The following is a 287,489-nucleotide window of genomic DNA, read 5'->3' on the forward strand; positions in this document are numbered from 1 at the left end:
ATTGGCTGGTTTGTAGAGCCTGTGTACTGATGTGAAGTTATCTCTAAATAATGGTGGTTACTTGATCAGGACTTACAACTTGAGCAAAAAAAGTCCTTTCCTTTCTTGAATATGAAAAATAAGTACTTTCAATTTCTAGTTCCTTCTTTTGGTCTTCCCTCAGCTAAACTCGCTGGAGGCACCGTAGACACTGTACAGACCTTTTATTTGTAAAGGTAGGATTTTCAGTCAGTGATTTAAGCACCAATTACTGTGGCGGAAAAATAGCTCTAATAGTTTTTAATTGATTATAAAAAGATAAATACAGGACATTTAAGGCATCCTGACAAAGTCAATATACGACGCAGGACAAAATCATTAAATACGTCCTGTATATACAGGATGCCTGGAAACTGTCAATTACACAAAAGACTGACGCTCGCTGGGATTAGGTTTCTTGCATACGGCCCTGCAGTCGGAAACGGGTCGAGTCAGAATCTTTACTGTAAAGGGTAGGGATCCTCTGGGCCCCTGTGAGCCCCTAACGTCTGCGCAAGGATGGGCGCGCACCGCTAACCTTAGGTCGGCTAGAAATCGGCTGAACGTTTGAAGGGAGGGTGCACAATTGACTAGCAGCGGGTGAGGAAACAGCAGCAAGGAACCGGCCTGGGAGACCGGGGCACGAAAGCCGAGCACCAGGGTGGTTCAGATCTCCGCGCCAGAGACCTTCTGCGGCAGCAGAAGGCTTTGCTGGAGGCCGAAGTGGACTGGGCGGGGCGGAACGAGGCCCCGCCCCCTGGCGCGCCCGTGTGCGTGGCTGGGGGCGCCGCAGAGTCCCACTCCACGATGCGAAGCCTGAGGACAGGCCAGAGCGGCGGCGCGGTAGCTTTCACTCTGGGCACCCACGCTCCCAACGTCCAACCCGGCCGCCTCGAAGTTTAAGAAAGACTCTACCCGCAGCCGTGCGCTTGCCCCCACCCCCAACCCGTCCCGACGCCCCCATCCGCGCTCTTTGCGCGCGTCCGGCTCCGCCCCCGCCCCCCGACGTGTCCCCGCCCCCGACGTGCCCCCGCGCACTGCGCCCCCCGCCCACCCGGCACGCCCAGCCGCCCCGCCCGGCCGAAGCGGGCCAGGAGACGCCCCGCAGGCCTGAGTGACCCTCGCAGTGGCGCCGTCCTCCTCCGCCTCTCGCAGCCATGGACGTGTACCCCCAACACCGGCTGGGGCTGCCCCGCGCACGGTCCCCCGGCGGCCCTGGCCGCGGGTCGCCCTCCGTCAGGTACGCGGGGCCGAGGCAGCAGAGGGGCCGGCGGGCGGGCAGGCGGTTGCGGGCTGTTGGGGTCTGGAGACGCCTCCCGCCGAAGGGCGTGGTCCGATATGGCTTCCTTGCGGACGGTTTTTTTCCTGAACGGTTCCCTGACGAACGTTTTCCGAGGAACGGCTCTCGGTGCAGAGGCTCCCACAATGGCTCCTGTATCGACAACCCCACAACGGCTCTTCTGTGAAGACCCCCTATTATGACATCCCCAACCCCATAGAACATTTCCCCCCGGAAAGATTCGCCTATCGAGAACCTCCACAGTGCCTTCTGTATGATTAATACACTTGCCTTCCCCATAGGATATTTTCCCCAGAAACGGCCATCTATGGAGACGTTCCCTCACAATAGCTCCCCTTATAGAACCCCCAAATGGGTTTCCCTCGAAATGGCTTACCTCTCATGCTCCCCTACAGTAGGTCTCCTTTAGAGCGTTTCCCCTCTCACTGCGCCTTCCCTAGAGAGTACCCCCCTCCCGCCCCCTAGAAACACCCACACGGACAGCATCTTCCCTGTTGCGCGTTTCCCCACCTCCCCCTACCCCAGCCCGAGGCTATCCCTCACTCCACGATGGAGAGTTCAGGTTGAGGACAGGTGGAGGTCATTAGGGGCCTGGATAAGGAAAAAGGGGCCAGAATCCCCGAAAGCTGCGGATCCCAGGCCACAGAGCCTAGAGATAGAGCCCCCGGGTGCCTCAGTATAGGGAGGGTCCCCGCCCCCTTTCGATATATGAAGATTTGTTTCTGCTGTCTGCTTCCTGTGCCTTTGGGGCTGACCTTGATAGTCTCGGTATTATTCGTGATGGAGCTGGTTTGGGGCCGCCAGTGGAGTGTGGAGGTTGGAATGATGGAGGGGTTGTGGCAGAGACCATTGAGAGGAAGGGAGGAAGAGAGAGAAATGGGCTTTGGTTCTGCTAAACTGTCATTAAACCAGAAGAGGATTTTTATCTGTTTTGTTTGCTTTTTCTTTATTCTAGCTACTTAACAAAGCAAATACGGTGTTGTTTCCTTTAACGAAGGTTGTCAACTTAACATGTGAGAATGGTCTTTCCTGTATCCTTGTTATGGTATTTAAGGCATTGTATTTTGGAATTTTTGCTCTCAAATCTGTTTTTTTCCTTTGTTTTTATTTTGTTTTAACTCCACCAGATTCATGGAGAACAAGAACTAAATCTTAAAATCCAGTCCCTCTCTTACTTACCGACATTCCTTCTTTCACCCCAGCTACTAACACATGTTGGTTGAATAAATAAAGGATGGGGAGGTGGGACTAGATACCCTTTGTTGCATTTGGGAGTACTAATTTGCTTCTGGTTTGGCAGGTGACGTTAGGTGACATATTTGGACTCCTGTTCTGCTCTTCAGTGGAATTTCAGTGGACTTTACAGTTCCAAGTGTTTAGCAGCTTATGGTAACCATCTCCAGTTTGTCCTAACGTTTCTGGCAGCCAGTTTCACTGTTAGAAAATATTTAAACTTTGAATAAAATAGAAACTGCACAGGATACTTTAGAACTTGAAGCAGCCACACTTTAAATCCAGGGTCTCTGTAGACTTGGGGTTCATCCCATATCATCTTGAGCTTTGAAGTCTGGAGTCTTTGAGACCTTTAGGGAAAAAAGAGCTTCTGAATAAAATCCATCTCTAAAATAACTTCTTCCTTCCTTGCTTGTGGTAGCATGTCAGTATACATTTTTTTTTGTAAGTAGTGTTTTTATGTTAAAAAGATCAATGTTGGCTAACTTTACTAATCATACTCAAACTCCGAATTTTCCATCACGTGGTTTGAGTGAAACTTGTTAGTCTTCAGACATGGGGTAGTGCAAGGAACCCCAAGGCCTGGAGGTTGTACACCTTTGGTAAAAGAAATTTTGGGAAAGTTTCCCTCCTTTCCCTGCCGTTTTTAACTCAACGTGCTTTTCTTACTCATTCAGTCAAGCCTTTCCCAGATTTTGACATTGAACGTTTCTGGAAGGTTTGTAATCAGCACTTTCCTGTCACCCATATTTGGCTTCTTTGCTGCACTCTGACACCTGAGTGATGAAAGAGGCGGGCCTAACTGGTGAAGCTACGTTCCTAGAGACCCATAGATAGTACTTTGCAAGTGAGTGGTTCTCTTCTAGCAATGGAGTTCATTTTCACAGATGAGCAGTAGAGATCAGGAGTTAAAATATTGTTGCTTAGATCTAAAAGCTTCTTTTTAATGATATGGTAGTCATCAGTGCTGTCCATCAAATATCTTTGGTTTCTGTCTCCTGGGCATGTGGTACCATTGTACTTGCTTGCACCCTTGAAGATGGATATGGCGTTGTTAGTTGCTTTTGGTCAGTGAAATGTGCACAGGAATGATGTGTATCCCTTCATGGTAAAAACTTCTGGTGTGTAATTTGCCACTCTTTCCCTCTGTTTTGGTGATTGTTGGTGCTCCAGATGGTGGCTAGTCTCAGTCTGGGAACCAGAGCAACCTTCCAGGTGACCTATGTTTGACACATAGAGTGAGCAAGAAGTAAGCCTTTGTTTCAAGCCACTGAGATTTTGGAGTTATTACCAAATAACTATCTTTACTTGTACTAAGGAACCAGTGGAAATAGTTGAAATATGCTTTCCTACTTCAGATCTTTTCCTGCAGAGGAATCTGACCCTGCTCAGGACTTGTTTAACAGTTTAAATTTCACTGCCTCTTTATGCAAATAATCCAACATACACTGTGCTAGGTGCTGTGGATTCAGAGCATTAAGGCAGGCCTCTGCCCTCCAAGAGCTCCTTTGTAAGTGGAGAGAGGTAAAAATCATAATACAGAGTGATGAGAAATAAGTATTGGGGAGGAAATAGGGCTGAAGGAACAATAATGTAAGAAAGCATAGTCAATTTGGGGCTCAGCAGTTGGAAGAATGGAGTTGCAATTTACTGATATTGGGAACATTGGAATAAGAGCAGATTTGTGGAGAAAATAGAGTTCAATTTTGGCCTTGTTCATTTGAGTTTCCTAATAGATAATAGATAGCCAAGTGGAGATATTGGATTAGCAGTTGGATATATTAGTCTGTAGTTCAGGAGAGAGATTGAAACTGGAAATACCACCCATATTACTGGTGACTCCAAAATTTTTTTTTAAAGTTGTGAGACTAGATAGAGACCCAGGGAGTAAATGTAGATAGAGAGGAGGACCAACATCCAAGCCCTGGGATACCCCATGTAAAAAAGGCAGTGTAGCAATGTCTTCCAAATTCTGAGGGGAAATGGTTTCCTACCTCTGAGATAGGGGAAGAATCAAGGATAGTCAAATGATAAATGCAAGAATAGACTATTAGATTTGGTAATGTGGAGGTCATTGGCGACCTTGACAAGAACAGTTTTGGTGCAGTGGGTTCAAGAGGATATAGAAGAGGAATTGAAGACAGTGAGTATAGATAGTCACAGTGATGTTTCAAGGATTTCTATAAGGGAGAGCAGAGTAATAGGGCTGTGACTGGAAGGGCATGAAGTGTTAGAGTTCTTTTTGTTTTTAGGTGGGCAGATAACATGTTTGTAAGTTAATGGGAATAGTGGAGTATAGAGAGACAAATTGATGATTAAAGAGAGAGAAGGGACAATTGCAGGGGTGAAGTCCTTGAGTAGATGAGAGGGAATGGCGTCTAGGATATAAATGGATATGTTGACCTTAAGCCCAATAGCTACATGGACAGTTCATCTGTGGTGATTATATTGACCCAAATACTGGTGAATTGGTAGCTTGGTAGTGGGACAGAGTGAATGTTCTCTTCTGATTACTTCCATATTCTCAGTTAAATAAGAAGGAAGGTCTTTAAGCTAAAAATGAAGAGTGGGGGAGGTGTTGGAAGTTTGAGGAGAAAGAAGGTGAAAAATTCATTCAGGAGAGTGGGAAAAAATGAGTTGAATAAGGAAATATTTTAGGGCACCAGGTGCCCATTTGGCATTTGTGGTCATAAATTTAAGGTGGGTGAGACCCAGTTAGCATGGTTGAATGCTTCCCCTTCAGCTGTGTTGAGCTGCTTGGATGTGGGCACTGTGGAAGAGAGTGGCTGAGGTAGGATAGAGGACGTAATTGGAAAATAGGAGTAAAGGAACTGAGAGGTAAGGATAGTGGAAGGGTTATCTCAGTGTATATTGAGATCATCATGAATTAAGATGGGAGTAGTAATAGCAAAGAGACAATGATCCAGAAGCTAAATCTTGAGGGAATGTGGAGGACTGAGTGACCTACAGGTTTGTAGATGTCTGTAACAAGGAGGGATAGTGGGTGGTTATTGTTTGTTGGCATGAAGAAATCATCCAAAATAAAATAGTTTCTCACAAACAAAGGTGTGTTTCTGGATTAAAAGTACCCTCCAAGAATCCAGCACAATTAATTTAAAAATATCCATGCCAAGGCACATCATCATGAAATTTTTTTTTTTTTTTTAGAAATTTGTTTTTTATTTGTTTATTTTCGGCTGCATTGGGTCTTCATTGCTACACATGGGCTTTCTCTGGTTGCAGCCACTGGGGGCTACTCTTTGTTGCGGTGCACCGGCTTCTCATTGTGGTGGCTTCTCTTGTTGTGGAGCACGGGCTCTAGGTGCGTGTGCTTCAGTAGTCGTGGCGTATGGGCTCAGTAGTTGTGGCTCGCAGGCTCTAGAGCACAGGCTCAGTAGTTGTGGCACATGGGCTTAGTTGCTCTGTGGCATGTGGGATCTTCCCGGACCAGGGCTCGAACCCGTGTCCCCTGCATTGGCAGGAGGATTCTTAACCACTGCGCCACCAGGAAAGTCCCCACATAATGAAATTTTTGAGCACTATAAAGACAGAAGAATATCTATAAATCACAGAGTCATAAATCATTAGATTGTAGCAAGAATGGACACTAGAAGATAATGGAGCAAGGCGTACCTTCTAAAAGAAAATGGGTTCCCACCCAGAATTCTGTATCCAGCCAAACTCTCAGGCAGGTGTGAGGGAATGATAAAGACATTTCACACATGCGAGGTCTCATAGTTTGATTTTCCATGCGCCCTTTATTAAGAACTCACTGGGTGGCGTGTGCTCTAGCAAAAAATTCTGACCGAGGAGTTCCTGTGCTAGTCTTCCTCTATACCACGTATAGGTGGGATTTTTTCCTTGTTAAGGGACTCATAAGGAAGGACCTTCTTTGTTGCTTCTGGAAATTACCAAAGGGCTGGAACTTTTTTTTTTTCTTAATAAATTTATTTATTTATGGCTGTGTTGGGTCTTCGTTGCTGCGTGCGGGCTTTCTCTAGTTGTGGCGAGCAGGGGCTGCTCTTCGTTGCGGTGTGCGGGCTTCTCATTGTGGTGGCTTCTCTTGTTGCGGAGCACAGGCTCTAGGCACGCGGGCTTCAGTAGTTGTGGCACGTGGGCTCAGTAGTTGTGGCTCACGGGCTTAGTTGCTTCGTGGCATGTGGGATCTTCCCGGACCAGGGCTCAAACCCGTGTTCCCTGCACTGGCAGGCGGATTCCTAACCACTGCGCCACCAGGGAAGCCCTGGGCTGGGACCATTTTTTATTGCCATTTCCCATATTGCTTGCCCTAGTGCTTAGGTCAGTGTCTGGCACATAGTCAGTACTCACTAAATGTGAACTGCTGTTGTTAGCTATTATGAAACACTGCTTGCACTAATTATTTATTGAATGAATAAAGAATAATTACAGGTGAAACTGTGGGCTAAGGGTGTTCAGAGAATGAAGAATCACAGTTGTAAGCTAGATGGTGGGAAGGGGGGTCACCATAGTGATTTTCTATAGAGAGCACTTACATAAAGCCTCACAGAGACAGGTTATCTCTTCAGGTGATGTTTATTGGTCAGGTACCAATACCCGTGGCTCTCTTTTGGATTTACAGATCTACAGAAGTGGTAATTGTCCCTGCTTTAAGAAAACTCAAAATACAGAGTAAGACTATGACCTTGTGTGTCTGAAAATGTGAAGTTTCACCTTCAGTATACTTGCTTGGATGCTGGCCAGGGAGGCTTGGTGCTTATAGAAGTAAAAAGGGTTTACTTAGTTATGTTTTTATGACCTTATTTCTGGCCCGGGGTGGAGGTCTAAGTATGGGTTTCCCCCTGCTATCAGAAAGTAGAGCCTTCCTAAGAAACCTTTTGTAAGGTGAAACAGCCTAAAATGAAGGAGCAATTACCTTAGAACACATCTTGCTAACAGAGGCACAAAATAAATCAGGATAAAGCACAGATGCTCACAGACACAGTTCAAAGCTATGGAGGCTTGTTGCTGTTATGCTGAGTGTAGTTACCAGGGAAGGAGCTTGGCAGTGCCACTCTCATTGCTCCACTGCAAAACAGATGCTGGCTATCTTTGCTTTTCACCTTTTTTCATAAAAGCAAAACCCTCTTCAGATTTCTTTCAGTTAGTGAAAACAGGTAGGTCTTATGTAAAAGCGAACTTTGAAAAGCAGGGGATGCCCCTGTCTGCATTTTCACATATGTCTGGGATGACTGTGTTTTGAGGACTCTTATTTAGTGAGTATAGTTGCATTAATAGTGCACAATATTGTAACAGTGTTTCCTAGCTCTTGGTCTGTTCTGTGATATTCTAATTTTTGGAGAGGGGGAGTAGATGAGATGCAGATGCCCTCAAGAGTTCCACAGCTTAAATATTGTTTTGCCCTGATATTAAAAGAAAAAGAAAAGCAGAGTTTGCTACTTGGGTATTTAAAACTGTATTCTGTGATTTTGAGCCCTAGTTCGAGGGAAAGTTAACTAACTTGGCATGCTTTTTGCTATCAACTTGTTTGAAATAATATTAGGTTTATAGATGAGTTGCAAATATGGTACATAGCGTTCCTATATGGCCTTCACTCTGCTTCCTCTAATGTTAACATGGTGCATTTATCAAAACTAAGAAATTAATATTTGTACCTTACATTAGTTTACTGTAAACTTTGTTTACTTAGTAAATTTGTTTTTATTTGGAGTTTATTACTCCAGACTTTATTTGCCCAGTCTTTCCACTAATGTCTTTTTTCTATTCCAAGATCCAATCCAGAATTCCACAGTGCATTTATATTTGGCATGCTTTTAATAGTCAAAGAAGTGAGGGAAAGTACTTGTAGATGCCTTTTGAATGAAGACCTGTGAAACTGACTTTACAAAGAGCAGATTGTATGTGGAAATGCTCAGAGAAATCTGGAGAAAAGGAAAATGGAAAATAATATATTGTTACAGTGAAACATAGTGACAGACTTTAAAAGAACATTTTCCATTTGTGGTGGGGAGCGTTTTCTGAAGTTCTCAGGTTTAGTTTGTAGAGAGTCTTATATACCCCAATTTGTGAAATATGCATAGACATGAATTGCAGTTGGGTACAAGTTTTAACTATTTTAGATAAGGTGACCTGTCAGGAACCATGTTTGGCAGCTGGTAGAAGATGCTTAACAATGACTTAACTTTGAGGTTTACTCTCTCTTGCAAAAGATGTCTATCTAGGGGCTTCCCTGGTGGCGCAGTGGTTGAGAATCTGCCTGCTAATGCAGGGGACATGGGGTTGATCCCTGGTCTGGGAGGATCCCACATGCCACGGAGCAACTAAGCCTGTGAGCCACAACTACTGAGCCTGCACGTTTGGAGCCTGTGCTCTGCAACAAGAGAGGCCACGATAGTGAGAGGCCTGCGCACTGTGATGAAGAGTGGCCCCCACTTGCCACAACTAGAGAAAGCCCTTGCACAGAAATGAAGACCCAACACAGCCATAAATAAATAAATAAATAGATAGATAGATAGATAGATAGATGTCTATCTAGAGGAGGGCAGGCTAGTCCTGGTATGGAACCAGGCCACTTCTGTGTTTGTATTTAGCAAATGGATTCCATTTTCTCCATAGCTTCATGGTCACAAGATGGCTGCAGGAACTCTAGCTATCAGGTCTGTCAGACAAAAAGGGGAAAGAAAAGCAGCAGCTTTCCTAGTTGAGTCAGTTCTTTCCCTTCAGAAAACTTTCCCAGAAGCCTCCATGTGATGGCTTTTGCATGTCTCATTGGTCAGGTCTAGAAGCAAAGGAGCTGTGCCTATTGCTGCTCCAAATAAAATTGGGATACTATTGGGTTGGCCAAAAGGTTTGTACGGTTTTTTCCATAAGTGGCTCTAGTAGTGCTTAGTTGTCTTTAACTTCATTCGAAACAATTTTGTTAGATTGTATTATGACAGCTGTCATATCAGCATGCATTAAAAAAAAAAACTTAGCAGGACTTCCCTGGTGGCACAGTGGTTAAGAATCCACCTGCCAGTGCAGGGGACATGGGTTTGAGCCCTGGTCCCGGAAGATCCCACATGCCGTGGAGCAGCTAAGCCCATGTGCCACAACTACTGAAGCCCGCGCGCCTAGAGCCCGTGCTCCACAACAAGAGAAGCCACTGCAGTGAGAAGCCCGTGCACCTCAACGAAGAGTAGCCCCTGCTCACCACAACTAGAGAAAGCCCGTGCACAGCAATGAAGACCCAACGCACCCATAGATAGATAGATAGATAGATAAATAAATAAATTTTATTTAAGTAAATAAAAAATGTATCAAAATTGGTGAATTTTTGTGTAGCCACTTTAATATTGAAGATGAAGAAAAACAACATTTTCAGCATATTATGCTTTATTATTTCAAGAAAGGTGAAAATGCAACTGAAGTGCAAAAAAAGATTTGTGCAGTGTATGGAGAGGGTGCTGTGACTGATCAAATGTGTCAAAAGTGGTTTGTGAAGTTTCCTGCTGGAGATTTCTCGCTGGACAATGCTCCACGGTCGGGTAGACCAGTTGAAGTTGATAGCAATCAAATCAAGACTTTAATTGAGAACAGTCAACATCATACCATGTGGGAGATAGCTGACATACTCAAAATATCCAAATCAAGCGTTGAAAATCATTTGCACCAGCTTGGTTATGTTCGTCGCTTTGATTGGGTTCCACACAAGTTAAATGAAAAAAATCTTCTTGACAGTATTTCTGCATGCGATTCTCTACTTAAATGTAACGAAAACGTTCTGTTTTTAAAACAAATTGTGACAGGCAATGAAAAGTGGATACTGTACAATAATGTGGAATGGAAGGGATCGTGGGGCAAGCTAAATGAACCACCACCAGCCACACCAAAGGCCGGTCTTCATCCAAAGAAGTGATGTTGTGTATAAGGTGGGGTTGGAAGGGAGTCCTCTATTATGAGCTCCTTCTAGAAAACCAAACGATTAATTCCAACAAGTACTGCTCCCAGTTAGACCAACTGAAAGCAGCACTCGACAAAAAGCGTCCGGAATTAGTCAACAGAAGCAAGACCTCATGTTTCTTTGATGACCAGGCAAAAACTGTTAGAGCTTGGGTGGGAATTTCTGATTCATCCACCGTATTCACCAGACATTGCACCTTCAGATTTCCATTTATTTTGGTCTTTATAAAATTCTCTTAATGGAAAAAATTTCAGTTCCCTGGAGGACTGTAAAAGACACTGGGAACCTTTGCTCAAAAAGATAAAAAGTTTTGGGAAGATGGAATTATGAAGTTGCCTGAAAAATGACAAAAGGTAGTGGAACAAAACGGTGACTATGTTGTTCAATAAAGTTCTTGGTGAAAATGAAAAATGTGTCTTTTATTTTTACTTAAAAGCCGAAGGCACTTTTTGGCCAACCCAATATTAGTTAAAAAAAAGAAAAAGGGGGAGAATGGATATGGATTAGGCACCTGTTTGTCTCTACCACAGAGAGGTAGCTGTGTGGAATGAAAGTTACATTGCTTAGGATTACTAATGGCTGTGATGAGCTACATGAAAATGCTGGGAGAAAATTCAAGTCATGCAATAGTTAAATGATGCCAACACATTTCTCAGTCGTGTGTGTGTGTGTGTGTGTGTGTGTGTGTGTGTGTGTGTGTGTGTATCCCTTCAGTTTGAGTCACTTTATGGTCACTGGTTAACCATGTATTGGTCATGACAGCAGTAATGTTGCCTTTGCTTTTTCCATTGCAAGTTGTTGCTCCAGAAAGGACATCAGTGGGAAAGGACAGTTATTGACTTGAGACACATCCTGCCTTCTTGGCTTTCTTCCAAGTCTGTTTTATGGAGGGAATAAATAGTTGCCACTTTAATGCAGGGCCAGCTTTCTTAAGCCCTTAAACCCTTTTCTAGCAGTCCTGCAGTAGCTCCTTGTAATCAGTACCTGAAGTCTGAATTAATGCTGATATGATAATATGTTGTATTACTCCTGCTGTTGATTTTCCCCCCAATATTTTATTATGAAAACTGTTTGGAAGTACAGAAAAGTTGAAAGAATTGTTCAGTGGACATTCATGTATATTCATACCTAGATTCTCTGCTTAACGTATTTGCTCTGTTTGCCTTATCATATAGTCATCCCGCTATCCATCCATCAATCCATCCTATGTTTTAATGCTTTTCAAAGTAAGTTACAGACATTGGTATGCTTCAACCCTAAACATTTCCTGGGTTTGATTTCATAATAAGAAGAATGCTCTCTCTTTCAAGTGACAGAAACCCAACTAAAAAGATTAAAGTAAAAAAGGAGTGAATGTGTTGGCTTACTTGGCTGGAAGGAATAGTGGGGAGATAGACTTGTAGGAAGACCTGTAAGAACTAGGGCCTCAGGAACTGGAACCAAGACTCTGCTATCAAAATAGTTGCCTCTATCCATATAGCCCGAAATCCACATTCTTCCTGCACTGTGACCCTAGAGGCCATTTCTCTTCTACCTCTAAAATAGGAAATCCCTGGAAAGGACTCCAGCTGACCTGGCTTGCTTCTGGGTGAGTCATGATTGGATGCTGTGGCAGAGAAGGGGCACAGTGTATGTTACCAAGGGAAATGAAAATGGAAAGCATGCTAAGTGAAGTATATACCTCAGAAAGCTTTGCCATTTGTTTTCTCATGCTGGCATAATGCTGGTGTTTGACTAGGAGAGTACAAAGGAGAACTACAAATGCAAAAGTCCTAAATAAAATAATATTTCAGCCAGCCCTTCATATCCATAGGTTCTTCATCCATGGATTCAACCACCCCAATCAAAAATATATTTTTTGGCTTCCCTGGTGGCACAGCGGTTAAGAATCCGCCTGCCAATGCAGGGGACACGGGTTCGAGCCCTGGTCCAGGAAGATCCCACATGCCGCGGAGCGACTAAGCCCGTGCGCCACAGCTACTGAGCCTGCGCTCTAGAGCCCGTGAGCCACAACTACTGAGCCCACATGCCACAACTACTGAAGCCCGCACACCTAGAGCCCATGCTCCACAATGGGAGAGGCCACCGCAATGAGAAGCCCTCTCACCACAACGAAGAGTAGCCCCCATTCGCCGCAACTAGAGAAAGCCCAGGCACAGCAACAGAGACCCAATGCAGCCATAAATAAATAAATAGACACATAGATAGATAGATAGAAAGAAAAAATATATATATTTTTTTAATTTGAGAAAGTTTCAAAAAGCAAACCTTGAATTTGCTGCACACAAGCAGCTATTTATATAGCATTTACACTGTATTTACAACTGTTCACTTAGCATTTATATTAGGTATAAGTAATCTAGATATGATTTTTTTTAAATTTTTGGCTGCACTGTGTGGCATGTAGGATCTTAGTTCCCCGACCAGGGATCGAACCCACGCCCCTGCATTGGAAGCCAGAGTCTTAACCACTGGACTGCCGGGGAGGTCCCTAGAGATGATTTAAAGTGTACCGGAGGATGTGCATAGGTTATATGCAAATACTATGCCATTTTATATATAAGGGACTTGAGCATCTGCAGATTTTGGTATCTGAGGGGGTCCTGGAACTAATCCTCCATGTATAACAAGGGGCAACTTTATAACATTGAAAATTCTAACCACACATGGTTTAGAAGTTATGGGGAAACAGGTACTCTGGTGTATTGTAGGTGAACGTTTTAAGAAGACAATTTGGCAAGATCTATCAAAGTTTTAAATGCAGATAAATGCAGATACCTCTTAACCTGGCAATGCTAGTCTCTACCTTGCAGAAACTTTAGTACTTGTGCCAAAGATGGCTATATAAGGTTGTTCAATGAAGCATTGTTTGCTATTTGCAAAAATAATTAAAATCCTGAATGTTCAATTATAGTGTCTGGTTAAATAAAAAGAACATAGTACAACAGTTTTAAAAATGAGGTTGTGTTCTATTTACTAGCTTGGAAAGATCTTAAGGTACAATGTTAAGTGAAAAAAGCACGTTACAGAGCAGTTACATGTGTCGTTATTATGATTTTATGTAAAACAACTCTCTCCCCAAAAAACTCACCCAAACTGTGTATTACTGAGAGATTCACCTCAGATTGTTCACAGCAGTTTAATAAGATAAAGTGATTCAGGTTGGTATGAGGATTCACTTTGTAAAACATTCAAAGCACAAAACATATAGAATATAAGGAGAATTATTCATGTTTTAATTGTTTAATTTTGAAAATCCCGCGGTACGCGGGCCTCTCACTGTTGTGGCCTCTCCCATTGCGGAGCACAGGCTTCGGATGCGCAAGCTCAGCGGCCATGGCTCAGGGGCCTAGCTGCTCCCGCAGCACGTGGGATCTTCCCGGACCGGGGCACGAACCCGCGTCCCCTGCGTTGGCAGGCGGACTCTCAACCACTGCGCCACCAGGGAAGCCCTACCAGGTGTTTTTATTTTTTATTTTTTATTTTTATTTATTTTTTTTTTTTTATTTTATTAGTTTCTGCTCCACAACAAAGTGAATCAGTCATACATATACATCTGTTCCCACATCCCCTCCCTCATGCATCTCCCTCCCTCCCACCCTCCCCATCCCACCCCTCCAGGCGGTCACAAAGCACCGAGCTGATCTCCCTGTGCTCTGCGGCTGCTTCCCACTATCTATCTACCTTACGTTTGGTAGTGTATATATGTCCATGCCTCTCTTTCCCTTTGTCACAGCTTACCCTTCCCCTTCCCCATATCCTCAAGTCCATTCTCAAGTAGGTCTGTGTCTTTATTCCCGTTTTACCCCTAGGTTCTTCATGACATTTTTTTTTTTTTAATTCCATATATATGTGTTAGCATACGGTATTTGTCTTTCTCTTTCTGACTTACTTCACTCTGTATGACAGACTCTAGGTCTATCCACCTCATTACAAATAGCTCAGTTTCGTTTCTTTTTATGGCTGAGTAATATTCCATTGTATATATGTGCCACATCTTCTTTATCCATTCATCCGATGATGGACACTTAGGTTGTTTCCAGCTCCGGGCTATTGTGAATAGAGCTGCAATGAACATTTTGGTACATGTCTCTTTTTGAATTATGGTTTTCTCAGGGTATATGCCTAGTAGTGGGATTGCTGGGTCATATGGTAGTTCTATTTTTAGTTTTTTAAGGAACCTCCATACTGTTCTCCATAGTGGCTGTACCAATTCACATTCCCACCAGCAGTGCAAGAGTGTTCCCTTTTCTCCACACCCTCTCCAGCATTTATTGTTTCTAGATTTCTTGATGATGGCCATTCTGACTGGTGTGAGATGATATCTCATTGTAGTTTTGATTTGCATTTCTCTAATGATTAATGATGTTGAGCATTCTTTCATGTGTTTGTTGGCAGTCTGTATATCTTCTTTGGAGAAATGCCTATTTAAGTCTTCTGCCCATTTTTGGATTGGGTTGTTTGTTTTTTTGCTATTGAGCTGCATGAGCTGTTTATAAATTTTGGAGATTAATCCTTTGTCAGTTGCTTCATTTGCAAATATTTTCTCCCATTCTGAGCCTACCAGGTGTTTTTAATAGGTAAATACTTGAGTAAGTGAAAAGTTTAATGGTTCAGTGACAAATAATAGGCTATGTTCTGGTTAAAAATTAAATTTGGGAAGCAAGGAAATATTCAAAGGAAAAAAGAACTAAATTTAGTTCTACCCGTTAGACAAGAAAATACTATGATAATGTTTTACTCTGGGAAGAGGAAGGTCTTTCTACATTTTATATGCTTTCACTTTGTTTTACTTTTCCCTTTATTTATTTCCCAAAATACTTGCAGGGAAAAAATCCTCTTTTTGCTCCTGTCTTCAGTATTGTCTTGGCTTCCCACCGCAGTAGTTGGGGAGCTGTTTGTTTCCTGGTCACATGACCTGTTAATGCTTTTTGTCACTGGCTGATTCTAAGTTTGAAAGCCCAAGAGCTCTTGGTAACCTTGGTAGTCAACTAGGGTTGCGCAATGGACCAAAGGACCAACTTAATGAAATATTTGTCGTGTAGAGAATGATTGCAAAATGAATCTTATATTAAACATGAGAAAGTGGGGAGGGACAGGCAACCATTTCCCAGGGAAAGAAGTTTTCTTACTTTAATCTTAGTCATCTTGCAGCTTAAATTCTGCTACTTCCAAACCCTGAGTCCTCCTTACCTCCAGCCCCAAATTTTTATTATGAAAATGTTCGAACAATACAGAAAAGATGAAAGAATAGTACAGTGAATACTCTATACCCATCGCTTAGATTCACCAATTTTAACTTTTTACCTTATGTTCATTGTCTTTACTTTTTCTTTTCTTTTCATTCTTCTTTTCTGTTAAACGTTTTTCAGTCTGCATATATAATGACACTTTGCTCCTGAGTACTGCCTCATGCATCTGCTAAGAAAAAGACATTCTACTTTGTAACCACCATAATATTATCTCAGCTAAGAAAATTAATAGTCAATTTGAATATGCCCTGGATGATAGATAATAATATTATAATAATATATAATATAATTATTACCTATTATACAAGGCATATTCAGATTTCCTCATATGTCTCATAGATGTTTCCCTGGGTTTTTGTTTGTTTGTTTAAATTGAATTAAGGTTCATAAATTGCATTGTCTTATTATTCTTTCATCTCTTTTACATAAGAAGAGCTTTCCCTCTCTTCTTTCTGTTTTACATTACACTGGCTTCTTTTAACTTAAAAATTCTTTAATTATGGTAAAATACACATAAAATGTACCATCTTAACTGTTTTAAGTGTACAATTTAGTGGTATTAAGTACATTCACATTGTTGTGCTACATTCACCAGTATCTATCCACAGAACTCTTCATCTTGCAAAACTGAAACTCTGGTACCTATTAAACAGTAACTCCCCACTCCTTCCCTCAGGCCCATGGCAACCATCTTTCTACTTTCTGTCTTTGTGAATTTGGCTGTTGTAGGTACCTCATAAAAACGGAATCATATAATATTTGTCCTTTTGTGACTGGCTTATTTCACTTATTATAATGTCCTTAAAGTTCATCCATGTTTTAGCGTATGTCAGAATTTCTGTCCTTTTTAAGATTGAATGATATTCCATTGTATGGATATACCACAGTTTATCTGTGTCCATAGACACTTGGGTTGCTTCTTCCTTTTGACTATTGGAAATAATGCTGCTACGAACTTGGGTGTACAAATATCTCTTTGAGGCTTGCTTTCATTTCTTTGGGGTGTATACCCAGAAGTGGAATTGCTGGATCATATGGTAATTCTGTGTTTAATTTTCTGAGGATCACTGTGCTGTTTTCCACAGCAACTGCAATATTTTACATTCCCACCAACGGTGCACAAAGGTTCTGATTTCTCCTCCTCCTTGCTAAACTTTATATTTTCTGCTTTTTTGATAGTAGCCATGTTAATTTGTGTGGCAGTAATACCTCGTTGTGGTTTTGATTTGCATTTCCCTGATGATTAGTGATATTGAGCATCTTTTATCTTTTCATGTGCTTATTGACCATTTATGTATCTTCTCTGGAGAAATGTCTATTCATGTTCTCTGCCCATTTTGAGTTGTTTGTTGTTGCTGAGTTATAGAGGTTCTTTATGTATTCTGGATATTAGCCTCTTAATAGATATATGATTTGCAAATATTTTCTCTCATTCTGTGGGTTGTCTTTTCACTCTGTTAATAGTGTCCTTTAATGAACATAAGTTTTAAATTTTGATGAAGTCTAATTTATGTATCTTTCCATTTGTCATCTGTGCTTTTGATGTCATTGGAAAGTGACAATGACAAAAAATCATTGCCAACTCTAATGTCATGAAGCTTTTCCCATGTTTTCTTCTAAAAATTTTATAGTTTTAGGTTTACATTTAGGTCTTTATTCTGAGTTAAATTTTGTATATGGTGTAAAGTCAGAGTTTGAATTCTTTTTTTTTTTTTAACTTGCATGTGACTGTACAGTTTTCCCAAAACCATTTGTTGAAAAAAACTCTCCTTTCTCAATCCTGGTACCCTTGTCAAAAATCATTTGACCATGAGCACATTATAGTAAGTGAAATAAGCCAGTCACAAAAAGAGTTTATTACTGGGCTCTCTATTCTATTCTATTGTTCTATAATCAGTGCTCCCCAACCTTTTTGGCACCACGGACAGGTTTAGTGGAAGACAGTTTTTCCACGGACCAGGGGTTGGGGGGAAGGTTCAGGGGGTAATTAATGTGAGCGATGGGGAGCTGCAGATGACGCTTTGTTCGGTTGCCCACCGCTCACCTCCTGCTGTGTGGCTGGGTTCCTAACAGGCCGCGAACCCTTACCGGTCCACAGCCTGGGGGTTGGGGACCCCTGTTCTATATGTCTATCTTTATGCCAGTACCAAACCATTATGGTTAGCTTTGTAATAATTTTGAAATCAGGAAGTGTGTCCTTCAGATTTATCCTTCTTTTTCAGTATTGTTTTGTGTATTCTGGGTTCCTTGAAATTACTATGAATTTTAGGATGGATTTTTCTGTTTCTTCAAAAACAGTTTCTGGAGTGGAGGGGAGGGATAAATTGGAAGATTGGGATTGACACATATACACTACTATATATAAAATAGATAACTAATAAGGACCTACTGTGTAGCACAGGGAACTCTACTCAATACTCTGTAATGGCCTATAAGGGAAAAGAATCTAAAAAAAGAGTGGCTATATATATTTGTATAACAGATTCACTTTGCTGTACACCTGAAACACAACATTGTAAATCAATTATGCCCCAATAAAAATTAAAAAATATATATATATAAAAGTTCCTGGAATTGTGATGGAGATTATTTTGAATCTGTAGATTATTTTGTGTAGTATTGACAGCTTAACAGTATTAAGTCTTCCAATGCATGAACATGAATGTATTTCCATTATTGGTGTCTTCTTTAATTTACTTCAGAAATCTATGAATGATTCAGTTTCTCTGAATCCTCACCAGCATTTTGGTATCATCACCATTTGTTATGGATATTTTAGCTTTTCTAATAGATGTGTAGTAATATCTAATTGTGGTTTTAACTTGCATTTCCCTAATGGATAATGATGTTGAACATGTTTTCATGTGCTTATGTGCCATCTCTATATCCACTTTGAGAAAATGTTTTTTCGTGCCTTTGGCCTGTTTTCTAATTGCATTGTTTTTTTACTTTTGAGTTTGGAGAGTTTCTTATGTATTCTGCTTGGTTAGGTAAGTGATTTGCAAATATGTTTTCCCAATCTGTACCTTGTCTTTTCATTCTCCCAGCAGGTTCTTTCACAAAGCAAAGTTTAAAATTTTGATGAAGTCTAATTTATCAAATTTTTAATGGATCATACTTTTGGTATTGAGCCTAAGAACTTCATTAAACCCTAAGCCCTGAATATTTATTCTTTTTTCTTCTAAAGATTTTATAGTTTTACATTAAAATGTTTAAATCTATGATCTATCTTAATTTTTGTGAAAGTTATAAGGTTGAGGTTGAGGTTCATGTTTTTGTCTATGGATATCCAGTTGTTTCAACACCATTTATTGAAGAGACTATTTTTCCTCTATTGAATCACTTTCCACCCTTTGTCAAATATTAATTGGCTATATTTTTGTGGGTCTATTTCTGGCTGTTTTGTTGCGTTCCATTGATCTATGTGTCTATCTCTCAGCCAGAACCACAATCTTGATTACTTTAGCTATATAATAAGTTTTTTAAATTTTTTTGAAGTTTATTTTATTTTTTTATATAGCAGGTTCTTATTAGTTACCTATTTTATACGTGTTAGTGTATATATGTCAATCCCAATCATCCCAATTCATCCCACCACCCTGCTTTCCCTGCTTGGTGTCCATACTTTCGTTCTCTACCTCTGTGTCTCTATTTCTGTCTTGCAAACCGGTTCATCTGTACCATTTTTCTAGATTCCACATATATGCGTTAATATAAAATATTTTTCTCTTTCTGACTTGCTTCACTCTGTATGACAGTCTATAGGTCCATCCAAGTCTCTGCAAATGACCCAGTTTCATTCATTTTATGGCTGAGTAATATTCCATTGCATATATGTACCACATTTTCTTTATCCATTCATCTGTCTATGGGCATTTAGTTTGCTTCCATGACCTGGCTTTGTAAATAGTGCTGCACTGAACATTGGGGTGCATGTGTCTTTTTGAATTATGGTTTTCCCTGGGTATATGCCCAGTAGTGGGATTGCTGTGTCTTATGGTAATTCTATTTTTAGTTTTTTAAGGAACCTCCATACTGTTCTCCATAGTGGCTGTATCAATTTACATTCCCACCAACAGTGCAAGGGAGTTCCCTTTTCTCCACACCCTCTCCAGCCTTTATTGTTTGTAGATTTTCTGATGATGCCCATTCTAACCGGTGTGAGGTGATACCTCACTGTCGTTTTTTGGGTTTTTTTTTTAAGATTTTGTTTTTGTTTTTTTGATGTGGACCATTTTTAGTCTTTGTTGAATTTGTTACAATATTGCTTCGGTTGTTATGTTTTTGGTTTTTTGGCTGCGAGGCATGTAGGATCTTAGTTTCCTGACCAGGGATTGAACCCACACCCCCTGCATTGGAAGGTGAAGTTTTAATCACTGGACCGCCAGGGACTTCCCCTCTTTGTAGTTTTGATTTGCATTTCTCTAATAGTGATGTTGAGCAGCTTTTCATGTGCCTCTTGGCCATCTGTATGTCTTCTTTGGAGAAATGTCTATTTAGGTCTTCTGCCCATTTTTTGATTAGGTTGTTTGTTTTATTATTATTGAGCTGCATGAGCTTATATATATTTTGGAGATTAATCCTTTGTCCGTTGATTCATTTGCAAATATTTTCTCCCATTCTGAGGGTTGTCTTTTCGTCTTGTTTATACTTTTCTTTGCTGTGCAAAAGCTTCTAAATTTCATTAGGTCCCATTGGTTTATTTTTGTTTTTATTTCCATTATTCTAGGAGGTGGGTCAAAAAAGATCTTGCTGTGATTTATGTCAAAGAGTGTTCTTCCTATGTTTTTCTCTAAGAGTTCTGTAGTGTTCAGTCTTACATTTAGGTCTTTAATCCATTTTGAGATTACTTTTGTGTATGGTGTTAGGGAGTGTTCTAATTTCATTCTTTTACATGTGGCTGTCCAGTTTTCCCAGCACTACTTTTAGAAGAGACTGTCTTTTCTCCATTGTAAATCCTTGCCCTCCTTTGTCATAGATTAGTTGCGTGGGTTTATATCTGGGCTTTGTATTCTGTTCCATTGATCTGTATTTCTGTTTTTGTGCCAGTACCATATTGTCTTGACTACTGTAGCTTTGTAGTATAGTCTGAAGTCAGGGAGTCTGATTCCTCCAGCTCCTTTTTTTCCCCTCAAGATTGCTTTGGTTATTCAGGGTGGCATCTTTAGGATTTTCTATATATAGTTTCATGTCACCTGCAAACAGTGACAGTTTTACTTCTTCTTTTCCAATTTGTATACCTTTTATTTCTTTTTCTTCTCTGATTGCTGTGGCTAGGACTTCCGAAACTGTGTTGAATAATAGTGGAGAGAGTGGACATCCTTGTCTTTTTCCTGATCTTAGATGAAATGCTTTCAGTTTTTCACCACTGAGAATGATGTTTGCTGTGGGTTTGTCGTATGTGGTCTTTATTATGTTGAGGTAGGTTCTCTCTATTCCCACTTTCTGGAGAGGTTTTATCATGAATGGGTGCTGAGTTTTGTCAAAAGCTTTTTCTGCATCTATTGAGATGATCATATGGTTTTTCTTCCTCAGTTTGTTAATAATGGTGTATCACATTGATTGATTTGTGTATATTGAAGAATCCTTGCATCCCTGGGGTAAATCCCACTTGATCATGGTGTATGATCCTTTTAATGTGTTGTTGGATTCTGCTTGTTATTATTTTTTTGAGGATTTTGGCATCTATATTCATCAGTAGTCTTGGTCTGTAATTTTCTTTTTTTGTACTATCTGTCTGATTTTGGTATCAGTGATGTTGGCCTCGTAGAATGAGTTTGGGAGTGTTCCTTCCTCTGCAGTTTTTTGGAGGAGTTTGAGAAGCTCTTCTCTAAATGTTCGATAGAATTTACCTGTGAAGCCATCTGGTCCTGGACTTTTGTTCGTTGCAAGATTTTTAATCACAGTTTCAACTTCATTACTTGTGATTGGTCTGTTCATATTTTCTATGTCTTCCTGGTTCAGTCTTGGAAGGTTATACCTTTTTGAGAATTTGTCCATTTCTTCCAGGTTGTCCATTTTATTGGCATAGAGTTTCTTGTAGTAGTCTCTTATGATGCTTTGTATTTTGGTGGTGTCCATTGTAACTTCTCCTTTTTCATTTCTAATTTTACTGATTTGAGTCCTCTCCTTTTTTTTCTTGATGAGTCTTGTTAAAAGTTTATCAATTTTGTTTATCTTCTCAAAGAACCAGCTTTTAGTTTTATTGATCTTTGCTATTGCTTTCTTTCTTTCTATTTCATTTATTTCTGCTCTGGTCTTTATGATTTCTTTCCTTCTGCTAACTTTGGGTTTTGTTTGTTCTTCTTTCTCTAGATCCTTTAGGTGTAAGGTTAGATTGTTTATTTGAGTTTTTTCTTGTTTCTTGAGGCAGGCTTGTATAGCTATAAACTTCCCTCTTAGAATTGCTTTTGCCACATCCCATAGATTTTGGATCGTCGTGTTTTCATTGTCATTTGTCTCTAGGTATTTTTTGATTTCCTGTTTGATTTCTTCAGTGATCTCTTGGTTATTTAGTAACTTATTGTTTAGCTTCCACGTGTTTGTGTTTTTTACGTTATTTTCCCTGTAATTCATTTCTAATCTCATAGCGTTGTGGTCAGAAAAGATGCTTGGTATGATTTCAATTTTCTTAAATTTACTGAGGCTTGATTTGTGACCCAAGATGTGATCTATCCTGGAGAATGTTCCATGCGCACTTGAGAAGAAAGTGTAATCTGCTGTTTTTGGATGGAATGTCCTATAAATATCAATTATATCTATCTGGTCTATTGTGTCATTTAAAGCTTCTGTTTCCTTATTTATTTTCATTTTGGATGATCTGTCCATTGGTGTAAGTGAGGTGTTAAAGTCCCCCACTATTATTGTGTTACTGTCGATTTCCTGTTTTATAGCTGTTAGCATTTGCCTTATGTATTGAGGTGCTCCTATGTTGAGGGCATATATATTTATAATTGTTATATATTCTTCTTGGATTGATCCTTTGATCAGTATGTAGTGTTCTTCTTTGTCTTTTGTAACATTCTTTACTTTAAAATCTATTTTATCTGATATGAGTATTGCTACTCCAGCTTTCTTTTGATTTTTTTCTTTCTTTTTCCATCCCCTCACTTTCATTCTGTATGTGTCCTTAGGTCTGAAGTGGGTTACTTTTAGACAGCATATATATGGGTCTTGTTTTTATATCCATTCAGCGAGCTTGTGTCTTTTGGCTGGAGCATTTAATCCATTCACGTTTAAGGTAATTATCAGTATGTATGTTCCTGTTACCATTTTCTTAATTGTTTTGGGGGTTTTTTGTTGTTTTTTTTTGTCGTTGTTGTTTTTGCGGTATGCGGGCCTCTCACTGTTGTGGCCTCTCCCGTTGCGGAGCACAGGCTCAGGACACGCAGGCTCAGCAGCCATGGCTCACAGGCCCAGCCGCTTCGCGGCATGTGGGATCTTCCTGGACCGGGGCACGAACCTGCGTCCCCTGCATCGGCAGGCGGACTCTCAACCACTGCGCCACCAGGGAAGCCCTTGGGTTTGTTTTTGTAGGTCCTTTTCTTCTCTTGTGTTTCCCACTTAGAGAAGTTCCTTTAGCATTCGTTGTAGAGCTGGTTTGGTGGTGCTGAATTCTCTTAGCTTTTGCTTGTGTGTAAAGCTTTTGATTTCTCCATGGAATCTAAATGAGATCCTTTCTGGGTAGAGTAATCTTGGTTGTAGGTTCTTCCCTTTCATCACTTTAAATACATCGTGCCACTCCCTTCTGGCTTGTAGAGTTTCTGCTGAGAAATCAGCTGTTAACCATATGGGAGTTCCCTTGTATGTTATTTGTTGTTTTTCCCTTGTTGCTTTTAATAATTTTTCTTTGTCTTTAATTTTTGACAATTTGATTACTATGTGTCTCGGTGTGTTTCTCCTTGGGTTTAGCCTGCCTGGGACTCTCTGCACTTCCTGGACTTGGGTGGCTATTTCCTTTCCCATGTTAGGGAAGTTTTCGACTATAATCTCTTCAAATATTTTCTTGGGTCCTTTCTGTTTTCCTCTGGGACCTCTATAATGTGTATGTTAGCGCATTTAATGTTGTCCCAGAGGTCTCTTAGGCTGTCTTCGTTTCTTTTCATTCTTTTTTCTTTATTCCGTTCTGCAGCAGTGAATTCCACCATTCTGTCTTCCAGGTTGCTTATCCATTCTTCGCCCTCAGTTATTTTGCTATTGATTCCTTCTAGTGTATTTTTCATTTCAGTTATTGTATTGTTCACCTCTGTTTGTTTGTTCTTTAAGTCTTCTAGGTGTTTTTTCTTTCATTCTTCTAGGTCTTTGTTAGACATTTCTTGCATCTTCTCAATCTTTGCCTCCATTCTTTTTCAAGGTCCTGGATCATCTTCACTGTTATTATTCTGAATTCTTTTTCTGGAAGGTTGCCTGTCTCCACTTCATGTAGTTGTGTTCCTGGGGCTTTATCTTTTTCCTTCATTTGGTACAGTACATAGCCCTCTGCCTTTTCATTTTGTCTTTCTTTCTGTGAATGTGGTTTTTGTTCCACAGGCTGCAGGATTGTAGTTTTTCTTGCTTCTGTTGTCTGCCTTCTGGTAGATGAGGCTATCTAAGAGGCTTGTGTAAGCTTCCTGATGGGAGGGACTGGTGGTGGGTAGAGCTGGGTGTTCCTCTGGTGGACAGAGCTCTGTAAAACTTTAATCTGTTTGTCTGCTGATGGGTGGGGCTGAGTTCCCTCTCTGTTGGTTGTTTGGCCTGAGGCGACCGAGCACTGGAGACTGCAGGCTCTTTGGTGGGGCTAATGTCAGATTCCGGGAGGGCTCATGCCAAGGAGTACTTCCCAGAACTTCTGCTGCCAGTGTCCTTGTCCCACCGGTGAGCCACAGCCATCCCCCACCTCTTCAGGAGACCCTCCAAGAATAGCAGGTGGGTCTGGTTCAGTCTCCTGTGGGGTCACTGCTCCTTCCCCCGAGCCCTGACACACACACTACTTTGTGTGTGCCCTTCAAGAGTGGAGTCTCTGTTTCCCCCAGTCCTGTCGATATCCTGCAAACAAATCCCATTAGCCTTCAAAATCTAAATCTCTGGGAATTCCTCCTTCCTTTCCAGACCCCCAGCTTGGGAAGCCTGATGTGGTGCTCAGAACCTTCACTCCAGTGAGTGGACTTCTGTGGTATAATTGTTCTCCAGTTTGTGAGTCACCCACCCAGCAGTTACGGGATTTGATTTTATTGAGATTGTGCCCCTCCTACTGTCTCATTATGGCTTCTCCTTTGTCTTTGGTTTTGGGGTATCTTTTTTGGTGAGTTCCAGTGTCTTCCTGTCGATGACTGTTCAGCAGTTGGTTGTGATTCCAGTGCTCTCACAAGATGGAGTGAGTGCACGTCCTTTTACTCCGCCGTCTTGAACCTGTCTCTCTAATAAGTCTTGACATCAGGTAGAGTGATTCCTCCCACTTTATTCATTTTCAGAAAAGTTTTAGCTATTCTAGAATGTTCCTTTGCCATTCCATGTAAGTTTTAGAGTAATCTTTTCTATATCTACAAAAAATCTTGCTGGGATTATGATAGGAATTGTGTTAAACTTGTACATTAATTTAAGGAGAATTGACATCTATATTATGTTGAGTCTTCCAGTCTGTAAATACAGTATGTCTCTCCACTTACTTATATCTTATTTGGTTTCCTTTATCAGTGTTTTGTAGTTTTTAGCATGTAAGTCCTGTGCATGTTTTGTTAGATTTATATTTAAATGATACTGTATTTTTAATTTTGGTTTCTGTGTGTTCATTTATACAGTTGGTTTTTATATGTTGATCTTGTGACTTTGTTGAATTCACTTATTAGTTCTCAGATTTTTTTTTTGTAGATTCTGTGAGATTCCCTGCATAGGTCATTATGTCATCTGCAAATAGCGATAGTTTTATGTCTTCCTTTTCTATCTTTATGCCTTTTATTTCCTTTTTTTTTTTTTGCCTTATCGCATTGGCTAGAACTTCCAGTATTACGTTGAACCGGAGTAATGAGAGCAGACATATTTTTCTTGTTCCTCATTTAGTCTTTCACCATTAAGTATATTCCAAACTTTGCTTTGGAGGTTTTTTGTAGATGTTCTTTATCAAGTTGAGGAAACTCTATTTCTGGTTTTCTAAGTGTTTTTATTATGAATGGGTGTTGAATTCTGTTAGATGATTTTTCTGCATCAATTATATGGTTGTGTGATTTTTTTTTTTCTTCTTTAGCCTGTTAGATGATGGGTTATATTGATTGATTTACCAGTAGTGAAACAGCCTTGCATCCATCTTGGTCATGGTGTACAATTCTTTTTGTATGTTTTTGAATTCTATTTGCTAATATTGTATTGAGGATTTTTATATCTATATTCACGGTAGATATTGATCTGTAGGTTTCTATTTTTTGGTGCTATCTTTGTTTTTGGTATTAGGTGGAAGATTGTGAACATCTTGAGGGAATGCAATGATAATGACCACTAAGTCATGGACTTGGGTTATGGGAACATCAGAAAGAATCCAGGGGGGAAAGAGAATCCAAGGAAGGGAAGTGGTGTTGTTTGGCTGGATATACTATTGCTTGGGTGAGTGTAGGACAGTGTACCAGAGCAGAGGGGTGAGGATGAAATCTGACTGTTATGGATGGAACAGTTACTGTAGTTGGTTTATGGAGGATCTTAGATAATAATGAAGTGGTAGGGCTGGGAATATGTTGACTGTAGGGAAAAAAATTAATATAGGAGTGTTAGGGAATGAATACTGGAGACAGATCTTAGACCTGAAGGTGATGTGGACAGACCTTATGGAAAAATCAGTCTCAAGCAGGAAAGTGACCAGCTCTCTCTTGGACTTCGGGGAAGGAGGAGGGATTGATATGGAAAGCATGGGGTCCTTAGAAGTGATATTAATGTCTGGTCGTGCCTCTCCTTATGCTTTGTTTGGGAGGAAGGGCATATGCCTAAAACTAATGGAATCAGAGATCTGCACAGAAATGGGAGCAAGTACCATCTACTGACACTCTCTGTGGGGGTAGTTATGATGATACATCAGAGCTTCCTTTAGGTCCTTAGGCCAGTTTTTGGTTTTTATCTGTTTGTTTTTTGTTTCGTTTTTAACAGACCAATGATGACCACAGTTAGGACAGGTAAGTGTAGAAACTCTTCTTTGATTAAACTTCAAAATTGGGAAGTCATTGAAAGTCCTTCTGGTCAGCTGCTCAGTTCTAGTCCTATCCAGCATTTATCATGAGAGGGCCTTTGGCTCCATCCTTTGTTGAGCCAGAGAGCCACTGTCCATCGGTTTGTAATCAGCAGTTCAGACTTAGTCTTCAGACCACTTCTGCATAATCTCTTCCAAAAAACAGAAGAAAAAAGAATACTCCCTAATTTCTTGTTATGATTCCGATACCAAAGTCAGATAAGGACCAGTTTCCATCCCTAGCAGTCGTTCCCTTCCTCATGTCTTCATGTGCTGGCACTCAGGAAGCTGATTTCTGTTCTTATTGCAGCTGCAGTCGACTCCGCCAGGTTCAGAGCATCCTGACCCAGAGCAGCAAGTCTCAACCCGACGGGATCCTCTGCATACTAGGTCAGTGCTTTTAACAAGGTGGGACTCAGGGCTGGGACAACTTGGCCTCTGTTCACAGGAAGATATTAATAATAGTATCATCACTGTGAGATAAGCTGTGAGTTAGTATTCTTCTCCCAGCTTTTGTTCCCCTGAGATCTGTTGCTGTTTTAATGAGGTCAGGTGAGATATCAGTGAGATAGGGAGCCTGTACCACAGAGCAGGCACTTTGTACATGTTACCTCATTTCTCCTCACAGCAACCTTACAAGAAGCAGTGTTGTCCCTTTTTTACAGAGGAGGAAACTGAGACTCTGGGAGATCAAACCGACTTGCTCAGGGCCATGGAGTGGCAGAATTCGGCATTTATTTGTTCTTTAACACTGTTTTTATTATGAAAACACATCATATAATTTAAAAATTAAGACATTACACAAATAATAATGAACAAAATTTTCTAATCATCCCAGTTACCCAGTCCCACTTCCCAGAGATGATATCAACCATATTTTTTTTAACACAAAAGGGGACATTTTATGTATATTGTTGTTAATCTAATTGAAAATTCTTCACTTGATAAGTATATCTTGGAGATTTTTCTATGTCAGGTCAGTCTCCTTCTTTATCTCACTTTCATTTACATTCACAGTATTGAGTCATAAAACTTGCTTAGGTCAGGTTGTTTGTCTGTCAGCCACCCAATTTCCTTCCCAGAAGCGAACCACTTTCTTGTTTGTCCCTCCTCAGATAGTCTATGCATAATTTTATTTTTTCACTTAATAGCACTTGCATTTAAACTTATGATAGGCAGTGGGCAGAGTGGTTAAAAACGTGCACTCTGGAGCCAGGCAGGTTTTGGGTTTGAATCTTGGCTTCATCCCTCACTTAGCCAAGAGACATAGTTTATCGTGGGCCTAGAATTCCAGTCAAACGCTGAAACAAAACTCACTGGATTCTCTTTCCAGCTGCACCTATCAAGGGTGTGGGGGCTGTCTTTGCCATGAATTTACTTATGAATAAAATCACCTGTTTGTTACTGGACTTATGCTGTTATTTCTGTTAGTTAAGGCTCAACCTAGTAAAAATAGGCAGCATAAAATTGATCATGTGGGCTACTTGAATATAGAATACTAAAGGATTGACAAAAAGGTCAACTTATAAGAATATCACGTGACCATATATATATACATAATTATATATATATATTTTTAGTGAAAACACAAATGTTGCAGAAATTGATATTTGAAGTTGGGTGTGAAGATTGAGGTAAAAACTTAATAAACCTTCAGGACAGGGACTTCCCTGGAGGTCCAGTGGTTAAGACTATGTGCTTCTGATGCAGGGGCCGTGGGTTCGATCCCTAGTCAGGGAACTAGGATCCCACATGTTGCGTGGTGCGGCCAAAAAAAAAAAAAAACCTTCAGGACAAACAGCTGTATGTGAACGTGAAGCAAGAAATCAGTGAGGCACTTGTATGTTTTTAAACAGCTTCTGGGGTTTAGTGAATTCTGCTTTTTTGGGTAATTAGAGTTATCATAGCATCTCATGGTTGGTTGGTTGGTTTAATCTAGCCTTCTAGCCTCGACAGTATCCTTCTGAGCAACTCTGACTCAACTCCCTCCACTTTGGCATTTTTCATTTAGTTATTAGGGTGTAGGAGGTGTTCTCACTGAATTTCTGCTAACCTTTTTTTAAAAACAGCTTTATGGTGGTATAATTCATGTATAGTAAACTGCACATATTTAAAGTGTACGATGTGATAAGTTTTGACATATGTGAAATCCCTCTTTTGGGATTTTTCTTATGTTTTTCTCATGCTTAGACCGGGGTTATGGATTTTGGAGTGCGAGACCAATGAAGTAACATGCCATTTTCATCACATATCAAGGATACATACTAACAACAAGACTTTTCACTGTTTATATTGACTTTGATCACTTGGCTAAGATAATATTTGTCAGGTTCTGCATTGTAAAGTACTCTCTCCACCCCTCCTTCCATATTGTCCTCTTTGGAAGGAAGTCACTATGAGCCCACACTTAAGGAGCAGGAATTATGCTCCATTGCCTTGAGGAGGGTAGTGTCTACATAAATTATTTGAAATTCTTCTGCATGGGATATTTGTCTCTTCTCCCTCATTTATTTATTTATTCAATCGTTTGTTTGTATGTCTTCATGGAGATTTATTTTATACTTTGAGTTAAAATCCAGTACTACTTCATTTATACCTTAGGTTATAACCTACTACTACTTCAAATTGTTCCAGCTTTGGCCATTTGGGGCTCTTTCAGATGGTTCCTACATCCCTCCCTTTAATATATCACCATAAAAGTTTTAGTTTATTTAGTACTTCTGTACTTTCTGACACTATAAGATGCTCCAGTCTTATTTTGTATATTACCTGCTTCAGTCCTAGAATCAGCCATTTCTCTAAGGAGCCCTGATTTCTTTTATTGGAGAATGGTATTAGAAACCAAGATCTGGGCACTGGGTATGCTCTTTGCTACTGGGATGTCATTGCTTTTAGGCCCTCTCAGCTGACAAAGTAAGGAAATATATGTGTGTACCTTAAGTGGTGTATATATACACATCTGTAAATGTTATATAACTGTCTCTACTGTATTCAGCTAAACGTGAATTCATATTAGTGTTTCTAGCTCTAACCCATTACTACATGGATCATTCTAGCCTCCTTCTCTTGCTTATCTGTAAACTTCCACTCCACCAGTGAGAAACTTGGCACCTACGGTCTACCACCCATTTACTTGTTTAATTCCAGTATGCATGTTTAGCAGTATCAGATTTGTAGCCCAAAATTCCCCCGTGGGAAACAACTTTATTAACTAGAGTATGGTGGTTACATATAGTATCTTTTACCTTTAATTTTACATGGTCAGTCTTTTTAATGTTAGCATTTTTTGTGGCAGTTTATGTAGCTGGAATCCTTAGAAGAGGACATGCTGCCCAGTCCACTGGTTATTTTTTAACTCTGTAGCCCTTTCTACTTCAGGCCTTATGTAGGCCAGGTCATTTCTGCTTTTGAATCTTTTTATCTCTTTCTTCATTAAAGTGTTGGATGGCATAAAAGAGGGATGTGCTGCTTTGATCTAGCTGAGAAAGTAGTCTTCCCATATTTGAAGTCCCCTGCCACAGGTGGTCCCTAAGCCCCTCTGGTCTGAATGCCCATTACTTTTCACTGGTCTGAATAACTGACAGTCGTCCTGTTTCCCAGGCTCCAGCCATATTTCCATTCTTGGCGCTTCTTCTGCCCCAACCCCTTCCTTTTAGCCTCACGTAGCCGGCTGCCTCCTTCCCTTGACATGTCCCTCTTGCCCAGAGTCATAGCTCTGGGCCTTCACAGATACCCAGGAACCAGGTAGTATATGTGCCTGTGGCATTGAAAGGCAGTTGCGAAGGCAGTATTTAATTTCCTTTTTATTAGTCTCTGACCCAGCCCTACTAGACTGTAAGCTTCGTAAAGACCATCTGTAGGCATGTTTACTACATGCTTCAGCACCCAGCAGAGTGCTAGGCCTTGGGCCTGATAAATATTTGTGAAATGATGGATGTCTGAGGTTTCATTCACTTGTCCTCTTTTTACTTCTTTGAGTTCTTTTCAAACCACCTTAATCCTCCTTTATTTAATTCCATGTGTTTTGGTAAAGGTCTCTTTGAGAAGAGAATACTTTTCTGATGCCTATTCCTATTCTAACTGAAAGTATTAAAAAAATTTAACCAATTATGGCAGGACTTGGACTATATTTTCTGGTTCCTTCTATCCTCAAGAATTGCTTTTGATTAAATTAACAGCTTCTGTGTTCTGTGCTGTTTGACTATCTCAACTATATAGATCTTGAATCCATGTAACAGTACTTGATGCTGAGGCCTCCTTCTTTCAGTTGTTTAGTTTGGCTTCTGGCACAAAACTGGTCTGAGGTGCTGCCTTTAACTTAACCACTAGGGTTTTGCTGAGCAGGGGCAAACTGTTGGGACTCATATGTTCCCCGTAGCACAGTACAGCTGATCAGAGCCTTTTTTGCCTTGCAGGAATCGATAGCAGGTACAATGAAGGCTGCAGAGAGCTGGCAAATTATCTCCTGTTTGGTTTGTACAATCAGAATACCAGTGATTTTGAGAAAACAGGGTTTTCTGAAGAAGTTCTAGATGGTAAGTATATATTGGTGAACTCTGTGTGAGAGAGGAGTAAGTGATATAGTACTTTGGATTCTTATTTCATGGCCTTTTTATGGAAAAATATGATCAAATTTAAAATAGCCTGAAGATCCAGTAAATTTTTGCTTTTTTTATTAATGAAAAACGACATTTCTTCTTTGCTGATATGTTAAGTAATATGCTCTGTAGGTTACCTGCTGGATTATAAGAGACTGGTGACAAGTAGTTTTCAGAGTGTTTACTAGATAAATCGGTTTTAGAGGAAAAAAGTAAACATCAGTGTTTGGCTTTATATCTTCTTGGCAAGGTACTAGTTTTCCTCTGAATTTTCCATTGCCTCTACATGCTGGGAGGTTCATATTATGTGCCGTTGTCCTATGAAAGCACTTTCAGCTGTGATTCAAGGATAAGCCTGCAGGCTACTCCTGCAAGGAGGACTTCATGTGGATCTTCAGCTTAGGAACAAAGGCTCTTTATCCTGCTCTGTCTTTGGGAATTGTTTTCTGTGAGCTGTAATTTATGACGATGCCTGTGACTACAATGCAGACTTTCTGCCTACATTCCCCTTTCCTTGGCTCTGAGACACTCACCCTGTGTTCATGCTGCTATGGGGTGATGCCCAGGAGCTATCTCTGATATCACATACTTAGCATTATGACTTGTTTGCCAGGTGGATCAGGAGACACAGGAATAGACAAGTCAAAATGGATGAGAGACAGCTCTTGTGAAGCAGCTGGGGGATGCGTGAAAGCAAACATCTGATGTTGAAATAATCTTGCTGTGGACCTAGTACAGTGGTTTTCAACTGGGGGCAGTTTTATCCCCCAGGGGACATTTGGCAATATCTGAAGACATTTTTGATTGTCACAACTGGGCAGAGTGGGTAGAGGCCAGAGATGCTGCTAAACATCCTACAGCGCGTACACAGGACAGCTCCCCACAACAAAGAATGATCTGGTCTAAACTGTCAGTAGTGCTGAAGGTGAAGAACCCTGGCCTAGTGTATGTGAAAATTCTTCCGTAGTAAAGTCCTTAATAGTATCTATCCTTATAGATTGGTGAAAGATTTTCTTTTTATTAGGAAGTGCAGAAAGCAGGGTGAAATTATTCCTTCTGTTAATTTTTTTTCAATTCAAATTTAGTTGCAGATTTTGATTTTAAAAAATGCTTTCTTACACTGTAAAACATATACTGGTTTGGAAAGAATTCATCTTGGCAGCTCATTTAGACAGTTACAAAAAGGCAGATACTTGTATCAACCACACATTTCACTGCAGTCAAGGTTGCTAAGGACATTGCAGTACTGAAATTAAGGAAGTAGTTTAAATCCTCAGAGGTGCTCCTTTTTGCTTATCTTTGTCTTTATCCTGTCACCTAGCACAATGAGTGCTTATAAAGTGAGCGTTTTCTTCCAAATTAATAAATTCATTTTTTAAATCCAAGTAGCTAGAAAGCTGAGTTCACCAGATTTATCTTCTACATTACAATCCCTAATTATCTGAGAGAAAAAGAGGCAAACACGAAGGATTTATTTTAAAAAGAAACTTTTAAAATAGTTTACGTACTCTTATGCTTTCTTCTTTTACCTGACTGTGTACTCTGTTAAAATTTATTTGTAGTGATGACATCAGTCTTGTGAGATCCTGAGCATGCTTCATTAGGTTTAGTAGCTGTTGCATTATTTCTTTTACTGGATCCTAATTCTTTGCGGTATGTTACGCATTAGTATAGAGTACAGTCTATACAGGAAGCCCTCAGTGACATCAAACTCTCACTATTGAGCAGGTGACCTACAGATGATTCAGGGTGGGTCTCCCAGCAGAATGAGACGGGGCTTCTTTCCCATCCCTTGCTACCTTTTAACTCCAGCACTTAGCTGAGAGTCAGCAGTGAAGAGCCTGCTCCATACTGTGTTGCCTAGAACACCTAGGGTCTGACTAGGTGTGGAGCTCAGAGTGGCTTAAAAGGCCACCATCATGGAGCTTTATTTCATTAGGCCACCCAGCTGTGCAGTCAGCTGAGATCAGTATTCACTGGGCTTATGTTTTTGTATATTATGGTCTGTCACACTGTGTTACTGTGCTGGCATTGCCCTAAGCCTGCTGCCTCAGTTGCTTCCTGCCCCCACGTTCCTCTCTCACTTCCAGCCATCTCCTCTAGCCCCTTCCCTAGTGTCATCTTGTTAGAAAGAGGCCTAATGACTCTGGTTTCTGAGGAGCCGTAGAATGCTTTTCTTCTGGAAGTGTGACTGCTTTCTTTCTCAGTGTTCAAATTGTTTTAATATTCCTGCCCCGTTCCATGGCTTGTTTGTTAGTTTACTCGGTTTTATTTGCATCTTTGGGATTGCTTTATTTATCTGACCCACCAACACCGATGGTTATTCCCTAAATCTGTGAGCTGCTGATCACTTGCCTCTACTTCCTTCCTCCCAGCCTTTCCTGTGTACAGAGTTTACATCTGTATACAATAACCCTTCCCAGGTTGCAAGGAAAGGGGTATCCTCGGGCCCACGATTTGCCTTGAGCCAGATGAGCCAGCAGCCAAGAGCTTTATACACTGATGTCTGCAGGAGAACCAGTCACTGGCCATATTTGGTGCTGTTTTCCTGCCTCAGTGGCTTTTACCTGTAGAGTTTTCAATTACTATCTATCTCCACAGCGAAGTACACAGTTGAGTTTGGTACAACAAATTTTGCTTTGTTGAACTTTGTGAAACACCCTGAAGGCTGTTCTTTTGACTTCTTCTACCATAACCAGAGGGCCACAGTAGTGGAAGCATAGCATGGGGATGAGGAAATGCTTGCTGTCCACACTTGAGTGTTCTGCAGTCACTTTGAAGCACATTGCCTAATTAAAGAATTTTCAGTTTAGAGTTTTGTTACATTGTTTCTGTAGTTTTAATGGTTTTACTGATTATGTGGGCAGAAGATGTCTAAAGGAAATGCTTTTGACAATCGTGTTTTAATTTTGTTTTTCTTACAGATGTGATTATATTGATTAAATCAGATAGTGTCCATCTGTACTGTAATCCTATAAATTATCGCTATCTTTTACCCTATGTGGCACATTGGAGAAATCTGCATTTCCACTGCATGACTGAAAATGAGGTGAGAAGAAATGATAAAATAGGCGCTTAGAGACACTCTAAGGATATTCGTTCAGGAAAATGTATTGATAGAATGGGAACAGGAGGTCCTTAAAGAAATCAAATTGGGGAGTTCCCTGGTGGTCCAGTGGTTAGGACTCCAAGCTTCTGCTGCAGGGGGCATGGGTTTGATCCCTGGTTGTGGAACTAAGATCCCGCATGCCGTGCGACATGCCCCCACCCCCCCAAATTGTGAAATGTGGTTACACAAAAAAGGTTATTTGTTTTAGTGGAACTTTTCATATTTCATTATGAGGCTACCCTAGCAATAAATTATATGCCTGAAAGAGACAAAAAGGACTATTAAAATTGGGACCTAATAGTGGGCTTGTGAACCTGCCTTCCTGCCCTGCTTCTTTATCCCCAGCCTGGGTCCATTCTCTCGGGCCTAGGAACTGCCCCAGGAGAATTTGATAAGCTCTGTGACATTTCCATGTTTGGATTTCTTGGTATTTGTTTCTATTTCCCTTTAGACCCTTTTCAAAGATTTGGCTAGAAATCAAATTGGGACTTAAGATTTAGGATTTTGTGGAAATTGTGACCCAATGTAGGTCCAGAACCCTTCTTTCTATATGAGCATTTACGGGACTTTTGAGGACAAGTTTTATCTCTTGCATTTAGGTCTCTGATCCATTTTGAGTTGATTTTTGTGTGTGGTGTAAGGTAAGGGAATGACGTGTTTCTGACCAGCAAACACTGAAAGTTGCCTTTAAAAATACCCTCTTGATGGGAATTCCCTAGCGTTCCAGTGGTTAGGACTCTGTGCTTTTACTGCCAAGGAAGTGGGTTCAGTCCCTGGTCAGGGAACTAAGATCCCGCAAGCCACGCAATGCGGCCAAGCAAAACAAAACAAAACAAAAACAAACAAGAAAACCCTCTTGGGACATGTGGGACAACTAATAAAAATGCACAGAAAATATGGGATTTTGTATGATGTCTCATTAGAGCCTGTTTCCGTTCTATTTCCTTCTTTAGTATGAAGATGAGGAAGCTGCAGAAGAATTTAAAATTGCCAGTTTTGTGGACATGGTTCGAGACTGTAGTAGAATTGGCATTCCTTACAGCTCCCAAGGTGTGTATCTGACAGTCAGCCATTTTAGAACCTTGCTGGGATGGTGTGTGAATCGAATGTCCTTACTTCTCCTTTCAGTGGAGGCATTCAGGTGGGAAACCTGTTGATCTGTTTTCACTAAAGGCAGAGAGGATCAAGCAGAATGAAATTTCGGAACTTTCCTATGCAAGCTTGTGTTCATAACCGAAGTTTCTGCAGCAACACAGCATGCTACCAGCAGCAGTCGGAAGAACTGATAAGGGATTTACCATAGTTGCCATCTATGCTATACCACTTATTATACTTGAAGTGTGGATGTGGGGCCTCTTGCTAATAAGAAATAGTAATTTGGGTAGCTGTTAAAAATATGCTGACAGTGAGACTCAAAAATAACTTGTAGGGGACTTCCCTGGTGGTCCAGTGGTTAAGACTCTGTGCTTCCAGTGCAGGGGGCACGGGTTCGATCCCTGGTCTGGGAACTAAGATCCCACATGCCAACACGGCATGGCCGAAAAAAAAAGTGTGAAAACAGAGGGAAAAAATCAACAAGCTTAGCAGTGCTTGTATCTTATTTTTAAAAAAAAAAAAAAACTTTGCACATTGAAGCTTGTTGTTATAAGAAAAGAAAAATTTTGATTTGGTAATTTTCCCTTGAGGAAGTTGGTTAGCTGTGTTTCTTAAGGGAAAGGAGCCAAGTTTTGGTCTGTTAATAAATATATCCACTTAGTGATACAAGTCAGATGTAGTAGGCCACTATTTATTTATTTATTTACCTACTTAATTACTTACTTAGGAAACCAGAATGTGAAAAAATACTGTAGAGAAATCTGAATTTTTGTAACTTGTTTGTGTATCTGTTTCAGTTTTATTTTGCTTGATGAGGCTGTGGTGAACTTGTGAGAAATGATGTCTAATGACCACATTAGATCAGGTTTAGACTGCTATATCCAGGACGGTATTTGATACATGTTGTACTTGATTCCTCTAGGTCACTTGCAGATATTTGATATGTTTGTAGTGGAGAAATGGCCAATTGTACAGGCCTTTGCACTTGAGGGCATTGGAGGGGATGGATTTTTTACCATGAAATACGAGGTACGTATGAAAAGCAGTGTGCCTGGTTTTTGTCTACCACTGGGCTGTTTTTATGAAGGCCCACAATGTGGGTGTATAACACTCTGAAAAGCTGGCAGTGACTCCAAAGGGCATGGAGCAAGTTAAAAGACTTGAAATGGAAAATAGTTGCTATTTAAGACTAGTCCCCAAACTGAGCTCCTGTACCCTTTATTCTTGGAGTTCCTCTCTGTCCTCCTTCCTCTCCTTTCCCCATTCTAAGTTCACTGTAGCACCCTAGGCTGACTCCTCTTATAGCTTTTATCGTCCGATGTCACCCACATTTGTCACACCCACTCACCCATTCACCCACCCCTGATCTCTGGATTAGAAGCTCCTTGAGAACAAAACCATTCTTCTTCTTTATAGCTCAGAAGTTCGTATAATTTAACTGTTCAAGAGCAATGAAAGGAGCAATGAGAATTTTGTATAAGTACTGTCTACTAGAGGAATAAAAGGGTTAGATTTTATGGTAAGAACAGTATCTTTTATTTCAGTATTCTTTGCATCTAGAAGATGACCAATAAATATTTGTTAAGTGAATTAATGAATGAGACTGGGAGAGGGGATCATCCAGGGTACATATTAGGGAGGATGACCTGGTATCCACATGCCTCCATAGGATCCGCACTGAAATGACCTGCCCCCAGTACAGGAAACCAGGGAGAGGGAACATTGACATGCTAGAAATGGGGACATACTCTTAGGGATAGAAGTAAGTGAGACCTTTGGAAGCAAGGCCCAGGGCTAATTCCTACCCCCTTCCGAGAAGTAGCAGTGTCCCTAAGAGATGTTTGGAGGCTCACCTGGCAAACCCTGTAATGTAGAGGAACGTGGGCTGTAGGGATGAAGAGACGCACACCACATCAGCCCTACTCTTCTTGCTCCAAACCAGTTTTCTCACATTGACCACAGGTAGCAGAACATCAACAAGGCTGTGGGAGCTGCCCCTGATAGCACCTAATGCCCTCTAATTTAGAAGAAGAGGGGCTTGAAAGGAGGCAAGCCATAAGAGGTAGAGAGGAAACTTAAAATTTTTAGTGATAATGGTAATGTTTATTTTTAATTAATTGTATAAACTAGGCATTTATACTGTCTCGTATACGCCAGGCATTTTGCATGAATTAACTTTAATTCTTACAATAACCCTCTGAAGTAGGTACTATTACCATCCCTATTTTATGGAAAGTTTAAATGAATCTCCCAAAGTCACAGAGCTAGTAGCCTGTGAGTGGCAGGGCCCAGTCAAGAGAGTCTGGCTTCAGAGCCTGTGCTCCTAACCCCTGGGCTGCCACTAGATTAGCATTAGAAAGCAATGCACTAGGAGGCTGTACAATTCATGCAGCTCAAATGGGGCAGGCCTCTGGCTTCTGCCTTAAGGTGCATCACACCATGAAGTCAAATCCAGGTAATGTAGATTTTTCCTGTAGGATGGTGTTTTTAGGGGATGGGATGGGCAGTGAGGAGGAAACAGCACACATCATATTGTAAGAGTTATTACTATAAGTCTTCTCTCAGGATCCCTTTCTTCAGATCCTGCCCTTCTCTGTAGCCACTAATTTTCATTCTCAGATACTTTCCTTTCATCTCCATCTCATTTCCCTTGACCTCACTTCTCTTCCTTACCCTGTCCTTCCTGGTCGTTTAAGGTATGGAGCAGTTTGGCCTCCTGATCAGCTCTGCCATTATACTGTACTTCTCTCTGATTCACATATTAAAGGCCTCATAACTGCCTGAGCCAGAAAAGTTCTTGCCTCCTATGAAAGCTAGGAGGAGAACTACAGATACTTACAACTTAATTTTTCAAATTTCTTCTTTATTACATGCTCATACCCAGAAGAAAATCCTTAATTCAGAGGATGTTTTCATCCCTGATGTGTTAGGTGCCAGCATGAGAAAGGAAGCCAGACCCACATAGCATTTACTTGGTATTTAGGCTGAGCCAAACTAAGTTATGGATATAGGGAACTCTTTCTTCCTGGAAGCAGTACAGGGAAGTTCCTCTGCTAGGGCTTTCCCTGCCTTCAACTTCCTTCTTCTTACTCTCCAGCTGCTGGAACTGTATGACCTGGTAATGTCAATTTACATTAACCAGCTCCCCAAGGGGAGGATTCTAAAATAATCCTCTGAATAATGAGAATAACTATAAACATTCACCTTTTTATGGACAAACGTAAGATTTTTGTACTGAAAGGTGGGATAAACCCTATGAAAAAATTCAGAAGGTAAGAGACCATAGCATATTAGATGCAGGGATACATCAACATGCTTTTAAAAAATATTTTCTCCAGGAAATAAAATAAAAATTGAGAAAAATATCTCTTTGTACTTTTTAAGAATGCAGTTTGTAAAAAGAGAAATAGATATGGTAGGTAGAGCAAGCAGAATTAAAAAGGGAGATGGATGACATGAGGAAATATTGTTATGTCTCAAAATTCATTAGTAGAATTAAGATTTGAATTTCAAAATAGAAATCAGGGAGATTGGCCAAATGGCAGAGTAGAAAGACCCACCTCCTCTCACAAGCACACCAAAATCAGAATTATTTACAGAGCAACCATCAATGAAAAAAGACCACAACCTTTCAGAAAAGACCTCTACAACTAAAGACATAAGGAACGAACCACAACAAGACAGGTAGGAAGGGCAGACTTGCGATACAGTCAGGTCCTTTTCCCCCAGGTGGGTGACCCACAACTGGAGGATAATTACAGCAGTGAGAGTTCTGAGCCCCACATCGGGCTCCCCAGCCTGGGGGCCCTGCGCTGGGAAAATGAGCTCCCAGAACATTTGACTTTTAAAGCCAGCAGGGCTTAATATCAGGAGTCCCACAGGACTGGGGGAAACAGAGACTTCATTCTTAAAGGGCGTGCACAAAATATCACACGCCCTGCGACTCAGGGCGAAAGCAGTAATTTGATAGGACCCCGGGCCAGACTTACCTGCTGATCTTGGGGAGTCTCCCAGAGAGGTAAGAGGCAACTGCAGCTCACCCTGGGGACATAGACGCTGATGGCAGCCATTCCTTGGGAGCTCCCTTGTATCACGTGGACACTGATGCTAGTGGTCGCCATTGTGGAATCCTCCCTTTAGCTCATTAGCACCAAGACCTGGCTTCAGTAGCCTGTAGGGGCCAGTGCTGGGATGCCTCAGGCCAAACTAACTAGGCAGGGGAACAGCCCCACCCATCAGCAGGTAGGCTGCCTGAAGACTTCCTGAACCCACAGCTGCCTCTAGACATGGCCCTGCCCACCAGAGGCTCAGGACCCAGCTCCACCTACCCGTGGGAAGGCACCAGTCCCAGAATCCTCTGGGCCCCAGCCCTGCCCTCCAGGAAGCCTGCTTCGGCCTTTGGACCAGTCTCACCAACCAGGGGGCAGACACCAGCTGCAAGAAAACCAGACTCCCACAGCCTGTGAATCCAGCCTGCCCAAAGCAGGCCAGACCCTGCCCTGAGACCACTTTGGCCCTGGCCTCCTGCCCACTATCAGCCAAATACAAGCTTCAGGACACCCTGGACCGCAAACCCAACTGTGTCAGGACACCCCCCCCCTCACACACACACACCAGTGATCTGACACCAGCTCTGGGATCCCTAGGCCTAGAAACCAGACTCCAGGACCCAGGTCTGCCTGCCGGTAGTCTGGTACTAACTCCAGGACCTGGCTTCACCCACCTGTGGACAGGCAACAACCCTGGAGTCTTCTGGACCCTGACTCTACCTACCAGTGAGCCAGCACTAGTCCTGGGACTCCCTGAGGTTTTCCAGCCCCACCAACCAGCAGCCAGCAGCCTCTGCACAAGGCAGGGCCTGGCAACCAACTGGACCAGGTGCCAACAAAGCCTACCACATCACCCAAATAGCCCGCTACAAAAGAAGGACCCACACAGCCCTCATGGGAGAACCCCTAGAGCATATAGCTTGGGTGACAAGAGGGAGGTGCACTGCCAGGATGCATAGGATGTCTCCTACAGAAGACCACTTCTCCAAAGTCGGGAAACATAATTAACCTACCAGATAAATAAAAATACAAACAGCAACTTAGGCAAAATGAGGTGACAGAGGAACATGTTCCAGTCAAAGGAATTAGATAAAACCCCAGAAGATGAATTAAGTGAAGTGAAAAAGGCAGTCTTCCCAAGCTAGAGTGCAGGGTAGTGATCATAAAGATGATCAAAGAATGTGGGTGGGGCTTCCCTGGTGGCTCAGTGGTTAAGAATCCTCCTGCCAACACAGGGGACACGGGTTCGATCCCTGGTCCAGGAAGATCCCACATGCCGCGGAGCATCCAAGCCTGTGGGCCACAACTACTGAGCCTGTGCTCTAGAGCCCGCGAGCCACAACTACTGAAGCCCGCGTGCCACAACTGCTGAAGCCCGCGCACCTAGAGGCCGTGCTCCTCAACAAGAGAAGCCACTGCAATGAGAAGCCTGCACACCGCAACGAATAGTAGCCCCCACTCGCCACAACTAAAGAAAGCCCGCCTGCGGCAACGAAGACCCAACACAGCCAAAAAAATAAATTTAAAAAAAAAAAGAATGTGGGTGCAGAATGGATGCACAGAGCGAGAAATTAGAAGTTTTTAACAAAGAGTTAGAAAATATAAAGAACAGCCAGAGATGAAGAATACAATAACGGAAATGAAAAATACTTTAGAAGGAATCATCAGTATATTAAATGATACAGAAGAATTAATCAGTGAGCTGGAAGACAAAGTAGTGGAAATCACTGATGCTGAACAGAAAAAAGAATGAAATGAGGACAGTTTAAGAGACCTCTGGGACAACATCAAGCACACTAATATTTGCATTATAGGGGTCTTAGAAGGAGAAGAGAGAAAGGTGCTAAGAACATACTTGAAGACATAATAGCTGAAAACTTCCCTAACCTGGAATAGGTTACCGTTATCCACATCCAGGAAATGCAGAGTCCCATACAGGATTAACCCAAAGAGGAACACACCAAGACACATGATAATTAAAATGGCAAAAATTAAAGAGAGAATATTAAAAGTGGCAAGACAAAAGGAACAAATAGCATACAAGGGAACTCCCATAAGGCGGTGAGCTGATTTTTCAGCAGAAACTCTGCAGGCCAGAAGGGGGTGCCATGATAAATTTAAAGTGACAAAAGGGAAAAACCTACAAGCACAAATGCACTACTTGGTAAGGCTCTCATGCATATTTGTTGGTGAGAGCAAAAGCTTTATAGACGAGCAAAAGCTTTATAGACAAGCAAAAGCTAAAAGAGTTCACCACCAAACCAGCTTTACAACCAATGTTAAAGGAACTTCTCTAGGTGAAAAAGAAAAGGCCACAACTAGAAACATGAAAATTATGAAATGAAAAAGCTCATCAGTAAAGGAAAACATACAGTAAAGATAGGAAATCATTCACGCACAAACCTAGTAGAAAGGTGAAAAGACAAAAGTAGTAAAATCCACAATATCTACAGATATACACAATAAGCACTTAAGGGGTACACAGAAGAATTAGATGTAAAATGTGGTGTTGTTTTGCCGAAAGCCTGCTTTCTGTTTTAAGGTTTGTTGGATTTCCTGGCAAAATAACCATTTGTTTCACACAAATAAACAGCTTTAATCCTTTAATGAAAGATGATTTAGCTTAATTTTAATATACAATCATTAGAAGGAAAGGAATAAGGATATTAGAGAAACATAACACAGTATATATATGTCATGGAATTGGGCCGACACCTACTTCCAGATCCAAACAGCAGCTGGGAAGTCCTGAGTAACACCAGTCTGGAGCTCCAGTTGGGAAGAGTCCCAGGCGGTGTGTCCACCCCATGGGTGAGACTTCAGATCAGAGTTCCAGGGGCTTCCATTTGTAATTCCAGGCCACAAACTGATATCAGTTTGCGTGCCAAAATGCAGCTCTGGATTTACTTTAGCAATGCTGTTTGTTTCACCATGTGGGTCACAAGATTTTCCAGACCCCAGGGGACTGGCCAGGTCCCCGGGGCTCAAGAAGTTCCAAGACCCACTCCCTTTCTTATTGTGAGTGCTGCTTGCCTTGCTAGCAGCATTGTTAGGTGTGCAAGCAAGTGTGCAGTCCAGGCTGGGTCACGGGTCAGTCAGAGGCCTGCTTCTGCATCTGAAGCCTGAGCAAGACTACTTTATTAATTTTCCCAACAGATATCAAAAACAGTCATAGTGAGGGGAGGAGAGTACAAACTGTGGGATTGTTCAAATGCATTTGAAATTAAGAGATCAACAACTTTAAGCAATCAAGTATGTATATAGATTGCTATATAAAAACCTCATGGTAACCACAAACCGAAAGTCTGTAATAGATACACAGACTATAAGAAAAATCCAAACATAACACTAAAGATAGTCACCAAGTCACAAGAGAACAAAAGAAGAAAAAGGGGGAAAAAGACCTACAAAAGCAACCCCAAAACAACAAAATGGCAATAAGAACATACATATCAATAATTACCTTAAATGTAAATGGGCTGACTGCTCCAATCAGAAGACACAGAGTAGCTGAATGGATACAAAAACAAGAGCTTTGTATATGCTGACTACAAGAGGCTTCACTTCAGGTCTAAAGACACACACAGACTGAAAGTGAGGGGATGGATAAAGGTATTCCATGCAAATGGAAATTAACAGAAAGCCAGGGTAGCAGGTAGCAATACTTATATCAGACTTATGTAGACCCTAAAATAAAGGCTGTTATAAGAGACGAAGAAGGACACTACATAATAATCAAGGAATCAATCCGAGGAGAAGATAAAACAATTATAAATATATACACACCCAACATAGGAGCACCTAAATACATAAAGCAAATATTAATGGACATAAAGGGAGAAATCAATAGTAACACAATAATAGTAGAGGACTTTAACACCCTGCTTACATCAATGGACAGATCATCCAGACAGAAAATCAATAAGGAAGCACTGGCCTTAAATGACACATTAGACCAAATAGACTTAATTGATATAGGGCATTCCATCCAAAAGCAGCAGAATACACTTTCTTTTCAAGTGCCCATGTAACATTCTCCAGGATAGGTCACATACTAGGCCACAAAAAAAGCCTTGGTAAATTTAAGAAAATTGAAATCATATCAAGCATCTTTTCCAACCACAACACTCACTAGAAACCAACTACAAGGAAAAAAACTGCAAAAACCACAAAACACATGGAGGGTTAACAATATGCTACTAAACAACGAATGGATCACTGAAGAAATCAAAAAGGAAATTAAAAATTACCTAGAGACAAATGAAAATGAAAACATGATGATCCAAAACCTATGGGACACAGCAAAAGCAGTTCTAAGGGGGAAGTTTGTAGCGATACAAGCTTACCTCAGGAAACAAGAAAAATCTCAAATAAACAACCTAACCTTATACCTAAAGGAGCTAGAGAAAGAAGAACAAACAAAACCCAAAGTTAGTGGAAGGAAGAAAGTCATAAAGATGGCAGAAATAAATGAAATAGAGATTTTTAAAAAACTAGAAAAGATAGATGAAACTAAAAGCTGGTTCTCTGAAAAGATAAAATTGATGAGTCTTTAGCCAGACTCATCAAGAAAAAAGGGAGAGGGCCCAAATCAATAATATCAGAAATGAAAAAGGAGAAGTTACAGCCGACACCACAGGAATACAAAGGATCATAAGAGACCACTACGAGCAACTATACATCAATAAAATGGACAAACTAGAAGAAATGGACCAATTCTTAAAAAGGTACAATCTCCCAAGACTGAACCAGGAAGAAATAAAAAATATGAACAGACCAATTACCAGTACTAAAATTGAATAAAAAACAAACAAAAAACAAAACAAAAACACTCCCAGAAAACAATAGTCCAAGACCAGATGTCTTTACAGGTGAGTTCTACCAAACATTTAGAAAAGAATTAACACCTGTCCTTCTGAAACTATTCCAGAAAATTGCAGAGAAAGAACACTTCCAAAATCATTCTTTGAGGCCAACATCACCTGATACCAAAACCAGACTAAGATATCATAAAAAAAGAAAATAACAGGCCAGTATCACTGATGAGCATAGATGCAAAAATCGTCAACAAAATCATCAACTGAATCCAACAGCACATTAAAAGGATCATACATCATGATCAAGTGGGATCTATCGATGGAAATTTTCAGTATCTGCACATCAATCAGTGTGATACATCACATTAACAAGTTGAAGACTAAAAACCATATGATCATCTCAACAGATGCAGAAAAGGCAAAATTCAGTACCCATTTATGATTAAAAACCCTCCAAAAAGTGGGCATAGAGGGAGCATACCTCAACATAATAAAAGCCATTTATGACAAAAAAGGAATCCAAATTGGAAAGGAAGAAGTAAAGCTTTCACTGTTTGCGGATGACATAATACTATACATAGAAAATCCTAAAGACACTACCAGAACACTGCTAGAGCTCATCAATGAATTTGGTGAAGTTGCAGGTTACAAAATTAATATACAGAAATCTGTTGCATTTCTATACACTAACAATGAACTATCACAAAGAGAAATTAAGGAAACAATCCCATCTACCATTGCATCAAAAAGAATAAAATACCTAGGAATAAATCTGCCTAAAGAGGTAAAAGACCTATTCTCAGAAAACTGTACGACACTGATGAAAGAAATTAAAGATGACACAAATGGAAAGATATATACCGTGGTCTTGGATTGGAAGAAGTAATATTGTTAAAATGACCATACTACCCGAGGCAATCTACAGATTCGGTTCAATCCCTATCAAAATGCCAATGGCATTTTTCATGGAACTAGAGCAAATACTTTTAAAATTTGTATGGAAACACAAAAGACCCCAAAGAGCCAAAACAGTCTTGAGAAAGAAGAACAGAGCTGGAGGAATCGCAGTCCCTGACTTCAGACTGTACTACAAAGCTTCAGTAATAACAGCAGTATGGTACTGGCACACAGACACATAGATCAATGGAACAGAATAGAGAGCCCAGCAATAAACCCATGCACTTATGGTCAATTAATCTACAACAAAAGAGGCAAGAATATACAGTGGGGAGAAGACAGTCTCCAATAAGTGGTGCTGGGAAAACTAGACAGCTACATGTAAAAGAATGAAATTAGAACATAGTCTAACACCATATACAAAAATAAACTCAAAGTGGATTAAAGACCTAAGTGTAAGGCTGGAAACCATAAAACCCCTAGAGGAAAACCTAGGCAGAACACTCTGACATAAATTGTAGCAATAGTTTTTTGGATCTGCCTCCTAATGCAAATAAAATACAAATTAAAAATAAGTCAGACCTGATTAAACTTAAAAGCTTTCACACAGCAAAGGAAACCATCAACAAAATGAAGACAGCCTACTGAATGGGAGAAGATATTTGCAAATGATACAACTGATAAGAATTAATATCCAGAATATATAAAAAGCTCATACAACTCCACATCCAAAAAACAAACAACCCAATCAAAAAATGGGCAGAAGTCCTAAACAGACATTTCTCCAAAGAAGACATACAGATGGCCAACAGGCATGTGAAAAGATGCTCAACATCGCTATCATCAGGGAAATGCAACTCAAAACCACAATGAGATATCACCTCACATTTGTCAGAATGACTGTCATCAAAAAGAACACAAATAAATGTTGGTAAGGATGTGGAGAAAAGGGAACCCATCATACACTGTTGGTGGAAATGTAACTTGGTTGAGCCACTGTGGAAAACAGTATGGAGGTTCCTCAAAAAACTAAAAATATAACTATCTTATATCCCAGCAATTCCATTCCTGCGTATACATTTGAAAAAAAAACCCCAAACTCTAACTCAACAAGATACATGCACCCCAGTGTTCACAGCAACATTATTTACAGTTGCCAATACATGGAAGCAACCTAAATGTTCATCAGTAGATGAATGGATAAAGAAGATATGATGTATATATATACAATGGGATACTGCTCAGCCATAAAAAAAGAATGAAAACTTGCCATTTGCAACAACACGGATGGATTTGGGTGGTATGCTAAGTGAAATAAGTCAGAGAAAGACAAATATATCATTTTATGTGGAATCTAAAAAATACAACAAACTAGTGAATAAAATGAAAAAGAAATAGACTCACAGATATAAAGAACTAACTAGTTACCAGTGGGGAGAGGGAAGTGGGGAGGAGCAATATTAGGGGTAGGGTAATAAGAGGTACAAGCTATTATGTATAGAATAAGCTACAAGGATATATTGTACAGCACAGGGAATATAGCCAACATTTTATAATAGCTATAAATGCAGTATAAGCTTTAAAAATTGTGAATCACTATATTGTACACTTGTAACTTACATGATTTTGCACATCAACTGTACTTCAGTATAAATAAATAAATTTAAAAAATAGAAATCAATTCAGTACCTCAAAAATCTAATCAGTTGACACACCTGTAAACCTGTTCCACAGTACAGAGGTAGGAGCCAAATAGGTTAAATCAGTGAGGAAGGTAATAAAATGGAGGATAGAGGATGGAAATTGGTGATATCAAAAATGAATTAATTGAAGGTTATGTAGGAGTCTGTGTCGTCCTCCCCACCTCCCAAGTGATAAACAACCAGACATTTACCAACTGCCACCTCCACACTAGGAAAAACAAGGAACAAGGTGAGTGGATGGGTGGGGTTTCTCTATAGAAACTGAAAAATAAAACAAAGAGAACTCATTGGGTAGTGTAGCTTTTGATGGCTGAGAGTAAAGCTCTCTACCTACACTTTTACACTTAGAATATGAGGGAGTAGAGATCCTATAATAACTGCCTCCTGCCTGTCTACTCTCCCTATAAAACTTCCTGGTAGTTGACAAGCTCTGCTGAGAGCAGAAAGCTTCCAATCAGCCTTTTCATTTGAAAATATAAACAGGCAGTGAAGCTCACCACACATTTGATTAAATACCTGTAACTTGAAAGAAAAAGATCGAGATTGTTTTAAAACTCTGATTGATTAAGACCAAAGATGATTTATGATACAGAGGAAAAATTAAGATACAAAACTCTCCTTAGGATGCCCAGAGAAATGTAAGATTTGGTGACTTATTAGAATAAGTGTTATTTTGTGGTAAATGAATATAAGGAAAATATGAGCTCTGGAAAATGATAATTGATAAAATTAACAGAGAAGTTGGGAGGTACAGTTAGGAAAATCTCAAAATATAAAAGTTTAGAAATAAAAGAGGTAGAAAATATGAGAAAAAACTTAAAAGTCATAGAGAACTTATCCATAAGGTTTGGTAGCCATTAAGTAGGAGTTCTAGAAAAATAGAGCAGAGATATCAGAAGGGAGGAAATTAAAAAAAAAAAAAGTAAACATTTCCAGTGATAAAGAGAAATAAAAGCTTTTAGCAAGCATCAATGAGAGTAGAAAAACCTTAAATCTGTCTCTGCCTTTTTTGAACACTGAGGATTAAAGAATATAAAAAGCAGAAAAAATAAGTCTTACGCAATAAGACAACAGAAACTTGATTTCTCTCCTTCCCCAACCAAAACAAACATTAAACAAAACATGTGAGGCAATGACTTTCAAGACACTAGACATCAGGCAATGAGGAATAGTGATTCCCTTGAGTAAGAGAAATAAACAAGGTGAGCCCCACAAATGTCCTAGCTTACTGCAGTTGACCCTTAAACAGCAGGAGTTTGAACTGCATAGGTCCACTTATATGCAGATTTTTTTCAGTAGTAAATACTATAATACTACACGATCCACAGTTGGTGGAATCCATGGATGCAGAATTGCATTTACAGAGGGCTGACTATAAGTTACACATGGATTTTTGACTGCACAGAGGGTCAGTTCCCCAAACCCCCTTATTCAAGGGTCAACTGTACTTTGAGAAAATTTCCAGGCCATGGCACAGGAAGGGGATACCCAGGTAGATCCCAGTGCACTTTCTGAGCTGAGTAGATGCAGCTGAGAGTCTGGTGAGACCAAGACGGCTAGAGTACTAAAGAGGAAATATTTGCTCCAAAACGGAACTCCCAAGATCTGCCAAGATTCCTCTTTCTCCCCACCCCCACATCCCAAGTATTCAACGGACTATTGATCTATGTGTTCATGTGTGATGTAACTACTGAAAGTGGAGGAAGGAAAAAATATCTGAAAGTATTCCAGAACAGTGCCTGATGCATGCTCAGAGCTGGGAATAGTACCTGTTCCCACCAGTTTGACTCGAAAAATGCATAATTCACAGGGGGCATTGGATAGAGTCCTCAGGAGGGTTTTGTCTCCTGTGAGGAATAATCAGCCCTTGTCTGAGCACCGCTCTGGACCCTCCTAACAATTTATAAAAGCAAGGACTGAAAGGATCAAACTGTTTCCAAGTAACTGCATTCCAGAACAAATCACAAGAATATTTATAGGAATACAAAAATATCTAGCACCCAACAAGGTAAAATTCACAGTGTCTGGCATCCAAAGATTATCAGTTTACAAAGAAGTGGGAATACATGACTGATAATAAGGTAATCAGTCCATCAAAATTGACCTAACATTGACAGAAATGTTAGAATTAGCAGACAAGGACATTAAAAGTTATTCTCACTGTTCCATATGTTCAAGAAGCTAGAGGAAAGACTGAGCGTGTTGAACAGAAACAGAAAATATAAAAAAGACTCAGATTGAACTTCTAGAAGTGAAAATTGCAATATCTAAGGTGAAAAAATATACTGGATGGCAGTAACATTAAATTAGACTCTGCCAAAGAAAAGATTGAATTTGAAGCCATAGCAGTAGAAACTATCCAAGATGAAGCACAGAGACTAAAGAATACAGAAGAATGGAAAGAGCATCACTGATTGCCAAATTAGTCGTAAGGACAGAATAAAGACATTTTAAAACTAAAAAAAATTTCCTCCCATTAATCTTTTCTTAGAAAGCTGTTGGAGGATGTTCTCCAGCAAACAAGTTAACCAAGGAACAGGAGACAAATTAAGCCATGGAATCAGATCCATCACGTGAGAGCACCAGGATGATAGCAAAGAGAAGTCTCATAGTGAAAGTTGCAGTTGCACAGCAAGCTTACATAACAGGCATACCAGAATGAAGCAAGAAGAAAAAGAAATGATAGATTATCTGATATCTTAAAGCCAGTGGTTCTCAATTGGGGTGATTTTCCTGTCCCTTCCTCCCCATCCCCCCAAGTCACTTGGCAATATTTGGACATGCTTTTGATTTGCCTGGACCGGGGCTGGGGGGTGGGTTGTAGGCATCTAGTGAGTAGAGGCCAGGGATTTTGCACAAGGCAATGCACAGGGCAGCCCCTCACAACAAAGGAATAACTGGCCCAAAATGACAGTAGTGTTGCTATTGAGAAACCCTAGTGTAAGTGTACTAGCAAATGAAGTGGGAAAGGTAGAAAAAATTTTAGGATTGAGTTTTTAAATTACACAAGTGAAAAGAATGAAGCTGTTGGTAGCTCTTGGAAAAACAAAATTTAAGAAAGCAAATATGAGTATGGTATGCACTTGGCCTGCAGTAAATTTTATATATATATTATATATGTATATATATATTATATATATATCCTTAATATTATAAACAATAACTACTGGTATAACAAAAAAGTCATATTATGATATTAGATAATGTTAAGGTGTATATGTGAGAAAACGTATGAGATTGGGGATAGGCGTAGCAGAGCTACATCTTGGCCATAAGTCAGTATTTAATTTCTAAATTGATAAATCAAGAAATAGTGATAGAAGCTTATATCAAAATATGGAGGTAATTACCAAAAAGAAAATGTTAAAAGACTTCAAAGTGGTTGCCTCTGAGGATTAAGACTAGTGGAGGTTTGTGAAAGGTTGGAGTAGGGATTAAAATTTTTTTATTACAAACCTTTAGGACTAGTATTTGATTTTTTAAAACTATAGGAATGCATTATTTTAATTAAAATTTTATTCTAAACAAAGACAATATTTTTGTGTGTATATGTATATAAATATATATATGCCCATCATTGAAGATATTCAAAAGATATACCAAAGTCTCTGAACACATAGTTTCCTTGAATGGGACACCTTTATTAATATGTGTAGGTTCTAATATAATATAAAATTTTTATTTATTATTCTAATCATGGAGTTTTCACCAAGATAGTCCTTTCTAAATGTCAGGAAATAATTCTGATCATCCTAATGATACTGACTCAGTTATTTCAATGTTTTTCCCCTTGTGTTGCAGTTGCAGGATGTGAGTTTGAATCTATGGAATGTCTACAGCAAGATGGATCCTATGTCTCTGGAGAGTTTGCTTTCAGAAGTAAGGAGCCATACTGTATTTAACTTATAAATACTACAACCAGCTCAATTATCCACTAATGGTATTTAACTTGTAGAAACGCAGGATATATTTTAGTTTGCTTTAGTCAAAGAATTGAACAGTTTCTTCCCCAATTATTATCTTGAACTTCTTGGGGGGTGGAAGGGGACCTGGAAAAGAGACACTACCTCTTCCACTCTGAGGAAACCTCACCTGAGATGAGACCAAGGCTGCCTGCCTGGTCCAAGATTTAGGTTTTCACCTAAAGACATTCTTTCCATTGGGCTGGACTTTAGAAAAACAATAAAGAGGGTGTCTTTTTGCACTCTTTCTCTGGCATGAAAAGATTAAAAAGTTGGTGTATGCCTTAAAGGAATCAAGGATTAGACAGGGGTTGGCAACGTTTTTCTGTAAAGGGGTAGACAGTAACATTTTAGGCCTTGTGGGCCCTGTGTCTCTGTTCGAACTACTCAGCAATGTCATTATAGACAATGCTTTAACGAATGAGTGTGTCTGGGTTCCAAGGAAACTTTATTTATAAAAATATATGGGGCTTCCCTGGTGGCGCAGTGGTTGAGAGTCCGCCTGCCGATGCAGGGGACACGGGTTCGTGCCCCGATCCCGGAAGATCCCACATGCCGCGGAGCGGCTGGGCCCGCGAGCCATGGCCGCGGAGCCTGTGCGTCCGGAGCCTGTGCTCTGCAACGGGAGAGGCCACAGCAGTGAGAGGCCCGTGTACAGCAAAAAAAAAAAAATATATGGCCTGCCGGCAGGCCATAACTCACTAACTCCTAGATTAAAGGGTCAGGCATTAATTTTTCATCTGAACTTTGAAGAAAAAATTCACAGTGGGCAGAGCAATTTGCAATGAGGAGCAACAAACAAAACTAAGGTATAGGTACTTTGTTTAAACAGCTCAGTAGTGTCTCTCAGGGGTCATGGATGGATATGCATGGAAAAAGAACAGCTTGGGGCTTCCCTGGTGGTGCAGCGGTTGAGAGTCTGCCTGCCGATGCAGGGGACACGGGTTTGTGCCCCAGTCTGGGAAGATCCCACATGCCGCGGAGCGGCTGGGCCCGTGAGCCATGGCCGCTGAGCCTGTGCGTCTGGAGCCTGTGCTCCGCAATGGGAGAGGCCGCGGCAGTGAAAGGCCCGCATACCGCAAAAAAAAAAAAAAAAAAAAAAAAAGCTTGTATGTAGCCTTTTAATGAAATGAGCTGTGAAATCAAGACCCAACAAAAATAATTCAAAAAATGAAGACTGCACATCAGTCTCACAAATATTAATGCCTATACTTTAAGTAAAATGGTAGCAAACAGTATCATATTAAAAGAACATTCATTCTGTGATGAAGCAGAGTTTATTAAGGGCTTAATATTTAGTTTAATATCAGGAAATCTATTCATGTATCACTACTGATTTTTCTCCTTGGAACCATTTATGATAACTCCATAGATGCTGAAAAGGCATTTGATGAAATTGAACATCCATTCTGTTAAACATTTCTAATAAAATAAGAATATAAAAGAAAATTAAAACCTGAACTTCTTGTTCTTTAAAAGGCCTAATCATCATCATCAATCCATGGCTTGCCTAATTATGGGAAAAAGTGAAAATGCAAAAATTACAACATTAAGAGTGTAAGAATGATGGTAATTCCCTGGCGGTCTAGTGGCTAGGACTCCGTGCTTCCACTGCTGAGGGCCCGGGTTCAATCCCTGGTCGGGGAACTAAGATCCCACAAGCTGCGTAGCATGGCCACAAAAAAAGGAAAAAAGAGTGTAAGAATGTTAAATAAAATTTAACCACAGGGCTTCCCTGGTGGCGCAGTGGTTGAGAATCTGCCTGCCGATGCAGGGGACACGGGTTCGTGCCCCGGTCTGGGAAGATCCCACATGCCACAGAGCGGCTAGGCCCATGAGCCATGGCTGCTGAGCCTGTGCGTCCGGAGCCTGTGCTCCACAGCGGGAGAGGCCACAACAGTGAGAGGCCCGCGTACCGCAAAAAACAAAAAAAACAAAACAAACAAAATTTAACCACAGACAAATAAGAGAGATAAGTAGTTTAGGAGTTTCTGCATAGTATCTGGGACCCATGCCCCACTTGCATGCAGTGCCCTGAATGTGAGGACGCTTCAGGTCACACATGGAAGCTAGATATAGCATTGTAGTTTTGAGAACATCACAAGCATCTCTGGAGTCAATGGAATGGGACCACTCAGGATAGCATCTTTAATTACACCGAGAACAGCAGTGACATCATGTAACTGAAGAAGCAATAGCGGTAATCATCATGGGCTGTAGACCAGGCCATTTCCTGGTTTTCTGACTTCCAGTGAGCTTGGTATTCTTAGGTGATACCATGAAGGAGTAGAAAGGAAGCCCTTTTAATGTCTGATAGTGGACTTCCCATCTAACAGCAAGAGTGAGGAGGACTCAGGGCCAGATTTAATTTTATTTAGAAAGAATAAAGTAAGGTGATATTTCTTATTCCAAAATATGATTGAGCACATTTATACCCACTACACTATGGAGAGCTCTTAAAATTGATAAGAAAAATACAACAGTGGGGAACTGGGAGACAACCGGAATTTGCTGTTCACAAAATAAGAAATAAAAATGACCATGGTTTTCCACTCCCAGTTAGGGATATAGAAAGTCAAAAGAGACCATTATTCTTACCCTAATAACCAAAACAATCTGAATATGCAACAGAATAATAGTGTAAAATCATTAGAGAGCTGAAGATGCAAGGAAACCTCAAAGAACTCTATTTCTAAAAAAGTAGGGCCCTTCATAGGACACTGTTCTCATTTCCAATGGAGCAGCAGGAGGAAGAGAAATCTATCACAGACAGGGATAAGTAAAAATCAGTTAACCTTTTAAAGAGCTTTTAATGGCTGTATGTGAGTGAGTGAGCACCTACCCCTCAACTCTAAACCATAGGTCTTCACAAGTGCTCAGGGTAGTCCACCAAAGACTAGGCACCAGGCAGGAGCACTGAGAACCATCCCCCCTGAGGTACTTGACACTCAACTATAACCTGGATTAGCGCAGGAGAGCTGAGAGCAGTCATTTGGAGGCATTCCAGGTCTTTACAGAGTATAAGCAGCTGCCCTCTTAAGGCTGGGTGCAAGGCAGCAAGACAGGGATCTCTCTACACAGACAGAGCCAAGGGGACTAGAGGGCAAAGAGAACTTAGCCACCCAGAAAAGTGGTAGCCAGCTTGTAAAGCAGGGAGAGATTGTCCATGATTCTGCAAGCTGGTGGCTCAGCTATAAAATGCAAAGAGATTTCCAGAATCTTGTCCCAGTGCTCTGAGCAAAATCTTTATCAAAGTTCACACCCCACCCTTGAAATACTTGAATTTAGTGATGAAGTAAACCAAACTACAAATGCTACAAAACACAGACCCTGATCAATTATAGATCAAATTGACTACACAGACCCTGATCAATTATAGATCAAATTGACTTAGATCCCTGCTTTAGTGGCCTAACAAAAGAAAGGGATCTAGTGGCCCTTTCCTAGAGGTAAATGGTACTATTACCTCTGTTTTTACTGGTCTTTTTTTTTTTTTTTTTGCCGTATGTGGGCCTCTCACTGTTGTGGCCTCTCCCGTTGCGGAGCACAGGCTCCGGACGCACAGGCCCAGCAGCCATGGCTCACGGGCCCAGCCGCTCCGCGGCATGTGGGATCTTCCCAGACCGGGGCACGAACCCGTTTCCCCTGCATCGGCAGGCGGACTCTCAACCACTGCGCCACCAGGGAAGCCCCCTTTACTGGTCTTTTATACAAAATGTCTGGCATATGATTTTTTAAAAATTACAAGACCGGAAGAAACAAGAAAATTTGATCTGTTTAAGTAACTGATAAAAGTGCTAAAGCGTCTGGAAGAAAATGGGACATGCGTGAAGAGTTGAGGAATTTTAGCAGAGACCTGAAAACTATAAAAAGAACCAAATGGAAATGCTAGAAATGAAAAATATATGGTATAGAAATGGAGGATTTATTAGGTTGGCTAATTTATCAGATTAGACACGAATGAAGAAAAGTTCAGTGAACTTGAAGATAAGTCAATAGAAAGTTTCCACACTGAAGGACAGAGAGAAAAAGAGCAAAAGGGGTAGAACAGAGCATCCAGTATCTGCCAGTGTCAAATGATCTAGCATAGTAGATCATTGGAGTCCCAGAAGGGAGAGTAGAGAGAAAATGGGGCTGGAAAGTTAAGTTGATAATGTCTGAGAACTTTCCAAATTGATGAAATAAAATACATCAATCCACAGATCAAGAAGCTCAGTAAACCCTAAGTAGGATAAAATAAATATGTATGAAAATGACTATAAATTTGTGCAGGGATCTCTGTGGTGAGTCTACAAGTGTTAATAAAATTCAAATCCAACAACCAAAAGAAGTTAAAATGCAATTCTAGTCATTACTTGTGCCTATAAAAAATTTTTAAAAAGGGAACCAATCTATACCCATATTACTTCTTAAAATCTACTTTTTTTTCCTTCTCTTGCTTAGCTGCTTCGTAGCCTCCAAAGTTCTCTTTAAAAGCTCTTTTTCTCTTCAATATCCAAATACTTTTCTGTTCACATGTATTTTCTCTTTGCTAAGACTGGTAATCTTATAGTCAGAATTAGCATCTAGGCCTTAATTTTTATTGGTCAGTCCCTGCTGGCAGCTCTTTGATGAACAGGGAGCCTACAGCTCCATGCTTCTTGGTCAGATCCTGCAAAGAGAAAATGCATACTGCTCTGAGATTTGATTTAGAAAGATGTTCAAAATATGTTTGGTGAGAAAAGTAAAAAGCAGAGTATATTTCCATCATCTTTGTAAAATAATTTGTGTTCTGTGTCTTAGAAACTTCAGATGGTAGTCTCACTGGTGATTGTTATTATTTTACTTATTTTCATTTTCTTATATTTATTACATCATGTAATTCTTTTCTTTTACATCTTTTTCTTCCTCCCTCCCTCCCTCCCTGTGTTGGGTCTTCATTGCCATGCATGGGCTTTCTCTAGTTGCAGCGAGCGGGGGCTCTTCATGGTGGTGCATGGGCTTCTCATTGCAGTGGCTTCTCTTGTTGTGAAGCACAGGCTCTAGGTGCACGGGCTTCAGTAGTTGTGGCACGTGGGCTCAGTAATTGTGGCGCACGGGCTCTAGAGCGCAGGCTCAGTAGTTGTGGCACATGGGCTTAGCTGCTCCGCAGCATGTGGGATCTTCCCAGACCAGGGCTCGAACCTGTGTGCCCTGCATTGGCGGGCGGAATCTTAACCACTGCAGCAGCAGGGAAGTTCTACCTCATGTAATTCTTAAAAATACTTTTAAATATTGAAACTAAGCTTCTTTTCCCCCTTTGAGTCACCTGAGATCAGACACTGCCGGATGCCAGCCTAGGGGCAAGAGTTCTGTCTGAAGTTCAGGGTCCTTTCCTGGTGGCCAAGGGCCAAGGCACACTGGCATGTTTCTTGGGGTTTGCAGACTTCTGCTGCTTATCTGATCTTGATATCCATCTGGGCCTGTCTTCTGGATTCGGCCTTCAGGAGTCTGAGCAGATAGACTTTCCCTTCTTCATCATCAGATCCAACGAACCAATTCTACCTCCATGCACAGTATCCATTTCCACAAATGCACTGTTTGTGCTGGGGAAAAATTGGAGAATAGTGTGTCTGGTGGAAACCACACAGACTCTGGGTATCCCTTACCTAGATATATTTTCACTTTTGCTAGTTGTTAGTATCGCATCCTCAGGTCACTTTACCATTTAGTACCTCAGTCTCCTCATCTATAAAGTGGGCATAGAGAGGTACACAAGGATATTAGGAAGATTTGAATACAAACAAACACACACACACACACACACACACACACACACGAAATCTTCCATTTCAGTCATAGCATGGATTCCCAATGGTTTAGTGGTTAGGATTTGTCACTCTTGGTCATAGCATGGAGCTGAAGGCAGTATTTAATGATTCATTCCACCTTATTCTGTAATTAGTACTGACATATCTACCTCCCTCAGGGAACTCTTTTGGGAGCAAAGTGCCTGTCTTTTCTGTGTATCCCCCAAAGCACACAGTGTTTTTCTGTAGAAGATAGCCAGAAAATGGTGACTGCCCAACTGTATAACTCTACTTCTTATTGTAGACCCAAACCAAGGTGAGTGTCACCATGTAGGCCATTAAAATAGAAACATACTTCTGAGTTTGTTTCTAAATAGAACTGGAAAACAGAATAAAGTGTATTCTGTACTAATAGCTATATTGGTTCTTTTTGTTTTCCTAAGCCTCACAAAGTGAAGCATTCTGGTATAGCCCAAGGGATTGGACAGAGCCAAGCAAGGAAAGCACAGACCCACAATGGGTTGCATAGCCTCCGATGTGACTTACCTGAGGCCAGTGATATGCATTATGGGTGTCTGAGAGATAGAGCAGACAAGTTCCAGGAAATTAAGGTGGAGGCTCAGATGTTCTTAGCCAACTCCAGCTAGCCAACAGTAGAAGCAGAGAAATTGACAAGTACTGCAGACATCTAGTGTGTAAGGCCTGGTAATAAGCACTTTCTACAGGTTATTTTATTTAATTCCTATAATATCTCTGTAAGGTAAATAATAGCCCCCGCCATTATGCACATAAGGCATTTGCGGCTCAGAGAGGTTAGTTCCCTTGCCCAAGGTCACACAGCCAGTAAGAGGCAAAGCAAAGTTTCCAGCACATGTCTTTCTGAATCTAATCATAGTTTAGCTTTGCCTGCTTGTGTGTGTTTTAGGTTTCTTCTCATGTATGGATTCCCCCTCCTTCTCTTTGTTCCCACCCACCCCTCGCTAACTGTCTGTTGAAGAAACCAGATCATTGTCATATGGTTGTCCTTACTGGGATTTTTTTTTTTTTTTTTTTTTGGCTGCTTTGGGTCTTTGCTGCGCTCGGGCTTTCTTTAGTTGCAGCAAGTGGGAGCTACTCTTTGTGGTGGTGCATGGGCTTCTCATTGTGGTGGCTTCTCTTGTAGTGGAGCACTGGCTCTAGGTGCACAGGCCTCAGTAATTGTGGCCCACAGGCTCAGTAGCTGTGGCTTGCAGGCTGTAGAGCGCAGGCCCAGTAGTTGTGGCCCACGGGCTTAGTTGCTCCACGACATGTGGGATCTTCCAGGACCAGGGCTCGAGTCCGTGTCCTTTGCCTTGGCAGGCAGATTCTTAACTCCTGTGCCACCAGGGAAGCCCCTTACTGGGATTTTGTTGATTGCATTCCCATGATGTAGTTTAACAGTTTCCCTGTCTTTTGTATTTCCTGATTATTAGTAATTGAATCTAGAGGTTTAATCAGTTTCAGGGTTGATTTTTAGAGGGAAGATTACTTCATAGAGGGTGTTGTGTTCCTTACCAAGAAGTACGTATATCTAATTGATTCTCTTTATTTTGTGAACAGCCATTGATATGCAATCTTCAGATCTTTACTTCATTAATTAGAGTCTTAATTCACTATTGCAAAATGGTGGTATTCCAATTCTATAATTCCTTCTTCATTTATATTCTCCAAAGAGAAATATTCAGCTTACTAATATTGTTTATGCAGTGGTGACATTCATGTAGGAAAAGCAATATAAATGCTTGAATTCTTGCTTTTACTTTTAAGTTTTCAAAATAAGGTTGGTTCCCAACCGTTTTCCAAAAGTAACCAGTAAAAAAAATAGTTTTTTAAAATATATCTAATTTTGAACTCATAGATTTAAACATATTTGATATGTTTCTGTCCATTGCAGTTATCATCTTTACTGATGCTCTAAATTGTTCCATCTTTGGGCTGTGGTCTCACTTCAAGTTGGTCACAAATCCTTTTAACACAATCTTAATAGTCCTCAATAACTTCTCTGCTGTATACTGTGACAAGATATTCCAGGCTTATCTTGTACATTTCCTGTCTCAGACCTGGAATTGGTCATTTCTCTAGTAAGTTATGGTTTCTTTGAGTGGGAAATCACATTTCAGCACCACAATCTGGGTGCTAGAAATGCTCCTTGCTCCTGGTTTGGTCATTGTTTCTAGATCTCTTCAGTGGACGAAACTAGGAAATTCTCTTCTCTCCCTGCTCCCTCACCTTTTCTCTCCTTGTGCGTGTGTATGTGTGTATACACATATACATACTTATATATACATGCACATGTATATACATACATATGTACACAAATATATACCTGATTTTTTATCCTATGTTATATATAAAACATACTCAGAAAACAGTATCAGCACTGTCTCCTACATATTACTGAAAATAATTTTATACATATATTGACATATATGTAATGTAATACGTGTGTGTGTGTGTGTGTGTGTGTGTGTGTGTATATATATATATATAATAAACAAAATATAGATTGTCTGGGCAGCAAATAGTGAAGTCACTTGAGAATGTTGTTTACACTAAGTATTCCCAGCAGAGATCCATTATGCTTTATGCCTAGGACCATTGCATGGCTAACACAGAGTTCATAGGTATGAGTACTTGTGTATCCTTAAAGAGAAGAGTAGGGAAGAGCATAGATCCAGACAGCCAGTTTTAGTGCAGCAAACAGGATGCCTGCTGTAAGCAAGGCACTAGGCTGGGTGCTTGTCATGTACACTTACACAGTGTGAGATGGACAGTGAAGAGAACTATCCAATTTGAGTACAAATTAACAGCAACTTCCAAATAAGGACAAAGATGTCACTTGAGTATCTCAATCAAGCAAGTCGTAGCTGATATTTTGGGTTAACTGATGATGCCTTAAAGAAAAGCCAGGAACACAAAGCAATGTGTGGTGGTTGGGAACAGGAATGAGTTCAGAGAGGAGGCTGAAAAGCAGCTGGGATGGGGGAGGGAGGCAGGCTGTATGTAGAGGAGAGTCAGCTGGGAAGGTGCAGAGTTCCTCATACTTGCTTTCCCGCTGGGAGGAGAGGATGAGGGAGGAAAGGGCTCTGGGCCACCTCTGGCCCCCCTGAACTTCTAACTAAAGTCAACTGATTTGTCCTTGAACAAAGCTTCACTGCTGTGAGCTTATGGTACTAGGTGTAGTGTCTCATAAATAGCTTTAGGTGCCTCATAAATAACTCCCTCTTCAACAAGGGTTGCTAACTGTCCTTTTTAAAAACAGCTTTTAAAGGACATTACTGCCCTTTTTTTAAAAAAAAACAGCTTTACTGGAATATAATTTATATACCATAAAATTTACCCATTTTAAGTGTACAGTTTGGTGATTTTTAGTAAGTTTACAGAGATGTGCAACCATCACCACAATTTGAATTTTAGAACATTTCCTCAACCCAGAAAGTTCCCTTGTCCTCACTTGCAGTCAACCTCCATTCCCACTCTCAGCCCTAAGCAAACCACTAGTCTACTTTCTGTCTCTGTAGATTTGTCTTTTCTGAGTATTTCATATACTGTAGTCTTTTATATATGGCCTCTTTCATTGGGCATAATGTTTTTGAGGTCCATCCATGTGGTAACGTGTATCAGTAGTTTGCTACTACCTTTTAAACAACATATTTAAGCGGTCTGGTATTTTGAGATCAGATGTGGTTTCATGATTCTGGTTTTCTAAAGTACCTCCTTGAATGACCACATTATCTTTTCATTTTCTTTCTAGGATTTGGTGGCTTTTGAACATCAGTGGGCTAGCTTCTTTGCCAGTTTTGACACAGAAATTCCCTTCTTGCTGGAATTGTCTGAATCTCAGGCAGGTGAGGTATGTAAAGGAAGGGTTAAAGAGAAAGAAGAAATTGGCTAGTTTATTTATTGTTTTTACTTTTATTAAAAATTTTCTCAGAATACAGCACTACCAATCCGAATTTGGCTATCATTTCCTTAAGATTTGTTGCATGCTGTAAAGAAGTTTTTAACTCCCATGCCAACCCCTATATAAGAAGGTTTTTTTTTTCTGTGCCAGTTTCTCTACAAGAAAGATACTCATTTGTCAGAGGTGGTGCCCCTGTCAGCCAGGAATTCTGTTGGGCACCAGTTAATAAGCCTAGGAATAATTCTCCACATGTGAATAGCGCACCTTTGTCAGTTGAACCTCTAGGTAATGCCAAGCTTTCTTTCTAGGCAAACAACAGTAGTGAAGTTACTAGGTTCAGGATAAGACCCACTCCATGAGTAAACTGAGGTATGTAAATCAAGAACTAAGGCACAGGGACTTCCCTGGTGGTCCAGTGGTGAAGGATCCGCCTTCCAATGCAGGGTACGTGGCTTCTATCCCTGGTCAGGGAACTAAGATCCCACGTGCCGTGGGACAACTAAGCCCACTTACCACAACTACTGAGCTCGCACGCTGCAACTAGAGCCCGTGTACTGCAAACTACAGAGCCCACGTGCTCTGGGGCCTGCGCGCCACAACTAGAGAAGAGAAAACCTGCAGGCCACAACTGGAGAGAAGCCCGCGCACCACAACAAAGAGCCTGCGCGCTGCAACAAAAGATCCTGCATGCCTCAACGAACATCCCACATGCCACAACTAAGACCAGACGCAGCCAAAAATAAATAAATTAAATAAATCAATAAACAAACAAACAAATAAATAAATAAAGTAAAGCACAAATCTAGTTCTCAAACTATTTCCCAAAACTAGTCAACAGGAAGGATCAAAAGAGTGATCCTGAGCTTGCACTTGAGCTTACTTTGGGCTTGCACTGCCAGTCCTCAGTTCTGCTGTGTTCCACTGTGACCCAGGACAGGCCCTACTCCTGACCTTTGGAACTGGAGTTGATCTTTGTTGCTGTGCATTTTACTTTTACATTATGTTATAAACCCCACAATATATTGGGGTTATTTTTGTTTAAACAGTCAGTTGTCTTTTTTGTCTTTCAAAAAATCTTTAAAAATATTTTTGAAGATTTAAATAATTAAAAAATCTTACATATCTGCCCATGTAGTTAAAATTTCTGGTGCTGTTCATTTCTTTGTGTAGACACAGATATCCATTTGGTATGATTTCCTTCTCCCCGAAGGATATCATTTAACATTTTTTGTAGTGTGAATCTTCTGATGATTAATTCTTCCAGCTTTTGTATGTCTGAAAAAAAATTTCATTTCACTTTCATTTTTAAAAAATTAATTACTTATTTAGTTTTGGCTGCGTTGAGTCTGCATTTGCTGCACGCGGGCTTTCTCTAGTTGTGGCGAGTGGGGGCTACTCTTCGTTGTGGTGTGCAGGCTTATTGTGGTGGCTTCTCGTTGTGAAGCACGGGTTCTAGGTGCTTGGGCCTCAGTAGTTGTGGCTCACGGGCTCTAGAGCACAGGCTCAGTAGTTGTGGCACATGGACTTAGTTGCTCGGCGGCATGTGGGATCTTGCCGGACCAGGGATTGAACCTGTGTCCCCTGCATTTGCAGGCAGATTCTTAACCACTATGCCACCAAGGAAATCCCTCACTTTCATTTTTGAAAGTATTTTTGCCGTGTATAGAATTCTAGGTTGACAGTTTTTTCCTTATAGTACCTGAAAGATGTTGTTCCACTCTTTCTCACTTGCATTATTTCTGATGAGAAGTCTTTGATCTTTATCTTTGTTCTTCTGTACATAACTTGTCATTTTTCCCTCTGGTAGCTTTTATGATTTTCTCTTTCATTACTGGTTTTGAGTAATTTGATTATAGTATGTCTCACTGTAATTTTGATCATATTTCCTATGCTTGGGTTTTGTTGAGCTTTTTGGATCTGGATTTTTAGTTTCATCAAGTTTGGAAAGTTTTTGGCCATTTTTTTTTCTGTCCTCTTTTCCTTCAGAGACTCCAATTACCTCTATATTAGGCCACTTGAAGTTGTCCCACCTCTCACTGATGCCCATTTCAGTTTTTTATTCTTTTTAATTCTTTTTTTCTTATTACTGATTCTAAGAGTAAACAATATTCAAAAAGATATACTCAGTGACATGTCTATCCTGGGTTCTTACTACCATGTTCTGATTCCCACTTTCTTCCCACCCTTTTTCCACCCATTCCATTACCAGTAGGTAACAAATCTCTTCAGTTTCTGGTTTATCTTTTCTGTCTCTTTTGCGCAAATGATCAGATACATAAGTATTTTCTTATATCCTTTCTTTCACTGAAGAGTAGCATACCATATGTAGTCATTTCCACTTTGCTCTTTTCACTTAACAGTGTATCCTGGAACTCTCTCTAGGTCAGTTCATTCCTTATTATAATTCATAGTACAGTTGACCCTTGAACAATGCAGGCTTGAACTACCTGGGTCCACCTGCATATTTTTCAGTAGTAAATACTACAGTACTACACGGTTCAAGATTGATTGAATTCATGGATGCAGAGGAGCTGCAAATTCAGAGGGCCAACTATAAGTTATATGCAGATTAACCCCTGTCTTATGTATGTGTATTTAGGTTATTTTGCCGTTGCAAACAGTGCCATAGTAAATAACTCTGTGCTTATGTATTTTCATATTGTTGGAGGTTTGTATACCTAGTAATGGGATTGCTGGGTCAAAAGGTAAGTGCATATGTAGTTGTGTTAGCTATTGCCAAATTTCCCTTCAGAAAGGTTGTACTGATTTGCATTCCCACTAGCAACATATGAGAGTGCCTGTTTTATCACAGCCTCACCAACAGAATGTGTTGTCATACTTTTTAATTTTTGACAGTCTCATCGATGAGAAATGGTATCTTGGTATTATTTTGTGTTTTTCTAATTATGACTAAGCTTGAACACTTTTTCATATGTTTGAAGGCCATTTTATATTTTATTTTCATGTCTTTTTCCCATTTTAATACTGGTACAACATTATTAACTGAGCTATAGAGCACAGGTTTTAGGTCTTTTGTCCCTTTTTTTGTTGTTGTTCGTTTGGTTTTTTTGTGTGTGGTTTTTTTTTTTTTTTTTTTTTGCAGTACACGGGCCTCTCACTGCTGTGGCCTCTCCCGTTGCGGAGCATAGGCTCCGGACGCGCAGGCTCAGCGGCCATGGCTCACGGGCCTAGCAGCTCCACGGCATGTGGGATCTTCCCGGACCAGGGCACGAACCCGTGTCCCCTGCATCGGCAGGTGGACTCTCAACCACTGCGCCACCAGGGAAGCCCTGTCCCTTGTTTTTTACGAGTTCTTTATATATTTAGGCTATTACCTTTTTGTCTGTGATATATATTCCAAATATTTCTTCCTTATTTATCAATTGCTTTGTTTATGGTGGTTTTTTGCCATGCAAACTTTTTATCTTTATGTAAATTTATTAATATTTTCTTTTATTGCCTCTGGACTTTGAGTCATATACAGAAAGGCTTATAAATCTAAGGTTAAAGAGGAATTTACCCTTTTAGTACTTGTATGGTTTAATTTTTTAAATTTAGATCCGTAATTCACTTGGGATTTTTTGTGTATATGATGTGAGATATGGATATGATGTGAGATATGGATCTAATTTTATCTTTTTTTCCCAAATCCAGTTAGAATCCTGACTATGCAGCTCACTAGCTCTGTGACCTGGGACAAGTTAATTAAATTAGCCAACTCATCTGTAAAGAGGGGATCATGAGAATGAACTGCATAGGTTGTTACTAGGATTACAGTTGACCCTTGAACAGCAGTGGCATTAGGAACCCAGACCCTCCAGACCCTCCACACAGTCGACAATCTGCATTTAACTTATAGCCAGCCCTTTGTGTACACGACGCCTCCTTATACGCAGTCCTTCCATATTTGCGGTTGCTTGGCATCCGCGGTTTCACATCCACAGATTCAGCCAACTGCCTGTCATATGTTACTGTGGTATTTACTATTTTAAAAGACATATAAGTGGACCTGTGCAGTTCAAACTTCGTTGTTCAAGGGTCAACTGTGCTTGAGATAATACATTTAAATGCCTGTCACAGTTCACATGGTAAACCCTCAATAAACTTTAGCTATTATTCCTTTAATATATAAAGAGTTTTTACAAATCAGTAAGACAAACTCCAAAACTCCAGTTGATAAACATACAGAGGATGTAAATAAACAGTTAATTACCAAAGGGAAGTCCAAATGGCCATTGAACATATCTGAAATATTCTACTTCATTAAAAATCAAAGGGGTATAAAATAAAACAACAATGAGGTACCATTTTTCATTTGTCAACTTGACAAATATATTTTTAAAAGGACATTTATTGGACAGTGCTTACCCTGAGATAGGCACACTCAGATATTGTAAGTGGAAGTGTACATTGATCAGACTTTTTTGAAAAACAATTTGGCAATATAGTTTTGCCTTCTTACCCTATAATTTCATTTCCAGATTTGCCTTAAGGAAATAATCAGAGCTGTAGATAAAATTTATGAAAAATTATTCATTACAGTATTATTTATGATATAAGAGTTAGTAGCAATATAAATTTCCAAGAATAAAGGACTATTTAATAAACTTTGGTACAATCTATATATATTCTATGAATATACCATAGAAGAAAGATTTGAAGAAAATGTACCAGAACGTTAATAGTTCTTAGAGATTGTAGGTGGTTTTTATTGTATTCTAAAATAAGCATATATTATTTATTTAATCGGGGGTGGGGGGAAACAATCAGTATTATTTAAGGGGATTAGAATTTCCTTTTGAAGTTTTGAACTCTTGACAAAGACCCTGCATATCAATGTTTGATTAGTGTTTAGCCTAGCACTATGCACATCAAAGCTGAGAAGTACTTCTGTGGTTTCCTGGGAAACTTCTGTCAGTACTTCTAAGTCCCTTGGATTCTCCCTCATTACTCATTTTAAATTAGTATATTAGAATTAATATATATTATAATTTATAGAATTAACATAATTCTAATTATTGGAAATGTAGAAACAAATTTAATAGAAGAAGAAGATTCCTATATGGTTAGTAACTTAGAGCACAGATGGTGGTTTGTCCAGTTTCCCTTCAGTAGTTAAAAACTGTAAAATTTGACAAGGATTTTTCTTTACCTTCCTTTTCCTTTCTTTTTCTTTTGCAGCCTTTTGTCTTTTTTTTCTTTGCTAATTGTTGTTTGTTTGCTTTCTGTCTCCAAAATTCATGTTGTTATCCACCACATATGTCCTCCCATGTTCTTATAACAATCTATAAACATGCATCTCTCCCTCTTTCTCTCTCTCTTTCTCTCTCTCTCTCACGCACACGCACATGCATGCACACACTATATACATACATACATGCATATATGAGGGGTTTGTCATTGTTTTATAAAATTGTGATCTTAATATATATAATGTTGACTTCTTTTTTAGCCATTCAGAAGTTACTTTAGTCATGGAATGATTTCCAGTCATATAACTGAAAATAGGTAAGATTCTTGGGAAAGAAATTGAATGGTAATAGAGAAAATGGGGTTGACAAGGGGGTGGAAATGGGAGAGAATCTAAGTACAGAAGGTGGAGTCAGGAAAATATGGGTTGACTTTAGTCATCACAGAGTAAGAAATCCATACTCTATAAAATTGTCTGTTTCACTGCTTTTGTATTTTTGTATTAAAAACCGTTTTATATTAAGGTGGCTTTTAAAACATTGTAACTTGCTAAAATCTAAAGAAAGGAATTTTTTATTCCATCTGTAACCCAGCAAAGCTAGAGGAAGCAGAGTGTCCACAGGCTGGGCAGTGATCGACAGTGGCTTGTTGGGGAGTAAAAGGGATAAAGGGATTGGGCATAAAGGTCCAGCCCCAGGAAGACATGGGAGCAATGAAGGTTGCTGCATTTGTTTTCTTGAAGTGTTTCCTTCAGTACCTCTCTTGCAATGATAATCAGGAGGGCCCAGCAGCGGATAGTTCCTCTGATGGATAAATGCGAGTAGATCTTTCTTTTCTTCCCCAGTTGCAGTCCAATCTGGTAATGAGACAGACTACCCTGACTGGGACTCAGAGTCATCTTTTTCTGTACAGAGTCTCACTTAACTTGAATTAAGCATCAGAATAGAATCAGGGTCATTTTTACTTTTAACAGCCCCAGTTTGCCTGAAGCTTAAGGAAGTATGTTTAAGAACAATGAGAAGAAATACAAAGGATTTTCCACATGACGTACTCTAAGGGCAATTTAAGGAAAGGGTATGGGATAAAGAAAGCTGTCTTAGTCTGTTTTAGCTCCTGTGACAAAAATACCATAGACTGGGTAGCTTATAAACAACAAACATTTGTTTCTCCATTACAGTTTTGGAGACTGGGAAGTCCAGGATCATGGCACTGGCAGATTTGGTGTCTGGTGAGGGCCCACTTTCTCATAGATGGGTGTCATTTCACTCTAGCCTCACATAGCAGGAGGGGCAAGGGGGATCTCTCTGGAACCTCTTTTATAAGAGTTTCTTTTATAATCCTGTTCGTGAAGGCTCTATCCTTATGACCTAATCACCTCCTCAAATCCCTACCTCCTAATACCATCACTTTGGGGGTTAGGATTTTAACATGTTGAATTTTGGGAGAACACAACATTCAATCCATAGCAGAAACTATCTTTTTAAAATATCCTTTAGTCATTGACTATTTGTTGACAAATAGGTATGACATACTAAGCAAGAGATACATGATTTAAAAATAAACCAGACACAGTCTCTGCCCTTATGGAGTGAATAATGTGGTGGAGAAATAAGACATTAATCAAGCAACCTCACAAAGAAATATGTAATTGCAAACTCTGATTGACGCCTTGAAGGAGAAAAGAACATGGTACTGTGAAGACCACACTGGAGAGCTGACCTCTGGGGGGAGATGAGATGTGAATGATGAGTAAAGATAATTAAGGGACAAAAGCAGTGGTCCTGAGATGAGAACGTAAGGAACATAAAAGAAATGTGTGTTGAGGAACATAAAAGAAGATGAATTTGGCCGGAGTGTGGAAGTTGGGAGAGAGTGGCCTTATATGGAGCTAAAGAAGTTGGCCAGGCCAGACCATATTAGTCTTTGTTGGCCATGTGAAAGATGTCAGCCCTTCTCCTGAAAATAAAGGCTTTGCATGTTTAAAAGATTATCTTCTCTGCAATGTGGAGAATGGATTATAGGAGGGCAGAGTGGAAGCAGAGTGGAAAGTAGGGAAACTATGAGGAAGCATTGCAGCCAAGAGGAAAGAGGGAAGAGAGGGATGGGTGCAGGGACGGGTAGGTGTGGTGGTGAGAACCCTACTTTCCTCCTTCCCTCCTAAAGCTACTTGGGAATGGTTAACAGCTCTATTGTTTGTCTACAGTGTGAGTATCACAACTGCTATCATTCTTGAAAATGTATATTTCTGTCAAAATGCTATTGTATAAAACTGGGATTTTGCTCCATCTCTGCATCATGGACAGCAAACTTAAAGAACTTTCTCCTTAAGCAGAGGACAAGCTAAAAATATAAACATGGCTTGGGTTTAGTTATGTCCCTATGGGTCAGTAGGAGGAGTCAAAGATAATCTGGTATCTCTTCCCAACCAGCAGGGAGCATTAGGTGGACTGTACTAATCACCTTGCTCAAACTGCAGGATGACAGTCAGAGAAGCCCAAGAACTCATTCATTTGGAAGTTTACCTAGCCAGATATCTCTTCACTAATCACATGTTTTTGATTTGCCACTCTAGCCCTAATAGGCAGCCATTTGTTCTCTTTGGTAATCATTCCACACGAGAAAACCTGAATGCTGGCAACTTTAACTTCCCTTCTGAAGGGCACCTGGTACGCAGCACTGGTCCCAGCGGGAGCTTTGCCAAACACATGGTGAGTGGCTTGACTACCTGGTGCTTAATTGGTTTTATTATCAAATAGGGAGGAGGGGAGCTGGATAAATGGAACCTTTCCAACTAGTGTATTGATTTAACCTTGAATTTGAAGTTGTTTTGGTGTGAAAAGTGAATAAAAACTGACTGTATTTTTAATGTAAGTACTAGATAGGATTTGAAAGTATCATATTTAATTTTTAAATATTGAAGGGAAAAGGTTAAAAAAATACTTTCACAAACCAAACTTTCATTTATCCAAGTAGTATCAACAGTAGAATAAGAATTTTAAATTAACTTGAAAATAGAGTCATTCCAAGCCTAAATTTGTTATGTCTTGACTGTCACATTTCAAGTGTTAAAAGAGAACTATCATCTAGAAATCTATATCCAGTGAAAACCTCCTTCAGTAATGAAGGGGTAATCCAGACATGCTCAGATGAAAGAAAACTACGAGAATTTGTTGCCAGCAGACCTACCCTAAAAGAATGACTAAAGGAAGTTTGGTCAAAACAAAGAAGAAATGATAAAAAAAAAAAAAGGAATCTTGGAACAATAAAGAGGACAAAAGAACACAATGATAAAACCAGTACATTTTTTTATACTTTAAAATAGTGAATATTATCTCAAAAAAATTGCAAAAAAAGAAACTAACCCCAGTGCACACCCACATTGTGGATGACTTAGCCAATTTCTGTTTTTAGGTCTGTATGACTCCAAAGCCAAAGGGCTTTCAGTCATTAACTCAGTAATCATTATTGAGTGTCTACTATGTGCCAATCACTGTGCTAGGTGCAGGGCAAATTTAGTCATAGTCTTTGCCTCGAAGGATCTCATAGACTAGTAGAAGAGTCAGTGAGGATCGTGCTGTGAAATGTTTGGAGCAATAATTTAGCCATCCATTACACACCTTAGAATGGCTGAAACACCGACAACACCAAATGTGGAGCAACAGAAACTCTCATTCATTACTGGTGAGAATGCAAAATGGTACAGCCACTTTGGAAGACAGTTTGGCAGTTTCTTGCAAAACTAAACATACTTTTAGCATCAGTCATGCTCTTTGGTATTTACCCAAGTGAGCAGAAAACTTAGGTCCACACAAAAACCTACACAAGGAATTTTTTCTTATAACATCACTTTTCATAATTGCCAAAACTTGGAAACTTAGAAGCAGCCAAGATGTCCTTCAGCAGGTGACTGGATAAATAAACTGTGATACATCCATACAGTGGACTGTGTTTCAGTGATAAAAAGAGCTATCAAGCCACAAAAAGACATGGAGGAACCTAAAATGCATATTGCTAAGTTAAAGAAGCCAGTCTTTTATGGCTACATAGTATATGACTCCCACTATATAACATTCTGGAAAAGGTACAACAGTGGAGACAGTAAAGGGAATTCCCTGGTGGTCCAGTGGTTAAGGATTCCATGCTCTCACTGCCACTCTCACTGCCGAGGGCCTGGGTTCAATCCCTGGTCGGGGGAACTAAGATCCCACAAGCCACGCAGTGCAGCCAAAAAAAAAAAAAAATGGAGACAGTAAAAAGATCAGTTGTTGCCTGGAGTTTGGGAGGAAGGGAGAATAGATGGATCATAGTGGATTTTTAGGGAAGTGAAACTATTCTGTATGATATTGTCATGATGGGCACATGTCATTATACATTTGTCAAAACCCATAGAATGTACGATACAAAGAGTGAACCCTAATGTAAACTATGGACTCTAGTTAATAATAATTTATCAATATTAGTTCATCAGTTGTAACAAATATAATATTACAAGACAAATAATAGGGGAAATTGTGGAGGCAGAGGGAAGGACAGGAGATAATGTGGGAACTCTCTGTGCTTTCGGATCAGTCTTTCTGTAAACCTAATTAAAACTGCTCTAAAAAAAAATAGTCTATTACCAAAACAAAAATGTAGCAGGTTATTTATACAACTTTCTGTAATAATTGGGGTTCTTTATTTTACAAACATGAAAACCTAATGAAGTCAAGGAACTTACTGAGACCTGGTCCTGGGGTGGTGGGGGCCCTAGTTATGAACTTTCATCTTCATTCAGCTCTGTTTCAAGGTGACATACTTATCTTTTCCATTTCTGTGCCATTTGTGAATAATTTACAAATTAATAGGTGATATTAAACCTGAAAATCCAGATTATCTGAGCAGTTTTACATTACACATGCAATTTCTGTCGTACCAATTTACTTTTTTTTTTTTTGAGATACACAGGCCTCTCACTGTTGTGGCCTCTCTCGTTGCGGAGCACAGGCTCCGGACGCACAGGCTCAGCAGTCATGGGTCACGGGCCCAGCCGCTCCGCGGCATGTGGGATCTTCCCGCGGCACGAACCCGTGTCCCCTGCATCGGCAGGTGGACTCTCAACCACTGCGCCACCAGGGAAGCCCCCAATTTCCTTTTTAATGTAAATGTCAATAACATTTTTTTTTCAAGTATAGTCGATTTACAGTATTGTCTTAGTTTCCGGTGTATAGCACAGTGATTCATTTATACATATATATGTGTATATGTGTATACACACACACACACACACACACATTCTTTAGATTCTCTTCCCTTATAGGTTATTACAAAATACTGAGTATAGTTCCCTGTGCTATACAGTAGGTCCTTGTTGGTTATCTATTTTATATATATAGTATTGTGTATATGTTAATCCCAGCCTCCTAATTTATCCCTCCCCTCATGCCCTTTTCCCTTTGATAACCATGTATTTGTTTTCTTTTTTTTTTTTTTTTTTTTTTTTTTCCGGTACGCGGGCCTCTCACTGTTGTGGCCTCTCCCGTTGCGGAGCACAGGCTCCGGATGCGCAGGCTCCGGATGCGCAGGCTCAGCGGCCATGGCTCACGGGCCCAGCCGCTCCGCGGCACATGGGATCCTCCCGGACCGGGGCACGAACCCGTATCCCCTGCATTGGCAGGCGGACTCTCAACCACTGCGCCACCAGGGAGGCCCCATGTATTTGTTTTCTATGCCTGTGAGTCTCTTTCTGTTTTGGAAATAAGTTCATTTGTATCATTATTTTTTTAGATTCTACATATAATATCATATGTATTTATCTTTCTCTCTCTGGCTTACTTCACTTAGTATGATAATCTCTAGGTCCACCCATGTTGCTGCAAATGGCATTATTTCATCCTTTTTTTGGCTGAGTAGTATTCCACTGTATATATATACCACATCATCTTTATCCATTCATCTGTTGATGGACATTTAGGTTGTTTCCATGTCTTGGCTACTGTAAATAGTGCTGCAGAGGACATTGGGGTGCATTGTATCTTTTCAAATCATGGTTTTCTCCAGTATGTGCCCAGGGGTAGGATTCCTGGATCACATGCTAGCTCTATTTTTAGTTTTTTGGGGAACCTCCATACTGTCCTCCATAGTGGCTGCACCATTTACATTCCCACCAACAGTGTAGGAGGGTTCCCTTTTCTCCACACCCTCTCCAGTATTTATTATTTGTAGATTTTTTTATGATGCCATTCTGATCGGTATGAGATGATACCTCATTGTAGTTTTGATTTACATTTCTCTAATAATTAGTGATGTTGAGCATCTTTTCATGTGCCCTTTGGCCATCTGTATGTCTTCTTTGAAGAAATGTCTATTTAGGTCTTCTGCCCATTTTTGGATTGTGTTGTTTGTTTTTTTGATATTGAGCTGTATGAGCTCTTTGTATATTTTGGAGATTAATCCCTTGTCAATTGCATCTAAACATCAATAAATTTGATGTTAATATAGGCTTACATAAATTTGTGACCTCATCTAAGGAAGCAGGTTTGAAATACATGGCACCTTATAAAAAAACCTTTAGTTAGGGAAAATTTGGAAATCCAAGGAACATGTTTTGAGGAAATAAGCCTATTAACCAACAGTTAGAATTATGTACATGATTTTTCATTTAGGATCATGGCAGTATTGATCATATTCACTATGGCATAGTTTAGATTAGTCAGAATTAAATTTTTATTTCAAATCTATAACTTGGATTACAGAAAAATGCCATGTATTCTCTTGTGACTTCCTTAATGGAGTAAAATAGAAGGAATGAATATTTGTGTCATATTTAGCTGTTTTTAAGATACTGTGCTGGGCTTCCCTAATGGCACAGTGCTTGAGAGTCTGCCTGACAATGCAGGGGACACGGGTTTGAGCCCTGGTCCAGGAAGATCCCACATGCCACGGAGCAACTAAGCCCATGCGCCACAACTACTGAGCCTGTGCTCTAGAGCCTGTGAGCCACAACTACTGAAGCCTGCACACCTAGAGCTAGTGCTGTGCAACAAGAGAAGCCACCGCAGTGAGAAACCTGCACACCTCATGAAGAGTAGCCCCCACTCACCGCAACTAGGGAAAGCCCTCGCGCAGCAACAAAGACCCAATGCAGCCATAAATAAATAAATTAATTAATTTAAAAAAATAAGATACTGTGCTAATTTCCTTTCCTCTGTTTCTTGTGGTAGCATTTTTGCATTTTGTACCTACTATCCTAGGAACCCTGATGAGATTGTTGGATTTTCAAAATAGAAAAGGACATCCATTTCTATCTGTATAAATGAACAACTAAGCAGGGAAGAAAAATAAGAATTTAAAAATCTAGAGAACTGGGCTTCCCTGGCGGCGCAGTGGTTGAGAGTTTGCCTGCCGATGCAGGGGACACGGGTTCGTGCCCCGGTCCGGGAAGATCCCACATGCTGCGGAGCGGCTGGGCCCGTGAGCCATGGCTGCTGACACTGCGCATCCGGAGCCTGTGCTCCACAACAGGAGAGGCCACAACAGTGAGAGGCCCGCGTACCGCAAAAAAAAAAAAAATCTAGAGAACTTAGCAGAGATGAAATACAAGTGAAGGTGGGGACCTGGGTATCACCTCCTTTCCTGAATTTGTAGCTGCCTTCCCACATCTGCATATCATGTCAGCCAAGGTTCAAATTGTGAAAGTTCTGCACTAAACATTAATGACAGTCAAAACCCAAGCACATTTTTTCTTCTTTTCTTTCTAAGTTGTTAATTCTTTAGCATCCTGGGCTGACCCAACAGCAGCCTCACAATGTAGCCAAAGTTATAAAACACACACAAGATACCTTTGGAAAAACAACAAAGGTGACCTTTTCCCCTATGCGTTTAAAAAATAATAAAGCAGCTGTTGGTAAAATAAAATGGATTTCTATTAACTATACACTGTTTGTTTCTCTAACAGTACACACTTAAGTCTCTGCTCCTTTTTTCCTTTTTTTTTTTTTTTTCTGATATCCAGGTAGTACAGTGTGTTTCACCAAAGGGACCCCTTGCTTGTTCAAGAACATACTTTTTTGGAGCTACTCATGTTCCTTACTTGGGTAAGTCCATGTAAGTTGTCATCTCATCAACTTATCTAATGAAAAGTTTCTCCCATGAACTAGAAGTGGACTTGAGATTTACTACTTTCCTCAGAAACTCATTTTGTAGCCTGTAATTCCTTGTTGATGTGCCTAACACATTTCTCACAGAGTGTATTTCAGGAGGAATAATTATCAGCTCAGTATATATTAGATCCAATCATGTGTGAGACCAAGTGCTTGGTATCAGAGGGAAGGCAAAGATGAATCAGCTGTAGTTGGAGATAGCAGGAGGAGATATGGGCTGCAATGGGAGTTTGGATGACTCAGCCAGGTGCCTGTTGTTCTAGTGAGGAAGGTGAGGAAGAGCCATGGTAGAAGGGTACCCATAAGCTGGGAACATTGACAGGAGCAAGTGCTCTATGCTGAGGAGCCATTCAGAAAGGCTAGGCTGACTGAGGCTATCCTCTTTGCTGGGGTAACCAGAAGCTGCAGACATGCAAAGAGACACAGAGAAGAACTCTTGAATGAATGAGGGTCCCAGCACTGTTTCACAGAGGAGAGTACATCAGAAACCAGGTTTTCTCCTGAGCATTGTTATATAAGCCAGGAAACTCTGAAAGAAGCATGACTTGGGTTGGATAATTAAGGAGATGAAGAAAGAGGCAGAACTGAGCCTGCTTACTTACACCTCCTAATTTAAAAATTTAAAAATAAAGGCAAGGGCTTCCCTGGTGGCGCAGTGGTTGAGAGTCCGCCTGCCGATGCAGGGGACACGGGTTCGTGCCCCGGTCCGGGAGGATCCCACATGCCGCGGAGCGGCTGGGCCCGTGAGCCATGGCCGCTGAGCCTGCGCATCCGGAGCCTGTGCTCCGCAACGGGAGAGACCACAAGAGTGAGAGGCCCGCGTACCGCAAAAAACAAAACAAAAAAAACAAACAAAAAAAATAAAGGCAAAAACATTCCAGAGCTGAAGATTCCACGTGTCTTCTCTGGTGTTTAGTGGTGATGCTGATTGGTTGTCAAGGTCAGTGTCAGGGATGATGGTCTGGGAGGATACTGGCAGAAGCTAGGTTTCACTGTTTGTGCTTGTACAGTATTTAACTCAAAAGAAAAAAATGTAGTTCTTGACATCTCCTTCAAATTAAGAAATTCTAGCCTCCTTGTGAAAGTGTTTGCATCTCCTATAATCTTGTCACATTCTTAATACATGGTCGTCTTTCACAGGAGATGACAACAAGCTGCCCAAGAAAACTGAACAAATGTAAGTCTTCATTTCTATTACATTTTTTCTTTCTCCCATTGAGTTACTCAGATGTTGAGATTGCCCCATCTACCTCCTTTTGAGATCAGCGTTGGGTAGGACATTTGGTTTAAGAGGTGAGCAGAGGGACTTTCCTGGTGGTCCAGTGGTTAAGAATCCGCCTTCCAATGCAGAGGAGGTGGGTTCGATCCCTGGTCGTGGAACTAAGATCCCCGCATGCTGCAGGGCAACTAAGCCCGCACCACAACTACCGAGGCCGTGCTCTCTGGAGTCCACGTTGCTGCACCTAAAACCCGATGCAGCCAAATAAATAAATAAATAAATAAATAAGTAAAATAAGTAAGTAAAGTAGAGCTGTGTAGTCTCCCAGAATGTCCCAGCCCCTGTCTTTCATCTTGAAGTCTAGGCTAGAGACTCTGCCAGGTTTGCCATCTGCTCCTCTCTCCAGACTCAGAGACTTTCTGCCTGCACACCCATGCATTTAAATGGCATAATGCTTCTTAATATATTTAATATATTGTGCATTTTGTAATAGGGCTTTCCAAAAAATAAAACATCCTGAAACCCACTGGTAGAACCTGTGTGAAACCACATATGGTCTGAGAGGTGTTTCCTCTGAATTTGACACTGAGACTTATGGAACAGAGCTAGGATCTCAACTCAGGCCATGCAACTCTCTAGAAAGGGCCTAGTGTTGACTTCTCCACCCCACCCCACCCCCCCAGTTTAGCAGGAAAACAAAGACACGAAGTTAACTCATTAATGCTTGTCTGCTTGGGCTACCGTAACAAATTACCACAGACTGAGTGGCTTAAACAACAAAATTTATTTTCTCACAATGCTGGGGACTAGAAGTCCAAGATCTAGGTACTAGCAGAGTTGGTTTCTGGTGAGGCTTCTCTCCTTGAGTTGCAGACCACCACCTTCTTAGTGTTGTGCTTACATGGAGAGAGAGAAAGATCTCTGGTGCCTCTTGCTTTTTTTTTTTTTTTTTTTTTTTTTTAGCTGCATTGACACATGGGATCTTTCATTGAGGTGCACGGGCTTCTCTCTAGTTGTGGCACGTGGGCTTAGTTGCCCCATGGCATGTGGGATCTTAGTTCCCCGACCAGGGATCGAACCGGTGTCCCCTGCATTGCAAGACGGATTCTTAACCACTGGACCACCAGGGAAGTCCCTAGTGTCCCTTCCTCTTATAAGGACACCAATCCTACTGGATTAGGAGCCTACCCTTTATGACCTCCTTTAACTTTAATTACCTTTTAAAGGCCCAGCCCTATCTCCAAATATAGTCACATTGGGGATTAGGGGTTCCATATGAATTTTGGGAGGATGTAATCAGTCCATAATAATGCAGGAATTTCTGAATTCCATAAAGGGATTTTCTTTCAGAATTATGAAGGTAATAGAGTTCTGTTATTACCTAATTAAATATCCTAGCACAAACGAATTAGGTCTGTGCTTCCCAAAGGCTAACAGTGACAGGCCACAGAGAATCATTTAAGGATCTTTTTAAAAACATACATTTCCTGGGCTATAGTAGTTCTCAGAAGTACTGAATCAGAATCTCTAGGGTAGAACCCGTAAGGCTCTGTTGGAAAAATATAAAGTAATATAATCACACTTGAAAATTTGAGATATAAGGGGAAAAAAATAAGATTAACCATAATTCCTCTTCTTAGACACCACCCGTTAGTATCTCTTTTTTTTAATATATTGACTGATTGATTGATTGATTGCTGCATTGGGTCTTTGTTGTTGCGCACGGGCTTTCTTTAGTTGCGGTGAGCGGGAGCTACTCCTCATTGCAGTGGGCGGGCTTCTCATTGCAGTGGCTTCTCTTGTTACAGAGCATGGGCTCTAGGCACATAGGCTTCAGTAGTTGTGGCACATGGGCTTAGTTGCTCCATGGCATGTGGGACCTTCTTGGACCAGGGCTCAAACCCATGTCCCCTGTGGACCAGAGCTTAAACCTGTGTCCCCTGCATTGGCAGGTGTATTCTTAACCACTGCGCCACCAGGGAAGCCCCAGGCATTAGTATCTTAATGTGTATCTTTTTGTTGTTTTTTTTTAAATTATACATATAGGTTTTGTGTAGCTGTAATTGTAGTGTGTATGCAATTTTTTTGTGCGGGTTTTCTTTATGTTAGCAGCAAGTCAACCACATTCTCATGTGTTGGTGGATATGTATAGTCTTGCTTTGTACCTGTTTGTGTTTCCATGCCAGCTGTGCTTAGCCATTGCCCTGGATCCTCATTCTAGACCTGTAGACATTTTGCTTAAACCAAAGTCACTGGTGCTGTACTTCAGGGACTGGTGTCGAGAGGTGCTTGGGCCCACATCAGGAGACTTGTTAAGTCACAGGGCTGGTGGAATTGGGGCCTAATGGAGCCCTACTGAAGGCAACAGCAGCACCATCCAGGCATAGAGCAGGCCCTTCCCTAATCATGGGTCTCAGGCCTCCTGTCCAGGCCTTTCTATGAGTCAGAAGCCAGATAGCTTTGTACTGAACTCTTGCCTGAGGGTCTGTATAGGACAAGGCCAAGCAGGGGGTTGGCCTGAACCAGTGTTGGTACTGAGTGATGTTTGAATTAAGCTGGGTGAGGGAGGGAGTAAGGGTATCTTTATATGCCTTTGGTCTCTATAAATCTTTGCCCTTAGTGTTGAGATGTGGAGGATTCTTGTCATACCTGGAAGTGGCCAAGCTCTTTGGCAGTGTCCCTGCCGGGCACTTTCCTACCAGGACATACCCCTCTGCCATGGCCTGGTCAACAATCTTCAGGATATGTTGAACCTTGGAGCTGTCATTTTGTTATGTGTTGTTTCTCTTTCTCTTCTACCTTATTCAAATCTCTTACCTGCAATGCAGAGGTGTGTGAGAGCCAAGGAGGAAATTGAAGGTGCTGGCAGTGTGATGTGGCACAATGGAAAGGCACCAGGCTGAGAGCAGACCTGAGTTCCTCTACAGGCCCTACTTGTTTCTTCTGTAAGATGAGAGTGTTAGACCAGATCATTTCTTTGTTCTTCCTGCTATCAAACTGTTGCCGAGTCCAAGCTCGCTCTGCTCGCCGCACAACAGGCCAATAAATTGGGAGACGAGGTGTTGAGGCAAGGTGTAGAGACTTTATTCGGCAGACCAAGAAGGTGGCCAAATAACCATCTTACCAGGGTTTGGATGCCAGTTTCTTTTCTAGAATCAGAGAGGGAGAGGTGGTGAAGAAGTAAAGTAAAAAGGCCATTTGTCTTGCAGAATATCTCCTGCACTGGGAAGGGGTTGTGTTAATTTCTTCTTTTCTGCAGCCATTCACAGGTGGGCAGGGTCAGAATGTCTCTCTGTGAGCTGAACAAAGGCCGTTTAGTTTAACAGTCAGGCAGAGGGTCAGGGTTCCCTGTGGCAGGCCATTATGTATGCTTACAGCTATAGATAGTGATTATAATAATAACAAAAGCAATGAAAAGCAAAGGTTAAAGTAGAACAGATCCAAGTGGAGTCAGAATTTGCTCTTCCCTGTTACAAAACTCCTTTCGCCTTCCTTTACCTGTTACAAGATTCTCAGGCTTAAAAATAAACATATTCTTAGATAAGGCAGTTACTTGCCAAACACCTCCCTTGCCTTTGAGGCCTTGTGGATGAGCCCCTTCTCTCTGTAATTATCCTAATAAGACCCTGGGTCTCCTTCCCCTAAGGCAGTGGTTCTCAACCGAGGGCAGTTCTGCCACATCACTCCCACCAGTCCCTCCCCAACCCCCCACCCCCAGGGATGTTTGGCAGTGTCTGGAGACATTTTTGCTTGTCACAACTGAGGTTACTACTGAGAGGCCAGGAATGCTTCTCAACATCCTATAATGCACAGGGAAGTCCTCTCAACAAAGAATTAGCTGGCCCAAAATGCAGAGATTGAGAAACCCTGCCCAAAAGGGAACCAGACTTGGATTTTCTAGGAATCTTCATGGCATTCCCTGTCTGGCAAAGAAAAAAACCTTCCTTTTTAAAATAAATTTATTTACTTATTATTTATTTTTGGCTGTGTTGGGTCTTCGTTGCTGTTCGCCAGCTTTCTCTAGTTGTGGCGATCAGGGGCTACTCTTCGCTGTGGTGTGTGGGCTTCTCTTGTTGCCGAGCACGAGCTCTAGGCACTCAGGCTTCAGTAGTTGTGGCACGTGGGCTCAGTAGTTGTGGCTCGTGGGCTCTAGAGTGCAGCATCAGTAGTCGTGGCCCACGGGCTTAGTTGCTCCACGGCATGTGGGATCTTCCCGGACCAGGGCTCGAACCCGTGTCCCCTGCATTGGCAGGCGGATTCTTAACCACTGCGCCACTAGGGAAGTCCCAAGAAAAAAACCTTATAATGTCTTTGGGAAGTGTGAAGTCAGATAGGAAGCGCAAGGTTGGGCAGGAGCAGGGGATGCTTCCCCTCAAAAGACTCTATTCTCTAGATCAGGTGAGCTATTTAGAAAGTGGTCTCTGGCTATTAATTTGCATTTAGAGACTGTCATACAGAGTAAAGTAACTCAGAGAAAAGCAAATATATATTAACACGTGTATGTGGAATCTAGAAAAATGGTACAGATGAACCTGTTTGCAAGGCAGAAAAAGAGACACAGACATAGAGAACAAATGTATGGACACCAAGGCGGGGAGGGGAGGAAAGGTGGGGGATGAACTGGGAGATTGGTATTGACATATATACACTAATATGTATAAAACAGATAACTAGGGCTTCCCTGGTGGTGCAGTGGTTAAGAATCCGCCTGCCAATGCAGGGGACACGGGTTCAAGCCCTGGTCCAGGAAGATCCCACATGACGCAGAGCAACTAAGCCCATGTGCCACAACTACTGAGCCTGTGCTCTAGAGCCCATGAGCCACAACTACTGAGCTTGCGAACCACAACTAATGAGCCCACGTGCCACAGCTACTGAAGCCTGCGCACCTAGAGCCCATGCTCTGCAACAAGAGAAGCCACCACAATGAGAAGCCTGCACAGTGCAGCGAAGAGTAGCCCCCACTCACCGCAACTAGAGAAAGCCCGTGTGCAGCAACGAAGGCCCAACACAGCCAAAATAAATAAATAAAATTAAAAAAACAAAACAGATAACTAATGAGAACCTGCTCTATAGCACAAGGAAGTCTACTCAGTGCTCTGTGGTGACCTAAATGGGAAGGAAATCCAAAAAAGAGGGGATATATGTATATGTATAGCTGATTCACTTCACTGTACAGCAGAAACTAACAGAACACTGTAAAGCAACTATACTCCAATTAAAAAAAATTTTTTTCGTTTAAGTGGAGAGAAATTGGATAATCTCTTTTGCCCCCTGAGGAGTCCCACCCTGAGGTTCCAGTAGCAGCCAGCCCTTAGCAGGCCTGGGGAGGAGACGACTTGAAGGTGTGCTGTGGTTGGTTCCTGGAAAAGCAGCAAGTCTGTGTCATGATACCTTTCTGGTCCTCATAGAGGGTCAGGGAGTCTACACAGTTTTCTTCTGTTGGATCACAAACAGGGAGGGTTGGTCTTTTGAGCAGAATTAAGAAAAGGTGGTCCTTATCATGGTTTAACAAGAGCAAAGTAAAAATTGGAATGGGGCACGTAGCTTTTAAAAGGTCTAGAAGTCAACAAGTTCTGTTATTATACTTTTCTCATTCTGTTGAAAAATCTGTTTCTTAGAGAATGTCATTTATGTGCACGCAGCTTTTGATGAAACTTGTGATGCCGTAATTAACCCTTATTTTTTGTTTTTAAAGTAGGCTCTTGTCACAGGTATATGCTGCTGTTATTGAGGCTGTTGTGGCTGCCATCGCATGTTATGCTAAAACTTCCAGTCTAACAAAGGTAATTTAAATACCGCATTTCTCTTTCCTTAGTGGTTATTTTAATGTGAAACTTTTTATCGATCTGTTTTTAATTTGGACACCTTATAGTACTTAATTTTGTGTGTGAACTTGGGCACCAAAGAGATGCCTTTAGTGTGCTGAGCTTGTCTTATGAATGACAGCTAATCAGCACTTTGTAGATATCTGGTTGTGTTAAAAAAGAAATCATTCTGTAGTATATTGTTTTACTTAGTAGTTTTTTAAAAGGTTTTCAAAAGTTAAAAAATAAAGAAAAATATAGATTGTTCTACTGTGAATTTTAATAAAGTTAGATAAGTTTATTTTGAGCTATGTAGTTTGATTTCCTATAATTCTGTGTTTTAAAAAATTAACTAAAGATGAGAAATTCTGACTTGTCTTTCCTAGACAGGCACATGTGTTCCCTTTCTCTGACCATTTACTTCCTTGCTGTTTTGTGGTTAACCTTCTGTGCTGAGTTGAATTCTATATCTGACCGAGCGACAGATGAGAACGAATTGGCTTGATGCCTCCCAGTGCCAATAGGACCTTTCCTGAAGCAAACTGTTTGATATTGGAAAGGTTGTGTTGTAGATATCAAAGAGACTATCGCCTAGTCACCAGTTCCTTGTCACCAGTTCCTTGCCATCTTCCCTCCTCACTGAACTTGATTCCCCCGTACTTGGGATTTCCCAGCCCTTTTGCTGAAGGCTTATGCAAAACAGTAGGTTATTCTTCGGTATCAGTTGTGCACCTTTGTTTTTTAACTGATTTTTTATAACTTTAGTTATTTGAATGTGCTTAGCATCTGGGCAGAAACACTGAGGGCAGTGATCTCTCAAGGGGAGGAGAAAGCGCTTTTCCAGGCCTCACAATGGCACCGTCCCAGCTGGTTACAGGTCACCAGATCAGGTTCCAGTGGCCACCTGCCTGAATGAAGTGTTTTCATGTGAACCCAGCCCGAAGAAAGCAGGCTCCTGTTTCCCCTAACAAGATGTTTTCACTTTAATCTATTGATGTATACAAAGTAGTCACTTAGAGGGGATGGGAAGTGTTCTCCTGGCCATATGTGAGAAAGGCCCTTCTAAGTGTATTCTTTCCTGCTGTGAAAGCTAATTGTCTCTGTTTTGTTACTGATTTTACAGGCCAAGGAGGTAGCTGAGCAGACCTTTGGATCTGGGTTAAATTCCTTTGAGTTGATGCAGTTTAAGGCAGCCCTGCGGTAAGCAATAGCTGATATTGTCTATAAAAGCTTTTCTTTAATGTTTGTGTTTTAAAAACCCTTTTCTCCTTTGTATTTGATATTCTGTCTCCCCTTTGAGAAATGTTCCAGTAGATCAATAAGATATGTGAAGGAGAGTCATTCATGATCAGGGTTTTTTTTGAGAGGCCAAGGAGCCAAGGATGGAGGAACTGTTTGAGAGTCAGACACACTGCCTGAGGCTGGAATGGGAAGCAGATCAGTATTAGAACTGACAGACCTGGGTTCAGAGGTTGGAAAGATGAAGCTGGGGACATGAGTGGTGAGGTTTGTTAGGATTAGGGGCCCTGGGCACATGAAGATGGTCACTGCTTAGAAGAGAGTTGCCCTGGGCCTCATCTGCTTCTCAGATGGTAGAAACCCCTGAGCCTGGCCATGTCTCAGGGTCTAGAAGGTCTGGGAATTTGGCTTCCTGGCAGTCTTCCCATCACACATGTCCTGGCATATCACAGTGGATCTCTGTGTAGTCTTTGTCCATAGCTAAACCTTCTTGAACCCGGTCCACTCAACCTTCTGTCCCATATGAGGACAACTTGGTGTACTTTTTTTTTTTTTTTTTTTTGCGGTACGTGGGCCTCTCACCGCTGTGGCCTCTCCCGTTGCGGAGCACAGGCTCCGGACGCGCAGGCTCAGCGGCCATGGCTCACGGGACCAGCCGCTCTGCGGCATGTGGGATCCTCCCACACCGGGGCACGAACCGTGTCCCCTGCATTAGCAGGCGGACTCTCAACCACTGCGCCACCAGGGAAGCCCAGGTGTACTTTTTTGCGGACTCTCAACCACTGCACCACCAGGGAAGCCCAGGTGTACTTTTTTGCAAAGGAGACAAAAGACACCAATATCAGAGAGTTTCTTTAAGGACACTTCTGGGATGTGCCCTGTGGTACCTCAGTTCCGTACCCCACATCTTCTTACATCTGCAGCCCTGGGTAGTGAGAAGGAACATTTGGAAAACTAAGTTAGTTAATGATCTAACAAGAAGAATTCTATTGCTATAGCTCCAGGAGTGTAGGAAAGAGCCAGAACTCTTTGGTGCAAAGCTGTAGGCTTGCTTCAGGTTTCTTTTCCTTTCTTCTGGGTCTTCTGAATCTTGTAGCTCTGACCATGAGAGGAGAGGGTTAGAGGAAATTTGGTCCCTTAAGGCTGTGTGCTGACCTGCACTGTCTGTTCCTGGCAGACCTGAGTTTAAGGAAGCTTCTTTGCTTTCAGGCTGTGTGACCTTCGGCAAGATAGGGAGCTCTCTGTGCATCTGTTTCATCATCTTCCTGCCCTGTAGAGTGATTGGGCAAGTGAATGGTAGCTGCTGTCTCAGTGGGTTCTCCTCTCTTACCATTGGCATGGCTGACAAAGTCATTCCATTCCTCCTGTCCTCGGGGCCTTGCCTAGCCCACCCTGTCTTTCTAGGGCAGGCCACGCTCTCAATCCCATGGTCTCCTATGCATGGGGTGTACCACTCTGGCTGGAGGAAAGAACAAGGAGAGAATACATTCCAGGCAATAGGAGGAGAGTCTTCCAGGGCCAGCCCTCCACCCAAGAGCCCCACTTTCTTCTCTTCACATGGTCACTTCCCTCAAACTGCATCAAATTAGCAAATCTTCTCCCAAGAGGAACACAGGAAGTTAGCATATGACTGACCAGTACTTGTTAAGGCAAAAAAATTAAACTTAATTCAATTTAGAAACTTTCTTTTACAAAAAGAGTTGATGCCAAAAGGATTTTCTGGTTATTCCTCAGTTCTGAAGGCCTGACCATGCCCATTATTACATAGCAGTTGACTGTGGGTAGCAGTCTGACTCCGAGCAGGGATGGCAGCTTGACTTCAAAGGTGGTGAAGAGGAGGAGGAGCAGGAGAATATGTCAAGCTGTGGGCCAGAGGCCTGGGACAAGTAGAGGTTTACTCTCAATCTGCCATGGATGGCAGGCACATAGTTCTCTCCTGCTCTGCCCAAGAGTCAAGATAGCCCTCATAATCTGCACAGAGGCAGGGCCGTGACTGGAGTCAGACACTGACCCCATGTTTGCTGATGGCATGATACCCTAAGGCAGGTAAGGATGACACACACCTCACTGGTGTCTGTGAGAGCCCAGCACAGGTGCACTGCAGTGGCAGGTGTTTGGGGAGGATGCCAACACAGTGGTCACAGAAGCAGACTGACTTTTGTTTTATTTTGTTTTGGGTCTACAGCTCCAAGATGGCTTTTCATATACATGCTGTGAATAATCAGGGAAGGTAAGTATATGTTTATGGTGTGTCCTCACTGGGGGCAAGTTTTAGGAGCAAAATGAAGAGCAGCTACCTTGTAACTGCTGGCATGGATGATCTTTTCACCCTTCTACACCTGGCAGTGGCATCATTCCAGGGCTGGGCTTGGAAGTGGCTGTGTTCAGCTGAGACCCTTTGCCCTGAAGGCTTCCCACCGAAAGACTAGGGTGGGCTGGGGGGTGGACCTAGTTCCCTCCAAGTGGAATTCTGCATACATGCAACCCAGTGTTTTGAAAATCCCTGAGAGAGAGATCTGAGTGTGAGTTGCTTCCAAGTTGAAAAAAAGAGAACACTGTAAATTTAATATGTCTCTCCCATCAATTTCCTCTTATAGAATTGTGCCTCTGGACAGTGAAGATAGCTTATACTTTGTGAAGACGGTAAGCAGAGCTGTTACAGGTCAGCTGGCAGGGAATGGCCTGTAGAGGACATCTACAAGGGGTGAGGTAGGAGTGGGTGGGAGTCTTAGGCAGCCCACCCCTTACCTGAGAAAACTAGTCTACTTTCAGGACTGTTCCAGCTGCAGTGGTGGTGAGCCTGTGCTTTCTGAGGGTGTCCAGCAGCTGTACAAGGCTTACCACATCCACACTCCCATGTCTAGGCGCCCCTTGGGTGCAGAGTCTTAGCTGGGGGGAGTGGGGGGTGAGGGTGTGGGGTGGTAGACACCTCTTCCTGAGATTGGAAGGCTTCCTCCAAGTGGCTGAGGTTTCTCTGACCTCACATGGAAATGGGAGCTGATGACAAGCCTACCTCAACACAGACCAAGTTTTCAGTGGCTTCTGTGTGTTCCAAGGCCTGTGTTGATGCCCTTTTTAAAAAAAAATAAAATAAACAAATATATTTGTTTATTTATTTATTTATGGCTGCATTGGGTCTTCGTTGCTGCGCACGGGCTTTCTCTAGTTGGGGCCAGCGAGGGCTGCTCTTCGTTGTGGTGCACGGGCTTCTCATTGCGGTGGCTTCTCTTGTTGTGGAGCACAGGCTCTAGGCACGCGGGCTTCAGTAGTTGTGGCGCACGGGCTCAGTAGTTGTGGCTCATGGGCTCTAGAGCATAGACTCAGTAGTTGTGGCACACGGGCTTAGTTGCTCTGCGGCATGTGGGATCTTCCTGGACCAGGGCTCTAACCCGTGTCCCCTGCATTGGCAGGCAGATTCTTAACCACTGCCCCACCAGGGGAAGTCCTTATGCCCTTATTTAACAGACGCTTATGAAAATAAAAACAAACTAACGTAAAAAAAAAAAAAAAAACGGGCCTGAGTCTACTGTGAAGTGGGGTAGTGAGAACAGAGCTTTCTGACCTCCGTGCGGAAGGCAGAACTAATGGGCCAAGGGAATGGGTGTAGAGATGCAGAAATATTGGTCCCTGGGGTGAGCTGGCATGGTCTTGGGGAGCCAGGGTTTCTAAACTAGTTGCTCCCAGCCACATCCAAATCCTCTCTTTACCCCAGTGTATCCTGATATGAAGAAAATTGGCAAGCAATGCGTAAGAGGATGGTGGACATCCAGTCAAGATTCTGATTGTAGTATATATGGGTACAAGTTGTACCTTCAGTCCATTCTGTGGCTACTGCCTGAACCTTAATTTCAGTGAGCTTTTGGTCATAGGGAAGTGGGTGGGCAGGTGTGGATGACTTGGTGCAAATGCATGCCCACTGCCATCACCAGGAGACAAGCATAGTGTTATCTCATCTACAGAGAGTGGTACAACATGGTTAATTTTTTAAGGTTGTGAGTAGTTTCTGTGTTTGTAACATACCTGCTCCCTGTCTCTGTCAGTATTTTGTGGTGATGTTCTTTTAGAACTAATGGAGACTTTTTTGTGACATTATTAAGACACTGGGAAATACTTTCTGATATTTAGGTAATAATACTTTGTCTCCTTGCTGGACTTTAGTTTCCCTGACTTCTCTTCTTAGACTCTTGTGCAGTGCTCTGGAAGATGCTTTGCACTGGAGTAGGTGATTAGCAGTCCAGTAGAATCATACTACTGTGTTAAGTACACATTCAGCAGCAGCTAATGAAATAAGAAAGAAAAGATAGGATGTTAGTGCTTTCTGTCCAAATCCTATCCTCCCTTCCAGGCAGAGATGAAGTTCAGCCTCCTTCTCCAAGCCTACCCTACTGATTTCTCCCTACAAGTACTGTATTCCTATAGGAATACATAATTAGGGAGTAAATTACATAAATTAGGGAGTAATTCTGTAGTAATGTGTCACATGATGACTTCTCTGTAAGAATGTTCTTGTCTCTCCAGCTATACATTATAGGTTTCCTGAAGATAGGAATGATGCTTCATATGTTTTCTCTCCCCATGCCACATGTGGGAAGTACATAGCAAGTGTCTAAAAAATACTACATGTATTCTTTTTAATGTCCTCTCTCCCCTTCCTCAACACCAGAGGCCAAATGGGGAAGTGGGGGATTAGGAAACCACAGGATTTGTCTTCCTAATTGATTTGGGAACCTAACTGATCATTATCACTTAAGAAGAACCATGTAGCCCAGGAAGGTTCTGTGTCTTCAGATACTCAAAATTCTTTGAAACAAATTTAGATAAACCTTCCAGTTGTCATGCCTAATGAGAAAGTTAACTGAAGTATAAAGCCTATCTGTCACTTTGTACATTCCTTTATCACGACAACATGGATGATTAAGGACTAACTATGGTTTTTTTCCTTTCAACTCTTCTGCCATCTTTTTTTTTCTTTTTTATAAATTTATTTATTTTTTATTTATTTCTTTTTGGCTGCGTTGGGTCTTCATTGCTGCGCGGGCTTTCTCTAGTTGCGAACAGCGGGGGCTACTCTTCATTGTGGTGCTGCACGGGCTTCTCATTGCAGTGGCTTCTCGTGTTGCAGAGCTCAGGCTCTAGGCGCGCAGGCTTCAGTAGTTGTGACGCATGGGCTTAGTTGCTCCGCGGCATGTGGGATCTTCCCAGACCAGGGATCGAACCCGTGTCCCCTGCATTTGCAGGCAGATCCTTAACCACTGCACCACCAGGGAAGTCCCCTGCCATCTGTTTTTATTTGAGAATCTAGCATTCCCTTCAAGAGGCCTAGGTCTTTTGTCTCTGTACTGAGGATAGAGCAGGGATCCCATATGAGGACAACAAGGTGTGAAAATGAGCTCTGGCTTTAGGAGCTCTGTACCTGGCCATTCAGCATCATCAGGCCAGGAAGGGCAGGGACCTGGGAGCACTCATCATGCAGCTTATCCTTTGTCCTTCACCAAATCTTCACGGTCATCTCAAACTCTAACTCTGGCTTGTACCAATTTCTGCATTTCCTCTGCTAGATTCATCTCAGAATTATTTCATTTTCAGTGGTTTTTAACTAAATTATAGCCTTCTTACCAGCCATTCAGGAGCTTTCTCTGAGTTGCTCTAGTTTTTTTCTGGCCTACTGAAGCCTCTGTTTTTATTTGTCTTGGCCATTAAAGCTCAAACAGCTTTCTTTTAATTTTTTGGTACTGAAAGGAGCATTTGCATGTTTTGACAGGTATCCAGAAATATCCATGAAGACATGTATCCCCCTTTCCAGATTTGTTCAGAACTCGAGCCCAAACCAAAGAAGGAGTGGATGAACATGTGGACACACTGGGATGTGACACTGGTCATGGTTAAGAAGGAAGGCTGTTGCATTGCCTTTTAGGGAGGATAAGCAATTTGAGGAAATTTACAGAAACATAAAGATATTCTTCATCTAGCCCACGTGTGCCTCTGACCAAGGAGCAAAAAGCCTGGGTGATCCTGAAGTCATCTCCCAGTTTGAGATGTATTTCAAGATATACTTGAGTTTTCCTTAGAAATTCTCCAGTATTCTTTTGCCATGCGCCTTAGTATTTTGTGGTCTGTTTCTTACGGGTTTTCCCCTGTATGTTTAGGACTGACAACTGGACTAACTCTGGTTTCTTATTTGATACAGGCTTGTATGACCATCTATGACATTCCTGACTTGCTGGGAGGAAGTGGGTGCTTAGGATCTGTGGTCTTCTCAGAATCATTTTTGACATCTCAGATCTTGGTTAAAGAAAAGGGTAAGTGTATGTCATCTTTGGAAAGCAAAACTTGAACTTGTTTATATGTATATATTTTTTTTGGCAAAAATAAACCATAAACTAAATCAAAAGACCAGCAATAAACTGGTAAAAATATTAGAATACTTAAAATAAACAAAGGGTATATATCCTAATTTATGAAGAGCTTTTATAAATTGATAAGAAAAAGACAAGCTACCCCATGGTAAATGGGCAAAAAATATGAGCAGGCAGTTTACCAGAGTGGAAAACAAAAAAAAAATTTTAATATTTTAAAAATATATATTTTTTAATGTTACACATACACAGACACACATAATTGACCCCTGAACACAGGTTTAAACTACACAGGTCCACGTATACACAAATTTTTTTTCAGTAAGTACATACTACAGAACTACATGTTCCATGGTTGGTTGAATCGTGGATGTGGAACTGTGGATACAGAGGGCTGACTATAAACACATGGATTTTACACATGGATTTTCAGCTGTGCAGAGGATCAGTACCCCTAACCCTCACATTGTTCAAGGGTCCACTGTATGTGTATGTGTATATATATATATATATATATATATATATATATATATATATGAATATGTACAGCCTTACTAGTAGTCAGGAAAAAAGCAATTTGAAATAATAATTAGATCTGTTTTTTTACCCATTATGTTAGCAAAAAATTCTAGAGAATGATAATATCCAATGCTAGTAGGATGAGCTTGATAATGTTTTGTTTGGTTTTTAATATGTACATCTGTACTACCTTGACAAAAATTAAAAGTATAGATGAAATGGACTCTTTATTTAAATATGTATTTCTATTTGGCGTAAAAAGAATAGAGTTAATCACATGGGGAAGCCTTTCTCCATCCCCTCATTAGACTCCCTGTACCCAGATGAGGAAGTTTTCATTTTCTGAAGGTCTCAGACTCTGTATACTAATAAGAGGAGCCCTCACTCCTGAGAAGGGGAAGCAGTCTGGGGCCTGCAAGGTGGGCTCTTCTGGTGGGGAGTAACCGGCATATCTGTGGTCTTCCTGCAGATGGCACTGTTACCACAGAAACCAGCTTCATAATCCTGACAGCTGCCATACCCAGATTCTGCTCCTGGCTGGTTAGTGTCATTCATCAGGTGAAAGTGGACATAAACGTGGAGAAACTGGGGAGAACGTTTAAGGAAGAGCCTCTTCATTGGGTCCTGGTGGGACGTCAGCTCCTTACCTAGCGACTTTTCAGGAATAGAAGTTTTTATCTCTGCTCTTTTTCTTTATACAGATGAATCTAGTTTCTTTAACTTTTTTATAATCTTGGAAAAGTTCCAAAAGAAAGGAACTCAGTTATCTGGGTCCTGTTAAATTGTGAAAGGAAGAAATTAACACCCTCATTTTACAGATGAGGTTTAGAAATTGACCAACCTGTCCAAGGTCACACGGAAAGTGAGAAGTGGATCACGTGCTCCCTTTTCTGGTCAGAATAGTTGCTGCTGAATTTTTACAACCACGTCTCTACATGTGGAATGGTCCCATCTTCATCTGTGGGACTTGTCTGAAACTCTGGTGCCTTGGGACACAGAAAATATGACAGCAGTGAGTCTAGTAATGGTCTAAGTACCTATTTCAGAATCTGTTTATATTCTGTTTCTACAATCCTGACATGAATAGAGGAGAGCAAGAGTCATCCTCTAATGTGAACATGTTTAAATGAGAACACATTCAAAATACTTTAAAATGTTCTCTTTCCTTCACCCCTAAAAATAGTTTTCTCCGAAGTGAAATGTAAGTGGAGACTAACATATCCTCTCCACATATCGTAGGCTTATTTAGCTGGACTTCAGGTCCCCATGAGAGAGCCCATCATGGCCTGAGCTTTGTGACCAGCAGCCAGCTCTGCCAGCCATCAGGGCCTGAGAACACTGGATTTGGTGGAGGGACTGCTCTCTTAGAAATATGTGAACACAAGGGAGACCTAGCAGAGTTTTGCCTTTGAAGTAGTAAACTGAAAATCTGCACTCCTTTTGGACACAGGTAGAAGATACTGAAGTAAAATTTTCTGAGAAAACCCAGCAATCGGTTATGGTAAGCAGCCTTCTTATTCTTAATGTTAACATCATATCAAAATGAAATGTAAACAATTTATAAAAACAACTTAAAATATTTCCTCTTACTGCTAATCTAAAGGTTCTGTACCTTCTTGTCTCAATTCCTTTTTGTATTCTTCCCCTTCCCAGCAGAGCTCTAGAAATAACCACGTATGGGGTACAAACTAGAGGGATTCTTTCTGCCACTTAAACCTTTAGGTGTTTTTTCAAAATCTCCCAGTACTTTTAAAAGCAGATCTCAGGGACTTCCCTGGCTGTCCAGTGGTTAAGACTTCCCGCTTCCAGTGCAGGGGACGCGGGTTCAATCCCTGGTCGGGGAACTAAGATCCCACATGCCACGTGGTGCAGCATAAATAAATTACATACATACATACATACATACATGAAGATCTCAAATTGGCCTAGACATGTAGAGCTAAGAGGTCAAGGCTTTAGGCCAAGGAGAAGCTGCCTCTTTTATCAGAGGATATAAATCTACAGGAACATGAACAAGCATTGCAGACCATGGTGCCTAGACTCAGAGAGGACCTTAACATTTTTCTCAGCACGAGTCACGAATACCAGTAACATGGCAAAGAGCCAAGCAGTGCCAAAGGCCATGAAAGAAGCTGGGTAAATCTGAGGCTGACTTAGCAGCCTCTGTAGACAGATTAACTTGGGCAGGACTTTTGATTCTCTGAATGTTTATGCTGTAAATCACCTGCTCTTTGTGTTTGTTTTTTAAAGGGAGATGAGTGTTTCCTGGGCACTTTTCTAACTAGAGGAGAAGGGGCGTATCTTTATTCTAGTAATCAACAGTCTTGGCCTGAGGAAGGTGAGCGGCTCTGACTTTTCTGTTTTTGACTCTGTCTGGCTACCTCTTTCACAGGTTTCAACATGAGTGTTGTAATTAATAATACATCTGATATCTGAAAAAACTTATTGGTGTAGAAGTGTTTTCTTACAGCTTTTCTCTTTTGATCTGTCCATTTTCCAGATGAGGAAACTTGTGCTAGAAAGGACTGGTGCCAGAACTGCACCTGGTCCTCTTGCTGCTGCCTGAGGATTGCTCTCAGAATGGGCTAGAGCAGCAACATGTCCAGAAATAGGTTCTGTTGGGCCAAAACAAAACCTGGGTTAGTTTTTTACTGCTGTGTAGCAAATTACCACAAATTCGGTAGCTTGAAACAACATGCATTTATTTTCTCACAGTTCTGTGGTCAGAAGTCCAGGAAGGCTTTGCTGGATTCATGTTCAGGGTTTCATAAGACTGAAGTCAGGGCATTAACCAGGCTTATATCTGGAGGCTCTGGGAAAGAACCTGCTCCCAAGCTCATCCAGGTTGTTTGCAGAGTGCATTTCCTTCAGACTGTAGGATTGAGGGGCCTCTTTCATTGCTGGCTATCAACTGGGACCACTCTTAGCTCCTCCTCCCAGGAGTCCTTGCCCTGTGACCCCCTCCATCTCAGCAACAAAGAACCTTAATTGTGTTGAATCTCTTTCACACTTCGAATCTCTCTGAACTCCTCTTCTACCAGGCAGAGAAAAGTCTGCTTATAAAGGGCTCATGTGATTAGAGGAGGCCCAATCAGAAAATCTCCCTTTTTCCATATAATGTTACATGAATACAGGAGTAACCTAAGAGGATGAAGATCATGGGGGCTGTTTTAAATTTCTGCCTATCACAGTGTGCCCTCTGTGCCCCACGATTCTCACATGCAAGATATAATCACCCCCACCCAAGAGCCTCGTTCCATTATGGTAACAATTCAGAGTCTTAAATCTCACCAACTGAAAAATCCATAATCTCATCATCAAGATTATTTAAATCAGCTGTAGGTGAGGCTCTGGAGCTAATTCATAAAGTACAGGTCCTGAACACGATTCCTTTCCATCTGTAGGCCTGTGAAATTAGAGGCAAGTTATCTGCCCCAGCCCTCACAACATACAAGGTAGGACTGGCATAGGATAACAGTTATAGACATTCATGTTAAAAAGGGGGAAAAATGAAAGGTAAAAAGGAGTCCCAATCCCAAGGCAGCTTTGAAATTCAGCTAGACAAACTCCAGTTCCTACATTAGGTTTCAAGGCCTAGGAATAGTCCTCCATGGCCCTTAGTTCTGCCCACTGGGCTCTTGGTTCTACCCTCTAAACTCTTAGTTTTGCCCTCTAGGCTAATGACTCTGCCCTCTGGTCTGTGGCTATACCTCTGTCATCCTTCCTTTTCATGAAGGTGGCACTTTGTAGCTGACTAGTTCTATCAGCCTGCTTCTTGCTGCTAGAATTTTGGGGGTCCAACAGTCTCCTTTCATTTTTCTATTCTCTCTATCCCTTTCAGTCCAAGCTGGCAGTGTTTCTGCTGATGTAAAATTCTCAAGAACTGTGTTGGTCTTACATGGATTTCCTGGGGATTCAGTCCATGCTCCTGTTTGGTTTCCTCAAAATAACATTTTCTTATGAGTCCTATTCTTTCCCTGTTAGATAAGCCTTTTTTGTGGAAGAGGAGTTGTGACTTACTCCACAAATTCCTCATCCTTTACTAAGCAAATTCCCTCTCTGGATAATTTGTTCTTCTTGAAAATATTCTCTCCAGTGACAAGTTGCTCTCCATGTTCTCAGATCACTGGTTAAACTTGGCTCCTCTGTTGTCATAGAAGATAAAGCACAAGGAGTCCTGGTTTTCGATCCACAAAATGCCAGGTAGCATTTTTTATCATGCTGTGCCCCCTGCATTTCTGCCTCTCCAGATCCTGGTACAAAAAACCAGGAAGTTAGGAACATTTGCCAAAGACAGGAGAGTGTGTGACAGTACTCCTAGCCTTGAGGCCAAGTTGCATAATGTTTTAAAATCAGCTTGTAGACACAACAGAGAGGTGGTTGTGCTGTGTCATAGTTGAGCCAGTTATAATATTTAGCAAGGATATTTGCCAAAATTAGTTTGCACCTTATAGCAAAAGTCCTTGTTAGAAAAATAATCTTACACTGTATTGAGTTATCCAGCAAGATTCAGTGTATCCTGAGGTCTCTACACACGAATAAAGCCAGGAATTTCTGGGGCCTTGTTAGTCACACACTTGAGAGCTTAGATTTCACACTTTCTTAGTTCCTGAGGAAAATGTAGTTTGAATAGGAGATGGTTTTCTGTGGCAGGAAATTTCAGTAGAGCAGAGAATTTAAATAGGAGTATCCTCTGGCTGTGTATTAAGCATTTCACCACTTCAGGGCTCAGGTCAGTTTTATAGGGTTTGATGTTTATACCACTTCAGGGCTCTCTTAAGGAAAAATAGTACATACAGAAGGGTTAGGTCTCTTCTCTGGGCCTTGAAAAGGGACTTGAGCAGGTGAAGGGTCCTGAAGCTTAAATGTCATTTAAGGGTCTAGGTAAATATGCCTGGAGTTGAGACTGAGATTTATTTGTTCCCATCCTCTGAAGGCATTTAAAGAGCTCATCAGCATGCATTATCTTGATTGATCTTCATATCTTGAGCCCCATAGAAGGTGAAAAATGGTTCTGAGTTAGTGGTGACATCTGGGGGGGTGGTCCAGGTCTTTTGATTTTTGGTCTAGGGATGGCCCAATGAACTACTTATGGATAAAAAGAATAGTACTGGGCTTCCCTGGTGGCGCAGTGGTTGAGAGTCCGCCTGCCGATGCAGGGGAAACGGGTTCGTGCCCCGGTCTGGGAAGATCCCACATGCCGCGGAGCGGCTGGGCCCGTGAGCCATGGCCGCTGGGCCTGTGCGTCCGGAGCCTGTGCTCCGCAACGGGAGAGGCCACAACAGTGAGAGGCCCACATACCACAAAAAAAAAAAAAAGAATAGTACTTCCTTTACCTTGAAATGTTTCCAGCTCTGGTATCTTTTCCCTTTCCCAGTTAGTGACTTCTGCTATCAAAAGACTTTTTGTTATGCAGCTTCCTTTTCATTCATTTCCTTTATGTGCCCTTCTCTTCCCTACTCTGCTCACCTTGGTCAGGCAGGCTGCCCAGTACCTAATCCTCAGGAGCCTGCTTTAGAGTTTTACCACATATGCCTATATCCCTAAACAATGTCTTATTTTTGAATTTAATACAAATTAGGATCACACTCTATCGTGTTCTTCCGGGACTTGCTTTTTTCACTCACTGTTCTGGTCCTAAGATTCATCCAGATTGTTGTGTGTAGCCGTATGGCTCATTCATTTTCATGGTTCCATAGGATTGCTTTGTATGAAAATATGCTGTTTATCCTTTTGACTCTTGATGGACATTTGGGTTGTTTATAGTTTTTTGCTATTGCAGACAGTGCTCTCATGAGCATTCTTGTACATGTCTCTTGGTGCACCTGGCACCAGGACAGTGCTTTGCAACACATCTTTCTTGTGGTATGTAAAGACATAATTGCCGTCTATGGTCTCAATCCTCTGAGTTTCCTGTTACATTTCTGGCTGGTTGTACCAGCCAGCATTGAGATCTCTGGTATGTTGGTCTTCCCTGAATGTTTGACACTTTGTTGTTGTTGTTGTTGTTTAATATTTATTTTGTTGTTGTTGTTGTTGTTGCACCAGGTCTTAATTGCGGCAGGCGGGCTCCTTATTTGCGGTTCTCGGGCTCCTTAGTTGAGGCTCACCGGCTCCTTAGTTGTAGCATATGAACTCTTAGTTGCGACATGCATGTGGGATCTAGTTCCCTGACCAGGGATTGAACCTGGGCCCCCTGCATTGGGAGCACAGACTCTTATCCACCACGCCACCAGGGAAGTCCCACGTTTGCCATTTGGATTGCTTTGGTTTTTGATATCCCTACGTATGGAATTTTCTGTGTTTTGCCCCCAAATAAAGTCAGCCACTCCAGCAGGCCAACCTCTCTCCTTCATAAGACTTCTGCACCACAGAGCTGGAGGGGAGGTAATGTGAATAGCCCCAAGCTAAAATACCATAGATTTCCACTGTTCTTACCAAGCTTCAGTAGAATTCCTTAAATGCTTCTCAGTTTTGTTGTATAACTTTGGTCCGTTTCCAGAGTCCTTAACTAGTTGTTTTTGACAGTCCAGTTTTATGGCTGCTTCCTGGGGAGAGAATTTTCCAGACTCCTCACAGCCATTTCAGAAGTCCCAACCCTGAGGCTTTTGAAAGATATTTTCACTTGGTAAAGAATTGTAGGTTGACCATTTCTTTCTGTGCTTTAAAGATGTTGCTCCACTCCACTGTCTTCTTGCTAACATTATTTCTGAGCAGAAATCTACTGTCATTCTTATCTTTGTTCCTTTCTTTATAAGATGTCTTTTATTACCAGCTGCTTTTAAGATTTTCTTTCTTTTTATCACAGATTTTAAGCAGTCTGATCTTTATGTGACTGGTGTGGTTTTCTTCATGTTGCTTATGCTTGGGATTCATTTAGTTTCTTGAATTGATGGATTTAGAGTTTTCCTCAAATTTGGAAATTTTTTGGCCATTATTTCTTCAGTTTTTCCCCTCTCCTTCAGGGATTCCAATTACATACATCTGGCTGCCTAAAGTTGTCCCACAGCTCCCTGATGCTCTGTACAATTATTTTTAGTCTTTTTTCTCTTTGTGTTTTATTTTGCATAGTTTCTACATATTCTGATTTACTAATCTTTTGTTCTGCATTGTTGTTATGAGTTTGTTAAATTAACATTTGTTAAACGGAACACAGGCTGCTGGATGGTGAGCCAGGTTCAACAAAAGACCACGAAAGAAATTGAAATAAAGAAGTTTATTATTCACAGGTCCAGGAGGAAGTACGTGGCATACCTTGAGGGGCTACACGGAGGTGCGGGGGCCAGGGGGTGGTGGTCAAGGCAAGGTGCAGGCTGGACCTGGGTACATGCCTTTATTAGGGTCTGTGGGTTGGAGTGCTTTGGGATTCCTTAGCCTTTTGGCTAAGGCCAAACTGGTCAATTCAAACTAAAAAGAGTGGAATTTTGTTAAGCTCATGGAGGTCTTATATAAGGGGCACACAAGGGGAAGGCACTAAGGAGGCAGGGGAGACTTTTGATGACAAGGGCTGCTGGGAAAGTCATATCAGGAACTTACATTTGCTTGTGACTTTGCAGGCTGTTGTCTAGGACATGTGCTCACATGCGCGGGCTAGTGTCAGTTTAAGGCCCGTGCAGGCCGCTTGGCCAAACAAGATGGATGCTGAGGCAGCAGTACCACGGAGTAGCTAAGCTGTCAACAGTCGTCATGTCATTAGTCTTATCCAGTGTTTTTTTCTTCTCAGAAATTGTATTTTTCATCTCTAGAAGTTCAATTTAGACATTTTTTACATCTTTCATGTCTCAGGTTAACGTGGTTCAGTCTTTCCTCTAGCCGCAAACATAGGGAATACAGTGATTATAACTGCTCTATTTCTCTCTACTCTTATCATCTGGGCCTTCTTTTAAGCTTTGTTAGGCAAGAAGCAGAGCAGCATTTAGTTTAGGACTAATTTTACCCCGGTAGTGAGGCAAAATCATTCTGAGAACACTACCTGCCATCCCTATGAAGTACGAAGTTTTCCACTGTGGCTGGTGCTAATGGGCAGAATATCTGGTGCAAGGTATGAATTGATGTTCATTGTTTTACATGGGAATATCCATTTTTTCCAGCACCATTTGTTGAAGAACTCTCCTTTCTACTTTGAATTGTCTTTGCACCTTTGTTGAATATCAATTGACCATATATCTACTACTTCCTGCAAGCCTCAGTGAATGGTTGGCCCTCGGGCAGCACCTTCATTATCCCTGTAGCAATTTACAGATTCCAGAGTATTTTTTCCATCAGGCAGAGATTTTTTAGCAATGAGGAGCAGAGATGCTGGTACCATTGACACATAAAGTCTGAGAACTCTGGTGACCAAGCTTAGTTTCACCTTCCTTTGATGGGAAGGCCCAGGCAGTGGCCATCTGCTTCATTCTGCACCCTCTCATGTGTTCCCTTGTGCTGATGTGAAACTGTTGAGGGACACTTTAAAAGAGAAAGTTCTCTGCAGCACTGAGCATGAATGAATTATATAGCATATACCTACAACATACATATTACCCACAGTTGCATGTTACCTACAGCATGGATGACTCTCAGGAACAGGATGCTGAAAGAAGTAAGCAAGTCACAGAAGAACACATGTATTAAGATTCCATTTGTATGAAAGTAAAAGAGACAAGACTAAATCATATATAGTTTATAGATACATTGAAGTATGGTAAAGCTACATAAAATTTGGGATGTTGGTTCCCTCTGGGTGGAAGAGAGAGGGCCTTTGAGGAAGGACATTGAGGAGGCTTCAAAGGCACTAGGAATACTTGATTTCTTAAGCTGAGTGGTGCATATACAGGCATCAGGGTTTGTTGTTGTTTAGGTTTTTTTCTTTTTTTTTTTCCTTTTTTTTTTTGTGGTACGCGGGCCTCTCACTGCTGTGGCCTCTCCCGTTGCGGAGCACAGGCTCCAGATGCGCAAGCTCAGTGGCCATGGCTCACGGACCTAGCCACTCCACAATGTGGGATCCTCCCGGACTGGGGCACGAACCCACGTCCCCTGCATCGGCAGGCGGACTCTCAACCACTGCGCCACCAGGGAAGCCCAGTTTTTTTTCTTTAAATCATATATGTATACTTCACATACTGTCACACACACAGAAGGAGAATTATCCAGCCATTGCATCATAATATTTTCCCAGCAGTGATAATGTTCCCTCTTTACACAGGCTGGACCACTGGAGGATTTTTATTTTATTTATTATTTTTTAAATTTATTTATTTATTTATTTTGGGCTGTGTTGGGTCTTTGCTGCATGAGGGCTTTCTCTAGTTTATAGCGAGTGGGGGCTAGTCTTTGTTGTGGTGCACATGCTTCTCATTGCGGTGGCTTCTCTTGTTGCAGAGCATGGGCTCTAGGCACGCGGGCTCAGTAGCTGTGGCTCAGGGGCTTTAAAGCGCAGGCTCAGTAGTTGTGGCACACGGGCTTAGTTGCTCTGCGGCATGTGGGATCTTCCCGGACCAAAGCTTGAACCCGTGTCCCCTACATTGGCAGGCGAATTCTTAACCACTGTGCCACCAGGGAAGTCCAAGCGTTTTGATTTGTACAACCAGTTGTCTGAAGGAGGAAAAGCCAAATTCTTCATTAACATTTGATGTCTTATTTTGCCCTGAGGGCTCATTCCTGTTAGATCTCCGGGGATGTAGAGGTCAATCAAAGACAGCCCTGCTGTAGTCCCCTGCTACTTCTTGGGTACTGAGGGGGACCTTCCTCTTACCTTGGGTTTTCAGGCTCACAGAATGGAGAAGGAATGAAAGAGCCCATTAAGCAAGGCACCAGGGATTGGTTAAGGAGCCAGGGAGATCTCATCAGGAATTGGCTCCCCCAGTCACTGAGAAGCCCTTGCAAAGGCATGTCCTATCAGATAACAGTTTGACAGTCACAAGTCCAGAACAGATACTGGAAGTGTTACTACTTCAAGTGGATTAGGATCTAAGAGACTGGGGTACTGGCATTGGACCACCCAGTGAGAGACTTCAGTTATCTCATGTGTGCCCTGAGAATAATAACAGAGTTACTATTCCCAGAGCAAAGGGTAGTTGCAACACAGAACAGTCTGCACCAGTACTAAAATCAGCTCTTGTCCTGGGCCAGGTCCCATAGTGAGTGCTTTTCCAGCACTGCCTTGTGAATTTCTCTCTGCCTCTTTATCATTTTGTTTTGAGGCTTTAGAATCTAGAGGGAGAAGAAGTGCTGGAGATGACCTCCCTGATCCACTTCTTTTCCCATCTTCCCAGTGACTACTTGGAATGTACCAGCTCTCAGATATGTGCTGTTTTCTGGAAGCTTTGGAATGATTTTGAGGTTTGTCCAGGAGGCCTTTGAGTGGTACTTGTTCCTGAGAAGCTTTATGTTAGAGGTATACAGGTGGATGGTGAGCCCAGGACATGGAAGGGTCCAGATACTAAGCAGTAGGTAGGGGAGCAGTTTCTACCTGATTACACCTGTTGACCCCTCTTTCCTCTGTAACAGTAGGTAGAGTCATCTTGTGGCTGGAGTTTAAGAAGTTGTGGTGTTAGGAGAGTGTTAAGGGCGTTGGTTGGGCCCTGGAGGAGTTGATGGAAGGAGATAGCAGTGGTGGGACTGCCAGGCAGCACTGAGGGCTTGTTGAGGTTGAGCAAGCAGAGAAGGTACCTCATCAGATTAGCCACAGATGGGCTGTGGAGAGAGCAGAAGTAAAGGAAAAAAGAGAACCGAAGTGGCTAGCGTGGTACAGTGCCCTGACATCAGACAAACCTGTGTTCTGTACTTGGCTCCACTGTCAAGCAGTTCTATGACTTTTGGGAAGATCTCTCTAAGCTTGAGTTTCCCATCAGTCCTCTAAAAATAATACTACCTCTTACAGTTGTTGCAAAGATGGAAAACTATAGTGTATATGACATGGTTGGTGCTTAGTAAATACTAAATAAAATCTGTTCCCATCCCTTTCCCTGACAAAACGGAGATCAAAAGCTTGTCTTGTCCCTGGGGATTGGCCCTGAATGTGGATGAGAGGAAAGTCAGAAACTTCTGAGCAATAAGGGAAAATGGGGGAACTGAAGGCTTCAAAGGCTCAGTGACATCATGGGATGAGGTTTGGGGAGTGAGATAGTTAAAAGTATGATGGCATTTTGTAGTCAGAGAGTAGGTTCTGGAGCTGAAGATTTCAGAAGTTAAGACATTCTGGGTGCTGCTTTACTGGTATGGAACTGGCATTGAGGAGCAGCAAGGCCAGAGCGTGGCATGGCCCACCCCCTGATCTCTCAGAGGGAATGGGAGTGTCGGCTTTGGAAGAGAAGACTGTGAACACATTCAGAAGCTGTTTGAAGTGTTGTAGCATAATTAGGAGGGAGTAGATGTGAGCAGTGAAGGAAAGGAGGGGCATGAGTCTCTGAGGGAATGAAAATATTGTGCCATTGTGGGAGGGAATGGTCTGGGAACAGCAGTGATGAACCTTGGCATGGGTGCAGGATGAGGCTGGGGCATGAGGAACCTCCACTCAAGAGGGCCATAGGGCAAGACTGTGTGTAGGTGAGGCTAGATTTTACTTGTTAGAGGGTAGAAGCCTTACAGGACTTGAACCATTGAGTGCCTTGAACTGGACTGGCTGGTAAGGTTGGCATTAGTTCCCTCTGACTGGTTGTCTTGTTCTTTTGTTGAGATTCAGGCTTCAAACCGTCCTCTAGTACCTAAAAACTGCCTCCACCTCCCCCACTTCTCCCCATCCCCCATTAACATGCACACACACAAGCACACATACTCTCTAGGCCCCTCTCTGCCTCCTAAAACCCCACCTTCTCAGGAAACCTTCAAAACTTGGCCTTTGCTCTCCTTGTCATTACAACTTACACAGCTTTGGGGCTGCCTTTTTAGAACTACAGCTCAAGGAATCAGTCCCTCTTCTTGGTCTCATGTCCTCTGCCTTAGCAATAAGATATTGGCGGTTTTCCCCAAGCCTGTGCCTTGAGCTCTAAGAAATACTTTATCTCTTGTCTGTTTGTGAAAACATGGAAAGAAAGGCTATTACAGGAATAGGAAGGATCCAGCTTGGACCATTCCAGAGAGCAGCTTCACCTAGGGGTCTTATGGGTGCCCTGGGTACTTCATTTGGGTCTCCAAAGCAAGCCCAGGCCCAGCCTTAACCCTTGTCACCTTGGTGTCCATCATTTCTGTGATCTACTCCCTAGGGCCCATACTGAGCTGCTGTGTAACCTTGGCCACCCAGGAAACAAGCAGCTCTCCTTAAACCTGAATCCTTATTCTAAGGAACCCACATTCAGTGTCCATGTCCCACCCATCTTGCTTTTGGGAACTACAGAACAGCAGCCTCCAGTGTCTGTAGAATCCACTTATTGCCTAACTCACATGTCCTTTCCTGGCAAGGGGCCCTTAAGCACCCTTCACCAGTCTTTCAACAGCTCATGCCCTAGTGCTCTTTCTTGGGCCTTATGAGAGAGATGTGGTCATTTCAGAGCCGAGCCAGCTTCTGCCAAGATAGTAGAAAGGAGCATCTATAAACTCAGTAATGGAGCAGACATACCAAAGTCTTTTTTAGTGTATTTCCCTGGAAGACACCCATAAGTGAATGTGAATTTTGCCTCTCTCCATCAGCTGATAACTTACTCACTTGTTTCTTTTTCTAATTCTTATGCAAAGACTGTATCTGATGCCTCATTTCTCTCTGAGACCCTAAGAGGGTACATTGGCTTTCTCAGCACACAAGGCTCAGCATAAAGATTGTTTAACTTAAGCACTTCAGATGGTCTCTAGTAACCACTCTGTCTTGGCCTGGAACCTGCAGGAAGTACGTTGTGATACTGGCCCCCAGAATCCAGCCCTCCAGCTCTTACCAGCTCTCTTTTCCTTCCAGGGAAAGTACATTTCTTCTCTGGTGGACTTCTGTTTTCTGACCGTCATCACGGAAATATCATCATTTCCAAGGATCACATGAATGCCGTTTTGTTCTATGATGGGGTAGGTGTTTTACAGTCCATGGTTTTGATGTTCAGAAAGATACTCACACTTCTAAGGGAAAATCAAATAACTCCCTGTCTTCCCTCTACCACCACAGGGCAGGATGTTAGGAACCAGCGCTGCCCTTGAGGCAGGCAGGCAGGCAGGAAAGTCATGGAGAGGCTCTTGTGAGCCATAGGGGTAGCTATGAGTTTCCCCTAGCCTGTACCCTTTGGCCAGGGCACAGCTCATCACAGTGTGACACCAAAGCAGAGGGCAGGCCCTCCACCCTGTGTGGTCTCAGCCTCAAAACCAGCTTGTTTGGGAGCCAGGACAGAGACCGGGTAAAGTGGTTTGGTCAGATAGCTCTGAAAATGAATTCTGTGAGCAAGTCAGGAAGAGTTATGTCTTTCTTCCACATAGAACCTTGTTCCTTAACGGCTATTCAAAAATGCAGGCAGACCAACCAGACAAGTTAGATGGCTATATTAGGTGAAAGCTTTGATATGTGATATTAATTAGGTTAAAGAGTCTTCCAGCATCAGGAAGGAAAGGGTGAAACTTAAGGGCTGGAATGATAAGTTACCTAATTTTGGGGTGGGTGGGGATGGATTTTTAACTCATATCAAAAATGAAAATAAACTTCTGAGAAAATTAAATATTTTAAAATTTCATAAGTAGAAAAAAGGGTATAGTTACAAATTATTTTTCTTATGAGAACTTTTTAAAATTTAATTTTTATTTTATATTGGGGTATAGTTGATTTACAGTGTATTAGTTTCAAGTGTACAGCAAAGCGATTCAATTATACATATACATATATCCATTCTTTTTCAGATTCTGATGAGAACTTTTAAGATCTACTGTCTTAGACATGTATATTATTAAATTATCACCACAATAAGTCCAGTTAAGGAGAATATAAAGATGAATATTTATTAAATCTTTAGGGACAGGAAGACTTTCTAATCTAAGCTTAGAAATGATACAAGAAATTCTAAAGAAACAGTTTGTCAGATTTGGCCACTTAAGGATTTTTTAACTTTTTGCTGATAATTTATTGAAATATACTTTAAGTGCAATTAACTGGCTACAGGGACTTATTGTACAACACAGGGAATATAGCCAATATTTTGTAATAACTATAAATGGAATATAACCCTTAAAAATTGTGAATCACTATGTTGTACACCTGAAATTTATATAATATTGTACATCAGCTATACCTAAAAAAAAGCATGTAAAATATCTCATAATATTTTTATATTGATTACATTTAAAATATTTGGGATATGTTGGATTGAATAAAATATATTATAAATACATACATACATACGGTTAACTGTATCTGTTTAAAGTTTTGACAGATGTATATATTCATGAAACCACCAGCACAGTCAAGATACAGATTTTTGTCACCCCCCCAAAAGTTTTCTAATACCTTTTTGCAGATCATCTTTTCCCCCAGCTTCTGGCTTCAGGCAACCACTTATTAGCTTTCTGTCACTGTAGATTAGTTTGCATTTTCTAAAATGTTATATAAATGGACATGATACATTCTGTACCCTTTTGAGCCTGGCATTTTTCACTCAACATGATTTTTAGGTCATCCATGTTGTGGTGTGTATCAGTAGTTTTTCCTTTTTATTGCTTTATTGATGAGCAGTATTCCACTGTATGGATGTAGCATAAAATTTATCACACTGATAATTTAAAACTCTGAAAAGTATTCAAAAAGGGAATTAAAAGACAAAAACACAAACCAGGAAAACTGTTTTTGGTGATTAAAAAAAATGAGTTGCTGTGTCTTTTCTATGAAGAGCTCTAACTTTATCAACATGAAAACACTGAGTGCCAGGTCATGGGTGTTCAGAGGACGTGAGGTTAGTTAACAGATACGTGGAAGCACATCAGATGCATGCTACCATGTATAACAGTAAATTAGTAAATTAGTAAAGAGTAGATAAAAGGTACAGTGAAGCAGACAAAAGATGAAGTGGAATTGATAATATGAATGTCCAGTCATAGTGGTGGGCTAAGAGGGGAGTCGGATGCAGCCTTTGAAAACGTTTACAGATAGTTTACAACAACATGGTAGATGCTAATGGTAGATTAAGTTTTAAAAGCAAGATATGAAACTGTAAAAGTGAATATGATTTCCCAATACATAAAAAAGGGAAGTCAATGAATGCATAGGAAGAAAAGACTAGAAGGAAAAAGTACTAAAATGTTAGCTGTAGTTGGAGTTGGGTGATGGGACCTTGGATTAATTTTTTTAACCTTTATTCTCTATTCTATTTTTATGTTTTTCTCAAATTTTTATTTAATGAACATATGACTTTCATAATGAAATCTTAAATGATTTAAAAAAAAAAAAGAAAAGGGACTTCCCTGGCAGTCCAGTGGTTAAGACTCCATGCTCCCAATGCAGCGGGCCCAGGTTTGGTCCCTGGTTGGGGAACTAAAATCCCACATAACACAACTAAGCCCATGTGCTGCAACTAGAGAAGCCCACAGCCAAAAATAAATAAATAAAAAATTTAAAGTATATATAAACAAACTTAAAAAAAAAAAACCTTTTCCTCTAAGATCAGGAACAAGACGAAAATACTTGCTTTTACCACGTCTATTCAACATAGTATTGGAAGTCCTAGCCAGAGCAATTAGGCGAGCAAAAGAAATAAAAGGCATTTAAATTGGAACGAAAGAAGTAAAAGTAGCTCTGTTCATGGATGACATGATTTATATGTAGAAATTCCTAAAGATTCCCTCCACACACACACACAAACTGTTAGAATTAACAAACAAATTCACCAATTTGCAGAATATGAAATAAACAGATAAAAAAACAGTTGCAATTCCGTAGCCAAACTGTGAATAATCCGAAACGGTTCTTAAGGAAACAATTCCAATAAATTTAACCAAGGAGTTGAAAGACTTAAAACACCAAAATCCACAAAACATTGCTGAAAGAAATTAAAGAAGACCTAAATAAATGGTAAGACATCCCACGTTCATGGGCTGGAAAACTTAATATTAAAATAAGATGACAGTACTACCCAAAGCAATCAATAGATTCAGGGCAATTCCTGTTAAAACCCCAATGGCGTTTTTTGCAGAAACGAAAAAACCCATCCTGAAATTCATATGGAATCTCAAGGGACTCCCCTGCCAAAATAGCCAAAATGATCTTGAAAAAGAAGAAAGTTGGAGGACTCACACTTCCTAATTTCAAAACTAGCTACAGACCTACAGTAATTGTAACAGTGTGGTATTGGTGTAAGATTAGATATATAGACCAATGGAACAGAATAGAGAGCCCAAAAAGAAAGTCTTGCTTATATGGTCAAATGATTTTCAACAAGGGTGCCAAGATCATTCGATGAGAAGAGGACAGTCTTTTCAACAAACAGTGCTGGAAAAACTGGATATCCACATGCAAAAGAATGAAGTTAGACTCTTACCTTATACTGTATACAAAAAAACCCCTCAAAATGGAGTATAAGCATAAATGTGGGAACGAAAACTATTAAATTCTTAGAAGAAAACATAGGAATAAATCTCGTGACCTTGGATTAGGCAGCAGTTTCTTGGGTTTGACACTAAAAGCACAGACAACAAAAGAAAAAAATATATAAGTTGGACTTCATCAAATTTTACAACTTCTCTGCATCAAAAGACTCTATTAAGAATGTGAAAAGCAGCCCACAGAATGGGAGAAAATATTTGCAAGTCATTTATCCGATAAGGGAATATCCTAGGAAGAGATGATATTTTCAGTTTAGGAGAAAAGACCCTGTACTTCCTATATCTCCTAAAACTGGGTGTGGGTAAGCACATCTATAACTGAATCCCAGTAAACCACGTAATGTGAAAATAACTGGACTGACATTCACCGTATGTGTTCTGACAGTAGATGTGAGGGCTTGTATCATGCATATGGCTTTTCTCAGTGATGCTCCCTCTTTTTCTCTTTAGGATTCCACCAGTATTGTTGCTGCCCTTCTGATAGACTTCAAAAGTTCATTGCTTCCCCATCTTCCAGTTCATTTCCGTGGATCAGACAATTTTCTGATGATTGCCCTTTTCCCCAAATCCAAGATATACCAAACATTTTACTCAGAGGTAACATCAATCATTATTCAGCAAAACAATTACTCCCCTTTTTCCTAGCAATTTAGTTGGTAAGGCAGTGTTTCAGGGCTAACAGTGAGGTGCTGAGAGGGAGAGTTGGGAGGGCTGGTGTGAGGGTGGCTGCTTCTGATCTTTTCGGGTCCTGGAATAGTACTCTTGCCATTGAAAGGTGAGAACCTAAAGGAACTGAACAAAAGGGTTTTTAACTTCTAAGAAAAATCTTCTTTGTCCCTTATAAGTCATAATTAGACTCATTTTCCTTTTAGCTACTTTATTGAGTTGTTGGGCCCTACCTACTGGGTCAGAGCTCTCTACCCCACCCCAAAATCTCCCTCCCCATGGTTCATAGGCCCTGCCCTTGCAAGTGGTTCCACCTGGCAGGCTGCACACCATAGGCTCTCAGCACCGATTGCACAAGTGAGGGGGCTCACCAAGAATTATACAGCCTACTTAGAGACCAAGCAGTAGCCAGAGTCATACAAATGGCCAGTCTTATTCTGGTGGAAATGCTTGGAAAGGTGTGATGCAACAGCTTCTGAGAGGACAGTCTCTCCCTCAGGATAGATTCGTAGAACAGGGAAGAGGCAAGAACTGGCCTTGGCTGCAGAGCGGCTTTTAGGGCCTGTCTGTGTCTCCATCTTACTGCCAGCTGGTCCTTCTACCTCCTTGTGCTTGTCCTTTCAGTCTAGGAACCTAGAGATTCTCTTCAGCTATTCCTCTACCTCTAGGCAAGGGTTGCTTGAACTCCTTCTCTCTGGCCCTATCACCAGGGAAGACATGCCCCTGCTGCCAGAACAGTATTACCTGATACCTTCCTCTGTGCTTCCTGGCCTCTTAAGGAGCAGAATCCCTGGGAGAAGAACCCAGAAAGAAATTCTAGTTTTTAAAAATACAGAACAGAATTGCTTCAGGCCTCTATTTTTGGAACAAACTTGTTTGTTATGATGGTTTTTCTCCGTACTGACAGTCTAGATTTTCAACAGCCATCAAATCCCCATGTGGGTTCCATATCCTGTTGTTGGGTTTAAAGTGTTCTTTGCTCAAATTCTGTTTTGTTTAGGTCTTCTCCCCCTGGCAACAGCAGGCTAACTCAGGGCTGTCTTTAAAAGTGATCCAGGAAGATGGATTATCTGTGGAACAAAAGAGATTGTAAGTGGCTGCCTTCAGTGTTTATGCTTGCTTCCCTAGGCTGTGTGTGTCTGCTCTCTCTGCAGGATGACTTGTGTTATGTAACACAGGGGTCCTGGCTTCTGAAAGGACCGACACAGTCATTCCAGTGCTGCCAACTTGCAGGTAGCCAGTGCCCTTGGGGAACAAAAGTCAAGAGAGATGAAATCCACCAAGAATCAGAAACCTGTAGTATTACCAAAGATTTTAGGCCAGGCTTCCTATGTGGGCAAACCAGTCATCCTGCATTAATGCCGAATTTTGCTTAAGTCAGTGAGATGCTTGTTTTAGAAGTATTGACTCTGTCACGGGACTTTGGCTTGAAAATATCAGAACAAGTTATGTAAAGTATGTTTGCTGTAGAGAGATGGAATTCTAATCTGTGAGCCTTTGATATTCCAGACACTCCAGTGCACAGAAGCTCTTCAGTGTCCTGAGCCATTCTGTTGGGGAGAAACGGAGTCCTCTAAAGCTACTCTCAGCCAAACTCCCAGAGCTGGATGGGTGAGCTCTGTTTTTCTGTTTCTGACTTTTGAATGTCAGAAACCTGAGAGTTGGTGCTTTCTAAGCTCCATTTTCTTTCATTATAGCTTCTTAAGAATAATTATAAAAAGTAGTAGTGACACACCATATACAATTTTATTCTCTAGAGATATTCACTAAGGTTTCTTTTCAGCAATTAAATGTTTATCATGTGAATGGGCACATTCAGGCAAGGCTGGTGACGGTAACGTAATAGCATTGTCTTTCTTTTTCTAGGTTTCTCCAGCATTTTGCCGTCAGCAGCATTAGTCGGGAACCCGTGATGAGGACCCATCTCCCTGTCCTGCTGCAGCAAGCTGAAATCAACCCTACTCACACAGTAGAAAATGACAAGGTACAGCAGCTCACCAAATAAGCTGGGAATTCATGGGAAGATAATCCTGATAGCCTGCCCTTAATCTTCAGTGTCAATTAACAAAAGGAGCTCAGGCGGAGTCCCTTTTATAAGACTCTCCACCTCCCTGGATACTGATGTAATGATATACATGAAACCTACTCTATATAATGACTGTGTACAGGCATCTACATTAAACCCAGCTGAGCCCCATAGCAATGATGAAACCCTGGCATATTGCTGTGCCTTCCCCTTGCCCTTCCAGGTCTTCCAAACTCCTGCTCAGTAGTCTCATGCCATCAGCTCTTGCTGGTTGCAAGGACTTACCTGGCACATTGAGCTTCGTAAGGGGAAGTGTTAGCGAGACCTTGCTAGCACCACCAGGTTAAGGTGACACTTTATAAACACTGTCTTCCCAAGAGTGGATTTTAATCTCCTGCTTCACATGTCTCTCTTCTTGACTCCTCCCACCATTTCTTTGGAACCGTATGTCATAATATGCTCAAAGAGGGCATTTATTTCTGTGCAAATCTAAAAGACACTCAGCTGCAAAAGGAAATAGAAGCATTAAGCAGTCAGAAGCCTCATTTTTCCCTTAAGCAAGAGTTTAAAAATGAAAATGTTATATTTTACATATTTTAAATATTTTTTAATATATGTATTGATATTTCATATAACAAAGTGCTACAGGACTGGCCTTAAAGTAAGAAGGTATCTGGCTGTGAGCATGTTTGCTGGGATTTGAGAGGCTGAGGCGTGGGTGCTGAGGAATGGGAACCAAGATGGAGAAATTTGGATGGGAAGAGTATAAACAGAAAGTTAGTTACATGGAGTACTGCCCATAGGCACAGAAAGGGATACAGACTAAGGTTCTGGTCAGAGGGGAGGAGGGAGAACTGTTTCCCATAAAAGAGGCATCCATAGCCATCTCTGTGCTGATGGGACTAGCTCAAGTGATGAGTGCCACCAAGTTGAACTTCACTCCAGACATGTCCCAGTGAGTCTTGTGTATTGTGAAATAAAACATACTTAAAGAAGCCCTTGCCATGCTATGTCACTGACATCGTTATCCTTCAGCAAATGCATGGTTCCTTTCTTCCTCTGCTTGACCCCTTCTTTGTTGGTGAATTTCTTGAGTTGCTTTGGAATGTCTGCCTGCAGAGGGCCCTGTTTTCATGTGGTCGTGTGCCAAGATTAGGAAAGTGCAGCCTGGAACCTCTTCTCCCCATCAAGATTGAGAAGTGCTTCCTCCACCCAGTTTGTTTCCTTAGCTCAGGCCCTGTGGCTTGGAAGGCACAGGCCACTCCCCTCCTTCGCTGAGTTTACGTCACCAATTTAGCCTGTGGCATTTTTGTCCCAAACCTCCTTTCTGCCCAGTATTTTCCATTATACTTTTTTTTTTTTTAGCTTATTGGGTATAGCTGCTTCACAATGTTGTGCTAGTTTCTGCTGTACAGCAAAGTGAATCAGCCATATTTATGCACATATCCCCTCACTTCTGGATATCCCTCCCATCTAGGTCACCACAGAGCATTGAGTAGAGTTCCCTGTGCTATACAGCAGGCTCTCACTAGTTATCTGTTCCACACATAGACTGATCTAGTCACAGCCTACTCCATGGAAATTATTATAGTAACACTACATTGTTGTATATGGTGTTTGCTATGTGCCAGACACTGTTGCACGCATTTTGTTTACATATATTAACTCAGTTAATCATTACATCCACCCTGCAAGGTAGGTTCCGTTGTGAGCCCAAGGTCACATAGCTAGTGAGTGCTGGTGCTGAGGTTCAAACCCATAGAACCTGGCTCAAGAAGTCAGTTCTTTTAACCTCTTACACAACGCTGACTCCCAGTTGAATCACAAACCCGCCTCCCAGTTGAATCACAAACCCACATGGCTTTTCTTTCATGTAGGTAATTATCAGCATTGTAACTGGTCTCCCAGGCTGTCATGCTAGCGAGCTCTGTGCTTTTCTGGTCACTCTGCATAAGGAATACGGCAGGTTAGTATGGCTGCTGCCTTTGCTTTGGGGAAAGGGATTCTATGTCTGGGTCTGCCTTGGCACTGGGAAACCTTCAACATGCACTGACCTTTGGTGTCACTGGTATCGGCGCAGTGGTCATCCATCCATCCATTCATTTAACATATTTATACTGAGTACTTTCTGTATGCCAGATACTGTTCTAACTATAGGGGACAAATGAACAAAACAGATGAGAAAATCTCTGCCTTCATGGAGCTTGTATTCTAGTTTGGCAAGATAGACAGTTAACCAGATAAGGAAAATAGTATATTAGCTAGTGAAAAGTGCTATGGAGAAATTAATGCAGAGAAGACTATAGGGAGTGCTGGGCTGGGGGAGGGATTCCAGTTTTAAATTGGGTACTCAGGGAAGACCTCACTGAGAAGGTGACATTTGAGCAAAGGCCTGAGGAAATGGGGGAATGAACCCTTGGGTATCTGGGCAAGAGCCCTGTAGCAGCAAGACCAGCATGGGCAGAGGCCTGGGAATGTGCCTGGTCAGCAGGGGAATTCAGAACCAGGGTGGTTAGAACTTGAGAGCTGGTGGATGTGATCCTTCCGTGACCACAAGGGGACTGCGTGAGCTCAGGTGGAACTGGGACATGCTGGCTTAGGCAAAATTGGGGAAATCATTCATCCATCATTTCCATTTGGTTGGCAGATTGCTAAACAACCCTTGCCGACCAGGCTTTTAATAACTAGTTGTTCTACCTCAAAGTAAGGGATCCTGGGCTTCCCTGGTGGTGCAGTGGTTAAGAATCCGCCTGCCAATGTAGGGGACACGGGTTCGAGCCCTGGTCCAGGAAGATCCCACTTAGTTGCCGCGGAGCAACTAAGCCCGTGTGCCACAACTACTGAGTCTGCACTCTAGAGCCCGCGAGCCACAACTCCTGAAGCCTGCGCACCTAGAGCCCGTGCTCTGCAACAAGAGAAGCCACCGCAGTGAGAAGCTCGTGCACCGCAACAAAGTGTAGGCCCCGCTTGCAACTAGAGAAAGCTCACACACAGCAACGAAGACCCGACACAACCAAAAATAAATAAATAAAATAAATAAATTTATTTAAAAAAAAAAAAAGGCAAGGCATCCTGCAGGAGGCCATATAGCAGAATTGAGAAGACTGAAATCACCTAGAAGTTTGGGAGTTTAGAGTGGGAGATTGGTGGGGGGAGCGCTGTGGGGAGGTGAGTTCTGGAGAGATATGGGGAAATATTAGACCTCCTTCATAAGTACTCAATAGCTAACCAGTTCCTCCCTCATTTCCATTGATTTTGTTCTGTAAAGAATCTGAATTCTTCACCCTACCCATTATCCCATTATTCTTTTTTTTTGACTGGGCCACTTGGCATGTGGGATCTCAGTTCCCCAACCAGGAATTGAACCTGGGCCACTGCAGTGAAAGTGCCGAATCCTAACCACTAGGCCCCTAGGGAACGCCCCCTCCCCCCATTACTTATTCTTAGCAAGAATTTTACTGAAAACTAGACTGAAGCCATTTTACTGAATGATCCTTCAGGAAGTGACTGCCTGTTCAGGAGTCTTTCTCAACTCTGAAATCTGTTGGTCATGTGCTTATCTGACCTTTTTTCCTGTGGCAAGGCATTTCCTGCCAAAAGCTCCAGTAGTGATTGCAGGATACGGGGCTCCCCACCCAGCCAGTGCACTCTACCTGTTTCTGTGGTGCCAGGATTGCTTTCTCCTGTATGGGTTCACTGGACAGAGAGGCTGTGGGAGTACTGGTCACATTTGAATCCACTGGCAGAGCCTGTGGGCCTGGTCCTCATGCTGAGATTACACTTGCCATTTCCAGGTGGATGGTATACCGTCAAGTTATGGACAGCTCCGAATGTTTTCATGCTGCCCACTTCCAGAGATACCTTTCCAGTGCCCTGGAGGCCCAACAGAACTGCTCTGCCCGCCAGTCAGCCTACATCCGCAAGAAGACCAGACTACTGGTGGTGTTACAAGGGTGAGCACTGGAAGTCTTTTGGGGATAGTGGGGTAGGGTGGTGACCTTGCCATTATTGTTATTTCATGTGTGGCTAACTTGGGGCACAGAACAAACACACATGCATGAGAAGTGTCTGTGTTACACAGATATGCCTTCAACAAGAACTGTTGCCATCCTGTGGCCCAGAGTGACTGGTGAAGATTGCACACAAGTTTTAAGTTTGGCCTCAACATCATAATATCCTCAGAAGGCAGAAAGTTAGGGAGGCGGTTTTCTGGGCAAGATTCTTTGATAATTCTTCTAACGGTAATGGTCCCTAAGCTTCTTCCTTTGCCACCGAGGCAAGGGAGCTTCAGTTTTTTCAGTCCTCCCTCCTGTGGAGTTGCAGAGACAGTCCCCACACTCTAGTCTCGAGCCCCATTATCCACGGAATGGCTAGTGCAGGAGGGTTTCCTTGGCCCCTCAGTGAGGAGCATGAATAATCCAGTTGGGCAGGGAGCTCCCTGTGAGGACAGTTTCGGAGTGTGTACCACTGCTTGGGGCGCCCTGGCTGCAAGGAGCTTCCCTTGACCTGTTCTAAGAGCTTCCAGGGAGGAAGCAGGCCCATCATCCCCTGGGCCCAGAGGAGAACGTGCCAGATCAAGAAAACATGGGCTGTGCTCTTTGCTGCTGTCATTATAGTTGGTGATAAAGAAGCTTTTGGCAGTTCTCACAAAGTGCTTTTGTGCTATGCTGTGTTTTTTTGTGCTCATAATAATTAGTATTTGCAACTGGCTAATTGTTTCCAGTAGAGAATAGGCCCGGATCCAAAGCCCTGTTTGGTCTCTGGGGTGTGATGGTGAGAACTAGAGGAAAGCCAGGCCAGTGGCGCTGCAGGAGGCAGTTGGGAGTATGTGCCCTGCCAGGCCATCTTTTCTCTTCTTTAGATCTTGTTCTTACACCTGCTTTGGGCTTCCCTTCTGTTGACCCTTTTGTCCTACTAGTGGGCTGAGTTTGTGGAAGCCACAGAGCCAGAAGGCTAGAGACCACTTGTTTTCCATCGCCTGTAATGGTCAAAGGAATGGGTTGGCCTAGCTTCATCACCTCCTGCTGCTTCTCCAGAGTTGAGAGTCATTGGGGGTGTGGACCTGGAGTCAAATTTGGTAGCTTGACATTGTGCAGCTGAGGTCATATCCATCTTCCATTACTTCAGAAGGCATTGTTGACTCCTTGTCTCTAACTGTACAAGTCTGCAAAAGTGCTAGGTGTCCTGGCTGCTCTGGACTGCAGTGACAGTGTATGGCCAGCCCACTTGTACTCTCAGACCCAGTTCTTGCCCAGTCATAGCCCCAGGACACTAGGAACCTCAGATGGATTTCCTGCTGTGGTGCTCACTATGACACTGTTATTACAGGCTGGGCCCATTCTCTTGAGGCTCAGCAGGGAACACATGGCAGCCTCTTTGTAGCATGTCCATCTCCTTGGGGCTGGGCCTTAGAGCCCAGTATTGAGGTTGTTGGTGAGGGGACACCCCAGAGGCTTCTCATGTTGAGAATTTTATTCCTTGAATGTGGCCTTTATTTTGATTTACAGGATTCTGTGCTGTAGGGCAGCATTTTCTTTTGCCCCTAGAGTGGCCTGGTCCCATTCTACTTACTGCAGCAGCTGGGCAGTGGTGCTGAGCTTTGACATCAAGTGGATTATTAGGTGGTGGTTTTAAAAATTAATGTATTTTGAAATGATAAAATTTTAGGAATGGAGGACTGATTAGTGGTTGCCAGGAGTTAGGGATGGGAGTTGGGGGCAGGAGGGAGGTGGGTGTGGTTATAAAAGGGCAACACAAGGGAGCTTTGTGGTGCGGAACTGTTCAGTATCTTTATCGTGGTGGTGGAGCCTACACAGGTGACAAAATTGTATAGAACTTAATACATACACAAATAAGTAAAACTGCGGAAATCTGAGTTTTAATAATTATAAGGAATTTGAGGGGCTGTATTTGTTTATACTCTGGAACATAGTAAAATTATTCTTTACATTATCTACATTTAAAACAGTATTGCTCAAAACAAAAATTGAATTAATGTAAAACGAGGTAAAATTGTAGGCTTAAATTTCAAATGTAAAATAGAGCCTGAAAGACAATTGTATGGAATATCTGTTGTTTCAGAGGAAAGAAAGTTAAAGCCCTGCTGGGTTTTTCATTTCTGTTTTGTTTTTGTTTTTAATAAAGAGAATACTGAAAAGAAAGAGGCAACACAAAGAGTTAGTTTTTTGCCTTCATCATGCAGTTGGGGCAGTTCAGCCAGAGTGGCCAGGTACAGGCTTCAGCAGCTGGATCAGTGTGCATCCTTCTGAGGTGAGGGCTGCCTCCTGCTGTCTGGAAGCCATGCCCAGGATGGTTATAAGGCAGGGGCTGGGCAGTAAGGGAGGGCATTAGCAGGCACCCCATTAACAAGTAGAGTGATTGACACCAAAGACCTGCTGTCTGCCTCAGTGGCTCCTGGCTGCAGTGCCCAGATGCTTCACCTAGATACATTGGCCTCACCAAGAAGCCTGGGGCCTGTTTTTTGCTCTTTTTTCCATTAAAATCAGTGAAAATTAATGTATTCCTCTGAAAACTTGGGAATTCCCCAGTCACCCTGTCTAAGGGAAATCTATTGTATTAAAATTGCCAAAATCCTCAGGACTGACTTATAAATGTTTCAGTTCTTTTTTTTTTTTTTAAATAAGATTATTTATTTATTTATTTATGGTTGTGTTGGGTCTTCATTGCTGCACGTAGGCTTTCTCTAGTTGCGGCGAGCGGGGGCTACTCTTCGTTGCGGTGCACCGGCTTCTCATTGCAGTGGCTTCACTTGTTGCGGAGCACGGGCTCTAGGTGCGCAGACTTCAGTAGTTGTGGCTCACGGGCTCTAGAGTGCAGGCTCAGTAGTTGTGGTGCACAGGCTTAGTTGCTCTGCGGCATGTGGGATCTTCCTGGACCAGGGATCGAACCCATGTCCCCTGCATTGGCAGGCGGATTCTTAACCACTGTGCCACCAGGGAAGTCCCTTTCAGTTCTTTTTAACCCTAAGAAATGAGAGTCTCTACAGCTTGTACCAAACATGGAAAGTAAAAAGCCTCAGACACTTTTTTTTAGAAGAGGAGGAAAAAGCTGATGCCGAGGAGCAAGGCTAGGGCACTTCACCATGAGCATTAAGGCCATTAAACACAACTACAAAGAGATTTAAGGCAGTTCGTAAGCTTCAGGCCTGCTTACCAGAGTGTTGCTGCAGTGTGAGGGGCTCTCCTAGCATCTAGGACCATCCAGACACTACAGAACCAGTGGAAAGCACTCTACATGGTCATATGCACACATGCTCAGGCAGTGGGAGAAGCCTCCAAGAGAAGCCAGGGAGCAGAGGGCTCGCTCTTTGTAGAACGTAGCACACCATGTTCTCTACTGAAGCGCCCACTGCTGTTTGGTCAGGACTGAGGCAGACCTGGGGTTGGCGGTGCTAATGTTGTTGTGTGGAGTAAAGTCGAGTACCATTGTACAGATGAATTGTTTGTAGGAACTCAGGAAATAGCCCAGGCAGGCTGTACCTATCCCCCCAGCCCCAGGTTAAGACCCAGGTCTGTATGATCAGCAAGGCTGCCCATCAGATTTGCCTTTTCCTCTGTAAGAATTGACCTTTTGTGATAGGCTGGGTCAGTCAGGAAAATGTTCTTGGAGTGGCCAGGGGTCTGCCTGGAGTTCAATGTCCAGTTCATTCACTTGCCCTGCTTTAGGCACCATTGATTACAGCACCTAGCAACTACCTTACATTCTTATTGCAGAGACACACAATAAACAAATTAGAAAATACAGTGTATGTAGCTGTAGTCAGTGCTTTGGAGAGGAATTGGGGTGAGGGTGGGGAGTATCAGGAGAGAGGATTGCTATATCCCATAGGCTGCGTGAAGTCAGAGGACACCTCTCTCATAAGATGCCAATTGAGCAGAGACCCGAAGGGGGTTGAGGGAGTGAGGCTAGCAGACATCTGAGGAAAAGAACATTACAAGAGAGGGGACAGGGCTTCCCTGGTGGCGCAGTGGTTGAGAATCTGCCTGCTAATGCAGGGGACACGGGTTCGAGCCCTGGTCTGGGAGGATCCCACATGCTGCGGAGCAACTAGGCCCGTGAGCCACAACTACTGAGCCTGCGCGTCTGGAGCCTGTGCTCCTGCAACAAGAGAGGCTGCAATAGTGAGCGCACCGCGATGAAGAGTGGCCCCCACTTGCCACAACTAGAGAGAGCCCTCGCACAGAAATGAAGACCCAACACAGCAAAAATACATTAATTAATTAATAAACTCCTACCAACAACATCTTCTAAAAAAAAAATAAATAAATAAATAAAAAACAAGAGAGGGGACAGAGAGTGCAAAGGTGAAAGTATACCTGGCACGTTCTGGGAAGAGCCAGGAGGTCAAAATAGGTAGATTCAGGTACAGGAAGAAATAGTAAGAAATTAAACTCATCCCTGCAGTGTGGGTCAGATCTTAGAGGGCTGTGTGGGCCATTGTAAGAGCTTTGGCTTTCAGGCTGAGGGGGATGGAAGCCACTCACTCAGTGGCTTATCTGATGGGGTTAGTATGACCCCTCTAACTTTTGTGTTGAAAACAGGTTATAGGGAGATACAAAGACAGAAGCAGTTTGGACTCAGTGGTAGAGTGGGAGTATGAGCATAGTTATATTTTAAAGATTAAGAAAAAATGGAGTCAAAGAAGATGCCAAACAAACCTTTGGCCTCGCAGCTGAAAGAGTGGAATCTCCTCTGCTGAGAAGGACAAGACCTCAAGAGGAGCAGATGTGGGAGAGTTGGATCAGGAACATATTAAGTTGTAATTGAAAACATCAAATTGGCCCTGGAGGGAGTTCCAGGCAGGAGATACAAATGCAGTTGGTGTTTGACATGTGTCTACTGACTTGGAGATATGTCTCATAATCCCTCTTTCTCTTTCCTGCATGTTCTGTGAGATGAAAGGAGAGGAAAGAGCTATTAAAGAAAATATACCAATGCGGGAGCTCCTAACTTGATTAGAAAACACCAGGTCCTGGGCTTCCCTGGTGGCGCAGTGGTTGGGAGTCCGCCTGCCCATGCAGGGGACGCGGGTTCGTGCCCCGGTCTGGGAGGATCCCACATGCCGTGGAGCGGCTGGGCCCGTGGGCCATGGCTGCTGGGCCTGCGCGTCCGGAGCCTGTGCTCCGCGAGTGGGGAGGCCGCGGCAGTGAGAGGCCCGCGTACCGCAAAAAAAAAAAAAAAAAAGAAAAAGAAAAAGAAAACACCAGGTCCCACCCTCAGAGCCCCAGGGTCACCTGCAGGCTTCTCTAAGGGAAGTGGGCAGTAGGGTTCTTTCTTCCACTCACTCTTGCAGTTAGAACTAATGGAACTCGGAAATACAGAAGCACTGTGGACTCCAGGGGCTCTAAATCATGAAGTGGGTGACCCCAAGGAACCCAGTTGCAGTCTCCCCCTTTTGGTTTTCCTTCCACCCTTACTCAGCCACTCGGCAAGCATACCCCTCTTCCCACACTCTAAAGCGCCAATCAGTAAACTAATTATTCCCTTTTTCCCCCCCAGCTACACAGATGTTATTGATGTTGTCCAGGCCCTGCAGATACATCCGGATTCAAATGTCAAGTCCTCCTTCACCATTGGTGCCATCACAGTGTGCGTGGAGCCCCTGAGCTGCTACATGGAGCACAGGTACATACTTAGGACCACCTCTGTCCCACACGGTGTGTTGTGTTTAAGTGTACAGAAAGCAGTTTTCTCCCACCTACCAGTAGGAGACACATCTTTACGTGTGTTTATCTTTTGGAATGCATCAGTCTACCTTATATGTAATAAATGCCCAGTTGTCATTTGATTAGTGCTAGGTCCTCAGAGCTACCATTTGGACTGTCAGCTTCTCACCACTTTGTGCACTGAAAAGTCACCCTTCTAGGATAGTGGGACTTGAAATAGCTTCTCCCAGGAAAAAAGAATGCCTATGGCAGGCTTTTCTTTTCCTCTTTACTGCAGGGGAGGGGCTTTGTGTCCCAAGGCACTTGGAGTACCTCACAGATACTTTTTCATGTGGTTAAGCCATCTTAAAGCATCTTACCTCAGTTAATGACACTTATTCTCATTACAAACAGGTGAACTTTTTTTTTTCTACTTTGGAAGTAAATATAATAACAACAAAGAAAATTGAGTTTAATTCACTCATAATCTCACTCAATGTTAACTATTATAATTTTTGTGAATTCCTTTCTGGTCTTTTATATGCATGCTTTTTTACAGTTGTGGTATACATATAATTTTATATCCTTCTTCTTAGGTTGACATATAGACATGTTATATAAGTGAACATATATATGTTCCTGCAATTACAGTGGTAATTACATTTTGATTGGGTATATAATCATTATGTGCATGTATGGACATAATAGTCTTAACCAGCTCCCCACTGTTAGTCACATAGGATGTCTCCAACTTTTCACTATCATAAATAATGCTATGAGAACATCTTTATCCATACAAATTTCTCAAATTTCAGATAATTTCCTTAGAATAGATTCCTCAAAGATATATTATTAATTAATTGTATGATAGTTTTATTACTCTTTATTCATATTTCCAAATTGCTTTCTGAGTGGGTTTTGCAGTTTATACTGCCCCAGTGGTATCTGGAATACCTATTTCATCATGAGAGAAATCATCCCTGGGAAATTTCAAACATTACAGTGTCCCTTCATAGAGCTATTTGACTTCCTCTCCCTTTAGCCTAGTAGAATGTATCCAAGGTCTGTAATCATGTGGTTTTTCTGACTAGTCCATATTATTATCATCTCCTGGTAACTGATTGATCTCTCCTTAGATCTTCATCTGAAAAAGCTCCCTTCTTGAGTCCCAAGTTGATATCTTTAGACTTCTCATAGAATTTACATTAGAAGTTACTTCCCTAGTCACCTTAACTGATCCCAAGAAATGTCTTCACCATTCTCCCTTCTCTTTAGCTCTGACCTAGGCTCTGCTCTCCCATAATAAAGCTAAGGTGGTCTATTTTTCCTTCTGCCTTAGGTTAGGTTATTGTAGTCAATGCTGAGCATCCCCATTGTACTTCAGAATGCCATATTGAGTCTTACATGCCACTCTTTCTACCATCCATGTCTCTTCTTTTTCTGAAGTTTTTACTTAAAGATGAATGAAAGCAGAAAGGAGTCCAACAGGGGACTAGACACTACCAGAGATATTAACATAGAAAGGTAGGAAAAGATAGTAATAAACAAAGAACAGACAAAGGTTACACTCTAGACAAGTACTCTTCTACACTGTCAAGAAAAAGTTAAGGAGAAGAGAAACTAACAGGGTAGTGAGGGAAGAGCTCAAGGAAGAGATATAAAAGGTCTGGGGAAATGGGGAGGAGGGATCTTCCTGGGGTAGTGGAAATGTTCTAAAACCGAATTGTGGCGATGGTTGCACAACTCTGTAAACAATTTACTAAAAATAATCATTGAATTGTACACTTTAAATGAGTAAATTTTATGGTGTGCAGGTTATAAATAAAGCAGTTAAATAGAAAAGATCAGGGGGAAAGGAATTTAGCTGACAAAAGCAGCTGAAAGATAAACTGTTAGAGTCCTAGAAAGAAAATAAAAATTTCACTATAGAAATGAAAATCTCAAAGCAGTGAGAAGTAAAAGTAGACACTGCTAAAACAAAATGGAGAGGAAATACAAATTCCCGGGAGATCCAGTGGTTAGGACTCCTCCCTTCTACTGCAGGGGGCACAGGTCCAGTCCCTGGTCGGGGAACTAAGATCCCACAAGCTACACGACCAAAAAAAATTTTTGAGAGGAAATAGACAAAGAAATGAAGACAATTAGAGAAAAGAGAGGAATTATAGAATACAGATTTAGCTTTTGCGAGGACAGAAATCATTTCTGTTTAATGCTTAGTACATAGTAAGTGCTCATGAAGTGTCTGTGGAATAAATGAGTGTGCCAGCATGTGAGGAATAAGTGTCCTTGAAGAGAATTTAAATAAGTAAATCAATAAACAAGCTAAAGGTAAGCATATAATCTCTTTAAATATAGAAATAAGGGTAAAGTATATAAATTATAGTTATGGAATATAAAAATATAAATGACAAAATCAGGTGGGTTAAAAAGTATGAGATTAGGACTTCCCTGGTGGCGCGGTGGTTAAGAATGTGCCTGCCAATGCAGGGAACACGGGTTTGAGCCCCCGTCCGGGAATATCCCACATGCCACGGAACAACTAAGCCCATGCGCCACAACTACTGAGCCTGCGCTCTAGAGCCCGTGAGCCACAACTACTGAAGCCCACGCACCTAGAGTCTGTGCTCCGCAACAAGAGAAGTCACCGCAATGAGAAGCAAGCGCACTGCAAAGAAGAGTAGCCCCCGCTCACCGCAACTAGAGAAAGCCTGCGTGCAGCAATGAAGACCCAATGCAGCCAAAAAAAAAAAAAGTATAAGAGATCAAAGATAATATTTGTCAATAAATCAAAATTACTGATTTGCTCATTTTTTAGATATTAATAAGAAATTTCCAAATTTACTTTTGAATCCATTCCAGAAAGTAATTTACTATAGTGGTTTACTAATGCTCTGTTGGAAAACTAATGATTAGCCCCTGTGCGTGGGCTGTGGAGTTATTCTGTTTCATGTGCATGGGGGTGCATGTGGAAAGAATAAGAGAATTATGGGACTCATGATCAAGAATAGAAAGTTATCGGGACTTCCCTGGTGGTCCAGCAGTTAAGACTCTGCACTCGGGCTTCCCTGGTGGCGCAGTGTTTGAGAGTCTGCCTGCCGATGCGGGGGACACGGGTTCGTGCCCCGGTCTGGGAAGATCCCACGTGCCGTGGAGCGGCTGGGCCCGTGAGCCATGGCCGCTGAGCCTGCGCGTCCGAAGCCTGTGCTCCACAACGGGAGAGGCCACAGTAGTGAGAAGCCCGCGTACTGTACAAAAAAAAAAAAAAAAAAAAAAGACTCTGCACTCCCAGCACAGGGGACCCAGGTTCAGTCCCTGGTCAGGGAACTAGATCCCATCCCACATGCCTTAACTAGAAAATCCCGTGTGCCACAACTAAGACCCGGTGGCTCAGCCAAGTAAATAAATAAATATTTTTTTTAAAAAACTTGGTTAAAAAAAAAAGAACAGAAAGTTATTAAATAACATTAATCCCATTCCATTAAGAAAAAAATTAAGTGGGCCAGTGTTAAGCCCATAATTTTTTTTTTTTAAAGAAGCTGTGGGGGGTAGGAGTTTATTAATTAATTAATTTATTTTTGCTGTGTTGGGTCTTCATTTCTGTGCAAGGGCTTTCTCTAGTTGTGGCAAGCGGGGGCCACTCTTCATCACAGTGCGCGGGCCTCTCTTGTTGCAGAGCACAGGCTGCAGACACACAGGCTCAGTAGTTGTGGCTCACGGGCCTAGTTGCTCCGCGGCATGTGGGATCCTCCCAGACCAGGGCTCAAACCTGTGTCCCCTGCATTAGCAGGCAGATTCTCAACCACTACGCCACCAGGGAAGCCCAGTCCATAAATTTTTAAAAAGCAAAAACAATCTGGGAATTCCCTGGCAGTCCAGTGGTTAGGACTTGGTGCTTTCACTGCCGTGGCCTGGGTTCGCTCCCTGGTTGGGGAACTAAGATCCTGCAAGCTGCCTGGCATGGCCAAAAGGAAGAAAGAAAGAAAGAAAGAAAGGAGGGGGAGGGAGGGAGGAAGGAAGGAAAGAAGGAAGGGAGGGAGGGAGGGAGGAAGGGAGGAAGGAAGGGAGGAAGGAAGGAAAGGAGGAAGGAAGGGAGGAAGGAATCCATCCTTACATAGCCAACTGTGGTAGATTAAAATTATGGCCACAGCAGAAGAAGCCCCTCCCATCAAGACCTGAAGAGTCGAATCTACTTCTCACCTGGGCATTGTGACTTGGCTTTGGCCAGTGGGACATCAAGAAGCATGAAACAAGCCAAGGCTTGAAAAGCATTTGCACATTGGGGTTTGCCCTCTCTTGCTTCTGGGACCTAAGACCACCATATGAAGAAGCCTGGGCTAGGCTGCTGGAGGATGAAAGACCATGTGGAGAGAGAGGCCCAGCCATCCATTCCTACCATTTGGACTGAGACCCCAGTTGGGCCTGTGAGTGAGACCATTTTAGATAATCATCAGCCCCAGCTGAGCTGCCCCAGGCCAAAACAACTGCCCATTCAACCTATAGAATCATGAGAAATAATAAATCATCATTATTTTAAGCCACTTAGTTTTGGGGTGATTTATTATACTGCAACAGTGTAAGAAAATAGGTACACTTATACACTCTTTTTTTTTTTTTCATACACTGTTGATAGGAATGTAAAATGATTTAATCTCTTTGGAGATAAATATGGCTACTCCATTGCTCAAATTTTATCATACAGTTATATTTTTACAAATGTGCAAAGATATATATGTATAGAGGTGTTTGTTTCAGGCAGAATTTTTAATTCCAAGCAGTAGAGCCCACTCCAGCATGACTAGCTGGGGAGGAATTTACTAATGTACATTATAGCTTGCAGAGTCTCTAGGAGGGTCAGGCTGTATTGGCTAGGCAGCCAGGTGGAACACTCAAACTTCCTGTAGGGCTGCCCCGGTGAAGGGGATATCTCAACCACTTCCTCCACCAGAAAATGGAGTCTGCTTACCATACATTCCCTCACTCACCATGCTCATTGCCACTTGGAGTCTAGTTGGTAGAACTTCAGCCATATGCCTGCACCAGACGGCAAGAAAGGCTGGAAAAGCAGTTTTCTGCCATTTACGCCAGGGACGGGCTTCCTAATTCCAAGTCTGGGAAAGGTGTTTAGAAGGTACTGGGCAGTCTGAAATATGACAGGTGTGCTCTGCAATGTTCAAGACAACACTATTAATAATATCAAAGAACTGGAAATAATCCAAATGCTCAATTAGTAAGTGACTGGTTAAATTTGGGGATATTCATATAATGGACTGCTATGCAGGCATTTTTTTAAAATCAAGTAGATTTTTATCTTCTAACATAGAAAATGGTCATAATATTTTATGAAGTAAGAAAAACAAATTACCAAAACAATGTGTATTTTTTAAATGTTTGCTTGTATACGCATAGAAAATATCTAAAAGGATACATGCCAAACTGTGAAATAGTTGTTCCTTCTGGGAAATGACCAGTTCCTTGGGGGCAAATGTTGGATGATGGGGAAACCATTTGATATTTTATAGTATCACATATATTGCTTCTTTTAATGTAACAGCTTTATTGAAGTTTCTGTGGATATACTTATTCTGGACATTTCATATAAATGGAATCATATAATATGTGGCCTTTTGTGTCTGGCTTCTTTCAGGGTTCATCCATGTTGTAGCATGTGTCAGTGTTTCATTCCTTTTTATTGACAAATATTTCATTGTATGGATATATCACATCTTTTTTATCCATTCATCAGTTGATGGACATTTGAGTTATTTACATCTTTTGGCTATCATAAATATACTGCTATGAATGTTTATGTATAAGTTTTCATATGGTTATATGTTTTCTGTTCTCTTGGGTAGAATTACTGGGTCATATGGTAACTGTATATTTAACTTTTTGAGGAACTGCAAACTTATCCAAAGCCACTACACCATTTGCATCCTCACCAGCAGTGTATGAGGGTTCCCATTTCTCCACATCTTCACCAATACTTGTTGTTGTCTGTCTTCAATAATATTACAGTTTGGGGCTTCCCTGGTGGCGCAGTGGTTGAGAGTCCGCCTGCCGATGCAGGGGACATGGGTTCGTGCCCCGGTCTGGGAGGATCCCACATGCCGTGGAGCAGCTGGGCCCGTGAGCCATGGCCGCTGGGCCTGCGCGTCCGGAGCCTGTGCTCCGCAACGGGAGAGGCCACAGCAGTGAGAGGCCCGCGTACCAGACACACACACACACACACACACACACACACACTAATAATTATAATATTATTAATAATAATAATATTACAGGGAGGACGATATGTAGAGAAGGAAAGGAGTGAGCCAACATTTGTTTTCCACTGTTTGTTAGACACTGTGATGCTTTACCCCTTTCAAACCTCAAAATCCCCTTTAGGTATTTTGGGAGGCATTTAAGGTAGGCATCATTACCATGTTTTACCATGAGGAAGCTCTTGCTCAGAAAAGTTAAATAATTTTCCAAATGCCACACCCATGACATGTACACAATTAATCATGATGTAGGGTAGGAAGTGCTGTAATAAAAGATTCATGTAATTTTATAAGAATTATAAAAAAGCAATGATAACTCATAGTTGGATTAGTAAAGAAAGCCAGCATATGAATTTGAAGGACCAGGATGCCAGAGATGACAAGATATGAGAAGAAATTGCATGAATATGCAAGTCCATGTGTTCTGAGTATTTTCTTTGCAGCTGTTTAAAGTGAGCAGCTGAATGGCCCTCTGCCCTGTCAGAGGTTTAAAACATGAGCATCCAACCTGTGATTGTATAAGATGCCTTGAGGGGAAACATTGCTCAACCTTGTCTAAGATGCCACTGGTGTGAATTGCTGTGGGCTGCTGCAAGAAAGCAAGCAGGACGCTGAGAAGGGCTTTTAAGAGCACGTACTCTAAAGTCACAGGCACTTACTTGATGGGGACAGACATTTTTCTAAGAATGCATTTGCTGTGTGGCTGGCCATTCAGTGGACTATGAGTGCAGTGAAGTCAGTGAGCTCTATTCTTGGGAGACTCTGGTGCGGATGTCTCTTCCTTTGTTCCAGGGCTCCTGACCTTGCTCAGAGCACATGGGGATTCTCCCATGGAATTCTTTAGAAACCATGAAGGAGTCAGGCAAGTGAATTAGATCCACAGCCCAAAGTTGTATTCATTCAGCTCACTGATCCACCAAATTTGGTTCCAAATGGTGTGTGTCTGGCTGTTGTCAGAAATCAAATTAAAAGATGAGGATTTGCCACCACCAAGAAAATTGCAGGAGAGAAACTCCCCTCAGTGTTTTGAACAGTATTAATACCTGCCAACTACACCAGCAACAATTCACAGGGTGGCTTTATCAAGCATCTTATTTGCAGGGGAAGAAAGCACAGGAGCTCTGTGGTGCCAAACGAACCTGGGTCCCTGTATAAGCTCTCCCATTTCCTAGCTGCATGTGGGACCTTGGGCCAAGTGCTTAGCTTGCTTAGCCAACCTAAACCCACTCTTTGTGGTTTTTAGGTACCCAAGGCACAGGGTGGATGTGAGAACAAAATTGTATATATGAACTGCTTGCACAGTGCCCAGCCCATGGTAAGAACTTGATAAAAGGCAGCTATTTTCATTAGTGTTAGCTTTCTTCTCTAAGAAGAGCACTGTGGTGTTTTAGAAGTTTTAAAGCACTGAGAATATGGGCTTTTCTCTGGAGCTTACTGCAGAGCTACAGTTGTTAACTCACACTTTGGATTAGTCACCCTCAATCCAATCAGTCAGTTTCCTACATTTCATTCACCGTTTGAGCTCAGAATAGGATTAAAGGGAAACCAGGATTCTGTTGTGCACATAAAGGGAAATATGGCAACTTTGGTACTGAAGGCCCTTGGCACAGTTAGGCAAAATAATTCTCATTTTCCTTTGAAATTTCCCCTTTACTGTCAGGACAGTATCTCTTTGGGAGGGTGGAAAAGAAGACCAAGTTCTCTTTCTCCATTTCCTATAGTCTTGAGAGCTGGCCCTGTCCTCAGTATCCCCTCTTCAACATTCCACCAAGAGTTGGCCACTTTGGGACTTCTATGGGGTTTCTGGCTTAGGGGACTTTGGTTCAAAGCTATGAAAACCTTTTGTATAACCATGGCTCTCCTTAATGTTCAGTGTTGCCTGCCAGTTGCCCCACTGAGTAAGTCATCTTGTATGTTAGTGATATTCACATTTTTGTGAGAAATAACCAATGAAAATTCTGAGATTAATGGTTTTAAAATATTTCTTTTTTCTCCCTAGATTTCTCTTTCCTAAATGTCTCGACCAGTGTTCACAAGGTAAGCAATATGCTCTATTTTCGCTTGCCTGCCTTTCAAATTATGTTTAGACACGACAGACTTTTCTTCATGCTCCCACCTACCATTCTGAAATCTAAAGCAAATAAAACTGATCCAGGGAAAACTTGGGCATTTTTTGCTTTTATCATATTTGATAGGCAGATTTCTTCCAAGAGTTTGTCTCTTAATGATAATAAATTGCCATGGCAACACCTCTTCTGAGCTGGGCTTAAGTCTGCCCTAGCCTTCCAGCTAATGTCAGTGGACTGAATAGGAATTCCTAGCCTGTGGATCAGCAAGATTTTGATGCATTTCTCCTGTCCCATGAGTGCGAGTATGGCCAAGTAGAACCTCCTCCCTTAGTCCCCTCCTACATATACTGAAATTTTCCACGTCTCCTTTATAACATTTAGAAAAATCGACCCATCCTGTAGGTTATACTCAACCTTGCATTGTCCTACCATCTGGCAGCCTGGGAGCAGCACTTTTTAGTCATATTAGCTATGATGGCTGGAGACCCAGAATAAATTCTAAATTTCCTACAGTTAGTGATAAAATACTTATTGTTGTCAGAAGGCCTGGGGTCTGGGCTTCCTGAAATAGCCCAGCAAGTAGAAATCAGATGGAAGAAAATAACTCAGTGTCACCAGCACAGTTGTGCTCTGCTGATCCCATTGCCAATCCACAGGGAATGGAGACAACAGAGCATTCGTAGAGCTGTTGTCTTGGGGAAGAGCTGAGCTGGAGGCTGTGCAGGGCAGGAGGCCGGGTCACTGGAGAGAAGAATGTGTGTGTTGGACTGCTGCACCAGGGAGTCTCAAGTCTAGCTTTTAGAAGCCCCTGTTGCTTTCTAGGCACTGCACCCCAGAAGCAGAGTTGAATGGAGGTTGGCTGGGTCTATCCACAGTGTCCACCCCAGGTAGATTAAAGAGATTTTATAGGGGCTGGATCAGTAGGGTCTGATAACAGACTAGATGGGGGGACATTGAAAAAGGGGGTATGTGGAATGACTCCTAGGTTTCTAGCTTGGGAGGTTGGGAAGGTTGGTGGTACCTATCCTTGAAATAGACTACATAGGAGAAAACATAGGTCCAGGAGATAACCAAAGAAAGCTGTCTGGTCCTTCAATAAATGTTTGGAAGTCATGATCAAAGCCAAGGGTGTGAGCTATAGTAAGCCCCTCTGACTATATGATCGATCATATAGTGATCGATCACATGATCGATCACATGACGATTGCCACCCTAGTGCCCCTTGGCTTCTTGACACTTTCTCCTTCAGTGCCCCTCTGCTTTTTTTGCATTTGGGAAAAAGATGATCAGGCTACCTTGGCAAAGAACCTTAAGCAAGTGTTCTGTGTTTACTGTCCATGAACCTGGGCCAGTATTACAAGAGGAAAGCTCTTTTACGCCAAGACAGAATGAGTTCTGTCTGGGATTTTGTAGGCATATTTCATTAACACTGCCTTCCAACTCATTGTTCAAAGGCAGTGTGTGTCAATTCTGTGCTTATATAAAGAAAACTGGGGTGGGGGTGGGAGGACTTCCCTGGTGGTCCAGTGGTTAAGAATCCGCCTTCCAATGCAGGGAACTTGGGTTCGATCCCTGGTCAGGGAACTAAGATCCCACATGCCGCGGGGCAACTAAGCGCATGCGCTGCAACTACTGAGCATGCGAGCCACAACTAGAGAGCCTGCATGCCGCAACTACAGAGCCCACATGCTTTGGACCCCGCACGCCACAAGAAGAGAGAAGCCTGTGCACCACCACAAAAGATCCCGTGTGCCACAACTAAGACCCAACACAGCCAAAAATAGAATAAATAAATAAATATGTTTTTAAAAAAAGAATTAAAAGAAAAAAAAAGAAAGCCGGGGGAATTCCCTGGCAGTCCAGTGGTTAGGACTTGACGTTTTCACTGCCACAGCCCGAGTTCAGTCCCTGGTCGGAGGACTAAAAGAAAAAAAGAAAGCTGGGAATGTGATCAGATGTAGACAGATAACCTTGAGGCCATATATGCTGTTTTCTGAACTGCAAAGGGCTTGTTAAGTGATAGTGCCTTGGTAGACATCTTCCCCTTACATCTGGGCCAAGAGGACCCTATAGACTGATCTGACCTAATTCACCATGGGCATGGACCCTCTGGGGAGAGAGGAGAAAAAATGCAAGTATTTCTTCCTCCTCAGAGATTTGGTGGCTCTCTTAGAGGTAGGATCTGCCACCGGTAGACAAACATTTCATGTCCCAAGGGAGCAGTTGCCTCCCTTCGCTCCTGTTCATGAGTCAAGCTCCCTGATTCATTGCTTTTACAACAAAGGATTATTTTACAATGAGAAAATCACTGTATTGCAGCCACAAGATGATGTGTATTACAGAAATCCAAGGATTAGGAAATAATCTCAATGCTTAAACAACAAGCAAGGCTCATTATAATGCTGGCTTTAAAACAGAGTGCAGATAATTTACTACCATGACCTGCTTTTAGATGTATCTGTAGATAGACAAAAGAAGTGAGATTTGTATTCTTCTGGGCTGCTGGAAGTCTTTAGCCAGACTGGGATGGTCAAACAGACCTCAGAGATGTTTCTCCACTCTTGGGAACGGGCCAGTCCAGGCTGCCTGCTCCCTCACAGCCAGACTGGTGAGGCATTGGCCAAATCAGAGTATCCACTCCTTGATAACAGAGCAGAAGGCAGCTCCCGGCCCAAGCAAGATGCAACCGCTTATGATGGCCTCTTCACCCTGTGCTCCAGATAACTGCTGTACCTTGCCTTGAAGATGGCATTTCCTCTTGGCAGGTAGCAGATTGCATAGCTGGCCCAAGGAATGCTGGGGATAATCCTTTTGCTTGTTTCTCCACAAAGCAAAGCCCCTTTTCTATGTCCAATTCCTGACCTAGAATCCAAAGCCCACAGTGTTTGTCTACATGATACTCATGGGGCAGACAGGACTTTGGGCAAGGTATCTGTCAGAGACTCAGACCCTAGCCTTTTCTCAGGCAGGCCAAGCCTGTGCTTGTGACCCTGCTGCATGCCACTCAGGTTGGCACATTCGCAGTAGTCTGACTCTCCAGTTTCTTCTGCCCAAGAAGATGCTAAGTAGAGTCTTAGGGCCTTTATAGATCTTCTCTCAGCCTTTCCTGACTCCTCACTGCAAGATCCACCACAGCTATTTTTGTCTTCCACCCCTGGGAATGTCATGGGCCTCTTGCAGGAACCGGCTCCCATAACTGCCATCTCTGGAATGTGCTGAGCCTTCTAGAACCCTGCCTGCTACCCCACTGTGCCACATTCTGGGCCTGGCTGCCTGGCCTTGCTTTACTCAGTTTCCAAAGGCCCCAGCCACTTCCTGTGGCTGCACCAGGACATGGGGTTCTGGCAGTAGGCTCACCAGGCTGTCCTCACTGCCTCCCCACAGCCTCCAGAGTGACCTTTCTAAATGGGAATGGAAGCACAGGCACTACCAGTGTCACCTTTGTTAGGAGGCTTTCCTGAAACTCTAACTGCAGATGGTCCATCTTAATGTTAAAGCTTATGAACAAGGAAGGCATGTGAGGAAACTTTTTAAAATAGAATAAACAAAATGCAGACATATTCTCCATTTGAATTCCTAAGTCTTGTGCTGTTACCACATCTAGGCCAAACCTGAAGACCTTGAGAATAGAAGTTTTAAGTGTAGGAGAAGCTGTTAAGAAAATGTGGTTCTGTATATTCCTGTATACTTGTATATGCATAGACTATCTGAGGAGGCATACCCCAAATCTGGTTATTAGTTGTTGCCTCTGCGGAGGAGAAATAAGGCTCAGGGTGCCAGAGAAGGGAAGAAGAAACTGAACACCCTTTTGTACCTTATGAATTTTGTACCAAAAATATGTATATACTAATAAATCTTAGAAACCTTTCCAGATGGCTGTCTGATGAATGGTACTTGCTCAGACCTGCAAGTGGGAGAATTTTTGGCATATGGGTACCCACAGGTTAGTTTCTTAGGCAGCTGCCTCGGAGGTCAGGTTGCATGTGTCTTTTATTACACTTCGTTCATTCGTTCATTTATTCAGCAAATCTTTATCTAATGCCTGCTGTAACCCAGTCCTGGGGGATTAAGAAAGGCTTCTGGAAGGGGTGCTATTCAAATTGTCTACACCCTGAAGGAGGAGTTGGCCCTCCTTCAAAAAAATGAGAGAAAAGATGGCTCCAGGCAGAAGAAACAGCAAGATTGAAGGCCTGATGGTGATTAGAGTACGACTAGGTCCCTGAGGAAGTGCATCATGCAGATAGCTCAAGCAGGCCAAGAAGTTTAGATATCAGCCTAAAAATAATTGGAATGCATTAAATATTTTAAGTAGGGAAGTGACTTGATCAGATTTATGTTTTTGAAAGATTACTCTTACTACAGTAGGAAGAATGAATTGTAGTAAAGGAAGCCTGGAAGTAGAGAGAATGAGCGGTAACCTAGTGAAAAGAGAGCAGTGGTCTAAATCAGGCAAATGGTAGCAGGGACTGAGTGGAGGATGGACGATGGCCCAGGTTTGGGGAACTAGGCAGTCGGTGTGCCTTTCACCAAGTGACCACTTGGATGTCAGGGGAAGCCATTGAGGAAACTCACCCTTGAATCCTCAGAGGTCTCTCAAGCACTGTGCAGAGGCATATAGGCCATATTTACCTAAGGCCGACTGACTTTCTATGGAGCACTAACAGATACCTGCAAAGAGCAGGACTCCTGTCTCAGAACCAAGGAACCAGTAGATTCCCAAACAGTGTGTAAGCACTCAGGAAGCAGATTATGTGCTCAGCAGCCCTACCTACCTCCTGACATCTATGATCCTAGGCATATTGTATACCCTTTGTGTGTGCCCTGTCCCCATTGTAACACACGACCTTTGACATGAAGCTCCTAACCCCTGTTCCCTGGTTGCGAATGGAATGTGGTTATGAGGTTAGATTCAGTCTTCAGAGTTTTGAAACACTTTTTATAAGTATGATTGGTGAGAGGAAGGAAGTATCACTAACTTCTGGCTCAGACCAGAGGCAGGGGCCAGGGGTCCTGGAAGTTGCCTTCAAACCAGTGATAGCCACTCATCTAAACCATGGGCTCAACAGCCTAGACTGGTGAGAGTCATGTGACTTACCTTCCTGCTTGTTGCTGTGGCTAAGGTGTGCCACAGCCACCTCTGTCAGTCTGAGGAATGGATCGGTCCAGGCTCCTTGGTGTACATGTAGGGGTCCCATTCCCAAATGATGAGATGGTGGTGGTAGTAGTGTCAGGTTGCATTTAATGAGTTCTTAATCTCTGTAGCCTGTGATAAAGCATTTCACATAACCTGGAGGTATGTGTTCCCATCTGACAGAGGAGGAAATTTGGGCCCAGAGAGAAAGTTGAGCGATTTGCCTAATGTCACCCATGAATAATTAGTGGAACCGGAAATTCAGACTCAGGTTTGCTTGGTTCTAAAACCCATGCTTTAATCTTTACCTTATGCTATCTTTGTACATATATGAAGAAGATAAATAAAAATATAAGCCTTGGGCTTCCCTGGTGGCGCAGTGGTTGGGAGTCCGCCTGCCGATGCAGGGGACACGGGTTCGTGCCCCGGTCCGGGAAGATCCCACATGCCGTGCAGCGGCTGGGCCCGTGAGCCATGGCCGCTGGGTCTGCGCGTCTGGAGCCTGTGCTCCGCAACGGGAGAGGCCACAGCAGTGAGAGGCCCGCATACCGCAAAAAAAAAAAAAAAAAAAATAAGCCTTATATTTTAAGCACCGCCTGTGTTATTCAAAGGAGCTCTCGTAGTTCAGAGAAAGGGAGACAGCAAGGTGGCATGAGGGGAGGATTGGGATGATAAGGTATGAGAGAAGATTGTAAGGAAGAAGTAAGCTTTACCAAAAAAAATTTTTTAAGGGCTTAAGTGAAAAAAACAAGGTACAGAATGGTATAGTATTTTAAAATTTTTAAAAGGGCTTAAGTGAAAAAACAAGGTACAGAATGGCAAGTATTCAGAATGGTATACTGAATGGTACAGTATGCCACTGCTTGTGGGAAAAATGTATACATACACATTTACTTGTAAATACTCAGCACATATCTGGAAGAAAACTCTGATAAATATGGTTGCCTCCAGGGAAAGAAGTAGGTTGCTGGGTAAGAAGGGAATTTACTTTCTCTGTGAACCCTTCCGTACATTATGAGTTTTGCCCTCAAAAACTAAGTACAGCCAATTCTTTAAAAAACAAAACACTTGGCTGAAGTAAACAGTAAGAGTCCTCTGTACTGAATATTCATTATTCAGGATCCTACAATTACAGGGTTACTTAGGAAAGCTGAATTCTCATAATTTAGAGACATTCACTTATGAACTAATCGTTTATAAAACTAGTCTCGGGCTTCCCTGGTGGCGCAGTGATTGAGAGTCCGCCTGCCGATGCAGGGGACGCAGGTTCGTGCCCCGGTCCGGGAAGATCCCACATGCCGCGGAGCAGCTGGGCCCGTGAGCCATGGCCACTGAGCCTGTGCGTCCGGAGCCTGTGCTCCGCAACGGGAGAGGCCACAGCAGTGAGAGGCCCGCGTACCGCAAAAAAAACCCAAAAACAAAAACAAAACTAGTCTCTATTAGTAAAAAGATTGATGATGAGCATTGAGTCTTCTTAGGTATAGAATTAATTATAACACCTATGAGAATGCTATTACAAAATAGAATATAAATGTTGAAAATCTCAAAACCCTATAAATGAAATTATATTTAATAAAAAATTAGGAGGCAACAAGAGAGAGATATTACCTCCACATCTTCTCAAGTGGGAGATCAGTAAATTTTAAAGCTGTTAAGTCAAGTTGTAAAGAGTTAGTTACAGTCTTTAAAGATACAAAATTATCCACTCAGGCTTCCCTGGTGGCATGGTGGTTAGGAATCCAACTGCCAAGTCAGGGGACACGGGTTTGAGCCCTGGTCTGGGAAGATCCCATGTGCCACGGAGCAGCTAAGTCCATGCACCACAACTACTGAGCCTGCGCTCTAGAGCCCACGAGCCACAACTGCTGAAGCCCGCGCTCCTAGAGCCTGTGCTCCACAACAAGAGAAGCCACCGCAATGAGGAGCCCGTACACCGCAATGAAGAGTAGCCCCCACTCGCCACAACTAAAGAAAGCCCGCAAGCAGCAACGAAGACCCAACACAGTCATAAATAAATAAATAAATAAATAAATTTATAAGAACAGTAAAACTTAAAAAAGAAAAAGTATCCACTAGAGGATCTATAAAATTATTAATGTAACCAACCAGAACGTGATAGTGGAGAAGTGGGACAAATTTAAGGGTATATGAACTTCCTTGTCTGTCATATGGAAAAGTCAGAAGACATTGTCTAAAGGTGACATAAGGATAGCTATCATAAGAACATAAAACAGACTATAAGCCCACCACTTATCAGAAGGAATGCAGAAAACAGAATGCAGAAATCATACTGCTAGAAGTTAAAAAAAATTTTTAATAGAATTCCACATAAGGTAACAGAAACAAAGTGTCAGTAAATATAAATGGAATAAACACCTATTAAAAGGAAAAGTATCTCAGATTAAACCAAAAAATAGAATCTAATTATATGATGTTCTGTACAAGAGAAGCATCTAAAACTAAGTAAGGATGGTGATAAAAGAATGGACAAGGTATAACAGACGAATGCAAACAAAAAGAAATGAGGTTGATATTAATAACAGCAGGGTTGAATACCAGGCAAAATATTGAAGAGTCTAAAAAGGGCAGTTTTAGGACTTTCCTGGTGGTCCAGTGGTTAAGACTCCGTGCTTCCACTGCAAGGTGCACGGGTTCAATCCCTGGTCGGGGAACTAAAATCCCGCATGCCACACAGCACTGCCAATCAATCAATCAATCAATAAATGGGCAATTTTTAATGATAAAGGACACCATCTACAACCTGTCATGAATATTTCTGTACCAAATAATTCAAAAGAAAGCATATACCTTTAAGTTACTAAACAAGAAAATAATTTTTCTTTTTATTGAGATATAACTGACATATAGCATTGTATTAAGTGTACAACAGAATGATTTGATGTTTGTATACATTGCAAAATGAAATCACAATAAGTCTAGTTAACATGCATTGCCTTACATAGTTACAAAACAATTTTTTTCTTATGATGAGAACTTTTAAGATATACTCTCTTAGCAACTTTTAGTTATTCAATACAGTATTATTAACTATAGTTACCATGCTGTACATTACATCTCCATGACTTATTTATTTTATAACTGGAAGTTTGTACCTTTTGACTCTCTCCTCCCATTTCTCTCACCCCCTACCCCCTGCTTCTGGCAACCACCAGTTTGTTCTCTGTATCTATGGGCTTGGTTTTTGTTTTTAGATTCTGCATATTAATGAGATCATATGGTATTTCTCTGTCTGACTTATTTCATTTAGCATAATGCCCTTGCGGTCCATCCATGGCAACATGGCAAGATTTCATTCTTTTTATGGCTGAGTAACATTCATATATATATCATATCATATAGAAGATATATCTATCTTATATATAAGATATATCCATCTTATATCTCCTTTATCCATTCATCCACTAATGGACACTTACTTAGGTTGTTTCCATATCTTGCTATTGTGAATAATACTGCAATGAACATGGGTGTGCAGATAGCTCTTCAAGATAGTGATTTCAGTTCCTTCTGGTATATTCCAGAAGTGGAATTGTTAGATCATATGGTATTTTATTTTTAATTTTTTGAGGAATCTCCATCCTGTTTTCCATAGTGTCTATACCACTATGGAATTGGCATTCCCAGCAACAGTGTACAAGTTTCCCTTTTCTCCACATCCTCACCAACACTACTTATTTCTTGTCTTTTTGAGAATAACCATTCTAACAGGTGTGAAATGCTATCTCATTGTGGCTTTTTTTTTTTTTTTTTTTTTTTGTGGTACGCGGGCCTCTCACTGTTGTGGCCTCTCCCGTTGCAGAGCACAGGCTCCGGATGCGCAGGCTCAGCAGCCATGGCTCACGGGCCCAGCCGCTCCGCGGCATATGGGATCCCCCCAGACCGGGGCACGAACCCGTATCCCCTGCATCGGCAGGCGGACTCTCAACCACTGCGCCACCAGGGAGGCCCTCATTGTGGCTTTTTTAAATAATGAAATAAGCATTCAACTTAAGAAGTTAGAAAAAGAACAAGAACTTTAAAAAAACTAGATTCTAATAAAAAAGATTGAATCTATAAACCAGATATATCTAGCATGTTAAGCAACACTATGGAGATGCAATCAGCAAAATCTAGACTGAGAGAAATATACAAGATGCAGTTTTTCAACAAATAAATCACAAAGAAGTAAGAAGAAAACTATAGATTGAAAGAGAATTACGAGATGCATCAGTGAAATATAATGTATGGGCTTTGGTTCCTGTTTCCAAAAAATTAAGAAAATATTCTTGAGACAGAAAAATTTGAATGTGGACTAGATATTTTATATTAAAGAATTTATTGTTAATCATACATTTTTTTAAAGAGTCCTTATGATAATACATACTGAAATATTTTTGGATGAAATAATAGGATGTCTATTATTGGCTTCAGAATCATCCAGTGGGGAAGGAGAGGAAAGGAGAAAAGGTTGGGGTATGGTATAGAAGAAATAGTTAGCCAAATGTTGATCTTTCTTGAAGCCAAGTGATGGGCTTGTGGGCATTCATTATACTATTTTTTTCTACTTTTGTATATGTTTGAAATTTTCACAATATTAAGTGAATAAAAATGGTTGAATAACACAAATACAAATGATATTATAGCAGAAATGGTGTATATGCTGTGATCCTAGCCATGTAAAAATAAGTATGGAAGAGGTATTACAATTGTGTCGGCATGGTGGGATGTGGCAAATTCTCTGATTTCGAAATTATCTGTAGTGCTGTGGATTTTACTTCTATATTTTCACAGAAAGGTTGAGAGTGACTGTGGCCCACTCCACAACCTCTCTTTACATGTGCCACCCTTCCTTACTGTGTCACTCTGAATATCTTTGTTAGCACTTACCTTGGAACTGTGGGTCCATGGGTGAGACTTCTTGACTGTGCACTCTTTGAGAATGGTTAGCACTTGACATATGGTTTGTGCTTGGTACATGTCTGTGTTCTGAACTGGTGAAAAGTCACTGGCACCAGTTCCTGATGAGGTTAAGTACATGGGGTATAGAAAGGGCCCTTAGATGAAAAAGCTCCAGGTATCAAAGCGGAATTAAGAAGACAGAGGAGGTTAGGAGGTGAGGCAGCTACAGAGTTGAGGCCGTTCACTCCAAGAGGTTGCAGTGGCAGAAAGAGGAGCAGAATGATGGCTATGTATATCAGTGTTGGGTGGCAGGGTTGTCTACATGAGGGGGCTGCTAGAAGCGATGATCAGGGGAGAGGGAGCAAGGGCTCACATTTGTGCCAACCCTCAGCCCCAGTCAGGACTCTATAAAGGCTGAACTGTTTTTGGTTTTGTTCCCCAGGCCTGGTGAGTAATGTGGTGTTCACCAGTCACACCACAGAGCAGAGGCACCCTCTCCTCATTCAGTTGCAGAGCCTCATCAGAGCTGCCAATCCTTCCGCAGCCTTCATTCTTGCAGAAAATGGGATTGTCACCAGGTAAACTTAACAGTTCACTTCACTCCGCAGGACCAGCCACTTTCTCAGATGCAGCAGTCTGGCTATATGGCCCACTGGGTCTTTCCACTGTATCAAAGACCTGAGCATTTATAAAAGTCAGGTCTTGAAGTGCTTTTTTATTTTTATTTTTTTAAATTTATTTATTTTATTTTTATTTATTTTTGGCTTTATTGGGTCTTTGTTGCTGCAGGCGGGCGTTCTCTAGTTGCGGCAAGCGGGGGCTACTCTTCATTGCGGTGGCTTCTCTTGTTGCGGATCACGTGCTCCAGAGCGCAGGCTCAGTAGTTGTGGCTCACGGGCTTAGTTGCTCCATGGCACGTGGGACCTTCCCGGACCAGGGCTCGATCCTGTGTCCTCTGCACTGGCAGGCGGATTCTTAACCGCTGTGCCACCAGGGAAACCCTTGAAGTGCTTTTGATGCTATGTAAAAATCACCAAGAGGACCCCACATGTTAGTATCCTCTACTGTTTTTTTTTTTAATTTTTAATTTTTATAAAAAATATATAATTTTTCATGTATCAAATTGGCAATTTATTTATTTATTTATTTTTGGCTGTGTTGGGTCTTCGTTTCTGTGCGAGGGCTTTCTCTAGTTGTGGCAAGCGGGGGCCACTCTTCATCGCAGTGCACGGGCCTCTCACTATCGCTGCCTCTCTTGTTGCAGAGCACAGGCTCCAGACGCGCAGGCTCAGTAGTTGTGGCTCACAGGCCTAGTTGTTCCGTGGCATGTGGGATCTTCCCAGACTAGGGCTCGAACCCATGTCCCCTGCATTGGCAGGCAGATTCTCAACCACTGTGCCACCAGGGAAGCCCTCCTGTACTGTTTTGAGATATTTTGTTTTGATGCATTCACGTTCTCATCATTAAAGGATGGAAGTCAAGACTCTCTCAATGTTCTTTGTGTTAATATGTGAGAGAAATGGCATGGAAACATAGGGAAATTATATCTTTACTTCATAGACCTGGGTTCAAATTACAAACTAAAAATAGAGAATTAGTGACTTTGTGTGTATGTATGTATGAAAACATCTTGTCATATAGCAGTTTTGTTTGCTCAGTAAGGTGCTAAAAGGTGTATACTTTTCATATAGTTTTGACTTTTGAGCATTGCACATATTTTACACATTCAAAAATTAAGTCAACAAGGAGGGAAAAAGAACAAACAAAAAAGTGAATCCATCTGTATACCAAAGTAATAAGAACCGTACATATGCAAAATAATTCAAGTAGCTTCTGAGCATAATCCTCTGTTGGAACCCTGATTCCAAACGACATCACTGGGCTTCCCTGGTGGCGCAGTGGTTGAGAGTCCGCCTGCCGATGCAGGGGACATGGGTTCGTGCCCCGGTCCAGGAAGATCCCACGTGCCGCGGAGCAGCTGGGCCCGTGAGCCATGGCCGCTGATCCTGCGCGTCCGGAGCCTGTGCTCCGCAATGGGTGAGGCCACAACAGTGAGAGACCCGCATACTGCAAACAAAACAAAACAAAACAAACGACATCACTGATTAGAGAAGGGAGATTATAAATATGAAATGGGAAAGGTAAGGAAAAACCCTGCAAATGTTGGAGTTGAACTGGGGGACTCGGTATAAATTCATTATTTCAAAAAAAAAAGTATATTCTCTAGCTCTTTCCATTAAAAGGGACCAGAAATAATACCCTTTCCATTAAAAGGGACTAGAAATAATAATAGCAATTAATACTTCTACCTCTAGATCTTAATTTCCAAGTACCAATCCCTGCTACAAGGTATCAGGACTCTTTGGAGAATTGGCTGATTGCAGGTTTAGGGGGTGAAAGTACAAGGTGAACCTAGTACATTTTGTGACAAAAAAGCAGGGAAATATTCAAAGATAAGTGGAAATATGTCGAAAGGATACAGAAGCTAGCTTTAAGAAGCTCCCACTAGGCAAATTTGGGACAACTTGAGTATATGAGAGAACCATGATAATAATGGATTATATAGCATGTGAAGTAAAATGAGTCTGTGGTGATACTAAAAAAAGGGAGATGGACAGATCAGTAAAGATCTTCTTTATAGAAGAATGCTAGCTAATAAATAAATAAGGATTTATAGTACTAGAATATCACCATTTTGTAACCTTTCGTATAATACTTGATTTAGGCAAGAATTATCAATGGATGCTAAAAGCAGTGGATGAAAGATTGTTGAGGAAAAGGATATTCACTTGTCTCAAAGTATCTGTCATGGGACTTCCCTGGTGGCGCAGTGGTTAAGAATCTGCCTGTCAACACAGGGGACATGGGTTCAATCCCTGGTCCGGGAAGATCCCACATGCCACAGAGCAACTAAGCCCATGCGCCACAACTACTGAGCCTGCTCTCTAGAGCCCACGAGCCACAGCTACTGAGCCCATGTGCCACAACTACTGAAGCCTGTGCACCTAGAGCCTATGCTCCGCAGCAAGAGAAGCCACTGTACTGAGAAGCCTGCGCACTGCAACGAAGAGTAGCCCCCGCTGTTCCGCAACTAGAGAAAGCCCATGCACAGCAACGAAGATGCAATGCAGCCATAAATAAATAAATTAAATAAATAAATGAATAAATAAAAAGTATCTGTCACTCCACAGACTACTTACTACTTACAAAGAGGGAAAAGTACCTTCACAATGGAGAGGTCTAATCTAGAAGACATGACATTGACCAAAGGATTAAACTTAGCAAGACCACTAATGGGATAAACTGACATCATGTGCCTCCTTCGTGACACTGTGGGAAGGACACAACATCACTTGGCCATTAATCTTGTCAGAAATGTTTAGCTGAATCTAATCATGAGGAGCAGCCAGACAAATCCAGGTTGTGGGACACAAGACAGCTGGCATGTACTCTTCAAAAATGTCAACTCTATGAGAAACAAACAAACAAAAAAAGTTGGAGGAATTGTTCCAGACTGAAGGAAAATAAAGATTATAAATTAATGAGCAATCCTTGATTGGATCCTGAGTGCCCTATCCCCCCAAAAAGGGGAAATTTGAAAATGGATGTATATTAGATCAATACTTCTCCAACTTTAAGGTGCATATGAACCTCTTAGGGATCTTATTAAAATGAGGGTTCTGATTCAGTAGGTCTGGAGTAGACTGGAGATCCTGCATTTCCACCAAGCTCCCATGTGATACCAGTGCTGCTTGTCCTCAGTATTAAATACCCTCAGTGTGATAATACTGTTGTGGTTCTTCAAGAGAATGTGCTTGTTCTTAGAGATGCATACTAAAGTATTTAGGGGTGAAATAACAGAAAAAAATATCTATGCATGTACTTGTATGTGTGTATGGGGGTGTAGAGAGTAAGCAGAATGTACAGGTTAAGGTTAATATTTCTGATTAACCTGGGTTTTCTGTATGTTTTCAAAGGAATGAAGACATTGAACTGATTCTCTCAGAAAATAGTTTTTCGAGTCCTCAGATGCTACGATCTCGATATCTAATGTACCCTGGCTGGCAAGTATCATCAATGAAAAGTAGCTAAGATTTCTTTATAAACTCAGTGATTTATTTATTTACAGGAAAGAAAAAAAGAAAGTGAAAATACCAGATGTGCTCTAGGAGGGTGACAATGGCAGCTGCAACAGTCTGCCATGTCCCAGTAACCACTGGCCTTGCTGGAAGCCCAGTGATCCACACATCTTGGGGTCCAAATTGAGACCCTTGCTGGATGTTGAGACTTAAGGAGTCATCTTATAGGCCTTAAGCACAATGGTATCCTTTGTTTCCTCTAGCCTCTAGTGAGGGTGAGGTGGCCGGCATTGAACCAAGGAGTTATGACCCTCCCGGGTGAGAGAGTCTCTCCTGAGAATAGTCAGTCCTCTAGGGTTCCCATCTGACAGGTAGGTTCCCTGCTCTGGTGGCCCAGGGGATATTCTGTGCTCTGCAGGTGGCCTCCTAGCCTGAACCTGTCTTCCAGATAGGAGAGGAAGAGAAAAGAAAGTGTGAAGTGCACTGTAATCATATTTCCAGCATCACTTGAGCACTTACTGTGTGCTACACATTGCCCTAAGACTTCGCTCTCCAGTACGGCAGCCACTAGCCACATTTGGCTAGTTAATAAAATGTAAATGTATATTAATAAAAATAAAGTAAAATTTAGCCTTTTAGTCACACAAGCTGCATTTCAAGTGCTTAACAGCTACCTGTGACTAGCAGCTACTGTCTTGGACAGTTCAGATCCAGAACATTTCCATCATCACAGAAAGTTCTGTTCACAGTGCCACTCTAAGAGTTCAACCTGTGTTATCTCATTCATCCTCACACCAAGCCTGCAAGGTGGATTCCATTATTTTCTTCATTCTAGAGATAAGGTAACTGAGGAAGCAAGGACTTAAATGTCTTGTCCAAAGTCCCACAGCTAGTAAGTGAAAGAGTTGGATTTCAAACCCAGGTCGTGCGGCTTCAGAGCCTGTATTTTTTTTTTTTTTTTGGAAGTATAATAGATTTACGAAGTTGTGTTAATTTCTGCTGTACAGCAGAGCCTGTACTCTTAACCACCATGCTGCACTTGTCCCTGTATAGAATGGATAAACTAGTTTTGCTCTGTTGAAGGTTCAGGGGAAGACAGTTGTTAAAGCTTAGACAAAATTGATCCCTCATGTTGATTTGGATCATCTTTATTGTCCTCACTCACTTCCCTCAGCCACCTCTGTGAGTCCTCCAACCACCCCTTACATCACCAGTATTTTGTACCAGCAAAAAACTGATTGTACTATCCTGTTTAAAAAAAAAAAAAAAAAAGGTCAATATGTAAAATTGAAGGTTTTCAGGCTTATTTTTAGAAGGAACCTCTGGTTTGAGTCACATCATACTTAAACAGTGAGTAGGTGGATCATTCCTTATGCCTGAATAAGACAATAATATCTTAGCTAAAAAGAAAAAGATGGAGCTTCTGGGGTGAAACTCTCCTCTCCAGTGGCTGCAGCTAATGACGTTTTTGCTGCCCACACCTCTGGGCCTGGTCCTGAGACTTCTGTCGTCTCCACCTGGTGCCTAGGGAAGCACCTATTCTCCAGTCCATACCAACTCATTGTGGGCATGGCATACATTAACCTAGCTCGGGGCACAGACTTTTCTGGAGGCAGACCGATCTAGGACAGAGACAGGTATGAGGGAGTTCATTAGAAGGCTCTGTGAATCTAGAGTCTGAAATCTTCCTTTATCAGGAAGATCAGTCCTTGTAGAGAATCAGAGATGGAGGGGCCTCAGAATCACCCTTCAGGCCCTGCCTTCCAAGTTCATTCCTAGGAATCAGATGATTTACTCTTTTAACAAGATGGCAGTCATCAGATTCCTGCTCATCGCTGTACATTACTCCCCTCTCTCCTTGGGTGAGGGCCACCACCTCAGAGTGAACAGGCCTTAGCTGCGGGATGTGCTCAGCTCTGTGCTGTGCACATTCTCAGCCATTCCCCTCCCACAGCCCTCTGTTGTCATCGACCCCACCCCCACCTCCCCTGGTAGAAGGGCTTGTTCCTAGTCTGTAAGGAAACCTTGTACTCTTCCCCTGGCCCCTCCAAATTCCCCTAAGGAATGGAACACACCTCTGAACACAGAAGCCTGAGAAGCCCGTGGTCTCCAAATCTCACGTTTGGATGGGGAGAGAACAAAAAGAACATGTCAGTCTTGCAAAAATGTTACGCCACCACCTTACTTTAAAGAAGTTGCTTTAAAGAGTAAGATACTTTGAACAATGTAAAATCCAAAACTGCCGTGCAGTTTTCAAACAAAGGAAACTAATACGAAAATACAGGAGACTGGAGGGAGGTGTTTGCATCAAATGTGACGAAGGGTTAATATAGTATTTGGGAAGCTTGTTTAGATATTTAAGAAAAGTAACCCATATTATATAGATGTGAACAGTCCACTTAAGACCAAGTATAAATGGCAACTGTGTTAACAGAATTCCATGTAGGTAATACTCAAATGAAAAATGGTGTCTCACTGTTGCTTTGATTGACACCTGTTACATTTAGGCAAAAATATCTATAAAATTCATTGCTGGGGGAATTGTTGTGAAACTAGTACACTCATCTACTGCTGCGGGTGGTATAAATTACCCATGAGATGTTATGCCCTCTCCTGGACTGATTCCAATCAAGGGATTCATCTCAATGAAATCATTCAAAAGAAGGAATGACAGTTTCATAACTTTGGAAGCTGGGTGGTAGGAATTCATTACACTGCCCTTCTATCTTTGCATATCTTTGAAATTTTCCATAATAAAAAGTTAACTTTTTTAAATGCTGCATTCTTAATGAGTCTGTGGCAGTCAGTATGTCTGCTGAACTCAAAACTGAGAAAATACATCAGAGATGCCCCAGCCCTTTAGTTCCTTCTGGAGAGACTGCACATCCAAATGTACAGTCTGTTAAACTGCCCTCAGTGAGGGTAGGGCATAATGGGAGCCCTGAAGAGAGTGGGAGGGGATCCTGAGGAAGAGCTCCAAAGGTACCAGGAGGGACCCCTAATCACAGTTGGGATACTGGCAAGCTTCAAAGGTAGAGGGGGTCTTTGACTTTAAGGAATTGCTAGTCCAAAGAAGGTAAGACCTTCCTGCTCTAAGGGGGCAAACATGCTTCTCAGTCTCAAGACGAAAGAGACATAAATGCTTTCAAATAAGCGCTTTGTACACAAAATGACGTACAATTAAGGGAGAATTCAAATATGATAAGTGATATATAGTTCTTTCCAATGTAGTATGTAGTAACACTGAAAGCCCCAATTACTTGTATTTATAATTTTTTAAACCTTTTAAGGTATGAAGGTAAATTTGATGTTGGATCGGTCTTTCCATTAATGGTTCAGATTTGTGTATGGTTTGGTCGTCCCTTGGAGAAGACTCGCTTTGTGGCCAAGTGTAAAGGTAAGCCTTGACCGGAACATGTCCCAGACACTGGTAAAAGAATGCCCCAGAGTTGTCCCCGCTTTCTGGCACCATTTTAGTATTCTGTGTGTGCTGTCTCTTCTCACCATTTGGGTCTGAAAGCAGGCAGAAGAATTTGAGGACCCAGGAGTTCCTTACCCCTGGGAATAGTGGCAGAGCCACTGGGGGAGGATCTGGTGGGGGTACCTGTGAACCCTGGACCCTAGAGGAGGTGCCTTTCCAGTCCCTAACCCTCCCAGCTGTGCCACCCTGGACTTGGCCTCTGCCCCCAGGTGAGTAACAACCCTGTCCTCTTCCTCCACCAGCAATTCAGTCCTCTATCAAGCCAAGTCCCTTCTCTGGAAACATCTACCACATCCTGGGCAAAGTGAAGTTTTCAGGTAACTGGGTGCTTGGATTTGGGAGCGCTACTCTATGGAGTGCTCACATCTCATGATGTGAGTTCATAGCCTCTGCTGGTGCTTTGCAGACCACTGATGCCTCTTAAACTCTCTCAAAAAACCCTCCCCTCTGGGTCTTACACCATAGGCTCCTCCAGTCATCCCTTTCAGTCAGGGTCCCAATCTTTCTCCAGGTCCTTCTGCTCTGCAGTGGAGGATCTGTTTTCCTGCCCCTGGATGAACCTGCCCAGGGCCTCTCCTCACAGCTCCTTGACTTCCTTGTTCTAAAGACTCACACTCCACCCCTCTTGAGCCATTCATGGCCTCCTCCTAGACCTGTCACCAGGAGCTACCCCAATGCTGAGCCTTCCAGCTCTGGATCCGTTTCTGCCAAAGTCTTCAAGCCTTCCACTTGCCTTCTCCTCCCCTCTGTTCAGTAAACCTGTTTATCAGCCTTTGACCCTAGAGCCCTTGCAACCTGAAGTCTGTCAATCCTGGGCTGGGGTTCAGGGAAGGTGTGAAAACAAGGAGCCAGTTAACTCATCATTGAGAAAGGGGAGAATGTTCCAGGGAAAAGGCAGAGCATGTGCTGTGGATGTGAGGCAAAAGCACATTTCAGGAACCAAAAAGGGTTTACTGTGTCTGGGTCCCAGGGGAGGAAGTGAGGGAGTGTGTCTGTTAGGGCATCTTTGGCAGTTATAACAGAAAACCCCAGCTCAGCTAGCAGGTGTTAGCTACATAGCAAGAACTCACGAGGTCTGGCAGCATAGCAAGGCCACTGAAGACCCAGGTAATATATGGCTTTTGTGTTCTTACATTCTTGGTGTCAGCTTTTCCTCAGGTTCCCACCCCTCATGGTTGCCAGGTAGTGCTGCAGGTCTAGGTGTCACATCCAGATACAACAGCCAGCTGATGGAAGAAGCTGGCTCTTCCGATGGGTGTCTTTATCAGTTCCTCAGCAGACTTCTCTCATTGGCCAGGATCGAGTTGCCATTGCCCATGGGGAATTGGTATTGGAGGAGGAGGGGGATGCTGGGCAGGTAACCTGGGGTGTCTGCAGCAGGGAGCCACTGAGAGTTGTAAGCATGGAATCATCTGGGTTCAGATAGGAGAATTAGGTGGCAGATCCTCTATAAAAGAATCTCTCAAGGTCCTTAACCTTTGGCTTAATTTATGTTATTGAATCTGAAACTTTGGCCCCTCTCTACAAGCCCCTTACTCAAGCCCACTTCCCTCAGACTCTGACAGAGCCCCCCCTGCTCGTCCCTCTCCCCTATCATCACCTCCTTTTCTTTTTTATTTAGACTGGCTCTTGACCCCTTTCTTGTTAAAGGTAAACCTTTCTTTGTTTTAGATCTCTTTCTCATCATGCCTTTTTGGGGAACCTTACCCTTTTCTTGTGTCTCCAGTATATCTTAACCCCCAGCACCTCAGCTTATAAACCCGATTACATCTTTCCTGTTCCCACCCATGTGTCCCTCCTGCAGCACTTGTACTGTTGAGCTTGCCCTCCTCCATGGACTCTCAGACCTCAGCTGAGACCCACCTCCTCCACCTCTACCAAGGGAGCTTTCCTTGCTTCTCCTCAGCTACCTCTTCCATAGGGGTGACCCCAGCCATTCCCTCCTTCTAATGACTGTGTAGATGTCTCCCACTCAGGGTCCTACAGTCTTTCAAATGCCACAGATGCAGAGTCAAACTCTTCTTCTCCCACTTGCAAACCTTTTCTTCCTCTTGTAGTCCCCTTCTGGGTTAATGATGTCCACCGGATCACCCAATCAGCTTAGCTAGAAACTTACATTGTTCCTCCCTCTCTTACTTCATCCTTTCTAATTTCCTGTCAGTCATGTCAGTTCTCCCTCCTGCCTGTCTTTTGAATCTGTCCCCCACAGCTGCACTAATCCAGTCTTAGTGTAGCCTTATCCTTTTGGGGCAGGGTCTCAGGGACTAAAATGTTCTCCTTGCAGACTCTGAGAGGACCATGGAGGTCTGCCACAACACTCTGGCCAATTCCTTGAGCATCGTGCCAGTTTTGGAGGGACCCACGCCACCACCTGACTCCAGAAGCACACCTCAAGGCAGCAGCGGGCAGCAGGAATGCTACCTCGTGTTCATAGGCTGCTCCCTGAAGGAAGAAAGTGTCAAGGACTGGCTGCGGCAGTCAGCTAAGCAGGTGGTTTCCAAAGCCCAGACAGACCTGGCACTGATATGACCAGACACTTCAGAGTTGTTGCTGGACCTGAGGCAGAAGCCCCTCCACCTTCTCCCTGCTTTCTCCCCACTGGTTCACCCCTCACAGGCTCAGCCAGCGTTTTCAGGGACTCTGAGAGTGGGAGGAAGCCCCTGGGGCAAACTCCAGGCAGACTTGTTTTGCTGCCTACCCTGCGAGCCCAGGTTCTCAAAGCCATTTCCAGTCCTGCTTCCCAAGGCAGACTGGAGTTATTATCAGATGGCTTAACCAGGACCTAGGTGAAACTTAGTTGTTTCATGTGGACCCTGGATCAGCTTAGTGTTCTAAACTCAAAAATGTCTTCTTAGCTGAACCTAATTCATAGGCTCTCCTGTCTTCTGAGCCCAGCGTCTCCTGTACTTTGGTTCTCTCTCTAGAAAGGAAAAACAACAAAGATATGCTTAGAGTCCTTTGCAAACCAAGACTCCAAGCATAGACAGCAGTGAGCCCGGCCCTAGAGAGAGGTACAGGGGAAGAGGAGGCTTGCCTATAGAGCCACACAAACATCTTTAGTCCAATACTACAAAGAAAAAAAACCCGGACTGGAGTTTAAATCCTTTCATATGCTGCTAGCTTTGGGCTCTAAGCCTCTTAGCACAGTCTGAGCTTAAGCTTATTCTAGAGCTCTGGAAATAGAGTTGGCTGGGGCCTGGGTCTTCTGTACATGCTCAGTTGGGACCTGTCTCAGACTCACTGGATAAACTCTTAAATGGTATTTGACTGTGAGACCTCCAGTTGTTCTTTTTTTTTTTTTTTTTTTTTTTGTGGTATGTGGGCCTCTCACTGTTGTGGCCTCTCCCGTTGCGGAGCACAGGCTCCGGACGCACAGGCCCAGCGGCCATGGCTCACGGGCCCAGCCGCTCCGCGGCATGTGGGATCCTCCCAGACCGGGGCACGAACCCGCTTCCCCTGCATCGGCAGGCGGACTCTCAACCACTGCGCCACCAGGGAAGCCCCAGTTGTTCTTTTGTCTGCATGTCTGTCACTGGTGGGGCCTAGGATTGAGAATCTGCAAAGAGGCAGAAAATTTGCAAATGCATCAGTCTCTCTTCTGCCGTTTGTTCCCCACTGGCCCGCAGGACTCTGTGGTGGGAAAGTGGTCTTCTTAAGGGGCAGACAGGCAGGATATTGTATCCAGTCCATGACGATGCTTGTGCTTCCCCTTCTGGCATCTCAGTCATGTAACTGGCCCCCAGAGCCCTGAGCCCTCACCCTCCCGTGTACCCATCAGCTCTGTTGGAAACTGACACCTCCTTACATCTCTGCACAGAAGCCTCAGAGGAAAGCCCTGAAGACCAGGGGGATGCTGACCCAGCAGGAGATCAGGAACATCCATGTGAGTACCCTGCCCTGGGGGCCTAAGTCCCCTCAGTGTCCCAAGGATGTTCTTGTGCAGCTCTATCTTTTAGGATTCCTGAGTGAGGTAGCTGTTTGTAGGGCATGCTGGAGGTCCTGCTTCTCTCAGGCCACAGAGGGAAGCTGGGTAAAGAGAAACCTTAGCTCACCTGGCCTTGCAGCCTCAGTGAGAAGGGCAGTGTGACCTCTGGTGTGATGTGGTTACGAAATTGGGAACTAGTGCCTGTGGGAGAAACAGGTGACATGGAGGTCTGTTTTGTCACCGTGTTCAAGCAGCTGCAGAGAAGTCCTTTCCTACTCCCATTCCTCTGTCCTAGATAAACCACAGAGAAACCAGCGAGGGCCTAGGTAAAAACTAGATCCTGAAGCTGCTCATGGGCAGGTTGTGAAATCCTGAGGCCAAGACGAGAGGCCCTTTGAGGAGCCCTCTCCCATGCTGACTCCCAGGCTCTACCCCAGTTCCCATACCCACTGAGGCCTTTTCCTGATGGGTTTGGGGACAAAGGCTAAAAGGGACAGAGAGTCCAGGTCTCAGCATGAGCTGTGTCCCAAGTCCCAGTAATGAGCAGGTGGGGCAGGACTCTGGGCTTCCAGGAGCCCCTGCTGTGGATTTGAGGAGAGCCCCTTTATTCCGACTCCAGGGCCTGGGCACCTCTGGGTGTTCCTGCTGAGGACACCACGGGCACCTCAGAAAGCAGGCAGTGTGTGTTCCCCCAGAAGCACACCTTAAATAAGGATTTAAGCGCAGGTAGTTTATTTTGGAAGTGATTCTAGAAAACACTATTAGGAAAATGGGAAAGTAAGAGAAGGGAATCGTGTATTGTCAAACCAGTACCACTGTTGGCACCTGGGGCTTGGTCCCATTAATAATTCCAGAGTTTCTCCCTGAGAGGTGGGAGAACCTCTGTCAGTCGTTGTTTGATGGCTACTGTGAGGATGGTGTTATTCCCTGGCACACCTAGCCTTCCACAGAGCAAAGTGGGCTATTTTGCTAGGGTAATAGTCGTGTTTGTTTTGGGGTGTTTTTTTTTTTTTTTTGGCCGCACCACGCAGCATGCAGGATCTTAGTTCCCCGACCAGGGATCAAACTCACGCCCCCTGCAGTGGAAGTGCAAAGTCTTAACTACTGGACCACCAGGGAAGTCCCTGTTTTTGTTTTTAATGAATGAGTGAATGATAGAAAATGGTCAGATAATTCTAACAGGACTCTTCTCCTACAGGTGAAACGCCACCTGGACCCCCTACCTGCAGGTTACTTTTATAATGGCACCCAGTTTGTCAACTTCTTTGGTGACAAGACTGATTTTCACCCACGTATCCTTGGAATCTGGGGCAGAGAGGCTGGGGGTGTGTGAAAACCTGGCTGTAAAGAGGGTATCTGCTAGAGCCATCATAGCCTAGCCCCGGGTGCCGGCTGGGTTTGGGAATACACAGCAAGCCACAGAGGCTGACTTTTCATTTTGTCCTCTTAGAGTCATTAAAATTACATTTATTCTTCATTCAGTGATGGCTGAGGTTACTCTGTGGGTTGTAGTTTAAATGCAGCTGTGGTGACATCCTGTGGTCATCAGGGAGTCATGATTTACAAGTTGGAGACTGGGTCTGATTACAGTAGTTAATTTGTGAGAAGGTGGATGGGGTGCTGCTGTGGGCTAGTGAAAACTGAAGGGCTCAGTTCTAAGAGCTCATGAAGGGCCCTGTGTCAACCCCTGTCACATTCTTTGCAGCTGTGGTGCTGCCAGTATATTAAAAAAGCCAGTCAGGTACCTTCTGTGCAGGCTGAGCACTCACTACCTCAGTGTCCCCTACTTCACCTGTCCACAGATTCCTCTGGCCTGGGCAGCTCCCTTGGCCCCGAGGCTCAGGGCCTTCTTCCTTAATGAGGTGCCAGTCATGGACCAGTTCATGAATGACTACGTGGAAGAAGCCAACCGGGAAATCGAGAAGTATAACCGCGAGCTGGAGCAGCAGGAGTATCATGACCTCTTTGAGCAGAAGCCCTAGAGGAAGAAGACCCTGGAGATGGACGTTTTAAAACGGGGTGTCTTAACCTCAGCTTTTCCAGAGGCCCCTCCCTAGAGGGGCTATCTTTGTTCTCCTTGGCCTTTGTGTGCTGGCTTGAGTGCATGTTGTCTTTATTCTCTATACAGCGCTGAAGAGCATCACCTGCACCACTGATTTGGCGGGGGAGGGGGGTCCTCATGGAGGATGAGCAGACAGGGGGCTGCCCTTTGTGTGCAGCCAGCAGTCCAGGACCTCTGGGTCTCTGATAACAGTATTTTCTTTGGGCTGTTGCAGCAGTGTGTGAGGGTGGGAGGAGCATTTGGATTTGCACAGGGTGGCTGCTGGGACATAAAGAATCCTGGCTGCCAAACTGTGGCCATGCCTGGGGCCCCAGGCCACCACAGGCCTCGGGCCTCAGACACCACCCCAGGAGAGCCTTTCACCCCAGTGGAGTGCCTGCCTCCCTGTTTAGGCCTCTTCCACTGAAGGCTTGGGCCCTGCTGACCCTGTGCCCAGTCCTAGAGGGAACAGCACAAGCCTTGGCCAATCCCAACCCACAGAGCCGACAGCTTGGGTGGAGATCAGCAGCTTATTCTAAAATGAGGGAATTTCCCTTACGGACTAAACAGAAGGGAAAGACTTGTTGCTTTCCAGAAGTATGTGGCTTTTGAATTGACACAAGCAGCCCCCCTTGGGACTGGTTTTGAGCCTCCTCATGTCATCACTCTGGTTTACCTCATTCGGGGACGAGAAAAACTGCTGCTCAGGCCTCCCTGGTGACGCTTTGCCTCACTGTTAAGGGCAGTGTCCTGCAACTGCATAGTCTTATGCCCAGGGTTCTGGTCGCTTATGGGGCATCTTCACTTGAAGGGGGTTCAGTCTCAGTACCCATACCTCCCCCAGTCTTGCCAGGGAAGGCCTGGTTTTCAGCCCAACCTTCAGGAATCTCATGTCTCCAAGCATCGTTGCTAGCCTTGTATTTGTTTGGCTCCAGGGGACCAGGAATTTCGGAGAATTCCAATATCCAAGTTAGAATTCCTTCTAGTAGCTTTGTTTTCAGCTGGACTAAAAAGCAGAGGGGAATTTCAAGTGTATCCCATGCCTGACCTCCAGAATTAATGTGGGGAAGAGGAAGGTCGCAGGCACAGATACTTAGGTGATGTCTGTTAGGACTTAAGCGCCTCAGCTGCCTAGATTGTAAATGCTTTCTGAAGTTCACGTATTTGTTTGCATGCCTTAGGAAGGAGCACATAGGCAAAACATAGGCAAAACCAGCAAAGTTTCTAGTAATGTAGAGGGGTTTTTGAGAAGGGATCCTGGCATAGAGGAGAGACAGAAAACCGATGGAGCACATGTAGTCTGTCACACAGAGGCCTGCATGCAAGTAGTAAAGCAGTTGTTAAGGGCTTGTTAGTAACATGTACTTACATTAGAAAAAAATTTTTCATTTGAAGCCAAATGAACAATACTCCAAATACCATTTAATAAGAACTCTTGCTTGAAGAAAGGTTTCTGAAAAGGCCCATGTGCTCCAGTCCCAGCTCCCAAAGTTGCTGGTGACAAGGGCCCAGGTGTGGAGCCCCAGTCTGGGAGCCCCTCACTTCTAGCTGGCCAGAGGCTGGGGTCCACAATGGGTCTGCCTCTGCTTCAGAATCAATAATAGAGATCTTAAGTGCAATTGATGAAATAATAATGAGTTACTGTAGCTTCCTTTAGCTCTACCGAGCTCTTTTTAAAAACTCAAGCAGCCTTAGAAAAGGGAGCTGGGGGTGGGAGGGTGGCGGTGGGGGGAGACGACAGGCCATCTCCTCCAGGTGGGTTGCTGTGAACATTTAAATGAAAGCTCTCTTTCTAGGAGCTCGAGCCATTTCCTGGCTGCTGCACAAAAGAGTTTTTAAAGAGGGGTCGGAGCCCGCCCATAAAAGTGGGTCTTAAACACTGCATGGGGCTATACCTCCTGATGGTCTTGGTTTCTGACCATTGCCCATAGAAATGCTCTGTCACCAACTTGCCCCACTGTCCCAATTCCTCTCCTGTTAGAGGGGAAACTGTGATTACCTCAACTTGAATATGAAACTGTGATTGAAAAAAGTCAAAATGTTAAGTTTCAAAGCCAAAAAGGCAAAACTGGCTGAGGCTTCCGTAGACACTCCTCAGCCTGCTTGGGAGTGTGAAGGGCACACTGGCGAAAGGGCATTCCTTGAGGCGTACTTGCTGTGCCCCTGGTGAAGAGGCACACTAGCCGTGCGCTGTGTGAGCTCTTTGAGGACTGAGGCCGGGAGGATGCTTCCTCCCCACACTGCCCCTTCTGTAACCTTTGGGGCCTCTGGGTCTTGGATGTGAAGATTAATATCCACTTGATTCCTCTGGACACTCCAGGTGGAGGTGTGGGGTCTTAGACTGTCTCTAGAGGAAGAGCCATGACACTGTGTTTGAAATTTTGACCTTAGAAGTGGATACCAGAGATCCAGCCAAAGACATCAGGTTCCTAGGGATAGGCAGAAGTCCTCCAGGGTCTTACATGCTTTCTGCCCACTCTTCTATTAGCAGCTTCAGTTATATCACCCCGAGTGAGTGTGATAGTGTTGAAGTCGCTGAAGTTATAGGTTATTTTACATTTTGATGTGGGATTTTTCTGTTTTTGATTGGAAGGAGGCAGAAATTGGAGAAAAGGGATCACCCTAGGAAGGGGCCGCTGGCAAGGAGTGGAGTTGGCCCCACAGAGTCCTGGGGGCTGTGACCTGAGGCCTGGGCACCAGGCCCTGTGGGTCTCAAAAAAAAAGTACCCTCCTAAATTCTATTAGGATTTCGGAAATTTTTTGCACAGTAATAAGCTCTGGATTTGCTCTTTGGGCTTGTCAAAAGGGAAAAGTTAACTCAAAGATTGTAAGCTATTAAGTATTCCAGCCATGTTGCTGACCTAGATGGATAGTGTACCTCAAAAAGTAGGTGAGAAATAGCTTCCTCACTGTTCCAGGTTGTCAAATACTAATGACAGAAGAGCTCACTTACGTGCCAAAATTCACTTTTATACTAGTTTTTCAGTGCTTTAATATTCATAACTTAAATTTTAAAACTCCTATTTACAAACACTACTGTAACTTCAGTGAAACAATTGTGTGATTGAAGCTTTTTGCTTATTATAGTATTTATTACACTACTTAATTCAGTAAATATATAAAAGTAGCCTTCAATTTATTTTTATATTATTTTCATGTTTTTTACCTGCAGTTGTGTATGTGAATTTATCTTGTTAACTGAGATGTAATACTGAGGACCAATAAACTTATCACTGAACAAGCAGGGCCTCCAGTAGTTGCCTGTTGGTGTATCCCCGAAGTGTCCCTGGGGGTTCAGGAGGTGGCCTTCCCCCTGGGACTGGGGACCTCCCTGCAGTTTTTCCCCCGGGACGCCTCTTTGCTGGGAGGGATCCTCAGGAGGGATCCTTGGGTGTTCCACTCCCCTCCCCAAACCCCTGAGCGGCTGCGGAGAATACAGTTTATATGAGGAGACCACCGTGGCTTGCGGTGGGCACTCTCTGGGAGTCCCAGATCCCAAGGAGGGGCTCGAGGAAGCTGGCTGTGGGCGCGGGGGACTCGCGGGGCCCCAGAGATAAGCTGTCCCACCCTCACCCAGAGAAGCCGCATCCGCAGTCCCGGCGCTTGGCCTGCGGGGCACCCCACCTGCGCCAGGCTGCGGTAGGAACCACTGCTTCACAGGCTGGTAGCTTGGTTTAATCCCGGCCAAAGCTCCGTCAGGTGGCCACTCGGTCCTGCTTTACAATCGGGGGATGAGCAAAGCGCGAAGGGACAGTAGTTGGCCCGGGTGGCAGAGTCACTGCCCTCGCCGGGTTAGATCCGAGCACCCCTCCTGGCGCTCCCTAGGTCAGGCGGGCCTTGGAACCGCACGGTCTAAGGGAGAGGTCGGCCGGAACCCCCGGAGCTCTCAAGGACCCACCCCGTGCAGGGGCTTCTGTCGTTTCGGAAAAAGGGCCGACTAAGGAGGGGCACCGCCGGTGTCCACAGAGACCCTGCTTCCTATCCCACCCTCAATGCAGGGGCCTCCGGACGAAGGAAGTGACCCACTGGGAAGATCTGTGAGCTGGCCCGAGGGGGAGGGTGCAGACTCCACAGGCAGCCTCCCTCAAATGGTTGGGAAGGTGGTCTTGGGTTTGGAGGCTCTATGTGATTGCAAAACCGTGCGAGGAGCCGAGAGAATTGGGGGAGGGGTCTTGGCCTCAGTACTATACACCCTCCTCAGCACCGGCTTACCCAGAGCCTCCCAGCACGCCCCCTCCCTCCCCACTATGCCCCCGCCCCCCCCCACCCCACCCCCCCGACACACCACCACACCCGCCATCCTACAGGGCTTGAACCTTGAAGGAGCTCCTGTGCTTGCACTTCCCAGAAACCGCCAAGGTTTGGGGATTACCCCCAAGAATTGTCAGAGAGAAGGGGGGACAGTAAATGGCAAAGAGCTCCAGGACTGGATGATCTTTCAGGGCCAGGAGGACTTGGAGGCCAAGAAGTCCGGGGATGGCGAAAGGGGTCCTCCCCACCAGTGGCCCACAGTAGGGGCCGGGGACTACTGAACTGAACCCTGAGGGCATGCTTGACCAAGCCAGAGTCCCAGAATCAAGGAATCCTGGTGGGATAGACGTGTGGAAAGTGATTTGAAGCAGAAGGCGGAGCTGCTGAAAATCACAAGGCTCTCTGAGGAGCACAGAGAAATGCTGATGTATTAATTTCCATCATATAATCTAGGGAGCAGTCATGCCTGAAGAAAATCTGACCATGGTCCTACTGCCAGCTCATGACGGAAAGGGAAAGGCTTGGTTGCTCTAAGAGGAATCCAGGGTGGTACCAGTTTCCAGTTCAGCTGGTCTCAGATGTCATCAGAGCCCCCTCTCTGTCCTTAATGGCTTCACACTCCCCTGGCAGTAAGCTTCCTCTGTGCCACCCAACAGCCCCAACACCCCAAAGGCAAGACCCGACCTCTCTCCAAAGCAGGCCCAAAATCTGGGGTCACATTCGCATCCCTGAATCAGTCACAATGGTCAGGAGTATGCTGATTGGCCTGGCCAGGGGTCACTGCACATTTATGAGGGCGCTTCAACATCATTTGGGAGCTGGGTTTCCCAAAGAAGGGTTTGCTCCCCTGGATCAGCATTGCACATCCACCTGAAGGCCATTTCTGAGCTTTTCTGTTAAAGTCAGATACCTATCTGATTTAATTTTTTTTGCTTTCTGCTAGTCTTTTCTACTACAAGTGATAGCAAACATAGTTGTTCTGTTGTGGTGGTGGTGATGGTAGTAGTGACTTTTAAACAAGGGAAGAAAAATTTTAACTTGAAAATGTTCTATTCGCTAAGATAATTGCCCCCCTGAAGATGGAGAAAAGGCTCCCTACTGCCTCTGTATACCCAGGGACACCAGTGTTCCATGGGAGCCATGGGAGCCTGTTTGATACTTTTTTTTTTCCTAAAGAAGGATCAGGAATTCCCTGGTGGTCTAGTGGTTAGGATTCTGCACTTCCACTGCTGTGGCCTGGGTTCAATCCCTGGTCAGGGAAATGACCCAACCAAAAGAAAAAAAAGATCATGTAGACTGTAATGCTACTCCACATTGGTGGGGGTGAGAACTGGACCAACCAGAGAGTGATTTTGAAGGAGCAATTGACAAGACGAAATGACTAATTAGACAAGAGCCAAAGGGATGAATGACCTCAAGGTAGAAGTGGAAAAAGCCAAAGTGGAAAAAACCCCAACATTTTGAAACAATTCCAAAATTCTTTTGTTTCATTCTCAAGAAATTTGAAGAAAAATAAATTTGTTTATCCACAAATTATTCCTGTTTTGCCCAGGCCTCAGCATTGCTAAATTGACTAGCCAAAATAATTTGGTTAAAAAAACTTGCATCAGGGTTGACAAATTTTATGTCAAACGAATAAATGATTATAAATCTGTTAAAAAAAAAAAAGCTAACCAAATGAAGTGTGACTATATTTCCATTTTATCCTACCACTACTACTGTTTTTCCATACCAATAAACAAGTTTAATTTTTTCCTTCATAGCTTCAAAATTTTAAGAAACTTTACATCTTTACTCTGAAATTTCATGCCTGGGTGAATGTACACATAATAGCAAAATAAGGACAACAGGAGGAGGAAAGATGGTTTGATAACCAAAACTTCATGGAATTTTCTAACTAAAAAAACTATTTCTAGATAACTAATAGGAACCGACTGTATAACACAGAGAACTCTACTCAATACTCTGTAATGACCTATATGGGAATAGAATTTTAAAAAGAGTGGGTATATATATATATGTAAAACCAATTCACTTTGCTACACAGCAGAAACTAACACAACATTGTAAGTCAACTATACTCCAATAAAAATTTTTTTAAAAAAAGCACTCGATTTCAACCTCTTTGTTTTATAGATAAAAAGGATCAGAGACCCAAAGAGGCTGAACGTCTTGCCCGAGGGTGTTGCCCTGTATGCCTTCCCCACTAACTTTTCCTTTCTGTGCTTCCTTGCAGGAGCTGGGAGGAGCTGGAGGTCATTTGAAAGACAGCTGAAGTGGGGCGGCAGGCAGTGTCAGCCCTGAATAGTGAGCTCAAAGCAGAACCTTGGGCAGCTCCTTGACACAGGGGACCAGTGAGAATGAGAGCCATGGATAAGGAGGATGTGGGGTACACATAAAGGCTAAGGAGGGCAGTGATGACCAGGAGGATGATAGGCCACCTGGATTCACCACTTGGAAGGACTCAGGTGGCTGGTGATGGGGTTCAAATGAAGTGGGGCCTGGGGGTAGATGAGGGTGGGGAAGTTTGGGGCCAGCTCTGATGGGAATGCAGGTTCCTGGCCCCTCATAGGAATACCCTGGAGCAGGATGAGTGAAAGTAGGTCAGTGTTTAGTGGTGTCTGTCTGCCAGGGGTTTCTTGGCTGAGAAGCTGGGCTGTGGAACTGGAAACCCAGGTCAGAAGGCATGAGGGCAGTGGGGCAGCTCTGGAACCTTCCTGCTCAACAGCCTGCTGTCTAGCACTAGATTCTGACTGTGAGTATGGGGGGCACAGAGGGATATTGTCCTGAGGGGAGCAGGTCCTTCTGGCCCTCCACAGGGCTCCTTGCCTTCCTAGCTGCCCTTATAGGAACCTGGATCTTCCTCTCAGTAGGGGTGGATGGCAACTGGGAGAAGGCTTCATGCTGTGATATTTGAGCACCAAAAGGTCTTCCTCTCACCTACCCAGGGGGCCTGGAGGTGTCCCCCAGGAAAGAGGGGAGGCCAGTGGAGGCCCTCTTCCCTCCCTCAGCCCCCTCCAGCACCACTGGAGGGATAGTATGGGAACATCATCTCTCCTCCCAGGAACAGCAAGGGGGTGGTACAGCCGCAGCTGGAGAAGGGCTGTTAAGGGTCTGGGAATGCTGGTCAAGGCTGCCTGCCCTGGGCAGCAAGGAGCCCCAAGAGGCTTGTGACTCCAGGGAAAGCCTAAGGCTGCAAGGTGCGGAAAGCCATGCTTGCCAAGGCTATCCAAGGAAGGTGAGGGCAGTAGGAGAGGGCAGATTGGAAGTAGAAATACAAGGACTTGGACATCTGAAGAGTCCAGGTGACAGGAAGTAGGCAGAGGGAGTCAGGAGTACCTGGCTGGAAAACCTGAGTGGGAGTGGAGGATGGCGGCTGAAGAGGTCATGTGGGGGGCTTCATGGCTTGAAAGCCTCCAGGAAGTGTACAGGGAGGTGTTGGTCATGCGTTCAATATGTCATGGATTTATTGAGCACCTACTACACCGGTGCTGCGCTGGTGAAAGACACCATAGCCTTGCTCTCAGGGAGATCCCAGTCTAGCCTGGGAGACGGCCCAGGCAGTAAAGTAAGAAGGCTGTGCTGCAGAGTTAGGGGCCATGAGGATCTGTGATGGCAGAAAACAGGAACCTACTTTAGATGGTGTGACCAGGGAAGGCCTCTCTGAGAGCTGAAGGATGAACTGAGCCACGATAAGAGCTGTGGACACACCTTCCAGGTACTCAGACTCTCCAGGCCTGGGGGCAGGTGGGGGCCGGTTGTGTTGAAGGAACTGTTGGCGGCCAGATGGCTGGAACAGTGCTCCCCTGGGAGCAGGAGGTCTGGGATGAGATGGGAAATAGGCAGGTGCCAGGCTGTACAGCACCCCCTACCCCACACCCCTACTCCCCTAGGCCACAGCAGGGAGTTTGCTTTTATTTATTTTTTTCCTAAATGCCATGAGAAGCCATTGGAGGTGGAGAATGGATGGTGGGTGTAGGCAAGTCAGAGGGCCAGATGATGGACCAGGCTGGGGATGCAAGTGGGCAGAACTGAGCTCTATTTTGAAGGTAAACCCAACAAAACTTACTCATGGATCAGATGTGAATGAGTCGGGGGGACTCGCAGGTCCAGAGCAGCCAGGTGGATGGTGGCGGATAGTGGACTCGGGAGCTCTATTTTGCCTGAATATCATCTGAATTCCCTACTAGCCATCCAGGTAGGGGGGAGGGTGTAAGTAGGCCATGTCATGTTGAAGTCAGGAGCTCAGTGACAGGTGTCGTGAAATCTGGTGGCCAGCTGTGGCTGGTAGAGAGCCATGGATCCAGGGAAAGATCCAGGGCAGGCCAACACTCCTAGGTCCGAGGAGGTGAGAGAGAGAGAAGGAAATGCTGCAAGAAAAAAGGAGGGGTACTTCCCTGGTGGTCCAGTGGGTAAGACTCCACTCCCCTAACGCAGGGGCCTGGGTTTGATCCCCGGTCGAGGAACTAGATCCCTCATGCATGCTGCAACAAAGACCTGGTGCAGCCAAAATAAATAAATATTTGTTTTAAAAAGGAGGGATTGGTGGTGTTGGGTGCTGCTAGGGGGTGGGGGAGGGGCTGGCAGAAAGCTGAGGCAGGATGATCTTGAGAGCAGTTTCAGTGGGGTAGTGGGGACAAAAGATCGGTATGCATCGGTGGAAGAGAGGTAGGAGAGGCATGGATACAGAGAACTAGAGACAACTCTTTGGAGAAATTTGCTCTGAAGTGCAGCTGAGGAAATGGGTGGTACCTGGAGGGGGGAGTTCAAGGGAGTATTTTGGGTTTTGTTTTTTAATGAGATACTATAGAGTAACTTCTCCAGGTTCTAAAATCTATAGGCATAGTGGCTAAAGGAGAAAACTCAGTTGAAAGTACTTCAGAAAGCCATTAAGCGCCTTGTGGAACCCAGAATTCAAGGTTGTGTCCACAGCCCAGTAAAGTCTGAGACTTCAAGGATGGGAATGAGGGGAATGTGTGTGTTTATGTCCAGGTCCCTAAACCCCCTGTGTAAGGACCCACTGGGGCATGGAGTGTTGGGGGGAGGATGGGGAGTGTGGGGGGAGGGAGACCTGGAGCACCTGTATTTGCCCTCAGCCTCTGGTCCACAGAGGGCAGGTGGTGGGTGGGAGGACTAAAGGAAACAGCTTCTCACTTTGCAGCAGGGGTGTGGGGGTCAGGGTCTCTCCAGGACAGCCAGGGGAATAGAAACCACAGGGGCAGAGCGCAGGAGGCTATAGTGGGGAAGGGGTCAGAAGGGGTTGGTGTCAGTTTCTGTGAGAGTCAGGTCCATAGACCACTGCGGGAGATCTTGACTGTGGGCTCCTGTTTCCTCAGTGAGCTCAGTGGTAAGGGCCTCAGATGAGGGAGGAGGCTGCAGTAAGGGGATGAGAGGTGTCCCCTCCATTCCAGGGTGGCTTCCAGGAACAGTTGGGTTGGAATGTCCAGGTGTTTGGGAGCTGCTGATGACATGGGGAGGCAGATGTACAAGCCTAGGCTTTCTGAGATGAGAGGGGCTGAGGGCAAAATGGGTGTTTTTTCAGGGGTCCAGCCCCTGCACCTCCCACATGGAACTTTGCTTCCTGGGCAATCAGCCTGCCTGTCTTCAGCTCCCCTTCAAATCTCCATCCCCCACCCCGCTGTCTGGGGGAGTCTGTGCCACGGGCTGCGGGTCTACCTAAACGGTGACCTAGAGACGGTCCCTAGGCTGAGTGGAGGGGATACCCATGAATGGAGGAGACCCCATGTCTCCACCCAAGCTCTGCTCACCACAACCAGAGGAGCATGTGGCCAGCCCCGAGTCAGTCGTGGTCAGAGTCCCGCAGGTCTCTTCTGCAGCATCTTCCGCAGTAGTAGGGAGCAGGGTGCTCAGGGCCATCCTGACCCCCAGGCCTTCATCTGCCAAGGAGGGCACCCCATGAATTTTTGCTCCTAATGCTCTCTTATCTCGCTGGGAGGGGAAACCAGGTCAGCCTCACCCCATCTATGCATGGGGCTGCCCCAACGCACCAGGAACCCTTGGGGGCCGCAGGGAAGCCCCCGCCGTAGAGGTGGGCTCACCCTGGGCTTGCTTCGCCTGCCCTCTTCCATGCCTGGGGGACAGAGGCGGAGAACTTTCCAGCAGGAGGTCAGATGGGGGGATTGCTGCTATTCCTAGGGCTGGTGGCCAGTGTGGAGGGAATGGGAGGTTAACACTTTGTTATGGGGAGAGTTCCTGGGTCAGTCCGGGGCCTGAGGGCTGTGTGATCATTTGTTGAGAAGCCACCAAGGGTCAGATCAGGGGTTCACCGCATGGGCTGGATTTGCCTGGCCGCGCGCATCACCGCCTCCCTACACAAGAGGGCTCGCGCCCCACCCCGCACCCATCTCCCCGAACACATACTCTGCTTGCAGAGGACCAGGCGCCGGAGAAGGCGCGTTCCCGGGCCGGGCTCCCTCGTGTCCGGGAAGGAAAACCGGGCGGCGGGGCCATCTTGAGAAGGAAAAAAGCCGCAAGCCAAGACCTTGACCGAAGAGAAGGCCGAGGGCGCAACGAGGCCGGGAGAGAAACCGCGAGGCGCGCTGCCAGTAAACCCGACGCCGCCGAGTCGGGAGGGCAGCGGGCTCCGCGGGGCAGGGCGTAGCCCAGAGAACGCGCGCCGGCCCGTGTAGTTAGTCGGGGCGCGCTTCCTGGAGGAGGACTAGGAGGATTTACCGCTCGAGCAGCCGGGATGAATGGAGGGGGCGGGGCCCAGGAGGGCTGGGCCCAGCGGAGGTCCCCTGCCTAGAGGAGGGGGTGAGGGGGCCCGGCCAAGTGCTTAAAGCCGACTGCAGGGAGGCCCTACCCACACCCGCCTCACTGTCTCAACTCCCAGGGTCTCCGAGCTCACCGAGCTTCTTCCCAGAAACTTCGCAGCCCCGCTCAGCCACTAACGCTCACTGCGCGGGCCCGAAGAAGCCCAGTCTACGCGTTCTGGCTAAGTCGCCGCGGGCTCCCGGGAGTAGCCCGCCCGGGCTGAACAGGAGCGCGGGTGAGGGCGCGGGGCGGGCGGACGGGACCCCGCCCGGGCCGCGCTGGGGAGGACCGTCGGCGCGGCATTAGGACCCAGGCGCGGCGCAGGCTTGTGTCACCGGCTCCAGCCGCGGGCCCGCCCTGGACGCCGAGGTTGGGGTCCCGCGGCACCTGGTGAGGAGCCAGGGCGTGCGCGCTGGTGTGCAGCCGTCCCGCGGCTGATCGCTGGGGCCATGGCCGCGGCCACCAGGCGCGTGTTCCATCTCCTGCCATGCGGTGGGTGCCTGCGGCTGGAAGGCCGTCCGGTCTCCGTCGCAGAGGCGTGCTAAGCTGGGACGCGGAGCCGTCGAGGCGCTGGGGGGAATGCGGACGCCGCCGGCCTGCACCGGCCCCCGGCGTGGTGGGCGAGAGGGTCGTGGGGGCTTCCCAACTGGGACGGGGGTGACCGGGGGTGCCCTGGGTGAATTCAGCCGCGAGGGAGTGGGAGCCCGGGTGGGTACGCGGGTGGCTGGGGGAAGCCCAGGACGACTTCGTGGGCACTGCGCGCTTGACTTAATGCCGTTTTGAAACTCTTAACAGTTTTTGAACCTACGAGGTAGCTTGTGGAGGAGTGGGGGGCTTGCAAATGGCGGGGCGGAGTTGCGGGGTCCCTAGCACCTGGAGCGCCATCTTCGCAGCCGGGCGTGCAGCCACCTCGGAAAGCCTCATTTTACGTTCTACCCGACACCTTCCCGCCCCTGGCGCTGCGCGGCAGCCTGCCCACTCTTAGGGATCCTTGGGCCTCTGACTGTCCCCAGCGCGACCGCAGCTGACACCTGAGGGCCAGCCCGGGGTTTGTACTACCATCTATTTACGTGGCACTTGAACCGCCCCGCATGGGAGTAGCATCCCCACCCTTCCATACCCTCGTCATTCTCGTCCTTTGTCCATCCCTGCAGCCTCTGGTGCTAGCTTTACTGACCCCGCCCCTCCCTTCTGATGCCGCCCGGGCTCCCGCCCCGGGAGTCCGTCCGCATCCTGCCCCCCGACCCCCAGGGTCCCCGAGTCTGGAGGCGCTTTCCTCTCGTGCACGCGGCCCTTCCTGTCGCTTCCTTCCTCGCAAAGCGAGGCACAAACAGCCCAGACCATCCATCCGGGGCCCGGCGCTGAGAGCACGGACAGCTCTCTTCCCCACCCTCCCCCCACCCCGCGGCATCTCCCAAGAGGACCAACGGCTCCGCCTCCCAGGAGAAAGTGGGTGGTGCTGAGGGCAGGAGGCCGTTGCCTGGCGCGTGAGGTTGGGGGCAACTGCCCGTGTGATGGGTGTTGATGGCATCAGGGACCGACGTGAGAGTGAGGGCCGAAAAGTGCTGGAAGAACCCCAGCCCAGTTACTGGGCTTGGCAGCGAAGGCTTGAGAGAGGGAGGCCGGCTTCCACAGGGAAGGTGGCCAGGCGAGTCTCCTCCCTCCCGAGTCCTGCAACCAGCGAATCCTTCCTTCCTTCACTGGGTACTCTTAATTACTCCTGGAGAAAACATGCTGAAAGCATCTCCCTGTCTGCCTCGGTCCTTTCCCACCTGGGCAGCCCCTAGCAGATGGGCTGAAGAATAACAGGCCTGGCTTCCTTTGGCTCCTCAAGGAGCCCCTGTCTTGTACTGTCCCCTGCTCCTTTTTCTCCCAGGGTCTCTGGGAAGGGTAAGAAAGACTCAGCAGGGTTGGTGTGGGGTGGGCAGCAGATGTGCCCTGAAGGCTGTCCGGGGCTGGTGCATGGAGTTGGTGACAATTCTTTGCCTTGCCTTGCAGAAAACTCTTCTATCATGTCGCAGAATGGATACTTTGAGGATGCAGGTGAGTACATTTCAGGTATGGGTGTGTGTATAGAGAGAGCTCCTTGGTCAAAAGTCTCTAGGGGACGTAGTCCATCCACCTGGGTACTCATGGTCCTCTGCTGGTGCTGGGATGCCTTTGGATTCTACCCTCCAGAAGGTTGTGATGTGGTCAGAGGGGCAGCTGATAACTGCCCTGGGCTCTGGCAGATCTCTGGTTGTCCTGTGGTCCTGGGAGGGCAGGCTGCTCCCATCCTGCACTTATGTGGACCATCTGATAGCCCATGGTTTTGCTGTTACAATGCTCTGGTTGTCTGACCAGCTTTTAGGCTAAGTGTTGTGTGTGCCCACATTCCTCAGACCCCGCCCAGCCCTGTGAGGGAGGGGCTGCCATTGTCCCTCTAAAGAATTGTAACCTCTCTGCTCCTCAGCTTTCCCTGCTTGCACCAGCCTAGCTCTCTCCCTCCCCATATCTCTGGGCTGGCTCTGTGCTGCCTCTCCTGAGCCCAGATTCGGGAGCTGGCCTCAGAGGGGTGTTTAGTGGGACAGTGCTTGGACACAGTGGTGATGTGCTCCTACCCAGGGTCCCCAGGGCATGGTGACTGCATGTGCCAGGCTGCTGGTGGGCATGTTAGGTATGTGATTGGGCTATAGGGTGGAGATAGGGCACGCATGGCATCCCAGGAGCCTTGCAGGGAGCTGGTAGTGTCTGCTGGGTAGGTCCTAGATAGAGCCCAGGATAGTGGAGAAGAGGGACAGTGTGAGGAGCATGCTGGGGAATAGTGGGTGCTGGTGGGGGTGACAGAAAGGAGGTTGGGATAGGTTGGGGCTGGGGAACCAAGCATTCTAAGCAAAGCAGGTCTAGAATTGGGGAGGAAGGTGTTTTTCATGGACATGAGCTCCATGACAAATGGGGGAATGACACCTTTTGAATAATAGTTCTTCTCTGGGCTCTGGGTGCAGTGCAGACCTGGAGTTAGGGGTCACCAGTCCATGAGGGCCTTGACAGGGGAGGCCTAGTGCCTCCTACCCAGAAAGGGCCCAGGCTGAGCACAGGACATTGGGGGAACAGGGCCTGGGATGTGCAGAGGAAACCAGTGGGAGGGAGTGGAAGTGAGTCAGGGTGAGTCACTGCCTGGCAGGTGGAGGCGTGCTGCTGACCCGTCCCTGTTCCTGCACAGGTGTTTTTCAGGCATTGGTGGGGTCTCAGCTACAAGGGCTCCTGGGTGAATCACAAGTGGTGGACCACAGGGGACTCACAGGACAGTGAGGAAGAGGTGTCAGCTGGGCCAAGAGTAAGGCAGGGAGGGCCCTGCCAGAGGAGAAAGGGTCTGTCAAGCCTTGAAGAAGGCCCTCCAGGGAGGGAAGCCCTCAGCTTGGAGGACAGGAGCTGGCATGCCTGGGGTGCTAGCCACCTGGCCTGAGGAGTGAGAGATTGAGGTGGGCGGTGTGGGACTGGGCCTGAGGGGCCAGGGGTAGCAGGGCTGGCTCAGGCTGTCATCCCAGAGGCTGTGGGGAGCCCCAGCAGGACTCAGGGCAGATTGGAACTTTTGCATGTCATCAGGAAGGCTTCCTATAGGAGGGGGCCTGTGTTGGGGGGCAGTTGCAGGAACTGAGAGGCAGACCAAAAGAAAGGGGCAGCAGGCTCTGTGCTCTGGAGTCCCAAGGTGCCATAACAGGCCCCTTGCCCACCATGGGTGGAGGCCTGAGATGAGGCCTCCTCTGGGGTCCTCTCACCTCTGTCTCTGGCTCTGTTTTTCTGGCTCTCTTGCTTCCTGGGCCTTGTCTGATGTTGGACTAAGGTCTCTCAGCCTTGATGCTTTGCCCCACATGCCTTCCCTGTGCCAATGAGGTCCGGATACTACAGGGCTCTGGCTTTCCTTGAGTTGCTTCTGGGGAGCCAGACAGGTCCAGGTCCCGCAACCTGGAGGTTCTGAGAAGGCAGGGGCCAGTCAGTCTTAACTACATCATTGTACCATGTGCCTGGCTCAGTGTCTGTGGAATGAACATGTTCTTTCTCTAGCTAAAGGATATGTGTGGCACAGAACAGTGCAGGGTTCCCGCTGCTGAAGAATGTTGGAGAAAACCATTGGGTGGGGGGTGCCAGCTGGCTGCCGTACTCAGGGGCAGGACCAGATATTGGGCCTAGCTGAGGTTTCCTTCCTAGCCTGCTAGAGGCCTCCCTTACCACTCACCGAGATTGCACCAAGTGGGACAGCCCAGGGGCCCCCGCTCCTTTGGCTTGGAGCCCCTTTGTCCTGTGTGTAGCCAGGCCCTCTTGGGGGGTCTCTCTTGGTGGTGGTTGGGGCTCCAGGCTACCTCAAGCGTGACACGGATGATGCCTCTGAAACCCGTGAGGAGAGCCTGGGGGATGAGGCCTTCGACACGGTCAACTCCTCCATTGTGTCTGGCGAGAGCATCCGTTTCTTTGTCAACGTCAACCTCGAGGTGCAGCCCACCCAGTCCGGTATGGGGGTTGTAGCAGGGATGGGTCGGGGGAGGCACGCAGGGGACTGGGGACTGGGCAGATACGGCCCTGCTCCGCCAAGAGAGACCTGAAGGGCTGGGGCCGCCCCCTGAGCCCTCCCGCTTTCCTCCAGCAGAGAGTGAATCGCCTGGCGGCTACGGGCTCCTACACATCTCCCGCAAGGTGAGTGGCCCATTGACCGGATGGGAGACATTTGGTCCTGGACCACTAGCTGGGGGTGGAGGTGGTTGCTTCCCTGAGAGAGCTCACACCGATGCTGGATCTCATACTAGCCCAGGGCCCGGCTGCTGGGGCCAACCACGCTGGTCTTCTCTCCGGGAAGGGGGTGTCGGGTCCTGGTGGGCAGGGTCAGCCGGGGACCACCACAGAGGAAGGACCCAGACAGCGACAGGAGGTCTTTCTTATTTATGGGCCTGTGTGGTTCTGTGTATGGGATCCCCACAGTACCTGAAGCTAAAGAACTTTGAGGAAGAGATCCGAGCGCACCGGGACCTAGACGACTTCTTGGCACGGGCCAGCATCGTCCTGAACGAGACAGCCACCTCCCTGGATGATGTGCTACGGGCCATGCTGTGCCGCTTAGCCCAAGACTCCCAGAACATCGAGCCTGACTGCAACTTGGACCTGCTCATGGCCATGCTTTTCACTGATGCCGGGGCCCCCATGGAGGGTAAAGGTAAGGGCTGTCCCTCTGCCTGGGCGAGAGGTCAGGGAGGTGGGGCCATCTGACCCTCCTGTTCCTTCCACTCTGTCAGCAGTTCACCTACTGTCAGATACCATCCAAGGGGTCACTGCCACAGTAACGGGGGTGCAATACCAGCAGTCGTGGCTCTGCATCATGTGAGTTGCCAGGCCGCCACAACTGGCCTCCCCATGTCACCTTGGAGCCAGGCATCCAGTCCCTGTGGAGGCTGGCCCGCTCAGTTTGCGGGGAGAGTGAGGAATCCATCCCATTTGGTCTTTTTTTTCCTCCCTAACAGAGGTCACCGGGGTCATAGTTGGGGGCTCGGGGAGGGGGGAGCCCCAGCTCCCAAGGGTGGCAACTGTGTGCTGTGTGCCCTCTCTGTCCCTGCCAGCTGTACCTCCAAGGCCCTACTGAAGCGGCACGTGTGCATCAGCCGCCTGGTTCGCCCGCAGAACTGGGGGGAGAATTCCTGTGAGGTGCGGTTTGTCATCCTGGTGCTGGCCCCACCCAAGATGGTGAGGAGGGGTTTCGGGTGGCTGCTCTGCTTCCCAGGAAGGAGGGTTCCAGGTTACCCTGCCCTCTTCTTGGGGGCATCTCTCCCAGTGCTGGAGGCACCACAGTCCTGACCTCTGAAGGCCACATTCTCACCCTCTCTGTTCACCTCCACCCTACTGGGGTTCATCTGAAGCATACTTGCTAGGTCTTTATCAAGCCCTAATTTCCCCAGAAGTTGCCCAAAAGGTTGTATTTCTTCCCTGACTGAAAAGAGATACTTTTTAAGATTATTACTATTCAAATATAGGGGCCTTTCTTTGGCCTGCCCAACCCTAACTCTTCTAGTTGGCTATGATTTGTTGACCAAAGATCCCCACTCCTTCCTGGGGTATTTACCCCCCGGCCAGGGGCATCTTGCTTTTGTGGGGGCTGAGACTTATACAATTTGGGGAATCTTCTTTTATGGAAAAGGATTTTAAAATCATTAATAGAAAATGGCTAGGGCCCCTCCCCAGGCCTGGGAAGGGCCTTAATGCTTAAGATTCCATTGGCTTCTTGATGACTCTGCCCCTGCCTCTGGTGTAGACTCAGAGCTTCGGGTGGCCCCTCTCCAGGCTTTCTCTAAGCAAAGGGGGTGCTAATGGGATCGTCCCTCCCAGGGCTTTCATAGACATGCTGTGAATCTCTCCAGATGTTACTGTGCTGGGGAGAGAGGAAGGGCATTTAGGGCAGTGGGCAGCTCATGGGTCAGAGGGAGTGACAGCTGACAAGGTGGCCAGAACAGCTGGAAGGAAGAGAATCCCTAGGATTGAGTGGCTAGACTGGTGCCTTGAGACAGGCCAGCCATCCTGACACCTGGCTCCTCCTCGGGGGAACAAGCCTGTTCTAAAGCTACCAGAAAGCACAGTGTGCAGGGTGCAGCCCCGGGACTGTAGCTTTGGGCAGCATGGAGGGGTGGATGCTGCTCCCAGGGGACCTAGGATGGGGCGGTGAGACAGGCTGCTGGGATGGAGGTTGAACACTGAGTTCATGGACAGGGTTAAGCTTGGCCAGGCAAGAGGCACAAGGCTGGATGGGCCTGGAACCCCTCTGAAAATCATAAACCAGCCGACCGTGCAAATGCCACCAGTGAAAAGTAGCTGGGTGAACATTTTTCTCCATCATCATGATTTCATTATCCACAATTACACAGATTTAATACCTGAGTTTATTAAAAAAAAAAATACTAGGTTGATGGTAGTTCTAGTGATCTGCTAACCTGGTGGAAATCGTGGCAGAGTCCACTATGCTTGAACTTTGGGGGACTACACCCAGGTCATGGGGAGAGCACCTGCCACGTGCTTGGGAATGTCTGTCCGTGAGTGGCCAGGCCGGGGTTGGGCACCCTTCGCTCTACAGTCGCTACAGATGTGATTCTCTTGCCCCATCCCCAGAAAAGCACCAAAACTGCGACGGAGGTGGGACGCACGTTTGCCACCATGTTCTTAGACATCACCTTCCGCCAGAAGCTCCTGAAGACCCGCACGGAGGAGGAATTCAAGGAGGCCCTGGTACATCAGAGACAGCTGCTCACCGTAATGAGCCACTGTCCGAGCATCAGCATGAAGGACTACAGCATGAGCTCCATCTGCACCCACAGACCCCCGCAGGTGCAGGGCAGAGGTGGCCTGGGCGGGCAGCACGGGGCAGGGACACAGGGCTGATGGGCGCGTGTCCTCTTCCCAGCCCCCACGGCACAAGGACTTTCTCCCCATGGGGAGGGGCATCCGGGAGGACATCGCCCGCAGATTCCCTGTGTACCCACTGGACTTCACTGATGGTAAGTGGCCCATGGCCCTCCTGGAGCTCGGCCTGTAGCTCAGGCCCCAGGCTTGTCCTGTATCCCCAACACACCCTCCGCCCTGTCTCCCATTCCTAGGCATTCTCGGGAAAAACAAAGCTGTGGGCAAATACATCACCACCACCCTGTTCCTCTACTTCGCCTGCCTCCTGCCCACGATCGCTTTTGGGTCCCTCAACGATGAGAACACGAACGGGGCCATTGGTGAGGGGTTGGAGCCTGGTGGGGCATGCCGGGTGGAGCCCAGGGCCACGGTTCCCCCCTGACTGCCCCGCATCCTCAGATGTACAGAAGACCATAGCTGGGCAGAGCATTGGAGGCCTCTTGTATGCACTCTTCTCCGGGCAGCCGCTGGTGGTGCTGCTGACGACCGCACCCCTGGCCCTCTACATCCACGGTGCAGTGGGGGCGGCAGCGGGGAGATGCTTCCTGAGGTCGCTGGTCCCAGCCTGGCCCTGACTGCTCACTCCTGTCCCACCGCCTGCAGTGATCCGTGGCATCTGTGATGACTACGATCTGGACTTCAGTACCTTCTATGCATGGACAGGCCTGTGGAACAGTTTCTTCCTCGCGCTTTATGCCCTCTTCAACCTCAGCCTGGTCATGAGTCTCTTCAAGAGGTGACAGGGCCTTCCCTAAGCTTCTGGGACTCACAAGCAGGAGGGAGACCAAGGCCAGGGGCCTGGGTTAGCCTCCATGCCAGCCTCTGAGGCCCTGTTAACCCTAGAGCAGATGGGGTGCCCCCACCATATCACTGCTCCAAGGGGAAAGCCTGGGACCCTGGTCCTCTTCATGGCAGGAGGCCATGGCCATGCTGAGGCTCGGGGAAGGCTCCCCACTACTAACAACTCACCCCGTCTTATGAGGCATATCCCCTGCTGGCAGGTCAACGGAGGAGATCATTGCTTTGTTCATTTCCATCACATTCGTGCTGGATGCTGTCAAGGGCATGGTCAAAAGTGAGTGTATTGCCAGTGGCCACCTCCTGCAGGGGAAGCTGAGTTGAGACGGGGGGCTATGGAACTGTGCCCAGAGCAGCCAAGAAGCATACAAGCGTTAAGGTTGCTTCCATGGCCCAGGGTGCTCTGGGAGCCATGACTAGCAAAGAGCAGCAGGCCCATGTGCTAGAGGGTGATAGAGCTGCCCTAGGCAGGATCAGAGGCACTGGGCCAAGCAGGATTCGCTGTCAGAAATGGATGAGGGCAGGGTGTGGAGTGGTGGGTAGACAGGCAGGTCAAGGGGTCCTGGCTGACAGAAGGCCAGCTCTCTACCCTCCTCCCCCCAGAATTCCTTCCTCCCCTCGGGGCTCCTTCACCCCCACATCCAGGAGGAAGCTGCTGGGCCCCAGGCTCCCAGAACCCAGATGGCTGAGTCCTGTTGGCCTGTGTCCATAGTCTTTCAGAAGTACTACTGTGGCCACAACCCCGGGAACTACTACGAAGATAGGTCTTCCCCGGTGAGCCTGCTGGGCCTCAGCCCCAGCCTCAACAGTAGCCTCCACGCTGCCCTCAACACCAGCCTCCTGGCCGGCCCACCAGAGCTGACTTCAGTGGGCAGCCAGGGCCCCGAGCCCCTGGCCCGGGACACGGCTGTGCTCAGCCTCCTCATCATGCTGGGGACACTCTGGCTGAGTTACACCCTCTACCAGTTCAAGAAGAGGTGAGGAGTGCCCCCTCAGGGTGAGGGCAAGGGAGCACAAGCCGCAGGCCACGCTGACACCCACCTGCCTCCCCAGCCCCTACCTGCACCCCTACATGCGTGAGATCCTTTCAGACTGTGCCTTGCCCATCTCAGTGCTCACCTTCTCCCTCATCTCTTCCTACGGCTTCCAGGAGATTAAGAGTGAGTTGGGACTAGGCGTGGGGTGTGGTGGGGTGTGGTGGGTCGCTCTGTGGGGGAGGAAGGCTTGAGCAGGGGCCTGTACCCGGCTGCAGTGGGCAAGTTCCGATACAACCCAAGCAAGAGCCTGTTCGAGATGGCCGAGATGCACTCGCTATCCCTGGTGGCCGTCAGCGGCGCCATGGGCCTCGGCTTCCTCCTCTCCATGCTCTTCTTCATCGAGCAGAACCTGGTGGCCGCCTTGGCTAATGCCCCGGAGAACAGGTTCGCAGGGCTGGGGAGGGAGGGGTAAGCATGTGCCCAGCCCTCCAGGGGCCATGGGGCTTTGTCCACATGTGACCCTGCCTGCTGCAGGCTGGTGAAGGGTACTGCCTACCACTGGGACCTCCTGCTCGTCGCCATCATCAACACCGGGCTGTCTCTGTTTGGGCTGCCCTGGATCCACGCTGCCTACCCCCACTCCCCGTTGCACGTGCGGGCACTAGCCATGGTGGAAGAGCGTGTGGAGAATGGGCACATTTACGAGACGTGAGTGTGAAACTGGCCCCTTGAGACGTGAGGCCAGAGTCACGTGGACTCTGAGGTGGGGGGTAGCCCTGGGCCACATATGACCTAAGGAAGGATATGGCTCAGGGGATAAGGGCTCAGAAGTAACAGAGCCCAGTGACCTGGGATGGACACGGCCCTGTGGACCAGGCCGGCGGTGACCCAGTGCACTGGAACCTCACAGGATTGTGAGTGTGAAGGAGACACGGTTGACCAGCCTGGGCGCCAGCATCCTGGTGGGCTTCTCCCTCCTGCTGCTGCCCTTCCCGCTGCAGTGGATCCCCAAGCCTGTGCTCTACGGCCTCTTTCTCTACATCGCGCTCACCTCCATCGACGGCAACCAGCTGTTTGCACGCATGGTCCTGCTGCTCAAGGACCAAGTGAGTGTCTGACCCTGAGAGTGAGGGGTGGGGGTGGGGGTGGGGGATATGGCTGCAGACCTGCCCACACCTGGTCCCTGCCACCCACAGACCTCGTACCCACCCACCCACTACATCCGGAGGGTGCCCCAGAGGAAGATCCACTACTTCACAGGCCTGCAGGTCCTGCAGCTACTGCTGCTCTGTGCCTTTGGCATGAGCACCCTGCCCTACATGAAGATGATCTTTCCCCTCATCATGATCGCCATGATCCCCATCCGGTAGGGGAGGGTGGCCAGCAGGCGGGAGGGACTCGGCTGGGCGGGAGACGGTGGGCTGGAGTGGCTACCCTCAGCCTGTTCCTCCCTGACCCAATGCTTATCCTCCTGCCTGTTCCCCCTCCCCTCAGCTACAACCTGCTGCCCCAAATCATTGAAGCCAAGTACCTGGACGCCATGGACGCTGAGCACTGAGGTCCTGACTACCAGGCCCTGGCCACACCCCATTCGCCCATCCTTCTGGGTCTTCCCAGGCTGGCTCTGTGGCTGTGTGTGGGTATCTTGGGGTGCTGCTCTGTGCTGCACCCCCTCACAGCTGTCCCAACTGGCCTAGGGTGTCTGGGCATTGAGGGGGCTCCAAGGTGTGTGTCTGCTCCTCTTCCCATTAGCCTTTTGCTTTGGGTCCGGAACTCTGCTCAGGGCAGCTTCTGCCCAGGGTGGGACTAAGCAGGACGGATTTTCTTTTGATAAAAGAGCCTGAAAGAGAAACCATTTCCTTGATTGTGTAAGGAACTTGCTGTATGCATGCACATTAGAGAATAAAGCTCCTGTTTCTATGCTTCTACATACTGCCTCCATCCATGCTGCCCTGCCCCAGCCTCTGAAGGCCACCTGAGGGCCCTGAGGAGGGAGAAACCATCCCAGGGGAAATGGGGTAAAAGGGACTGATTTGTTGAGTGCCACCTAAGGGCTATTACTTCCAACTCCACACAGTAGCTCAACAGGGAAACGTGGAAGATCCAGGAGGCCTTTGTTCTGCCATGTTGCCAGGAACCTGCAGGGAAAGTGGGCTTGGGGCCAGTGAAGAGCCCAGTGGCTGGTAGGGTGGGATGAGCACATTCACGGTGCTGCTTGCAGGATGGGTAAAGTTTAAAGGGGACAGAAAATGTACTGTGCATCCAGGACAGAACTCTGAGGAAGCAGCTGAGGAGCAGACACAGAGGGGTGCCCTGCTCCAAGTGCCACGTGGCAAGTGATCCTTCTTTGGGGCCCCCACCCCAGTAGCCTGTGTGTTTCCTGCAGGTGGGGCTGTGTCCAGGACCACCAGGCAAGGAGTAGGCAGGCCCCCCAGCACCCCACACCTGAGTTCCAGCCGGACACCACCCACCCCAAGCAGACAACTCAGAGGAGGCTGAGCACCACCACCGGCACTTCCTGAGGAAACAACCCAGCTGGGCTTCACAGACAAGAGGGGAGCAAAGGGATGAGGTCCTGTCCTCACCCACACGTGCTGATGAATTTTAGGGGAGGAAACAACTGTTAAATCTAGGCCCTGGGCCGTGCTGCTAGGACTGAGGAGGGGATATAACTTAAGCCTGGGAGTGACACACCATCATTAAGGACCCCCACCCCCACAACCCGCTGCACACAACAGGCTTTTCTGATTGTCCTTGGGGTTGGGCACCTCCTCTTTACCAGAGTAACACCTGCAGGAAGGCAGGGAGCCACCCCGGGCCTCTGAAGTCCCTCCCAGGGAAGGGCTTCACCAGGACACAGTATGGGTCTGAGATAGCTGAGCCGGGCCTCCTGAAGGGCTCAACTCAGCTGGCCCCCCAGGCTGAACCGTGGCATGTCAACCCAACTGGGGTCAAGAACTCCATCCCTCCTCCCTGCCATAAAAATGAACCTGACATTATAACCATAAGCCAACATTTTAGCTGCTCTAATGTACACCAGAATAAAGCAAAAGCACTCAACATCCCACACTGCCCGCCCCCCAACCCAGCAAACACAATAGAGGCCAGCTGGGTGGTGGCATTGCTCAGTGGCTGGGTGGGCGGGCAGCAGGGATGTGGCATGGAAAAGTTCAGCCCATGATCAGAGACTTCAAGGACAAAAAGAAAGATATAATACTCCAGCTAGCAAGGGCACACGAACAGCCTCGACACAGCACTGCCCTCGTCCAGCCACCGCCCCACACCCCTTTTGCCCGCCCCCGACCTGAGAGGTTTCCTGCTCATGCCAAAGGGGACTCAGGAGACAGACACCTGTCTGGGGCAGGTTTCAAAGCAAATATACCCAGTTTATTTTGGAAGCAAGTACCCTCTGGAATTTTTATTTGCTGCATTTAAAAAACATCTAAGGCTGTTTGTGTGGTTCTTCCCCAAACCCTCAACCCTGCCGAGGCCAGTTTTAACACCCAAGGTCCTTTCCGGATTCCAGGCCTGGAGGCTGTAGGAGACCACTGAATCCCTGAGGGCAAGAGGATGGTGTCCTCTGGCCAAAGTTTCCAGGCAGAGCCAGCTGCTCCTGACGGCTGGTAACACCCCCAGGAAGTAGTAACCCTGAAGGCAGTACTTGGACGGGTGCCTGCCTGATAGAGGCGGTTTCAGGCTAGCCCTCCCCGGATCCTCAGGCAGAGTGGTCATCACCAGCTCCAAGTGGAGTCAGGTTGCCAAAGTATTCTTGCAACTCAAGCAGGGCCTGGAAGCGATGGGAGATGGTGTTCTTCTCAGCCTTGGGCATCTCTGCATATCTAAGGGGCAACAGTAGCAGCTCAGAGAAGAGGGAGCCCAGATTCAGGGAGGGTGTGTACACCTCACCTCATCCTGGAGCCCAAAGCTCAAAGAGTCCCTAGGAAAGGGTAGTGGGGCTACCAGCTCCTGGCAACCAGAGTTAATTTTTTTAAAAATCAGAGTCTTAAATTCCCCTGTAGGTAGAAACCCATATTAATAAGTGTGAAAGGATCTTAAACTGGTTCTAGTGTGTCCAAAAGTCATCAAAGGGAAGCTGGGGACAGGGGGATGAGCTGCATGTTTGATCAGCTTTGTCATCTGTTGACGGGAAGCAGTGGGGCCTGACAGAACAAACACAACAATCTCCTCCAATGCACTGTGGGGTGGGCAGGTGGGGGCAGGGGGCAGCAGACGAGCCTTGAACAGCCAGCCAGTGGCCTGCCACCCATGGCAAGACTCCAGTGAGGTAAGAATCCCTACTCCAGTTGTCACTTTCACATCTATGCTGTCCAATATGGTGGCTACCAGCCACTGTGGCCATTTAAACCAATTACAACCGAATAAAAATAAATTCTGTTCCTCAGTTGCTCTAACCACATTTCAGATGCTCCGCAGCCACATGTGGCTAATGGCTACCGGATTGCACAGTGCAGATATAGAGCATTTGTGTCACCAAAGTGCTGCTTCATGTTGTCCTCAGCCCTGCCTGGCTGTTGTGAGGCCTCAGGCCACACTCCCTAAGGGCCCCCCTCCAGCTTGACAAACCTGATTCCAATAATGGCCAACATGTCCCATGTAAATAAGCGGGGGCTAGCATGAAATAATGAGAACACCTGGCACTGTGGGGGTGTAACGTGGTGGCCAAGTGCTAACATTTTTCCAGACTAAATGGGGGTCAGATAATCATCCAACAAAGCTGACAAGCCCAGGTCAGAGCGGGGAAGCCACTGAAGCTACAAAGCTGCTCTGTACTGAGCTGAGCCCGAGAGCCCAGGACTTCAGCTATGCCCAGCTGCCTCCCAGCTGTGGACCGGGCCACCCAGATTCCTTGCATCCACCCCAGCAGAGCTGCCTTCAGCCGGAACGGCACCTCAGAGCCTGCCCCGCCTGTAACCGCGTGCCTGCACCTGGGCGGGGCACTGACCCAACCCAGACCACGGCCATCCCCACCCCACACCCCTGAAAGAAACTGGGGCTCCTTACGTCTGCTCATATCCATCAGGCTGAAAGCAGGGGTCCCAGCCAAAATCTCGGCAGCCACGGGGCACCACAATCCGGCCCTGCCAGAGGAAAGGGGGACAGGTGTGCCACTGGGTGTGGAGGAGAGGCACTGTGAGGAGGGCAGTAGCCAGCTTGAGTTTGGTTAGTTTATGAATTTGGTTAAACCCTATTTACTCAAAATATATTATCTCAAGGGGTCTATGGTGCCAGCAAATGTTTGCTGAACACATAAAATGCAGAGCAGGACAGCTCGCTCCCCAGAGACAGGGAGGAACCACATGCTTGATCAGCCCACCGATACCCCTGGGACCAGCCTCCCTCTCTGAAGCTTTGACAAACTGTGACCTCACTGAAGAAGAGAATCAACTTTGAAAGACTGACAGAAAACATTTTCTCCTAATAGCAAGTTTGAGGGTCCTGAACTTTGCAGCCAAGCCCTGTGCCTGCTACTATTACTGCATTTCTCATAATACAAGGGAGGCTCTAACAATTAAATGAAATAACAAAATAGAAATTACTTTGCACAATGTTCAACACAAAAATGAGCTCAGTAAATACTGGCTGTAATAGGCAAATTCCAAAAGGAAAATGTGACAAAGATAACCAGTGTCGGGCTTCCCTGGTGGCGCAGTGGTTGAGAGTCTGCCTGCCGATGCAGGGGACACGGGTTCGTGCCCCGGTCCGGGAAGATCCCACATGCTGCGGAGCGGCTGGATCTGTGAGCCATGGCCGCTGAGCCTGCGCGTCCGGAGCCTGTGCTCCGCAACGGGAGAGGCCACAGCAGTGAGAGGCCCGCGTACCGCAAAAAAAAAAAAAAAAGAACATTCTAGGTGGAGGACACAGCTGTGCCGAGGTCCAGAGATGGAGAAGGGCTTAGCAAGTGCACTGCTGAAAGGACAATGTGGCTGGGGTTTAGAAAGCACAGGAGAGAACAGAACAAGGAGAAACAAGGCTACTTCAGTTAAAGTCGGGGCTGGCAGCAACAAACTAGAAACAGCAGCCCAAGCTGGGGAGATAATAGGGAATGGTCGGATGGCAGTGATCAGGCCCCGTCAGCAACATAGGTGCTAGTCAGTCATGGTGCAGGAAGTTGGGCCTGTGGTTGTTCATACTTTCGATTTTTGAGAGAACATTTCTGTGAAAGTAGTAGACCACTAAAACTGTTAAAAATGTAACCAGGCAATATGATCCAGCAATCCCATTTCTGGATATATATCCAAAAGAATGAAAACAGGATCTTGAAGAGATATTTGCACACCCACATTCATAGCAGCATTATGAGCCAAAAAGTGGAAGCCACGCAAGTGTTCATCAATGAATACAGGCAGACCTCGGAGATATTGTGGGTTCAGTTCCAGACCACTGCAATCAGGCAATTATCGCAATAAAGCAAGTCACATGAAATTTTTGGTTTCCTACTGCATATAAAAGTTATGTTTACACTATATTGTAATCTATTAAGTGTGCAATAGCATTATGTCTAAAAAAATGTACATACCTTAATTTTAAAATACTTAATTGCTAAAAATGCTAACCATCGGGCTTCCCTGGTGGCACAGTGGTCGAGAGTCCGCCTGTCGATGCAGGGGACGCGGGTTCGTGCCCCGGTCCGGGAAGATCCCACATGCCGCGGAGCCGCTGGGCCCGTGAGCTATGGCCACTGAGCCTGCGCGTCTGGAGCCTGTGCTCCACAACGGGAGAGGCCACAGCAGTGAGAGGCCCGTGTACCGCAAAAAAAAAAAGCTAACCATCGTCTGACAATGCAGGATTGCCACAAACTTTCAATTTGTAAAAACATAATATCTGTGAAGCTCAATAAAACAAGGTATGCCTGTAAACGGATAAAGGAAAAAGTGGTATACATATACAATGGAATATTATTCAGCCTTAAAAAAGGAGATCCTGTCACATGCTACAACATGGATGAAACTTGAGGACATTATGCTAAGTGAGATAAGCCAGTCACAAAAAAACAAACACTGCAGGATTCCACTTATATGATGTATCTGAGGTAGCTGAACTCTTAGCAACAGAAAGTAGAATGGTGGTTGCCAGGTGCTGGGGAGATGAGGGGAAGGTGGAGTCGTTATTCAATGGGCATAGTTTCAATTCTGCAAGATGAGAAAGTTCTAGAGATCTGGTGCACAACAGTGTACACTATTGTATTGTACACTTAAAAATGAAGATGGTAATTTCTGTCACCTGTTTTTTCACCACAAAAATTAAAAATCTAATCAGGGAGCGTAAAGTAAAACATCTGTGGACAGTCCCTGTGGAGCCACTGGCATAGGGCTATGGGAGCTATGGTGGGGCTCTGGATTTTATCCTGAGCAGAAAGGACAAAGCAGAGAAATGATGTGCCTGAAGGTACACTCCCGCCACAGGGAGGGGACGGATGGGCTGGGGCAGTGGGGGGAGCAGGCCAGCCCAGAGGGTGGTCTGGACCCTGTGAGAAGCAGCTGAACCTACGGTCTGATAGGTAAGCATGGGGGCACTGAAGGGCAGTTTTCAAAGGAATGAGTTGGAGGGAGAAGGAAGATTCTATATGAACATAGAAAGTTGGAAAGGCTGTGAGATGTTCAAGGGAAGCTGTTGCCTCAGCAGTGGGATGAGGAGATTCAAGCTTGGAGAAGTCTGGGCTATAGATGTAGCTCTAGGAGTTGTCACCTTCAGTTTCCACATCTGCTTCTCAGGAGAGCATACACTGCAGAGCTCTGGGTATACCAGGCCCCAATAGCTGTAAGCCATTGTGCCTTTCCAAACACCAGACTCAGGGGTCAAATAAGTTTCGGGATTGACAGCACTTCTAGCTGTGGTACCCAGGGGCGCGCCCTCCCCACCACAGTCCTGCAGCATCACCGCGAGTCACAGCGCCCTCTGGCGGCACGCGGGGGAACGAGCATGGGTACGCACCGAGGTCCGGCCCCTGAAGAGGCGCACAGGCTCACTTGGGTCCCCAGTGCTGAGCGCGAACGTGCAGAGTGCATAGGCCGACTTGTCTTGGAACCCAGCCAGGAGCTGGTGGAGACCTGCGGGCAGGTGCAGTGAGGGCTCAGGGCACTCTATGCTGCCCAGCCCCAGCCCCCTCTCCGCACTCAAGGGGCCCAGGTGGCGAGGGGAGTTATACATATCACCAAATAGGCCCTGCACTGATAACCCAGGAAGTTGGGTGATGGGGACGTGGGGTTCCTTATTCTACCACTGTGGGCTTCAGGGTATGCGCTGCTGGGACGAGGAGGAGCAACAGGGTGTCCCCCTCCCCGCCCCCCACTGAGGCAAGGACAGCAAGCAGTGGGGCCAGTCCCTCTCTGAGCCAGAATCAACTAGAGCCCCTTTGTCCCTCAAACGCAAAGCTCTCACCACCCACCCCCACCCCATCCACTCCTCCCAAATCTCAGTGCTCCCTGGCACCAGGTGTATAGGGAGAGTGTGAGCTGTAGATTATAGATGGGGAAACTGAGGTGAATGGAGATTCCGTGAAGGGGATGGAACCCGAGATTCCTGATTACTAGTTGGAGCTCCTCCCGTAGAACCCACAGATTCTTAATTTCAAACAAGTCTAAAGAAAGAGACATGGGGATAATACCTTCAGGCTTTAACTTCTCCAGAAACCACTTTCTGCAAGAGAAATAAAGGTGAGTCAGACACCACAAGCAGATGGATGTTCTTACCACCTTGTTTCTGGGCTGCGTCCCCCAGGGATTAGAGCCCTGCGAGAGCCAAGGAGAAAAGATAAAGAATGTCTCAACTCAAAATGAAGAGAAATAATCCAATAGGAAAAAGGAAATGGAGACAAAGAGGCAATCCACAAAAGAACTGATAAACCAGTGAAGCCCTCAATCTCACTGGTAATTAGGGAAATGCAAATTAAAATTGCATGTGGTAACATTTCCCACTCCCGCCATTACAAAATACTAAAAAGTCATAAAACAGTGCTGGTAAGAATATGGAGCAATGTACACTGTAAGTGTGTAGGGGTGCTACTGCCTTGGCAAACAAATTAGCAATCCAAAAGTTAAAGATACAGTTAACCCTTGAACAACATGAGTTTGAACTGCATATGTTCACTTATACATGGATATTTTTCAGCAGTAAATACTACAGTAACATACAGCTGAATCCACTGATATGGAAGGCCAACTGTAAGTTAAATGCTCGTTAACCCCCCCGAGTTGTTCAAGGGTCAACAGTTTACATACCCAAGACCTAACAAATTGGGGTATTTGTACCCTAGAGATACACAAAGACCTTCTGAGGGGGTCCAGGGTACTGGAGAGCTTTAAGGAAATCCACCTGCAGATCTCAACTTCCTTATTTCCTCTTTCCTGGAACGGATCTGCCCACGAATGTACCTCTCCAATGGGTGAGTTCCCCTTGCCCATCTCAACGTACACAATCACATTCTTACACTTTACAAAAGAAAGGTATGCCTCTTCCCCATCCCTAATCCTCCCTCAAGACGATCTGACATACTGGTGTTGATGCCAAGACAGTGAATGACCCGCAGTATCAAGTAACAAATCATTTCAAAGTTCAAGTGGTTTTGTGGCCAGGGCCCTGCAAAAGGGTGGGGGAGCACTCACATGTAGGGGCCAGGGAGGCCCCCAAGGGCGTTGAAGCACAGACAGGTGTCTTCCACCAGTACAGGGCCCTGCACCTGCAGCACAAGGACATGCAGCCCTGAGACCCGCGCCCAGCAGCAGGCCCCATCTCCACCCTGAATTCCTCGGCCACCCAAGCCAGGGCCACACTCACAGCTAGCTGGGATGTGCAACAGCAGCAGCAGATAGAGGTCTATCTGCTCTGGGTAACAGCCATTGACTAATCTCTTATCTTCATTTTAAAGGTAGGGACATCAAAGCCTTGGCAGGTTGTAAAGTCTGCTCCAGGTACAGTGACAGGAGAGCTGGGATTCATACTCAAGCAGCCTGACTGTTTACAAAGCACTCTTTTTCAGTTCCACAGAGATGTGTGAGTGCAGGGTGGATGTATGTGGGGAGAATGTAGGGGTGGAATGTATGTACCTGAGAATTGGGAAGAGTGAATTATGTGTGTGTGTGGTCATCTAGGGGGATACTATGCAGTCAAAGTTGAGAAAGGAAGGCAGTATTCCAGAGCCAACATTAACTGACTCCAGCCTAGCTAAGCCTGGAAAGTCATTATAAACTGTGCCCACCATATTCTCTACCCATCCCCAGCAGGCACAGACCCCAGGAGCCACCAGACAAGAGGCGCAAGTACAGGACGTGTGGAGCAATCACCTGGCGAGCTGCCTCCTGACACTTCCGAATGGAAATCTCATCAGGCTCTCCTTGGTACTCTGGCACTTATCAGAGAAACAGACACACAGTCAGGTCACAGAGAGAGAGAGAAATTGAATCATCTTTTAAAAATAGAACTAATCAGAGACATACGGTCAATCTTCTGTGCCACCAAAGTGCATGGAAACTTATCTCCTAGAATCTGAATAACCTGTTCCAAAATGAAAGAACATTTATCACCGTTTAACTATTCCCCACTACTACACAAGCTGTCACCCACCTTTCTCGTCAGGTAACTCTCCTGTCAGTCCCCTAAAGCTCACCAAGTCAAGCCCACGAGCCTCACCCCAGCCTTCAGGGTCCCACCCCAGCAGGTCAGCTCCCCCATCTCCTCACTCTCCGATCCCTCCCTCCTACTTCAGGTCTCTGTTCATGCTAACCACCTACCTAGAACACCCTCTTCCCTTCTCAGTGCTCCCAAAACCTATCCTTTGGGCCAGGAATTTTCTATCAGGGGTTACCCAGAATTCAGGAGGTCTGTGAACTTGGATTAGAAAAAAAAAAAAAAACGCTTTATTTTCACTAACCACTACCTGAAATTTAGCATCCCTTTCAATAGTGAATATAGAAAACAAACACAAATAGCATTAGCATCTCCTGTGATATTTAAACCTATTAAAATCACAGATGTTGTCATATCCCATTACAGTTGTAGCAGATATCTCAAAATATCATTTACAAGGGGCAGAGTCAAGATGGCGGCATGGGAAGACGCAGAGCTCGTGTCTCCCTACAACTAGGGCGCCTGCCAGATGCTGGTGGGAGACCTTGACGCCCAAGGAGACGGGAAGAACCCCCAAGTGAACAGCTCCTGCGATGGGAGCTCTGAGTCTGAACCACTGGACTAACAAGAGAACCTCAGACCTCAGGGAATATTCATTGGAGTGAGGTCTCCCGGAGGTCCTCATCTCAGCACCAAGACCCAGCTCTATCCAACAGCCTACAAACTCCAGTGTTGGAAGCCTCAGGCCAAACAACCAGTTAAACAGGAACACAATCCCACCCATCAGAAAAAATGAGAGGGTAAAAAAGTATGTCACAGATGAAGGAGCATGGTAAAAACCTATAAGACCAAATAAATGAAGAGGAAATAGGCAATCTACCTGAAAAAGAATTCAGAGTAATGGTAGTAAAGACGATCCAGAATCTCGGAAGTAGAATGGAGGCACAGACTAAGAAAATACAAGAAATGTTTAACAAAGTCCTAGAAGAACTGAAGGACAAACAGAGATGAAAGCACAATAACTGACATGAAAAATACACTAGAAGGAATCAATAATAGGATAACTGAGGCAGAAGAACAAATATAAGTGAGCTGGAAGACAGAATGCTAGAAATAACTGGCAAGGAGCAGAATAAAGAAAAAAGAATGAAAAGAATCAAAGACAATCTCAGAGACCTCTGGGACAATACTAAACACACCAACATTCGAATTATAGGGGTCCCAAATAAGAAGAGAAAAAGAAAGGGTCTGAGAAAATATTTGAAGAGATTATAGTGGAAAACTTCCCTAACATGGGAAAGGAAATAGCCACCCAGGTCCAGGAAGCGCAGAGAGTCCCATACAGGATAAACCTTAGGAGAAACACAGCAAGACACATATTAATCAAACTAACAAAAATTAAATTCAAAGAAAAAATATTAAAAGCAGCAAGGGGAAAGCAAAAAATAACATACGAAAGAATCCCCATAACATTTATCAACTGATTTTTCAGCAGAAACTCTGCAGGCCAGAAGCGAGTGGCAGGATATACTTAAAATGATGAAGGAGAAAAAACTACAACCAAGATTACTCTACCCAGCAAGGATCTCATTCAGAGTCAACAGAGAAATCAAAAGCTTTTCAGACAAGCAAAAGGTAAGAAAATTCAGCACCACCAAACCAGCTTTACAACAAATGCTAAAAAAACTTCTCTAGGCAGGAAACACAAGAGAAGAAAAAGACCCACAAAAACAAACCCAAAACAATTAAGAAAATGGTAATAGGAACATACATATCGATAACAACCTTGAATGTAAATGGATTAAATGTCCCAACCAAAAGACACAGACTGGCTGAATGGATACAAAAACAAGACCCATATATATGCTGTCTACAAGAGACCCACTTAAGACCTAGGAACACAAACAGACTAAAAGTGAAGGGATGGAAAAATATATTCTATGCAAATGGAAATCAAAACAATGTTGGAGTAGCAATACTCGTATCAGATAAAATAGACTTAAGGGCTTCCCTGGTAGTACAGCGGTTAAGAATCTGCCTGCCAATGCAGGGGACACAGGTTCAATCCCTGGTCCAGGAAGATCCCACATGCTGTGGAGCTACTAAGCCCATGCACCACAACTACTGAGCCTGTGCTCTAGAGCCCGTGAGCCACAACTACTGAGCCCATGTGCCACAACTACTGAAGCCTGCATGCCTAGAGCCTGTGTTATGCAACAAGAGAAGCCACCTCAATGAGAAGCCTGCACACTGCCACAAAGAGTAACCCCTGCTTGCCGCAACTAGAGAAAGCCCAGCAACGAAGACCCAACACAGCCAAAAATAAATAAATTTATTTTTAAAAATAGACTTTAAAATAAAGACTATTACAAGAGATAAGGAAGGACAGTACATAATGATCAAGGGATCAATCCAAGAAGAAGATATAACAATTATAATCGTTTATGCACCCAACATAGGAGCACCTCAATACATAAGGCAAATGCTAACAACCATGAAAGGGGAAATCGACAGTAACACAATAATAGTAGGGGACTTTAACACTTCACTTACCCCAATGGACAGATCATCCAAACAGAAAATAAATAAGCAAACACAAGCTTTAGATGACACAATAGACCAGATAGATTTAATTGATATTTATAGAACATTCCACCTGTAAGTGGCACATTACACCTCCTTCTCAAGTGCACATGGAACATTCTCCAAGACAGATCACATCTTGGGTCACAAATCAAGCCTCGGAAAATTTAAGAAAATTGAAATCGTATCAAGCATCTTTTCTGACCACACTGTTATGTGGAAATCAATTAAAGGAAAAAAACTGTAAAAAACACAAATACATGGAGGATAAACAGTGCACTACTAAGTAACCAAGAGATCACTAGAGAAATCAAAGAAATAAAAGAATACATAGAAACAAATGACAACAAAAACACGATGATTCAAAACCTATGGGATGCAGCAAAAGCAGTTCTAAGAGGGAAGTTTATAGCAATTCAATCGCACCTCAAGAAACAAGAAAAATCTCAAATAAACAATCTAACCCTACACCTAAAGCAACTAGAGAAAGAAGAACAAAGAAAACCCAAAGTCAGTAGAAGGAAAGAAATCATAAAGATCAGAGCAGAAATAAATGAAACAGAAATGAAAACAACAGCAAAAATCAATAAAACTAAAATTTGGTTCTTTGAGAAGATAAACAAAATTGATAAACCCTTAGCCAGACTCATCAAGAACAAAAGGGAGAGGACGCAAATCAATAAAATTAGAAATGAAAAAGGAGAAATCACAACTGACACTGCAGAAATACAAAGGATTATAAGAGACTACTACAGACAACTATATGCCAATAAAATGGACAACCATGAGGAATGGACAAATTCTTGGAAATGTACAATTTTCCAAGACTGAGCCAGGAAGAATTAGAAAATATAAACAGACCTATCACAAGTAATGAAATTGAAACTGTAATTAAAAATCTTCCAACAGGACTTCCCTGGTGGCACAGTGGTTAAAAATCTGCCTGCCAATGCAGGGGACACAGGTTCGATCCCTGGTCCGAGAAGACCCCATATGCCACGGAGCAACTAACCCCATGTGCCACACCTACTGAGCCTATGCTCTAGAGTCCACAAGCCACAAATACTGAGCCCATGTGCTGCAACTACTGAAGCCCACCTGCCGAGAGCCCATGTTCCACAACAAGGGAAACCACCACAATGAGAAGCCTGTGCACCACAACGAAGAGTAGCCCTGGCCTGCCACAACTAGAGAAAGCCCACGCACAGCAACGAAGACCCAACGCAGCCAAACATAAATAAATAAAAATAAATAAATTTATATATATAAAAAATCTTCCAACAAACAAAAGTCCAGGACCAGATGGCTTCACAGGTGAATTCTATCAAACATTTAGAGAAGAGCTAACACCAATCCTTCTCAAACTCTTCCAAAAAACTGCAGAGGGAGGAACGCACCCAAATTCGTTCTATGAAGCCACCATCACCCTGATACCAAAACCAGAATAAGATATCACAAAAAAAGAAAATTATAGTCCAATATCACTGATGAACATAGATGCAAAAATCCTGAGCAAAATACTAGCAAACAGAATCCAACAACATATTAAAAGGATCATACATCAGATGCAAGGATTCTTCAATATACACAAATCAATCAATGTGATACACCATATTAACAAATTAAGGAATAAAAACCATGTGATCATCTCAATAGATGCAGAAAAAGGTTTTGAAAAAATTCAACACCCTTTTCCGATAAAAACTCTCCAGAAAATGGGCATAGTGGGAAACTACCTCAACATAATAAAGGTCATATATGACAAACCCACAGCAAACATACTCAATGGTGAAAAACTGAAAGCATTTCCTCTAAGATCAGGAACAAGACAAGGATGTCCTCTCTCACCACTCCTATTCCACATAGTTTTCGAAGTCCTAGCCATGGCAATCAGAGAAGAAAAAGAAATAAAAGGAATACAAATTGGATAAGAAGTAAAACTGTCACTCTTTGCAGATGACATGATACTATACATAGAAAATCCTAAAGATGCCACCAGAAAACTACTAGAACTAATCAACGAATTTGGTAAAGTTGCAGGATACAAAGTTAATGCACAGAAATCTCTGGCATTCCTATACACTAACAACGAAAAATCAGAAAGAGAAATTAAGGAAACAATCCCATTTACCACTGCAACAGAAAGAATAAAATACCTAGGAATAAACCTATCTAAAGAGGCGAAAGACTTATACTCGGAAAACTATAAAACACTGATGAAAGAAATCAAAGATGACATAAACAGATGGAGAAATATACCATGTTCTTGGATTGGAAAATCAATATTATGAAAATGACTATACTACCCAAAGCAATCTACAGATTCAATGCAATCCCTATCAAACTACCAATGACATTCTTCACAGAATTAGCACAAAAAATTTTACAATTTGTATGTAAACACAAAAGATCCTGAATAGCCAAAGCAATACTGAGAAAGAAAAACAGAGCTGGAGGAATCAGGCTCCCTGACTTCAAACTATACTACAAAGCTACAGTAATCAAGACAATATGGTACTGGCACAAAAACAGAAATATAGATCAAGGTACAGATAGAAAGCCCAGAGATAAACCCATGCACATATGATCACCTAATTTATGACAAAGGAGGCAAGGACATACAATGGAGAAAAGACAGCCTCTTCAGTAAGTGGTGCTGGGAAAACTGGACAGCTACATGTAAAAGAATGAAATTAGAACACCACCTAACACCACACACAAAAATAAACTCCAAATGTATTAAAGACCTAAATGTAAAACCAGACACTATAAAACTCTTAGAGGAAACCATAGGAAAAACACTCTTTGACATAAACCACCACAAGATGTTTTTTGACCCACCTCCTAGAGTAATGAAAATAAAAACAAAAATAAACAAATGGGACCTAGTTAAACTTAAAAGCTTTTGCACAGCAAAGGAAACCATAAATAAGATGAAAAGACAACCCTCAGAATGGGATAAAATATTTGCAAATGAAACAACGAGCAAAGGATTAATCTCCAAAATATACAAACAGCTCATGGAGCTCAATATCAAAAAAAGAAACAACCCGGGCTTCCCTGGTGGTGCAGTGGTTAAGAATCTGCCTGCCAATGCAGAGGACACGGGTTTCAACCCTGGTCTGGGAAGATCCCACATGCCACGGAGCAACTAAGTCTGTGCGCCACAACTACCGAGCTACTGAGCCTGCGCTCTAGAGCCCGCAAGCCACAACTACTGAGCCCCCGTGCCACAGCTACTGAAGCCCGCGTGCCTAGAGCCCATGCTCCGCAACAAGAGAAGCCACCGCAATGAGAAGCCTGCACGCCACAACAAAGAGTAGCCCCTGCTCACCACAACCAGAGAAAAGCCCACGCACAGCAACGGAGACCCAACGCAGCCAAAAATAAAAATAAATTAAAATAAAATAAAATAAAATAAAAAACCAATTAAAAAATGGGCAGAAGACCTAAATAGACATTTCACCAAAGAGGACATACAGATGGCCAAGAGGCACATGAAAAGATGCTCAACATCACTATTAGAGAAATGCAAATCAAAACCACAATGAGGTGTCACCTCACACTGATCAGAATGGCCATTATCAAAAAATCTAGAAACGATAAATGCTGGAGAGGGTGTGGTAAAAAGGGAACCCTCCTGCACTGTTGGTGGGAATGTAAATTGATACAACCACTATGGAGAGCAGTATGGAGGTGCCTTGAAAAACTAAAAATAGAACTACCATATGACCCAGCAAACCCCACTACTCGGCATATACCCTGAGAAAACCATAATTCAAAAAGAGACATGCACCACAATCTTCATTGCAGCACTATTTACAATAGGCAGGACAAGGAAGCAAACTAAATGTCCATTGACGGATGAATGGATAAAGAAGATGTGGCACATATATACAATGGAATATTACTCAGCCATAAAAAGAAATGAAATAGAGTTATTTGTAGTGAGGTGGATGGACCTAGAGTCTGTCATACAGAGTGAAGTAAAGAAAAACAAATACCATATGCTAACGCATATATACGGAATCTAAAAAAAAATGGTACCGATGAACCTAGTGGCAGGGCAGGAATAAAGACGCAGACATACAGAATGGACTTAAGGACACGGCAGCGGGGGAGGGGGAAGCTGGGGCGAAGTGACAGAAGCATCGACATATACACACTACCAAATGTAAAATAGCTAGTGGGAAGCAGCGGCATAGCACAGGGAGATCAGCTCAGTATGCATTAATAAAGCATATGTAACTGGATCACAAATATTTATAATATTTTGAGAATTGTAAATCAATAGAATTGATTTCCTTTGTAATCCTATGTATTTTATTTTGTACATTTAAAAATATTTTCCTGAGAAAGGGTCCAGAGGCTTCATCACTCTGCCAATGGGGTACCATGAGATGAAGAGTTAAAACTCCCTATTTTAAGGGCTTCCCTCATGGCGCAGTGGTTGAGAGTCCGCCTGCCGATGCAGGAGACACGGGTTCGTGCCCCGGTCCAGGAAGATCCTGCATGCCGCGGAGCGGCTAGGCCGCTGAGCCTGCGCGTCTGGAGCCTGTGCTCTGCAACGGGAGAAGCCACAACAGTGAGAGGCCCGCGTACCGCAAAAAAAAAAAAAAAAAACCTCCCAATTTTAGGCCAACTTCAAGTCCATTTTCTCCAGTGAGCCTCCTCTGGCTACTCCAGCATCTTCTTTTTTTTTTCTCCTTTTTTTGGGGGGCCATGCCACATGGCTTACAGGATCTTAGTTTCCCGACCAGGGATCCAACCCGGGCCCCGGCAGTGAAAGCTGGAATCCTAACCACTGGACTTCCAGGGAATTCCCTCCCTCTTCTTTAAATGTGGGATGGCCACATTCTCAACCAGAGGTAGAGATGGCCTTGGGAGCTGGCACCCACCATTTTGCATGGGGCTCTGTTCAGTGTGGCACTGCCTGTCTGCTTGTCTGGTCTGGCCTCAAGATCCCAAACCTTTTATCAGCACAGGGCTCTGACTTCTGAGGCCACCCTGTAACAGCACACAAGTGTCATTGGTCCCTATGCTGTAGACAAATGACCCTAATGACTGCACCCCATTGGTCTGCCTCAGACATCTAGTGGGTGTCATCCTGATTCTCCACACATGACCCACATCCTTGACCATGGCTGACTAAGTAAGGGCAAACCTTTGATCCAAGTAAGGCCAATCAGAGCTGATGCCTGGCAGAAGCCTTACTGCCTCCTCCATCAGAAGGGAAAAATGCAGAAAGACCTCAAAAGGAAAAGGGATGAGCATCCAGAGAGAACTAGAAGGACAAATAAACCCCTCGACAGGGACTCCTGAGAAAGACTCCTCAAGCCCTGTGGGACAGCATACCATTGTATTCCCACGATTGTCACCTGGCTGTTTACATGAGCTCCCTGTGTCTCTCTACTATTTGCAGCCAAAGCGGTTCCATCAACCCCCAGAATTCTCAGAGCCGACCACAAAGTCCCTGTAGGCAGGAACTTTGGATCCACTGCCTCCTTCACTCCTCCTCTCCATTGCGCTGTGAATCAGACCTCCTGAATAATGGCCATTTCACAGATGGCGGAAAGAGGCTGGGAGAGGCTGAGCACCACATTTCTGGACCGTGGTGGGGTGTGGAACTCAGTTTGGATGCCTCGCCCCACACCCTGTCCGGCCCCTGCCAATCCCAGGACAACAACGGGGTCTGGATCCGCTCGAGAGAGGTGTCAGGGTCCCGGTTTGGGACCTAGCTTAAGAGGTGACCTTTGGGACAAGTGTTAAGGACCCTACCACTCCTTCAGCTCCCGATGCCCCTAAGCTCACAAGCCCTGTGCCCGGATTTGTCAAGGCCCTCATTCTATCGAGTCCAACCCCGGGTCACCCCCACTCCGCATATGTGCCGGTCCACTCCGCGCGGCCCATCCCCTTCTCGATCCAACCCATCCCTCCCGGTCGGACTCTGTTCCCCCTCTGCTCTTCCACCCGCGTGCTTCCCTCCGCCTGGAAGCCACTTCTCCGCCTTCTCCCCAGCCAACCTTGCCACACGCTACCCCCCAACCGCCTCCTGGTGGGCTTCCCACCCCTCCCGTCACCTCCTCCAGCTTCTTGGCGTTCCCCGTGACAAACACTATCTTCTTCCCGGAGAAGGAGGCCGCCATTGTGAACCACAAGTACCTGGCCGGCTCACCGGAAGCCCCTCTACTTCCGCCTGGCGGCGGAAGGGGGTGGCTCGGTTTCCGCCCTGGGGTCCCAGGAAGGCCGGCTGTGGAGTTCGTTGCGGGCTGCGCGCTATGATGGCGGAGGCAGCTGCAGTCTGGGCACCTTAGGGGCGGGAATGCTGCGCTGGGCGCCCAGAATCCTTTCTCAGATCCCCGGGAGCACAGCGCCCTTTTCCGTTTGAGCAGCCTGGGGCCCCGGGCGCTAGAAGGGAGGAGAAGGGCTCGGCCCTCCTGCGTCGGATTTGCTGGGGTCTTCCCAACGCTGGAGGTTGTGTAAGCCGAGACCAGTCCCTCCCGCAAAGAGACGCTCTCCTCAAGGTCAGAAGAGACCGTTCCAGCCACCTGCCCCACCCCTGCTTTCGCCCCTCTCTGGGACAGGGACACCGAGGAAGCAAAGAAGCCCAGCGTACCTACCTCGAGGCTGGTGATGAACTGCCTAGGCTCTGGACGATTCGCCTTAACCGCGGGCACTCTAAAGCTGTCTCTGGAAACTGTTTCCTTCTGGACAAGGGCCCCCTAACCTGGGTCTTTATCCTGACCTCACCTTCAGCCTCGTTTCCTTAGTTCCTCCTTGCTTGCCAGCTCTTATCTACTTGACTATGATCTTAAACTTGGCATAGCCTAAATCTAGCCCGGTCTTTCCCCCCATCTACCAGATTTGCGACTTCAGTATTTAGACTCCCTTATTACCTCATCCCTCCAGTCCTTTAAGTCCATCATCCGTTCTCAGCCACATCTTTTCATCCCAAACACAGCAAAGAGTAGAAAGTGCCCCAGCAGACCCACCTGTGCGATAGGCCTTGACCCACTGCTGACACCCCCACTGGGCAATTCAGCTGTCTCCCTCCTTCATGGACTCACAACCAAAGGTTAACAGTAAGGGCAGATTCAGGGCCAGCTCTACTCCTGGTGAGGCAACTCCTGTCAGAGGAGTGTCATCGGAAGTCTGGAGGACTGTCAATGCCTGATGAGTTATTTTCATTAATGTTAAAGACCTCTAATAATGTGGATGATTTTTTTTTTAGATCCCAGAATTTGTCCTCGGGGGGGCGGGGGCGGGAAATCCCGTTGCTCAACGACTTTACCATAGCGGGAGTATTGCATAGGCCAGAAGGCCTCACTGTGTCCTAAGGCAGGTCCTGAAGTTTCCCATTCTACCATGTGATCCCTTTCTACCATGTGATTTGCGAGGCTCCTTGGAGTTGGCCTGAGAAGTAGTGGGTTACATCAGGAAGTGGTTGCTTTCCCTGTATGTCATTTGTCTTCCTAATTCATGAAGTCATGGTGAATCTTTAGGGAGGTGGAGGGGCAGAAGAGGTTCCTGGCAGCAAAGCCGACCTCCTGACTATTGAAAGCTTCAGCTACAGGGTTATTAAGCATGGAGTATTGGAAATGAGTATTCACTTTAGATAGACCTCACTCTGAATCTGAAGGTCTTGGGGAATTCCCTGGCTGTCCAGTGATTAGGACTCTGCTTTCACTGCTGAAGGCCCGTGTTCAGTCCCTGGTCAGGGAACTAAGATCCCGCAAGCCAATAAATAAATCGTAAATAGTTAGATAAATAAATCTGAAGGTCTTGGAGCCCAAGAGCTTGGCAGGGTGGGGGGAGGGGAGGAAGGAGATGTGTGAATACCTAAAATTGTTTGCAGAAGTTTGTGTATGTGTGATCTTTAGTTAGGATCCTTGGTTGCAAGCGACAGAAATCCTCTTAGGCAACAACAAAACAAAAAAGAAATGTATCAATTGCTTCACTTAACTGGTGAGCCAGGGTAAATAGGTTCTTAGTTTCTCTGAGCAGAAAGGAAGGGGACTGCATTATTCATTAAGTAGCCTATGCCAGAATTAAAATGTAAATTTTTTTAAATTATTATTTTTTTAATTTTTGGCTGGGTTGGGTCTTCGTTGCTGCGTGCAGTCTTTCTCTAGTTGCGGTGAATGGGGGCTACTCTTCAGTGTAGTGCGCAGGCTTCTCATTGCGATGGCTTTTCTTTGTTGTGGAGCACGGGCTCTAGGCACGTTGGCTTCAGTAGTTGTGGCACATGGGCCCAGTAGTTGTGGCTAGCGGGCTCTAGAGCGCAGCTCAGTAGTGTGGCACACGGGCTTAGTTGCTCCACAGTATGTGGGATCTTCCCGGACCAGGGCTTGAACCCATGTCCCCTGCATTGGCAGGCGGATACTTAACCACTGTGCCACCAGGGAAATCCCTAAAATGTAAATTTTTATTTCCTTTAGCAAGGAATATGACAGAAAATCTCTTTGGAATTGCACTTCCCTCATTGTGGAGGAAACCAAGTTAAGCAAAGAAGGACAATTCTTGCCCTCGAAGGAGATTGTCAGGTCCTATCAATTCTGCCTCTGAAATAGTTCTTGAATCAGTCCCCTCCTCACCACTCCAATGCTACTGTCATGAATCCAGCCCTGTTCTGTTCTTACCTGGACCAGGGCAGCAGCTGTCTCACTGTTGTTCTCCCTGCCATCTTCCACCCCACTCAGTCTGCCCACAAACCTTAAGCAACATGCTTAGGGTCCAGAACCCTGACAATCTGAGAACTCCAAATGAAAGCTGTGAAAGTGATATAATCTGAGGCAGCAAGGAAGTTATATCTATTGACAGTTTTTTGTTTCGCCCTTCCAAACAACTTTCTATGCACATGCAAATTACACACAAAAATGTATCAAGTCTTAATTTTTACTTTTTAACAATATTTTTTATTATGGAAAATTTCAAAGGTGCACAAAAATGTCAAACTTACCAAAAAAAAAAAAGCAGTATAATGAGCCCCTATATAACCATTGACCAGCTTTAACGATTATCAACATTTATATGTTTTAAAAGCACTGTCCTGCCCTTTTTGCTTGTTTATAAATTATGAACTATTTCAAAATTACAGAAAATCATAAATGCTCAAGTTCCCACCATTCCAATTTTTTTTTTTTTTTTTGCGGTACGCGGGCCTCTCACTGTTGTGGCCTCTCCCGCTGCGGAGCACAGGCTCCGGACGCGCAGGCTCAGCGGCCATGGCTCACGGGCCCAGCCGCTCCGCGGCATGTGGGATCTTCCCGGACCCGGGGCACGAACCCGTGTCCCCTGCATCGGCAGGCGGACTCAACCACTGCGCCACCAGGGAAGCCCCTAGGTTTTTTTTTTTAAACAACTTTATTGAGGTAGAATTTGTCCCCAGTTTTGTTTTTGTTTGTTGGTTATTGTTTTTTTTTTTTTTTGGGCCGCACCACATGGCATGTGGGATTTTAGTTCCCAGACCAGGGATCAAACCCGTGCCCTCTGCATTGGAAGTGCTGAGTCTTAACTACTGGACTGCCAGGGAAGTCCCAATTTTGTTTTTCTTTTTTAACAGTGTCAAGAATTAAAATTTAAATTTCCTGTGAGTATTTAATTTCCTAGTGCTCACTATGGAAAACTGGATCAATAATTCTTGTACAACCCAATAAGTTACTTTAAAATGGTGTGAAATTGCAAGTCTGAGTACAAAAGTATATTACAATTTATTGTTTTGAAGATTTGGTCTCCACTTTTAATGAGATCAGATGTCACAGATATAGGCAAAGCTCTGCCATTAATGCCATCCAACTTCTTTCCTCCCCAAAGGTAACTGCTATTCTGAAGTTGGTATGTATCATTCCCAAGCATCTTTTTTACTTTTTCTGCATATGTATGCTTCCATAAACACTGTGGTATTGTTTAGTGCTTTTAAGACATACATAAGGGGCCTCCCTGGTGGCACAGTGGTTGAGAGTCTGCCTGCCGATGCAGGGGATACGAGTTTGTGCCCTGGTCCGGGAAGATCCCACATGCCGCGGAGCGGCTAGGCTCGTGAGCCATGGCCGCTGAGCCTGCGCGTCCGGAGCCTGGGCTCCGCAACGGGAGAGGCCGCAACAGTGAGAGGCCCGCGTACCGCAAAAAAAAAAAAAAAAAAAAAAAACACCTATAAATGTCACGCTGCACATAACCATTTGCAATAATTTCCACTTAACTTTTTACTCCCCCAGAATTCATTTTAAAGTTAAAAATTAGGGCCTCTCATTTGCAGCAACACGGATGCAGCTAGAGATTATCATACTAAGTGAAGTAAGTCAGAAAGAGAAAGCCACATACCATATATCTCTTATATGTGGAATCTAATATATGACAAATGAGCCTATCTATGAAACAGAAACAGACTCACAGACGTATAGAACAGACTTGTGGTTGTCAAGGGGTTGCAGGAGGGATGGAGTGGGAGGTTAGGGTTAGCAGATGTAAGCTATTATTGATATATATGGAATAGATAAACAAGCACCTACCTTCTGTGTTCCTATAGCACAGAGAACTATATTCAGTATCCTATGATAAACCATAATGGAAAAGAATATTAAAAAAAAAAAAAGTAGGGAATTCCCTGGCAACCCAGTTGTTAGGACTCTGTGCTTTTACTGCCAAGGGCACAGGTTCAATCCCTAGCTGGGGAACTAAGATCCTGCAAGTTGTGCAGCAAGGCCAAAAAAAAAAAAGGATATATATGTATAGCTGAATCACTTTGCTATACAGCTAATTAATTCATTCATTGCTGTACAGCAGATTAAGAAAAAAATTAGGGCCTCTAAATTTAGTGTGCGGCCTGGGCGGGGCCGAGTGGTGGGCGGGGCCTAGAATGGGAAACGGGAGGGGCCACATGGGCGTTAGGCGGGGCCTGGGAGATCCTGGGCCTCAGGGTGGACGCGCTGGCTGGTTCCACCTGGAAGCCGTTGTTATGGTGGCCCCGGTGGTGTACTTGGTGGCGGCGGCTCTGCTTGTCGGCCTTATCCTCTTCCTGACTCGCAGCCGGAGCCGGGTGGTAGCAGGTAGGAGTTGTCGCCACGCCATGGCCGGTGGGGCCGCGCCTTCTCTGACTCCGGAGCCTCTGTAGGCCGTCGAGCCGCGACTCCTGCGCATGCGCCAGCTTGCCTGGCTGGGCTGACGAGGTAGCCGCGTCTTTCGCGGCAGGCAGGCTGCGCGCATGCGCATACGTGCGCGAAGGGGGATCGGCGGGGAGCCGCAGAGCAGGATTGCGGCTCGGGTACAGAGTAGTAGGGAACCTACGCCTTTCTCCTGGCCCCAAAAGAGAGCCTCGCCTCATCTCTCCCCCGGCCCCTTGGCACTGTAGAAGGGTCAGGCCCTGGCGGGCACTCACATCCCTCATCCGGGCAACCCTTCTCTGCGCCCGTTGGGGGATCCACAGGGGTTTCCCATCCCTCCCAGGCTGGCTCCAGAGCAGCTGACGAGGAGGGGGAACCTAAGTTTTCTACCTACCCATGAGCTGAACAGAGCATGAGGTGGCTCCAGGAAGCTCTCTCCTTCACCCTCAAGGAGAATACACATGTGGCCATGCACCTTCCTCCTTGTTTTGCACCCCGCCCTCCAGGGCACAGAACCCATACACCTGTCATCCTCCATCCTGCCCCCCTCCCCATCATTTCTTATCAGCATATGGGTTTGTGTATATGTCTCTCCCCCTCCTTGGACCCACAAGCTACTTCAGAGCATCTGTGGGAGCGGGAGGGTGCACAGAGAAGCTGAGATAAGGCAAATAGCCAACAAATCTTCCTGAGAGGAGAGACTCAGCCCTCGGGTGTGCTCTCTGATTGGGGTGCCAGATAAAACCATGGCAGGTGGTGTTAGGCAACAGATAAATGCAGTCCTGCCGTGGGCATTCACATGAGGTCTGGAGAGGTCAAGGTGGGCTTCCTAGAGGAGGTAGAGCTTCAGCTCCATCTTGCAGGGTGGTAGTTTCCTGACAGGTCAACTGGAAAAGTGGGGCCTTGAGAGGAAAGGAAGATATCAGCACAGGTGGGAGGGATGGGGTGATCTTGCTGCATAGGACCAAGGTCTGGGTTTAGGATATGAAGGCCTCCACAGTCAGACTGAGAAATTGGGACTTTGTGCTGTGGGCAGCGGGAGCCTGGAGGAAGTTGAGCCAAGGAGGGTGAGGCTTCCAGGACGCTGTTCCCCCTGCCATGAGGTGGTTTGGGCTGCCAGACAGAATCATGGTTCTTCTCTTCCCTACAGCTGTCCATGAGCCTTTGCACAATGAGGAGGAGGCAGTAGTAGCAGGCCGAGTGGCCCAGCCTCAGCCCCTGGAGCCCGAGGAGCAGAGAACTGGGGGCAGGCCCCGGCGCCGTAGGGACCTGGGCAGTCGCCTGCAGGCCCAGCGTCGAGCCCAGCGGGTGGCCTGGGCAGAAGTAGTTGAGAATGAGGGGGAGGCCGTCATCCCAGGTGAGAGGGGCCCAGCCTGGTGGAGAAAGGGCCTGGGTTAGAGGGTGAGGGGACCCCCAAAGCTGGGCAGAAGAGTGGGGTGTGAAGCCACAGTGTGGGAGGGTTATCTGGGAGCCATAGGATGTAGTTAGGGGAGACTTAAGGCCCAGCCTTTGCTCCCGGGGACTAGCAGCTCTGGACCCTGATCCCTATTCCATTGAGCCAACCCCCTCTTCCTTCATTTTGGCTCTCAGTGTCCAAACAGGAGGGCAGGAGTCTTTTATTTATTTATGTATGTATGTATGTATGTATGTATGTATGTATGTATGTATGTCTGCATTGGGTCTTCGTTGCTGCGTGCGGGCTTTCTGTAGTTGCAGCGAGCGGGGGCTACCCTTCGTTGCAGTGCTTGGGCTCATTGCAGTGGCTTCTCTTGTTGCAGAACAAGGGCTCTAGGCGCATGGGCTTCAGTACTGGCAGCACGTGGGCTCAGTAGTTGTGGCACATGGGCGTAGTTGCTCCGGACATGTGGGATCTTCCCAGACCAGGGATCGAACCTGTGTTCCCTGCATTGGCAGATGGATTCTTAACCACTGCACCACCAGGGAAGTCCAAGGGCAGGAGTCTTTAGATTGACCTAGAGAGTTCTTCAGTCCACTCCTTTTTTTTTTTGGCGGTACGCGGGCTTCTCACTGCTGTGGCCTCTCCCGTTGCGGGGCACAGGCTCCGGACGCGCAGGCTCAGCGGCCATGGCTCACGGGCCCAGCCGCTCCGCAGCATGTGGGATCTTCCCGGACCAGGGCACGAACCCGTGTCCCCTGCATCGGCAGGCGGACTCTCAACCACTGCGCCACCAGGGAAGCCCAGTCCACTCCTATTCCAGCACTCTCCTTGTGTGGGCACACTCATTTCCTGAGGGCTTAACCCTTGGGTTAGAGTGCTTTCTTTATGGCTATGCAGATCTAAAGTTATCATCTGTTTTCTTACCCCATGGTTCCCTCACCCCTCCCCCACACCTAACACACACACACCCAGATGAATTTCTGCGTGGCAGAGGCCTCTAGAGGGCAGAGCTGGGCTAGTGGTATTTGCAAGTGAGTGGAAGGAGATCCCCCCATAAGGAGAGGGACAAGGGGTAGGGTGGATCCATCATCATCAGTCCTCCATGGCCAGGACCTGAAGTGTCTTTCTCTGACCATACTCAGCCCAAGAGGAAGAAGACATCGAGAAGCCAGTGGAAACTCACCTGTTAGGGAAAATTGGAGCTAAGAAACTACGGAAGCTGGAGGAGAAACAAGCACGAAAAGCCCAGCGTGAGGCAAGCAGGAGGGATGGGGTGCGGCTCTGAGAAGTGGGAAAGGGTCTTCTAAATGGCAGACCCTCCTCTCGAGGCTCTTTGCATGCTGGGCTGGTATTTGATGCTTGCCTGTCTCCATCTCCTGCAACGTTGGTCTGTGGCCAGGCCTTGCCTGGCCTGGCCTGTTTGGGAGGTGGGCAAACTCTAGCTGGCGGTGGAGATGTGCCCCCCATGAAGGCCTTTCTCCAGGCAGAGGAGGCTGAGCGTGAGGAGAGGAAACGCCTTGAGTCGCAGCGTGAGGCAGAGTGGAAAAAGGAGGAGGAGCGGCTTCGCTTGGAGGAGGAACAGAAGGTGAGCCAGGCCCCCGATGCTGACTTCTGACAGCTGCCCAGGTAGCCTTGATACCCATGCCGCTTCCCAACACCTCCAGCCTAGAAGAGGGGCCTTGAGCCAGGTGCCGGCCCTGGTTTATTTGGTCCCTGAGCTCTAGGCACAGCCTCTGTAAAGCTGCTGCTGAAAAGTGAGCCTGAGACTGAAATTTTGTGCATGTGATTTATTGGACACACCTGAAGCATTTGAAGAACATTGAGGCAGAGTGGCTACAGCAGGGTAAGGAAGTAGGAAAGGGGTCAGAGAGGTAAGGTGGCAGAGGGGGCGTTCTGGATCCCAAGGGTCTTGAGGCTGTTAACGGACATTGTAAGAGATGGTGGATTGTATCTGTACCAGGTTCTGTTTGGGGCCTGGCATAGAGAAGATGCTCAGGGAATGGAGGCCACTGCAGTAAGGGCGGTGAATCAACCTTTGTTTGCCAGGTGCTTCCTTCCTTCTGAGAATCAGGTGCTGAAGAAAGGCAACATCAGAAAGATGTGGGGTATACAGGGTGAGAGCCAGGGCTGCCCAGATGGGAAGACCCCATAACGTGGTGCCTTTGGCCTCTACTGGCCCTATTGTCCAGAGACACTGGATGGCAGGAAGCCTGGCTATGGGTGCTATAGCAGATGGGCTGGAACACAGCAGAGGGGAGGCATTAGTTGAGAGAGTTTTTTACCTTTCTGAATATTGATCCTAATAATGCACCTTAAATACTCTGGGACTCTTCTCCCCTGCACCCTAGATTCCCTTATTATTAACATCATACCTTACTGTGGTATATTTCTCACAACTAATACTAATACATTATTATTAAGTGAATTTGACACATTATTGGGATTTCTTTAGCTTTCCCCAAATATCCTTTTTCTTTCCCAGGGTTCCATCCAGGATACCACATTACACTTAATTGTCATATCTCCTTAGGTTCCTCTGGGTTGTGACAGTTTCTCAGACTTTCTTTGCTTTTGATGATCTTGACAGTTTTGTGACCTGTTGGGCAAGTATTTTGTAAAATGTCCCTCTATTTGCTTTTGGCTTATGTTATTGTCACGGTTAGACTGGGGGTTATAGATTTCTGGGAGGAAGACTGGAGGTGAAGTGTCATCCTCACCACAACATAGCAAGGGTACATGTTATCAATTTGACTTATCACTAGTATGTTAACCTTGATCACCTGGCTAAGGTTATATTTGCCAGATTTCTCCATTTCTCATGCTTCTTTGAAAACAAGTCACTGCACAGCCCACACTTAAGGGGTAGGGAGCTATGCTCCACCTTCTTAAGAGGAGAGTATTTACATAAAGTATTTGGAATTCTTTTGTACAGATTTATCTTTTCTTCTTTCTTTATTCAATTGTTTTATTTTTTAAAGCAATTAAAAAAATTTTTTTTTCTTTTTTTAAATTAATTTATTTTTTGGCTGTGTTGGGTCTTCATTGCAGTGCACAGGCTTCGCATTGCGGTGGCTTCTCTTGTTGTGGAGCACGGGCCCTAGAGCGCACAGGCTTCAGTAGTTGTGGCACGTGGGCTCAGTAGTTGGCTTGTGGGCTCTAGAGCGCAGGCTCGGTAGTTGTGGCACGTGGCATCTTCCCGGACCAGGGCTCGAACCCATGTCCCATGCATTGGCAGGTGGATTCTTAACCATTGTGCCACCAGGCAAGTCCCCAATTGTTTATTTGTAGCCACATGGACTTATGGATATTTATTTGAACTTTGTATTATAATCCAAATGCTATCTTTTTTTTTTTTTTTTTGGCCACGCCATGTGGCTTGTGGGATCTTAGTTCCCCAACCAGGGATTGAACCTGGGCCCTCAGCAGTGAAAGTGCGAAGTCCTAACCACTGGGCCGCCAGGGAAGTCCCATCCAGTGGTATCTTATTTACTTTTTTGCTTAGATTGTTCCAGCTTTGGCCACTGGGAGCTCTTTTAGTTGGCTCCTGTGTACCTTTGACATACCCTTATTGTTTTGTTTTTTTTTTTAAGTACTTTCTTACTTTTGACACTGCAAAATGCTCCAGGCTCATCTTGTATATTCCGTGTCCCAGCTTTAGCTTCATGTTTAAAATAGATCGTTCTGAGAATTCTGGAAAATGGGTTGATTTGGGGCGAAACTGTTGCAGTAGGTTGTGCTGGTGATGGAGTGACATGGGTGGATCAAGTTTTCCACAAGTTAAAGAAAGAAGTGGTAGATGGGGCCTCATTTCTGACCAGGGCATCTGGCCAGATGGTTGTGTGATTCACTGAGCCAGGGGCCCAGGAGGAGTACCAGATGTGTGGGGAGTAGATCACAGGGTCTTTCTGGGACATAATCAATTTGAGGTGCCTGTGAGACAGCCCAGTGGGTGTGCCACTTGGGCAGTCGTGCGTTTGCAAGGAGAGATTTGGGTGGGGATACAACTGTGGCAGCCACTGACAAGGACATAACTGTTGATGCTGTGGGCATGGTGAGGTGGCCCAGAGAGTGAAGGAGAAAGAAGGGACAGGGCTGAGTGATGGAGGAGGCGGGAAGAATGGCCCAAGGAACAGGAGGAAATCCAGGAGAGGGTAGGGTCTGGATGCCAAGGGAGGGAAGAAAGGATGGTTGGCTCTGCCCCAGGCCACTGAGAAGACAGGGGTATGAGGCCTGATGGTTGTCCTTTGGCTTTTGTGGTTGGAGGACATGGGTGAGACCATAGCAGGACTTGTTTTGGTGGAGCTGAGTATGCAAAAGCCAGATTGGAGTGGGCTGGAGGGATGGATGATTGGTGGGAAGGGGAAACTGGGTGTTTGTTCACGAAGTTTGGACGTGACAGGACAGGAAGTGGGAGGGGAGGTGACTGGAGGATATTATGGGGGGGTCATGGCAGGATTTTCAGGGAAAGGGGGGCCGAGCAGCATTCACCTGGGAGGTGATGGAAGTGATTGAGAAGAGGGATCCTGCTGTTCAGCTTAGGAGCCAGAGGGATCAAGGTCTTAAAGGAGCTCTGTCCCTGAGAAAGGGCTGGTCTGGATGCTCTGCTGCCCTGTGGGGGCAGCAGAGACCAGAACAGGATAGGGTGGGCACTCACCCCAAAGTATCTGACTCTTGTCTCTTCTGTGTCCACAGGAGGAGGAGGAGAGGAAAGCCCGGGAGGAGCAGGCCCAGCGGGAGCATGAAGAGTATCTGAAACTGAAGGAGGCCTTCGTGGTGGAGGAAGAGGGTGTGGGCGAGACCATGACCGAGGAGCAGGTGGGCCCGCCGCCCCTAGGAAACCCCTCCCTGTGCCCAAAAAGATGAGCCACCCCGTCCCAGACACCCCGCTGCTCCTCACCTGCCTCCCCAGTCAGGCAGTGAGAGGCGGGTGGGCATCAGGATCAGCAGGCTCTAGCGGCTGAGACCTTGTCTTTGGGAGAAGTGGCGCCTCGATCCCCGCACCACAGGAGGCTCTACTGCTCACGCAGGTGGTTGGACAGGCACACAGGGCAGGCAGGTGGCACTCACATGGGCAGGTGTGTAGGCATAGACCCTGTGGCCCCTGCCAGGGGGACACTCACCTTGATTTCTCTGCTCCTCTAGTCCCACAGCTTCCTGGCCGAGTTCATCAACTACATTAAGGTAAGAAGCCGCAGAGCAGAACCTGGGTGTCGGCTGCCTGCTTCTTGTGTGCGTGTTGGATGCATCTTCAGGGCCTGGAGGGAGTAGGCCTGAGCGGGGGCTGCAGGCGTTTCACTCAAGCTAGTGCAGGAGTGGGCAGGTGGACAAAGAGAGGCTGAGCTGCTGGGGTCCTGGCCAGGAGAGTCCCTTCTCTGACCCCAAAGGTGGAGAAGGACCTGGTCTGTGTGGGAAGTGTGAGTCTATGATCGCTTCCTCATGCTTAGGGTTTGACAGTTTCCCTGCTCTTCAGACCCCATGCTCAGTGAGTCACTGTGTTTTCAAGTTTCTTCACGTGTGTTTTCTGCCAGTTCTGTCATACTGAGGCTCTACTAAGGTGACACAAGCATCCCCTGCCATGTGTTCCCAACCAGTAACTTGGGTCTTCCGGGGGATATAGGATGATGTTTCCTTTGGAACCTGGGGCAGGGCAGCAGGTGTGCCCCCTTCTGTCTACAGCTGCAGCGCAGGCCTCCCGGATACTGCTCCAGGTTGCGTTGCATAAGCACGTCCTGCTCTGCTTTGCTGCTAAGCAACTTCTCCTCTCCCACAAAGGATGCAATGAGGGGAGAGGTTTTCAAGTGCAGCTCAGGGGTGCAGAGGCGGCTGAGGGAAGGAATGCAGAGGGAGCGGAGGCAGTGGTGGGAGTGGTAACCAGGGGCGCCAAGGAGCCGGGGGCTTGCTAACCCTCCCCCACCTCTCCCAGAAGAGAGTGGGGTTTAGACAGCTCCCAGCCGGCGAGGGGCTAGGCTCACAGCTGGGGGCCAGGGCTCCCGAGAGGGAGAAGGCTCCCTCAGACTGCCGCCATTTCCCTCTGATGGAGCCCATTCTCCACCCTGGCACACTTGATTGAGGGCTGCAACCCTGGGCAGGGTATCTCACGCTTTCCTGCTGCTGTTTGGAGCTCACTGTCCCCACCTACCCAGTGGGGAGCAATGTAGTCCTGAGTCTCTCCTCCGGGAAGCCCACCTGCATCAGCTTCAGGTCCCCCTCTCCAAGGCAGAGGCCTGAGAAAAGGTACCCAGGGCAGTGCCAGCCCTCGCGCTCAGCACCTCTCTGGAGGGGCCATTTTCTGAGTGTTCTCCAAACTCTTTTGGAGTTTAGAAGTCTCTCCAGCCTATGCTAGCTGATTCTCCCAGAGCTGCTGTCTGCAGAGAGAAGGAGAACTTCCAAAATTCAGCCTACCCACCTTCCTCTTGGTTCCAAGGGGATGGGCCCTTTCGTCTTAGGGTTTCAGAACTGGAGGGACATTTCTGTGAGCAGCAGTTATGTGCACAGGCATAGCTTGCTCTTGTTACTCCACTCTTCTTTCTGATTGAGGCTGGGTTGGTTGGTTTGTTTTTCCAAACATACTTTTGGCCCCAGCAGCCCCTCAGGCCAGGTTTTCAGGGACCACCTGGGGTGACTCCATATTCCCACTCTGAGCTGTCGCTCAGAGCCCAGCACCCACTCCCTGCTTTGTAGGTAGAGGCCAGCTGGCCAGGTCACCTTGTGCTTGCCCACACTCTGGCCCAACTGCCGCTCACTTGCCTGCCTGCTTACATATTCGGTTTGGCATTTCAAACAGTCACATGCCATCTGCAGCTGGGGCGGTGTCACCGTGTCACTCCTACCTCAGCTCATTTGCTATGGAAGATTCACAGAAACGCAAAAGACCGCCTTCTCTCAAGTCATATGCTGTCTGTTGGCGGGGGAGGTGGGGGCAGGTGCATGTGTAGGATCCAGCAGTGGACCCTCAGCTGCATCCCTGGGAACTAACGTTTCTCCTGAGGATGTGAGGGAGGCACGTGGCACACGGCTGTGTGTGGAAAGCACTGAGCAGTGTTGTCAACAGTTATGTTAAGGGGGTCTCATATGGTGAGAAGAGGATGGGTGAAAAGTAGTATGGGCGTGTCAGGGTTGTGGTACTCTCCAGGCCAGGGGGCATTGAGCAAAGGCGAGGCAAGAATGAGCTTCTACCGAGGCCCTGGCTTATTGGGGCCTTTGCTCTGCTCTGTTCTTCTCCACGTTCTCACCTTCCTCCTGGCGGGGCTGTGAGCTATGTCTTTTTCAACATTGCTTCCCCAGCAGCTTCTCAGTACCTTGTCCTGGCAGGTTCTCAGCAAATACAAGTCCTAGAAAAAGTTTCTTTAAATAGCTTTTGGTGACTGTCACCCCTCCCCTTCATCTCTATGGTGCTTCCCCTTCCAACCTGCCCAAGATGTTAGAAAGATACGTCTGGTTGCAGAGGAGAAGGTGGCAGCTGTGCTTGGTTCTCCACTTGTGAGTCTTTCTCAGGGTGGTCTTCGGTCCCGGAGCCTGGGGGACAAGTGGTAGTTTTGGGCAGATCTCTGCCCACAAGCAAGGGAAATGAGATAGGTTATGAATGTGTGTGTCTCTCCATATGGGTAGTTGGGAGAGTGCGTGAGTAGTGTGTGAAGGGAGCAAGGCTCTCCCATAGGAATCTGCACAGTGTTTATCCAGCCACCCAGAGCAGATCAGATCAGAATGCCAACTTCAGAGGGTTCCAGTGCTGAGAAGGATTTGCTCAAGCTCAGCCTCACTCCCTTTCCACCTTTTGTTTGTAGCAGTCCAAAGTCGTGCTCTTGGAAGACCTGGCTTCCCAGGTGGGCCTGCGGACTCAGGTAAGCCCTACAAGGTGGCCTGTTACATGGAGTGTGGCCATGGGGCCTGTGTGGCTGTAAGGGAGGGCCTGCCCTAAAGATGGAAAGTCTTTTTTTTTTTTTTTGCTGTATGCGGGCCTCTCACTGTTGTGGCCTCTCCCATTGTGGAGCACAGGCTCCGGACGCGCAGGCTCAGCGGCCATGGCTCACGGGCCCAGCCGCTCCGCGGCATGCGGGATCCTCCCGGACCGGGGCACGAACTCGTGTCCCCTGCATCGGCAGGCGGACTCTCAACCACTGCGCCACCAGGGAAGCCCAAGATGGAAAGTCTTGATGCCCCTTCCACCCTGCCCCCAACCAAGAATGAGTAGACTGTAGGAATCTCTTGGCACCCCAGGAATCCTGCCTTTCTAACTAGTTGGAAAACAGGCAGGGAGAAAAAAGAAAAATGTCTAAACCCCATCACTCTTAGCAGCCCAAATCCAGTTACCTTGACAGCTGTCTTACAACAGGCTATACCAGCCTTTTCGGCCAAATGTCACCAACGGTTCTCCCCTGGTTGGAAGAGAGCCTCTCTCAGGGGTCCTGCAGGGTCCCAGGACCAGAGCCCTTTCTCTCTGGGTCCCTCCAAAGGAGAAACATGGAGTCACATTGCAGGGTGGCCATGAGAAGGAGAGGAGGAGATTTGGCTGTGGTGGGAGGGAGGCTGCGAGTGCCTTTTCTGGGGATGGCAGCACCCATCTCTGCTCTGAGAACTGTTCTCCTCATAGGACACCATAAACCGCATCCAGGACCTGCTAACTGAGGGAACTCTTACAGGTGAGAGGATAAGAGTCAGTCATTATGGGCCCTGGCCTTGGGGAGTATCTAGCCACGTGGGGCTGCAGGGACTTATTGCAGAGGTAGGATGACCACCCCGGGTTGGGGGAGCAGTGTACTGAGGAGGGGGATGCAGTTACAAGGAGGACATGCTAAGGCCTGGGGATGGCTTTGAGTGACGAGGACAGGCAAGGAAGCCTGATTTGACTCACCTAGTCAAGATTGGATACAGCCAGGAAAGGCCAAGTAGACAGGCAGGAAGGGTGGGTGGGTGGGCATCCTCAGGCCAGGTGGGGAGGGCTCAGCCCCACAACCTGCATGTCCCCACAGGTGTGATTGACGACCGGGGCAAGTTCATCTACATAACCCCGGAGGAACTGGCTGCCGTGGCTAACTTCATCCGACAGCGGGGCCGGGTATCCATCACCGAGCTTGCCCAGGCCAGCAACTCCCTCATCGCCTGGGGCCGGGAGCCCCCTGCCCAGGTCCCAGCCTGACCTAGCCCTTCCCTCTTGGACTCAGAGCTGGCATGGTCTAGCTGGCTATACATCTTTATCCCTCCCTTGCATGCTGGGACAGTGATGGAGTGTGGCCAGGCAGTTACAGATTAAAGGTCTATGAGCACTGGTGAGCTTGGCGTGGCTTGGTGTGGCAGAAGGGGTGCTAGGTGAGCAGGTGAAAATCTCAGCCTCAGAATATATCTTGGGAGTGGGGGTGGGGTCCTTTGGAGGCAGATACAAGTTCCGTTCTTATCAAGCATGTATTCATCCATTCATTCAATAAAAAGCGTTTACTCTGTTCCTTTGTGTCCTGCAAGCCCAGCCCCCAAGGCCTGGATGAGGTCTTACTCCTCCTCCCCTACCTTACCAGAGCCAAAGTGGGAATCCTCTCGGGCCACATCTCCCCGAACTGAGGAAGGAGTTCTCACCATGAGAGCCCGTAGGAAGAAGAGTTAATGAGAAGTGCCAAGGATAGAGTCCTAGGGAACATCAGCCTTAAGAGGGACAGAAGGGAGGTCAGGGAGGAGAGAGGCTGGGCCAGCTGCTTGTGGGACAGGGAGAAGAAAGGGGAAGACCTGTGTGAGCTGGATAGAACTGTGCAGTGGAGGGACATTGCTTCATATAGTACTTCACATGAATTCAGCTCTGCATCCTTGACAAAAAGTTTGAATGGTGTGGGTGATTCCACCCACTGGTGGATGTAAGGACCATATGCTCGAGAGTGGGTTGAGATGGGAGATGTGTGTCTCCTGCAGGGTCAGCACTCTGGTTCCTGTGAGCTGTTCATGGCATGAGCTTCCTGCTGTGCTGAGGGTGAGGCATCTGTTTAAATGTGTATTTTTTATGCAAGATGGCCCCTAAACACAACCACCTACTTCCTCTGGTGCCTGGTGGAGGAGGAGGCAGCTTTCTGTTCCTGTCTAGGAGGAAACAGTCTATGTATATGGTGATGGGGAGACAGGACATCAGGCTCCCAGAACAGAGCCTTCCTGAGGGATTGTCAAGGGTGATTTTGACTCATTTGGTGTCATAAGCATAGACTATAGAACCTAAATTCCAAATAAGGCATAACTCTGCTACTTCTGTCAGCGATGGACACTTGAAGTCACCTGGAGCTGGGAAGGGCCACATGCATTGTTTGGAAGGCCATTTGGGAGCCCACAGTCTAGGAAGAAGGAAGAAATAGACATAGATAACCACAGTATGAGATAGATAAAATTCCAAAGGGAAGAGAAGAGCTTACAGTTAGAGCAGTGGTTCTCAGCCCGCCCTGGTTGCTCGTTAGAATCACCTGGGGAGTTTACTGCAGTCTCATGCCAGGCTGCACCCTGGACCAGTTCAATCAGAATCTCTGGGGTTGGGGTCCAGGGAACATAAGTAAGAGATTACAATGTGTAGCTGAGGTTGAGAGACAGCGAAGGAAGTGAGGGTGGGGTGGAAAGGCAGGCCGTAAAGTTGCAAGTAATTAAAATCCCCAGTCGAAGGAGCTTCTCTGGAAGAGCAAGACAGTAGCTCCAGGTCTCTTCCATCCTTTCCCTCAACCATCCTCAGCCACTGCCATCCGCGTAGCAAGATGACTATGGCGGCCCAAGCCGCCACATTCTACCTTCAGGACACTGCCCACAGGCCTGGAGTAAGAAAAAGGCACAACCCTTCCTCATATCCCAGAAGGCTTCTAAGACTCTTAATGTCCCAGGGGCTTAGTGTAGAGGGGGAAAACCTATAACCCTTTGTGCATTATTTAGTAATCAATCTACTAATCTAATAAAAGTATCGAATAGTTCTTCAGATAGTAAGCGATTAACATTTTTCTAAGTATGTACAAACTGTTTTAACAACTAATAAATGAAAAGTTTAACCACTTAGACAAATTTTCAAGTGTTTAAACATTAATTATTACTTAAATATTTCTAAGCATTTAAACTCCCCAAATTAGTACAGTTGACCCTTGAACAACACAGGGGGTTGGGAGCGCTGGCCCTCTGCATAGGCAAATATCTGCATATAAGTTATGGCTGGCTCTCTGTACGGAAGTTCCTCCCTATCTGTGGTTCTGCACCCGCGGATTCAACCAACCACAGATTGTGCTGTACTGTAGTGTTTACTGCTGAAGAAAATCTGCGTGTAAGTGGATCCAAGCCGTTCAAACCCATGTTGCTCAAGGGTCAGCTGAATATGAAATTATTTTAAATACTTTTATACCTTAAAAAGTTGACCAAACACACATGGTATCATAGTGATTACATTACTGATCTGTACATGTAATGCTAAAACTGATTATAAACATTTAAATACCATGGATTTCCATTTGCTTATTCACTAACTCCATTTTTATTTTTATTTTTTCCTGAGGGTACAGTTTTTACTTATCCTGGAGCACCAGGGTGGTTATTTCAGGTGGCTGAGAATATAAATGACTGAAGGATGGTGATTCAGAACCAGGGACCCATCTGAGTCCTCAACCTGTTGTGTGGCTCCTCTTTCACAGATTTCCCCCTTCCATCAGGAACTCTAGACTGATGGCTTCAACCAATCAGATAAGTTTTGATTTTTGTAACCCCTAAATTACACAGTGCTTGTTGTGCTAGGTCTAGGTGCCTTATCTTCACAGCCCAGCCCAACAGGTCTATTTTGAAAGCACTTTGCTCCCAATAGAGTCCAGTATGATTCAGTTCAGTTCTATTACTACTTTTTTTTTTTTTTTTGGCCACACCGCACAGCATGCAGGATCTTAGTTCCCCGACCACGGATTGAACCCGTGCACCCCTGCAGTGGAAGCATAGATTGTTAACCACTGGACTGCCAGGAAATCCTACAACTTTTCTTTTTTAAGGCACCTTCAAGGTATATTGACAAGCAGAGGTTGGAGAGCCATATAATAAACTTGTCTTATCAAAATGGTTGTTTACAAAATTGGTCAAGAGTTGGAAAATTATTAAATACTAAGTATGAGGAAGGATACTAAGCACCCCAGGGAATCACAGTAAACAAAACATGGCCCCATCCACAAGTGGGGGCAGGGCAATGCTATTAATATAGCAGGGATACCGCCCATCATTCAGCCAACAGGTTCACGGCCTGTAATTACAAGGTGAGGCCTTTTGGGCTGAGGAGAAGCCAGGTGTGCCGAATGTAAAGGTTTGTGATTGAGGGGCATGGAATGTTGGGTGGAGGAAAGGAATAGGTGGGGGCAAAGGTGAGACAGGTTGGAAAGGGAGCTTGGGACCCAGATGGGAAGGGTGGTAAATACTGAGCCCAGAGATTTAGGCTGTATTTAGTGAAGTGTCGGGGGGATGTTTAATTAGTGTTTTAAATCACTAACTCATTTCTTAAGCCTTCTTCGCAATCTTCATATCCCACAAATCTTTATCAGTCTATCACCTCTTCCCTCCACGCTCCCGTTGTACTGTTGGAGGGCACTGCAGCAAGCCTTCACAAGTGCATTCCCCAGACACCTCCAGTCCTAAGCCCTGGCCCCAAGATTGGAGACAACTATTCTACCAATGCTGTGTTTTTCAAAATTTTTTGACAGTATCTCTTACTAAGAAATCGGTTTTATATCAAGGACTTGGTACATGTGTATGTGCATATATAGAGATAATGAACAGGCTAAAATTTCACAGTAATCCTTTGCTTATCATGGTTTGATGCATGTTGATATTTGTTTCTCTATACTTTTTTTTTTTTTTTTTTGGCTGCCCCGAGCAGCCTACGGGGTCTCAGTTCCCTGACCAGGGACTGAACCCGGGCCACGGCAGTGAAAGCGTAGAATCCCAACCACTAGACCACCAGAGAACTCCCTGTTTCTCTAACCCACTCACAGATCTCGACCTACAGTTTGAAAAACAGGGTTCTAAGGAGGCTGTTCCTTTTGTATTGACAGGGCAGTATCTGAGTGAAGAGTTGTGTATCATACATAACTTTTAGTAGTCACAGAATTGTACCAAAAGCAATGTAGACTACAGTGGGGACATTGAAAAGAATTTTTTTGCTTGGTTTATTCTGACACCAAATATAATTTTTGACTGGTTAATGCAATATTTGATTACTCATTACAGATAAGTGTGTAAAGGAACCTCATAAGAGAACCTACCAAATACTGATACTGTAACACTAAACTTGTTTAAATATATCCCTTTATATAACCTGCTAGATTTACTCTGACCAATTTTAGTCACTTTAACTTTCTTATATGATTTTACAATTTGACTTAAATTTCTAACATGATACAAAAAACACATCCATAATAATAATAATTACACCAAAACTAAAACCAGTAACGTTATGACTGTATCGTAACTGAGTAACTGAGATAAATACTTCTGTTGTTTTGTTTTCCTTTATTCCTCATCAATGAGGTAAGTCAAGTCACTTTTTTGTTGAGCTAAACCTCATAGTAGTTGTGTAGACACACGTTTGATGTCTAGTTTGACAGTTGTCTTGATGCCTTTTTAGTTTGTGTGTATTGGACACATGGGAAATGTGGGCCCCCAAGGCAGGTTATAAAAGTTTCATTTAACCACCAGTGTACCTATCTGTAATGATAATGTACAGAGTTTACAGAGAAGACTTTCTGCTGGACAAATTTACCCCAGATTTTACAAAAATCTGGTAACATTTTTGGAGTTTGCAAGTTTCCATAAAATTGATTAGAGGGGGCTTCCCTGGTGGCGCAGTGGTTGAGAGTCCGCCTGCCGAGGCAGGGGACACGGGTTCTTGTCCCGGTCCAGGAAGATCCCACATGCCGCAGAGCGGCTGTGCCCGTGAGCCATGGCCGCTGAGCCTGCGCATCCGGAGCCTGTGCTCCGCAACGCGAGAGGCCACAACGGTGAGCGGCCCGCGCACCGCAAAAAAAAAAAAAAAAAAAAATTGATTAGAGGTTTGGGCATGACCATAATTTCCATGATGCAATAATAATTTAAAATATTATTTTGCTTGGGGCTTTAAGAAGGACCAACATGCTTCACAAATAGAGGTGAGTGCATAAAACTCACCTGAGATGGCAGGTGGGGTGGTGACTTGTATTCCTTTTTACCTTGTTTCTAAATAGCTTGCAGTGAGGTTTATATCGTATAGGTACAGATAAGTCTGTTTGTTAATATTATATAAACAAAGCATCAATTATGTAAAAACAGAAAAGAAAAATGTTACAGAAAAGAAAAATTCCTGGGGAACATAAAACCATATTCTGTCTTAGGTAGAATGTGCCATTAGTAAAGAGTAGTGGTACAAAAGAGAATATAGTCTAATAATGTTTTTGTATTTTTCCTTTAAATTTTCTTTTTCACAGGCCGTGTGTGTGTGTGTGTGTGTGTGTGTGTGTGTGTGTGTGTGAGTGAACATCAGCATTTTGTAAAACACCCCAGCATGCTTGGGTCATCAACATTTCACTTATAGTTTTATATTGGTCTAGATAACCACCAAGACTTTTACTGGTCATTCCTAAGAATTTTTGGCCCAATTCGGGAGGTTTTTATTTCCTTTATAAAGCAAGCTGGAAAAAGCTTTAGTACAAACATCCAAACTTTAGCATGGATTTAAGTGCCTGCTCCTCAATTTGGCATCTGGAGATACTGCCCAGTCATCCCAGTGAAGAAGCCCCTAATTCCCTTCTGGATAACTTGGTGGGTAGGACGCCCAAAGGATCACAACAGCCTGCTAATTTGATAGGTTTTCATTTGCATCTCTTCAATATCAGCTGAAGATGTTTACAACTGCTTATTAGCCATTTGTATTCTGTGAATGATATATTTCTATCTTTTACCCATTTATCTATAGACCCAGGGTTTTTGTGGTTTCATTCATCATTCAGCAAATGAATGTTGAGTGTCTGTTATGTGCTTGCATTAGTTTTCTAGTGATGCTGTAACAAATTACCACAAACTTAGTGTTGTAAAACAACACAAATTTATTATCTTGTAGTTATGCAGAAGTCCAACACAGGTCTTACTGGGCTAAAATCAAGGTGGGCTATGTTTCTTTCTGGAGGCTCTTTTCCATCTTCAAGAGACCACCCATATTCCCATGGCCCCCATCCTCCATCTGCAAAGCAAGCTACGTTGTATCTCTCTAACCATACTTCCATAGTCACATCTCCCTCCCTGCCCCCCCAATCCACCACCAACTTCCTCTTCCATTTAAAAAAATATATATTTATTTATTTGGATGTGCTTTGTCTTAGTTGTGGCACGCAGGATCTTCACTGCCGTGTGCAGGATCCTTAGTTGGGGCATGTGGGATCTAGTTCCCTGACCAGGGTTCAAACCCGGGCTCCCTGCATTGAGAGTGTTGAGTCTTAGCCACTGGACCACCAGGAAAGTCCCCCTCTTCCATTTTTAAGTACCCTTGTGATTACATGGAGCCCACTTGGATAATCTCCAAGTGGAGAGTTATTAGAAAACTTAATTCTATCTACAATCTTAATTCTCCTTTGCCATGTAACCTAACATAGTCACGGGTCCTGGGAATTAGGACTTGGACATCTTTGGAAGGCCATTATTCTGCTTACCAGAGTATTAAGATGGAAATATGGAATTTTAAAAAAGGATCCTGTCTACATAGGTGCTACAAGCTAGTGGGGAAGACAGGTGATTAATCAATCACACAATTTTCTTCTTTTGTCTCATTTGTCAGATTTTGGCATTAAGATTATTCTACCTTAATAAATTAGAGAGCTTTCCTTTTTTCTTTTTAATTTTATTGAAGTATAAAAAAGTTGATTTACAGTGTTGTGTTAATTTCTGCTGTACAGCAAAGTGACTCAGTTATACATACACATTTTCTTTTTCATATACTTTTCCATGATGGTTTATCACAGGATATTGAATATAGTTCCCTGTGCTGTACAGTAGGACCTTGTTTATTATTCCTATATATAATACTTTGCATCTGCTAATCCCAAATTTCCAATCCTCCTCCTCCCCAACCCCCCTTCCCCTTGGCAACCACAAGTCTGTTCTCTATGTCTGTGAGTCTGTTTTTGTTTCATAGATATGTCCATGTGTGTCGTATTGTAGATTCCATATAAAAATATCATATGGTATTTGTCTTTCTCTTTCTGACCTACCACGCTTAGTATGATAATCTCTAGGTCCATAGAGCTTTTCCTCTTTTCCTATGATTTAGAATGACCTGTTTATAGATAGGTAGAACTTAGCCATAAAATAATCTAGGGCCAGTGCCGTTTAAAAGAGTAGACCTTTGGGGCTTCCCTGGTGGCGCAGTGGTTGGGAGTCTGCCTGCCGATGCAGGGGACGCGGGTTCGTGCCCCGGTCCGGGAGGATCCCGCATGCCGCGGAGCGGCTGGGCCCGTGGGCCATGGCCGCTGGGCCCGCGCGTCCGGAGCCTGTGCTCCGCAGCGGGAGAGGCCACAACAGTGAGAGGCCCGCATACCGCAAAAATAAAAAAAATAAAATATAAAAGAGTAGACCTTTGGTACTTCCCTGGTGGTCCAGTGGTTAAGACACCACACTTCCACTGCAGGGGGCACAGGTTCGATCCCTGGTTGGGGAACCAGATCCCGCATGCCATGTGGCGTGGCCAAAAAAAAAAAAAACGTAGATTTTTTTTTTTCTTTGCGGTACGCGAGCCTCTCACTGCTGTGGCCTTTCCCGCTGTGGAGCACAGGCTCCGGACACGCAGGCCCAGCGGCCGTGGCTCACGGGCCCAGCCGCTCTGCGGCATGTGGGATACTCCTGGACCAGAGCATGAACCCGCGTCCCCTACATCGGCAGGTGGACTCCCAACCACTGCACCACCAGGGAAGCCCCAAAAGGTAGATTTTTAACAATGCTAATTCTTTTTGTAGTTATTGATCTTATTAAAAACTATAATGTTTTAATGTTTAACCATTTTTCTGTCTGGAAGCTTTAGTGCAATAAAACAAAACATTGAAAAAGAAAAGCTCATTTTGTTATAGATAAAATGATTGCATCCTAGGAACCTCTTTTATACTTCAGGCTTGCTTCCCTCCCCTCCAGATCTGTAACTTGAGTGCACTTCTTCAGCAAGACCTTCTATCTTATTCAGAATTGGGATCCCCTGCAGTCTCAACTTCTCCTTAGTACTCACCACTTTCTAATTCACTATATATTTTACTTATTGTCTCCTCCCACTAGAATGCAAACTCCATTGGGGCAGGGATTTTTGAGCAAATATTTAATATCTAATAGCCTGTCTAAATTTTCAGAGCTTACTCACCTGTTTATTCTTTTTTTTTAAATTTTTTTAAATTTATTCATTTATTTTTGCCTGTGTTGGGTACTCGTTGCTGCTCGCAGGCCCTCTCTAGCTGCGGCGAGTAGGGGCCACTCTTCATTTCGGTGCACAGGCTTCTCGTTGCGGTGGCCTCTCTCGCCGCGGAGCACAGACTCCAGGCACGTGGGCTTCAGTAGTCTTGGCACGTGGGCTCAGTAGTTGTGGCTCGCAGGCTCTAGAGCACAGGCTCAGTAGTTGTGGCGCACGGGCCCAGCCGCTCTGCGGCATGTAGGATCCTCCCGGACCAGGGCCCGAACCCGTGTCCCCTGCATTGGCAGGCGGATTCCCATCCACTGCGCCACCAGGGAAGTCCCTCACCTGTTTATTCTTGCAAGCAAACTTCTTTACCTTAAAAAAAATTTTTTTACAAAAGTAATATATGCTTGTTTTTAAAAGTGCAAACATTACCAAAGTGCCTAGAGTCCTCTCTTCTGTCATACTCCCTGAAATCCCACCATCTCAAGGTAGCCACTGTTAGTAGTTTGGTATGTATCTTTCCAGACTTTTCTATGCGTGTACATATATATTCTTTAAAAAATAATAGAAAAATTAGAGTATAGTGTGTATACATGTGATTCTGCCACTTGCTTTTTTGGACTTGCATTGCATTGGTTGCATTGGTATTCACTTGATCAATCTTCTCTTAGTAGATTGATGTATTTAGGTTGAAAAAAACTTTTTTTTTTGACTATTACACCATCATGTCAATGACTGTCTTTGTACATCTGTCATATTATTTGTGATGGTATTTCTTCCAAAAATGGAATTGTTGGGTCCGAGGATATACGCATTTCTCATTTTAATAAATTACCCAATTGTCCTCCCAAAAGGTTGTACCAATTTATACTCTCAAAAATACTTTGTGGGGCTTCCCTGGTGGCTCAGTGGTTACGAATCTGCCTGCCAGTGCAGGGGACACGGGTTCTAGCCCTGGTCCTGGAAGATCCCACAATCCGCGGAGCAGCTAAGCCTGTGTGCCACAACTACTGAGCTCATGCTTTAGAGCCCATGCAGAAGCACCGCAATGAGAAGCCCACGCACCACAACAAAGAGTAGCCCCTGCTCACGGCAACTAGAGAATGCTGGCGCACAGCAACGAAGACCCAACACAGCCAAAAAAAAAAAAAAAACACTTTGTGATTTCCTATTTCCCTACATCCTCACCAACATGGATTTTAAATTTTTGTTAGCCTGATATACTCTTTTTTTTGGCTGTGCTTCACGGCTTGCGGGATCTTAGTTCCCGGGCCCTTGGCGGTGAAAATGAGGAGTCCTAACCACTGGACTGCCAGGGAATTCCCTGTTAGTCTGATATACTCTTGTTTTAATTACTTGCTCTTCACCCCATTGGTGAGGCAGAGATTCCCTCGTTAGGGTTATGGGGATGGCCAAACACAATACCTGACACTGAGCAGGTGAGATTGACAGCACATATACTCACAGCCCAGGGGAGGAGAACACCACAAGCCACCCAGGGCCACAGAGGTGTTGCACTCAGGAATATAGTGAACAACCAGGGACTGTGGGAGGCAGACTTTGTAGCAGCAAGAGGGTGAGTGCCCCCTGGTTCCTGCAGGGGATCTGACTGGCTTGTTTGAATAAATCGGAGGGCCGGCAGAGAACTGAAACCCACTACAATACTCAGAGATAAGCAGAAACTGCACCTCGTCCATTTGATAAGGAGGATTGTTTGACTAGGGCAACTTTCAGTTAGGCCATTTGAGGCCCTCTAGATTTTGTCAAGATAGCACAAAATATTGAATTTTAATTTCAACCATTCCTGGTTAATTATGAGGGTTCTTTGGGGTATTGATTTTTGAATGACTTTTTGGCATCTATTATGATGATTGTTTTTCTCATTTAACACACTCATGGATTATTAAGTTCATATACAATAATATTTAATTTTATTTCCTTGATTTGTATTTAGGATTTCGTTTCCCCTCTGAGCTGATAAGTATGACTGGTTTGTAGTTCTCCTTTCTGATCTTCCTTTATTGCGAATTGTGGCTTCATAAAATGAAATATTTACCATTTTTGGTTTTCTGTGCTCTGATACAGACTTATAGGGTGAGGATTATCTGTCCACTGAAAGTTTGAGAGAATTCTTCCATTAAACCATCTGGGCCTAGAGCCTGTTTTGGACATCTTTCTTGGATAATATTTTCAACATCTTTCTTATTTTTATAATTTTATTTCCCAGAAAATTGTCTACATTATCAAGGTTTTCATATGCATTAGAACAGAGCCAGATACGGTTATTCTCTTATTTTCCTGGTGTTCTTAAGATGCAAAACCACATTCTCCATGACATAAGAACAGAGAACTATAAAAAGAGATTAAGTTGAGATCAAGACAGAGGTGGGTAGAAAATGGCTAAAATGAAAGGAAAATAAAACAAACAGAATGAAATATTTTATTAGAGAAAACAGAGTACCTTTGACTCTGAAGAAAATTAAATCAGTGATGTTGAAAAAACAAAAACAAAAAACTTGAGATCGTGTTTCCAGGATTCAGAGAAAAGGGACAAAGAGATTTCATTGACAATGGCAATCCAACGTGATAATTTTAGGAGAGAAAAAAATCCAAAACAATCTGTTCATAGAATGGACAAGAAAGAACATAGAAGAAAACTTTTCTCAGTTGAAAAGAAGACCTTTTTTATTTCTGTAAAAGTAACAGAAAAATGCCTATACTGAGAATTATACTGGCAAAATGTTTGACTTTTGAGGGTAAAGAAAAATCCCAACAAGCACCAGGTGAATTGCTTGCCTAAAAGAGACCAGCCCAGGGACTTCCCTGGTGGTCCAGCGGTTAGGGCTCCACGCTCCCAGTGCAGGGGACCGAGGGCTACATCCCTGGTCTAGATCCTGCATGCCACAAGTAAAAAAAGATCTGGCATGCCCCGAAGATCCTGCTTGCTGCAACTAAGACCCGCCACAGCCAAATAAATACATAAATATTAAAAATAATAATAATAAAAGAGAACAACCCAGCTTTGTTACCTTTTTTTTTTTGAGCTATAATTGACAATATAACATTATATTAGTTTCAGGTGTACTTGCTACCATTTTAAGAGCCAAAAGAATGGGATAAGGACGAGAGTCTTGATGGGGATAGTTTGAGATTCAAGAATTCTATAAATAGTCAAGCCACCATGTGTGTAAAGACAGTAGAAAGGCATTCTCACCTAGGGCAAAGACTTAGAAAAAGGTAACATCCCAGAGTTCTCCTTGAAGTCACCAGTCAAGTGGGAGATGAGTCTGAATGAGGAACAGAAAAATTAGTGCATAAAAAACTGGCAGTGACATTGTTACTAATTAAACGAAGAGTTGGCAAAAGCCAAAAACAATGATTGAAAAAGAGGATTTTGTGACTTAAAAAAAAAAAGTGTAAACAAAAGCTGGGTCTATCATCCTGGATTAAGTGGAAGATAAAAGTAAGTTTGAGGGCAGCAGGCCAAGAGATGGAAATTTCTCATTACACAAGGAGGAACATAAAAATGAATGATTTGTCATTGACTTTAATGCTTTGTGAAATATAAACAGTATCTTTATTTGATAAAGGCAACAACCAGGAGAATTAAAAACAGGCTTTCTGCATTGCAAATCACTATAGCAGATAAAAGCAAATATGGAAAAATTCAGAAAATAGGAAATAGCCAGAAATAAAAACCATAAAATAGGATGACAGATGACGAAACAAGTCATCTGTTAACAGTAGAGCTACAATGGGTTAAATGCCAGCCAGAGTGGAGACGCTGCAGTTTTTAGGACAGACACTTTGTGCCTCCAGGCTCTTGCTAATTCTGAACCCTAGGCCTGGCTTGCTTATCTACCCTATTCAAGGCTAAGGCCTCACTTCCAGACAGACTTCTTCCTCCCGGCAGTCCTCCCGGGCCACCAGGGGCGGAATGAGCACTCTTCTCACAGACCTGGCAAGCGCGTGCGAAGCTGGTGCTCCAGATCTGAGACGAACCACCTTACTCCCTCTCACTCCGAGGGGCTGGGCATCCTGCCAGGTTCGGCCCACAGGGTGAAGCAGTCAAACCCTGCTCGGTTGTAATGTTATGTCTTTTTCCTTGTCACCCGCCTTTTCCCCCACGACGGTGATCCTCCGCGACAATCAAGTTTCAAACCGGTTCCGATTGCTGACGGACACAGTCACGACCCGCGAAGCCTCCCCTATACCCGCGAAGGGTCTTCCAAGAGCGTTGTCGGATACACTCCGGACGGCTCGCCCCGCCCCCACCTTGCAGACTTGCAAGGTCTCCACGGCGTTCGCTGGGAGTCGCGTCCCGAAGAACGGGAGAGCGAGAGGAATAGGGCTCAGGGCTTAGCTTTTAGAGCCCCTTCCCCAAGCCAGAGGGGCTCCTCCCTGTCGCCAAAGATGTGGGGTTCAAGGAGGGCGCGGTCCTACTGGATTTGTTGAAGAGGAGAGACTGGGGGCTGAGCCCAAGGGTCTTGACGGTTAACAGGGAATGAGCAGGGGGCTCGGGGCAGACTCGCGGCGCCCTGGGGTGGGTGAAAGAGAGGGGTCCCACGCGCGGGCCTGGACGCAGCGACGAAAGGGTTAAAGCATTGGGCCCCGCCCCAGCCCGGGGATTGGCGGGACCGGGGGGCGTGACTGGAGGGCGTGCCCGCGTTTGCCGCAGCCGCGAGTGGGCGGGGCCCAGGCGGGGAGCGGGAGGGGCGCGGAGCGCAGCCGGGCCCGCGCCTCGCGCCCAGCCGGGCGGGCTTCTGGCTGCGCCAGCTAGCCGGGCCGGCGGCGCCCGCGCCGAAGACCCCGCACCGGACCCTGAGATAGCGAGTAAGTGAGGCAGGCCCACTGCGGCGCCCCTCCCGGCTCCGACCTGTCTGTCGCCTTGCCCGCTGCACCGCGAGGCTCGTTCGGTAGGACCCGGAGCCGGGGAGGGGGCGCGTCCCACTGCTGGGATCCTTGGGGGTGAGGGGAGTGAAGATGAGGCCGATGATGTCATGGATGCTTCGCAGGGCCTGGGGGAAGGTGGCGGCCGGAGGGGGTGCGGCCCGGATTATGTCACCTCTTCCCTCTGCGCCCCGCCCCCCGGGCCACACGCCTTGGTGGGGAGCACCGAGAGGTGCGGGAGGGATTTCCCCCACCGCAGAGACCACCCCAACCCCGGGCACCTCCTTGGGATGGCCTGTGGCCGGGGTCTCTGTCGTGGGCAGCGCCCGAACACCCGCCCCCCGCCACCCCCCCCCACCCCCGTGCGGGAGGCTCGTATGTGCGCGTGTGTGTGCTCGGAGTGTGTGTGGGGGGGCGCTGTCAGCCCCCTCAGTCCTGAAACATGGGATTTATCAGAGCCAGGATCTAGGGGATGGGGCCCTTCCCCCTTTGTCGCCAAGGGAAGATGGATCTTCCCTCACACATCCCAACCAAGAAGTTCTGGAGACCTCTGCACCCCCAAAAGCCCTACAGTGCCCCTGATACCTTTTCTCCCTCAGTCCTTCTTCTCGGAAGCCCTTCCTGATTTTCCTGTCCGATTCACTGCCACTTTGCATTGCTCATAACTAGCATTCCCACACACATTCTCTCTGTATCTCCTCAGTGCCAGGGGCCAGAGATCCAAGACTCTGCCGTCCGTTCCCCCTGGGGGTACTCACAGGTCTCAGAATGAAATATCCCTGGAGTGGCCTGAGCCAAGTGCTCCAAGACCTCCCTCCCCCCTCTCCCAGGGTAGATCAGGGATGCTGTCCTGGGAGGCAGCATTTGGATTGGTCCTTGAAGGATGCAGGATGGGCACAGAGAGCTGAGAAGAGATTTTGTGTGTAGAGTGGAGAGGGGCTCAGGTCAAGGGAAATAGGATGAGCAACAGGAGAGACCTTGGGGGCCCTGCTTCAAGCTCTGCTCTGGTTCTGAGGGCTGAGATGAATGCCAGGCATTTACCCATAATACATTCACTTCTTAAGATTCCTGTAAGGTAGGTGTGAGAACCCAAGGTGGAATAACCTGCATGCAGTTCCACCCCTAATCAGTTGAGCTGGGATTTACACTTGGAGCTGATACCTCCATAACTCTGTCTGTTGCACTTGGTGCAGGAGAATTTGGGCAGAGCACAGACAAGATCGGCTTTGCCCTTTAGAAAGGGTCCCTTGGCAGCTGCACAGGGGAGGGAGTGCTGAGGAAGAAAGCCCAGTGAGGAGCCCCCCGCAAGGATGCTGGCAGGAGGGGCTGCTGAGATCTTTAGGGGGTGAATGGGCTGAGCTTGGGGCCTCTGAGACCCAAGAGAAGGGTGGGGTGTTCCTAGTTTTGGGAGGGACACAGCTACGGTGGGGTGGGTGGTCACTGTAGGATGGAAGGACCTGGCCATGTAACCCCCAGGTATTGTCTCTTTGGCCCGTTCATGACCACTAATACTGTGTGTAATGTCCTAGGCGCTGAGAGCTGATAGGACAGAGATAGAGGCAGAATCGGGCAACAGGCTGTCATCCCAGGTTGTTGAGCTGAGGCCATGAGGCTGTCTTTGCTGACCACACTCAGCTACCTGGGCTAGTTCAGGACCCTGACCCACAAATGAAGCTCAAACCCTTCCCCTGGGCTCAGTTTCCACCTATCAGGGAAACATACGCCCCTCGTTATCCTACCAGTCCCTGCTGGGGTTTTGTGGAAAGAAGCTGCAGCAGCCCAAGCTTGGGAGAGAGAAGGGGCAGGGAAAGCTTGTATGGGGTTGACCACAACAGGTTAGAATTATGGCAAGAAGCTCTTTGGGGAGCGAGACTCCAGGGAGAGCTGCAGTGGGTTGGTAGTCAAAGATTCCCCAGGTAAACCACAGGGATAGGAGGCTCAGGAAACAGTTCTGGGACCTCATTTCCATCCATCCAGGACTCTGGGCATCCAGGCCTTCCTGGGAGCCACACACAATCCAGGGAAACAGTGGGTCAGGGTGGAATATTATCAGCCCCGACCTATGGTCAGATTCTCCTTTCCTGAATCTCAGAGAAGGTAGTATTGCATGTTTGTACTGCACCTTACAGTTTGCAAAGAACCTTCCTGTCACTCTCATGATCAACATGATCACTTCTGGGGTTTGCTCCTGTCCACACCCAGGCTTCTGGTGGCACCCCCTTGCCTAGATCTCTAATCTCACTATTGATGCCTTCCTTCAGGATATCGCCACACTCAGGTTTCTACCATGTTAAATTCTAAAATTAGAAGAGAGCCCTTGGATCCCAAACCACCTTAAATTACTGCCTTCTCTGGCCTCCTCTTAAAAGAGAGGGGAACACTTCCACCTTTCCCTCCAGACCCCCCTCCTACTCCTGTAGTCTGGCTCTGCCTTGCACCACTTTTCTGAAATCATTCTCTCATAGACACGTGATGTTTCCACCTGCCAAATTCAGGACACCCTCGCCAATCCCAATTTTACCTGGTCCCTTAAAAAAAATTTTTTTAATATAAATTTATTTATTTTTGGCTGCGTGGGGTCTTCGTTGCTGGGCACGGGCTTTCTCTAGTTGCAGTGAGCAGGGGCTACTCTTCGTTGCAGTGCGTGGGCTTCTCATTGCAGTGGCTTCTCTTGTTGCAGAGACGGGCTCTGGGCGTGTGGGCTTCAGTAGTTGTGGCTCACGGGTTCTAGAGCGCAGGCTCAGTAGTTGTGTTGCACCGGCTTAGTTGCTCCGCGGCATGTGGGATCCTCCCGGACCAGGGCTCGAACCCGTGTCCCCTGCATTGGCAGGCGGATTCTTAACCACTGCGCCACCAGGGAAGCCCTGGCCCCTTTTTTAACACCAGGAGCTGCCCCCACATTCTTGCAGCCCACTCCATCTTGGTCTTCAGGGCCTGCCTTCTCCTGGCCTTCTTCCCACTCCCACACCACCTCCCAGTCTTCTGGGGCTCTGCCACTCGAGCTCCATACTGGGCGCCACCCACACCACCCTTGAATGCTCATGATTCCAGTCTCTCTTTCCATCCGGTAAGTGACAGATATCTTTCTCTGGTCTTCCTCAAATCACCCATTTTCCCCAAACATTCTCCTCCTGTCAAGTTAAGGGTGTCACACCCATCCTGGTGCCCCAGTCCAGATTCCTCTCTTGCCCCCACCCCCTGAACACCATCTGTATGAAATTCTGTCCATTCTTCCTCCCTGCCCAGATCTTCCCACTGGTTCTAAGCCTCAGGCCTCACACCCTCCACCCTCTTAGTCCCCAGCTGCTCCCTACACTGCATCCAGAGATGGCAAGAGAAGGGGGTCATGCTTAGGATGGGAGGGGGATATCTGGGCTGGAGTATACTGGGAGTGGAGACAGCATGGCCAAGGTGAGTCAAGAGGCACGTAGGGCTTCCCTGGTGGCCCAGTGGTTAAGAATCCGCCTGCCAATGCAGGGGACACGGGTTTGAGCCCTAGTCCGGGAAGATCCCGCATGCCGCGGAGCAACTAAGCCCGTGCACCACAGCTACTGAGCCTGCGCTCTAGAGCCCGCGAGCCACAACTACTGGGCCCGCGTGCCTAGAGCCCGTGCTCTGCAACAATAGAAGCCACCGCAATGAGAAGCCCACGCATCGCAACGAAGAGTAGCCCCCATTCACTGCAACTAGAGAAAGCCTGCGCGCAGCAACGAAGACCAAATGCAGCCAAAAATATATTAAAAAAATAAATAAAGGGAGGCACCTAGGGCACCAGATGAAAGGAGGCACTCACTCTCAGGGTCCTGCACTTGCTGATCCTGCACTTAAATTGCGCCCTAGGTGCCTCTCTTGCCTCACCCTAAGTCTCAGCCTTGTGGGACATGTGGAACAGATTAGCTTAAGGGAGGAATGTAGTAAAGTCCTGTTCTCCACACCTGGGGGGTCGGGGGGAGATGCTGATAGAATGGAATTTTACCAGGTCAGTGTGGACTGGTTTGTGGTAAGTCTTCCAACCGCCTAGGGCTGTAATTCCAGGTGTGATGCCAGAAGACTGAAGGGCAAGAGTTTTGTTAAGGCTCCCCTGGTCTGGGGCCTGATAGCACAAACACAGCATTAAAAATGGGCATATGGGTAGAAGACAGTTTGAAGAGCACTCAAGGGGCGAGGGCTGCTACGTGTACCCCTTCACCTTGGCAGAGAAGGAAGGCTCCCTGCCTGGTTACTGGTGGGAACAGGGGTTAAAGGCTTGAAGGGCGCCCCCTGCCATTTCTGGCACACGTATTTGAGCGTCTACACTCACAGCAGGCACTGCCTGCTCCCACTGCCTGGCTGGATATGAGGATCTCTGGGGCAGGTCTTCCCAGGTGCGGACTTGAGACAAAGGAACCAGGAAGCGGGGCCTTCCTGAGCGCAGGTAACCCGAGGCCCTGCTCCCCCTGCTCCTGTGGGCCGGCCCTGGGGGAGGAGGGACGCACGTCCACTGAAGGGCTCAGAGAAATTCACGGTGAACTGAGCAGGGTCAAGGTCCACAAGGAGCGGGGGAGGGGAGTAATCCAGGAAGTCTTCCCGAAGGCAGTGAATTCTTGGAGGGGTTCTGCAGGCGCGGAATCCTCCTGGGCGCCGCTGGGCACGGAGGCCCCGCCCCTGCCCCCTCCCACCTGTAGGAACAGAAGGCCAGGAGGGAGGCATGGCAGTCGCCCGCGCTGGCGGCGCTGCGTCCTCTGCCCCGGCCTCAGCCAGCCCGGGGGCCTCTGCTGAGGTACTGACCATGGGTAGGGGGCCCTCTCTTGCCAGGCCCCCATGCGGCGGAGTTGGGAAGACCTCCGGGAGGGCCCCCTGCTAGGCGCTGCAGCTGGGGTCCCCGGCCGTCCGCCAGGGGCGGGGCATGCCCGTGGTGACCCAGATGCGCGCCGCCGCAGCAGCTCCCGCCCACCCGACCCCCAATACCCTTGTCCCCTCCCCGCGCCCGCCTCCCTGGGGTTCCTGGCATGCGGCAGCTCTACGAGGTAGGTCCTCCATTCCTCCCATTTCGCAGAGGAGAAAACTGCAGTCCGGGATGGCTCAGTCGGCCCGTCCAAAGTCGCGCAGCTGGTCCTGGCCGAGCTGCGAGAGTGAGGCACATGGCCCCTGCAGACCGGGCCTCGGAGGGTCCAAGGCTTGAGGACCCGTCGGCCCCCCACCCCCTTGGAGAGGCAAGGAGAGGATCCTGCGCTGGTAGTGAGCCTCCACTTCTGCCCTTGACTGCAACACCCTAGGTTAGGGGGCCGGGAAGGACTCCCATCCACAGTTTTTGGATAAGGGTGGGTTTCTCTCCCTCCCTTAAGTTCTGAGGTTCCCTACTGAATTCAGGTACTGCTGTCCCCTTCCAACCCCATCTCCCCAGCCCATGAGACTGGGATATAGGGGTCCAGACCCAGAGTAAAGTACACCTGAGTTCTGGGGGTTGCAGTGAAGAGTTGAGGGGGTCACTGAGTCTGGGAGGCTCATGAAGGAGGTGGGTTTGAGGTGGGAGTTAAGAATGGAATACTGAGCAGAGCAAAGCTAGGAGGGTAGGTGCATGGTCCCTGGGGGTTGGGCTTTGTCAGGCGTGCAACGGGCAGCCCCTATGACGAAGCTATCATTATTTACCCAGCCCCATTCCTCTACCTTGGGTGTTTGGGAACTCTTGTACCCACTATAAGGAAGGGGACACTGAGGGGCAGGGTGCAGGTGGTGCCGGGTCGGGCTTGCATGGGGTGGTGGGAGTGGAGGTGGAACTGACCTATCTGCTTTCCCACCTGTGCCCACAGTGCCCCCCTGGCTTAGTCATGGCGAAGCTGGAGACACTGCCTGTGCGTGCTGATCCAGGGCGGGATCCCCTCCTGGCCTTTGCCCCTCGGCCCTCTGAGCTCGGACCCCCAGACCCTCGTCTGGCCATGGGCAGTGTGGGCAGTGGGGTGGCCCACACTCAGGAGTTCGCCATGAAGAGTGTGGGCACCCGCACGGGGGGTGGGGGCAGCCAAGGCAGTTTCCCCGGCCCCCGTGGCAGTGGGGCCAGCAGGGAGAGGCCAGGCCGCTACCCTTCGGAGGACAAGGCTCTCGCCAATTCACTCTACCTCAATGGCGAGCTACGGGGCAATGACCACACAGATGTCTGCGGCAATGTGGTGGGCAGCAGTGGTGGCAGCAGCAGCAGCGGCGGCAGTGACAAGGCCCCACCACAGTATCGTGAGCCCAGCCACCCGCCCAAGCTCCTGGCCACCTCTGGCAAGCTAGACCAGGTCAGTCCCCAGGGCCTTTTCCTGGGGCCGGAGGCAGCCCAGAGAGGAGGGTGAAGTGGGCCTTCTTGGACGTTTTTGGGTTGTAGGGGCTGAGATAGAAGCTGGGCTGGGGAGCCTTGGGGGCCAACTCCAGCTGGTGGGTCTAGGGCAGAGACCTGGCTGTGAGGGAGGCAGGTGGTGGATATAAGGTGGGACTCCAGCCAGGAGGGACTCCCAGGATGGAGATCCAACGGGGGTGGGAGGTGGGGCTGAACAAGTCTAGATCAGAGGGAAGAGACTGGGGGCAAGGCTAAGGTCCCATCCTGATGTCCACTCCCCCTTCCTTGCTTTTATGCAGTGCTCAGAGCCGCTAGTTCGGCCTTCGGCCTTCAAGCCTGTTGTACCCAAAAACTTCCACTCCATGCAGAACTTGTGCCCCCCCCAGACCAACGGGACGCCTGAGGGACGACAGGGCCCTGGTGGCCTCAAGGGTGGACTGGACAAGTCTCGGACCATGACCCCAGCGGGTGGGGGAGGGGGCGGCCTCTCAGACTCGGGCCGGAACTCACTCACAAGCCTGCCCACCTACAGCTCCAGCTATAGCCAGCACCTGGCGCCCCTCAGTGCCTCCACCAGCCACATCAACCGCATTGGCACTGCCAGCTATGGTAGTGGCAGTGGTGGCAGCAGCAGCGGTGGTGGGTCAGGCTACCAGGACCTGGCGACCTCTGACAGTGTGCGGGCCTCCAGCAAGAGTGGGTCATCCTCATCCATGGGGCGGCCAGGCCACCTGGGATCAGGGGACGGCGGAGGTGGAGGCCTGCCATTTGCGGCCTGCTCACCACCCTCGCCCAGTGCTCTGATCCAGGAGCTAGAGGAACGGCTGTGGGAGAAGGAGCAGGAGGTGGCAGCTCTGCGGCGTAGCCTGGAGCAGAGCGAGGCGGCAGTGGCCCAGGTGCTGGAGGAGCGTCAGAAGGCCTGGGAGCGTGAGCTGGCCGAGCTGCGGCAGGGCTGCAGTGGGAAGCTGCAGCAGGTGGCCCGGCGCGCCCAGCGCGCCCAGCAAGGCCTACAGCTGCAGGTGCTGCGGCTGCAGCAGGACAAGAAGCAGCTGCAGGAGGAGGCAGCCCGACTGATGAGGCAACGGGAAGAGCTTGAGGACAAGGTTGCCGCCTGCCAGAAGGAACAGGCCGACTTCCTGCCCCGGATGGAGGAAACTAAGTGGGAGGTGCAGACTGGGGGGTTGGGCATCACCCTGTGTCCCCTTCCTTCTGTCTCTCTGCAGAAACCCAGAGTAGCAGCCCACAACTATCACAAGGGGGGTGAAGGTTGTGCAGGGATCAATTAGGAGTGTCTGTGAGGACCAGAGCTGTTCCAGGCTGTGTGAGATTAGCCATGTCTGTCCCAAGTCTGAGGAGGGAAGCCTGCATGTCATTTCTGCCATGATGAGGAGCTGACCCTGAGCCCTGGGGCAGCTTGATGCCCTGGGGCTGGGTATGGGGGCTGGGGTGGGGGTGAGCAGAGCTCTGCCTTCACCCTGACTTCTCTTCTCACCTGTCCCTGCCCAGGTATGCCAGAAGGCTGGGGAGATTTCCCTACTGAAGCAGCAGCTGAAGGACTCGCAGGCGGACGTGTCCCAGAAGCTGAGTGAGATCGTTGGGCTGCGCTCGCAGCTGCGGGAGGGCCGGGCCTCACTGCGGGAGAAGGAGGAGCAGCTGCTCAGCCTGCGGGACTCCTTCAGCAGCAAACAGGCCAGCCTGGAGCTGGGTGAGGGCGAGCTGCCCTCTGCCTGCCTCAAGCCGGCGCTGACCCCAGTGGACCCGGCCGAGCCGCAGGACGTGCTGGCCACCTGCGAGAGCGACGAGGCCAAGATGCGCCGTCAGGCTGGGGTGGCTGCTGCCGCCTCCCTGGTTTCCTTGGATGGGGAGGTGGATGCTGGCGGGGAGAGTGGGACTCGGGCCCTGCGGCGGGAGGTGGGGCGCCTGCAGGCTGAGCTGGCAGCTGAGCGGCGAGCCCGGGAGCGCCAGGGCGCCAGCTTCGCAGAGGAGCGCCGAGTGTGGTTGGAGGAGAAGGAGAAGGTCATTGAGTACCAGAAGCAGCTGCAGCTGAGTTATGTGGAGATGTACCAGCGCAACCAGCAGCTGGAGCGGCGGCTGCGAGAGCGGGGGGCTGCGGGAGGTGCCAGCACGCCTACACCCCAACATGGGGAGGAGAAGAAAGCCTGGACCCCCTCCCGCCTCGAGCGCATCGAGTCCACAGAAATCTGATCCCCTACCTGGGCATGTGGCCTTTTGACAAATACCCAGTCAAAGGCCAGAGTCCCCAGTATCCCCTCCCTGCCATCTGTTTTCCCCATGTCCCCTCTATCCCCAGACCAAAGAGGTTCTCAAAGCAGCTGTGACCAGGCCCCTCCCCTCCCCTCCCCTCACTGGGTGCCTCCCAGCGCTACCACTGCCCCTCTGGGCAGCCCACTCGACCCTCCTCCCAAGGAGGAAATAGGGGAAGGGCAGGGTGAGTGGGGATGAGGAGCCCAGGCAGCAGGGGAACTCATGCTCCTTTTCTTGGCACTCCCTTGTTGGAGAGGTGGCAGGCCTTGCAGTGCCATGAGGTGCCCAGCTCCTTGGTGGGTCTGCACTGCTACTGTTGGCCACCCTGTGTCCAGAGATGCTCTCTGTACCCATCTCCTAGGCCATGTAACCTGAGGGGGCTTGCGTGAGTTCTGCCAAAGCTGACACCTTGGACTCCTGGCCTCTCTCCTTCCAGTACTTTTCTCCCTCCCTGGGCAGACTGGCAGGACACGTGGGGGCAGGTGGCCTACCTGCGGTTGAGAGGGCTACCTGCCCAGCCCCTCCCTGCCAAGGTCTCTTGGACTCAGGCCTCAGAGCCTGGCCTGGTCCTGAGTGTGTGTCCATATGTGTGTGTTGGAGGAGAGAAGGGCTGGGGCTGGAGGCTCAGTGCCCAGGGAAGATCTGCCATCCTATGCTTGAGAAGGGTCACCTGGAGGCTTCTTAGCTTTACCCTCACCCTTCTGACCCGGATCCCACAGCACAACAGCCCCATCTGCTTGGCTGACCCCACACCCAGGGCCACTGTCCAGCTCTAACTACAGCTATTAAGTGCCACCTGCCTCTCAGGCACTCCCCTCACCTAGTTTCTGAGGCCACATGAGTGTCTGTGATGTCTTCTTGTGTTTTCCCCGACTTGATTCCCTCAGCCACCTCTGCTTTCGTGCTCAGCCTACTGCTTTCATGCTCAGAACATCATTGTCCTAGGCCATCTCTTCCCCCAAACCTCACCTTTTCTTCCAGTAGAAGACTGCTTGATCTTTGGTGCACTGCCCACTTCCAAGTTCCACTGGGCCCAAGCTTGAGCCTGAGGCCCTTGTTTTGGGGGGTGGGGGTGGCTATGATTGCTCTTGAAGAGCAAGACTGAACTGAGAGGATCACTGACCCCTGGGTCCCAGAGGCCTGAAGTAGCCCAGTGTTTGCCCAGGGTAGGCCTGGCATGGCCATCAGTGGGGGCTGGGGCAGCCAATGTCACTTCCTCCTCTGGGGGCCCTCTCAGAGTCCATCTCCCCAAAATAAGAAGGGAAAGGCAAATTTCTTAACACACCAGCAATAAAAATCGGAGGAGGCTTGGCCCTCAGCCCTTGTATCTCTCTTTTCACTCTCTCCTTCCCACCCACAGACTGGGTTTGTGGGGCAGGGTGGAGGGAGCTGGCAACTACTGTGAGCAATCCCCCGACCCCTGACCAGCCTCCTCCCATGACTGGTGACTGTTTAACGAGCTGTGCATCCCCCACAAAAACAGGAGTGCCCCCGTGGCTTCTCCTTCTGCACAGCCCTTTCCAGTGCCCCTCACCAGATCTCTGAGCTGGGTGGGGGGGCCGTCCTGGCAATCACTGCCCATTCCACTCACCCTTCACTGCACCTGCCCCAGAAACTGGGCCTGGGCCAGAGGGGCAGGGGGAAGAGGAGGCATTAGTAGGAAAAAAAAAATAGAAAATAATATGAACAGACTAAGCTTTGGGATTTCCAACTACAAAAGAAATTATATATAAATATATATAAATATATATCTCTACCACATGTGATGGAAAGACTTCGTTTTCTTTTCCCAGAGAAATAAAATGGAGAAAGCCTCTTGAGCGGCACTCTTTTGGCATGCTTGTGTCTTTGCAGGTGAGGGGGGTGTGGAGGGCAAAGCTGGAGTAAACATTTCCCAGAGGAGGCAGGAGACGAGGTGCTCACTGGGCCGTGCCAGGAGGTTGGCCCAAAGCCCAATCTCCTCCCTGTTGCCCAGGAGGAGTAGTGTTTCCACGTTTCTGCCCAAAGGGGCTTTCTCTTCAGCTCAGACTGTTGCCAAAAGGGTTTCAAGCTAGTTCCAGCTCAGAATCTGGATAACAGACTGCTGGTCAGAAGGCAGGTGATGCAGGACAACTAGATGCAGCCTGCAGCGTCCTGAGCCACCTTACAGTGATTAGCCAAAGTCTGAGGGCAGACACATGAAGGCTGAGAACTGGTTTGTAATTAGTGGTGAGGCCCCAAAAGCAGAAGCGACCCAAGTGTGCTTCAAGTAGCGAGCTGTCCTTTATAATTCCTTTGGTCATCCTCACAAAGACCCTCAATCAAGAATGCACTCTGGGGCTTCCCTGGTGGCGCAGTGGTTGAGAGTCCGCCTGCCGATGCAGGGGATGCGGGTTCGTGCCCCGGTTTGGGAAGATCCCACATGCCGCGGAGCGGCTAGGCCCGTGAGCCGTGGCCGCTGAGCCTGCGCGTCCGGAGCCTGTGCTCCTCAATGGGAGAGGCCACAACAGTGAGAGGCCCGCATACTGCAAAAAAAAAAAAAAAAAAAAAAAAAGAATGCACTCTGGGCTTCCCTGGTGGCGCAGTGGTTGAGAGTCCGCCTGCCGCTGCAGGGGACACGGGTTCGTGCCCCGGTCCGGGAGGATCCCACATGCCGCTTAGCGGCTGGGCCCATGAGCCATGGCCGCTGAGCCTGCGCGTCCGGAGCCTGTGCTCCGCAACGGGAGAAGCCAGAGCAGTGAGAGGCCCGCGTACCACAAAAAAAAAAAAAAAAAAAAGAATGCACTCTGCTACAAGTAACACAACCTGATACACAGGACCTCAGAGAGTGGTTCATTTTTCCTCACCTGACAAAAAGTCTGGACATAAGCATCCTCTAAGTGTCATAGGTGTTGGTTCATCAAGGACCTAGACTTTTCATCCTCCTCCTCTCCCATCTTTTGCATGTTGTTCCCTCCATGCCACAAGGCGGCAGCCACAGCTGCGTGAAGTGACTGAGGCAGCAGCGCTCTATCATGAACGTAAAAGCTTTCCAAGAAGCTTCACAGCACCATTCCCTTTAAATTTTGCGGGCTGGAACTGAGTCACATGCTCTTCTCACTTCAGGGGAGCCTGGGAAATTGAGTATTGGCAAAGAGGAACGGGATTGTCGTGGCTGCCAAGGAGCAGTTACAGTTCATTTCATCGCCTAGGCTCTCTCTCTGGGTTCTGCTGGCAAGGACAGAGTCATAATCAGCAACTCACAGTGTTTGCCCTGGTCCGGCCCCGGTGAGAGAGCCCTCTCTGAGCAGTGGTGTCAGTGGTCTAGGGCCCCAAATGCTCACCCCCAGGCAAACAGTGCCCTCCACAGAGCTCAGGAGTTGGGATGCCAGGCTTGCCTCTCCTTGCAGTGAAGTGTCCTCCCTACATTGGTTTTGTCTCCCTGTCAAGACGGTGCCCTGGAGGGAGCACCATTTTTCAGGTCCCCTTCACAGCCCTTAGGATGGGTGGACCAGCAGCCAAGGCACGGACAAGGTGTGACCACCCTGATCGTCTCCAGTGCCCCCAGGGACGGCTGTCTGGGGCCAAGTCCTCCTGGAAGTCTCGAGAGTCTCTTCCCTGCCTGGTTGCCCATACCCACTCAGGTGGGAGCCCCCCTACTTGGGGAGGTGGAGGATCACCCTGGCTCATCTGCCAAAGCTCTGGCCTTTTCAGCCCAGCTCCTCACATTCATTTCTCCTAACAGGCTCATCTATCCATCACTAACTCTCCTCCTGAGAACGCTTTCTAGATATATCTCTATTATAAATGCATGATTACCTCATTGTGCAGATAAGAAACTTGGCTTAGAGAATTTACGTGACTTCCCCAAGGCCATAAAACCCTGAGTAGCGGTCTGAGATTCGAACCTGTATCTAGGCTATTCAGTGACTTTCAGAGCCGTCCATCCACAGCGGTGTTTTCCCTCTGCAGGTCCTGTCTCTGCAGCAACATCTTGCTGTGGAAAACGTCTTTGGAAAACGCTGACAGAGTCTTTTGAGCCTCGGCCGCACCCGTCACTCGCAGAGCATACGGAAGTAGCGGGCACTTGGCCGGAAGTGGGGCTGTGCGTCCCGGGTGTAGCTGGAGAAGTCGCCGAGGCGCGGCCACTGGCTGGACTGGCGACTGGTGTTGCGGCGCCCGCGCTCCACAGGCTCAGGTGAGTGACGGCGGCCAGAGAGGAGGCCGCGGCGGCGCTCCCTGCCGAGCTTCCCGGCGCGGGCTGCGGGCACCTGTCCAAGGCCCGGCTCTAGGAGAACCTCGGCGACCCGGAGTTCTGTGGCCTTTGGCAGGCTGCTTACCTGAACCTTGAGTTTTCCTCTCTGAGACGGAGATGATAACAGTACTTGCTTCACAGGTCTTTTGTGAGAGCGTAGTGAGATATTCTGCCGCTTCTCTTATCACACTTCAATCTGCATGCGATTCATTGGGATCTGGAGGTTCGGATTTTGTAAGCCTGGGGTGGGGCCTGAGATTCTGCGTTTCTCACCAGTTTCCAGGTGAGGCTGATGCCGCTGCTCCGCAGGCCGCACTTTGAGCAGCAAGGCCCTGCGGCATTTTGCTTAGTACCTGGGACAGGTTGAGTCTTCAGTAAATATCAATACGATATATACCCTTTCCCCATTTTTTTCCCCATTTTTTTTAACAGATAGTTTTTGGTTGCACAAGACTAAGGGTGTTATTGATGTCCCCCTCCCTTTTTTCTCTCCAGGGATAAGAAAAATAATTGCCATTTCTCTTTCCGTACAAATCATGACACAGCTCTTCTTTCCTGACTCAGGGAGCTTTGGGGCCTCTCCACACCAGTAATGTTCATGGGCCTCCTCGGGTAATGCTTCATTGCCCACTCACTGCAGACCCTTGGACGGTGCTTCATCCTGTGGAGCTGGAGCCAAGTGCTTTAGCACCAACATGGCTAATGTTTTGTGCTTCAGTCATTTGTTGCTGCTGGAATCTGAATTTATGTTTTCTGCACTTTGCTCACACTTTGTGAATAGTAAGAACGGTCACCTAGATTCTGTGACTCACTGCTCTGAATGGCCTTGGGCAAGCTCTGGGATGAATTTGCTTCTGCCTGGTAGACCAGAATAAAACCTAAAGACTCTGTGCTGAATAAGATAACTGAGAAAGTGAGGTTTTTGGCAGTTATGCACATCTAATTTGTCAGTATGATTTTCTTCCCCATTCATTGGTTTATTTTTCCTGGTCCCCAACAAAGCCTTGCAAATAAGTCATGCAAATAAGTCAACTTTGATACCAAAGAATTCTGACGTTTCCCCTTGACTTGCCTGAAATACTATACTGTGCAGCCTTGCAAATCTAGGAAAACAGATAAAACCAAATGTTCGGTTGTGCTAACAGTGATAGGTACTTGGACTGTTTATTTGGAAATTTTTTCACATGATTGTGGGTGCAGATAGTTTACATGTTGGGATTTTTGTCAATCCTCTCGTAGACTGCAGTGCCTAGAGGAAGTTCGTTTTTTGCTATTTTAATTCTCAGGGCTACTCAACATATTATTTGCTGAAACAAAAATGGAGTTTGAAGTATCCATTTATTTGTGGTAATTTTATCAGGATATAAGTGGGTTAAATTTTTCTAGCAAAAGAATCAAATCAGAATTAAGGGATGAGATCTGGTAACTGGCAAATTGAATATGCTGAGGGTGTCATATACTTAATCTACAGTTAGCATGGCTGCCTTCCTCCGCCTGGCTCCCCTCCTCTAACTACTGGACTGTAGTTTAAAACGAAGCTATTCGGCCTTGCTCAGACCTGTACCTGGAAGGTGGAAAGGTAAGATTTCTCGCTCTTGTGAAATCACATCATTCATGGTGGTTTGGGCAGTGCCTTTCAGAACAGCCATGGTTGGTCCAGTGGTCTCTGAGGCTCCACTCTGGTTCTTTAGGACCCCTAAAGAGGAGATGGGAAGGAGAGTATCCTTGGGGCACTTAACTAGGAAAGGGGTTTTGTGAAATGATGTCACATAAATTTGAACCTTTAGAGGAGACATCGGGAGTTATTGATTGGGCATCTCATAGTGTTCTCTTTCCAGCTTTCTTATGGATTGTCTGGGAGCCCTTAAGTAAGGAGGAACTAACTCTCAGCTATATTTTTCTCTATCTGGGCAAAACATTCTGGCCTCCTCTCCTTTATAGTGCCTTTTCCCCCAACTCTTCTGCTTTATTGGTTCTGTATCTTCCTTGTGTTTCTTCCCTTTCTTTCTCCACAGTACTTAATACCCAGCTTCTGAAGTGGTTATATTTCAGATCTGTATACATAGATATGGTGTCTATCCAGTTGTGCTAAAAGTTACATGGTGAAAAAGTGAGTAGCTGCTGTTTGCCATTTGCAATTTCACTCTGCATGGCTCTAAGATTATTTATTTTGTCATTGTTCTGTTACTGAGCATCCACAGAGAAGTTCTACAGACAATAGGAAGTGCTTGTACTAGAAATAACTTTTCAGCATTTTCCTTGAGTATGTAGGTTGCTTTCTTTTTTTTATTATTATTAATTATTTATTTATTTAATTTTTGGGGGCTGTGTTGGGTCCTCGTTGCTGCACACAGGCTCCCTCCAGTTGCAGCGAGCGAGGGCCGCTCCTCGTTGCGATGCACGGGCCTCTCACGTGGTGGCTTCTCCTGTTGCGGAGCATGGGCTCCAGGCGCGCAGGCCTCAACAGTTGTGGCACATAGGCCCAGTAGTTGTGGCTCGAGAGCTCCAGAGCGCAGGCTCAGCAGTCGTGGCGCACGGGCTCAGCCGCTCCGCGGCATGTGAGATCCTCCGGGACCAGGGCTCGAACCCACATCCCCTGCATTGACAGGCAGACTCCCAACCGCTGCACCACCAGGGAAGTCCCAAGGTTGCTTTCTCTATTCACTGATTGTCTTTTTTTTTTAAATTAATTTATTTATTTATTTTGGCTGCACTGGGTCTTAGTTGCAACACGTGGGATCTTTGTTGCGGCATGTGGGATCTAGTTCCCCGACCAGGGATGGAACCTGGGCCCCCTGCATTGGCAGTGCGGAGTCTTACCCACTGGACCACCAGAGAAGTCCCTGATTGTCTTCTTGAAGAACACTTTAGTTTCCTGTTAGAACATGCATTTTGTAAATTTAAGTTTTTAAATTAAAAATACATGGCTTGGGCTTCCCTGGTGGCGCAGTGGTTGAGAGTCCACCTGCCGATGCAGGGGACACGGGTTTGTGCCCCGGTCCGGGAAGATCCCACATGCCGCGGAGCGGCTGGGCCCGTGAGCCATGGCCGCTGAGCCTGCGCGTCTGGAGCCTGTGCTCCGCAACGGGAGAAGCCACAACAGTGAGAGGCCTGCGTACCGCAAAAAAAAAAAAAAAAAATACATGACTTGGGACTTCCCTGGTGGCGCAGTGGTTAAGAATCCACCTGCCGATGCAGGAGACACGGGTTCGAGCCCTGGTCCGGGAAGATCCCACATGCCGCGGAGCAACTAAGCCCGTGTGCCACAGCTATTGAGCCTGTGCTCTAGAACCCGTGAGCCACAACTACTAAGCCCATGCGCCACAACTACTGAAGCCCGCGGACCTAGAGCCCGTGTTCCGCAACAAGAGAAGCCACCGCAGTGAGAGGCCCGCGCACCACAATGAAGAGTAGCCCCCACTCGCACAACTAAAAGAAAGTCAACGTGCAGCAACGAGGATCCAGTGCAGCCAAAAATAAATAAATTTATTAAGAAAAAAAAAGTACATGGCTTATGTAGTTAAATTCCCTGGTGGTCCAGTGGTTAGGACTCTGCGCTTTCACTGCCGAGGGCATAGGTTCAGTCCCTGGTCCAGGAACTAAGATTCCACAAGCCATGCAGCGCCGCCAAAAAAAAAAAAAAAAAAAAAGGCAAATAGTTTGACAGATCTTATAACACTAAAATTAATTTCCTTTCTTTTCTCCCTCCATTTTTGTTACCCAGAGTCACTTTTCAACTATTTGCCTGTTTCTTTTGGCATTCGTTGGTGTATTTCTAAATAACATTTGTGTTTCTATTTCTTGATTTCTAGGATATATCTATGTCTATAAAATCTTTTGACTTCTCTGTTATGGACTTTGATGCTCTAGGTCTCTTGTATCACTACTCAGTTTTCTTCTACCCCACTTCCCCTCCCTTTAATGTCCCAACATAGGTTGCTCATCATTTTTGGTGAGGCAGATATTCAAGGTTTATATAAGTAAGATTATGTAAATATTGTTTACAGCTGAGTAAGGAGAGTAACATGATAACATTTTCTGTCTTGTTCAACTTTTTTGTGTTGTTTGGAATTAATCATTTTTGTTGCTGTTATTGGCTTGGTTTTCCATCTACCTATTACTTGTTCATCCTCAGATTACCCATCAGAAATGTAAATCTTCTCTCCTATGTAATATCCATCTCCTCCAGCATAAACTAGTTGCTCTTTGTGTATGCTCACAGCTGTAGTCCTGGGATCTTCCTTCATCATTATCCTGGGGTTTCCCTTTACTTCTCTTCTATGTTGAACTTATGTATAAACTTCAATTATAGTTCTCTTTACCTTAATACTGGGGCATCTTGTAAACTCATTCCTTCATGTAGATTTTGGTCTTTGAGATTTTCTTTTTGTTCTTTTTATAAGTAGTATATACTAGTGATAGCTAGGATCTTAGACTATTAGAGGTATGAGGGGCTTTTGGGCTCACCCAGTTCTAGTCCTCTAGCTTCCTGGCACCTAGAAACCGTATAGATTGTTTGGGGTCCTCCCCACACCCCTGTCTGGAATCTGACTCCCCTTCTTGTCTCTCCAATACACTAGCAATGTGGGTTTTGGAATCAGATAATCTTTGATGTGATGTCAAACCCCATTCTGTCCCTTGGCTGTGTAATCTTCAGCAGGTTTCTTAATCTTGTGAAGACTCTTTTTACTTATCAACAATATGGAGCTAATAAAACTTACCTTACAGAAAAGTTGTAAGGATTGGAACTGATGCAGATAAAGCAGCTCATTCAAGGCTTGCCACAGTGGAGACCCTGAGACAATTGTGGCTCTTGTTATTTCCATCTTGGGACTTAGTCTGTATTTTTTTTTTTTTTTTTTTTTTTTGGGCTGTGCCACGCAGCATGTGGAATCTTAGTTCCCAGACCAGGGATCGAACCCGCGCCCCCCTGCATTGGAAGCGTGAAGTCTTATCACTGGACCAGCAGGGAAGTCCCTTAGCCTGTATCAAAAAGAGCCACATCAATTCAAAACACTGGATCTACACCAGTCAAATGATGTTCCACATGGTTCTTTTGTTCATTTCAGGACAACATACAGTAATCTCATTAAGTACTCTTAGGTAGTATTAATTGCAGTAACTTAAATTATTTAATGTGCTTTTAAAATTATATTATTTATAAAAGTATTTGTTAAATTAATCCATGTACTCTTCTATTTAACAGCTTTAACCCCAATAAAAAGGAAAAAAAAGTGAATTTATCAAAGGTGTAGCAGAAAGTCTCCCAACAGAGAAGCTACATAGTTACTTTCCTTTTATATAAGTATTGGGTTGGCCAAAAAGTTCATTTGGGAAAAACCAAATGAACTTTTTGGCCAACCCAGTATATTTTAAGTGATGGCACTTGTGTTCTGTTTGTTCCACTATTTGTATGTACTTTTCCATGTGTTGATGCCTGACACACACTTACTCTGTAGATCACCCTCCTCGTTCTGGAGAGACATATGGGTTTTCAGTTTTTTGCTATTGTTAAAAAAAAATTTTTTTGGTCTTTTTTTTTTTTTTTTAAGTTATTTCTTCAGATCTAGTTCCCAAGATGAGAAGAAGGACTTTGAACAATTGCTTTAGTTGCACATTGTGTTGAACTAAATTTAGATTCCAGCTTCCGAAACAGGTATTCTTTCTTTTTTTTTTTTTTTTTTTTAAATATTTATTTATTTATTTATTTGGCTGTGTCAGGTCTCAGTTGCAGCACGCAGGACCTTTGTTGCAGCATGTGGGCATTGCAGTGTGCAGGCTTCTCTCTAGTTGTGGCACACAGGCTCCAGAGTGTGCGGGCTCAGTAGTTGCCCTGCAGCATGTGAGATCTTAGTTCCCCGACCAGGGATTGAACCCATATCCCCTGCATTGGCGGATTCTTAACCACTGGACCACCAGGGAAGTCCTCTGAAACAGGTATTATTAAAAGCCCTGTTCTGTCAGCTGAAGAGTTCTATTAATTGCTCTCTCCTTTGTTCCCACCATGCCTGTGCTGCAATATTAATTGAGATTCCTAGTGACTATTTTGAGGCATAAATCTTTAATTATCATCTAAGTGTTAAAGAAAAAATTATTTCAGTACTGTTTTTCTGATGTTTTCTAATTTTTAAAAAGTTGGCCATATGCATTCATAGGAGTAAGCTAATGGTCTATAGCAAACTTTTTCTGTAAAGGGCCAGATAGTAAATATTTTATGCTTTGCAGGCCATATATTCTCTGCCAAAATTACTCAGCTCTGCTCTTGTAGTGAGAAAGCAGCCATAGACAATATTTAACAAATGGCCTGGCTATGTTCTGATAAAACTTTACTTAGAAAAACAGATGGAGGGCTGGATTTGGGCTCTGAGCCATAGTTTGCTAACACCTGATCTATAGCATCTGGACCCACAGATTGAAACATAGTGGGCAGAATGGTCCCCAGGCCACAGTAAGAAACCAAGCGTATAAAGATTTGGCATGAGAGAATTCCGTTCTGGTTCACAAAGAAATTAGAGCATACATTTCTGCCATCCAGAGAAGCCTGTGTAGCTGGGCTACCTGAAAAAAGCTACCAGCCTGCCCTGCAGTCCTCTATTTCTTATGCTGTGGGCTCTGGAAGCAAGGGTCTGACGGGAGTTGCTTAGGCATTTCAGAAAGTCATTCTGGCACCCTCGGGACCCTCATGGGATTTTCTGCAGCAAGAGCCCTGTCTGGTCCATATCTTGGCAGCTTAGGGCTCCCTGGGTTTTCTTTGTCAGGCCTTGGCATTTCTCAGGTGGAGGGAAAGACAATAAACATTGAAAGCAAGAGTACAGCAGAGTCATTTTCATAGCCTCTCATGGTTTCTACTATAGGAGAAAAATGGGACTTGGGCTGCTCACAGGCAGGATAATCAACACCTGACTCACTGGAAGCATTGCTAATCTGCCTCCTCCAGAGGAAAGCTGTGCTGTCCCCTTGTCATCAGGGCAGTTGCATGAATTGGTGCTCCCTGAGCCCAGCTTTGAGATGCTCTTTGTGTCCCACCCATGAATTGACAGTGAGTAGGGCCTGGGCCTTCTGCCCTCCCCCACCAAAGTGGGTGAGTTTTTTTTTTTTTTAATGTTTATTGGAGTATCGTTGCTTTACAATGCTGTGTTAGTTTCTGTTGTACAGCAAAGTGAATCAGTTATACATATACATATATCCCCTCTTTTTTAGTTTTCCTTCCCATTTAGGTCACCACAGAGCACTGAGTAGAGTTCCCTGTGCTGTACAGTAGGTTCTCATTAGTTATCTGTTTTATGCATAGTAGTGTATATATGTCAATCTCAATCTCCCAATTCATCCCACCCCCCACCCTTGGTATCCATACATTTGTTCTCTACGTCTGTGTCTCTATTTCTTCTTTGCAGATAAGTTCATCTGTACCAGTTTTTCTAGATTCCATATATAAGCTATATTATATGATATTTGTTTTTCTCTTTCTGACTTAATTCACTCTGTATGACAGTCTCTAGGTCTATCCATGTCTGCAAATGGCACAATTTCATTCCTTGTGAGTGAGTTTTTGAGTTTACTTCCCAAGTACATGACTACTCTGTGATAGTGATTTAGACTGGAGAGGTCTGGAAGGAGGATAGGCATCTTCTAAGAGGTACAGGAGCAGCATTAGAACAACCAAATTCTGTAATCAAAAGGAGGAACAGAGAAGGTTATTGCAGGTATAATTAATTAAACTTTACCCCAAATCCCACTTTTTACTTTAGCTGTTAGTATGGCAGCTTTTACCAACTTTCTTATTCTCCAAGTATGCTCTTTATGTGTTGATATCAAAGAGGTGGAATACATTGCTCACTTTTGTTCCCAGCTTTCTCTTTGGAAATCTGCCTGCCTCCTTCCTGTTGGATGTTAGTGGAACAGCTGTTTCTAAGCATAAAGGAAGTCTGTCCAGAGGACAAAGGAAGTTCAGACTGAGGAGCAGTCCGAAGAACTGCCCAATAGCACCCTGGGTTTGGGGCTTTCCTTTGCCTTTATGCAAGGTACATGGGGTTTATCCTTGATGTATGCTGTCTTGTGGTTTGGGCGTTCACCAGCATTGAACTTACTTGAGTGGACAGTGGTGTAGTTTTAATCCATTTCTTATAGTGTGTAAATTTTGGTATTATGATAGGTGGAAGCCACTTACTCTTCATCTACCCTTCTTTCAGTATCTGGCACCAATTCTGGCCCAGTCATTTGTGATCCATGGCTCTTGTGATATGCCGAAGATTTCCAGGCAGTTTCTGTGGAATGCCTTCTCATCCAGCTCTAATCAAGAACCATGTAAACAAGAAATTGCTTGGTCAAACCTGTGAGGACTGTGTTCTGACTGCCAAAATGATCAGTTCTGACACCAGAATGACAGCCACTCTCAAGCTGTTAAAACCTTTAAGATATCGAGCTTTTTGCAATCCTTTTACCTACAGTGCAACCCAAAGTGTGGCATGTTGGAATATGAGAAGCTGCGCATGGCGCAAAGGACAGGACTCTCCAGAAAACAGCCTCTGCCATCCTGCCAAAAAAGTTAACATTTGTAGCACCTCTGCTTCTGGGAGAATTCTGACAATTAGCAGTACCCTCCCCAGTTTGGAATTCAGCAGGGCTTCTGCCTCTAAGGCCAGCACGTTGAAGCCGGGCTCACCCAGGGCCATGAGAGTTGATGAAGAGGATGTAGAAACTTTTGATTCCTTTGAAGACCCTCGAGTTTTCCTACAGCTAAGACCAGAATACCAGCTTCACAGCTATAACAGGTCTGAGACTTGTCAGCCCCTGTCTGTTTCAGAAGGTGAACTAATTTTGCACAAAGTCACAGTTTATCAAGATAATCTGCAGCCTCAAATTATTGCTGACTATTTTTGTAAGCTGAGCTCTTTGCCTGCAGAGCAGCATCCTGTTTTGCTGTCCAATGCCAGCTTTGCTCTGCTCTGCCAGCTGAGTGTGAAAAACATAAATCTCTTTGATGCCCCAGATCTGATCCGTATTTTGAAAGCCTTTGTCAGTTTAGGAATTCCTCATTCCCATTCAATGCTAGATGTGTTTGAGACCAAATTTTGCCATAAGGTATGGGAGGTGAGTCTGGATCAACTTCTCTTGGTGGCTGACCTCTGGCGGTACTTGGGCCGCAGAGTACCTCGGTTTTTAAAAATCTTTTTTAGTTATCTTAATTTGCACTGGCAAGAGCTATCCTTGTCCCAGCTGATTCACTTAATTTATATTATAGGTGAAAATCGTCAGGCACCCCAGGACCTAATGAAAAAATTGGAATCATTAATCCTCAAGTATATAGATTTGATCAATTTAGAGGAGGTTGGTACAATCTGTTTGGGGTTTTTTAAATCAAGTAGTAGTCTCTCTGAATTTGTCATGCGGAAAATTGGAGACCTGGCTTGTGCTGACATGCAGCATCTGAGTAGTTATGCTTTAGTGAATATTCTTAAAATGTTCCGTTTCACTCATGTGGATCACGTAAATTTCATGAAGCAGTTTGGACAGATTGCTCCTCAGCGAATTCCTTCTCTGGGAGTTCAAGGTGTCATGCACCTGACTCTTGCCTGCTCGGCCTTACGCATCCTGGATGAAGGAGTAATGAATGCTGTGGCTGCTTCTTTGCCTCCTAGGGTAGCATACTGTCGAAGTAAAGATGTTGCCAAGATTCTGTGGTCATTTGGAACTCTGAATTATAAGCCACCCAATGCAGAAGAGTTTTATTCTAGCCTGATAAATGAGATTCACAGAAAGATGCCTGAGTTCAACCGATACCCAGAACACCTGCTCACCTGCCTGCTGGGCCTGGCATTTTCTGAGTACTTTCCAATAGAGCTCATAGATTTTGCTTTGAGTCCAGGGTTTGTCAGGTTAGCTCAAGAGAGAAGTAAGTTTGAGGTCACCAAGGAGCTGTATACTCTTGATGGTACAGTTGGCATTGAGTGTCCAGATTACAGAGGCAATCGTCTTAGTTCTCACCTTCAGCAAAAGGCATTGGAAATGCTGTGGAATTTAGCAAGGAAGGATATGAACTCAAAGCCTGAATTCCTAGAAGCTGTCTTTTTACTTGAGACAATGTTGGGTGGGCCCCAGTATGTCAAACACCATATGATTTTACCTCATACCCGATCTTCTGATTTAGAGGTTCAGCTTGATGTTAACATGAAGCCATTACCATTTAACAGAGAAGCCACACCAACTGAAGATGTAGCCAAATTAAGGCTTAAGCATGTGGGAATCAGCCTTACAGATGATTTGATGAATCAGCTACTAAAAGGGAAATCAAGAGGGCATTTGCAGGGGGAAACTGAGTCAGACAGTGGGCAGCAGCCCATGAAATTAGAGGAGGAGGTGGCCATACCTATGGGGGGCTCCCTTTGCAATACGGCAGACAGATTGGAGGCCATGGAGATGGCTGGCCTGTGCCCCCCAGCCTGCAGGCAGGCCCCACAAGTGAAACTGGCTATTCAGTTGACAAACAAGAACCAATATTGCTATGGTTCCAGGGATCTGCTTGGACTACATAATATGAAGAGGCGGCAGCTGAATCAGCTTGGATACCATGTGGTGGAGTTATCTCACTGGGAATGGCTCCCACTACTGAAACGAACTCGCTTAGAAAAGCTGGCGTTTCTCCATGAGAAAGTGTTCACCTCTGCTCTCTGAAGGGCCTTCAGGGTCATTTCTAGTCATAAATGCTGTAGATGTGCACTGTGCCAGGTGTTGTGAAACAGTTATAAAAGCCAGAATGTAGATTTGGTAATAAAATCATCTGTTGAGGAGACTTAGTTGTGTTCTTTTCTGTGGCAGATAGAAGCTAGCATACGTTACTGTGAAATAATTGTAACCTGGTTCAGTTATATAAGTTGCTGTTAATTTGTGCAGGTATATAATAAACATCTTAAAATGTCTTATGGTCAAGTAACTCCTATCTCATTTTCCTTTCTGTTTACCGGCCTCATCTCATGGTTATTTTGAATTTTTAGGACAGAAGTATAGTCAGGCATTGTCTAAAGCTCATTTAAAAAAACTGATTTTCTTATACTTTGTTTTAAAGAAAAATCTAAGCTTCACTTAGATTTCACCATTTTTCCCCCATGCATGTTTTCTTCACACCCTCTAAAATTAAAGTCCTTTTCATTTTCGTTTAGATTTGGTTGGTTGTCGTTAGTTGCTCGTTCTTCCTGTTGCAAAGAGCCATTTCAGAATTACCTTAATATCTTCCTCTTAGCCCCCTTGTCTGCATTTCTACTTCTCTTACATAATTCCTCCTCGCCCCACTCCCAAGGATATTTTCTCCTTAAAATTGGACCTAGAAGAGTAGAATTACATGAGTGCCTGTTGGGCCAGTGGTTCCCAAATCTGATGACCAGGCAGAATGTTTTTCATGGCAAGTAGCTCTGACAAGAAGGAAATGTATTACTCCCATAAGAGGTAGTCTAGGGGGCTTCAGGTTTGTATTAGAGCCACAAGCATAAGAAGATTGTATATATGTAAGAAACTTAATACAGGTAACTTTTATAAACACTTGGGGTCTATGAGAATTTGTTTTAAAACGGGCTCCTCCCACCATTATTTAGGTTTCCTCTCAAGTCATTTCCCCATCCGTGCTAACTAAAATTACCCCATTGGCCTTTGATCATGCTCTGTCACCTTCAGCTTCATTATCCTCATTGCATTCAGCAGTATCAGAAATTATTCTTTATTTACTTACTGGTTTCCCTGTTGGAAGGTAGCTCCTTGAGTTAACTTTGTCTAGAATTTATCTGCAGTGCCTAGAATGGGTCCTGGGACATAATAATGTTTAGTGAGTGTGGTCGGGGAATTTAGAGTGGTTGGGCATTGCTGGAGAGTTGGGGGTAGAAGGAAGGCAGAGGATGGGGCTAGAGAGAGAGAATATCTGGGTCACAAGCCTTATGGCCTTGCTAAAGAGCCTAGGTTTACAGGGGCTAGAGTGCCTCTAAAGGGTCTAAGGGAGTAATTGGAGAGATTCATGTTTTAGAAACGTTAGGTAAAAAGCAGGATAGAACTAGATTGAGTGGTGGGGGTGTGTGAGATCAATCAGGGAGAATATTTCACAAATGTGTGCAAGAGCTCATGTGAGAGACAATGAAGGCCAAAATTATGGGAATGGAAAATTTAAATTTCAAAGATGCTTGGAAGGGGAAGAAGATCAATACTTGCTAATTGATCAGTTTGGGGAATGATAATTTTAGTGCCTAGATTGATAGGGAGTCAGCAACTACAATTGAGACTAAAGCAGGAAATGTGTTTGGGTACAGAGTTAATGCTGAGTCTGCCCAAGTCATGCTGAGATGGGCCTCTAGGCAGAAGGGTCCAGGCTGGGGTCTCAAATGGGCATGAGGTCAGATGGCAGAACCATGAGTGAAATTGCCTAGGACAGGTGGAAAGTAGGTTATTGCAGGTAGGGAGGGGAAAAGATGACCAAGAGTAGAATACCAGAATTTATAGGGAGGGCAAAGCAAAGGGATCCAGTGATAAAGACAGGAAAAGAACAGTTAGATAATCAGACTTAGGAAAAAATAGGGGCATAGAAGTAAGTCTGGGCTCCCCAAGACCACTTTCACTAGAATGATTCACAGAACTAAGAAAAACTTAGAGTTGTGGTTTATTATAGTGAAAGGATACAGATTAAAATCAGCAAAAGAAAAAGGCACATAGTGTAGAGTCTGGGAGAGGCCAGTCATAAGCTTTTAGTTGTCCTTGTCCAGTGGAGACGTACAGTCTGCTCTTAATTCATCCCAACAATGATGTTTGCCAATATGTACAGATATTGCCAGTCAGGGAAGCTCACCTGAGTCTTGGTGTGCAGGGTTGTTATTTGGGGTCAGTCATGTAGACATGGAGTGAGTGCCCACATGGCTGACCTTAGTTACTCAGTCCCCAGCCCCTCCAGAGGCCCAGTTTATACAGCATGACCCAAGGCTCCCACCATAAATTACTTTGTTAATGTAAACTATCTGGTGTGGCCCAAGGTCCTAGATATATATACAACAGTTTTATCAGGCACAATGTTCCAAAGGCTTAGAGATTATATCCCAGGACTTGGTGAAGTTTCTTTGGAATGTGCAAGACTTGAATACCCCAAACCTGCTGAGTTAACCTTTCACTGCACAGAAGCCAAGGGTAAAGAGTATTTCAGGAAGGAAAGGGTTTGTATAGTCAGTTGCTAGGGAGAGAGCAATTAAGGCAAGAACTGAAAAATCTTCAATCAGTTTAGCAACTTGGATGTCACTGATGACCTTAACAATAGCAATTTGAATTGAATTGTCAGGGCAAAAGCCAGACTGCACACCTGTTGAATGAGTGGAGTTAAGGAATGGATTGCAAATATTGAGGCAGTTCCTTGGGAACCTTCGAAGGGATGGGGAAACTTGAGAAGGATTTAGAATGGGACTAGGACTGCCAGATAAAATATAGTATGCCCAGTTAAATTTGAATTTCAGATAAGTAGTGAATAATGTTTTGTAAAATACATGTAAAATTGGCCAATTTAAACAAAGTGTACAATTCAGTGATATTTACTACATTGATGGTGTTGTGTACCCAGTCATCACTATCTACTTGCAGAACAGTTTCTTCACCCCCAAAGGAAACTCCATACCCATTAAGCAGTCACCCCACATTTCCCCCTTCCTCAGACCCTGGCAGCCACTAATCTGCTTTGTCTCTATGGATTTGCATATATGGATATTTCATATAAATGGAATTGTACAATATGCAGCTTTCTGTGTCTGACTTCTACTTAGCATAATATTTTCTAGGTTCATCCATGTTATAGCATGTACTAGTACTTCATTCTTTTTTATGGCCAAAAAATACTCCATTTCATATATATACAATATCTTATTTATCCACTCATCAGTTGATGGACATCAGGTTGTTTTCACATTTTAGCTATTATGAATAGTGCTGCTGTGGACACTCATATACAAATTTTTGTTTGAACACCTGTTTTCAGTACTTTTGGGTATATACCTAGGAGTGAAATTGCTGGGTCATGTATTAATTCTATGTTTAACTTATTGAGGAACCACCATACTTCCGCAGTGGCTATACCATTTTACATTCCTGCCAGAATGTACTAGGGTTCCAGTTTCTCCACATCTTTGCTATTTAAAAAAAATAGCCATCCTAGTGGATGTGAAGTGATACCTTATTGTGGTTTTGATTTGCATTTCCCTAGTGACTGATGATGTTTAGTAGCTTTTCAATCTTAATATCAAGTATTCCAACCCATGAACACAGGATGTCTTTCCATTTACTTAGCTCTTTAATTTCTTTCCTTTTTAAAAAAAAAAAAAATTTATTTATTTATTTAGGTTGTGTTGGGTCTTTGTTGCTGTGCATGGGCTTTCTCTCAAGTTGTAGCGAGTGGGGTGCTACTCTTCATTGTGGTGCGCGGGCTTCTCATTGCGGTGGCTTCTCTTGTTGCAGAGCACGGGCTCTAGGCTAGCGGGCTTCAGTAGCTGTGGCACGCGGTCTCTAGAGCGCAGGCTCAGTAGTTGTGATGCATGGGCTTAGTTGCTCCGCAGCATGTGGGATCTCCCCTGTCCAGGACTCGAACCCGTGTCCCCTGCATTGGCAGGTGGATTCTTAACCACTGCGCCACCAGGGAAGTCCAGTCTTTAATTTCTTTCAACAACATTTTGTAGTTTTCAGTGTGTTAGTTTTGCACCTTCTCAGTTAAATTTATTCCTAAGTATTTTATTCTTTTTGATGCTATTGTAGATGGAATTTTCTTAATTTCCTTTATGAATTGCTATTGCTAGTATATAGAAATACAACTGATTTACCCTGCACCTTTGCTCAATTCTTTTATTAGCTCTTCTAAGTTTTGTGTATGTATATGTGTATATTCTTTAGGATTTTCTATATATGGGATCATGTCATCTGTGTATAGAGATAGTTTTACTTCTTCCTTTCCACTTTGGATACTTTTTAATTTCATTTTCTTCCCTAGTTGCTCTGGCTAGAACTTCTAGGCAAAGTTGAATCGTAGTGGTGAAAGCAGGCATCCTCGTCTTGTTCCGGATCTTAGGGGGAATGCTTTTAGTCTTTCACCACTGAGTATAATATTAGCTGTGGATTTTTCGTAAATGTCCTTTATTGTGTTGAGGAAGTTCCTTTCTATTCGTAGTTTGCTGAATGTGCAATAAATAATTTTTTAGTGTAAGTATGTCCCAAGTAGTACATGGAACATTCTTATACTAAACAACCAAAAAAAAATCCATTGTTTATCCAAATTTCAGATTTAAGTGGGCATTTAAAATTTTTATTTGCTAAATTGACAACCCTAAGATAGACAAGGCTGGGTTCTTTTGAGGTGGCTGATGGGGGCAGAAGAGACTTGAATGTTGTTTACATGTTGAGGAAAGGGTCCAATAGTCAGAGATAAGTTGAAGATTCAAGAGAGAGGCAAGAACAGATGGAATAAGGCCCTGGAGGAGAAGGACAGAGTTAGGGTCAGGTTTGTATGTGAGGAGCTTGGTTGCCTTACCTGGGTTCCCATATAATTTTTCTGACACTGCTATTAAGGTACGGAGTAAATGGTATTAGAACCCTTCCCCATCTGTGCCTTGTTTTGATCCTGTGAGTTTCTTAAGAGTAAAAACTGTGTCCACTTGTGCCTAGCGAAGTATCTTGCACATATTAAGCTCTTGAAGGGTGAATTGGCTCCAGGTATATAACATTACAAGCTTCTTTTGGGCCTACACCTGTGTTTTGGTCTTCCTGCTTCCCTCTCATCGGTGGGTGACTATGTGGGATAGGCTGGGACAGCTGTCTTTCATTTTAACCAGCTATAAAAAAAATGCACACAAGTCAGATTTTTTACTTGGATGGACCAGTAACTCAATTTAGAAATTATAAGAAGTACTGTACTTCTTTAAAAGCTGAAATGTCCAATTTATGAAATTGCTCAGTGCCTTGGTATTCCACCCACTCTTTGATGCTAAATGCTTTTCTCTTATTTGACAGGTAATCTTTTTTTTTTATTCTGTAACCTGTTTGAGCCTAGTCTTTAAAATATGTGTATCTGCCAGAATTACTTTCCATTACATTTTCATGAGACTCAAAAATCAGCTTGTATAACTCAGCTATGGCAACTTCTTTGTAAGCCAAAGGAAGATGGATGCACAGGTGTCCAGAAAGTATCATGGTCACCTTATTCTCTTCTCAGTTATCCCTCCACACTTCCCCACCTCTAGGTTCTGAGTCATCAGCAACAAAAAGGTTTGCTTGGCTGCTTTAAGCTCCAAGGAAGCACAGACAGAAACCTTCCAGATAGGATGTCCCAGTTTGCTTAGGACTTTCCTGGTTTTAGCAGTGAAAGTTCCACGTTCTGAAAAAAACCCTCAGTCCTTGGTATACCATATTGTTGGTCACCCTACCTCTGGGTCCCTTCTCAGTCCTTCCCTTGCATTTTCCCTTCCTCAGCCTGGTACAGGGAGGCAGAGGAGAAAGGTCTGTCTCCGTGTGGACATCCAGTCCTGTGGGGCTGTCAGCTGCAAGAAATACTCTGAGCGTGTATCTGGAGCCTCATTCTTCTTCCTCTTTTTTTAATAAATTTATTTATTTATTTATTTTTGGCTGCGCCCAGGCTTTCTCTAGTTTTGGCGAGCGGGGGCTACTCTTCGTTGCAATGCGCAGGCCTCTCATTGCGGTGGCTTCTCTTGTTGTGGAGCATGGGCTCTAGGCGCGCAGGCTTCAGTAGTTGTGGCATACGGGCTCTAGAGAGCAGGCTCAGTAGTTGTGGCACATGGGCTTAGTTGCCCTGCAGTATCTGGGATTTTCCTGGACTAGGGCTTGAACCCATGTCCCCTGCATTAGCAGGTGGATTCTTAACCACTGCGCCGCCAGGGAAGTCCCTCAAGTTTGTTTCTTATAGTGTGGGTAGTGGAATTAAACTGGAGTCTTCAGTTGAGGAGCTTAGATCTGGGTGAGGAACTTTAAGACTTCTGTGGTAATAGAGTATTTGGATTTATAAAAGGACAGTACAAGGGATCCTTGTGATGGAACTGTTCTGTATCTTGACTTTGGTACACACAAAGTGATTACATAAATCTGTGCAGAGAATAAAATTGCACAGAACTTAATAAACAGGCACACACAAATGAGTACATGTAAAACTGGTGAAATCTGAGTAGGATCAGTAGATTGTGTCATTGTCAGTTTCCTGGTAGTAATGTTGCACTATAACTATGCCTTTCCAGCCCTGCTTCCTCCAGCTGAGTGGCATATTCAGCATTTCCTGGATTGGCCTCACGTTGTCCTGTTTCTGTGCCTTGACTCTTACTGGTCCTTCTCCCTAGTGCCCTTCCTATTTTGTTCCTGTTCTTGTCTCTTGGCTCCTATAGTCAAGCACATATTGTACGATTTACCACTAGTCTGTGGTATCTGTCCTTCTTCAAAGTTGTCCATGAGGTCAGACATGTGTCTTAGTTGTCTCTAGTTCAAACGTTACTCCTGTGAGTTCTTCCCTGACTTCTGGGTATACCTTTGGCCAATGTTTTCAGTCTTTTTCATCAAAAGCCACAGTACATTTTATATTGAACCTAGTATATATTTGTTATATGTATTTGTATAAAACTGAAACAAGAGTCTCATGAAATAATGCACTATGTGCACTTTGGTATTTTGTACTTTTTTAGTTCATATTTCTTTTCTTCAACCTATAACTTGATTTTAAAACAACAAATTGAAAAACATTGATTAGACCATCCTTCCCTACTCTTAATGTCATCTGTGAAAAGCTCTGTTACAAACCTTTGTATTCCATAATCACTGTTGGAAGGAAGTTTGTAATGCTTCAAGACTTGAGGACAGGACCGCGTTATTTAACTTTTTTTTCCCCACAAAAAGACTTATAGAGAATATTTACTGCAGCTTTTTTTCATAGTAAAAAAATTAGGGCTTCCCTGGTGGCGCAGTGGTTGAGAGTCCGCCTGCCGATGCAGGGGACACGGGTTCGTGCCCTGGTCTGGGAGGATCCCACATGCTGCGGAGCGGCTGGGTCCGTGAGCCATGGCCGCTGAGCCTGTGCGTCCGGAGCCTGTGCTCCGCAACGGGAGAGGCCACAACAGTGAGAGGCCTGTGTACCACAAAAAAAAAAAAAAAAAAAAAAAAAATTAAAAATATAAGTGATAGGTCAATGGAGAAATAAACTGTGTTTTAGTCATACAGTGGAATACTATGAAGAAGTTAAAATGAACAAACTAGATATACACATTTCAACATGAAAAAACCTAAAATAGTAATGCTTAATAGAAAAGCATGTTGCAAGATAATACACGGTAAATTATCATTAAGGTACATTAATGAGACATGAACATGGCAAAATGTTAGCATTTGCTAAATCTAGGTGGTGGGTAGAAGAGTGTCTACTATGTTATATTCTTTACCTTTTTATCTAAAATATTTTGTAATAAAAAAAATCTTTGTAATGAAAATTGATATCTGCTTATAAATATTTATTATCTTGCTGTCTTATAATGCCATATTGTCTGGCTCCAAGCTGCTTCTCTGAACTGCAGGGCACTTTAGCCATGGTCTGTGGTCCTCAGACATGGTCTCTCTTGTACTTAGATGCCAAATTTGGATAAGGAGTCTATAATTTGTAAGTATTCACTGGAGAGTGTTTGCAGTGAATTCAGGTAGCTTGGCTATTTCCTAGGCAGAGCTGAGGAGGCCGTCTTCCTGGATGAGACTGTTTGCATTTTCATATGGTGCGCCATTCTTTTTTTCTGTGTTAAACATTAAGGCAGGAAGTACTTGCCTTAAAAGATCAGGAGTGTTGGAACAAGAGAGAGGAAAAGATCATACACAGACCTCAGTGGCAACCAGAGTCGTACAGAACCCTACAATGTTTGGGCATCACTATTTCCCAAAGAAACAGATACCATGATTTGTAAGATTTTCTTTAAAGGGTCTGCTACTCTAATCCTGTAATGGCACAGTCACTTGTTTCAGTTTGCTCTCCAGTCCTAATTTGTTTTCAGTCACTTTTTCCCCAATCATTCTTTATTATTATTATTATTATTTTATTTTTATTGTTATTAGACTATTTAAGAGTAGTTTTAGGCTTACAGAAAAATTGATCAAATAATACAGAGAGTACCCATATACGTCCTCTCCCTTGCATACAGTTTCCCTATTATTAACATCTTGCATTAATGTGGTATATCTATTATAATTGGTAAGCCAATATTGATATATTATTTTTATTTGACATCCATAGTTTACATTAAGGTTTATTCTTTGTGTTGTACAGTTCTGTGGATTTTCACAAATGTATAATGCCATGTATTACAGTATCATACAGAATAGTTTCACCACCTGACCATTTCATTTTTATCTCCACTCCAGTTCCTAGCATAGGACTTGTAAATGTTACATGAATGTGCAGTGTTATCTCATCTAAAATTAAATATGACCAATCAAATTCAGTAGAGTTTGAAAAACATTTAAAGAACAATCTTCCACAACCAACTAGAGCCTATCTTAGGAATAAAAAGATGGCTTAAAATTGGAAATTTTGGGACTTCCCTGGTGGTACAGTGGTTAAGAATCTGCCTGCCAATGTAGGGGACACAGGTTCAATCCTTTGTCCGGGAAGATCCCACATTATGCGGAGCAACTAAGCCCATGCGCCACAACTACTGAGCCTGCACTCTAGAGCCCACGAGCCACAACTACTGAGCCCCTGTGCCACAACTACTGAAGCCCACACGCCTAGAGCCCGAGCTCCAAAACAAGAGAAGCCACCAGAATGAGAAGCCCGCGCACTGCAACGAAGAGTAGCCCCTGATCGCCGCAGCTAGAGAAAGCCTGCGCGCAGCAACGAATACCCAACGCAGCCAAAAATAAATAAATTTATTTATTTAAAAAAATTGGAAAATGTGTTATATCTCATTAATCTGTCAAATAAGAAAAATAATAAAACTCTATATAGAGACAATCAGAATTCAAAGCATATCCCTGATTTTCAAAAACCTATGAAAATCAGAGTGCTTTATTAACATAGAAAGAATATTTCAGTCTAACAATCAGCACTATGTTCAAAGATGAAACACTAGAGGTGTTTTCTAATGGGAACAAAACAAGCATGGCAACTCTAATATTTTATATAATTCTGGCAGTTCTAGCTAATATAGTAAGATGAAAGACAGAAATAAGAGTTACCATTTAAGAAAGAGGCTCTCATTATTATTGAGATTGTAGAACCTCCTGCCCCCCCAAATCCCTGAAAATTTGTTAAAATCAATGAGCTCAATAGGATAACTGAGGGACTTTCCCTGGTGACCCAATGGTTAAGACTCCTCACTTCCACTGCAGGGGGCCCAGGTTCGATCCCTGGTTGGGGAACTGAGATCCCGTGAGCTGCGTGGCACAGCCAAAAAAAATTAAAAAAGTAATCAAAAGCTTTTACCAACATGTGGAATCAACATGAATGCAGACTTCTACAAATGTGGACTGTCAGATATATTAGCATTTCTGAACACCACAGTGATGTGGTTTTCAGAAGTGAACACTTCTTGGTAAAGACCTGAAGTAAACAAAGTATGATCTTCCTGTGGTTTACATGGAAGTTCCCTTCCTAGAAAATTCAGCATGTATTAAAACCATGTTAAAAAATATTCTGTTTATATGTAAAACTGACATAGGGGCTAGGCTGAGGTAATAAACATTCACAGGTCTCATGGCAGATCTTCACTGTGCAGAAACTACTCACTAAAATGTTGCAGGATGCCCAACATGCCTGGCCTCTGCAAGTGGCACTTACTGAGCACGACAATACCAAGACCCCGGAGGGTGGCCCTGTCGCTATTAGGAGTTTTTCATGGCCTTGTCTGTTAGATGGAAAAGCATAGAATGGCTGGCTGGCCTCATTCAAGGAGTTCAAATTCGTTGGAGAGGCTTACCACTGGAAGGGATGTTTCTAGTGCCTTCCCTGCTTCTCTACAGAGAAAAATGAAGGCTGTTGGACATTAGTCTTTTGATTTCAGTTTTATTGAGCTATAACGGACATATAACATTGTATAAGTTTAAGGTGTACAACATAATGATTTAATATATGTATATATTGTGAAATGATTACCATAATAAGCTTAGTTAACATCTGTCACCTCACATAATTACATTTTTTTTTTGTCTTGTGATGAGAACTTTTAAGGTCTGTTCTCTTAGGAGCTTTCAAATATACAATATATTGTTAACTGTAGTCACCATGTTGTACATTACATCCCCAGAACTTATTTATCTTAACTAGAAGTTTGTACCTTTTAACCACCTTCATCCATTTCCCTTACCCTGCTTATTGGTCATCAAAATGACTACAGTTGACCCTTGAACAGCACCAGTTTGAACTATGCAGGTCCACTCACATGTGTATTTTTTTTCACTAAATACATACGACAGTACCACACAATTTGAGGTTGGTTGAATTCACTTATGTGGAAACAATACAGAGGGCACACTGTAAAGATAAACATGGATTTTCAATACCTGTGTGGAGGGTCAGTGCCCTTAAACCCTGTGTTGTTCAAGGGTCAGATGTGTTTGTTTGTTTGTTTTAATTTATTTATTTTTGGCTGCATTGGGTCTTCATTGCTGTGTGCAGGCTCTCTCGTTGCGGTGAGCAGGGTCTACTCTTCATTGCAGTGCGTGGGCTTCTTATTGCAGTGGCGTCTCTTGTTGCAGAGCACAGGCTGTAGGCATGCAGGCTTAGTTGTTCCGCGGCATGTGGGATCTTCCTGGACCAGGGATCGAACCTATGTCCCCTGCATTGGAAGGCAGGTTCTTAACCACTGCGCCACCAGGGAAGTCCCGAGGGTCAGCTGTATTTGGATTAGATGTTCTCTCTCTCTCTCTCTCTCTCTCTCTCTCTCTCTATATATATATATATATATATATATATATATAAATAAATATAAATTAATTAATTTATTTTTGGCTGTGTTGGGTCTTCATTGCTGCGTGCGGGCTTTCTCTAGTTGCAGTGAGTGGGGACTACTCTTCCTTGCGGTGTGTGGGCTTCTCATCTCGGTGGCTTCTCTTGTTGCAGAACACGGGCTCTAGGTGCGTGGGCTTCAGTAGTTGTAGCACGTGGGCTCAGTAATTGTGGCTCATGGGCTCTAGAGTGCAGGCTCAGTAGTTGTGGCACACGGGCTTAGTTGCTCCATGGCATGTGGGATCTTCCCGGATCAGGGCTCAAATCCATGTCCCCTGCATTGGCAGGCGGACTCTTAACCACTGCGCCACCAGGGAAGCTCCTAGATGTTCTTTTAAGGTGCTTTTCAACTCTTAAGATTTTCTACTTCTCAATAATGACATTTTTGATTCTTCTAATTGTTTTCGTGTTAATAAGAAAACATAATTGCATTAACAAGTGTTAAATGACAATGATGCATAGCACCACTGTGATTATTTTCTGTGACCCTTTTCATTCTAAACCTTCTGGCTAAGTAGTCCTCTTTTTTCTTTGAGCTCATCCACTTTTTTTTTTTTTTTTTTTTTTTTTTGCGGTACGCAGGCCTCTTACTGTTGTGGCCTGTCCCGTTGTGGAGCACAGGCTCCAGACGTACAGGCTCAGCGGCCATGGCTCACGGGCCTAGCCGCTCCGCGGCATGTGGGATTTTCCCAGACCGGGGCACGAACCTGTGTCCCATGCATCAGCAGGCGGACCCTCAACCACTGTGCCACCAGGGAAGCCCTGAGCTCATCCACTTTTGACCCTCTCTTTCCTGTGGGGAGCCCCCTGAAGAGCTGATAGGCCCTTGCCTCCACTGGGGCTTTAGAACAGCTGTCATGCAGAGAACCAGACTACACAGTCTGCAAAAGAAATCTGCTTTGTAATTTTTCAGTGACTAATTTCCCAGTATCCCATGTAGTATACAAAAAGAGTGAGTACAGACCATGAGAATGTGTGTGTGTTAAAGTTTTATTGTTATCCTGTTTGATTCTCATCTCTTTTTTTTTTTTAACATCTTTATTGGAGTATAATTGCTTTACAATGGTATGTTAGTTTCTGCCTTATAACAAAGTGAATCAGCTATACATATACATATATCCCCATATCTCTTCCCTCTTGCGTCTCCCTCCCTCTTACCCTCCCTATCCCACCCCTCTAGGTGGTCACAAAGCACCAAGCTGATCTTATGAATCAACTCCTAAAAGTTTAGATTTGAATTTTAACTTGTCTAATACCAAGTTTTATTTTTTCATTTAAGGCTATTTCTGATGCTTGGAAGCTATCCTTTCAGCCGTAAGGATGGTAATAAATCTTTGCCTCCCACAGTTCAGACCAAGAATTTACTGCAACAAGGTAAACAAAACAAGTATATACACATAAATAAATATATGACATCTATTTTTCATGTTTTTCCCCATTTCCTGCCTGTGTATGTAGACTTAATTCAGGCTTAATGTGCTTTCACTCTCATTGTTTTAGAGTCTACCAGATGATATTTAGGTAAGCATGGGTCAGACTGCACCTCTAGAGTCAGACAGCACCGTTACAAGCTGAGTTGTGACTCATTTTGTGGAGGGTTCTCTTCCCTTTGACAATAAATTTTAATTTCACTCAAGGTCAAGGTGAAGGTAGAAATTCTCTCTCTCCCATGCTGTTGTTCTTGCTAACTTCTCATGCTACAAATAATGGCTTATATTTGTTATATGGATTCCTTCTTCTTTATTATTTGAATTAAGCTGCCTCCCCTTTTGTACAAAGCTGGATATCTTCCACAGTCCAGAGCAGGGAGTAAGGAAACTCCAAGGGGAGAATTGAACTTCTTCCCCAGTTTGGGATTTTTGCACACAACACATTATTTCTGGTTCCCAGATTGTTAAGCTGACTCCTTCAGACAAGGATATCTTAAAATTTCCATTGGTTATAACAAGTATTGGAAACATTAAAAGGGAGAAAGGAAAAAGCTACTCACAATCCCACCCCTAGCACATTCACTGTTTTAAATTTCCCATAGTCTTTTGTGGTCCTTGTCTCTGTGCAAACTTTTTTTTCCAAGTTTCATCATTCATAGATTTACAAGAAGTTCCTTTGTTATGCCTTCCCAGGGAAACTCTTATAATTGATAGAGTCCAAGTACAAAATTGAGAACTTCAGTGAACATCTTTATTTTTCCCTAAATCTGTACATTTTCATCCTCTGAATTTAAAAACAAAAAAAACCCCAAAACCCAAAAACAATCCAAAAAACACTTGTAAATCTGCCCCCTTTTCACAGACATGTTATTTTGAAGGGATTTTTTGTTGGTTAGGCAGAGTTTTATTGCTCATTTTTTAAGGATGGGCAGTATTTGGGGACACAGTTGCCCTCAGCCTTTGACCTGATCTTGGATGCCTGCCAAAAAAAGAAAAAGAAAAGAAGACCCCAGGGAAATTTGATGTAATAGAGGAAATTTCAAATGAGGAACTTCAGATTTTCTTTAAAGAGTTTTCTTAGAAGTGACAGGTTGTTGAAAACTAGTTGTCTTCATTTGGATCTCGTCAAATCAATGTGTCTCATTTTTGTCATTAAATCTAGATATCAGCTGATGGTTATGAAGTAGAAAATCTCATCTCTGAAGACCTCACAAAGAGAAGTCATGGTTTTAGGACAGAGTATTTCATTAAGCCACCAGTCTATGTGACAGTTTCCTTTCCCTTCAATGTGGAAATCTGTAGGATTAACATAGACCTCACAGCTGGGGGAGGCCAGACTGTCACTGGCCTGGAAATGTATACATCTGCCTTGTCCAGCAGAGTGTCTTGGAGTACCCCCGAGTGCCAGACCCCAGGCCCAGATGAGCCATCCATTCCGGACAAAGAAGCGTTCACTTTGGTGGGCAAAGTCTTGTTGAAAAACCAGAGCCAAGTGGTGTTTAGCCACAGGGGCTTCAAAGCCAGGCCACCTTTCGGCCCGATGGAAGCCACACTTCCCTCCCCTGCTGTTGTGGCCCAGGAGCTCTGGAATAAAGGGGCTCTTTCTCTTAGTCATGTGGCCCATCTCAAGATTTGTATCACCCATGTGACAGGCAGTGGTATCCCTTGTATCAAGCGGTTGGAAGTATGGGGTCAGCCAGCCAAAACCTGCTCTCAGGAGGTGATAGACAGTGTTTTGCTGGTTGCCTCAGAGAGCCTCCCTCAGGACTTGTCTCTACAGGCCCCGGCCTTGCCCATGGAGAGTGACTGTGATTCTGGGGGCCAGTCTGAGGGCCAGGAGGCCCCCTCCAGCCTACTGGAGCTGGCTGAGGTAATTCGAGATGTACCTGAAGAGTTCCTGGATCCCATCACCCTGGAGATCATGCCTTACCCCATGCTGCTGCCCTCAGGCAAGGTCATTGACCAGAGCACGCTGGAGAAGTGTAACCATAGTGAAGCCGCATGGGGCCGAGTGCCCAGTGACCCTTTCACAGGAGTAGCCTTTACTCCACACTCCCAGCCCCTGCCTCACCCCTCCTTGAAGGCCCGGATCGACCATTTCCTGCTCCAGCACTCCATCCCTGGCTGCCACCTGCTTGGGAGAGCTCAGACTGCATTGGCAGTGACCCCTTCTTCCATTGCTCTGCCCTCTCAGAAAAGGAAGATGGAGCAGGGTGAACATGCCCCAGACAGTAGCCTTGGCTTAAATGCTTCCTGTTTTTCTACCACAAGCCTTCTGGTCTCACCCACTACCTCAGAGCACACTGCTAAGAAAATGAAAGCTGCCAGTGAGCTCATGGATTGTTCAACAGGTAATCCCTCGTCTTATGTCCAAGCCCGTCGTCATCTCTACTCCTCTGGGTGACACTTGGCACTTGCCCTTTGTTTTATGCTTTGCTGGCTTAAATTACACCAAAACTTACTGGCTTAAAGAACCACACATTTATTATCTTACAGCTTCTCTGGTCAGGAATCTAGGCATTGCTTAGCTGGATTGTCTGCTTTAGGGTCTTCCAAGGCTGCTATCAAAGTGTTGGCAGGGCTGCAGCCATCTCAAGCCTTGACTGGGGAAGGATTCACTTCCAAGCTCACTCATGTGATTGTTGCAGGATTCAGTTCCTTGCTGAATTGTTGCACTGGGGGCTTCACTTCCCTTTTGTCTGGCGCCTGGATTCTGCCCTCAATTCCTTGCCATATGGGCCTCTCAAGGGCAGCACACAACATGGTAGCTGTGTACACCAGCATGTGCAAACAAGTGGAAGTCAGTCTTGTAGAACCTAATCACAGAGTGACATCCCATCACTTTTATTGTATTCTGTAAGAAGCAAGTTACTAAGTTCAGGTGGGATTCATTGGGGGCCATTTCAGACACTCTCCCACACCATTGATTCCTATTTTATTCAATGTATTTACCCAAGATTGGTGGTTGGATTTTGTGTAATGCCTTTTCAATATCAGTAGAGATGATATGATTTTTCATCCTTAGATCTTTTAATACAGTAAAGTACATTAATAGGCTTCTTAATATTGAACCACTATTATATTCCTGCAAGAAACTCCATTTGGTCATGCTGCTTTTAGTGTACTGCTTAATTCTGTTTGCTAGTGTTTTTATTTAGGATTTTTGCCTTCATTAATGAGATTGGACTGCAGTTGTGTGTGTGTGTGTGTGTGTGTGTGTGTGTGTGTGTGTGTACAAGTACACATCATCTTCTGTCAGGTTTTGGTATCAATGATTTGCTCCATAAGAAGAATTAGGAAATTTCCCTTTTCTAAACTCTGCAACAACTTAGTAGTATTAGAATCATTTACTCTTCCTTCCTTCTTCCCTTCTTCCCTTCCTCCCTCCCTCCCTTCCCTCCCTCCCTCCCTCCCTCCCTTCCTTCCTTCCTTCCTTCCTATCTATCTGTCTGTCTATCTATCTATCTATTTATCTGTCTGTGCCGGGTCTTAGCTGCAGCATGCAGGATCTTTGTTGCTGCGTGCGAGGTCTTCGTTGCGGCATGCGGGATCTTCTTTTTTTTTTAGTTGCTGTGTGCGGGATCTTTTTTTCTTTTTAGTTGCGGCATGTGGGATCTAGTTCCCTGACCAGGGATCGGACCCGGGCCCCCTGCATTGGGAGCGTGGAGTCTTAACAACTGCACCACCAGGGAAGTCCTTCATTTACTCTTTACATGTTTGGTAGAATTCCCCTGTGATTGTCAGTGCTTGGTGCTTTTGGAGGTAGCTCTTTGACAACTTTTTCTTTTTGTTTATGAAAACTAGTCTGTTTAGATTCTATCATTCTTTTTTTAAAACATTTTTATTGGAGTATAATTGCTTTACAATGTTGTGTTAGTTTCCGCTGTATAACAAAGTGAATCAGCTATATGTATACGTATATCCCCATATCCCCTCCCTCTTGAGCCTCCCTCCCACCCTCCCTATCCCACCCCTCTAGGTCGTCACAGAGCAGCGAGTTGATCTCCCTGTGCTATGCTGCAGGTTCCCACTAGCCATTCATTTTACATTTGGTAGTGTATATATGTCAATGCTACTCTCTCACTTCGTCCCAGCTTCCTCTTCCCTCCCGTGTCCTCAAGTCTGTTCTCTACGTCTGCATCTTTATTCCTGTCCTGCCACTAGGTTCATGAGTACTGTTTTTTTTAGATTCCATATATATGCGTTAGCGTACGGTATTTGTTTTTCTCTTTCTGACTTACTTCACTCTGTATGACAGACTCTAGGTCCATCCACCTGTATCAATCTTTAAAGTTCCTCTCTTAGTCTAAAAGGCTTATGCAAATAGCACACTTAAAGGTTACGTATGTATCTTCTCTGGCTTTCAGTGTAAATTTTAGTTAACAAGACCACCAGAAACTCCTGGAAGCATCTGAGGTGCAGTGGGGCAAGATGAGGAGAAAGGTACTTAGACCTTGATGTTTGTGGAGGTCTCCAGTGGTGTTGTCCTTGACAGATTTGTTGGTGACACAGGACCACGCTGACCAGTGCTCCTTCAAGGCCTCAAGCTGATATCCTATGTCCTACATACTGTAGACCAAACATTCCACTCCCCACTTTGGGGTACTTTTATGGTGCCACTTTGGGGAACCCTGCTATCAGGCAGATCTCTAGGTCCTTTCTTCAGCAGCTGTCCCCATCTCCTGTTACCTTCACCCTCAGCCCATATCCAGAGAAGGCCCTATAGATAGTGGAGTGAGGTCTTCATTATTCCACTCGATAATAACTGCTTTGCTTTACCTAGGAAGCAAGAGGACACGAACACCAAGGGAGTGCAGGCCAGTGGCTCTGCAGAGTTGAGGGGCCCTAGCAGGGAGGAGATGGGGAAAGAGCAGACTAAGCCTGTTGGGGAGGGAATGGGGGCAGGGAGCAGGGGTACAAAACTGGGCGTTTACTTGCCCCAGTCATTTCCTTGGCAGGCAGGGAGGCCTAAAGAAAGTAGGATACAGTTCCACAGGTGAGCCAGGAGGTGGCCCAGGCCTGCCCAGCAATTTGTACAGGAGGAGAAAAGCTAGCGCAGAGCCCAGGAATCCTGAAAGCAGTGTGGGATGGGTAAGAACTGCCAGGGACCCCAGGGCTTTAACTCCTGGTATCCTGTCATCACAGTCTATTAGTAGACATTAGGGAGGACCTTCTTTATGTTTGTGTCTGTTTGAAGTTAGAAGTACCATTTGTGGTTCTCAGAGGACTTTGTGTTTTGGTCTTCGCTTTTGCCAAAACTCTCTGGATATTGTGGTCTGTGCGTCTCTCAGCAGGTCCAGTATCCCATGAGCAAAAGCTGTCGCAAAGCTTGGAAATTGCCTTGACGTCAACCCTTGGCTCCATGCCCTCCTTCACAGCTCGGCTGACCAGAGGACAGCTCCAGCACCTCAGCACAAGAGGGAGCAGTACTTCCGGGAGGCCAGGCTCCAGCTCGGGTAAGAGGGGCCCTGTCTATCTCCTCAGAGCCCTTGAACAGGATGCCGGGCCATGCCTCTGGGGCTCTGTGAACCTCTATGCCCAGGCTCCTTAGCTCCAACACCCAGGCCTTTACTTTTCCAGGGTGAGTTCAAGGGCTGCCTATGAAGTTTAACTCTTCACTAGAAAGTCTTCCGTTAGTCAATTCTTAGTAATTCTGTGGCGTTGAGGATTGGTGTTTTTTGGTAAGATCTAATGTTAATTACTCTGTCCTGAGGACTTTTGTTTGTTTCTCCCTTCTTGCTTATTTTTCTTATGTAGTCTGTCTCTCATCTGACATCTGGGGTACTTTATGTAAATGTGGAGGGTGGTTTCAAGTTGAGTATGTCATCTTCATCCCTTCCTATTAACATTTTCACCAGTATCTTAGAACAGTGATAGCTTACTGAGCTAAGTTTTGCCTAAAATGAACCTGGGACCACAATGGATGATAGAATCGGTTAGGATACAAAGTGAGAGAATCTGGAGCATTTTTTACAAGATGAAATCTGGTGGGACTAATGATAAGGTATACACTTGCTTCCTCCTGCCTATCCAAAGTTAGTCTGTTCTCTTATTGCCTGGATCCCAGGCCATCTCACCTTTTCTGCCCTTGTCCCCTCCTCCCTGTCTCTCTGATTATGTTTCCATCCTAATCATTCCCAGAACCTGTCTTGTCCAGGTGACCAGCAATTTCCATGACCCCAAATTCGATGGTCACTTACCCTCTCAGCAGCGTCTATTGTGGCTAACCAGCCTCTCCTTTCTGAAACACCTGTCTTGGCCTTCCGGATGTTATGCTCTTTTTCTCCCCATTTTCAAGAGTCTCTCTTCAGTTTCCATTGCTGATTCTTCCTTCTCTTCCAGACTCTTGTCTTAGACCCACTTCTCTATACTCTGTGTCACTCAAGGGAGAGCCCACTTGGCCTGTGACTGCCCATATTCACCTGTAGCTCCTTCCTCTCCTTGGAACTCAGACCCTGACCTCCCTTACAGCTTCTTGGTGCCTCTATGTGGGAAACTCATGGATATCTTAAGTGAATTTCTAACTCAGAACTGCAGGCGCCTCCAAAGGTTTTTCCCCATAGCCCCCCATCATCCAGTCACTGGTAAAGAGCAAGCATCTTCTACCCTGTGGTCAAGCCTATAACATGGAGGTTATCCTTGGTTTCCGTCAACATTCCTGACATTCTGTTCATCATCAGGTCTTGTTTACACTGCTCCAGAGTAGATCTCAGGGATGTCCTCTCTGCTCCATTACTCTTGCTGCTCCCCCGGCCCGAGCTCCTGCACTGCTCCCCCAGATTCCTGTAGCAGCCTCTGCTGCTCCTCCACAGTCACCCTTGCCTTGCCCATCCTCCTCATAGGAGCCAGAGGGATCTTTTTTTTTTTTTTGCGGTACACGGGCTTCTCACTGCTGTGGCCTCTCCCGTTGCGGAGCACAGGCTCCGGACGCGCAGGCTCAGCGGCCATGGCTCACGGGCCCAGCCACTCCGTGGCATGTGGGATCCTCCCGGACCAGGGCACGAACCCATGTCCCCTGCATCGGCAGGTGGACTCTCAACCACTGTGCCACCAGGGAAGCCCAGAGAGGGATCTTTTTATGTAAGCCAGATCATGATACTCCACTTCTTAGAATCCTTCCAGCGTATCCCGTTGAACTTGGAATAAAATATAAATTGCTGCCTGTGAGGTCCTGCACGTTCCAGCCCTGCTCCACCCTCCTCTGCCACTCTCTCACACATCACACCTTTGTCTTTTCTGTTTCTTTAATAGACCAGCCACTCTTTGTACTTGCTGCCCCTTTCACTCATGCATGGCTGGCTCCCTTTCATTCTTACGGCTCTTCACCCAAAGGGTCATCCTTGCCCTCTCCAGATGGGAGTGGACTGGGGGAGAAAGAGCAGCCTCCCTAGGCAAGGGCCACGAGAGAAGAGCAGCAGGTATAGCTTGGGGAGGAGGGGTGGCAAGGCCTGCCCGCTGTGGCCCTCATTCAGGAGACCCTGTGGGAAGCGTGAAGGAGAGAGCCTGCAGCACAAGAAAGGGATTGATGGGTCAGGAGGGGAGCTGCTGGGCTACAGGGCTAAAGAGACTCAGGTGCCAGGCTCAGCAGGCAGGTCTGCTACGGACAGAACTCAGCCCTGCCCCTCTGGTGACCTCCGTCCCCCCTTGACCTGCCCAACCTGGGTACCTCAGACCATTTTTTGCTTTTTCTTCTTGTCGCATCTCACCTTTCTTGCAGTTTATCAAGGTTGTCAGGGTGAGCTTGTGACCTTGGCAGCCTATCCAGGGGAAAGTCCATCTTGCTGGGAGAGCAGCAGGAAGGGCCCATTGCTGCCCAGCAGCCCTCAGAAGCCAGCTTTTCTTGAGCATTCATTGGAGCACCGAGATTTGATTATGGAGAGGAGGCTCCCCAGATTCTCAGGCTCCCTGGCATCCTCTCCTCCCAGATGAGTCGGAGGCGGCCTAGGGAGGGAGGAAGCCAGGCTGCTGAAGGGATGCAGGGTAGGGAAGCTTCTTGTCCTACTCCAGGCACGTGCCCGCCTCCAGGACGGAGCCTGGACTGGGGGCAGCTTTTCCTAACCCTGGCCTATTTTCTTCCCTGATTCACCAGAGCAGCTTGGGAGCATCCTGGGCCCAGAATGCGCATCCTGCAAAAGAGTGTTCTCTCCCTACTTCAAAAAGGAGCCCGTGTACCAGCTTCCCTGTGGCCATCTCCTGTGCCGGCCCTGCCTGGGTGAGAAGCAACGCTCCCTACCCATGACATGCATAGCCTGCCAGCGGCCATTTGCCAGCCAGGACGTTCTGCGGGTTCACTTCTGAGTGACTGGCCTCAACCTGAGAAGACCCATCGCTGGGAGGAGCTGAGGAGGAGTGAGTGGGGGGTCAAAGCCCCTGAGGTCTGGCCAGGTCCCAGGCACAGGGGGGCCTCTGCTTTCTCGCGGGCTTTCCCTTTGTCTCCTCCCACAGCGTAGCACATGGGCCTGCGGAGTGAGGGGTCAGGGAAGGGGCTCTCCACGCCTGCTCAAGTGGCAAAAGGATAACAAAGCCATAGTTTGAGCTGGGAGGGATGGGGGAGATGTCCCTGCCCTCCCGTGCCTCCCTGCCAGCACGCCCTGCCAGAGCCCAGGGCCTGCTAGAGCCAGCCCCACCCTCTGAGGCCCCCCAGGTCGTCTACACACACCCCTCAGCCTACAACGTGGATGTGAATGTGGCTCGGGATCTCAGAGAGAGCCTCCACCTTCAGTGTCACCCCAAAGTGGAGCATGGCAAGGATCTGTGGAGTGAATGAGTCAGCCCCTCTGACTGGCAAACCACTCCGAGCCTTAATAAAGCAATGGTTGACGTCCGCTGTGGGCTTCCTCTTGTCTGCGTCATCATACTCCTCCACCCCACCTGCACCCACACAAAGTGGGACTGTCACAGGGCAGCCGTGAGCAGTCACTGCAACCCTGTCAGATTGTAATTTGGCTCAATGGCCTGAAGGGACAAGAAGTTGCATTTGCAGGTGCATCTGATGCATGAGGGTTTGCAGGTGGGTGTGCACACCAGTTGGGAGGGTTGAGCAGCCCCCTAGGCTGGTGACAGCTTGCTTAGCTGCGTGTTGGCAGAGCTGCACTGCCCTCCGAGGGGAGAAGGTACCTTTTCTGCATGGGGCCTATTTCAGCAAAGATACTTGCATTTTTTTTTCCATTCAAAATTTTGGAGTCCCAGAGGGAAAATATGTATTCCTACAACTGTTTACTGTATGGAGTAGATCCTAGTCATGGAAGAATATCCGTGAAAAAATACACTGTGCTATTCCCTGTTCCTTCTGAGCATGTTTGGGAAGGAGGAGCGCAGCGATGCTTCATATTTTATTCTTGAGATTTCATCACAGCCACCGGTGGACAGGCTGTGGAGGTCCCTCAAGCCACTCAGGATACTGAGCCACCTGCTCTCCACTACTCCCACAGGCCTGCTGCCTCCACTTTGCTCTAGTGGGACCCTCCAGGGGAGGAGGCCAGCGTTCTCTCTGGCTTCCACGCTTTGCTCACAGGGTAGAGAGAACTATAGTTCTTACACTAATGGGGGAAGGAGGGAGCTTATTAAAAATTTCATTCTTGGACTCCAGATCTAAGAATTTAGAGACCTGGGGTTGGGGTTAGAGGATGTGTTTTTAAGAGTTCCTAGAAGGTGTGTATGGCCACAAAGGTGGCTGTGGAGAGGCAATCCCACCCTCCCCTCTGCCTCCTGGTGACACTTCCCTTGACCCCTCCTCACATGAGCCTCCAAGGTCTGCATTGGTGGGCTTTCCTCTTGGCTGGTGAAGCTCCCGTGTGTCCTTTGGCTTTAAATGTCTGGGTCAGTCCAGATTATTACCTTATCTTCCTTGTGTGCTTGTGTTCTAGGAAAAGCCCCACCATTGCAGCAAAAGCACTGCTACAGAGGGGAGGGCAGTTCCTACCCTCAGCCTGTCATGGCCTCAGGGTAACAGCCTAGTTCCCCAAGAGCAAGTTGACTGCTGGGAGGCCTTCCCTCTGGGGTTTGTCTCATCTCTCCCAACCTGGGAGCCTGAGGAAGCTGCCAGCGTGGGGTCAGCATAAAGCGCAGAGTGCCCAGATGAGGGCAGAGGTTCCTCCCCTCCTGCAGGGGGCCTGGTGATCTGCATTTTGAACAGGCTGCTGCTCCCCAGGTAGCTCTGGGAGGAAACCAGGCATGGGAGCCCCTGTGATGGACAGGTGGAGCCATATCCACATCCTTGGAGATGCATCCATTTTTATCTTAACGAGTCCCCTAAAATGAAGTGGTCTTTTCACCATCCTTGCCAGAAACACACAAAGCACTGCTGGGCTCTGTTTCTCTCCCCTAGAAAATGAGAATAACTTTTCTCTTGCTGCCAACTAGACTCAAAGGATAGTTTGTTTCTCACCAGAGCCCAGGGTGGGCGCAAAGCAGCTAACCAATAAACTCAAGGGGCTGGACTCTGTTGACTCTGAGAAGACTCGGGACTTCAAAGCCCTGTGACCCCACTGCCCCCTTGCCTGACCACAGGGTCTGTGGGGGCACATGTCCCCTTTCCTGTAGCATTTACTCAACACAAAGTCCATTTGGGGACACGCAGCCCTGGGCCCTTTGAGAGCAGGAAGCTGGGCCCCTGTGGCTGGTCTCCAAATCTTCATCCCCAAGGTGCAGAGTGAGGCCTTGCCCCACATCCTGGCGTCCCCTTGTGGGGCCAAGGCCCCAGGCCTCGGCTGCTCCGCCCTCACTCATGCTCCTCTGCCTTCGCCCTCCAGCCCCAGGGGCAGGCAGAAAGGAGGGCCACTCAGAAGTAGTCCTCAAGGTAGAAGAAGTCGGGAAACCAAATCCCCAAGAGGAGCAGCTGCTCTGTGCCCGGAGTACTCCATCTCCAGGCGGCTGCGTCTGGGTCCTGGAGCTGAAAGGCTCCCCCATCCCCTCGTCAGCCCTGCTTCCTCCCGTGGGTCTCCAGCTTGAGGCCGCTCAGCTGCTGGGTGCTTTTCCATTCCCCAAGAAATGGTCCTCTGCTGCCTGGGTTGCTGTAAGTAGGTCTGCAGACAAAGAGACCTGCCCCCGGAGGGAATCCCCTGCCAGGCTGCCGGGCTGCCAGGCTGCTGCTCACCTCCCGTCTGCAGTATTGTGATGCCGGGCTGGCTGCCTGTGTGCTGGCCACTGGGGCAGGGGCCGGGCTGCTGGTGTGCTGGGCCCTCCCACGGAGCTGCCCTCTCCCCTCTCCAGCCCACACTGACCTGCTTGGCCTCTCAGTCTACTTACACAGGCAGGATAATTCCTTCCAGTTCTAGGTTGGAAGGGGAGTGGCTGGATTGGGAATTGGCCAAAGAGGCACTGGCCAGTAGAGTGGCTATTTAAAGTGAATAAAAATAACTCAGTTCCTCAGTCACACCAGCAACATTTGAAGTACTGAATAGTCACATGTGCTAGTGGCTACCCTGTTGGACAGCACAGATACAGAACATTCCACCATCAAAGAAAGTTCTATTGGACAGTGCTGGCCTGTGGTGTTACACTTACCGCTTAGGAACCTGTCTCCCGGGAAAGTAGGGAAACACCCCTACACGGGGGTGGAGCTTGTAATGGAGAGCAGGACAGTGGGGTAGAGAATCAGATGCGCCCGCACCTTGCCGCCCACCCCCACCCCTGACCTGGCAGAGGCCGTGCCCCCAGGCTGCTCCCTGCTGTAATGTGCTCCCTCCCTTACAAAGAGATGCCTTGGCCCAGAGGGTGACAAGATCTCCAGAGTGGCACAGGGAGGAGGTGAGGAGGAAGGAGGAAGAGGCAGCCATGTGGCAGTTGGCAGGGTTTTTCCACCAAGGTTTGCATCAGTAACAAGCTAATGCTACCCATAGCCATACTACTGAGAGATGACCACTCAAACATGGCTCCCTTGGCTCTTTTCCCTTCCAATAATTTTTTATAAGGAAAAAGAGGCACGTGTACATACTGTGTGGTTCTGTTGCCTTTTATTTCCCTTAACATTATTTAATGGACGTTTGCCGTCATTACACACTATTCTTATTATAAAGATCATTTTGAAGAACAAGCCAGAATAACTAGAAAAAAGCTGAAAATGAACAGTTTGATTTGGGGGTGGTGAAAACTAACCCATGAATACACAGACAGAGCAATGAAAAAAATTTAAAAATCCAGAAACAGGGCTTCCCTGGTGGCGCAGTGGTTGAGAGTCCGCCTGCCGATGCAGGGGACACAGGTTCGTGCCCCGGTCCGGGAGGATCCCACATGCCGCAGAGCGGCTGGGCCCGTGAGCCATGGCCGCTGAGCCTGCGCGTCCGGAGCCTGTGCTCCACAACGGGAGAGGCCACAGCAGTGAGAGGCCCACGTACCGCAAAAAAAAAAAAAAAATCCAGAAACAGGCCCAACTGCATATGGAAATTGGGGCGGGGGGGACCTCTCAGTAAGTGGTGCTGGAGTCACTGGAAGAAGGAAACCATCTAAGAATTAGAAGAAAATGAAAAATGAGGAAATTCTTGTAAACCTGGAAGTGAGAAAACCCTTCCTGATTTCAGAATCCACATATAGTTAGGGGAAAGATTGATAAATTTGACTACATGAAAAATTAAAACAAAAAAAACCCTCTTACATAGAAAAAGAAAGCCACCGTTAGCAAAGTAAAAACACAAATTACAAACTGGGAAAATACAATATGTAAGTTGTATTACAATGGTTAATATTCCAATATATAGCTTCTAAAAATAAAGACACACAAAGAAATGCAAATGGCCTTTTAAGCATGTCAAAAGATGCTCAACCTTGCTCATAAAATGATGACATAAAAATAAGCCTGAAATACCATTTCTTGTTTAGCAGATTGGCACAAATCTCAAAATTTGGCCACAATCTGCTGGTGAGGTTGTGGGAATGCAAGGGGTACACCCTCTGTGGAGGAGAATATCTAACAAAGTTACATATGCATGATCCCTCTGACCCAGCAATCCCACCTATAGGATTCTAGCCCAGATTCTTTGACAAAAAAATGAAGAGAACGATTCCAACCCTACCAACAGGCAGCCTGAGCAGCCAGGGCTGGTCTGGGGGGCTTAGAGCCACATCACCCCCTGTGGAGTGGTCAGCTGTGTCCAGAAGATGGGCCCAGGAACAAGTGGTTTGCACACACATGATTTTGCATGTATTATCAAGGAGACAATAGAGAATCTGAAGCCCATCCAGGTATGAAAAACAACAACAACAACAAAAACCTTTGCATTCAGAAGTCTTTCAGGTGGTCCAGTGGTTAAGAATCTTTCTTGCAATGCAGGGGATGCTGGTTCAATCCCTGGTCGGGGAACTAAGATCCCACATGCCAAGGGGCAACTAAGCCGGCATGCCACAACTATAGAAGCCCGAGCACCACAACTAAGACCTGATGCAGCCAAAAAAAAGCAAATAAAAATAAATAAATAAGTCTTTTAGAAAGTTTCTATATATTGAGCATGCCGTCCTGGGAATTGTGCTAAGCACTTCATACATATTATCTCATTTAATCCTCACAACTCTCAGTAGAAGGAGTAAGCCGAGGCCCAGTTCCATGAAGAGCTCATCTGACTGACTCCGAGGCCACCAACTTAACCCCTGAGACGCTCTGAAGGTAGTAGAGGCTGGCAAAGATCAGACTCAGGTCCCCTCTACAGGGGTGGCCTGGACGTTGTCACCACAGAGCCGCTAAGGATCCCTCCATTGAACGGGAGCCTAGTGCAGGGAACGGGGCACCGCCAGCACCGATCTGGTGGGAAACCACCCAACTCCACGACCTACTAGAACCTTTCCACTTGGGCCCAAGTCCACCATGAGACCCAGAGCTGAAGGCATAAAAATGTCTATGGAATAACAACTCATGACCAAGCTACAACACAGCTTTTGAAAATTCAAAAATATTACACCTCTAGGCACAAAAAGTAAAAGAATTCCCCTTCCCCCACCACCGCCAATAAAGACTCAGCAGCATTAACTTCCTGTAAATGGATACATCTTCTGGTTGAAATGAAAATGGAAAAGTACCTGTCACATACAGTTACTGAAAGAGGTGAGTGTGGGAAGGAGCAAGGAGACAGGTGGAAGAGTGGCTCAGGAATGGTCTCTGGCAGGCTGTGGCCAACGGCAGTGGGTGCTAGGATCCCGAGATGTGGTTGCCATGGTACAGACAGCAGCTCCAGTTGTGTGATGTATGTGGCTGAGGGAGAAAGAGAAAGAGAAACTGGGTGATGGGGAAACAATAACCAATGAGCTCTATGTGGTCCTGGGCGGGTGGGCAGGCATAAGGGATGGACAGACCGGGGGACAGTCCCGGGAAAATATCAGGAAGCAGAGGTAGGAGTAGGGAGGAAGGGGGGCTGCTGACACCCTCTAAGGTGGTAAGAAGAACTGGGTTTGAAAAGAGAGGGTCTAGAGAATGAGGGTCAGGGAGGGAGAGACACAGCCTGGCCTCCGCCTCCCATGATTCCTCATACTCTCCCCTTGGGCCCAGGGCCCAGACATCAACTGTGACTCAGCTGATGAAATGCAACCTCATGGCTCATTAATTAGGAAGCCTGTAATTAGCCCGTCTCAGACACCAGGATCCCCCAGAGAGAGCCCCTCTCACCTGCCTTCCTCTCCCTCCCACCCCAAGAATGAGATCAGGCTTGAGGGGATCTGGCCTCTGGGAATGAGGAGCGGGGGGAGCATGAACACCGGGGGTTAATGAGATGCCAAGGCATGCGTTTATGCACCAGGCGGGCTTTGCAGATTGACCTTCTGTAATGAGATGGAGGAAATGATGGTAAGTGCCTCAGCCCTTGAAAGTTTCCTCGACTCAAGAAACCTGTGGGCAGGCTTGAGTGACCTGGGTGGACCTGTTCAAGCTTGGTCTGTTTAAGGCCTGCAAAGCTGTGGCCCACACGGCTCAGTCATGGAGTGATCTGGAGCAAAAATACAGATTCAGCCGCCAAAACGCAGTTTCACATGATACGTGATGTCTCTCAGCAACTCTTCTTCAAATTCCCCCTCCATCCTCCCATCTACCTCCTGCAGTCCTTTTGTGCACCTGCTCCCATACCTATGTTTCCAGTGCTCCCTGGAAACATCTATTCCAAACCTTAGTCTTCATCCTTTCCTCCTGACTTCACACCACTGGGATGATTTCAAATGATTGGTTGCCAATTATTCAGCACTCCTCCCACCCAAAGGGGCACTTTGTTCCTTCTCTTGACCCTGGACAGGCTTGTGGCTGCTTCGACCAATGGAGTGTGGCAGCAGTGACCCCATGAGATTTCTGAGGCTGCCAGTCTGCTTTGTTTGCTGGAACACTCACTCTTGAAGCCTTGAGCCACCAAGCAAGAAGTCCAACTATCCCAAGGCCACCAGGCTGTGAGGAGCCACACAGAGAGGCCACAGGCAGGCAGCCACTCCAGTTGGCAGTCCCAGCTGGGCCCAGCCTCTGAGTCATCTCAGCCCAGGTGCCCAGGCATGTGCATGAAGAAGTCTCCAGATGATTCTAGCCCCAAGCCATTCACTCTTTCCAGCAGGGACACCACACATTGTGGGGCAGAGAAAAGGTGTCCTTGCTGTGCCCTGTTGGGACTCCCGACCTTCAGAACCCATGAGCATATAGAAATGGTGGTTGTCTAGAGCACTGCGTTGTGGGTGGTTTGTTACACAGCAGTAGTAACTGGAACAACCACAAAATCCTAGACAATTGCTGCAGAGGGGGCTGGGGAAGGAGGGGGAGAAACTGGGAGCTCAAAACCAGAATCCTCTTAGCAGAGAGGGGAGGGGAAAGCCTGAAAATATTCCTATGCTAATATTTTGTACCTGACCGTGGGCAGCCAGCACAGACAGAGGATCCTAATGCTCCTGGGCTGGCCAGCACACTGACTTGGCCATTTACTGAAGAGCCAGTGAGGGGCCCGATGCAGGGTCCTGGGGACACAATGATGAAAGAAACACTGTCTAGTGGGGCAGAGGGATGGGGAAACACATGATTAAGGGATGTCTAGGTACGGTACTACATCAACCTGCAAGGAGAGTCAAGTCTGCTAAGGTCAGGGATGGGGGCAAGAAAGATGGGACTCTGGTACTGATTTCAGTGGATTTTGGGGGGAGGCATCCGCTGACTCTTCATAATAGCATCCTGATTTTCTTTTAAGGCACTACTCTTTCTCCATTGCTAGACTGAGGGAGCTTTAAGCAATGGACATATGACTCCCAAGAACATGAGGGGCAGGTAGGATTGGTCAGGAAGCGGCAGAAGGCAGTGAAGTGGGTGTTTACACGCTGGTTTGGACCCTGGTGTCCTATGACAGGCGAAGAGGAAGCAGCTGAGTCGTTGGAGCCATGTGCCTACTGAGGGCAGGGCTCTGGCAGACTCAAGGACCATTCATGTCTAAGACCCAGACAAGAGAAGCCCTTAGAGGGCCTCCTCTGGCTCTCCTTAGGGTGAGACCAGGGGACATGCCCACACAGAAACTGTGCACTGAGGGTTGTGGCCTGGAACCTGCTGCCTAACTTTCCCATGTCTGTATCTATGGCTGGAAGAGTCCTCTTCCCTGGGTCTGTGGCCCAGGTGGACTGCCCCTCAGCTGTGCCAGTGTGCCTACATGGCGGGAAGGGGAGGCGATTTGTGAGGTGCACAGGCAGAGCCCGGAATGTCCACCTGTGTGCCTGTCCCTGGGATGTGGGACAGAACAAGCTGTAGGGAGAGACCAGCCCCCTAGGCTGCCACGTTCTGCTGCAGACCTCCAAAGCTGAACATGGACTTCAGGTCATCATGAACATATATTTTTCAAGGTAGGAGGACGGAACACGTTTCATTTTACATTTTGTTAGCTTGACTTACAACTTTTATATATTTAGTCATAGTTTACCCCAGGTCCTAAAAAAGGTGGAGCTGATACTTAAAAAAAAAAAAACAAAACTTTTTATTATGGAAAATTCCACACACATACAAAAATACAGATTAGTATAATCAACTCTCACGTACCCATCACCCAGTTTCAACAACTCTCAATTCATGGCTAGTCTTGTTTCTTCTTTACCTACCCTCACCCAATTCACCCCTCTCATGTTATTTTGAAGCAAGTTAGGGTGGCATCAGATTAACACATTTAGGACATGATTTGTAGGAGCTCCTGGAGTTCTGTCTTCCCCAAAAAAACAGCAAATCACAACCTGGGATAACCCATCAAAGCCTTGAAAGGCACAGGGGTGGGGACCCCTCTCCCTCAGGGTACTCTGGTGTTGGGGTCCTGCCCTTGCTCCTTGCTGGCTGTGGCACTTCAGGAAATTGCTTAACCCTTTTAAGCCTCAGTTTCCACATCAATAAAATGGTGATAAACGTATCTTCTGACATTGTTACACAGCTTATAGTGTAGTGCTGGGAACACACTGTCAGCTCGCAGTAATTGTTAGCTATTCCCCATCACCCCTGTTTAGTGATTTTCCCTGTTGAGTGTAGAAGATGGACAGATAAGTTTCTCCTCCCTGAGAAAGGAGAGGCTCGGAGGAGGGCACCCATTTTGTGACTGCCTCCCTTGCCATGAGGAGGGACACCCAGACATGAAGAAGGTGCCAGAGGCAGTAAGGAATTCCCAGGTGACATCCCTGGACCCCAGGCCAAACATAGAACCATCAACCTCCAACCCTGAATCCTAAATAAGTTATAAATGTCCTGGTGGTTTAGTCACTGTTAGTGGGTTTCCAGGCAATGGAGTGGTAAAGAGCACAGAATCTGGGGCCTGTGTTTCAATCCCAGGTCTGCTGTTTATTACCTGGGCCTCCTGGGGCAACTTCTCAGTCCCCCAGTTTCCTGTCTACAAATGGAGATAAAAATGACTTCCTCCTTCCTAGGGTTTTATGCGGATTCAAGGAGGAAAGGTTTGTGAAAGGCTGAGAACAGTACTGCCAGGCACTCAGGGCTACGGAAGTCTCTGCTGTTGTCGGGGTTCAACAGGCCCGCTCCTCCTGTGTTATGTCCCGCCCCCGCCCCCATGCTTAGATCCTCTTCCTTCACACCTTTGCAGCACAAGTTCTTTATCCTGCCAGCTGCGCCCTCCCTGCCCCCTCTTCCCGGAGCTCCCCACTCAGCCTTCACTCTCCAAACTACAGGCACCGAAGGTGTTCCGGGGGGGACCTGCCCTGTGCCGTTGCCCGGCTGCCCGCGCCCCGCGTGGCCGCCCTGCGCGCTTTTCTCCGCCGGGAGCGCGGGGCTGGGGCGGGGCCGGGCCGGGCTGGGCCAGAGCGTCAGATGGCGCAGCGAGATTCCTCCTGGGAGCCCCAGCCGGCGGGCCGTGCGCCCCGGCAGCGCCGCCCGCTTTGTGCTCGACCCCGTCGGGTCCCCGAGGCCCACGAAGCTTCCTGACTGCGCTTCTGCTCCCCTCGGCCCGCGGCATTTCTGGCCAGTCGTCTGGCTGAAGCGTGGGAGAAGCGCATGTGGCCCTCCGCTGGCTCTTCCCAGCCGACCAAAGGGGGCCACCTCGGTCGCCCCCGGAGCAGAAGCCTTTGTCCCCAGCGGGTGCTCCAGGCCGGCCCCGTGGGCCCTGGAGCTGGAGCCCACAGTCCCCAGATGTGAATCCACCCACCTGGCTGCTGTACAGGCTTTTAATACAGAAAAAAGCCTGTCAAAAATAATTTTCCTAGGTTATGTTGCTTTTTACTTAGGTTATTTTTGCAGGTAAGGCTTTTTATGATGACCTCTCATTTCTGATTTCTTTTAAGCTTAATGTAACCCTCTTTAGAGATCTCATATTCACATTCAGCTCCCTCGTCTGATGAAGAAGTGAAAGCTTTTTTTATTTTTATTTTTTCCTTACTCCTGGTGCAGACCCAAGGCAGTTTCATGCTAAGGCCCAGCATTTTTCTTATATTTGTTGCCCCTGCTCAACGCGCCCTCTTCGACTCATTCAGTCAGCAGTTCTTGGGCTCTCACAACGTTTGCTCACTTTCGTTCCTCTGCATAGTTCACAGAGCATTTGTGTGACCACACAGCTGAAGGTCCTTGAGTCAGACTAATAGGAAGCAGATGGGATGAGACGCTAGCAGACCTGTTTGAGAATGAGGCCACCCCCTTTGGAGGGTAGCAGAGATGTCATTATAGTACAAGCACTGGGTTGACCCTGAGAAAAAAGGAATAAGAAACAGGAGTCGGGGGCAGTTGTTACCTGTTCTCAGAAAAGAGGGTCTAAGGGTAAGGAAGTACTTAAAGAACATTCTGAGATTTGGAGTTTAATCTGGAGGCTTGCAACTCTTTGTTATGTAAAGATTTCTGAAAATTCTAACCCCTTATAGCACCTTCAGATCTGATTCCCTTAAGACCTCAGTGAGATAGGACATGGGGTCAGTACATCAAGCAACCTTTGGAACAGGTGTGACTCGCCCAAGGTCTCACACTAACTCCCTGGAGAGCTGAGACTCGTACCCAGGGCTCCCCTCCCTCCCTTCCTCCTTTCCATAATTTATTGAAAACTCACTGTGTGGAAAGCACTGTACCAGGAGTGGGGTTACAGTACGGAACACAAAGGATGGAGTCCTTTCTGCCTTGAGGCTTTCATTCTAGAGGGGGTACAGCCATACATACAAAATAATAATAATAATAATAAACAAATGAACTGCAAGTTGTAGTAGGTGCTATTAAACCCATCAACATAGACCCAACTTAGAAAATAACTGAGCTAAGTGTGAGGTATGCTCCACGTGGGTGCTCAGGGAAGGCTCCTCTTGGGAGATGACACTTTAAAGCAACAAGGTGAACCCCAGGGATAGGTGAGGGTAGGCAAGCCTTTTAGGACAAGGAGACAGCGGGCTCTGAAATTCCAAAGCAGGGATGGAAAGAAGCAGACAGTTTGAGATAGATTTTAGAGGTAGGACTAACAAAGAGTGAGGGAAAGCAATGGATCAGGGTGAGTCCCAGGTTCTGGGAGGACCAGCTGGCTGGATGGTGGTATGATTGCAGGGCTGGAGAACCCTGGGAGAGAGCAGGGGAGCAGCTAAGAATCAGGAGTTGACCATGTTAAGTTGGAAAGGCCTATTGACTATCCAAGGGGAGTTGTCATTGGGCACTTGGGGGAGAGGCCCAGGATGGAGGTATGAATTTGAGAATCATTAGTTTGTAGAAAGTATATAAAATTACGGGGTTAGAAGCAATCACCTAAGAAGAGAAGAGAAGGGACAGAGGCCTGAGTCCTGGGATACTCCAACATTTAGAAGTCAAGGTCAAAGAGGTAGAGGCAGAAAAGGAGACTGAGAAAGAACATCCAGTGTGGTGGATTTTAAAAGCATATATTTAGGGGCTTCCCTAGTGGCGCAGTGGTTGAGAGTCTGCCTGCCGATGCAGGGGACACGGGCTCGTGCCCCTGTCCGGGAAGATCCCACATACCGTGGAGCGGCTGGGCCCGTGAGCCATGGCCGCTGAGCCTGCGTGTCCGGAGCCTGTGCTCTGCAACAGGAGAGGCCACAACTGTGAGAGGCCCACGTACTGCAAAAAAAAAAAAAAAAAAAAAAAAGCATATATTTAAAAAGGACAAGTGTAGAATTCTTTGGCTATCCAGTGGTTAGGACTCGGCAATTTCACTGCTGGGGCCCAGGTTCAATCCCTGGTTGAGGAATTAAGATCTTGCAAGCCACAAGACATGGCAAAAAAAAAAAAAAAAAAAAAAGACAACTGCTCAACCATGTTGAATGCTACTGAGGGATAATGTAAAATGAGGACATGGACATGACCACCAAATTTGGTAATACAGAGGTAGTTTATGACCTTGATAACAGGAGTTTCAGTGGACTGGTTTGGGCAGAAGCCTGAGTGGAGTGAGTTGAAGAGTAAATGTTGACTTCTGGATAAAAATGGCAGTTGGACAACAATGAAAAACAAAGGTAATCACTAACTCCAGGGAACACAAAAAGTTGTTCAGCGATGGAAAGGTCATCATAATATACCATATGGTTTAGTTTGGAGGTTTAGCTTGCAGTCTAACTCATAATAGTTAGACCTAACCATTATGACATTATTATATCAAGAAAATAGTGTGGGAGAGTACTGTGAGGGGTGGTGGGGAAGGACTAGTAAAAGAGTTAATCCTCTCTTTTTAAGTGACACTGAATCAAGATCATGAGCTAAGTTGTAGAAGATGTAAGGGTGGCAAAGGTGTGAAAAAGTAGTTTTGGAAAGAGAACATATAAGGGAAGTGAAGAAGGGGTGGGGGTGTCCTCAGGGTCCATGTGACCTGTGAGGTGTTATACTGGAAATGCAGCCAGTCAGCACAGTAACGGGACTTTTTCCAGCCAGTGTGGGTTTCAAGAAGGTGGTATTGGGAGAAGCAGGCCCTCTGGTATCTGTGTGGAGGTGGGATTTGGGATCTTCAAAGGGCCCTAGTATGGGAGGCAAGTCTTAGAATGGTGATTCAGTTAGACACAGCTAGTCAGGACACAGCTTGTACCAGAGCTTGAGCCCTTCATTTCCTGTAGCTCCTTCAGTTTTCAGTTGGTAACTCAGACCAAAAGTGCAGAGAGGGCAAGGTGCTGGGCCAAGGCACAGCTGGCCTAAGCCAGGCCTCTGGCCACCCCTCTCAGTCTGCCCCACAACGCAGTCTCAGGAGGGCAATATCCAGACCAAGTTTATTTCTAGGCCATGAACGGAATGAAAAAGTTTATCCTGCATTAATTCAGGAAGCTACTCTCTCTGGAAGAAATCTCTTAAGGTCTTATTAAGAATAATGGCATTAATAATACTACAATACTACTATTAATTAACTTTACAATGGTGCAGGCACTTTTCCAAATCTCTCCTGCATTACATTATCTCAGTCTTCACAACCTGGTGATGTGGGTGCAAGTATCTTCCCCACTTCACACTGGAGAAAAATGAGGCACAGAGAGGTCAAGTGATCTACCCGAGTCATGATGTTTTGAGGAACAGAGGCCAGATTTCAACAGGCTGCTGGGCTCCAGCATCCTCACAGCCCCCCATCTCTGGGACCTGGGACCCTGCACTGCACTTGGTTGACAGGAAGCAGCTGGAGCTTCCCAGCAGCACTCTGGAGAGGAGGCCAAGAGTCTGGGGGCTGGGTGAGCTGGGGGCTGTGCAGAGCCTGAGAGGTGCAGGGTGGCTAGCTTGGATTCAAGGACCAGAGGGCCACTCAGGCGGCCGAGGGAGGGAGACTTCCATCCCTTAAACCCACCAGCCTGGGGTCATAAACCAAAGGCTGCTTCTCAGGCTGGGCCCATTTGGCTGTGGCTCTTCCCCTCCCCGAGCCTCAAAGCCCCCTGAGGCCCCAGGCCTGAGCTGGTACCTGCTCCGGTCCCCACAAACTAGTGTCCTGGTCAGGGTAGGAATTGGGGCAAACTGGCTGTCAGTTTATCCCCTGACCTTTGAACCTCACTGGGTCCGGATTTCCTCATTCCCCCATAGATGCTCCCCTTACCCCATGCTCCTGCCTGGAAGGGGAGTGATGGGGACACGCCAAGAAGCTGTCCCCAAGGTCTCCAGTCCCTGAGTCTTTGGACCCTGGTGTGGGTGTGTGTGGGGGGTGGGAGCATCCCCAGCTGCCCCCCGGGAACCTGCCTCACCCACCAAGTGGGAATGACCCCCTGATTCCATGTTGGTCTCTTGCCTCCATTACACAGGGCTGCAGGCAGCACTTTCAGTCCTAGTGCAGCCGGTACAAAGGCCTCTGTCTGCACCACCTCGAGTGTGTGCCGTTCTTGGCCACTTGTCCTCTCACAGGACTAATGCTCCTGATGGGGTCCTGCATACCGACTGTCCCCTGCTCATCACTCCTGGGCTGGGGCCTGACCTGCTCCTTACACAGCAGCCCCTCAGGTCCCCCCTGCCCCCTTCTCAGGGGTCTGTGTTGGGGGACAGGGCCTGTTGACCCCAGCCTCTTCTGGACACCAGAAAGCTTGGAGACAGTCTCCAGGTGACCGTCCTCCCCACGTCTGTCTCTTTCCTTGAGTCCAGAGAGTCACAGTTACAGTCACAGCAGCTCCTGTCACACCGCAGTCACACCGCTGCCAATGACAGCCCAGAGGCTGGCACCCCTCCTCCACCGTCCCCTGCACAGGTCCACGTGCGTCCCCAGATGCCTGAATCACTGTGACGACTGGGACCTGGAGGCCATGGGCTCCTGGGGAGCCACTGGGGAGGGGGGTGGTGGCCACGTCACCTCAGAGGGAGCACCTGCAGACATAAATAGGCAGCCAGCGAAGGCAGCACAGCACAGTCCACAGAGCAGCACTGCAGACTGTGCCCACCTGTGCCAGGATGCCCGACGCCACACTGCCTGCCTGCTTCCTCGGCCTGCTGGCCTTCACCTCCGCTTGCTACTTCCAGAACTGCCCAAGAGGCGGCAAGAGGGCCATGTCTGACCTGGAGCTGAGACAGGTATGACCGTGGCCCATCTCAGGGCTACTGGGCCGGGGCAGAGGCCCAGGGATGGCACCACAGTGCAGGGGCTAGGAAGGGAAGTCGTGGGAGAGGCAGGCTTTAGGGGAAGTGCCCAACAGAAGAAGGGAGGATTGGCATGGCCACACAGAGGGGACCAGGCTGTCGGCTGGGCTAGAACGGGCTGCAGGGCTTCCTGAACACTGTCCGCATCCAGAGAAGGGATGCAGGAAAGAGAGGTTTCCCCAGTAACTGGACTCGGTGCTGGATCAGGGCGAACTGGATGGCAAGACCTCCTCTGTGCCCCTGGCGGCCTCTCCTCCAGGACTAGCTGGAGCTTCGGAAGCTCTGCCTTCTCCAGCACTTGAGGCCTTCCCTGTTCAACTCCTGGCCTCTCCTAGCCATGGGCCCCAGCCCCCAGCCCCCAGAAGCTGGCCATTGCCCTGAGCTTGCCTGAGTGGGAGGTGCCACCCAAGTATCCTGTAAGGAAGTTCTGCTGGGTACCTAGACCAATTCTTTCATGCTGCATGCCAGTGATTCCCTCTTATTCCACCTTCAGCAGAGCTAAAGGAAATCCAATCACCATGCTCAATTCTGTCAAGGCCACAGGTGGCTAGTTTTGAGCTGCTGAACAAACTAGGGTGGGTAGGTGGACAGCCCCCACAAACAACCCCTCCCTCTGCTTGGCAGATTTGGAATCTGGAGTCACCTAAGTGCCTCATGCCCTCCTCTAGGGCTCATGTCCCTGCCACCCACAGGGTCAGTCCATAGGTGAGTGAGCAGAGGTCAGGGCCCCAGTGAGGCCCACTGGCTTGAGGGGCAGGGTAAGGCCAGAGAGGGAACAGGACATGGGAAGAAGGGCCTGAGTGTATTCTGGAGCGGGGCAGGGGCCCTCCCTGCACGGGGTGGGGTGGGTGTGGAGAGGGGGTGCGTGCTAGAGATGGAGCTGGAGCAACGCGGGCAGAGGAGGAAGGTCTGCATTAAGGGGAGGGTAGTGGGCAGCCGAGAGAGGGGTGCACACCAGGAGGCCCCAAAACTGAGAAGGAAGGTCTCTCCCATGCAGCCCATGAGGGACCCCTCCCTCAACGAAGGGGGAGGATGCTGAGGGCTGTCACTGAGAGCTGTTCCTTAGTCACCTGAAAGCCAAGGCAGCCGAGTAGCTTTTGAGTTCCCTCCTTCGACCGCTTCTGGGGCCCAAAGAGCGCCCGGGAGAACCCGAACCTCCGGCGCTCCTCTGCCCTGTCCTCCCCCACCCGGCTCAGCCCCCCGCCCCGCAGGCTCTCCCTCCCGGGCCCGGGCCCCTCCCCGCCCCCGGCTCACCCCCGCCCTCCCGCCAGTGTCTCCCCTGCGGCCCCGGGGGCAAAGGCCGCTGCTTCGGGCCCAGCATCTGCTGCGGGGACGAGCTGGGCTGCCTCGTGGGCACGGCCGAGGCGCTGCGCTGCCAGGAGGAGAACTACCTGCCGTCGCCCTGCCAGTCGGGCCAGAAGCCGTGCGGGAGCGGGGGCCGCTGCGCCGCCGCCGGCATCTGCTGCAACGACGGTGAGCGGCCGGGGCGGCGGGGGGCGGCGGGGGGCGGCGGGGGGCGGGCGGGGCGCTGGGGCCTGGGCACCTTCTTGCGCCCCCGCGCCGCGCGCTCAGCCCATGCTTCCCGCAGAGAGCTGCGTGATGGAGCCCGAGTGCCGGGAGGGCGCCAGCTTCCCTCGACGCGCCCGGGCCAGCGACCTGAGCAACGCGACCCTGCTTGACGGGCCGAGCGGGGCCTTGCTGCTGCGGCTGGTGCAGCTGGCGGGGGCGCCGGAGCCCGCTGAGCCCGCCCAGCCCGGCGTCTACTGAGGCGCCCCCACCACACCCCCCGCCCTCGCAGCACGAAAAATAAACGGTCTTAAAGGCATTGGCTAGCGTGCGTCTCCGTCTCTGGGGGTGGAGAGGGGAGAGGACAGGAGGGTGGGGGACCAGTTCCCGGACCCTAAGTCGTAGGCAGATCCACCCCAGAAAAGGGACAGATCCTGTCGGGAAGCGATCTTGGGCCAGCACGATTCTAGATAGAACTACTGACAGGGCGACCTGGGGGCGGGGAGGGGAAGGGCCACTGTCCGGGCCGTGGAGAGGCTGGGTTGGGGATCTGGCAGAAGGATGGAAATAAAGGCAGAGAGGGGGAAAGACATGGGTGGACAAGACAGCAAGTGACAGAGGGACAGCAGAACGATGGAGAGGGAGAGAGAAACATTGAGAGTCACGGAGAGAAGAGCGCGAGAGAGAGGCAAGGGGATGCACCAAGGGTGAGCGCAGTTCTCGTCCCTGTTTACACCCCTGGAGGCTGAGGCACAAACAGCTTCAGGAGTTCCCAGCCCATCTCATCCAAGGCTGTGCTTTATGTGCCCGCGTGGAGGGGACATCACCCCAGACCCAGCAGAGAGGGGGGCCAGGGACTGTCAGTCCAGGAGGAAACTAAGCATACCCATTCGGGCCACTTAGCCAGCATGAGAGAGAGCCCACGGAAACCCTAGGTACATACCCCCTCCCCCCCAAAACAGCCACACCAACCACACACACAGCCAGACAAACAGACAAGAAAAAAATTGTTTGGGACATGCCCGGTGATCTTTGACCACAGTCAGAGATACAGACCCTGAGATACACATTGGGAAGCACAGACACACCCAGAGAAACGCAGACCCAGCTGACTGGACCATAGACAGGCACATGTACACACACACACACACTCCACACACACACACTCACATTAGGACCTTCCAGCCTTGACTATGCAGCTTCAGGGTAGAAGTCTGCTGGCATCCGGCAGATCCTCTTCTGTGTCCCTCTGTCCCTCTTTGTCCCCTCTATCCCATCTGCCCCTTTATCCCCTTTCCCCTCACTGGTCTCTTTTTCCCCTGTCCACCCCCTGACCTCTCATTCCTCTTGCTTCTCTCCTTATCCCTCTTCATCCCTTCCTTGCCTCTTCTGCCCCAACTTTCCCCTCCGTTACCTCCCATCCTTCTCTCTCTACCCCCTCTCTTCTCTGCATCCTCTCCTTGGGATTTCTTGCTCCAGGTCTTGGGACCACAGGGGCTGCATCTCCTCTGGAATCCTCCCACACTTGGAAGCCAGGAGGGAGGGCTGGAGGGAGCACAGGCAGAGAGAAGTCACTCTGAGCCCTGACCCCAACACCCTGCCTTGGGGCGGAGCCTGGTGACTCAGTCTCAGTCAGCCCCAAGTTCTCTTCTGGTCTTAGAGCTCTGCTCTGCCATCATCCTGACCCAGCTCAGTGTCCAGCATGATTAAGTCTGCTCGGGGCAGGGCCCACACTGGCTTCTCTCCCTGCCATGGCCTCCCGCCTCTACCCTAGTGTGGCACACTCAGGACCAGTCCCCAGGTCTGGGAAGACCTGGGGCAGGACCAGACCTAATAGGAATTTAGTAACCCATCCAGACAGAGGGCGGTGGGAAGAGGCAGCTTGGTTTTTAAAAAAGGATCATATGCTCACCGTCGCTAATTATTACAGACATGCAAATCAAAACTACAATGAGGTATCACCTCACACCAGTCAGAATGGCCATCATCAAAAGGCCTACAAATAATAAATGCTGGAGAGGGTGTGGAGAAAAGGGAACCCTCCTACACTGTTGGTGGGAATATAAATTGGTGCAGCCACTATGGAGAACAGTATGGAGATTCCTTAAAAAACTAAAAATAGGGCTTCCTGGGTGGCACAGTGGTTAAGAATCCGCATACAAATGCAGGAGAAATGGGTTCCAGTCCTGGTCTGGGAAGATCCCACATGCTGTGGAGCAACTAAGCCCACGAGCCACAACTACTGAGCTTGCGCTCTAGACCCTGCAAGCCACAACTGCTGAAGCCCTAGTGCCACAACTACTGAACCCCGCGTTCCTAGAGCCTGTGCTCCACAACAAGAGAAGCCATCGCGGGACTTCCCTAGCGGCGCAGGGGTTAAGAATCTGCCTGCCAGTGCAGGGGACACAGGTTCCAGCCCTGGTCCGGGAAGATTCCACGTGCCGCAGAGCAACTAAGCCCGTGCGCCACAACTACTGAGCCCACGTGCCATAACTACTGAAGCCCATGCTCCTAGAGCCCGTGCTCTGCAACAAGAGAAGCCACCACAATGAGAAGCCCGTGCACCACAACTAAAAGTAGCCCCCACTCGCCGCAACTAAAGCCCGTGCACAGCAACGAAGACTCAACACAGCCAAAAATAAAATAAATAAATTAAAAAAAAACTCTTTAAAAAAAAAAAAAAAACAAGAGAAGCCATCGCAATGAGAAGCCCGTGCACCGCAATGAAGAGTAGCCCCCACTTGCCGCAACTAAAGAAAGCCTGTGTGCAATAATGAAGACCCACCGCAGCCCCCCCAAAAAAAACCCCAAAAAAACCCTAAAAATAGAGTTGCCATATGATCCAGCAACCCCACTCCTGGGCATGCTTCCAGAGAAGACAAAACCTCTAATTCGAAAAAAGATACACGCACCCCAATGTTCATAGCAGCACTATTCACAATCACCAAGACATGTAAGCAACCTAAGTGTCCATCGACAGATGAATGAAAAAGATGTGGTATATACATACACAATGGAATATTACTCAGCCATAAGAAAGAATGAAATAATGCCATTTGCAGCAATATGGATGGACCTAGAGATTATCATTCTAAGTGAAGTAAGTCAGACAAACACAAATATCATTTGATACCACATACGTGGAATCTAAAAAAATGATACAAATGAACTTATTTACAGAACAGAAGCAGACTCACAGACATAGAAAGCAATCTTATGTTTGCCAAAGGGGAAGGAGGGGGGATAAATTAGGAGTTTGGGATTAAAATATACACAGTACTATATATAAAATAGGTAAACAATAAGGACCTACTGTTGCACAGGGAACTCTATTCAATATCTTGTAATGAACTATAGTGAAAAAGAATCTGAAAAAGAATGTATAGAAAATAAAAAGAAAAAAAGAATATATATATTCGTATATATGTATAACTGAATCACTTTGTTGTACACCAAAAACTAACACAACATTGTAAATCAACTATACTTCAATTAAAAAAATGGATCATAGACTTAAATGTAAAATCTAAAATTATAAAACTTATTTTTTAAAAAAATTATTTACTATTTATTTATTTGTTTGCTTATTTTGGCTGTGCTGGGTCTTCGTTGTGGCTCACCGGCTTCTCTAGTTGCGGCATGCACACTCTAGAGCACGCCCGGCTCGGTAGTTGAGGCATGTGGGCTTAGTTGTGGTACATGGGATCTTAGTTCCTGACCAGGGATTGAACCCAGGTCCCCTGAATTGGGAGAACAGAGTCTTAATCACTGGACCACCAGGGAAGTCCCTAAAATTATAAAACTTCTTGAAGAAAATATAGGGGAAATTCTTTAGGACCTCAAGTTATACAAAAATTTCCTAGCTCTGACACCAAAAGCAAGATCCATAAAAGAAGAAATGTGATACATTTGGAATTCACCAGAATTAAAAACTTCTGCTCATTTAATTTAATTAATTTATTTATTTTGGTTCATGATACGTCATATTTAAGACAATATATAATGTTTTTACAGCGGAATGACGATTTGGTTGTGTACAACTGGAACAATTTTGCCCACTAAATATATATTAAAAAGTCTTCAATCAAAGAATAGACATCTGCTTTAAGAATACTGACGGTTGGGGGCTTCCCTGGTGGCGCAGTGGTTGAGAGTCCACCTGCCGATGCAGGGGACACGGGTTCGTGCCCCGGTCCGGGAGGATCCCACATGCCACGGAGCGGCTGGGCCCGTGAGCCATGGCCGCTGAGCCTGTGCGTCCAGAGCCTGTGCTCCACAACGGGAGAGGCCACAGCAGTGAGAAGCCCGTGTACCGCAAAAAAAAAAAAATCCCTCTGGCTCCTATGAGGAGGATGGGCAAGGCAAGGGTAACTGTGGAGGAGCAGCAGAGGCTGCTACAGGAATCTGGGGGAGCAGTGCAGGAGCTGGGGCCAGGGTAGCAGCAAGAGTAATGGAGCAGAGGGAGGCTGGACTGTAGGAGTGTGGACGTGGTCATGAGAGCAGGAGAGAGCTTCTGCTTTTTAAAGTACACTGTTAAGAGAATGCAAAGACAAGCCACAGACTGGGAGAAAAGATTCACAAATCACACAACTTATAAAGGACTTATACCCAGAATATATAAAGACTGCCCTCTCAAAACTCAATAATAAGAAAATGACTCAACTTTTAAAATGGCTAAACAATTTAAGCAGGTACTTTACCACATAAGATACATAGATGGCAAATAAACACATGTAAAGATGTTCAACATCATTAGTCATTAGGGAAATGCAAATTAAAGCCACAGTGAGATATCCCTTTCAATGTCTTAAGAAAAAGGGGGGCGCTGACAATATCATGTGCTGACAGGGATATGGAGCAATTGTAACCCTCATATATTGTGGATGTGGATAGAAAATCATTCACCCACTCTGGAAAACTGTTCTATAGTTTCTCGTAAAGTTAAACTTACAATTACCATTTAACCCACCAGTCCCATTAACAGGTAGTGATCCAAGTGAAATGAATATCTATATTCACACAAAAAGCTGTATGTGAATGTTTATAGTGGCTCTGTTGTAATCACCAAAACTTTATAAGTTTTAAACAGATTAGAATTTGAACTATGATCCATTTTGAGTTAATTTTTGTATAGGGTGCAAGTTGTGAATTGAAGTTCACTGTTTTCATCTGGATATTCATTTGTTCCAGCTCTATTTGTTTGTTTTAATTATTTTTCTTTTCTTTCTTTCTTTTTGGGCCATGAGACTTGCAGGATCTTATTTCCCCGACTAGGGATTGAACCTGGGCCCTCGGCAGTGAAAGCGTGGAGTCCTAACCACTGGACCACCAGGGAATTCCCTCCAGCTCTATTTGTTGAAATGACTATTCTTTCTCTATTCAATTGTCTTTGTAACTTTTTCAAAATCATTTGGCCATACACATGTAAGTCTATTTCTGGTCTCTCTGATCTGTTGCATTGATCAATAGGCCTATCTTTTCTCCACTCCCACCCTGTCCTGAGTGTGGTAGCTTTACAGTAAGTCTGAAATTAGGTAGTGAGACTCTTTCAACTTTCTTCTTCAAAACTGATTTAGCTTTTTAAGTTCCTTTGCAATTTGTACCAAAAAAATCCTCTGGGAGTTTGATTGGCACTGTGTAGTAATAGAGTTGTAGCTACATTTTCCAGCTTCATTTGCACTGTGTGTCCATATGACCATGTTCTTGTCAATAAAATGTGAGTGAAAGGAATAGTGAACTTGGGGTCTAAACGACAGTGTGACCCTCCTCCACACTCTTTCCCTTCCCACCCAGTGGAATCCACAACGTCCTGGTCTCAAATATGCAGACAAAGCTGAGGCCTAGGGGATGACAGAACTATATGACAGAAGAAACCCGGGTCCCTAAGTGACAAAGTGGAACAGAGCTGGGAATGCTCACTGAGGACTGATAGGACAGAGGGAATTAAACAGTGACCTTCTCTACCTCCCTAAGGTCTCCTTACGGTTTGGGTGTTTTTATAATGGCAGCCTAACTTTAACTAATTATAACCCCTGAATTCTGAAACAATTAAAAAATGAAATAAAAGAATGTGATATTTGGAGGCCAGAAGACTACCTTTATTATTGATAGAACTGATATTAGACAATGCAACTTGGACCTGCTGGCGAGGAGGCTTCACAAAGCTGAGTAACAAGCTAGAGCTGTTTACTGTCCCAGACACAAGGAGCTGGACCTTCACAGGGCTTTCCGCTGAGCTCCTGCATTTGCGCTGTGACAGCACGTGCTTCCTGGGATGGCAGCCTCATCGCAAGAGGGATCAGAGAGGAAGGGGTGGCATTATACCTACTCCTTTCCTCTCACCCTGCCCCGCAAGTCAGCTACTCCCTGGGAGGAGTGTTATCTCAGGGAAACCCCTCTACACGGAAGAAAATATCGGGAAAGGGAAAAAGTATTTCTGACCTCTGCCCTATGGACAATCACCTCTTATGATGCCGGGAAAAACTTCTGGTATAATTTCAAACCATTCCAGATTTAAAAACTAAACTACACGAAATTTAGTAGGTGTGGAAGCAGGGCAAACTTATTGTCCATGTAGACCCTACAGAAAACTGAAACTGCTGTCCTTCAGTGTTGTACTGGAGGAGCTGGATAGTACAGAGTGACATAAAAATAAATCACAGCAATAAATGCTCAGTGGTGCAGTCAATGATTATGGTTTTCAGACTGGAATGCTCTGTCCTAAAGCTTCTCACAGCTGTGAAGAGCTCATCTCTGAGGTTGCCCACAGGATTCTGGTATGCACACATATGAATTTTATTTTACAAATTAGTATTATTTCATAATGTACAGATACTAATTCACATCTTTTTTAACAAAGTAAATTTGGGGCATCTCTTCATATCGGAATATTTACCTCTACCACAATCTTTTTGGTTTTTTAGTTTTTATTAAGAGAAATTTCAAACATACAAAAAAGTAAAGCCACTAAACAAAGACCCCTTGGGTACCTACCCCCTCCTTCACTCTCACAATTATCAACACATGATCCTTCTTTCATCTCTACCTCCACCCCCTCCTTCCACCCCCAAGTCATCCCAGCAGTCATCCCATGTCATTTGTAAATGTTCCAGGGTACATCTCAAATGAGAGGACTTTTGTTAAAGATATGACCACAGGGCTTCCCTGGTGGTGCAGTGGTTGAGAGTCCTCCTGCCGATGGAGGGGACACGGGTTCGTGCCCCGGTCCGGGAAGACCCCACATGCCGCGGAGCAGCTGGGTCCGTGAGCCATGGCTGCGTCTGGAGCCTGTGCTCCGCAAAGGGAGAGACCACAACAGTGAGAGGCCCGCGTACCACACACACACAAAAAAAAGATATGACCACAGACTGTTACCACACACATGCAAGCCCCAAGCCAAAACTCAACAATATATATTATCATCAAATATATACTGTTCAAATTTCCCCAGGTGTCCCATAAATACATTCTTTGTGATTCATTGATATCTGAGTCCATCTTTTCTTTAGGTACAAAAAAGACTATTGATCCTCATGGTGCTTTGACCGTCTTATTTTCCTGAATGTCCGTAGAGATTGGCTTCCAATCTTTTTATACTGTATTTGATATAAGCAGATATAATCATGAGATGACCTTATTGTGTGTATGTCACCCAGTGTAGCCTGACCTGTTTAGCTACATATTAAAATAGTGTTATTTTGTACTAAATTACTTTCCTTTTCTCTACTTTATATTACTGCTAGGACTAATTATTTGTTTTTGAAATTGTGTGTGGGTGGGCATGTTATCTAGGAATTTCATTCCCAGGTAGTTAAATGGGTTCACAAAGTACTAGTTATACAAAGCAGGGGTTGGGAACCACCACCCTGCACAAGCCCCAAGCACTTTGGTGGTTTGAAGGAGTCATTCCAAGGAGGACAAAGGCCATGGGTCTGAGCCAGGAGAAAGAGTGAAGAATGGCTTCTGCACCGTCTGGCCACTGAACCACTTCACTTAGCACACGTGGCAGCTCTCCCAGCTCCTCTTCCTCACCAGGCCCAGGTTGATGCCACCTCTGCATCATCTCCTGAAAAAGAGGTGTCAATCTGCCCCTGTGTTATTGAGACCAGAAAAGAAAACACTGGAGGGGTGAGGGGACCCTGAACTCTCTCTCCAGGTGGGGAGACCTGGGCTGACATGGCTCTGCTCTATGGAATCCTCTGGGGTTTGAAGGGTATGCAGGG

General features: G+C 45.7%; 8 protein-coding genes across 14 annotated transcripts; 7 read left to right on the forward strand and 1 right to left on the reverse strand.

Annotated features, from left to right (window-relative positions):
• Positions 1–1,175: 1,175 nt before the first annotated feature.
• DNAAF9 (dynein axonemal assembly factor 9) lies at positions 1,176–149,959 on the forward strand (the record flags this gene model as incomplete). 2 transcript variants are annotated; one of them, XM_079719722.1, is made up of 38 exons in its annotated part: positions 1,176–1,258; positions 27,220–27,299; positions 31,325–31,444; positions 34,432–34,556; positions 35,570–35,666; positions 36,634–36,740; positions 50,979–51,056; positions 60,680–60,778; positions 66,282–66,337; positions 68,592–68,727; positions 74,010–74,091; positions 75,298–75,334; positions 81,075–81,162; positions 82,307–82,383; positions 84,608–84,652; positions 85,020–85,065; positions 88,610–88,721; positions 89,767–89,841; positions 90,752–90,798; positions 91,548–91,635; positions 95,613–95,684; positions 102,163–102,266; positions 106,224–106,370; positions 107,440–107,528; positions 107,949–108,050; positions 108,306–108,423; positions 110,343–110,431; positions 112,260–112,418; positions 117,985–118,110; positions 126,393–126,430; positions 136,935–137,070; positions 140,470–140,556; positions 143,862–143,968; positions 144,295–144,369; positions 146,337–146,542; positions 147,870–147,935; positions 149,176–149,269; positions 149,847–149,959. In XM_079719722.1, the coding sequence occupies 38 exons, from the start codon at positions 1,176–1,178 to the stop codon at positions 149,957–149,959; spliced, it is 3,606 nt and encodes a 1,201-aa protein (XP_079575848.1). The 2 variants fall into 2 exon arrangements, with proteins under 2 accessions (XP_079575848.1, XP_079575849.1); XM_079719723.1 differs by lacking the exon at positions 95,613–95,684.
• Positions 149,960–161,492: 11,533 nt separating this feature from the next.
• Positions 161,493–172,159, forward strand: SLC4A11 (solute carrier family 4 member 11; the record flags this gene model as incomplete). Its single annotated transcript, XM_079720166.1, has 20 exons — positions 161,493–161,535; positions 163,042–163,086; positions 165,379–165,531; positions 165,665–165,714; positions 165,997–166,228; positions 166,311–166,392; positions 166,629–166,752; positions 168,166–168,381; positions 168,458–168,551; positions 168,651–168,776; positions 168,856–168,969; positions 169,060–169,192; positions 169,458–169,531; positions 169,967–170,231; positions 170,308–170,414; positions 170,507–170,675; positions 170,766–170,939; positions 171,142–171,337; positions 171,428–171,597; positions 171,726–172,159. The coding sequence occupies 20 exons, from the start codon at positions 161,493–161,495 to the stop codon at positions 171,787–171,789; spliced, it is 2,631 nt and encodes an 876-aa protein (XP_079576292.1). The 3' UTR covers positions 171,790–172,159.
• Positions 172,160–173,634: 1,475 nt separating this feature from the next.
• ITPA (inosine triphosphatase) lies at positions 173,635–189,544 on the reverse strand (the record flags this gene model as incomplete). 4 transcript variants are annotated; one of them, XM_079719644.1, is made up of 8 exons in its annotated part: positions 173,635–174,070; positions 175,254–175,330; positions 178,185–178,300; positions 178,858–178,889; positions 179,855–179,928; positions 180,533–180,597; positions 180,686–180,743; positions 189,479–189,544. In XM_079719644.1, 8 exons carry the CDS (start codon positions 189,542–189,544, stop codon positions 173,947–173,949), a joined length of 612 nt encoding a protein of 203 aa, XP_079575770.1. In that variant the 3' UTR covers positions 173,635–173,946. The 4 variants fall into 4 exon arrangements, with proteins under 4 accessions (XP_079575770.1, XP_079575771.1, XP_079575769.1 ...); XM_079719645.1 differs by having other exon boundaries at positions 178,141–178,300; XM_079719643.1 differs by having other exon boundaries at positions 180,686–180,779.
• Positions 189,545–194,261: 4,717 nt separating this feature from the next.
• On the forward strand, positions 194,262–205,333 carry DDRGK1 (DDRGK domain containing 1). The gene is made up of 9 exons (XM_079718396.1): positions 194,262–194,443; positions 195,648–195,854; positions 197,039–197,151; positions 197,380–197,481; positions 200,589–200,711; positions 201,039–201,077; positions 203,681–203,737; positions 204,487–204,535; positions 204,866–205,333. The coding sequence occupies exons 1-9, from the start codon at positions 194,275–194,277 to the stop codon at positions 205,030–205,032; spliced, it is 1,026 nt and encodes a 341-aa protein (XP_079574522.1). The 5' UTR covers positions 194,262–194,274; the 3' UTR covers positions 205,033–205,333.
• Positions 205,334–223,277: 17,944 nt separating this feature from the next.
• Positions 223,278–226,660, forward strand: LZTS3 (leucine zipper tumor suppressor family member 3; the record flags this gene model as incomplete). Its single annotated transcript, XM_079718923.1, is given in 5 exon segments — positions 223,278–223,331; positions 223,333–223,374; positions 223,947–224,417; positions 224,755–225,621; positions 225,962–226,660. Coding segments are annotated over 5 exon segments (2,133 nt in total).
• Positions 226,661–239,297: 12,637 nt separating this feature from the next.
• FASTKD5 (FAST kinase domains 5) lies at positions 239,298–241,759 on the forward strand. Its single transcript, XM_079719724.1, has one exon. The coding sequence runs from the start codon at positions 239,313–239,315 to the stop codon at positions 241,602–241,604; it is 2,292 nt and encodes a 763-aa protein (XP_079575850.1). The 5' UTR covers positions 239,298–239,312; the 3' UTR covers positions 241,605–241,759.
• A 12,470-nt stretch (positions 241,760–254,229) lies between these two features.
• Positions 254,230–263,164, forward strand: UBOX5 (U-box domain containing 5; the record flags this gene model as incomplete). 3 transcript variants are annotated; one of them, XM_079720073.1, is made up of 4 exons in its annotated part: positions 254,230–254,283; positions 255,502–256,690; positions 259,634–259,795; positions 262,429–263,164. In XM_079720073.1, 4 exons carry the CDS (start codon positions 254,230–254,232, stop codon positions 262,635–262,637), a joined length of 1,614 nt encoding a protein of 537 aa, XP_079576199.1. In that variant the 3' UTR covers positions 262,638–263,164. The 3 variants fall into 3 exon arrangements, with proteins under 3 accessions (XP_079576199.1, XP_079576200.1, XP_079576201.1); XM_079720074.1 differs by having other exon boundaries at positions 262,434–263,164; XM_079720075.1 differs by lacking the exon at positions 259,634–259,795.
• Positions 263,165–277,575: 14,411 nt separating this feature from the next.
• Positions 277,576–279,528, forward strand: AVP (arginine vasopressin; the record flags this gene model as incomplete). Its single annotated transcript, XM_079720167.1, has 3 exons — positions 277,576–277,695; positions 279,033–279,234; positions 279,350–279,528. 3 exons carry the CDS (start codon positions 277,576–277,578, stop codon positions 279,526–279,528), a joined length of 501 nt encoding a protein of 166 aa, XP_079576293.1.
• Positions 279,529–287,489: the final 7,961 nt, after the last annotated feature.

Source organism: Hyperoodon ampullatus (genome assembly GCF_949752795.1).
Source record: "Hyperoodon ampullatus genome assembly, chromosome: 14".
Lineage (NCBI taxonomy): Eukaryota > Metazoa > Chordata > Mammalia > Artiodactyla > Ziphiidae > Hyperoodon > Hyperoodon ampullatus.

What these genes read in the sequence shown, in the direction of transcription:
- DDRGK1 (XM_079718396.1), top strand. Translation starts at nt 194,275, where the DNA reads ATGGGCGTTAGGCGGGGCCTGGGAGATCCTGGGCCTCAGGGTGGACGC. An exon ending in GGGGGAGGCCGTCATCCCAG is followed by an intron (nt 195,855 to 197,038) that starts GTGAGAGGGGCC and finishes GACCATACTCAG; the next exon opens with CCCAAGAGGAAGAAGACATC. An exon ending in GCTTGGAGGAGGAACAGAAG is followed by an intron (nt 197,482 to 200,588) that starts GTGAGCCAGGCC and finishes CTGTGTCCACAG; the next exon opens with GAGGAGGAGGAGAGGAAAGC.
- FASTKD5 (XM_079719724.1), top strand. Translation starts at nt 239,313, where the DNA reads ATGACAGCCACTCTCAAGCTGTTAAAACCTTTAAGATATCGAGCTTTT.